The sequence below is a fragment of the Antechinus flavipes genome, chromosome 5 (genome assembly GCF_016432865.1).
Source record: "Antechinus flavipes isolate AdamAnt ecotype Samford, QLD, Australia chromosome 5, AdamAnt_v2, whole genome shotgun sequence".
In the NCBI taxonomy this organism is placed as follows: Eukaryota; Metazoa; Chordata; class Mammalia; order Dasyuromorphia; family Dasyuridae; genus Antechinus; species Antechinus flavipes.
The window spans coordinates 196,774,321-196,988,212 of NC_067402.1; the positions used below are offsets into that span (position 1 = coordinate 196,774,321).

General features: G+C 35.2%; 2 protein-coding genes across 12 annotated transcripts; one reads left to right on the plus strand and one right to left on the minus strand.

The window, feature by feature from the left end:
- The first annotated feature begins 395 nt into the window (after window positions 1-395).
- On the plus strand, window positions 396-136,271 carry WNK1 (WNK lysine deficient protein kinase 1). 11 transcript variants are annotated; one of them, XM_052001302.1, is made up of 30 exons: window positions 396-1,258; window positions 46,521-46,693; window positions 63,218-63,438; window positions 65,081-65,238; window positions 81,969-82,057; window positions 84,022-84,241; window positions 85,367-85,697; window positions 87,007-87,194; window positions 95,906-95,989; window positions 101,245-101,394; window positions 102,485-102,955; window positions 103,917-104,198; window positions 104,897-104,982; window positions 105,125-105,287; window positions 106,844-106,960; window positions 108,014-108,187; window positions 111,603-111,660; window positions 111,839-111,970; window positions 112,430-113,922; window positions 116,735-116,818; window positions 119,612-119,695; window positions 120,500-120,566; window positions 121,123-121,196; window positions 122,154-122,797; window positions 123,978-124,180; window positions 125,917-126,111; window positions 127,225-127,317; window positions 129,859-129,900; window positions 132,629-132,804; window positions 133,229-136,271. In XM_052001302.1, the coding sequence occupies exons 1-30, from the start codon at window positions 488-490 to the stop codon at window positions 133,544-133,546; spliced, it is 7,341 nt and encodes a 2,446-aa protein (XP_051857262.1). In that variant the 5' UTR covers window positions 396-487; the 3' UTR covers window positions 133,547-136,271. The 11 variants fall into 11 exon arrangements, with proteins under 11 accessions (XP_051857262.1, XP_051857264.1, XP_051857263.1 ...); XM_052001304.1 differs by having other exon boundaries at window positions 127,225-127,296; XM_052001303.1 differs by having other exon boundaries at window positions 121,126-121,196.
- On the minus strand, window positions 135,890-158,380 carry RAD52 (RAD52 homolog, DNA repair protein). The gene is made up of 12 exons (XM_052001314.1): window positions 158,197-158,380; window positions 153,688-153,792; window positions 151,820-151,921; window positions 149,211-149,304; window positions 149,014-149,081; window positions 148,477-148,595; window positions 148,087-148,162; window positions 144,781-144,974; window positions 144,388-144,620; window positions 140,277-140,357; window positions 138,604-138,780; window positions 135,890-138,050 (listed from the first exon to the last, which is right to left on the minus strand). The coding sequence occupies exons 2-12, from the start codon at window positions 153,772-153,774 to the stop codon at window positions 137,989-137,991; spliced, it is 1,293 nt and encodes a 430-aa protein (XP_051857274.1). The 5' UTR covers window positions 153,775-153,792; window positions 158,197-158,380; the 3' UTR covers window positions 135,890-137,988.
- Between the last annotated feature and the right edge of the window lie 55,512 nt (window positions 158,381-213,892).

A 213,892-nucleotide genomic window follows, 5' to 3' on the forward strand; every position in this document is an offset into this window, starting at 1 on the left:
CCCTGCCGGGGGGTGGGGGTGGGGGAAGAGCCGGGGCCGGCGTGTGGTGCTCGTAGCCGCCCGAGCCGCAGCCGCATCCGCTTCCCCTCGTCGCTGCCGTCCTGCCCTCTCCCATGACTGCGGTGCCCCAGCTCCTTGTTCCCGCCCGGCCGCCCCCAGCCGCAGGATGGATGCGGAGCGTGCGGCGCTAACTTCCCCGGACCTGCGCCTGAAGCCCCAGCCAACTAGCCCACCCCACCAGCAGCAGCAGCGGCGGCGGCGGCGGCAGCAGCGCCAACAGTCGGGCCCTCAGTGTGCTCTCGCCGCTCGGGAGACCGGTCGGTGCTGAGCGGGAGCAGCCGTTCGTAATCGAGACGAGAAGCCGCGCTCGCCGCCTCGTCCCCTTCGTCCGTCCGTCTCCCTCCTCCTCCCTCTGGGTTTGCTCCCCTGTCCCCGCCCCTTCCCATTCAATTCTCGGGCCTGCCTGTCTCTGGCCGACGGACTGACCATGTCTGGTGGCTCCGTCGAGAAGCAGAGCGGACCTGCGGGGCCCCGCTTCCTCTCGCCCCCGGCCGTGCCCCCGAAAAATAGCTCGAGCTCGGATACTTCAGTCGGGGAGAAGCTGGGGGCGGCTGGGGCTGAGCCCGGCGCCGGCAGGACCGAGGAGTACCGGCGGCGCCGCCACACCATGGACAAGGACAGCCGAGGGTCGGCCGCGACCACCACCACCACGGAGCACCGCTTCTTCCGGCGGAGCGTGATCTGCGACTCTAACGCCACGGCCTTGGAGCTGCCCGGCCTTCCCCTGCCCTTGCCCCAGCCCGGGCCCGTCGCAGCTGCCACCGCCGCCCCCCCGCCGACTCTCGCCCCAGAGCCCCACCGGGAGGAGCCCTTGACTGCCCCGGCCGTATCCCCGGCAGCCCCCCAGCCTCCAGCTCCCCCGGCTCCCGCGGACCATCCCAATGGCGGCCCTGCCTCCGCCGCCGGCCGCGACCCCGCCGTCAAGCACGCCCCGACCCCCGCCGCCTCCAACCATGTGGGTAGCAAAGAGGAGCCCGCGGCAGCGACAAGCGGCAGCGGCGGCGCCGGCGCCCGGGAACAGGAGGAGCGCAGCCAGCAGCAGGACGACAACGAGGAGCTGGAGACCAAGGCTGTGGGCATGTCCAACGACGGCCGCTTTCTCAAGTTCGACATCGAGATTGGCCGCGGCTCCTTCAAGACCGTCTACAAAGGCCTGGATACGGAAACCACCGTGGAAGTAGCGTGGTGCGAACTGCAGGTAAAGCCCCCCTCACTGGTCTGCTCTTTCTCTGGCGGATTGGGGGAGGAGGCGGGGAGCCTGGGGGGAGAGAGCGGGGCGCGGGGGTTGGGGGGGGAAGGAAGCGGTTTGAATCTAACATTTTAAAAACAGGCGTGCTGACTTGCGAAGAAATCGTATCCTTTTGGACACCACTCATCGGTTTTTCCCTTTCTCCTAGTAGAATTGAGATTGCTGTAGATGAGGACGGTGGGTTTGAAAGGTATGAATTAGGGCTAGTTGAAGGTGCTTCGAGAGAGTGAAGATATTGGTAACTGAAGGATTTGCAATGAGTGAGGGAGTGGCACATATGGCTTACAGAAAACGACTGGCACTGCTGCTGGTACTGGTATTAGTGTGGGGGACTTTTTTGTGAGTTAGTGAAGGGTCCCAAATTTTGAGTCACAAAAAATAGATGCCTCACTGGAAAGTACAGGATCTTCCTTCAAAACCTTTTTTCCCCTCATTCTACAATACCACCTCTTTACCAGTGACGAATTGCATTAGCTCAAATGTACCAGATTATTTTTCCCATCTCAAGAAGAGGTCTCAATTCCAAAGGCATAAGAGTTTGCTGGGTCTTTATATTTAGGTTTTTAGTCTATATCCTAAATGTGAGTACCATTTAATGGCTACATACTCCCTATCTTGTGTGCATTTAATGCAAAAGTAGTAATTAACTTTAAAAGTTTCCTTCACACTGTCATTCCCTTCTTGTAGTTAAGGGCGTCTGAACTAGCAGCATGTATAAGAATATACTTTTAACAATGTTTAAGTCACGTACTTGCTAGTGTTGCTCTGATACCGTCCCTTGAAGCTCCTATTAGTTTTCAGTTCATGTTCTGTGCCAGTTGTACAGATGCCTCAGGGGGAAAAGTGCTTTTAGAATTATGCAGTCTTCATTGTCTTACGTTTGTTAGAAAAATTCATTATGCCACAATACCTCTGAATCTAAAACATAATGCTTACATAAACCCTCGTCTGATATTGTCATCAAGGTTTTAGTGTTTAAGTTTCAGTGCTATTGTCTTAAATGGTCAACAGCTTAAACGACTAGTTCTGTCTTTACCCAAATGTTCGAATAATAGCATAAGTTAATAGAAGAAGCTTAAGCTTGAGGCTTTGTTGAATCGTAATGTCTAAACTACTTTTAAAAAATGTCTTGTTGGTCCTTCAGATCTTAACGAATTAATAAAATGTGTCAAATAACATTAGAAAATGAAAATATATAACTTGGCAGTTTGTGAATGAAGTTCTTTTATTCAAATGTTGAATTGGCAAATGCTAAAACACTTAAGCTACAAGATAGTTAATGAAAATTTGTCATATAGTAGATGGAAATGCTTAACTGCAGAGAGAAGTTCCTTAGAAACTAATATAATTCAGCAATGTAAACTCATTAAGACTTAAGTTGAATTTACTATAAATGATATTATGCTTAAATAATTATTGAATTTCTGCAGTTTGAACACTGGCTCCAATTTATAGTCTGAGACTGTTGCTTAAAACTCGAGAGATATCAAAACTTGTTCTTCACCACATTACCTATCAGAGTCAGAATTTCAACCACTCTCTTCCTGATGCTGGATCCAGTATTCTTTTATCCTGTACCTGAAAAACAATTCCTCTTTACACAGACAAATTGCTGTTTACTCTCTGCTTGAAGATCTAGTGAGAGGGATGCCCGGTAATTCCATTGGCATTTCATTCTGGCTTTTTGGACAGCTCTGTTTTTCTTTACTCTCAAAATACTCTTTTCCTTACATTAAGCCTGAATTTCTCTATAAGAAATTTCTATAAGAAATATAATCTCTCTTCTCCCTGAGAGCTCATTAAAGACCTGAGGACACTATCACAGTGTTTCATCCTCTTGCACTGCCCAGCATTCTGTTCTGACAGGCTGTTCTTTCAACTGATGTTCATATGTCATGTCCTTTACCAACTGTTTGCTATCCTTTGGATTCTCCAGATAAATGTCCTTTTTAAAATGTTGTGCCCAACAGTGAACATAGTTCTCCAGAGGTGATTTGACTATAGCAGAGCAAGACTATCAATCACTTCCTTAGCTCTGAATACTGTGCTTCTCTTAATGCAATTTTTAGTTTGCTTTTAAACTCTTTTTGGCAGCCATATAACACTTTTGACTTAACAAGTTGGTTTTTTTTTTTTTTCCTTTTCTACTGTTTAGCCATGTATCCTGGATGGTACAAATTTAGTTTGTGTTTTAAATACGAGTGAGAGCTTACATATACTTTGGATTTTCAATCTCATAGAAAAGGGTACTGCTTCCATAGCTTGAAAAGTTTTATCATACTTAACCCTGTTCAGTTTTATAATCTTAGTCTCTGAACAAAAGGTCTTTTAGATCCTTATGCTCTTTCACCCAATGTATTAATTATTCCTCTTGAATTTTGTATCACCTATAAATTTTGGTAAACATGCCACCTTTGTGTTTATCCAAGACATTACTAAGTATAAGGCCAAGCACAGATCAGTAGGGCTTACAACTAGAGACCTGATTTCAAGTTGACATCAGTAACATTTATCAAGAACTATATACAAGATATCTACTCATTACAGGAATTAAAGTTCAATTTATTGGACTATAATTTCGAGTCTCTAGTCTCCTGGGTTTTTTTTATACATAACAGTACAATATTGGTACTTTACTTTTCCAGTGACTCTTCAGTTATTTCTAATTCAAAAAATGGCCAGTTCTTGGAGTTCATTGGATGGCATTAATGTCCTGCTCTAAATATATATTATTGTATTACAGGTATTGTGCTAAAGATATAACAGTGAGATAGTTCCTACCTTCCAGGAACTTTTCTAGTAGGGAGCATCAATATTTTCATTAAAAAAGTAGATACAGTGATTAGATGGGAGGGGATTGTAACAACTGAGGGCCATCAGGAAAAGCCCCTTAAAAGAGATAAAACTTGAGTCACATCTTGAATGTGGGAATTTTGGGAATCCAAGAGGTCAAGGTGCTTTTGCAAAGGCTCAGAGATGGAATGTTGTAGGCAGGGATAGCGGGTAGGACAATGTTTAGAGTAAATGGTGATTAAGGGAGTGTGATGGATAATCAGCCTGCAGAGAGAGAGTTTAGAATTGGGTGATAAAATATTATAAATGCTAAACATAATTTCATTCTAGAGACAATGGAAAGTTACTAAAGCTTCTTGAGCAAAAGAGTAGCATTGTCAGACTTGTGCTTTAGGACTATCAATTTGGCAGCAATGTGTAAAGGATGAATTGTAGATAGAGACTGGGATCAGAGATGTCTGTACAGGCAAGAGATGATGTTAGGGCAGATGTGAATAGAAAGAAGGTGGTGCATAGAAGAGATGTTGAAGAGTTAAAATCCACAAGACTGATTGGACGGGAGGAAAAGTATGAGGGCTAGAGAGTATTAAAGAAACTGAAGAGTCAGGGATGATGCCTAGGTTTGCACATGAGTGAATGGAATTGGTAAATGAGGAGGGGTGGGTTTATGGGGAAGGATAATAATTTTATTTGGTTTTGAGATATATATGAAACATCCAGATGGAGATGTTCAGTGAGCAGTTGGAATTTTCAAACAGTATTAATGCTCATGTCTGTGAGTTTTTCATGATGCTTTCTTTTTTGATGTCTCCCTTTTTATTTAGGATTTCAACTGCCTGCTAGTCTTTTGTTTTATCCTTGCATTTAAAAAATTAAAGCTTACTGGCAGAAAAAAAAAAATTTAACTTCACTCTCCTGTATGTTACCGCTGTCTGTCCCACCATCCTTGCAGTGGAACTACATCTGTTAAGTTTCTTAAATTTTGTTTTTAGAATTTCATGTGAAGCTCATCTCATTCTGAGCTTTAGCATTGCTGGTGATCTTGAATGGTAATTCTGTGCTTTTGTATTTTTCCTCTACCTACCCTTGCTTTCATCTTTTGCTCATTTCTTACTAGTTTTAAGTTTGCGTATGGCCATATTAGTCTTTTTAGATAGAAGAATTCATTGGAATTCTTCAGAATTTCACTCTTGAATTTCCTAATCCTTCTCAGCTGACTTCCAATTTATAAGTTTTAGACATGGGATCTTACTTATTTCTCTGAACCCTTTGAAATCTATATGTTTCCACTGCAGTCATTTTCTAGTCAATTGCCAAATTGATCTTTCTACAGACGAATTTTAACCATGTTTTTCCTCTTCCCCTTCTTTCAGTTCCCTTCCCATTCTCCTTCTTTCCTATTGGTAGAGTTAGTTAACTGTAGTTGATATAAGTTCAAGTATCTTGATCCCAGTATAAAATCCTCTGTTGAGGAGCCCTTCATAATCTGCCTCACTCCACCCCTTTGTAGTTTTTTCTTACCCCGTAATAACCTCTTTCTGTGACCCATTGACATTGGCTTCCTCAGTCTTTTTTGAACAAGATAAATATCTCTTGACTGTTTTTTAAAACTAACTGGCTGTTCTGGATGTTTTTGTCCTCTCTTTCCCTTTCCTTGTCTCCCTAAAAGTGCCTGTCTAGTGCCTATCCTCAGATTGTCTCCCTTAATTCTAGTTACTACACTCACACTGTATATATGTGTGTGTATACATACCTGTTTGCATATTGTCTCTTCCATTAGACTGAGCTCTTTTGAGATCAGGATTTTTCTCCCCTTTCCCCCTACTAACTAGGGTTAGTATACCCCTAACTGCTTAGCATATATATATATATGCTTTATCACAAATTACAAGTTGGAATGGTCATTTTCACCCCAATCTACACCTATCACACAGGTTCCTATCATTTTCACTATAAGAACAAGTTTTTTCTTGTTTATGAGAATTTAGAATCTAATATAGCAGTACTCCCAGTGCTTCTTTCAGGTGTGAAGAATGATATTGATTTCTCTGCTTTTGACAGACAAATAACTGAAATCTCCCATCACTATTATTTCATGCTTTTGCACTAAACTGTGATCTGTTTCCCAAATTTTTCATCTACTTCCTGTTTCTGTTTAGGTGGTCGGTGGCATATATTCCTTTGATAGTCTTTATTTTATTTCTGCCTTATGTCTTAGAAGAAAAATCATCTTTTTTTTTTTTTTTAAATCACATTTGATAAGTACTGAAAGATTCTTATTCTGTGACAGTGGTTTTATATGGTCCCTTTAGCTGAGCATCATCAATCTTCACTGCATTTTTCGTCCTTCTCTTCTTGGGTGTTTTTTTTTTTTTTTTTTACTTGATGCCAACATTTTATTCCTTAGGGACAAATAGCAAACAGTCTCACTTATTACTTAGTTCCTAATTTTTAGTTGTCCTTTACACAGATGTTTCTCCTTTGTATTACATAAAAGGAGGATCAGTCAGCAATATTTTTTAGAATGTTCAATATATTCGAAGTAACTGTAGTGATTCTAGACTGTGTGTCCTTTGTAGCACTGTCTAGTGCTTTTAACAATACTGTTTATAGAAGTATAACTCGAAAGGACCTTAGAAGCCATTTAGTCCAACCTCCTCATCTTACAAATAAAGAAATTAGGGAGGTGATAATAAGAGATCAGGAAGAAGGACAAAGGAAGAGCTTTCAGTGGTCTCAGTTTTTGGGGGCATAGTTTGAGATGAGGAGGTTCTCAGCTGAGGGGGACCAAGTAGAAAAGGAACTCTTTTTTAGCTTGCAAGATGAGAAATAGCCTCTCTGGATTATGGAATAGCCGATCATTAGATAGGAATGGAATGTTAATAAGAAAACCCAGGTCTTTTCACACTATATCAGTGAATGAAATTACAAACTGTGTTTGAAAAGTTCAAATTTACATCAAAGAAATAATTCATTTAATTTATTTTTAATTTACAGAATGGTATAATGAGATCAGGTACCTACAAATCTAATTCCTAAGGAGCAGAGATTAGTTTTAGCTTTTTACCACTATACTTCCTTATACAGAAAGGTTTCTGTGTCGGACATTTTTTAATATATGTAGTCAAATGCAAAGATTCAGAAACCTACCTGAAAAAATGTTTAGTTGAGCTCTTCCATTAAAAGGCTATTTATTGGGGCAGCTAGGTGGTGCAGTGAGTAGATAGAGCACTAGCCCTGAAGTCAGGAGGACCTGAATTCAAATTTGACTTCAGACTTAACACTTCCTAGCTGTGTGACTCTGGGCAAGTCACTTACTTAACCCCAATTGCCTCAGCAAAAAAACAAACAAAAAAAAACTATTTATTGAAATAAATACATAAATCAAAGCTTTGAAGTTTCATCTCACATCCAGCAAACTGGCAAATATGAAAAAAGATAGGAATTATCAGTTTAGGGGGGATGAAGAAAAAGAGAGGCACACTGACCATTCAGCTAATCATTCTGGAAAGCATTTTGGAATTACTCTTTTTAAAAAATGACTAATGCATATTCCCTTTGACCATGTGATCTCACTGCTAAGCATGTAACACAGTCAAAAATAGAAATAATGTTGCATACGACTTAAGATAATAGCAACGTTTTTTCTGATATTATGAAAAAAAATCAATGTATATCAATTGGAGACTAGCCAGGGAAAGCGCATTAATATTTCAGTACAAGAAGTTATCAAAATAAAAAATTCAGAGAATTATTGGAAGACTTAAGTGAACTGATACAGAGCACAATCAAGAAAACATGCAAGGTGATGGCAACAATTAAATTTTAATATAAGTATTTTTTAACTGAAAACAAAGAAACAATGCTATGTAAATTATTATGACCATATTTGGTCCCAAAAAAAGAGTTGAGAAAATAGACTTCCCTTCTTCTTTGGGAATTACATGAGTTCAAAACTGTACATTGCTTATTTAAAAAAAAAAAAAAAAGCTAAAATGGCTTTTAGAGGTCAAGTTAAAACTAAAAAAATTACATTTTGAAAAAAGAACCAAACAAGAGCAAGAATAACAGGATCTAATACTTTCTGTTATATTCCCCTCCCCCCCCTTTTTTTTTTCTGTGAAGATTTATTGAAGACTCCTGGATATAACAGTCATATACTTTTTGTTCATCACTTGATAGCTTTTGACAGTATTTAATATACTCCTTGAACATTTCAATTCTTTGAAAAAAGCTGGGTAGTAGAAAAAACATCCCAGTTTCATTCATTTTAAGGATGAGTGCCAGAGCTTTAAATTTTGCTTACTATTAAATCTCTTCTCTTTCTAACCTGTACCATGATAGTGAGCAAATAGAATTTGGCATGACTGAATCTGGGAGATACTATTGGAGGTGTTACTGATATAAACTGCATAGATATATCTTAATTCTGTTCCCTATGTCAAATTAAATTTCTTTTTATGAACCAAAACATAAGGATAAAGTTAGGTGGAGAATAATAAGTAGAAACTAAAATGAGAAAAGACAAGATCACCCAAGTAAGCATGGCTGTTCTGGGTGTGTTCTGATTTGGTCCCCTAGTGAAAAATCTTTTTTTTTTTTTTCTTTTAAGTATGAAAGGAAGAAATAAGCAGAAATAGTTATAATTAGAATCATCTTTCTGGAGAACTGTTAGCCTGACAGTTATGTTACCTGGACATCTTAGAAGTTATTTTGTATAATTACACTGAAAAATTTCAAGTTTAAATGAATGTATACAATGGTGTTCCCTTTTACTCTACTGGCTTCTTTCCTGTTTTCTGCATATTCCTAACTTTCTTGTCCTTAGAAAACAGTCATTTAAATTGTCTGCTGACTTTCATCCTAAAATTCTCTTTTCTTTTGTGGCCAAACTCCTTGAGAAAGGATCCTATACAATTTGAGTTCTGACCTTATCTTTAACCCAAAACTGCCCTCTTCCAAAATTATCAAAGGCCTTTTCTCAACCCTGATCCTTCTTAACTTGGCAGTATTTGACAATAACTTCTTCCTGTATAAGTCACTCTCTTTTAAGTTTTTTGTGGCACTTCTCTCTCTGTTCTTTGGTCTGTTTTGACTGTTCCTTCTCAGAACAGTTCTTTGTTGGTTCTTCATCCTTGTTTCACCTACTAACTGTAGCTCCAAGACTCAGATGATTGCTATTAGATAGATCTCTGTATTCTGTCCTTGTCTCCTTTTTGAGCTCCAGCCTGACATCATCAACTTTGTCTTCTGGATATCTCAAACTGGATATCCCATTTCAAATATAGCATAGGCAAAATAGAGGTCATCTTTGACCTTCTGAATCTTCCCATGGCTATTAAGGGTTTCACCATCTTCCCTGACTCACAATCCTGGTGTTATATACGACTTCTCATTGTTATTTACCCAACGTATCTAATCCATTGCCAAATCTTATCTTTTCTACCTTCATAACATATCTAAGATGTGTCCTCTCCACTCACAAGAGAGGTATGTGATACATTGAATAGAGCTTTGGGCCTACTATGTGCCATGCTGTGCTAAGCACTTTTTACAGTTATTTCATTTGATATAACAACAATATGAGGTAGGTCTGGGTAAGAATCTTTATGGAGATAGAGCTTTAATAGAAGCACTTAAATCTTTGCCTTTTGGTAAAACCTTACCTTTCTATACATATATCTTCAGAGTCTGCCCCTTTTAAAATAAGCTTTTTGAGTGCAGAGTACTATGTACTATTGTATGTAGTACGTACTTGCACATAAGGAAGTCAGGCACAACAGCTAAAATATAATCTTGCTTTTAAAATTTCATGCAATTTTTATAATGAGCCTATGAAAAGCAAACTTTCCAAGAAAGTCCCATCCTATTTAACACATGTCCATATTTTCATAGGAATTATATCTAGTACATTTATCATTTAATCAGATATATGTGGCATTTAGGGAGATTGTTCTATTAACCCTAAATGCTGTAAAAAGAACTGGTATTGCAATAAGCTTGATTTCCTTTTAAATTTTAGTATACTTCTTTTTGTGGTTCCTTTAAAAATTTTTTTTTTATCAAAGCTTTTTATTTGTTAAAGCATGCATTGGGGCAGCTAAGTGGCGTAGTGGTTAGAGAACCAGCCCTAAAGTCAAGAGGACCTGAGTTCAAATCTGGCCTCAGACTCTTAATACTCTTAGCTGTGTGACCCTGGGCAAGTCACTTAACTCCAGTTGCCTCAGCAAAAAACAAACAAAAACCATATGCGTGGACAGTTCTTCAACATTAGCCTTGCAAAACCCTATGTTCCAGTTTTCCCTCCCTTCCCCCATGCTGTCCCCTAGATGACAAATAGTTCAGTAGATGTTAAACATTGTAGAAATATGTTAAATCCAATATATGTGTACATATTTATACAATGATCATGCCGCACAAGAAAAAAAGAGAAGCAAAATAAAATGAAAGTAAATAACAACATAGTGAAAATGCTGTGTTGTGAATCACACTCAATACCCACAGTCCTCTCTCTGGGTATAGATGGCTCTCTTAATCACTGATCATTTGGAACTGGTTTGAATCATCTCATTGTTGAAGAGAGCCACCAACAATGTATCAGTTTCCCACTTTTCCCACATCTCCCTCCAGCATTGGTCATTATTGTGTCCTGTCACTTTAGCCAATCTGAGAGGTGTCTCAGGGTTGTTTTAATTTGCATTTCTCTCATCAAGAGTGATTTAGAGCATATTTTCATATGATTAGAAATAGTTTCAATTTCTTCATCTGAAAATTGTTCATGTCCTTTGACCATATATCAGTTGGAGAATGGCTTGAATTCTTATAAATTTGAGTCTCTATTTTCTATTGTAGAAATGAGGCTTTTATCAGAATGTGGTTCCTTTTTTATAGCACCTTTCATCTATTCAATTCATATGCTAGTTCACCTCTAATCAACTGAGCCTTTGACTTTTGAAGCTTGAGTAATTGTCTTTTGTCCTTATAATTGGGAGCCATAATTTTTAAATTTTATGTGGTTTTTAATAAAAACTCTAGGGTAAGAATGCTTCAAAGTTTTTTTTAAGTACAACTACCTAAGCTATAGTACTACTACTAAGCATTTTAGAAGTTTATATCAAAGATAAAAAATATATCTTCAAATATGAATTGTTTATTTTAGATGAAATACTAATGTAAGTTAAGACTTTTAAAGATAATTTTTTCTTTAATTTAGCATATCTTATCTACTTGTAACTACCAAATTATTTCGTGACCATAGTTGTGAACTAATAATGATTATTGGGGAACAGAAAATGGATTCTTTTATTTTATGTGGTTATTATACAAAATGTTTTTTTTTTTTTTTTTTTGTTAAGTCAAAATCCCTGTTACTTTTACCTGCTACTAAAATAATTATTTTTATGATAATTGTAGCTGTTGTACAATATTTTAGTAAAGATTAAAAGAATACTGTTTGTTCTGAATATAGAAACAATTTTAAGATTATTATAATTTAGATAGGATACTAAGTTGATATTTCAACTCCATGTTCTAATTGTAATTAAATTCTTTTATTCTGTAAAAAAACACCTTTGACAGCAGAATTGCTTTTTAGCAGTGTGCTGCTTTAGTTCTGATGTTAGGGAGAGGAATATTATCTGAGTCATGAACATTATAGTCATGCACACCACTTCTATTTCTCTAGGTTCTCAAGCACTTCTTATTGTCCTTAGGCTGAGATTCCTGTAAATTAGGCATTCAAATTATACTTTTGATGCATCCAGTTCCTACATATTAAATGATAAAGAAGAAAACAACAAAAAAAGGTTTTATCCTATGTCCTTTCCAGATTTGTCTGAAGTTCTATTCTATCTTTGCTTTCTTTCTATACAATTGTAGTCAATATGTAAACTTGTGGTTTTTGCAATTTTTTTTCCTTCACTTTGCATAGGTCTTTGAGTGTTTTACTTTTTTCCTTTTTAAAGGAATCCTTAAACTTACATATGCCCCTTCTTTTTGAAGGCAATAAGTATTCTTACGGTTATCTAATATTAGTTCCTTTTCTTTCTCATAAATGTTAGGATTAGCAATTAGTCTGTATTTCTGCTGGACTCTGAAAACCTAAAAGATCCTCCCTCCTAAGAAGGTTGCAGAATAACTTTTGAGGTATGGTAGGAAAGCAAAAAAACAAACAAGCCCCACTTTGGATTATATCCTTTACCTCCAAATGTAGACCATCTAAGTCTATGTGTGTGTAAAAGCAGTGGACACTGTCATTAGCAGCATACAACATGTGTATGTATATATACATAGCTGTAAGAGTACTGGCTTTGGAGACAGACTTAGCTATTAAGTAATAAGTTGGGTTTTAGTGTTTCGAAATCATGAGGGTTTTTGTTTTTTTTTTAAATCTGTAAAATAGGAATCAATAAATATTAAGAGTTTATAGTATGCAAGGCATTGGGGATTCCAGGATAAAAATAAAAGTCTCTGCATTCAAGGATTTTACATTCTATAGGGGGAGACAACAGTGAAGATACATGCACTATGTTCCTCTTAAGATTGTTGTAAGCAAAATGCTAGCTATTATACATAATGTATGTTTATCCATTCAATAAATATTTAAGTATCTACTGACCTTAACTTTAAAGGGCCAGAGTCTCCCATTGCATCCAGGGCCATCTTCAGTCATCCTGGACCACTGGACCCAGATAGCCCTGAAGGGGAAAGTGAGGCAAGTGACTTTGCATAGCCCTCCCTTACTTAAAGCCAATTTACTTCATATCATGCTATCACCTCCCTGATGTAATGGTCCTCTTTGAAAATGAAAGACAAACAGCAACAATCACTGGAGACATTAAAAGAAATGGCTAGAGCCCTGCTTTTAGGAAGCATGCAATTTAATTCAGACAATAAAATGTTTACAAATATTAAACAAAGGAAAGTGAATTGTGCAAAAAATAGGCAAAATTTTACTTGTAAATGAATACTATGATGTATAAGTTGATAACATGTTACACAAAATTCTGCTTCAATTAGATGAACTAGTTTGTACTATTTTTGTATTCTCCATTACAGGTGCTGAATACATAAAAGGCACTCAATAAGAAGTTATTGATTGATAAATCTCAATGACAGTATGCTTGTGATTATCTCTTGAACTAACTTAGATTTAAGAAAGTGTTCAAATTCTTCTCTTCTCTTGTGGAAACCTATTGTTAAGAGCTTGGTAATGATGACCTAGAGCCAGGATAGGACTGGAATTTGTCAGGTTATAGGTCACACCTAGTCCAAAAAGCCCTAGAAGATTTCCATTAGCTTTGGAAATCCTATCTACTTTGTTTCTTTGATTGACCTTGGAAGAGCTGTTGTGTTGTAATTTTTTTTTTTTTTTTTAGTACAACATCACTGAATCAAAAGGCTTTACAAAAATAGTAAGCACATAATAATCACATAAGTGATCGAATAATCATTTAGTTGCTTTTTATCAATCATAGTGATAGCTTGGCATTTTTCCTCATCAAATTTATGGTCTTATGATAGAGAGATTAAAAAACGGTTCTGCTAGTAGCTATCCAGATGAAAGTGAAGAGGCATGGTGAGATGATCATGTTTATCCCAGAGAATAATTGGGTACTTGAAGGCTGGGGGAGGACCATAATTTGAAGCATTTATTAGGCTTATTCATTTTTTTTTTTTTTTAATTTTTTATTTAATAATTACATTATATTGACACTCATTTCTGTTCCGATTTTTTTCCCCTCCCTCCCTCCACCCCCTCCCCTAGATGGCAAGCAGTCCTTTATATGTTGGATATGTTGCAGTATATCCTAGATACAATATATGTTTGCAGAACCGAACAGTTCTCTTGTTGCGTAGGGAGAATTGGATTCAGAAGGTATAAATAATCCGGGAAGAAAAACAAAAATGCAGATAGTTCACATTCGTTTCCCAGTGTTCTTTCTTTGGGTGTAGCTGCTTTTGTCCGTCATTTATCAATTGAAACTCAGGTCTCTTTGTCAAAGAAATCCATTTCCATCAAAATATGTCCTCATACAATATCGTTGTCGAAGTGTATAATGATCTCCTGGTTCTGCTCATTTCACTTAGCATCAGTTCATGAAGGTCTCTCCAAGCCTCTCTGTATTCATCCTGCTGGTCATTTCTTACAGAACAATAATATTCCATAACATTCATATACCACAATTTACCCAGCCATTCTCCAATTGATGGGCATCCATTCATTTTCCAGTTTCTAGCCACTACAAACAGGGCTGCTACAAACATTTTGGCACATACAGGTCCCTTTCCCTTCTTTAGTATTTCTTTGGGATATATAGGCTTATTCATTTTAACCACAGAAGGCAATACTAAGAGCAACAGATAAAAATTACAGAAAAGGAGAGAGATATCTACTTGATATGAAAGGAGTGGAAGGAAACAACTTCTTAACAGTTAAGAACTCTTCTAAAGTAGAATGGGCTATCTTAGGAGATGGTAAGTACCTTCTCAGAGGAGGTTTGTTTTTTTTTTTTTGTTTTGTTTTGTTTTGTTTTTTTGAGGCAGTCAGACTTATCCAGGGTCATACAGCTAGCAAATCTGAGATCACATTTGAATTCCTGACACAAGAAATTGTCCTATTCCCTGTGCCACCTAGTTGCCCTACAAGAGGTTTTTTAAAGTGAAATGCTAGATGACCACTTATTGGTCACATAAAGAGGTAAATTAGACTAGATTGCCCCTAATGTGTACCTCAATTTCATGAATTTATTATTGTGTCACAATAGAATTCTTTTATTTGATCTTGAGTATAATTATGTCATAGTGGAAAGCCACACTGCTTTCTGCTTATGGCACATATTGAGTGATCTTAGGCAAATCATCTCACTTCTCTGGAATTGAGGCAACTCTTAAAATTTTCAGAAAAGGTGCCTATCTGCATATGTAGAAGGAGCTTAGACTGTAGCTAAGCTAGAGCTATTGAGGAGAGGAAGGATCTTTTTTTTCAAATACTTTTACTCATCCAAAGAAAATTTTAGGTTTTACGTAAATCTAGACTATATTGAAAACATGCTAAAATCACATTTAGAACAAAAGTATCCTAATTTGGAAAATTAATTTTATTGTTTTAAAAAAATTAGTCATTCTTGGGTATTGCATTAAATGTAAAATTTAACCTCCCAAATTTGGTGTAGTGCATTGGACAAGCATTTAGAAAAATGTGATATGATATAGCGGACTCAAGAATTGAAGGACATGATTTGCCAAAATAAAGAATTTAGATCATTTGTTAATATTCTTATTCTTTATTTTCCATGGTCATTTACTTTTTTAGCAGGTTCTTTTTACATCTTTTGACTTTGAGCAAACTGTTCAAAATACCTAATTTTAAGAATAAAGGTTGTTGGTTTTTTTTTTTAATTTTCCTAATTTTTAAATTATAGCTTTTTACTTCTAGTCTAATTTTTTTTGGTTTGTTTTTTGAGAGCTCCCTCAAAGCAAATAAGCAGTTATTCTGCAATTTAGTCTAGTTTCAGAGCAAGGATTCTTAACCTAGAGCCTATGAACTTAATTTTTTTTTAATATTTTAATAACTATTTCAAGAAAACTGGCTTCATTTGTAAACCTATTTTATTTTATGCATTTATCAATATTATTCTGAGTTCATCAACTTAATCAGATTATCAGAGGGGATCCTTGACACAAAAGTGGTTAAAATTTCCTGTCTTCTACTGAATCATTGGGATTCTGAGAGGTTAAATGACAGGTAGAATGTGTCAGAAGCTAGGCCATACTTTACCCCCGAGGTTTTCTGAGAGTGAGGCTCCATTCTGTCTACCATATGCCCAATGTTTTCCCTTATCCAAGCTGATGAGGCAAAAGCATTTATTAAATGTGATAGGTACTATTCTAAATATTACATAAAATGTTGATTAAAAAAAGTTAATTTTTTAACCAAGTCAAATAAGACCCCAGCATTGAAATGTAATAAAAATTTTGTAAGCTGCTTTCCCACTTGTTATTACATGTGGGAATATAAAAAGTTTTCTTTCTGAAAAATACTGTTTTCAAGGGACCAAAAGGCAGGAGAAAAATAGACAAGAAAACCTGACAGTGAAAAGGAGGGAAATCATTTAATTTCAGGTAGGTTATAGACTAGAATTTTATGCTAGCCTACTTGAAGTCAGGAAATTGAATTTATATACATATACATATATGTATATATGTATATATATATATATATATATATATATATATAACTGTTTGTTACGTTTTTAATTAGAATTATGAATAGTGTAATTTATTTATTATTGCAAAAAACCATTCATATAGCATTTGTGCTTTTCAAATATGGTTTTAAAATTATGACTTGGAGGAAAAAAATTCACTGTTAGATGCTTAATGTTATTTTGTCACATGAATCTGCTGAAATACTGCAATGTATGAGCTATACAACTGTCATAAAACACTGAAAAGAAAAACTGAAAGACTTACAGGTTGAAAAGTGTTCTCATTCTGTTATCTACTTTCCTTTTCTCTGCTTTCTCCTCCTCCTCCTGCCCCTCCCCCCCAAAAAAATGTTGCCTTCCAGAACCCATAAAAAGGTGCCAATGTGGAAAATTCATGGACAAATATAGATAAAATCCGTATAGAATAAGAATGGAGGGACAGGTGACAGTCTTATGTCCATGAAATGCTTGACCACATTGTTGAGATCAAAATACCAAAAGATGAGAACTGGCCAAAAAGAAAAAAAAAAAAATTTGCCATTCTATTAAAAATTGCTGTGTACATGGATGTTCAATAGACATTTGAGTGTAGTAAAAAAATATTCTGATTTACCATTTTAAAATAATAGGTGTGTTTAACCTGAATTCTTGTACAAAATTCCAGATTCAGTGTGCTATAGGCTCAGGGAATCTTAATTAGTGCATATGATGGTTTCCAACATTCATCAGTTGTATAGTCGCCTGCTTTTTTTTTTTTTTTTTTTTTAATTTTAATTTTGCAAAATTACACTGTTAACACAAACTCTGCATCTTGGGGTGGCATTTATTGTTTAACCATAACTGCTTTTCTGTGAACAACTGAAATATTACCAAACCTGTCATTGATCCTAGGGCTTCTTATTTTACTTATAGCAGAAACTTAAAGGAAACGGAAGCTATACTTCTTTTTCAATATCTCATCTAAGTTCAGCAGATGATTTCTGATTTTCCTGGTGTCTATCTCTTAAGGTTGTTTTGTATGTTATTTTGTTTTGATTTGCTTTTAGTCATTGGAGAAATATAGTTTGCTTTCTTTATGGAGTTGTCTATACAGAAATATTCATGGATCTGTGATTGCATCAGTTTGGGGATTCCTTCCGTCTTTTCAGATTGCAACCCATCCTCATCCTCTCATTGTTGTCAGTGTCCTTCCATAAAGTTGTCAAAAGAGTTTGCCTAATTTGCTGAAAGCTATACTCAATTACTTCTAAGATTTTGAGGGTACTAGTGGAAAATTCTATTTTTGACATCTCTCACTATGGACCTATCTTATTATTGTACATTTTTTTATTCCAGTTCATGTTTGGGAGTCTTTATTGTTGGAGACTTTTATTCTGTATATCACTTATGGAATGTTGATAATAAAAATAAGATGGACCTTTCTTCATGGGAAGCTTGGGATCATTAAAGCTTTGCAGTTTTTTGATGGAAATCTCAAGTTTCTTTATTTCCTCTTTTAGCTTTTAGTCTAGTTGCTCTTTTATTGTCTGTCCTAGAAATATATATATTTTTAAAAGCTTTTTTATTTTCAGAATATATGCAAATAGTTTTCAACATTTACTCTTGTAAAACCTTGTGTTCCAAATTTTTTCTCCCTCCCTTCTTTTCATCTCTCCCTTAGACAAGACAGAGACAGCAAGTAATCTAATATATGTTAAACATATTCTGATGGGCTAATAGATAAATTGTATAGGGTTCCATCAAGATTTATGGTGTAATCTGTGCAGTAGACTACATTAATTGGGTCCACTAAAAATTGGCGCTGTCTGCTGCATTTTTCATTTCCTGCCCCATCCTAATATCTTCCAAGCACCTATTTGATGAAATCTTAAGTTTTACTCTATTTTGGTAGGTTTTGTTACATCTTGCTTTACTGATAAGACTGAGGTCATGTGATACAAATTCTCATGCTCTTTGCCTCACAATTTCTCAGTTGTCATTCTTTTTTTTTCTATTGTAAATGAAATTGCACCCCTTTGTCCCCTACCCCCACAACAAAACTTGGTTAAGAAAGAGCAGTATTTTGAGTGAATGAACAACAATAAAAATTAAGCACTTTACCATGCTAAGCTTTGAAGGTAAAAGCAAACAAGGTATTCCCTGCCTTTCAGGTAGCTTATATTCTAACAGCTTAAGACAACAAATAAAAGAGATTGTAGTTGTAAAACAGGTGGAGGATGACATTGGTTTGGAAATGGCCTTGAAATATTCTTTGAAAAAAGCTGAGAGCTCACTTGTTAGACTTGCAGCACCAAGGGGCAGAGCCTGATGAGTAAAAAAAAGATTGGAGTATGGGCAGCTTTTGAAAAATGGTTAAGAAGAATTGTTATTTTGTATCCTGGCCTTTTGCCTTTTAAGAGTAACTTTAGGCTTTCTAATTATTTTCTCTATTTCCAGAAATCATTGATTTGTAGATCTTTGCTTTTTCTGTCATATGTCACTTTTTAAGTACTGTCATTGTAATAGAGCTAATCTGCTGCCTTGAGTTCTTAGACACAGCTAACTGGGTCACCAAGGATTGTCCTCTGGATAGAGATGAGCTTTGTGATGGATGTTTGCCAGTGGTCTTTTTAATCTCTTATTGCTCGGTGATGTACTAATGGTTAAAATTTAGTGAAAAACTATCGTCAGGTGGTAGCACATTTTGTGTGTCTAACACTGTTAAATGTTGGTAATTAACTTACATGAAAATAACATCAATGAATTCTCAAAGTTTGAGAATGGAATATGTGAACTAGAATTCTGGGTGATATGTAAATATATCTTTGTGGAAGATGAGACTTTTATACATGAAACAAATTAAGAGGACAAGATGGTCTAAAGTAGTACCTGAGAGACACTGAATATAATAGGAATTAAAGGGGAAGAGAAGGGTGGGAAAGGGAATTAAGTGCCTATTTTGTGCCAGGCACTATGCTAATAATATACTTTACAAATGTTTTATCTGATCTTGCCTTCTGAGGTAGATGAAAAAAAATACATTTAGGAATCATCAGAAATTTTCAAGCATAAGACTTTGAATTGTGCCTTGAAAGCTTGGATAGGTAGAGTATAAGGGTTGAGTTGCCTGCTTCCATCCTTATCAGTTGCTAGCAGATGTTGCTTTGCCCAGAGGATATCGTTTTCCTTGGGTAGGGAAACAAATTGTAGTTACCCAACTTTTTTTCCTATTGATGGTTATATCCATAGACTTAGAACTGAACTGTACATCTATTTCAACTCTTTTCTTTTATAGCCAAGGAAATTGAAACCCAAAGAAGCAAAATGATTTCTTGTAAGTAGCAGACCTAGGGTTAGGACCCAAGTACAGTACATCCAGACTGTCTTTTGATTATTGGGAACTGGATTTCCTTTGACACCTCAGATTCAATGTCTAAAACAAAATTCATTGCCTTTATCCCTTTTCTTCTTTTATTTTTTTCTTTTTTGGCTGAGGCAATTGGGGTTAAGTGACTTGCCCAGGGTCACACAGTTAAGAAATGTTAAGTATCTGAGACCAGATTTGAACTCAGGTCTTCCTGACTTCAGGGCTGGTGCGCTATCCACAGTGCCACCTAGTTGCTCCTTTACCTCTTCTTTTCAATTTCCTATTGAGTTTACTACCATCTTCCTACTCACCTAGGCTTCACAATCTATGTTATCCTTAACTCCACACTCTCACCCTACATATCCAATCCAATTGACAAATCCTTTCTGCCTTAACATTTCTTGTATAGATCTCCTCTCTACTCATGCAGCCAGCCACCATCCTAATTAGTACAGGTCTTCTTCACCTCTCACCTAGACTATTGATCACCTGCCTGAAATTCTTCACCATTCCAGTCCATGTTCTACTCATTGTCAAAGTGATTTTTGTTGTTGTTGTTATTGTTGCCAAAAAGTACTATCTTCCCACTCCCCTCCATGGTGGTTTATGATGAAGCTTACACTAGTATGGTTGCTGTTGGTCATTCACAACATTATTATCTACAGTGACTGTGTGTTTTTGCCCCAGAATCTTCCTATGCCCTTAGATTTTCTGACTTCCTTCAAGACTTAGCTCAAATCCTAGCTAAAGGAGTTTAAAGGATCTAAAGGCAAGAGGCCTTTCTTGGTCATCCATCCTCAGGTAGTAGTGTATTGCTGTCTAAGTTTATCTTCCATTTGCTCTGTATATCTTCCATATATACCTCCTTATTTACCTATTGTAGACATGGGCAGCAGCTAGGTGGCACAGTAGATAGACTTACAGACCTCAAGTCAGGAAAACATCATCCTCCTGAGTTCAGATCTGGCCTCAGACACTTTGTATCTGTGGGACCTTGGGCCAAGTCACTCAACAACCCCTGTAAAATGAGCTGGAGAAGAAAATGACAAAATGATCCAGTATATTGTAGGAGAATGGAGATTAAAGGCACTGACCTCTAAGAGAGTTGGGGAAGAAGAAAGATTGTATCTTCTATTCTGAAACTGCAGGCCAGAGTTGTCAAATGTAATGCCCTCAACTCTTGAATGTGACACAAACTAGATTAAACTGTTAATTGGGAAATATTTAACCTAATAAATAAAAAAACAGTATACCAGAAGATGTTAATATGTAGTTTTATAAGTCAATATGTGATCACCAGGAATTCTTACATATGGTTCAGTGCCCCGTTTCTCCTTGAGGTTGACAGCTCTGCTCTAGACCCTGTCTTATAATGGTACTAGGTTAAAAATAGAATTTGGGGCTAGAGTGTGGGGTCAAGGGTAAACTTCATTGAGTTGCAGTTGGAAGAGACTAGTTTACTTTGTTGGAGCATATTAGATACCTGGAAATTGGATAATTATAAAAGTCAGTCTGCTTGTAGTTGTGAATATTTTTTCCCCATAAATTCTCACTAGAATTCCTAGAAAGAAGAAAAACCAAATTCTTCTGGAAAGTGGGTAGAAATGTTATAGTTCATCTGCCTGTACCATCATATTTGTAAGCAAAAAAGAGCTGAGAGAAAATTTTCTTTATTTGTACAATCATGGAGGTTAATTTCCTCTCTGGCAGAGTCCTTGTTTTTTCATTTGGATTTTACTTACTAATTATTAATAATTGTATAATGTAGTAATTTGATAGTGTTATATTTATTTATATAAAATATTTAACAATTTTACAATATGATAATTTTATTAATTTTTATTTACTAATCTGAACTGAAGATCAGAAATGTTGAATACCTGTAATTTTATTTTTCTATATAAATGTTCTCCAAACATTTTGTTTCCAAATATTAACATCATTTTAATGTAAATAATCACCATGTTTTTTAGAACATGATTTGAAGAAAGTTAATAATTAAAATTTTAACAATTATATTAGAATAACTCCTAAAAATGATTAAATCAGGACTTTTTTTTTTTATATACAAGACACTTCATTTTAAGCCCTGAAAACATTCTCCTCAATTAATCTTGGTTTTTAGAATTCAAATATTTAAACTGTTTTTACAGGCCTAATAATCAGTTCCATTTTAAATGTCACAAGAGTGCTTACTATTAATCTTGTGACTTAAAACTAACTTTTTACTGTTAGAGTGCAAAATTTAGCAAATGAATGAAAAATTCATGAAAATAAACTAATTCTTTTAAAAAGTTAATAAGATGTTTAAATCTAGGCAAGTAATTATGAAAGTCGTAATCAGACTGTGGTCAGTACTGTGCATTCCCTAATGCAGTGTTGCATGCACTACTGAGCATAATGTGAGGGAAAAAATGCCATAAAAAGTTAAGTACCAAGTAACTAACTGGAAAAAGACCTTAATGGGAGAGCAGCCATGGTCATTAATCTGATAGAATAGTTCTTGTGGAGATGATTATGTGTGTTAAGCTGTACTAACCCTTTGGTAAGTGAAATAGAAAATTCAAAATTAAATAATTTGTTAGTGATAAAATGACAGATTCCTTAAAGTAGCTCTTACACTTTTAGTATTTCCCTTTTCATTCTTATTATTTCCTTCTGATAAGAATACTTGACATCACAAACCACTTGTTTCCTCATTATTATGATAGCTAATTAGCAGATTAGTTTTGTGATTTTATAAATATCTCATGAAATATTCCATATAAATGCAAATGTTTGCTAATACCACTAATCTCTTTTTTGTGCTTTATGTAAGTAGTAATTTGTATTTCCAGGTTTTTTTTGAAATCTACCTGTTAATAATTTCTTAGAAAACAATAGTATTCCATTACAGTCATATATCTAACAACTTATTCAACCAATCACTAGTTGATGGGCATCCCCTCAATTTCTAGTTCCTTGTCACACAAAAAGAGGTTTTTCATTTTCACACATGTGGGTCCTTTCCCCTTTTTTATGATTTGGGATATAGACCTATTGTGGTATTGATGGATCAAAAGAGATACAGAGTTTGATTTCCTAATTGCTTTTCAGAATATTTTGATGAGTTCATAAATCCACCAACAATGTAATATTTAGTTTTAATATCACAGATAATGTTAAAACCACTTGGGAAGATGTTGGAATAGCTGGCCTTTTATTTTTTAAAAACATTTTTTATATGTATATTTTATATGTATGTGTATTTATATGTATGTTTTTATATATATTTATATGTATATATTTAATATTTTTTTAATATGCATTTTTATTTGAACTGGTTTTAGGTCAGTGTATAGATGTTCCTTCTCTCTCCCAAGTACTGGGTACCCACCTCAAAACTCTCGGAAATCTTGTAAAATCTTCATTCACATTTATGTCGGGGACAGGGAGGGAATTTAGGAGGCCTTTCGATATGGCTCTGACAATTTTTAAAAAAGGGACAAGTACTAAGATGGAAAAAGTGTTTTTTTTTTTGTTTGTTTGTTTGTTTTTTTTTAAGGATTACATAATTTATATGTAAAGCAATACTTGTGCCTTTCTACTTCTTCATAGTTGATAGCATTTGATATTTTGCAGAATTCTTGGCATATATTATTTGAACCTCATAATAACACAGGTACTTGTAGGTATGCTTATCTCCATTTTACAGGTGAAGAAAGTAAAGCTTGGAAGCTTAGTTATTTGAACAAAGTCACAGAGCTAGTAATTATCAGGTGAGAGTCAGTTGAGAGGTTTTCCTAACTCAATGATTAAACATTGATTAAATACCTACTGTGTATCAGGCTCAGTATTAAACACTGAGTATCAAGGCTCCAAGTTGAGCATTCTGCTTTGCCATAGTGCTTTAGTCATCAATGGACTTTTAACTTAACTTAAATAAATCAGTACATTTTCTCTTTTGCAGTTTTTGTACAAATCTGTAGATTTGTAGTTTCTTTGTTACTCTATCAAAATTTATTGCCAAAATCATAATGAGTTTTTGGGAACTAGAAGGATTCTCTTAACATTATTTTGTGCCTGGAGTAGGTTGAGAAAGTGGTCCAGGGTTGCTTAAGAGAGAATATATAAGTTTCTAAAGTGTTATGTATATTTTTTTAACTGTTTTTAAAATAAAATACTTTTAATCTTGCTTTTTTTTTCCCCTTAGTCATATATTTCTATAATGATATTACTCCCTTGTGAACAACATGTTGGCATTTGATGGCTTGCTCAAACCTACCTTGTTAGCCTTCTGTGTTACTTTAATTTTTGGAGATTGTGGCTTTCCATAACTTGTAACCATATAGTATTATTAAAAGAATACTGATGTTTTAAAAAACAAAACACAGGGTTTATTTCTAGGTGAAATTTGTAACCAAGGATGATCAAACTATCAATGTAAGCCTTCATTTGAGTCCATGTCAAGAGAACTAGAATAAGTTCCCCTGTAGAAAAATCCATGAAAAGGTATTAGTATGATGAAAAAACATACATGAAGTTGTATTATTGCTGGAATGATTATGGATCCTTTAAAATACTACTACTCGGCTATACTGAGAACATACTGATAATCACCAGGTTATTACTATAATTATATAAAAATTCTGGAATATATAGGTCAGTGTTAAATTTTTAAAATTATTTTTCAACATTTTTGGGGCGTTCCAAATGTTCTCCCTCCCAGGACTCTTCCATCCATTGAGAAGGCAAGCAATATGATTAAAAATTTGTATATGTGAAGTCATACAAAATGTGTTCCATTACTACCAACACCACCATCCCTCCCCCAATCATTTCTTACAGTAAGATAGTATTCTATCACAACTATATACACAACTTCTTTAGCCATTCCTCAGTTAGTGGACATCACCTCAATTTCCATTTCTTTGCCACCACAAAAAAAGATCTGCTATAGATATTTTTGTATTTATAGGTCCTTTTTCCTTTTCTTTGATCTCTTTAGTATTGCAATCTCATTAGTGATATTGTTGGATCACAGACTATACGCAGATTTGTGAGCCTTGGGCATAGTTCCAAATTATTTTTTTGGAGTGATTGGACTAGTTTACAACTCCACCAACAATGCTTTAGTGTCTCTATTTTTCCACATTTCCTCCAGCATTTATCATTTTCCTTTTCTGTTGTGTTAGATACTTTGATAGGTATGAGGTGGTACTTCAGAATTGTTTTAATTTTCATTTTTCTAATCAACAGTAATTTAAAGCATTTTTATGCAACTATTGATAGCTTCAATTTCTTCTGAAAATTGCTTGTTCATATTCTTTGATTTTTTTTTTGTCAATTGAATTAATAACTCTTACTTTTATAAATTTAGCTCAGTTCCTATATATTTGAGAAATGCCCTAGCTGGCAGATAGTCCAATACATGTTAAATATATTGAAATACATGTTAGATCTAATGTATGTAGACATAGTCATACAGTTATCTTGTTGCATAAGAAAAATCAGATAAAAGAGGAAGAAAAAGAAAAACTGAGAAAGAAAACAAAATGCAAGCAAATAACAGAAAGAGCGAGAATGCTGTCGTGTTCCACACTCAGTCCCCACAGTCCTCTCTCTGGGTGTCAATGACTCTCTTCATCACTGAACAAGTGGCACTGGTTTGAATCATCTTATTGTTGAAGAGAGCCACATCCATCAGAATTGATCATCATATAGTCTTGTTGTTGCCATATATAATGATCTCCTGGTCCTGCTCATTTCACTCAGCATCAGTTCATATAAGTCTCTCCAGGCCTCTGAAATCATCCTGCTGGTCATTTCTTATAGAACAGTTGTATTCCATAGCATTCATATGCTATGATTTATTTTTAATTTATTTTATTTATTCAGCCATTCTCCAATTGATAAGCATCCACTAAGTTTCCAGTTTTTTGCCACTACAAAGAGCTGCTACAAACATTTTTGTACATGCGGGTCCCTTTCTCTCCTTTAAGATCTCTTTGGGATATAATCCCAGTAGAAACCGTATGCATAGTTTGATAACTTTTTGAGGATAATTCCAAATTGTTCTCCAGAATGACTGGATCTATCCACAATTCCACCAACAAATGTATCAGAGTCCCAGTTTTCCCACATCTCCCCCATTATCTTTTATCATTATCTTTTCCTGTCATCTTAGCCAATCTGACAGGTGTGTAATGGTATCTCAGAGTTGTCTTAATTTGCATTTCTCTGATTAATAATGATTTGGAACACCTTTTCATGTAGTTATAAATAATTTCAATTTCTTCATCTGAAAATTGTCTGTTCCTATCCTTTGACCATTTGTCAATTGGAGAATGATTTGAACTATTATAAATTTGACTCAGTTTTCTATATATTTTAGAAATGAGGCCTTTATCAGATCCTTTGGATGTAAAAATGTTTTCCCAGTTTATTGCTTCTCTTCTAATCTTGTCTGTAACTTAATATAATTTCCAAAATTATCTATTTTCTGATTAGTAATGAGCTCTACTTCTTTGGTCACAAGTTCCTTCCTCCTCCACAAATCTGAGAGGTAAACTATACTATGTTTTTCTAATTGTTTATAATATTCTTCTTATGTCTAGATTTTGAACCCATTTCAATCTTAATTTGGTATCCAGTGTTAGATGTGGGTCTAGGTCTACTTTCTGTCATACTGGTTTCCAATTTTCCCAGCAGTTTTTGTCAAATAGTGAATTCTTATCCCAAAAACTAGGTCCTTTGGATTTGTCAAATACTAGATTGTTATAGTCATTGGCCATTTTGTTCTGGGAACCTAACCTATTCCACTGATCAACTTCTCTATTTCTTAGTCAGTACCAAATGGTTTTGATGACCGCTGGTTTGTTAATACAGTTTTAGATCTGATACAGCTAGGCCACCTTCATTTGCTTTTCTCTTCATTAATTCCTTTGAAATTCTTGCCCTTTGTTCTTCCAGATGAATTTTGTTATTTTTTTTTTAGGTCAGTATATACTTTTTCTTGTTAAGGTACTGGGATTATATGGTAATATGCTTGTATTTTTCCATTCTTAATGTAATTAAATTTAATTCTAAATGACGACTTAATGTGTTAATGGTTCTTTCTTCTACATATAAAGGAACAATTTAAGGCACTGTGATCTTACATAGATTTCATTTTTTAAAAAAGGGATTGTCAGGGCAGCTAGGTGGTGCAGTGGATTGAGCACAAGCCCTGAAGTCAGAAGAACCGAGTTCACGTGTGGCTTCAGACATTTAACACTTAGCTTTGTGACCCTGGGCAAGTCACTTAACCCCAGTTGCCTCAGCAAAAAGAAAGAAATGTATTGACTAGTGAATAAAACATCGAGAGCAAGAGAGCAGTTTGCTCATCAACTTTGTTTATGTTTGAGTTAATCACTTAACCTCATTTTTTTTTTTTTTGTCTCAGCATTTCCTTTTATAAAATCATGTGGGTGCTCCATTATAATTCCTGGCTTTAACAAAAAGTCTTTCTTAACTCTCCTTACTTTTTAACTTTCCTTCTCAGCCTATCAATTTATCCTGTTTATCTTTTGCATGACTGTTATCTTGTCTGCTTCTTTAGACTCTGAATTTTTTGAAAGCAGAGATTAAGGGTTTTTTGTGCTTTAAAAAAAAATCCTCAACATTTAGCACTGTTCTTGAAGCTTAATAAATGCTACCTGAATGATAATCTAGCAGAAATATTAATAGGGACCCAAAAAAATGCATTGTGAGTAAATTTGGCATATAAATTCAAGATGGTAATGAAATCTAAGTGGTGCAATAGATAGACTTCCAGTCCTAGAATTAGGAAGATCCAAGTTCAGATGTAGCTTCAGATAGTTAACTGTGTGATCCTGGGCAAGTCACTTCACCTTTTTTACTTCAGTTCTTCATCTGTAAAAGAAGAGTAGAGAAGTAGAGAAGGAGATTAATAAGATACCCCGGCATTTATGTCAAGAAAATCCCAAATGGGGACATGAAGAATTGGACATGACTGAAGTGTCTCAACAATAACATCAAAATGAGATTACCAAATGAAAGAAGAAAGGAAGCTTCACTGAGAATTGAAAGGGAGTGGGGGGAGTCGCCTATAGTTAGTGCATGTGACTTGAAAACCCAGATTAAGACTTGAAAACCCAGATTAAGAAGCCTGAGATGCAAATGGCCTCTTTTTTCTCTGAAAAAACAGCTGTAAAGTTGGGGGGAAGAGGGAATAAGATGGGAAGTTTTTCCGTAGAAGAGAGAACATTTGGAAGATTTTGTGTGTTCAGTGGGATAAAAAATCTAGGAAGAAGGAGAGGAGGGCCCTTTGAATTAGTTAACATAAATTTGGTATGGACCTAGCAAGTGAGAAGGAAGTGAGCAGCTCGTGGATGATAGGAATAATTTAGGACTGGAGTGTGGCAAACCATGATGGGACATGATGGAGTAGAAAAATAGCATGGAGTTAAGCTAGTCAAGTACAGGATTGATAGTAGAAAAGGAAGGAAAGAGAAAACAAAAAAAAACCTTTGGCCTGGGTAAGTATGGAGGAACAAAAGTTGGTGAGAATGTGAAGAATAGATATAGGAAGAGATTATGTTATAAAGAGAGAGGCAGAATGACAGGAGTTAATTTATCAGCAGATAAAGGAATTTCAGGGTTTTTGGTCATAGAAATGATCACCCACTATTTGGGGGGGATGTTGAAAACAGCTACACCATCCCTTTCACTTTGTGTAATGGAGGAGTGGCAGGAAAAGAAGAGGAATGAGGTCCCAGAGATTGAGATCTTGAAGAATTGGGAGGTGAGGATGTTTAAGGAGACACACAAACTCTTTTTCTCTAAATATAAAGATGGTCTCATATAAAGCAAGAGTTAGGAGGTAAGAAAGACTATGATCTAAGTTACTTCACTCCTTGAGAAAAGGAGAATGACCTGACCAGGAGGCCCAGTATGTTAAATATATGAGGGAAGATCCAACCAGTCTTAAAAGTGAGGCCTAGGAATTTATTGTGGATATGTTTTTGTTTTTGTTTTGTTTTAGAAAGGAGCCTGGTCTCAAGGGCCCAAAGTTGATGAGCTTAAGAGAAGCAAAGTGGTTTAAAATAAAAGGAAGTAGTTATGGAGCAGGAATTCCAGAGGACAGAATAAGGCAAAACTGGAGTAACATTTATTGAGAGTACAATTGTGGTAGATGAGGATGACATGGTCAGACCTAAACTTTAGGAAGATTACTTTGGCAGCTGAGTCGATTAGAATATGGATTGGAGTAGGGAGAAACTTGGGGGTTGGCAGTAGTTGAGGTCTGGGTGATAAGGGCCTATAGCCAGAATGTTGTCTTTGTAATTGGAGAGAAGATTATTTATAAGAGGTGTTATGGAGGTTGAAATGAAAAAACTTTGAAAGAGATTGAAAATGGGACATAGGGAAGAGATGAATACAAGTATGGAGGCAGGGATGGATAAATGAAAAAAACATGCATTAAATACTTATTGCATATGCAAATAATTGTGCTGAGCGCTGGGGATACAAATTAAAAAGAAAGACACATTGTGATTGGGAAGACTGAAGGGATCCTGAGTAGTACCCCCAGTGGCAATGGAAAACTTGGGAAAAGAATCAAGTTTTGGGGAAAGCATGAGTTCTGTTAAGGACACAGTGAGTCTGAGATTTTTATGGCATTTTGTTAGATTACATTTTTATTTTATTTCTATTTTAATTTTTTCAATAGTATTTTATTTTTCCAAAGCATGCAAAGATAATTTTCAACTTTCACCTTTGCAAAACCTTGTATTCCAAGTTTTTTTCCCTCTCTCCTTCCCTCCCCTATCTTCAAGATAGTAAACAACTCAATATAGGTTAAATATGTGCAATTCTTCTAAATATATTTCCATACTTGTCAGATTGTAGAAAAAAAATCAGATCAAAAGGTGGGAAAATGAGGAAAAAGCAAATGACAATAACCCCCAAAAAGGGTGAAAATACTATATTTTGATACATAATCATTCTCCATTGTTCTCTCTTTGGATGCAGATGTTTCTCTCCATCACTAGTCTATTGGAATTGCCTTGAATCATCTCATGGATTGTTGAAAAGATCAAGTCCATCATAGCTGATTATCACGTAATCTTCTTATTCTTGTGTACCTAGTGATCTTTTGTTTCTGCTGACTTCACTTAGCATCAGTTCATGCAAATCTTTTGGCTTTTTTGAAATCATCCTGCTGATCATTTCTTATAGAACCAGTAATCTTAACTTATTCAGCCGTTCCTCAGTCCCTTGCCTATGTGTCTGTTTAAATTAAAGTCATTGGAGAGCTCACTGTGCAGCCACTTTGGTTTCTTTTAATACTATCCCCTTTGCAAATTATTCTTTATCATGTTATTCAAGATTTCATTGAGACTTCTAATCTTTCTGAGACAGTCTTCCTTATTAATAAAATCTATGAGGTCATATTTGTTATTGGAACTTTTTGAAATTTGTTTTTCTGACTTATACCTGATGATCTCTTTCTAGGCTAACAGAGACTCTGTTGACAATGATTACTTTTTCTCCAGTTGCCTTTGATTCGAAATTGAACAATTCCTCTTAGTAAAAGGCAATTGAAATAATTATCAGAAGACTCAGTCTTTCATAGACTTTGCATAGTAGGTTTCTCAAGAACTGAAGTTCTCTATTAATGATCTATGGCAAGAACATATGTGAGGGGCAGTATATAGAAAGTTGGCCTTAGAATTAGGAAGATCTCAATTCAAATTCAGGCTCTGATACATACAATGTGACCATAGGGAGTAAATCACTTAAACTCTTAATACTGTAGGCAGCTTGGTTTTTTTCCTTGACTTTTCTTCTCATTCTAGTCAGGAAAAGTTCAGCACAGAAAGAAATTAATTATACATAATGTTCAGGCTAGATAGACACCATGAGAATGGTCAGGAATAGTCTTAATTGTCTCATTCATGTCTCCTTTACAGTCTGTGTCTCTCCCAGTCTCCTCCTTCAGTCTGTGACAGTCTGCCAGTCTGACCCAATCTTGATCTTAGTGGAGGAATGCAGGAGGCCGGAGAGCCACCAGGAGGATGGTCAAGGATGGAATGTCTCATTTCCAGTCCTCTCAGCTCTTAAATACCCTATTACAATTATATCATTACACCATACAGATTATGTGTGAACTAGAGACCATTACATCACCATGCTAAGTACTAAGTATATGTATACTAGAGAACCATCATCTCATCAATTTCATTAAGTTAACACATTGTAAGTATCCTTGTTTCAAGTATACTTCTCCAAAGTTCTGGCCCTCTACAATTATATATTAAAATTTTGTGAAACTTTTGCGGCAAAGTTGTCCCAGGGTAAACTGAACAGCACTGCTATTTACTTAAAAAAAACAAAACAAAACAACAACTACCCCAAAAAACCAACCTAACAAAAATTATGGATTTATTGAAAATCTTTGTTGTTTTTGTTGAGTCATTTCAATCATTCCAGATCCTTTTGGGGTTTTCTTGGCTAATATATTGAAGTGGTTTATCATTTCTTCTCCATTTTATTTTACCAAAAAGAAACTGAAGCAAATAGGGTGAAGTGATTTGTGCAGCATCAAAGAAATAAGTGTCTGAGGTCAAATTTGAACTCATGAAGATGAGTCTTCTTAATGCCACTGTGTCACCTACTCCCAGTCCCCAAGTTTCTCCCTACTCCAATTCATACTCTACTCAGCTGCCAAAGTAATCTTCCTAATCCTCATCGTCATTTTGTCATCCTCATCCATCACATCTGTGCTCTCAGTAATGCCAATTGATGAGTCTAAGAAATTCATTAACTAGTTTGTGATTTGTCTCAAAGTTGTTTGGGTATTCTTGGAATTCCTTTAAGTTCTTAAGTACAATAGAGTTAAAATTTCACCTTGGCAAAACTTTGTGTTTCAAGTTTTTCTCCCTCTCTTTTCGATATTGGTTAAACGGACACTTCCATATTTGTCAGGCTGCACAAGAAAAATAATATCAAAAGGGAAAAAACCATGAGAGAAGAAAAGGGGAACAACAACAAAGGGTGAAAGTACTATGTTTTGATACACATTCATTCTTTAAATGAATATTTATTCTGTCCTACATATACTGCAACAGATACACATAAGAGGATATCAGATTAAGCATGACTTGAAAAAAGAAATAGGAGAAAACACTCCTACTAAAGTTGGGAGGTCCACCAGTGGTACATTACACATTTTTCAGGCTTTCCCTATGTATTAATCAGTTAATGCTGTTTTTTTCTTTTCCTTTTACTTTGGCCCCTCATAATCATTGGTTTTTCTTATGTCCTTTAAAATTTTCTGTAATTGATAGCATAATTTGTTGGGTTTACTATCACCATTATTTTTACCAAATTAATTTGGTGATTAAATAATCACCAGAGTATTAACACAATTTCTCCCATTATCCCTTTTCCCCTTCTCAGAGAGTTGTCCCATCAAACAGGTTTAAAGAAAGAACAAATTTTTAAGATTTAAAAAAAAAGTTTCCTGGGAAATGAGTGACTTGAACTAGATCTTTTAACAATTTCTCAGATTCATTCAGCATGCCTACTGTGTAATAGGAGCTTAATAAATGCTTTTTTGATTGATTTTAGAGCCAAATACAATACAAAGTGCCTGGAACATACTAAGTTGTAACTGATCTCATTAAGTGTTCAGGAGCTGTATATACTTCGGTACTTAGAATATTTCTAATTAATCTGTGATTCCGTAGAAAATTATGGCACCCCACTTAGTAAGGCACTAATAATAACAAAAAGTTTTTAATTGAGCCTACTTAGTTGTCTAAGCCATTTCTTTCAAAACTGGGCTGGTTTTAAAGTTTTAAATCCTGGCTGCCTATAGTCACATGGTTACAAGGCAACTAAATCTGGGTTGCACAAAAATATTTGAATTCAAATCCTACTTCTGACACATAACTAGCCATGTGATTTTTGAATAAGTCACTTAACCCCAGCCCAGCCTCAGTTTCCTCATCTGTAAAACAAAGGAATTAGACATAATGACCTTACAAATCCTTTCCAATCCTAAATCTGTAAAATAGTTTTTAAAAATCTACAATGATTTGTAACAAGGAAATAAATTTTAGTGATTCATTATGTGAATAGACATTTAATTTATAAGAGGAATTTTTCCATTGTTTTGCCTGGGTGGGTGTAGGGATAGAGTATAAATCTATGGAAGATGTATACATATATGTGTATTTAATAAAAACCAGAAGGAAATAGTTGAGCTCTTAAATGAAGCACAATAACGGTTAGTTTTTGAATGATGACTAACTTGAGCTTATAGGCAAATGGCTCAGCACAATCAGCTAAATTTTGATGGTTTTGAGAAAGAAGAATCACTACCTGGTCTAGTTATCCTTTTTAGAAATAATACTTAGTTATGCAGAATTTTACTCATGTTGGCATGATATGTAAAATTGGGCTTTAAATTTTAAATTTTGTTATTTTAGTGACTTGATTAAAATAATGCTTTTTAGAAAATTCATCTAGTGCTGATATGAATGAAGAGGTAGAAGAAAGCAGAGATAAAGGAAAAGATTTTATATACTAGCTACCTAAAATTGATAGAAATTTTGCTTAAAAGCAATTTCTCCAAACAATTCTTGAGGTTTTGTCTTACTTCACAAAGTGACAAAGATGATAAAAGACAGAAATGGTTAATACTGATGCAGTTGGCAATCATGGTATTTATGACAACTTTGTCTTGGTTCTTCTGTTCAATATTTATTTGATTTAAGGTGGGGATTGAGAGAGGTAAAAAGCCAAAATGATTCTTGCCCAAAAAAAGTTTACATTCTTTACTGACTGAATGTAACATATAAACAGGTAAATAAATTTTGGAAGAAAACTGAGCAGCATTGGATACCTGTTAAACTCAATGGATTCTTTGTTCACGTTCTTGCTAATCTAGTTTTCTGTGGCATATACCACATTTCCTTTCCTAGATTCTTACAAGATGAGAACACTATGACCCATAAAGATTGACTGCCATTGACAAACTCCCTTTGAATTTTTGAACTGTGCCTTGCTAGCCTCTCCCATAATGACCCCTCATTTACCCAGCTGGAAAACCTTGGAAAGCTTTTCTTTATTTACTACATATAAGCATACAGAAGCAATGCTTGTGTCTCTCAGTAGTATAAAATTTCCAACTTCAAATAACGGATGAAATCCCTTCCCTCCCTCCTCAGTTCCTACACCAGCCTTTTTGCCAGTTTTGGACTCCTTAATTTTTTACTTTCTTTTGTAAGCCCCAGTATAATTAGCTTCTATAATGGCCTTCTAACATATTTATCTTGGTTTAGATGAGTGTCCGCAACTAGGTGGCTTAAAAGTTATATAGTTTATTTAATTAGCAAAGGATATTAAAAAAAATAAACAACTTAGTATATTATTACCCCATTTAATTATGGTAATTCATTCCCCCCCTCTTTGTTTTAAAAACAAAAGTTTTCCAGGATTATTAATCCTCAGATTTCTAATTGAAAGCAATGATAATATAGGAATTTCTTAGTATTGTAAGAATCACCATTAAAGTTGAAATTCACTGGAACCTAGTTAAAGGAATAAATTTGAAAAAAAAAATCACTTCTAAATTTGAGGAAAGAGATGACTAAATGTGGAATTTAGGTTGACATCTAGCATAGTTAATAAGTTGTAGATTTCTTGATAACTAATAAATATGATATCTCGATTTTGTTGTTCATGGCTTTTATTCAGACGTATGATGATTCTTAAATCATCTCTCCTTGACATGTACTCCAAGTCAGTTCATTTTTCTATTAGATATTTCATATTTTGTTACACTTTTTTTTCCAGCCATTTGATTTTGTTTTTTACTATTTCCTTATCCCATGGAGTCATTAGTTTCTATTGGACAAATTATAATTTTTAAGGAATTATCTTCTGTAAATTTTTTTAATAAACTAATAAATTCTCTCTTCATAACTATTGCATATTCTCATTTCTTTTCTTATTTTTCCTTTACTATTTTTGTTTTAATTTTTTGCTTTTAAAATCTCTTCTAAGAATTGGGCTTTGCTTAGACACTTTCAAGTCATTTGGTTTTTTTCTTGTTTGTCTTGAGTTTTCTTATCACTATAGCTGATCTATAGTCAAGATCTTTTTTTTGTTTGCTCATTCTTCCTAGCCTGTTCTTTGTCCATAGACTCTATGTTAGGCTTAAATTTTTGCCTAAATTTCTGGGAAATTTCTGGCCTGAGCTTCTGTCTTCAGAACCTCCTGCTGTTTTCTGAGGTAGGGGAGTGCAGTATGGTGCTTTTAAGGTAGTCTGACATGGGGAAAGGTTTATTCGATCCCCACTTGGTATGAGCTGTGCAAGTTCTTGACCCAGGTTTGCATCTGCTGGATTGTATATATGCTTGCGTTTCATTAGGCTATTGCCAGACCTGTCAGTATCCCTCCAAGAGGTTCTGTAGGTTTAGAGTGATTAAACTTCTGGCTCTCCTTTGATCTTGGTCCCCTGACCTGGTTATTCCACTGCAGGCTCATGTGCAGAGCTGAAAATTAGACCTTAGTCCACTCTCTGCTTTTGCTTGGGCTCAAGGCCCAAGCTACTACTCAGTATTAGAACTCAACTAGTCTTGCTCACAACTGCAGCTGCTCCTTCCTGCCCTGGAATTGTGACTCAGAACTGGTAATGGGTGTCAGAACTGCCAAGCTGGCATCTATTTCTAATTCCAGTACTATTTCGAGGGTCCTTTGAACTCTTTTTGACCTGGTGCCTCCATCCCTGATGGTATTAGTCCCATTATATGGTTCTTGGGCTCTAGAATGCTCCCCACCCATGCTGTTCCTTCCTAGCAGCTGCTGCACTGTGCTTCTGACCAATCCTCACCCAAATGTCCACAGACTACTCTTATCTTTCTGAGCTTTCCTGGAATTTGGGAATTCTAGGTGTTTTGTTCAGAATTGGCTACAACTGTTTTCTAGGTTTTGGAAGAGGTATGTTGGGTGAGCTGCACAAAAATGCTGAACCTCACTCTACCATTTTGACTCTACTTCTGACTAGATTATTTTCACAGAGAATTGGAACATAAAAGAACTTTATGCAAGTTGGATAAGCTTAAGTTGGAAAGAGGTAAGATAGTGTGGATAGACAGTAATTAATTATCATGAAGTTCTATGATCTCTGCTTCCTTTTTTTTTTTTTTTTTAAATCATTGAAAATATTTCAGGGAACCTCTTATTAAGAGAAGTGATGTGATCCCTAACAGTATATTAGATGTTATGTAAATGCTGGAAGAATCTGACTATATAGCTTTCTGCACTTAAGACCTTTGTACCCTTTAAAGCTTTGTTAATTGTATTACAAATATAGGAACCTCTAGCTGAAGTTAGGTCTCCATTTGACTTTTCTATTTGAAGATCAGTTTATTTTAAGGTACATTTAAAATATTTTTCCCATGTGAACCAACATTTTTTCCTTCATTTTATTATAAGGAGTAATCATAGGATCACAGATTTGGAGCTAGAAGGATCCTTAGAAGCTAAAACTCCTCTCCTCCTTGTTGTAAATGAGAAAAAGCTGTTGCTTAAAGAGATTAAGTGACTTGCCTGCCATCATACAACTGATGGTTTTCTGGGGCAGGATTCAAGTCTAGGTCCTTTAGATTCCAAATCTAGGGCCCCGTCTACTGTCCTACTTGTGATTTTTTTTTTTTTTTCCTTGCTTTATATGAAGGGCTGTTTGGTAGAACCAGAGTTTTCATTTCCTGTAACAGATAAGTTTCCCCAAAATACAACACTGACTGACTTTGGAACTTTATTCTCTTTCTCCATTCCTCCTCCCCACCCCTCCTCTCCTCTCCTCTCTCTTCTCCTCTTTACCCCATCTCTCTCTCCTCTCTCCAACTCTCCCCTCCTCCCCCCATATAACTTTACTTCATTTTTTTTTAATTTAATTTTATTTAATAATAACTTTGTATTGACAGAATCCATGCCAGGATAATTTTTACACAGCATTATCCCTTGCAATCACTTATGTTTCGTTTTTTCCCCTCCCTCCCTCTTCCCCCCCCCCCCCCCAAGATGGCAAGCAGTCCTATATATGTGTAACTTTACTTCAAGTGCTTTGTTTCATCCTAACATCAAACCTTAACAGGATGTGAGTAGTAAGCCTGCTACTAACAGATGTCAAATACTCTTATGTTTATAAACATTTTTTAATTGTTCTTGAATCAACAAAACTGGGAATTGTAACAGTATAGATGCTTTGGTAGATGTAAATTATGCCAGTGAAAATCTGCTATGAATTCTTCTAGCAGTACAGATTGAAACTTTTCCATGACTTACCTTGTCCTTGTTCGTATCCTCCCATCTTTCAGAGATGAAGATAACATACAGAGTATTATAAAAAATGATAAAAGTGGAGATGTTTTCTTATTGACCCAAAATACTTGGAACCAAATTTCAGGCACCCCTTTCCCCCATATGCCTACATGTGAAAATACCATTTGAGGCTTTAGTTTTAGCAGCAGAATTTTACTATTGCCAAAAATATGAATAGCTTCACAAGCAAAACAGCTGACAGCACTTAAATTCTTTAAGTTGAAAGACTTGATGTGAGCACATGTCTACTTAAAGATTAGGGTTTCTTGAAACAAGATAAAGGAAGGAATGATGAAAAGAGATGGGATGATTTCTAGAACCATCAGTGGGGGTAGGGAATGGAGAAGAGTGTAATGGATCAATGTAAATAAACTTATGTTTATAAGAAAGGAAATAACACCATAAAGTTATGTTTCAAACCATAAGTATTCTTATTGCAACAATAAAAAAAATCACAGCAGGATAATAACTAAATTGTTTGGGTAATATCCAGGTGAACAATTGCTTCAGTTGTTTGTTTGCTACATCTAAAGGTAACTCTCAAATTAGGATGATACAAGCCCTTGGATTAGCCCTTGCTTCAAATGAATCTGATAGTCATTTTTATGGAATGGATACTAAATACATGGACTATCTAACAATTGTAAACTTGCTTTCTAAAGTGATTAACCTTGGTATTTCTTGCATGTTGGAATTTAATGTAATTTAAGAAGTTCTTTAAATTAATTAGTATTAGTCTTTTACCTTGGAAAAAGACCTAAAAATTATTCATGGAAGCAGATGTCAGAATGGTTGCAGCTGATAAATTATTGTGAAGTGGTACAGTTTTCTGTATTTTTTTCATTCCAAATTCTTCTCTTGGTTAATCTTACTTAGCAATCCACTTAAATTCTATCTATATTTAATGTAAACCTATTGTCCCTCAGAAACAAAATATTTATTCAAGAATTTATTAGTGTCCCATCATTATTGAAATGGTGGGCTTCTCTCAAATTAGATTGTTTGCTTGTATTGTATTATAACATGTATTATATATTTATAATGTTATCTTGAAACGGAGAAATCCAGGATAGCATGATATAGGAGTATGCATATAATTTTATAATCTTATAGGAAACAAATAACTGGAAACTGGAAATGGAGGAAGAATGCTAACTAAGCTGAATCAGAAGAGCTATGTTTCTGTTCCTTCTACTGTAGAGAGCTGGAACTACTTGAAACAAGATGTTAACTTAGTATGTTGATCTAATGGTTCTCTAAGTTCACACATAATCATATGCTATAATGATGTAATTACAATAAAGTATATAAGAGCTAAGAAGAACTTACGATAGCTATTTTATCTTTGTTCATCTTGGTGGCTTTCCTGCCTCCTTCACTAAGACCAAGGACTAGGGCTGGTCCCGAGATCCTCTAGAAAGCTAGCCCAAACATTACATTCTGCCCCTGACTACTCATAGAACCTTAGACCATATATTACACATCTTTGGATGCCTTTGATTTCATAATTTTGGGTGCCTTCAGCTTCCTCAGTTGTGAAATAAAGAAATCGAGGCAAGATTTCACATCATACTCAGTAAAATTGGCAATGATGACAAAAGATAGAACTTATGCTGGATAAATTGTGAAAAGACTGATAAATAACTTCTGGAGATATGAATTGGTTTGACATTCTTAAAAGTGAGAATTTTGCCAAAAAGGTAATTAAAGTGTCCATATCTCTTGACTCAGGAATCCCTCTGTTAAGAGATCAGAGATAAAAGAAAGGTTCCGTATACACCAAAATAATTATGTAGCAGCTCTTTTTGTAATAACAAAATAAAGTAGATGCATATCAATTAAGGAACAGCCAAAAATATTGTGATATATTGATGGAAAATTAATTACTGGGTCATAAGAAATATTTAACATGAAGGATACAGAGAAGCATTAAGACACATAAGAATTGTTGAAAATGAAGAAAAAGTAGTAGAACTATACACACACACACACACACACAATAAGTACAACAAAGTAAGTGGAAAGAACAACAAAAAAGAAACTATACACTAATAATAACTAAGCTTGACTTTAAGGAGGACATGTGACAAGAATATAATAGTCCTTAGCTTCTCTGGATTTGGCACCTCCTTCATCTTCAAATGGAAACTGATCATCATGGAAGGATATGGTGACCAGAAATATATTAACATTTCCTCCTTCACTTAGGAGTGTGGATGTGCAGAATTGCAGATGTTTTTAGACTGTTGATTTTGCTGAATTCCCTTTAAAAAAAAAAAACTTATAGTTAGATGGCGTTCTGTGTGGGAAAGGATTATATTTGGAAGTGAAGGTAACATAAAAACAAAAGATAAAAGTTATAAAACAAAGGTTATTTGAGAAACCCTACTGGTTTAAGAGTTTGTCATTACTAAAACTAAATGTAAAATCTCACATTTTACAAATTATCATTTGACTGTTGACAACTTTGGGTTTTAAGTCAACTTTATTTTATTTTCTAATATAGCCTATCTCCTTCCCCTTAGCTACTCTTTCTTCTATAGCAAAAAAAAAAAAAAAATTAAATTGAGGTGTTGGGGGGAGACCTCTAACAAAACAAATGACCAACTTCATTAAAAAAGACTTACATCTATAGTGTTCCATGCTCATTGCCTCTCACATCTGAAAAGAATATAGGAAAGTTCCTCTTCTCTGGGGATGACTTGAGTCATTATAATTTTACAGAATTTTAGTTTGAGTTGTTGTTTTGTCAGTTTACAATTAGTTCATTTTTAATATATGAAAAGGTACAGAGTTCAATTAATTATAAGAGTACTTATTAAGGCCTTTTGCTAGGGATTATAATGTGATTAAAAATACATGCAGAATAAATACAAGATAGAACCCAGGGTGACAGTGGAAGAATTCTGGAATTGCTTTTTCTAGAAGGTGGTACTCAAACTTTTATTTTGAAGAGAGGGAGTCAATGAAGCCAAGATAAGGAGAAAATGCATTCTGGGCAGGCTGCACAAAGGCATAGAAATGGACAATATGGTGTCTTGTGTGAGAAAGAGAAGATGGCCAATTTGGTTGAATTCTGGGGAGGCAGGTAATGTTCAATGAGGCTGGAAAGATACTTGGTGCCAGGTTGTAAAAGGCTTTTGAATTTAAAAGTTTATGTTTTGTTATGGAAGCAATAAAGAGTCACTATGAGAATTTGAGTGGGGGCGTAATGTGGTCAGCTCTTTGCTTAAGGTGACTGTGTAGCGGACAAATCAGTGTGCAAGACACTTAAGGCAAAGGGACCAGTTAGAAGACTTCCCTATCTTTCTTCAAATCCCAATAAAACCCATGTTCCACAGGTAGCGTTTCCCATACCTTTTAATTCTAATGCCTTCCCTCTTTAATTCCTGTCTATCATGTATATAATTTGTTTGCATTATCTTTTGCTTGTTTTTTATTTTGTTTATTGTCTCCCATGTTTTATTGTGAGCTCCACAAAGGCAGGAACTATTTTGCCTCATTATGTATTCCCAAGACTTAGCATGGTGTCTCGCATGTAACAGGCATAACATACATGCTTATTGACTTGTTTGATTGATAGGCTCTTAAGTAGCGAATCAAGTTGTGGGGTTCAAAATGGCAAGTTGTTTGGATATGTGGGATGAAGAAAAGTAGGAATAGAAGATACTGCAAAAATTATGCACTAAAACTAGGTAAATGGTGATCCTTGAACAGAAACAGGAAGGTTTGGAAGATGGGTTGTTGTCTTGAAGAAGACCAGCAACATTAGGTAGGTGACTTTCAAGTGAGATAAAGCTGTGGAAAATCACCAGCCTCAAATATGAAAAGGAAAAGGATTTCAGCTTCAGAGATGTTAATTTTGAGATCTCTGGAAAATGTCCAATAGGCAATTAATTAGTGATTAGAGTTTGATATATAGACGTTTGAATCACCTTTCTGTATAGAGGTGGTAATTAAACAAGTGAAAATGAAGTACCAATATAAAGTTAAGAGAGGAGAGAGTCTTAAGGGAACAGCCACAGTTGGAGATATTTGAATGATGAGCCTCAAAAGAAGACTAAGTAGTAGTCTTGACAGGTAGGAGAACCAGGAGAGAATGGTGTTTGGGAAAACCCAGGGAAGAGAAACTGCAGAAGAGGTTAACAGAAAGGTCAGGAAGAATTAGTAATAAGAAAAGATGATTGGATTTGGCAGTTTAAAAATCTTAGGTATCTTAAAGCTTAGATATCTTAAAACTTCTCTTAGGAGTGAAGCTGGAAGCTCTTTGGTTTCCAATTGCTACTTAGCAAAAGGTGGTTGAAAAGTGAGAGAAAGAAACAAAAGTAGAAAAAAGGACACTTTTTCTAGTTGTGGAAAGAAGGAGATATGTTAGAGAAGCTGGTAGAGTAAATGAAGTGGGTTTTGTTTTGTTTTTAAGAAAGTATTTAAATGAATGCCTTTTTAAAATTGAAATGAGTGTTTTATTTTCAAAAGAGAAAAAAAAGGAGTAAAATTGATTCCAAATCAAAAAAAGAAAAGAAATTATAGGATTGAGCTCTCAAGTCCATTATAAATTTGATATTCTCAGATTCTATTTGCAAATTAGAGTTAATGAAATGTTTTGTCTTGAGAATCATTTATTACTAGTTTATGTTTTCAGTGTTTTTCTGACATTATAAGGCATTTCCTTTAAAATAATCCTTTGAAATAGGTAATAATTACAGTGCACTTGTTATTTATATATTGTAACATGGCTAGTTAAGTGGCAGAGCTAGAATTTAAATCCAAGTGTACTCACTCACATCAGTAATCTTTGTTTTGCAACACAATAACTGCTTCTTGATTATTATTTTTCTTGTCTGCACACAGATGAGGCTACCCTAACTCATTTGCAATCTCCTTCTCTAATTAATACTAGAACTAAACCCAAGTGCCACAGGTTGTTTAAAACCTAAGAAAACAACTTTCAGCATAGAATTGTGTAGTGTTCTTGTTGGTTTTCTGGAGGTCTCTGGGCAGCCTTCTTTTCAGCCAAGAGAATAGCCAGGTGTTAAAATCCAAATCCTTTATTATCTCCTTCACAATCCAGTTTCCTTACCTGGGGCCTGGGCTAGCTTTCTTAAAGGCCTTCCAGAGTCTTGGTTTCAATGGAGAAGCTAAGTAGGATAGGCCTGCCACCATGGTGGTGTGAGATGGAGTGAATGAATCTGGCTCGGAATCTGAGGGCTTATGCTTTAGCCTCCAGCCACCACAAAAGTGGATGATGGAATAAATCTGTCTCTCCTTGGCTCCAAGAGCTTGAGCTCCCGCCTCCAGTCCGCTTGTCTTTTCTTGTTCTGTCTCCGAGCTTCTCGGTCCCCCAGGTGAGCCACTAAGAGCCTGACCAAAGATGGAATGAATGTGTCTCTGGGCCCTTTCTGAGTCTGTCTCTGGCTCTGACAAGCCTTGGTCTCAGTGAGGAAAGAAAGTGCAGGAGGCCAGGCCAGCCAAAGGTGCTATGAGAATGAAGTAAATGAATCTGGCTCTGAGAATCTGAGCTGAGTCCCAGCTTATATGCTCTATACTAACTACAAACCAATCATTATATCACTAGGAAACCATTATTTGTTGTAAGATTAAATCAATCACACTGAATTTAGAGAACTATTAAGCACCATGCTAAACTAGATGATCATTGTCTATCAATTCCACTGACTTACCTTATAAGTAAGAATCCTTGTTTCATAATTCTGGCCCATTAGATCACTAGTATTTTTTTTAAAAAATTATTTCTTTCATCTGGACTTGTGACAGTTTCCTTATTTCTGTTGATGTTATCATTATCCATTAATTGCCTTAGATTCATAACTTGTATATTATTCTCATATCCATTATGTTGTCTTGTCAATTTTATGGACATACACAACGCTTATCTTTCCCCTCTTCTTTACTCCTTCAAGAACCATCTTAGCTTGATGTCTTATAATTTACACAGAGGTTACTAGGATTAAGGGAGAGCTTGTAGAAGGTAGATTTTTAACTGATACTTAAAGGAAGTTAGGGGAGTTAGATGATGACAGTGAAGGAGAGCTTTCTGGGCATGAATAAAGGCAAATAAAAATGCCTAGAATTGGGAGATGGATAATCTAGTTAGAGGAACAGCAAGGAAGCCAGTATCATCATTGTATAGAATATATAGTGTGTGGAGTAAGATTGGAAAAATAGGGAGTGGCCAAGTTATAGAAGACTTCAAAAGCTTAATCAAGGTTTTTATATTTGATTCTGAAAGCAATAGGGAGTCACTGGAATTAATTGAATAGAGGAAGTAACATGGTCAGACTTGTGCTTTATTGAAAATCAGTTTGACAGTTGAGTGGAGAATGGATTTTAGTGAAGAGAAACTTTTCCAATTGGTATTCACGCTTGAGCTGAGGAAGGCCTACATTAAGATGGCAGCAAGTGTGTGCAAGAGATGTTACAAATATAAAATCACAGGCTTGGCATTAAATTGGGAATGAGGAGTCAAGGATGACAACCTGGGTTTGCAATTCTGGGAGACTTGAGAAAATGGTGGTAACCTTGTAAGTAATAGGAAAGTAAGGAGAGAAGAGAGGAGTTGGGAGGGTGACAAGATCAAATTTGCACTTTAGAAAATTATTTTGTTCACTGACTGAGAATGAATTGCAGTGGGAAGGAATTTATGACAAATTGACTCGCTAGCAGACTATTGAAAAAGATGATTAAGGCCTTTTGGTCACTATCAGAGTGACCAAAATCTAGCAGTACTAGAGAAATTGGGTGGGAAAGACATGTATTTAAGAGATGTTGCTAAAGTGAAATCAATAGACTTTGGCTTTTTCATTAGCTTGTGAGCTCCTGAAGAACAAAAACTTATCTTTTAACATTTTTTTGGTCTCCCTTGAATTTAATACAGTGTCTAGGACATAGTAGATGTTGACAAATTTATTGTCTGGAAGGCCTTTCCTTTCACCTATTTTCTAACTATAATTTCTCATGTGTTTAAACTTAAACCTTTTTGATAGCACATGCATGTGCACTCCTAAGCGTGTACGTGTGTGTACATATACAGATCCTGTTCATTCGTTATAAAATAAGGAACAGTCTAATGCAGGGGTCTCAAACTTTTTAAATACGGGGCCAGTTCACTGTCCCTCAGACTGTTGGAGGGCCGGACTATAGTAAAAACAAAAACTTTGTTTTGTGGGTCTTTAAATAAAGAAACTTTATAGCCCTGGGTGAGGGGGATAAACTTCCTCAGCTGCCGCATCTAGCCAGCGGGCGATAGTTTGAGGACTCCTGGATGGGATTATTTATAATCATATGTTTAAAAACAAAAACAAACACTTTAACCAACTTCTGTTAAAAGCCTTTTTCCCCATTTGATTTATTATAAGAATAATTCTTTCACAATGGAGAATTTTTTCTTTGTAATTCTCATATTTAACAATTTTGTGCTTTCTTGAGTTTTTTCGATAAATTTTTTTTTCTTAAAATACTCAGAATTTCTCCATGCTAGAGTCTCTAATCTCTTCCCACCTGAGAAATATTGACTCCTTTACACTATAGCATTTTCTCTTTACTATATGTCAAACATAATGTCTTGGGTTTTTTGTTTATTTTTATTCAGTGCCTTTCAATAACTGAAATGTCTATTTCTCACTGTATGTTTCAAATTGATTACTTTATCACTTCTGTTGTTCTTTTTATTTCAGTTATTATGCATTATTTTCCATTTTGGGTAGTTCTTCCACCACTTTTTTGAGTTTGTGTACTCAAGACGATCCTGCTTCTCTTTACTTTCTACATTGTTGGTGATCTTATCAGTTTTCATAGGTTTAATTTTCATTTTTATACAAATGACTGCTACATCTTTATATCTAACCCCAGTCATTCTCTTGAATTCTGATCATACATCATGCATTAGACATTTCAAAATGGACGTTGAAGAGCTATCTCAACCTCAAGTTGTCCAGATCAGACCTCATTAATTTTCCTCCTGAATTTTATTCTTTTGAATTTCCTTATTTCTCCCGTGGACATTACTGTTTTTCCTAGTTATCTAGATTTTTAACATCGATGTTGTTATATTCAACACCTTTAAATCTTACTCATTAATGTGTTCAGTCAACTGCCAAGTCTTAAGTGTTATTAATTCTGCCTCCACACAAGCTTTCATTTCTGTTTATTTTCTTCATTTATCCAGCCATTTCCATCCTTCATCCTTGTAACGTCTAACTTGGACTAATGTAGTAGCCTTGTAATTGCTCACTTTGCTTTTAGTCCTTTCTTTCTCTCATACATCATCTATACAAACCATTGAAATAACATTTCTAAAAGAACTTGTCTAACTCTAGCACTTAATTCCCTGCTCAGAAAGCTCCAGTGGCCTTATGTTGTTTCTAGGATCAAATCCATATTCCTCTATTGGGCATTTAAAACCCATCACAATATGACCTCAATCTATCTTTCCTGATTAAAATAAATTTTATTTGAATACACGTCATATACTTTACAGGCTAGTCAAACTGACTAGCCTACTTATTTTACTTTATACATGACATACTGCCTATTCCCATGCCTTTGTATAGGTTGTCTTTTACCTTACCTCACCATCAGTGAACCCTTAGAATCTTGAATTTTCTCCAGAAAACTCAAGTACGATTTTCTACATGGGACCTTTCCTGATTTCCTTTTTTGTGCTATCCTTAAAACTTCTAACTCTTGTTTGGTGCATGTATTTTCCCTAGTTGTGTGTAAATTCCTTTATCACAGGATTTTATTTTTTATTTTATTTTTTAATTTTTTTTGCTCTTTGTGTATTCTGCTTTTTAGTTAAGTGCCTGGCATATAATAGGTACTTAATAAATGCTTATTGATTGATTGACTGACTGTCAGTTTAGGAAATGCCTACTTGTATTAAATCATCTAGATATAGATCTTAAGAAAAATCTAAATTACCATTTAGCTGATTCTTCCTTTCTCTTTTATTTGAATAATAATTATTATTATTATGATACCTTAAATAGATTTTTATATTATATATATTTCACATAGCATTTGCATGCAAGCACAGGTCTACATGTTAGATCCTAAATAAATGTTTGAATTTGAAAAAATACAAAAGTAGTCTTGAGTTTATTTTACTTGGATGCTTTTGGCTTACAGAGAGAAAAAGAGTAAATTGATGAATTCTAGGCATTTTGAGTGCTTGAGGAAGGGTGGGGTACTGATCATAATCACTTAATTTGGAATGAAAGTAAACTATAAGATTTTGGTTTCATAAAAGAAAATAATAGGGTTGAGTTGAATTAATACTTAGTCTATTTACTGGCAAAATACCCCCAAATAGACATAGAGCCTTTCAATAAAAAGTTCTGAATGCATTACATTGTCCTTTTCTAGCTGAAATGGTTATTCATGACTAAGTGTCAACACTTCGGTTAACATCTTAGATATGAAATCATAATTCCTTTTAACCATGTTTTATTTATTTACTTTTCAGGATAGGAAGTTGACAAAGTCAGAACGGCAAAGATTTAAAGAAGAAGCTGAAATGTTGAAGGGCCTTCAACATCCAAATATTGTTCGTTTCTATGATTCTTGGGAGTCTACAGTAAAAGGAAAGAAATGTATTGTTCTGGTGACTGAACTTATGACATCTGGAACCCTTAAAACGTAAGTAAGAGTACATCATAAAAGACAATATTTTAATCATCAAAGTTCAAAAGTATTTGAATTTCATTGCCTATCTACATCCATTCTCATATGAAATCCACACCATAACATACTTGATACAAAATCAGTCACCCTCTGCTTGTAGGTCTGAGATGAGAGGCAGCCCACCAACAAGCATTCAACAAATAACCATAACATCACTTACTATGTGCCATAACTGTGGAAGATACAAAGACAAAAAAACAAAACAATCCCTGCTTTTTTAATAGGCTTATACTGAAGAGCCCGTACTCTCTGGATAGCTTCAGTGGTTAACTAGGTGGCTGGTCAGTAAGTAGATAGAGTACTAGGCCTGGGAGTCATTCATCTTCCAGAGTTAAAATCCATGTGACTGTGGGCAAGTCACTTAACTCTTGTTTGCCTCAGTTCCCTCATCTATAAAATGAATTGGAGAGGGAAAAAAGGACTCCCAACTTATTCTTAGACATTGTGCTTGTTGGAATGAAGTCAAGTTCATTTCAGTCGCTACTTCATAGTGAGTTTGTAACCCACTAAAATCCCCAGATCTCTTTTTGAGACAGTCAAACTATGGTTTTCTATCTTATACTTTATATTTATATCTGTTAAATTTGATTTTAGTAAGACTTAACTCAGTGCTTTAGCTTGTCTTGATTCTGATATTTATCATTGATTGTGTCAGTTATTCTTCCCAGCTTTGTATCATCTGCAGTTTTGATAAGTGTCGTCACTCTGCCTTTATCCAAATCATTGATAAAGATGTTAATGATAAAATGATAAAAATGTTAAACATCTTAAATTTCAACAGACATCTCTTTTTTTTTTTTAATAATAGTTTTTTTTTCTTTTTTTTTTTTTTAATTTAATTTTATTTAATAATAACTTTGTATTGACAGAATCCATGCCAGGATAATTTTTACACAACATTATCCCTTGCAATCACTTATGTTTCGTTTTTTCCCCTCCCTCCCTCCCCCCCCCCCCCCCCCAAGATGGCAAGCAGTCCTATATATGTTAAATATGTTGCATCAACAGACATCTCTGAAGAGAAATGTCTGCCAGTTTGATGTTTTGTCTTTAAATATCCAATCAATCTTGAATCCATCTAGTAGTAAGTCACATTTCTCTATTTTTTCTACTATAATTGGATTAGATGCTTTGCTAAAATTTGGATAAATTGTATATATAGCATTCTCCCAATCTGTTATTTTAATTTTCCTGTCAAGAAGTAAAATAATGCTACTCTGATGAGACTTACTCTTGATGAAATCATGCTGCCTCTTTGTAATCACTACTACTTCTGTTAGATGGTCATTAGGGATAAGGAGAAGGGACTAGGCCTGTGATTTCTTTGGAATAAGGAGCTTCTGGTGAAAGGAACACTTTATACCAACTCAAGTTAATACCTTTGCAACTTCCAGTCTAAATAAGCTTAGAGCTCTGAGAGATCCAGGATGCCATGTCTGGTTTGTGTTAGAAGTAGGGTTTGAACCTAAGCCTTCCTGGCTTCCAGGTCTGTTCCCAATTCACTATGCCACAATTCTAATTGAATGACTGAATGAATGTGGGGAAAATGCATTTAAGTACTTACTATATATAAAACACTTAAGAACTTCACCTTGTATTTTATTTTAAAAATTGAGGCCATTTGCATAGTGCCCTCTTCTCTCCTCTGTATCTTACATCACTAAAATGCTTTCCAATACTTTCTTCTTTTTTATTTCTATCTTACGTGAAGAAGTAGTTATCCTTTTTGCAAAGGCAAGCTTCTCTACCTGCATAAATGAATATTCCACCCTATTTTCTCCAGCAGATTGCTTCCTCTCTCACTTTACCTTCAGTTTCTCCATCTCTCTTTCTCTGCTGTCTACAAACATATCCATGTCTTTCTTAACCTCAAAAAAAACTTTGATTGATCTGCCCTTGCCTGCTAGCTATGATCCTATAATCTTTTCTCCCTTTTCTGGCTAAACTCCTTAAGTAGTCTTTCTAAAATAGGTGCCTACTATTCCTTTCCTTTCATTTCTCTTTTAACTTTCTGCTTCCAACTCCATTACTCAACAGAAACTGCTTCCTTCTTGTTCAGAGTTATTAATAATCTCAATCGCCAATTTTAATAGCCTTCTGGGATCCCTCCCTTTCTCCTCTCCTATCCCCCATCTTCATCCCTCTTGGCCTCTCTGCAGTTTGATACTGCTGATAGAATCTTGACATCGGTGATCTCTCTGATCTTCTTTCTCCAGCTCTTTCACTAAATCTTCATCCAGTTCATGCCCACTAGAACTCTGGTCTGGGCCATCTTTTCTTCTCTCTCTACTGTTTCATCACTTCTCATGATTTCTTTATGCAGATATTCTCAGATTTATTTGTCCCCTAACCTCTTCTGATCTTCCAGTCTTAGATCTCCAACTGCCCTTCAGATATCTCAAGTTGGATTTCCTATAGGTATCTTCAATTCACCACATCCTAAACTGAACTCATTATCTTTCTACCCTTCCCTTCCTCCCTCTCTACTTTTCCCTATGACTGTCAAGGGTACCACCGTTCTACTTCCAGATTCATAACCTAGGTGTCATCCCTGTCAGATGTTTCACATTTGTAACATCTCATATATATTCTCCTTTTCTCCTCTGACAGGTGTATGCCCTCATCTTAAGCCTTTATTATTATAGTAGCCTGGTAACTAGTCATCTTGCTTGCCTCAAGTTTCTCCCCAGTCCCCCAGTCCAATCTATCCTTCACTCAATTTTCAGAGTTCCTTCCTAAAGTTCAGGTCTATCCTTATACCCTGTTACTTAGTTAACTTCACTGGCCTCCCTATAATCTCTCAAATCAAATACAAAAATCTCTTTATTTGTTATTGAAAACATTTTAATAACCAAGTACTCCTTTCCATTCTTTTTTCACCTTATACTCCCACCTCTCATATCCTTCAATCTGGTGACATTGGCCTTTTTGTGTGCTCCATTTGCTAATCCATTATATTTTCAATGTATTTCCATGATTGAAATGTTCTCTCTCATCTTTGTCACCTGGTTTGCCTGGTTTCCTTTAAGTCCCAGCTTTCCTACTTTCTATAGAAAGCTTTTCCAATTTTTTAAATTATTATTATTTTTTTTATTTCAAATTTATCCTGGATATAGCTAATGTGTACATAGTCATTTACATTAGACTGGGAATTTCTTGCAACCAGGGACTATCTTATCTTTTTGTATCCCTAAGTCTTCACACAATACCTGGCATACAGGAGGAACTTAATATTTTTGACAAATTGATTTAATTTTGAATTTCAGTTTATTTGGAATTATCCAAGTAGTTTGTCAAGATCCTTTTCAGTTCTGACTGACATCCATTCTATTAGTAGTACTACATTAAGTAGTCTTCAGATATTCTCATTTTACCTTCACAATAATTCTGTTAAGTAGATACTGAAAATAGTACTCATTGTACTACCATTATATAGTTGAATAATCTGAGGCAGACCAACGATAAGTGATTTGCCTAGGCTCTCACATCTACCAAGTGTCTGAATCTTGATTTTTTTTTTAAACTCAATTCTTGACTCCTCATTCATTTTTACCATCTTGCTGTTTGTAGTAATCACATTTATATCGTATTTTAAAGTTTCCAGTGTTGGGAGGGAGGGGGGAAAGGAGGGGGGAAAGTGGAACAAAATATTTTGCAGTTGTCAATGCTGAAAAATTACTCATACATATATCTTGTAAATAAAAAGCTATAACCAAAAATAATAATAATAAATAAAACTGGTTTTGTTCAGTCAGAAAAAAAAGGGTTCAATGTTAATTTTAAAATATAAAAACTTATTTTGAGTTGCAGAATTGTTTGGCCTTAAGTTAATGATAATTTGTTGTAATAGTAAGAATAGAGAGTTGGTATAACAGTTACCTCAGCTGATTTGATTGTAAATTGACATTCCAAATTGTAATTAAAATTGTTTTTCTTTGGTAGAACTAAAGAAAGCATAAAGCAACTAAAGTGATATAGCAAGATAGCCCTCTAGTGGCTAGAATAAGTCCAAAGCATTTGGAACAATATTTACCTGGCTAAATCCTATTTTTGTGTTTTCTGGTTTTCTAATGCTTCCATTCATTCCGTAACTCCTCCGTCATTAAAAATTTTTTCGTTAGTTTTGAGGTTAGCTGTTATCCCATATCACTTCTTTCCTTCATGCTTAATTAACTTCCATGACTAAACCTTTCACATTCTGCCCATACCTATTTTCCCTTCATTCTTCTAAACCCTCTGCATTTGTAATTGAAATTGTTTTCCTTTGGTGGAACTAAAGAAAGTATAAAGCAACTAAAGTGATATAACAAGATAGCCCTCTTTTGACTTCTTTTTTGCATTTGATATTATTGATCACCATCTCCTGAATGATCTCTCCTTTCTGGGTCTTTGTGACGTTCTTTCCTGGTTCTCTTTATCTAGCTCTCTGAATACTTCAGTCTCCTTTGCTGAAGAGAATCTATGTCATACCCTCTAACCTAAGAGAGACCTGAATTCCCCTTTTTCTTTTCATTCTATTCTGTCTTTATTATTTGGTAATCTCATCAGTTATCTCCAGAAAAATGATTCCTTTATATAGCTAGTGCAAGTCTTTTTTTTCTTGAGTTCCAGTCTCACATCACCAACTATCTACTTGACATTTTGAACTGGGTACCTTAAAGATGACTCAAATTCAGCAAATTTAAAACAGAAGTCATTATCTTTCTTGCCAATCCTGCTTTTTTTTCCCAACCTTTCCAATCTTTTTGTCAGGTTCACACATCTTCATTTTTCCCTTTTCTCCTGTATGTCTTCTTTTCTCTGGTCAAGACCAGCCACAACCCTAATTCATTTTCTCATCAATTCTAGCCTATCTTCTTCGTTCTAATCCATTCTCAGCTCAGCTGCCAAGATGACTTTTCTGACTATTTCTGCTCAAAAAGGTATAGTGGTCCATAGGATCATATATAAAGTAATTTCTTTTGCATTTAAATCTCTGTTCCCTGGCTTTTAACTACTTTTTTCCAAAAAAAAAAAGTATATCCTTTGATTTACACTAGGATCTAGTTGTACTGTCATACTTTTAGACCTTTAACATTATTGACTGTTCCCCATGACTGGAATGTTCTGACTTCTAACTTCCACCTCTTAGTTTCCTTAGCTTTTTTCAAGATTGAAATTTGAAATACCACCTTTAGTAGAAGACCTTTCCTGGTATCCCTAAATGCTGATGTAAACCCCTCTCCCCTTTTAGAACACCTTCCATCTTTATATTTTATATGTACATAATTACTATATATAGAGAGAGAACACGGGCCATTTGTTGTCTGCTTTTGCAATTTCTAGTACTTTACACAGCATTTGGCACATAGTAAACATTTTCTGACTCACTTATTTGAGCAATTGCAAGGGACTAGTAATTGGTGACAAACTATTTCTAATAGAGAAAAAAACAGATCGTTTAAATATCACTGCCTTAAATAGAGTAAGGGCTTAGGGAAAGTTTTGTTCTATTTTATATGCTTTCAGAAAATTAAGAAAAGGAAGGAAGAAAGGATTATAGTAAGAAAGAAATGAGGAAGGAGAAGAAAAACTTAATATTTTGCATAATTGAAGCACATAAGAATATATATATATATAAAGGAATAGAATAGAGAGCTAGGATATCTCATGAATGTCTTCTTTTCTACGTGGCAAAGGTGGGTTGAATATAAAGAAATGATATAGAAATTAATTCATTGGGGAAATGAGAAGGAGGAGAGGTGGTATTTAAGACAAAGGGTAGGAATGGAATAATGACAGCCAAGACAAATTTTAACTTCAGTGGAGTGGACCATAAAGAGAAGATCAAAAGGAGAAAAAGAAGGTATTTCTAATGCTTCAGATGAATAAAAATAATTTTTTCTCATCTCCATGATCTTTCAAACCTCTTGAAGACCTCTTCATTACCAAAAATAAAAGAATCTTAAAGAAGGCTTAAAAAACAAAACAATGAACCTCTGTTTACAATGAACATTCAGAAACCCTTCCTTACCATTCACACACTCCAAATACATGTACTACTATGGTAGTTGTTTGAATCACCAGTGCTGGGCCAGAAAATAACAAAGGGAATAAGCCAGGGACTGTCTGGGGTAGGGATTTTGCTCTCTGCTAGGCTTGAGGGGAAGAGTACAGTATCTTGCTTGGAGCGGTTCTTTTCTTTCAGAAGTTACTAGGCAGAGACCTTGTTTGGTGAGCTGCAAATTGTTTAAGATGGGAAGGAAGCTAAGATTGAACAGTAGAGGAAAATGTATTGGTGGGGTGGGAATGGGGGTGGGGGAGGAAAACTTGAAATTACTAAAGATCTCAGGAAAGGAGAACTCAAGGATCTTAAAACATATACAAATAAGTAGGGAAAGCATTAACAGAAGAAAATACTGCCTCCAGATCTAGTAAATCAATTAAGCCATCTGTGAACAAATACTACAAAACAAAAGAAGACAAATCCAACATTTGATAAGACAGGATCCTCTGGAATTTGTGAAGAACATTAAAACCACAGCATATTCTTCTTGAGAGATTTAAAAGAGAAATGAAAATTGAAGAAGGAATTTATGGCCTATAGAGCAAACATAATAAGCACAGTTTAAAAAAAAACAAAACCTGAATCTGCAGTGGCAAGTCTCATCAAAAAAACAACAAAGTGCAGTAAATTAGGAATGCAAAAACACAGAAGTGAATCTAGAAGAAAAAAAAATATTTTTTTTGACTTTTTTTTGACTTTTTTTTTTTTTTTTTTTTTTTTGCTGAGGCAACTGGGGTTAAGTGACTTGCCCAGGGTCACACAGCTAGGAAGTGTGAAGTGTCTGAGGCCGGATTTGAACTCAGGTCCTCCTGACTTCAGGGCCGGTGCTCTATCCACTAAGCCATCCAGCTGCCCCTGAAAAAAAAATATTTTAAAATAAATTAAATAAAAAACTTTTTAAAGTAATATTTTTAAAAGATATGCTCAAAATCCATGCAAAATATAATTACCTTGAAGGCATATTCTTTAAACACAACCTAAAGATCATAGATTTCCTAGAGTACTACAAGATGACAAAAATAACTGAACACCATAATGCAAGAAATAACATGACAACTGTCTTAACTTTTAAACACAAAAAATGAAATACCAATTGAGAGAATTCATAGCTTGCCAGCTGGGAAGGAAAAGGGAGGGATCCAGAGAGGGACCCAAGACTACAACTCTTAAGAGTGATTAAATTTAACAGTTAAATTCAGAAACAAGTTTTACAAGCTATCAAGAGAAAGATCTTCAAATACAAAAGAAGTTCAAAATACATAAAACATGGGAAGGAAGAGAGTAATGTTTCTGAAGAGCATGGAGCTCAGGATATAACTTATAGTGAACCACCCCAGCAAAAGATGGATATTCAATAATTTAAAAAAAAAAAAAAAAAAGCATTTGAAACTTTCTTAGAAAAAAAACCAGAACTGAAGAGCTTCTTGCTAGTCAGTAGAAACATAGGAGGGATCAACAAATGCAGTAACCAAAAATAGCAAAAGCTACAAGTAAATTAATGTTTTGGTTTGGTTTGATTTTTGGTGGAACTGCATTACAGACTAGGAGAGTACATGAAAAGGAATGGAACAGGGAAATAGAAATAGGATGTGATGTGCCCAGATCAAATGAGGACTAGCAATGAGGGGAAGATGACCCCTGTTATTTTGGAAAGAAAAGATCCCACAACAGTGTGGGTAAGGAGGAAGAAAAAATTGTAAGGGTAAGGAATGTTGGAGTTTGAAATCTGTTGCTAAGACAATTGTAGGCAATGTTGAGCTGAAAGCATGATATAACAATCTCCCACTGCTTGAGTTCTGTAAGTTGATAATGTTGTATGGTCCATGAATGATGTTATGAAAATCCAAATGGCCCTTGATAGAGAAAAAAGGTTCCCCACCCCTGTGGTAAAAGAAGGAGAACTTGTTTGATGGTGAGAAGGGGTTCCATTGATGAATGCATTGTGGAAGCAATGAGGACCTTGTGTTGGATGTGGTCTGGGAGGATTTGATTGAAAAGAGCACTCACCTTGTGTTGGGAGTGAGCAAGGGATTAGTTAGAATTCCCATAGCAACTGGCATCTCCTGGGAATGGGAAAGGATAGATCCAGAGAGGAGATTTTGAAGCAAATGGAGATACCAGAGAGAGGATATCAATGGTGGGATGCATAATCTGGCATGTGAAGTCTATTGTGGAGCAGTCCCCACTTGTCACTTGAAGGAATTGGCATTAATATGGGACTGAAGCATGATGGAAAAAATCCGTGCAACAGATGCTGTAGGACAATGCCAAGAATGGATACCTTGGAAGTTTTGGTTCCATAAGGGTAGGGATTATGAATCCAAGAGTAGACCAAAAAAGGACAGATAATGAAGGGAATAAGAAAAACTTTCTCTAGAAAATAAAATAAATTTTTAAAATTAATGAACAGAATTAGTTGAAGGAAAAGGAGAGGAAAAAGGAATCAAATCTAACTAAGAAGAAGGGGGAGGTGGGCAGTTATTAAATAAACAAAAGCAGGAAAAAAAAAAAAAAAGAACCAATAAACAAAAGCCCAAAGAGAAAGGAGTAATAGGAAAGGGATTTGGGTAAATAGGCAAGAGAGCCAGTGGGAATAGGAGTACCCTAAAAAAGATTATAATAAAATAACTAAAGGGACATTGTCCTCCCTTTTCTGCTATAAACACAGTACTATTTTTACTTAGAAAAATGCAACATTAGAAACAAAAGGAAAATATTTTATTTCATTTAATATTTAATATCATTTTAAATGTGAAAAGATTTAAGTATTCCAAAAAAAATGAAAAGCCTATAGACTGAATAAGATATCAAATCCCATAATCTGGTGTTAACAAGAAATACAGTTTAAAAAGACATACACTGAAGATCTAGAAAAACATTTATGGTGCCTCAAATGAATTTTCAAAAAATAATGCTATCTGCTATCTGACAAGGCAAAAACATTCAAAAAATAATGAGGTATAAACAAGGAAACTACATATCAGTAATAAACGTTTATGCTTCTTAGCATCCAGATTTATAAAGAGAACATTGATTGAACTACAAAATATAGACAATAATATAATATGTTATATCATTTAAATATCTATCTATACACACACACATTAATTGAAATTGAATATGTATTAGAGCATAATGATATTGGAAAGAAATGTAAAAAGTCAGGAATAGTTAATATGTCCTTTACAGCATAATACAATAAAAATAGTTATTGGTTCAGGAAAGACAAACAAGACAGGCCCAGATGGGTACTTAACAGTGAAATTATATATAATGAATGAGTCAAAGAACAGATCACAGAAACAATTATGTGAAAGAAAATGATGAAATAACATGCCAAAATCTCTAGGTTGTAGATTGTGCATTACATGTTTGCCATTGTGCCACTATGATTCTGTTTTCCTCATAGAGCAAAGTACCTTCCTTGACGGGCACTGGACTGTCCAGCATGGAGTGCTCCCATGTCTCACAATCTGTACCAAAGTTTCTTGGAAAGACCTTGAGAGTATCCTTGTATTGTTACTTCTGACCTCCATTTGAGTGCTTGCCTTGTGTGAGGTCTCCATTAGAGGCTTTGATAAAAATCTGTATGTTTGGCATTTAGGCTGTGCCCAGCCCATCAAAGTTGTATTCTCAACAAATGAGAAATTTGGAATGCCATGGATAAGTTCATTTACTTTGGCAGTATACTTTCTAGGGATGTGAATATAAATGATGAGGTTGGTGCACATGTTGCCAGAGCTAGCTCAGTGTTTTGGTTGATCCAAAAGAAAATATATTGGAGAGAAGAGGTAAGCTGCCTCCCAAATTGGAGTTGTACAGAGCTGTTGTGCTTACATCATTGTTGTATTCATGTGAAAGCTATGCCAGAAATTCAAACCTTTTCCATTTGAATTGTCTTAGGAAGATAATGAAAATTACTTGGGCAAGATAAGTCCTGATTAAATAAAGAGCAATTTAAAAGTCTGGAAAATATTCAGTACTTATGACTAGGTCATGTCAATATTATTAAAATGATGATACTATCAAAATTTTTAATGTTACACCAAACAAATTTCCGGGTGGCAATTGATAGAATTTAGTGAAAATGATGACAGGATTCATTTGGAAAAACAGAAAATCTAGAATGTCAAGGGAAATGATTAAAAGAAGTAGGAACAAAAAGGGAATTACATTTCCATATCTCAAACTACAAAGCAGCAGTCATCAAAATCATCTGGTATTGGTTAAGAATGTAAATGGAGCAATGGAATGGACTATATGGGAGAATCAGAAACAAGGTAATTCAAATTAAGTGTTTAATGAAGTAGAAAACAAAAAATAAGGAAAGAAATCGTTTAATGGGAGAATATATTTGGATCCAGTTCTTCTGATAAGGATTTAGTATCCAAGACATAAACATTTATGAAAGAAAAAATATATATACACATAGACATATATACATACAAAACTTATAAGCATTCCTCAATAGATAAATGGTCAGCAGATATGAACAGACACTTAAAAAGAAGAGTTGTAAAATATTCATAGCCATGTGAAATCATTTGGTAGGGTGGGGTAGTTTCCCCAAGTCTGATAGATATTATTCCATCTGCTCATTTTCATTTAAAATGTTATGTAGTAAAATAATTTGCTTCTTAAAAATCAATTTAAAACATTTTTTACTACAAATTTAATTAATTCATATGCATACAATTATGAGAATATTCAAAGATGTTTTAGTTTATTTATACTTATTACCGATGTTGAATATTCTAGTAATTATTAATAATGTCTTTTGTGTCTAAAAAATTATTTGTATCTTTTGACCATTTATAATTGGCCTTTTCAAATTAAGTTCTATATAAAAGAAATTTCTTTTGTTGCTCATCTCCAATAATTCCTTTTCTTTTGTTTAATAGAAAAAATCATCTTTCCACAATTGTGGAGTATTTTTTTTTTTTTAATGTTTGTCTGTTGTCCAACTGGAATTCACTGAGTATATGTTGTGTGTGTTATGTAAAGCCATTTTCCAGTCAACTTGCTCATTGTAATAATATTGTAGCTTCTTAGATAATGTTTTTTTAAATTTTTTTATATCTTATGTTCTTGACTCTTATTTACATTCCAGAGTCACATATTTATCATAAAAGAATCTGATAGAATCTCTTCTTTTAACTGCTTTTTCAAATAGCTTATGTATAATATATCTAAAACCAAAAGTTACCATTATTCGTAGTGGATAAACTAGAATCCTTTCTCATAAAATTAAGGGTGAAAAGAGGAATGTCCATTGTCTCTACTAATATTTGACATTTACTAGAAATGTTGGCCTGCAGGAATAGAGAAATAATACCTTTATAATTACTATAGAATATATAAAATACTTGGAAGTCAACCCTGTAACATACACAAGAACTACATAAACATTACTATGAATTAATTGTTTTGTTTAGCTACCATTTATGTAGTTTCTACTATGTTCCAGGCAGCATGCTAAGTGTTTTGCAGATTTTTTTTTAAACTTTATTATTTTAAAATAATGTCATTGCATTTTATTTATAACACTTTATTTGCAGAAATAAAGGCAGAACAAAATCATTTAACAGAGAATATTCTTTGCTTATGGATAGGATGTCAGTATAATAAAAATGACAGTAGAAAGTTTAATGTTATACCAATAAAAGTACTAGATTAGAACTAGAAAAAAATAACGAAATTCATATGGAGACAGAATACAAAGGAAGTAATAAAAAGAAGTGGGAATGAAGGAGACCTAGCTAGATCTTGAACTTACAATGAGTTTGTTTAATAGTTAAAATACAGAGACCATTTAATGGAACATATTAGATACAGAATATGCAGAAGTTGTTTCAAGTACTCTAGTGTTTCACAAACATAAACCCTCCTCAACTACAATGATAAAGACTAGGAAAATTGGACAAGAGCAGTTAAGAAATTTAGAAGTTTAGCACACTTCACTCTGGAAAAGGCCTCATATCAAACAAATTAGAGAAATGTGAAAAAAATTACTCACTAGCTCTATTGATAGGAAAATGTTCATAATCAAATAAGAAATATTTGAAGAAAGAATCCTAGAAAGTAAAATAGATAATTGGTTTCTTTTGTTCTACTTCATTTTCCCTTGTGCTTATCAGTATCCTTAAAGTCATAACATCACATATATTTAAGGGCCTTTGGTGTGGAATAAATCTAAATCATACCCCTAAGGCCCCATCATAACATAGAGGTGGCCATTCAGCCTCTGCTTGAAGACCTACAATGAAGAGGGAATGTATTACCTTGCATGGTAGCTCAATTCAATTTTTGTGGAGCTATCAGTGTTAGAAAGTCTTTCCTTTCATTAGGCCTAAATTTTCCTTTCTGTTAGTAATACTCATCATTCCTATTGACTTATCAACACATTTCTCCCTCCCTCCCCCATCTCCCCTTTGCCCATAAAATATAACCCATCTTCCACGTGGTAGATTTTCATTCACTTAAAGGTAACTATAGTGTCATGACCAGCCTCAGTCTTTTTCCCTTTCCTTAGTTCTTCTAATCTTTATATAGCATTGAAGCAGGTTGTGATTGCTTTAAGAAACTATTTCTCCTATTGATCTGTGATTCCTTTCAGATTCCCAGCCCCTCCTGGCTGAGGCATATCCTCCCCAGAGAAGTTGTTTTTCCAAGTTGCCCGAGCCTTTGATTCAATTACAAATCGTGGTCAAAAAGCATCCCTTTGAATTCCAATAGGACATCTGGGCTTGGTCCAGCCCCCATTCCGACTTGCTTGGGCTGCCCAGCCCCCACTCATTCTGATCTGCTTGAGCTTCCCAACCCCCATCAAGATACCCAATATACCATCAATTAAAATCTTTGCAGATGGACCTCCTTAGCTTACTCAGCTGCCAGGATTTTCTGTCCACTGAGAACTGCATTCTCAATGCAAAACTCCATTTTCCTTAGATTTGCCCCTATGGAAGTCAGTCTCTTGTTAAACTGATTTCTATCTAACAATAAACTTTCATTTTGCAACTAATATTTGGGAATGAGTGAATTCTTTCACTCCTAAAACCTGCAGCCCATTTAATGGGGATTATTAATAATTCACTTATAGCCACTAACCTCTAGAACACCAGGACTCTAGGCCATTCTAAACCTCATCATATAATTGTATGACTAAATTTATAAAACTTTACATTTATTTGCATAAAATACCAATTTCCTCTTTTGAGCATATGCTTCCAATCAAAACTATGGAAAGTCTTAAAATATTTGTAAGAAATAAGGTAGAGGAAGCTAGAGGGCATATAGAAAGATAAAATTAATGAGTTCCGGTCATGAAAATTTGCAGTTTGCAGAAATTTGTAATTATAAATCTAATATCTCTTAATTGAATCCCTTTTAGATTAAAGCAACAAAGCACAAAAAAAAAATTCCTTCCATGTCAAGTCTAAAATAGAAAATTTTATGTCTGACATTCATTGTACCACATATTGTTATCTATCTGATCCTCCCTACAGTTGTATTGAGAGTAGGTAATAGAAATTTCATTTTACTTATAAGGAAACAATTTTAGAGGTTAAATGATTTTTCCCATGGTCAGATAGCTAATAAATGTGTGATACAAACCTATATCCCTCTTGACTCCATACATCAGGGGTCCTCAAACTATGGCCTGCGGGCCAGATGTGGCAGCTAAGGACGTTTATCCCCCTCATCCAGGGCTATGAAGTTTCTTTATTTAAAGGCCCACAAAACAAAAGTTTTTGTTTTTACTATAGTCCGGCCCTCCAACAGTCTGAGGGACAGTGAACTGGCCCCCTATTTAAAAAGTTTGAGGACCCCTGCCATACATGGTATTTTTTTCCAGTAACAACATAGCTTCTTACCATCGTAAGTTTGCCCAGTATAGTAGAGAAACCCAAGTGCTTTCTTTTACAGGAATAATTTTGACTGCTAAGTCCCAACTGCCTTTCATCATTAGTCTGTTGTCATATAATGAAGTAATCTTTTTTTCCCCTGAGTTTTGGGTTTATGGATACCACTTTTTTTTTAATCCAGTTAAATACCAAAACTCCAATAAGATCTTGTTGATGACTTTGATTTTTAATTTATATTATTTTCAATTTTGAGAATAAAAAGAGCCTTTCTATAATACAAGTACAATAAAAAAAAGGTTGATTGTACACGAAGTTGCATATCTCCCACAACTTATTTATTATACCAGAACTTATGAGCTATTCCCTCCTAATTGTCATTTTGTGTCTACTACTTCTCCCTTCCCCCCCAGAAAAGCTACCAAGGATGTGTGGAAAACTTTGTTTCTCATTTTATACATTTGATCAACTCAAATTTTAATTTATATTTAGATATATCCCTATGCCTAATTATCTATACTCATTTATCTAAAGATAATTACCACTTCACAAATATTAGAACTTCTCTATTAATGTCATTTTCATGTTCTCTTTGACTAAGATCTGCTTTAGAAATATGTTGAGGCTGATTTTTTTTTTCTTTTTAGAAAAAAGAAAATAACTCTTTGGACAGAAAGTTTATATTATAAGATATTTTCGGCCATGCTGTTTAGTGTATAGATTAGTGAATTTAGCCCGTTTTTCCCTCCTTATAGTGGAGGAGTGAACTTATCTGTTAACTTACAAATTATTAGAGCATTAGAATGAATGAATAATTTAAAGGGCATTTATTAATTACTTGTACAAACATTATGCTATGTTTTAGGAATACAAAGAGAAAACAAGACTGTGTCCCTTGTCTCAAATGAATTCACATTCTAAAAGTTAGAGGGAAAGGAAAACAGACAGCGATGCATCTTCTTTAACATCATTTCTATTAATAACATCATATTGGTTCCTAATGTTGAACCACTTGACAGTGCCAAGCAACTTTAGTGGGTGAGAACATTTTTTCCCAAACTGTTCTTAGCTACAGCTGCTAAGGAGGCAAAAACTGCAGCATTTGCTGAGGAATTTTTTCTCCACAAAGGTTGCTCTATATTTGTCATGTCCATTCTAGAAGCAAGGGGCTACTGTTCCTAGCAGAGCCTTTTTGGGGGGGTAATTTTTAAACTATTTATCCCTCTACCCCAAAAATCCTGTTAAGCATTTTTTTAATTTGAATTCCAAATTTTCTCTCCCTCCTTCCCTCTTCTCCCTTTACCTTTTCCCCCAAGATGTTAAGTTAAAGGTTATACAGCTCAATCATGTAAAACATTTTCACATTGTCATTTTGTGGAATAAAATTCAGACCAAATGAATAGACAAAAAAAGATAGAAAAAGTGAAAAGTAATGTTCTTCAATCTGTACTCAGAATCTGTCACTTCTTTCTCTGTAGAAGGATGGCATTTTTCAATCTTTGGGATTGTATTGGATCACTGGATTGCTGAGAAGAGCCAAATTATTTGTTTATTGTATAGTTTTTCTCCTGATGTGTATGCTGATCACTTCATTTTGCATTAAATGCAATTTATTAGTCTTTATTTTTGTAAATATATATTTTATAATCATAATAAAATGTTTTTATATTATTATTTAAATGCAATAATTAATCTTTCCAAGTGTCTTTGAAATCATCCTGCTTATTACTTCTTACAGCACAATAGTATTCCATCACAGTCTTATAACACAACTTGTTTAGCCATTCATTTGAGTGTTCTTTCAATTTCCGACTCTTGCCACTACAAAAAGGAGCCGCTAAAAATATTTTTGTGCATAGAGGTCCTTTTCCTTTTTCTTTATTCTCTTTGGGAAACAAGAGCTAGTAGTGGCACTGCTGGATCAAAGGGTACACATAGTTTGATAGCCGTTTGGGCATAACTCCAAATTGTTCTCCAGGTGATTGGATCAACTTACAACTCCACCAACAGTTTAGCTGTTAGTCTTGAATAGTGGTATTGTGATGGACCACTTTTCTGCAAGGCTTGCTATTGTCAGTGATATATCTGAGGGCCAAGCTAGGAGTGAGGCCAGTGGGCTGAGGGACACTGCTATTCTTGGGGCTATTAAACTCAGGGAACTGGGTTTTCTCCACTAGGGTCTAAGGTGCGCTTGTAGCCAAAGTGGATTAGCTGGCTTGGTACATTTTCTCTCTTTAGAACTCATTATATATGTGATTGCAGTTGGGAGTTGTTTTAGAACTATCATTAATTAACCATCCATCCCTTTCACTTGAAATATTTTGAAGCAAGAGTCTTTTAACAGCTTAGTAAGAGAAATGCAGGCAATCTCTACTTGTAATGAAATTAAATTTTTAACTGTCATTATCTTTAAGCTTTTCATTAAAGTCCCACTAACTTTTAAAGCCACTGTATCTTAAAAATATCATATTTAAAATACTATCTCTGTTATGTTAGAATTTAATGGAATACTTCAAAGCATTGAACTTTTATCATGGACAACTTCTTTGGTGTTTATTTTTTTCTTCCCAGGTACCTTAAAAGGTTTAAAGTGATGAAGATCAAAGTTTTAAGAAGCTGGTGCCGTCAGATTTTGAAAGGGCTTCAGTTTCTTCATACTCGAACACCACCTATTATTCATCGGGATCTTAAGTGTGACAATATCTTTATCACTGGCCCAACAGGATCAGTCAAGATTGGAGACCTGGGTCTGGCAACTCTGAAGCGGGCTTCTTTTGCCAAGAGTGTAATAGGTATGTTTCTAGTGTGCTTTGGAACTTAAATAGCCTTTCTGACTGTCTTTGATCTAGAGGCTTCTTGGCCTTCGTGGCAGATTTTTCATTAACTCAATCTTAAAGAAAAAATAATGATGAGTTTACAGTAATTTTTGTTTCTGAGGAATAGAACTCTTAGTAATTGTCCTATTAGAAACTTTTATGTAGTGATATATTGGATAATATATTTTATATAGTGATATATTGGATTATATTGATATTTCAGAAATTTCATTATCAAGTACATATTGAACTTTTTGTTTATCAGTTTACTTGGTATTTGAGCAATACTTCTATGTTGGGGAAGTACAAAGTGATAATTGAAGAAATGGAACTGAAATTGAATTCTGTTGCTTTCTATGTAATAGCCCATTTGATATGTTCACCAGCAGGTGACTGCAACCTGATTGAAAAACGTTAAAGTCGCTGACTCATAGTTTTGTCAACCAATTTTACTCCTGATCTCCAGAAGGAGTTAAGTCTGAAAAAAAACCCTAAACTACTTTATCTGCCTTTTGAAGCAGGAAATAGGAAGAAAAAGCACTCTTTTTGTCTATGATCATTCTCTCATAAAAGCATAGACTCAGAAGGTTTCCATAGATTTTGAAATGCCTTCACATTAGTTTTATAAAAACTATCAATTTCCCGTTTAGACCCGATTTTTAGATGTTTTTAGAAAAAGGACAAGTAGATAATGTGGATATTTTTTAGCTTTGCAGATATCACCATTGGAATATTAAATTGTCATGGTGCCACTTTTGTTTTATTGCTAATAATAGGAGAATTTTCCTAAAATTGGCCAGAAAAAATATTTATTTGACATCTTCAAATCTTTGACCAGTTTCATATAGTGCACAATTTCTCGTGGGAATGCACTATAAAGAGTCTAGGATTAACTTTCTTTAAACAAACTCTCTGCTTATAACTCAATCTCTCTGTATTTCTGAGTATTTTTTTGCCTGTAGGATGCCCTTCACTATATTGCCTGTATCTGCAGTAGGCTTATAATGTGTACTGCAGGTGTAATGGTAAGTATGTGAAGAAAGGGGCTCTGGTGAGTGGCCTTTGTGAATGATTATATTTTAATTTATTCCTTGCAAATATTTATTGAACACTGGGTTTTTCATTGTAAGGTCTTTATAAAGTGAACAGATGGAATATATAGAGAAGAGTAGCTGGGAATTTTAATCAGTACTACAGTTTGGCAGCAGAGGGCAGCAGGTATTTAGAAATTTTCAGTGTATCATCTTTCACTTCAGGTAGATTTTATGCTTCATTTGTAGCCTTGCTGGTTCCTTATTTTTTCCTCTCATTTGTCATCAATCTGAGTTTAATATATAGATAGCATTTTATTTTGATATGTTGATATGTTGTTCAGTAAACTCACTTATGAGGCAATAAATCAACAAATATTTTTTCCATTCTGTTCTTATTTCTCATAAAGGCCTTGCAGTGAAAGACACCTGTGAGTTACATTGATACAACAGAATTAAGTAGGGTTCCTCCCTCATTTTTTGCTTCTACTTTCTCTGTTCTCTCACAGGTGGCCCCCCTGCTTCTCCCTGCGGTGAGTAACGTCTGCTGCCTCTGAATTGAGACTGAATCGTTCTTTTAATTTAAGGTACCCCAGAGTTCATGGCCCCTGAGATGTACGAGGAAAAATATGATGAGTCCGTTGATGTGTATGCTTTTGGAATGTGCATGCTTGAGATGGCCACATCCGAATACCCTTATTCTGAGTGCCAAAATGCTGCGCAGATCTACCGTCGAGTGACCAGTGTAAGTTTTCCCCTATATTTTGACTGATTCTTGTGCTTTTTCATGTATAACCTAGAATCTAAGGGTGGATTCTTATGAAGACCAATCTAAAGTTTAGGGGAAAGATATTGAAGTTTCTGCTTCTAGAGTAGCATAAAAGTATGTGAACAAACAAACCAACCAACCAACCCTCTTCTATTGAATTCTTTGTCAGTTTAATGCCAGGCCCTTGTAGTGAGGTGTAAATCATGATAGAAAGTATAGTATCAGTTGGAAAACATAAAAATGTTACTGAAATATCATTACTTACAATAATATCATTATTGTTTAAATAGTATTCCTAATGCAAATATCTTTTATATTCCACCCCAGGAAATTCAGTTTGAGAGGGTTTTTTTTTTTTTTAAACTGTAAGAGCTTTTGAAAAATAGCAGATTTTGGGGGTTAAAATGTTTGGGTTGTACTCAACATATATTTGCCTGCCCATTTTGTCTTCAGTGATTTAGTTTAATTGACTCAACAAACATTTATTGAGTTATTTCTTAGTGATCATAAGTTAATAGCTGACTAGTGTTTAAATCATTCTTGACCACAGTGGTCTGCTGGCAGGGTTTTCCAGTGCTGTCCAGTTGGAACATTTAACAAAATGATTAGGTAAATAATTACAAAACAGGCAAGGTAATATTAAAAATGGTACTATGATAAATGAATGACAGAAAGCATCAAAATTAAACTAATTGATTCTGCTGAATTTTTAACATACTAAAACTGGTAATTATGTGGTAATGATCAACATTTTCTGGCTAGTGAGAGTAGTATTTTTGTATGTCTTTAATGAGAAAAAAAAAGCTTTCTTATATATTAACTTGATTTTTCAGGAAAGATTGGGAACAGGAAAATTTTAGACCATAGTTGCTAGTATGATTTATGATTTGCTGGAAAAGCTGTGCCCTGTGAATAGGTTTTTTTTTTTTTTTTCATGTTTCATATAACATTATTGCATACTAGCATCTAATATTCCACAATTCAAATTAAAACTGTGTTGAAGTATAATCTTGAATGTAGAAGATAAGAGAGGTCTATGCATTCACAGAATAGTAAGATAGGTTGACACTTCTTCCACCACCACCCTTTTACCACTTAAATATTTTTCAGTACATAATCATCATTCAGCATCAGTAAACATCTTACAAGTTTTTAATTAACATTTACATTAAAGAGAATTGAAGTATCACGTCTCATCGTATGAATTTACAATACAATTTTGATAGATTAATTCTTACCTAATGATTAACCACCAGGTTTAGTAGTAAAATTTCTCTGTTAAATGGCTTGGTAAGGATATCTCCTCATCTTGAATCATGGCTTCCAGATCTTTATTCCTAAGTGCCTTGATTTCTTATTTCTAGCTAAAATAAAGTATACCATTAGAAAAAGTTTCCCTTTCTCCGATCTTCACCTCCCCCTTTTTTTCAGTGACATCATTCTCTCAGACATATAGTTTGAAATCTAATATTCATCCTTCTTTCTTACACTTTTCTTTGTAATTTCTTTATTTGCTAATTCTGTTAAATCAGGTTGAATGATATTATATTAATGAGCAATGGGGCAGCTGGATGGCACAGGAAATAGAGGACTGGATCTGAAATCAGGAAGACCTGAATTCACATGGGGCCTCAGACATTTAATACTTCCATAAGAAAAATAAATAATAATATATATAATAAGTAATAATAAATGTCGCTATTTGTGATAATAAAACAATTTTTTTAGTCATGTTCCCATAACTGTTTTCAGAATCATAATGAAGACAATACATTTGAGATTAAATACACACACGCGTGCACACACACACACACACACAGAGCAACGTAACTATCACCAGAAACTTATTTAGCTACGTAAATTAAATGTTTTGCTATCACGTTGGCAATAATTTAGTCCCTAGATCTGTTTTTATGATAGTATTCATTCTATAAAGAACAAAAGGTTTCACTCTTTACATGTTTTTAAGAGCAGAATTAAAATATGATATATTTTTTCAGCATAGTCATCCATGTATGCAACTTCAACTGCACAGTATAACAAGTCCTATTGCACAAATTTCTGCTTAAAGAAGTTTGTGGCCCAGGTATTTCTATTTCTAACTATATCCTACTGGGTGTCCATATAGCAAACAAAGAGGGAAAATGGACTGTGCATATGGGAGCTATATACTGAGACATTGTGTGCTACTGCTTCTTTTGGCTACCAGCCATTTTTGATGTTGCAATATTCCTATTTTGAAACTGGTGTGGATTTCGTTATATATTGCAAACAATAGTGCTGCTGTTTTGCAGGCTGCTATTGGAGATTATTTAGCTAGGCTATCTCTTTTAGTTCTAAATGTTTCTAGTTAATCTTAAGGAATCCAATTCTTGACTATTTCTCTACATAAATAAGACCTGCCCCTAAATATCTCAAAGGAACATGCAGTTTGTTTGTTTTTATAGAAACATTAAAATTGTTCTGTGTAACTTTTGTTACTGTTAAATTATAGAAATATTTTAAAACTTTCTCTTTATAAATAAGATTTTTCTTGGCCAGGTAGGATACAGGATAGAACGCCTTTTATAATATTTATAAAAGAAAATAGTAATCCTTAGTTTATTGGATATAGCTTTGTTTTTATGCAAAATCATTAGCATTTTAACCTGCATGGTCTTTGATTTCCTCCTCTTTTAATTAAGAAGGAAGTATGCATTTGTTAGTTGTAGTACCTAGATCCATTTAACCATGAAAGCCATTTATGGTTTCAAAGAGGATAGCAAACCATAGGATTTCTAATTTTATAGGATGCATATTTCTGATAAATTGTATGTAAAAAATTATTTTTAATTGATTCATTTAGAGGACCTTTCCCTTTCTAAATTCTGTTGTTAATCCTTTCATAGAATAATCTTTGCTTTGATTGCTTTTGTGTGTAAATAGGACTTTTCATACTAAAATTGGCTTTTAAAGTAAGTTACTAATAAAAGTTCACTTTACATGTATTGTTTTGTGTAGTGTTTTTTCACTTGTAGTCCTGTGAAATGTAAACATGTTTATCCCTACTTTACAAATAAAGGATCACAAAGGTGACATGACTTGCCATTAGTTGCATGGCTATCAGGACATGACATCAAGTCCTAAGTCTCTTTCCATTCACTTTACAATGTTGTATTTTTAGTTACTTTGAAGTGCTTCTTCCCTTTTCTAAAACCACACATGTCTGTTAGCTGTGTCACTAGTAAGCCATTGCATAGGAATTGGAGTTTTTACTTTCTTTTTGATTGAGGTCAGTTGATACAAGATGACTGCTATCATTATTTGAACTGTACTTTCCTTATTTCTAGCCTTGTATAAACCTGAGTTATGTGGCTGATAATCTGGATTGCTCATACTTCAGCCCAAAAAATGTTTATTGAACACCTGTTTTGTACTAGCTCCAAGGGAAAATAACCAGAATAATTAGAGCATTTCTTCTTTCACAAGTTATAGTCCAGAAGAAGAGACTGACGGTTTCACAAGTAAATTCAATATAAAATCAAATGTGATATTCATTGTATTGTAAGGTAAAGTGATAGAACAGCCCTTAAATATAATCCCATTATTTTATAGTTAAAAAGGGGATTACATGACATGTCCCAGGTCCAGCCAATGTAGTAAATACAGAATTCAAATCCAGTCACTGATGCTTTGGTCTACTCTGCTTGTTTCATTCAAATGCAAACAGCAGGCTACAAAATCTCATAAATTGGTATCATTGCTATAATTATAAGATTTCTGACTTTAGTGTCAAAAGACTGAAGCTGAGTCCCCTACTCTTTAAGTATCATCTTTATACCTTAGAAAGTCATTTTTCTTCCTTGGGCCTTAATTTCTTGATCAATAAAAGGAAAAGGGTATTAAACTAGATGACTCTAGAAGTCTTTTGCCACACTATAGCTATGATTTTCTTACCTTTACAGTTTCATAAATGAGTAAACCAAACAAGATTTTAGAAAGAAATTAATTCCATCTCATTATTGAATACTAACACCTAATCCAAAGGACATAACATAAAATGACCTCTCTCAATAATGTACAACATATATGAAGAAGACATATAACTGAAAACTTCAAGGTTCAAAGAATAAAAACACAAGCTACCTATTCAGTGGAAATTATGATACCAACTGATTAATAGAAAGAATCCATTTCAATACATTTTATTTATTAAACATCTATGTGTGAGGCAAAATGCTAAGAATTGTTGATACAAATACAAAATAAAAAGTCTCTAACTCAAAGAACTTTTATTCTGGGAGATGGGGGTGTAAAGGGAGAGAACAATAGTATATGTAAATAGATACATGATTATTTAAGGGAAGGAGTACTAATGACCAGAAGGAATCATGGAGAGATTATTCTTGTTCTTTGTTCCAACTTTCCCTTCTTCCTTTAATTTTGATTGTTTTCATTTATCTAGCAGTTCAGATAAAAAAGAAGATAAAGAAGCTGGCATTCCCCCTGCTTATTTGCAATTCTAGAAAATTATTTTGTGGGTAAAGATGGTTCCTGCTTCTCATTTCTATTAATAAATATCAGTCATAGAGCTGAAAGAAACCTAGTAAGGACCACTCTTTCTCTTTGTGAAAGTAAAGCTCAATCTAATAATTTAAAGTAGATGTAGATGGCTAGCTGTTGATTTTTTTGTTGAATGAATTAAAGGATAAAGATGCCTGTTACCTTCTTCAAGAGGTATGCTGTATTTTATTAGTGACAGTAAAGTTAGTTATACACAGCAAAAATTGTCTTGCTTCAATTTTACTTCTTGTTTGATTTTAAATAACACCACTCGATAAAATTCTTTTTTTAAAAAATGGACAAAGTGAGTAGTTACTAACAATTGGCTTTGGTATACTATTTCAACATTAAATTTTCAATTAAATTGGAAAATGTGAAACAACTTCTGTTTCAGTCCTGAGTCTTTAGAGAAAAGCTAGAAATGATGTGTGTAAATGGTTTGACAAATATCACTACCACTTCACTTACATAGTGTTTTTTAAGATTTTAAAATCATTTTCCTGATAACCATCCTGAGATAATTATCCGTGTTTTACGAATGAAGAACATCTATCAGTCAGTGAGCATATTAAATACTTCACAATTGCCAGATATTACACTAAGCAGCATCAGCATTACCAAAGGCAGCTTGAGTGGCTTAGTGTGGATTGGACTTAGATTTGAGTTCAAATTCAATCTCAGACATTTTATCAGTAGTGTAAGTCTGCCTCAGTTTCTTGTAAAAAGAATCCTCTGCAATAAAGGAATAACCATCTATTCTTCCAGGATTGTAAGAATAAAATAATTTGTAAAGCACTTTGCAAATCTTAGTGTCTTATAAATTCTAGCTATTGTTATTACAAAGAAAAGCAAAAAAGTATGTTACTGTTTATCCACTTATATACACATGTATGAATTGACAAGTATGAGAATTCTGTTAGAAAGGAAAGAAGACCCTAACATCAGAAGCTTTATTTAGTTGCCAGTTCTCTAGTTTAGATCTATAGGTTCTCAAGAATCATCTTGAAACACAGGAAGTTTCAGTCACTTGGGGAACCACAAACACTGACATTTTTACCAGAATACTACTCTTTTCCTTATTTGAATGAAGCCTTGAGATTGCCTCAAAGCCAATAATCCTGACAGGCAAGCCCCCTTTATCTATGTTAGAGGCAGATCAACTTGGTGACCCTTCCTTTTATAAGAGGGTATTATAGAGAGAGGACAGAATCACTACAGAATGTGCTTTTTTTCTGACATAAGGCACTTTGTCCTACTTTGTTTTGTTCAGAATGTAAACTGTAATATTCAGCAACCTAGTTAGTAAACAGTCTTTGTGTATAAACATTAGTATTAAAGTCGGTTTCTAAAAGCAGTATTAAAATTAAAATTTAGAAAATCAAACATTTAAAATTTTGTTATTAATCTAATAGTAATAGGCCAAAACCAGAACTGGAGGGGTGGTAGACCAGGTTGGAGTGGTGGGGATGGATTACTTTTGCCTTTATTTCCGGATCTCAACCCATTTCTTGGAGTAATAAGACCAGGGCAACTGTCCTAAAGAGTTCAATTAGTGAGAGATTACTTTTTAGTCAGTAGCAGTGACTTAAACCAAGTGTAAGACAGCTTTGAATAAAGAAAAACTCAGATGTTAAATGTCTCCCCAGAGTCATAGGACTTGAATCTAGATTTCATAACTCTGTGCTTTATTTTTGGATCTTGAGCTGCCTCCCTCACCTGCATGCCATTGATTTCCAGAATGATTCAATGACAATGGAGAGCAATGTCTACACAATCCTGTATTGCTTCTAGAAGGATCCCTTAAATAAGTCACATTGTTTTTCTATATGAAGGACAGCACTTTTGAGGTTGCAGTAGTTTTCTTGTGTACAAAGAGTAATGAGCCTTGGTATGTTATGGGAATCATGAGACCAACTAATTTTCTATGAACAGTATTACTTAGCAAAGTTTGGTAGGGAGATTGGAAGAGGCTTGTTTTCCATCAGGATCATAGGGTCTGTTCAAATTCCTGTAAACTAATGGTTCATACCAGTAAGTATCTGGCTGAATCCAGCCCCTTAACAACCAAGCAAGAAATGTGGAGTACTTAATTACTTTGTTTGTGTAATTTGACTTTGTCACTAATTCCATTAGCCCCTAGATTTCAAGGTCTGAATGTTCTCTCTGAAGGGAAAAAAAAAGATTAAAGCAGTTAGGGTAAAATTCCTTTTAGTTTTTACATACCTAAGTATATAATTCACTCTGCTCTTTTACAGAAACATTGAAGCTGATCTCTGATTAGATAAGGGTTAAAGAGTTGGTGAAAACTTAGAGGATTTCTTTAGCTTTGAATTGTTTATACTGTCTCAGATCCATTGGAACAAACTGTAATTAATCGCTTAGTAAAGGAAAAGAATATATTTCCATCATGGATGATAAAAATTTAAATTATACTTATTCAGAAATAATAATTTCATCTTAATTTTTATATGCTGGAGGCAAAATCTTTTTTCATTTATCTTTGTAGAGGTAGAAAATGTGTAACATTATAATAATATAGAGTACCTATTTTTTTTTGAAGTTTTATGCTGATGGACTAGGGGGCCAGAGTTTCCCCTTGTCTGTATAATTTGCATTCAAGTTTTTCCAGTGGTGGTAATGAACTCTTTTGAGTCATAATAATACTTTTGCCTGTATCCCTATAATAGATAATTAGTTTAGACTTTGTAAGTAAAAGAAAACTTGTATGAGTAGCCTGGAACTTGTCTGAAAGATATTTTATTGTAGATGGCTTTTAAAGGTGTTTATTAGGGAATTTTGTTCTGTTAGTAAATAAAAGTTGCTTCATAAAACCCATATAGACTCTAAATTGTTCTGAGTAAGTCCAATCTTTAAGGTCAATTCTAAGAGTAATTTTCAGAGTAATTGCTAATCAGCATTGGTAGAAGAAATTATCTCACTAGGAGTGTTTTAGTGAAATCATTGGTTTGGTTAAAAACAATTTTTAAAAATCCTCGATTTTACTCTGGAATCTGATAAAACTTATATTCCATATTTCATCAAATGTTCAGATAGATTGGCTCTGTGGTTTAGGGAACTCTCAGGTAAAGAAAGCTCCCTTCCCTGTCTCAATACAGATTATCACTTGCTTTTTAACACAGTCTTTTAGAGTTAACTTAGAATACTCAGATGTTAAATGTCTTCCCCAGACTTGAATCTAGATTTTTTTTTTGGCTTCAAAGGCTTCAATGGTAAAGAGAAGGAAAAAAATAAGGAGCATGAAAAATGTACTTCTTTTGTCTGTTATAATTAGTTCTTTTAGTTTAATATTCACTAAGATAATATTTTCTACACTACCAGGTTTATTAATATTATAAATCTACGCCCACCCTTCAAATGAAGGAGTAGTAATCCTAGTGTTGTGCAATGGACATTGTCTATCCTGATCATCAAACATTTATTGAATACCTGTGGGAGTGTTCTATTAAGTGCTAGTGACACAGAGGAATACAACACACGGTCTCTACCTTCAAGTCATATTTGGGGAGTTGTATAATAGTACATTCTAAATGCCAAAATGAATTATATAGACAATAAATCAAACAGGAATTCAAAGGAGTAAGGCAGTCACTGAAACTTAGGGAAGTTGAGGAAGGTAAATGACTTGATTGACTCTTAAAGAAAACATAGAACTTTTTAGGGCAAAAAAGAGTGGAAACAGTCCTTATGGGGAAAACATCATAAACAATTTGTTTATCTGAAATATTTCTGTTTAAGAAAAATTATTATTCCTAGAGGTTAGAAGAATAAATAGGTATCAAATTGTAGAAGGTCTGAATTCTAGGCTAAGCAAATAAGATAAAGTGAGGTGGACCACTTCATGTCTCTGATAGTCGAGTGTTCCCCACGGTGCTGACTTGAATCTAATGATCCTGACTTCCTTGCTTTTCTCTTCATGCCTAGATTTCTTTCCCTCCTCATCTCTATCTCTTAAAATCTCACCTTCTTTGGGAAAACCTTTCCCGAGCCCCCTTAATACTAGTAACTTTACTCTCTTGAATATCTCCAGTTGATGTTGTATATATCTTATTTATACATAGGTGTTTGCATGTTTCTCACTGTTAGACTCTTAAGTTTCTTGAGAGCAAGGGGATTGATTGTTAAATTTCTTTGCATTGCTAGCACTTACTTTTTTTAAATACTTGCTTTTTAATAAACCAAATGTCTTCAAAGACTATCTTACTTTTTATAAGATTTGCAGTAGAAAGGACTAGTTGACTGTAGAAGTCCCTCCATTTGTCTTAGTATTTTCATCTGTAAAGTGGCTATAATAGCACCTAGCCTCCCAGGTTTGTTGTCCGTAATCAAATGAAATTATTTGTAAAGTGCCTGGCACTACTATATAAATATTAGCTATCATTTTTATTTCTACTACCTTATGCATCCTTTTTTACTGTTCAGTTCTGCGCTTTATATCTTTTCTGACTTAAGTATTTAGTTAAATGGATTTCTAGTTTTATGTACCTATTAGCCATTGAATAATTACTCTTAGGAAGAGGAGGTTGATCCCATGGGTTAGGGGGTGGAGCTTTTAACAAATAAATAATCTCGTTTTACCTGCCCTTGGGAACTTGTGCAGTTGGAGGAGGATCCATGAAGCAGAATAGTTTTTTGTTGTTTAGCATGTAATCCCGTTCTTGGGGCTGAAAGAGAACAACCAGATTCCAAAGCAGAGCAAACTGATGTCTCAGAGTTGGGGAAGTATGGCTAATGTTAAACTGGAAACTATGCTTCATTCCAATTTGGAAATCTGCCTTCCGTGTGCCGTGGGTTAATTTAGATTTTTACCATTCATTATCCACAAATCCCAGCCCTATAATCTTCTGTAATTATCCTTCTTATCTACCTTGTCTTTTCTGATGGATTTTACTAAGAGAGATTTTTGCTCGGTATTGGTCATCTTTAATTCCCATTGCTGCTGCTGCTCTCAAAAGGATTGTACAAATGAGGTGGGTAAAGGCTTCTTTGCAAACACTTGGAAATATGCATAAAGTACTGTTGAATTTATTGGGTTTTGCATATTTATAAAATAAATTAATACCATTTGGCTAACCTTTAGTTCAAGTGACTTGATTCCTCAGGATAACAGAGACAAAAACAACAAAGTTAAGCAAATATTTGAAGTAGTTGTAGTTTGTGCAGGGAGGGAGGCTTTCCTTTATTCTGAATGGTCAAGAAAAAGTGTGGGTTTTTTTTTTCCCCTATCAAGGTAAATTTAAAATTTAACAGATTTGAACCTGAGGCTTAAAGTAAATGAGGCTGAAAATTCTAGGAATTGGAAGATTGAGCCATTGGAGATTATCCTTTAGGAAGCGCTTTTGTTTTTCTGCTTGGTCAATTTTGCATCTGCATGGAATACTTTGCCCAAAGGGCCCAAGTACATGAGATGCAAAGCAAAGTGAGTCAATTTTTTATCCAAATAAAGCAATATCTGTAAATATATTTGTATTCATGTCAGCTCTTGATCTGTTTACCTGAAAACTCTTCAGCAGCTGAAATTGTTCAGATTAGTTTTGTGAAATGCTTAGGGTATGTGACCTATTCCTGAGAGAATCCAGAATGAGTATATTGATGAATCCCACATCTTGAAATGTGGAATTTACCTAAATATATAAAATGGTTTTCAATACATTACTCTGATTAGTTCAGAAAAACCTCAATTGCTACCTGAGTTTTTGTACAAAAAAATTAAGTAAAGCAATTGCTCAGGCAGATCCTAAAGTATTTTAGTGTTGGCAAAGATGTTTTTAGAGTGAGTATGCTAGAATGTTTAGCAAGCTAGGTAGCAGGACCTTTTACTTAGTTTTGCTTTTGTTATGTGAAAGGTACTCTTTTAATCAACTTGGATTCTATTTTCTTTTTTTCTGGTTTGCATTTCTTTAAGAACAGTTCTTCCTGATGCATGTACTTATCTCTGGATAGAATAAAATGAGAAGGTTGGGAGAGGGGGAACAATACCTTTCTAGTTATCTAGAAATGTTGCCTTAATTTTTCATTGAATTGATTAATTAAAAACTATTAGTCAAAGTCCTTTTCCTTTTAGAAGTCATTACTAATAGACTTACATAGATAATTTGCTCTTAAATTCAGCAAAACTTCATTGTTACGATTTTGGTACGATTGGTGCTTCTTTATTAACTAGATATTAGTTCTTACAGATTTGTGATTCTTCAGTAAAATCTATATCAAATCACTTCTAATTTTGACAGTTATACATAGGTGTCAGCTTTCCGATAGTTAACATCAAATTTGGTGGGTTCTTCATGTATTCTACTTTTTTTCTAGTATCATACTCTTCAATATATAGTCTGTATATTTCTACTCCTCGATAAATGTTTTAAACATAATAAGATCACTATACATTTAACATTTAAATGGATTGAACAGACTTTCTAATGTAGGCTTGCTAGTAAAGTTTCTTGTGTTACCATTTATTTCAGCTGTTAAATCCTTTCATTCATATTTAAGAATAATGTTATAAGCAGTTTTAATCTCTAGATTTGCATGCTTAACCATCTGAGCTATTTGGCTAATAAAATGTTTTAAAAGTTTATAGGCTTCTTTGCTCAGATATTCTTTAAAGAATATCTTTAAAACACTATTAATGCCTATGTGCACTATGAGACTGTATAAATGTATTTTCATTTTTAGAAACAGAGCAACACCATCTAATGGATTTGAACCTAAGTTGCGATTTCTGCAATGTGCAGAAAGGTCACATATGACCTTGAACATATTACACCATTTGCCCATTTTTAAAGATGAGGTGTTCTTAGCCTCATTTGAGGATAATAAGATTGAGAAAAGTGTATGTTTTTTCTATATTTAAATATATCAGTGGCACATGATTTTGCCAATATGGTTGCTTTTCTTCACCATTTAGAAATATATAAAATCATAGAGAGATTGTCAGTAGACAATTTTAATTTCTAGTGACTTTTCAACAGTAGCCTTTGTTTTCATATAATTGCTTTTGTGAACTCAAAGATGATTTGTTTTTATTTAGTCCTTTTAGTTGTGATTAATTCTTCCTGACTCCATTTGGGCAATGATAACTGTAAGGGTTTGTCATTTCCTTCCTTAGTTCATTTTATAGAGGAGGAAAGAGAGGAAAATAGGATTAAGTGACTTATTGAGGGTCACATAGCTAATAAATCTGGGACTGATTTGCACTTGGGTCCTCTTAAATCCAGGGCTGGCACTGCCATCTAGCTGTCCAAAAAATGGCTACCTACCCTGGTAATTACAACTGGGTGAAAGTAATTCCCTTTCTTATACAATCTGCACAGCTACATTATTGTGTTTTAATTTGGTTTTGGTTTTTGAGTTGTCAGTTATGCTATCTTAACATGTCGTTCAAGTTAATTTTTCTTTTTTGTATTGTGGTTTTTTTGTGTTGAACTATGTAATAGTTTAAAGTCCTTCAGGCACTAATTGGGAGCTATCATTCAAGAAACATAAAAAAAAATAGCTATTTTATATAGTACCCCAAAAATGTTAGCATGAATGTCTTTAGGACCAAAATGCAATTGTACATTAATTTTAATGTTTCTCAGAAGTTATTTTAACTTTTAATAGTTCATGTCTGCTGGTAGTGGTGTTTAACATGAATCTAATCCTATTCTTTTTGAGGGAAGGCTTGTTCATCATCTTTGAGTTCTTTTATATTTTTCAGATGTCAGGATTTTAAGTGGCCTTTTGGCTTAGACATGATTTTTATTCTAATCTCAATTGGAATTAAATTATTATGTGAAAATAAATTGAAAAAGATTTGACTTGTCTAGGAAAATAGAAATCCTATGATCAAGTTTAGTAAATCTTTAGTTGCTTAGATTTTGAGATTGGTTATGTTGCAAGACTTATTTTTGTAACAGTTTTTAACTTTAGTGAGATATAGTCACAGTCAGAAAATGTCAGATGTCAAAAAATGTGCAACTCTTTGTTGCTCAAAACAAATATGATGACTCATTCTAGATAATGCTTTCAGGGTTTGCAGCCCTATTCAGAAGCAAAATGTTCCCTCACTACAGTTTACAGATTAGGAAATTGAGGTTCTGAAAGATGAAATAGTTTCAAGTCATTGAACATTTATTAAGTACCCAATATATGTAAGGCAATATATGTAAGGATAAAAGTGATTTTCAGGAGTTATCATGGCACAGGGGGAAAGTTTTTAACTAGAAAGGAAATGGGTTTAAATTCAACATTTGATGTTTACAAAATGTGTAATCGTCTCTAGGCCTCATCTATAAAATGAAGGGTGTCTAGCACTAGTAATTAATAAGAGGTAATTAGTAAATGCTCATTTACTTGCCTGACAAGCACTTCTTAAGTATTAAGTGTTTAAGACACTGAGAATACAAGTAAAAAGATGTTACTTCTTAAAACCAGCAGTCTTGAATAGATTCCCTGAGCCCTGTTTTTGACCCAATAGGCTCTTGATTCCCAAATCCTTAGAGGTGAGGAGCTATTTTCCAAAAAGGAGACAGTGATATTGTCCTCTAGAAGAAGAAAATAAGTTACCCATCTTGGGAAAACCCTGGCTCAGGATCCATATTCTAGCATTATGTGAATGATTCTGACTTTTAGAAATAGATGAGCTAACCTAAGCTAATTGATGTTTTGGTTTTTTTTTTTTTTTTACTTTGATATCAATATTTTGAAATGCTTTTTCAGTTCTAGATACTCTTTATGTAAATAAGTATTAGTTGCTCAATTTTAAGCTTATTCTTATGCCAGAGTCGTCTAAATTGTTTTATTTTTATTTTTTTTAAATTTTTAAGCATGTTCTTGTTTCATATTCTTGTTACGTTACATTAAATAGCTAAGACATCATTTGGGCCACCATTCTACTTGAGTTATTAGGCAGTATCATTTTCTGCCTAGTCTAGTGATTAACCTTAGAATTAAGAACACCTAAATTCAAATCCTATCTCTGACTTATACTAACTGTATTACCATAGGCAGGTCACTTAACCTCTCAGGTGATTTAGGCTTCTCTAAGACTACAGGGAACATTTGTTGATTTATTTGGAGAAGAGATTAATTTACAGATTAAGGACAGTTCTGGGCCCCCAAAAATAATTTACAGATGGACAGCCAATAACAAATCACAGATCTGCCCCATCTCCCCCAAAAAAGATAACTTCAATAAGAGGAAGATGGCAAATAAAAATACTTTTCCCAGCCCCACCCCAGTCCCACTGGCCCTTCAGCAACATTGTATGAGTAGCCAAAGAAACAGTCACTAACCACATTAGGAAATGCATAATATCTAGAATTATCATCTCTCTTGTCCAGCAAGACTTTTACACCACAGTTGGATTATTGCATTCAGTTTTATCTTCAACTTTTTAAAACGGGATTAAAGAACATTTAGAAGAGTAAATTCAGAATGGTGAAAAACTCTTAAGGCATTTGAAAATCGGTTAAAGGAACTAGTATATTTAGCCTGGAAAAAGAAAATTGGGAGACATGAGTACACTGTGTTTAAATAGTTGAAGACTCTCATATAGAAGAGGGATTAGATTTGTTCTGCTTGGTTTCAGAGAGCAAGAAGAAATCAGATTAGAGAACCATAATGTGTAATAAACCTGAAAGATTCCAACTGCTTGAGTAAGGATTCATTATTCAACAAAAACTGCTAGCAAAACTTGGAAGAAGTATGGTAAAAGAAAAATAAATTCCAGTATATACTGCAATACCTTCAAATGATACAGACCCAAGATATAAAAGTTTGTATACTTGTATAAAAAGTAGATAAGGAAAGAGTTTCTTAATGTTGCGAAGTAAAAATGGAAAAATCTTGATTAAATAATACTGAAAACGTTTTGCCCAAACAGCATCAATAAAATTCATATTAAAAAGGAAAACAGTTTTAATTGGAATAAAATCTTTGTCATAAGTTTATCTACTGAAAGACCAATTTAAATATATAGAAACAAAAACTATTTCCCTATAAATGTTTAGTGAAAGAATTATGAAGACACAAGAAAAACAAAACTAAAATCATAAAAAAATTCTTCAAATAATTTATAGGAGAAATGTAAATTAAAAGAACTCTTAACATTCATTCTCATACACAGATTGGGAAAGATGAGGGAAAGAAAGGAAAATATTAGGAGATGGACAGTCATATCTAATAGATTGTTAATGAAGCTATGAATTTATCCAAAAGACAAGTAATTCCTTGGCATACACTCCCAAAATGCCTTTAAAAAAAAAAAAAAAAAAAGGAAAAGTACACATAAATGGGTAGCAAGGTGGTGCAGTATAGAGAGTGCCAGGCCTGTTGTCAGGAAGCTCACCTTTGTGAGTGCCCTCAAGACACTAGCTGTGTGACTCTGGGCAAGTCACTTCACCATATTTGCCTCAGTTTCTCTTCTGTAAAAATGAGCTGGAGAAGGAAATAGCAAATCACTCATCTCTATATAACCTCAGGTGTAATCAGGAAAAGTCAGACATGACTGAACAATAAAAAGTTATATGTACAAAAATATAACAACACCTTTTATTGAAGCAAGGAACTATCATCTGAGAAGGGAATGTGAACAAATAATGTTCTGGGAATGTAATCAATATCATTCTATCATAAGAAATGATGAGAGAGACATATTCAAAGAATATGTGAAGAGCTGCCTGAAATGAACAGGACCATATAACCTTGTAAAGAAAAACAACTAAATGATCATGATTCCAAAAGACCAGAAACAAAGGGAAAGAAATAATATTTTAAGATATTGGCAAGTGTATGGATTTATTTTGCTTGAGTATGCTTTCTTGTTACAAAGGAGGGCGGGGGATTTTTGAGGAGAGAGAAAAATGAGAAGAGAAAGGATGGGTAATTGGTTATGTCAAAAAGAAGGGAAAAAATCTTTTAATTAACAAAAAATGAAATTAAAAGTGGATACAAATAAGCAAGATAGTTTTATAAGAAATATATAGATTGTATATTTTAAAAATACAAGCTGTAAAAAATGGAGTAATCTTGTTCACATATGGGTTGGATCAAATATCCCTTCTTACTCTGAGTCTAAATTTTCCATTGTTGTTGTTTTAATCTTTTCAGTCTTGATTTTTCATTTGTTCATTCCTCATGAGCCCATTTAGGGTTTTCTTGGCAGAGAAGCCAGAGTGATTTGCTATTTCCTTCTCTAGCTCCCTTTATAGTTGGGGGAACTGAGGCCAACAGGATGAAGTGACTTGCTTAGGGTCATACTGCTATTAAGTGTCTGAGGCTATATTTGAACTGAGATCCTCCTGACCCCGGACCTGGTGCTTATCAACTGTGCCACATAATTGCCTTTACATTCATTACTGAAAGACTTTGTATGGAGATTGATCATTTCTACCACTGATTTGTGATGTCCTTAGATCACTATACTCAAAACAGCTTAATAGTTTTTCTCTTAAAACAGACTAAACAGTGTACCCCTTTTAGGTTTGTACTTCCTCATTTTGAACCTAAATCCTTTAGCCTGCCATGTGTTACTAAGTATTATAACACTATCCCCTTGCTGTGTGTGCAAAATTGAACATGTAACTTCATGCCTTCATATGGGTTAGCTATTCAAAATTAAGTTCTCTGGTGACTAATGTACTAGTAAACAAGGGTTGTACAAAAAATGTTCCAGCCAATGAAATCTTTGTGCTCTTCTCCCCAATCACTTCCTTTACTGAAAGCACAAAAGATATTGTTAATACATTGAGTCTTGAATTCTTCCAAGGTCACATAGAGAGAGGATAGTGCCTCATCATTCATGGCAAGAGCCACATGGCGGTAGGTGAACCTACAATCAAATTCTCCACAATTGTTTTTTAGGGAGGAGCTGGAGTTGCAGCTGCTCAGCTACCCAGCTCTGACCCTGCATGGCTTAACCCCTACAGGCATATCAGAAGAAAGCTAGGAAAGTACAATTTGTGTTTTCCCTTTCTAATAATATAATTTGCTCCTGAAGAAAGGCAAAGATAAAAAGAAGGCAAGATATATAGGATCTTAAGAGGAAACCAAAACTAGCTAAGTCTATTTGCATGGAAAAACAAACCAATAATATTTGAAAAGTTGTGTTTTGGTTCTTTAACATGTTATCTGAATTTGATTCTATTCATATTTATATATTTTTCAGGGAGTGAAGCCAGCCAGCTTTGACAAAGTAGCAATTCCTGAAGTAAAGGAAATTATTGAAGGATGCATACGCCAAAACAAAGATGAAAGGTAAGTTATTTTATTTGAGATTTAGGCATTTGTATTATATAAAGCACCCCAAAAAATAGTTTTGAGCAAAAGTATATTTCACATCATTCATCTTGGATTCATTAGTAAGTAACTTAATTATTGTTCTTAGCCATTGTTACACAAATCAATACAACAAAATTCTATTATACTCTGACATATATACCACAGGCTAAATTATACCACATGCCTACTTCCATTTCCTCTTTTTTCCCACCCTTTCATCCTCATCTCCAACCATGTATCTGAAGAGTAAGCAAAAGTGAATTTCATTTCCCTGTTGTGAAAATGCTTTTTCACTAAGTTCATTTTTTGTTGTCGTCGTTGTTCTTGTTAAATTCAGGACTGGATGTTTTATAGCATTTTAAAGTTTCACTCAGATACTAAATTTTGATGGGTAAAATAACATTTTGGGCTTTGTAAATTGAAATTTACATGTGTTGAATCATTATTGCCACTATGCCAGAGCAGAAAAGAACAAAACATCCAGTTTCCTTTCATTTAAAAGGGGGGAGGGGGAGGAGAGAAGATTCTGCCTAAGGCTTAGGAGGAGCCTAGCTTAGTCACTTGTACTAACCTAGGACTTTTCTCAGAGGAGTGGCAAATATATCTGCCATATGACTGACTCATCAACATTTGGGGTTTGGCTGAAATCCAGTGTCTTTTTTCGAGTGAGTTCATTTGTATATTAATCTTGATTAGCCCAAATCTGACAGCAGTCTAAACGTGACAAATTAAACTCAAATTTTTATCTTTTTAACAGATAGACATTTTTATCAATATGTGTTTCTATATCACTGAATTTTTCCTAGTATTCCATCACCCTCCTGGTGTCCATAAGCCCCCGCTATGTAGAAAATATTTTTTTAAAAAGAAAAAGAGGAATGAAGCTGATTCCCCAGCAAAACTGACCAATAAATAAAAAAAAAAGATGAATTCACATGCTGTATTCCACACTTAAATGTTTCCATGTCCTCCCTTTGCCCCCTAATCTCATAGTTCTTTTTTGGGACTGTACCTGTTCTTTTTATTTTTATATATTTATTATTTTTATTTATACTTATATATCTTATTTATACATATAAATAAATTTTTTTCATGAAGATTAAGAGGATTTGATAGGGTATAGAAGAATTAATCTCTTCACTTTCCCATTTTCATATTCTAAGAGATTCTAACATCAAGACCTTTCAAATTTCGATTTCAGTTGTATTCCCATTATCCCAATATATTGATTCCCATTTTTAAAAGAGCTTAACTGTAAGAAGAATGGATTCTTGATCTAATTTAAGGGCATTTTTATTCATTTCAAATTGAAATGTTGAGGTAGTTAATTTGTGATGTTGAAATATGGGGACAGTTGGTTTGAAAACAGAATTTATAGGTTATATTCAGCAGTGATATTTTGTGTGTTGTAACTGATAAGGTGATTTTGGATTAAACATATGTAAGTGGCTTAGATGGACAGAGTTCTGGACCTGGAGCCAGGAAAAACTTTTTAAGTTCAAATCCAGCCTTAGACACTTAATGACAGTATAGTTTTGGACAAATTGCTTGAGACCTCTGTCTGCCCTAGTTACCATTCTTTAAAGAATGGAAATAATAAAAGCATTACTTAAAATGCTAGATATAAATATAGATATGTGGTGATTCATTATAATTTCATATAGTTTGAGATTTAATTGCATTGTTAGGAGAAGCCTCATTAATAAATTGGTAAAATAATCAAGTCTTCTTTTGTTCTTATGTTTAAAAAAAATTTAAGGTAAGAAGCTGTGTTGGTAAAACATAAAATTCCTTGAGGACTAAGACTATCATTTTTAAAATATAGCGATTTTTATGTTTGAAAGTGACGAATTACTATGTTTAGTAGAAAGAATAAAGGATTCTGCCACATTGAAAGATTGTTTTACTTTTAATACTATTATTTTCTTCCTTCTTTCTAGATATGCTATCAAAGACCTTTTGAACCACGCCTTCTTCCAGGAGGAAACAGGAGTACGAGTAGAACTAGCTGAAGAAGATGATGGTGAAAAGATAGCCATTAAGCTATGGTTACGAATTGAAGATATTAAGAAATTGAAGGGGAAATACAAAGACAATGAAGCAATTGAATTTTCCTTTGATTTGGAGAGAGATGTCCCAGAAGATGTAGCTCAAGAAATGGTAAATGCATTTTCTCTTTCTGCAACCATTCCAAATGTCTATGTAAGATTGTGCAAGTGACACAAAACTGAGATTTACAGGGATAAATGTAAAGCTAACTACAAAGTCATAACTAAACAGTAGTTCATTTGAAAAAAATTTAGGCAGGTTTAGGCCTTGCAAGCTCAATATAAATCAGCAGTATGATATCATAGATAAGAAAATTAGTTGCATGGAAAAGCATAGTTTGTAGAATAAGGGAGGGTGCTGCGGGATGTAGGATGAGAGATGCCTATGTCTGGAGTATTGGGTTTAGTCTGAAGGATCATTAATAAGTTTTTTGTGTTTTCAAAGTAGAAGCACCAGAATGGTACAAGGTCTCCAAAACATGCTACGTTTATATTGGTTGAAGAAATTGGGGATGATTAGTAAGATTTGAGTGACCTGGGAGTTATCTTCAAGTATTTGAAGAGTTGTTATATGGAAAAGGTTTAGCCCCAGGGACTAGAACTAAGGTAGTTGATGGAATTTACAAAGATACATACAGTTATTATATTAATTATAGAGTCACAATATTTTTGAACTGAGAAAAGATTACCTAGTTAACCACTGAAATTTGAATAGTATTAAAAATTCATTTGTCCAAAAATATCTCTCTCAATCAACAACAAACCTTCCCACAATGCTTGAAATTGCCAATTTTGTATACATCAGCATACATATTTCTTATTTTCTCTCAAAAGCATGTAAGCATTTTTAAATCAAGAACTCTTTGTCTTTGTATTTCATGGTACCTGGCATTTAGTAAACACTTAATTAATGCTTGCTTGATAAATGTTTTTCAGAGACCATTTCCAATAGGATGAGATGAAGGATAAGCTATTTTTAATGAGGGAGGAGTACAAAAGAAAAGTCTTAAGGCAGTATGTTCCAGAAGGGCAAACCTAGTTTAGGTGTTGCAGTGCAGAGCACTTGCAAGTACTTAGTTTATGCTTGTAAGGGGATGGGGGAAGTTGAGAGGTACCTGAAGCAAGTTCTACTACATTTCCAATTTTCCCTCAGATTCCACTTCCTTCCCAGTCTACTCATTCTTTTCTCTCTATATATACTTCCTAATATACTCTGATGTACTCTGTTGTCCTTTAGGTAGAGTCAGGGTATGTTTGTGAAGGAGATCACAAGACCATGGCCAAAGCCATCAAAGACAGAGTATCCCTGATAAAGAGAAAACGAGAGCAGCGACAGTTGGTAAGGGAAGAACAGGAGAAAAGAAAGCAAGAAGAGATCAGTTTAAAGGAGCAAGTTGAACAGCCAACAACTGTTTCTCAGGCTGGGACCAAATTGATTCCTTCTACTCCTGGCACAGTTACTGTCTCTACCACATCAGCCTCAGTTTCCACCCAAGTGGAACCAGAAGAACCAGAGGCAGATCAACACCAACAACTTCAGTATCAACAACCTAGTCTCTCCGTGTTGTGTAAGTATTTCTATAACAAAGAGTTCTGCTTGTAATTCAGTGGAATTAAAAGATAGTAACTTCTAATTGTAAGTTAAAAGTGGGAATGAGTTGGAACTGGTTTCTCTTTCCTACATTTATGATCGCAGAATTGGAACACATTAATCTGCTAAATGCTCCATTTAACATGTCTAGACTCAATCTGATTCCTGGGTATAATTGGCTGTGAACTAGCATCAGCTTTCAGTTTTTTCAGTGTTTGTACTAATAAACAGTACATCCCCTATACAACATCAATTATTGGAAGACTTTGAAAATTATTTAACTTTGAACTAAAGTTAACTAGATAAAAGGGAAGCCTAGTGTAATAGATGGAAGAGCCAGCCCCAGACTCAAATTCAAATCTTGTCTTTGACCCATAGTAGTTTTGTGAAACTAGATAATTCATTTAACTTATCAATATCCCAGATAACTGCAAGATTTAGAAGTGGCAAAGAAGGTACAGAGGAAAATTCTTTGCCAGGAAATTCCCTACATTGATGAAATCATAGATTCAGACCAAATAAAATAAAGATAACCTAATTAATGCTGTTCTGTGACCCAATCCATACAGAGAGTAGTTGGAATTAAAGTTGTGCTTTGTCCTGATTAAAAGGAGAGTGAACTTAGTCGTTAGAAGACATTTTCCATTTTGACTTATTTTAAGTCATTGATATCAATTTTCTTCTCAACATTGTGAGAAGCCAGCCCTTTATACAAACTTGAACTCAGATTTCTATGGTGCTTTGTGGTTTACATCCTTGAAGAATGTACATATGAGGAAACTGAATTCTTACTTTGTCCAGATACTAATTGAGATTGCCCTCATGACTCCAGAGTGCTTTTTCACACTGCCTCTACTAATTGGTTTTATAGAACACTCTTATATAATAGAACACTCACATAATAAATTGGAGTCTATATCTTTCTAGCTGATCCTGCCTTTGACAACCTTTAACATCTGTATCTGTGATTTGTCATCATTGTTAACAACTTGATGAGTCAGGCTTAATAGCATTGTACCTCTATATTGTACCTATATTCTAGACCAAGAACCAGGAGGACACAGGGCTTAAGTGATTTGCTTAGGGCATAGTTCTTCTCCCTGGACCAGGATTCTAAAGTATGTTTTTTTGACTCCAAGTCAGTCCACTTCATCAAATTGCATCTTTTTTGTGATAGAAGCCAATTACTAACATTAAACAGGATAATATTAAAGTAGTTTTAGAAGTTTTCTGAACTTTTTAATCTATGTGATGTTATATCTTGTTGTCTTGTTTGTTCCCCTAAGCTGATGGAACAGTTGACAGTGGTCAGGGGTCTTCAGTCTTCACAGAATCTCGAGTGAGCAGCCAGCAGACTGTCTCATATGGGTCTCAACATGATCAGGCACTTTCAACAGGCACGATCCCAAGCTATACAGCTTCTGTTGTTCAAGCACAATCCCAGCCTCATGGTGTATATCCTTCCTCCACCGTGGTAAGTAAAAGTGTAAGAAACTACATAATTATATTTACAGCAGAAAAGCTCTTAGGATCAATCCATCACTACTGTCAAGGTACCAACATATATTAAAGAAGAAAAGTTTGCCATGGTGTGCAAGCTGTTACCCACCCTAAAGAAAAAAGCTTTTTGATGTAGATGATTAGGGTGATGAGTGAACACATTACTTAATCAACTTAAGGCCTTCAATTATAGTGATAATACCTGAGTAAATATATGACCAAGCTCTAGTCACAGTAATGTAGTGCTTTTACTAGTAAGGAACAGCCAAATCAAAATTGTTCTAAGAAACAGTAACTGTGAAAGCAGTTGGTTTTTAAAAAAAAAAAAATAGGAGTTTTTTTTCAGAAGTGTTATTTGTTGAGCATTTTTTTGTTAGATTTCTTATTGTGGAAGTCACAGGTAAGTGACTTATATAGAATGCTGCATGTGAGCACTCCAGAATGAACAAATCCTGTGTTTGCATTTCCATTTTATTTAGTGCTTGTGTTTAGTTTACCATAAGTTGCTGTGCATATATTCCTTCCTTGGAAAGTCTGTTGGGCACAAATTCCTTCCCTAGTGTATATTTGCCTTCCCTTGGCCCCGTTCTTTTTCTTCTTCTCCCTCCTTCTCCTCCCTTCCCTCCTCCCCCCAACCCTCGTTGTTAGTTTTTGACTACTTGTTCATTTTCAGTATTTATGGTGACTATTTCCTAAAATGTTATATGTGTATGCATACATATATATATATATATATATATCTATATCTTATAAACACAGTATTATCCCTGGGGTCACTATCTCTCTTTGCCCCTTTCTTCTAATGTGAAGCCCATTTTGAGATATATTTTAAGATAATTGCATATTTCATGAGTCTCTGGTCCTTAGATTTTTCTATGGATCTTAGTAGTTGTATGTTATATAAAACATTGACTATAATTGGTATTATTCTATCATTGCCTTAAAAGAGCCTTTGGTTAAAACACTTATTTCCATCTGTAGCCAAGTAGTCAGTCTGTTAATTTTTTCAAAAGGCTATTAATTTTCATGTTTGTGGTATTCTTGACCTTCTTTAAATGTGTTTTTCATTAAGTTGTAGAAAGTTCTTTACTATATAGCTTCCTATCCCAAAGTGTGTGGGGTGGGTAGGGGAATATGGCTTGTATCATAATCTTTTCTAACAATCTTGAATTTATTGACTTCCAAGTTTTATGGCCACAATAATTAAAAGGAAAATACTAATCTTCTGGTTTTGAAAAGTTCAATTTCAGATTGGAGGGAGGGAGAGAGGGAGGAAGGGAAAAGGGTAAAGTAAGGAGAAGAAATTAAAATTGGTTGGAAGAGCTCTAGAAAAGCTATTTAAAAATTGTCCTTATGCCCCTGAAGATATTTCTAGTTTCCACCGTGTGCATTCAACATTTTTTGTCTGAACTTTTTTTGGATGTTAAAATTTAATTTTAACATCTTGTAGAATGTAAGCTCCTTGAGGGCAGGAATTGTTTAATTTTTGTCTTTGTGTTCCAAGTACTTACCACAGTGCCTTGCACATTAAAGACATTTGATTATTTTATTGATTTGTTTTAATTTTCATTGAGAAATGTTAAAAGGAGAGTTCTTGGCTATAAGTCTGTAGTCTATTGAGAAAAATTTAATTTGAAAAAAATCATATGCCTGCTGTTCTCATGTTTTTAATTTTATTCTAATTCTTATTAACAATTAAATTTCTAATCAACTGGCTTCATTTGCCACATGGTTGTGAGACATTGGGAGTTGAGTTTAAAAAAAATAATTGTTGGGGATAGCTAGGTGACACAGTGGATAGAACACCAGTCCTGAGTTCAGATCTGACCTTAGACACTTAACACTTCCTAGCTATGTGACCCTGGGCAAGGTGCTTAATCCCAATTGCCTCAGCAAAAAATAAATTAAAAAAAAAAAAAAAAGAAAGGGAAAAAAAAAGAAATAATTGTGATTTTAATTTTTGATTCACAGACACATCTGGGTAATGATGACTATTAGGCAGAAATCCCTTTGCCTTCTAACACTTTATAGTAGTAATACAGTAAGATTTTGACATTTTTGAAGTGTTTAATTTTTTTAAAAAATTAATTTCATAGTATTTCACTTTTAATACTTTAGATTTGTATGGTACATTTTCTCCTAAGGAGCTCAAACCACTTAAATTATATTGATTCTTACAAATCAATTGATGAAGCATGAAGATGAAGAATTACCATTTTGTTTAACCAGTAAAAACATAATGTTATACTGTATTAAGTTATGTGTTTTTTAAAGCAAATTTTCCTTGAATAAGATAACTTTCTCTTCCAATATACATATGATAAAAATAATGTATTTGTAAATCTGAGTCTTCCTAATAAAGAAACATACATTTCTCTCAATGCATCCAGTATTACTATAGACTTGATCCCTATAAAATATGCAGTGTAGGTATTTTTTTCTTATATGTTCTTGAAACCCAGAGACCCTCAAATGCATACATACATTATGTTCCTGCCTTTAAATATATCCTTCTGTCAATTAAAAACATTCTTTTCCATTTAAACTAGGATAGTAGAGTCAGAATATCCTAGAGGGTATTTGCCTAGTAACATATGAGGCAACAGACTTTACGAACCTTTCTGGATGAAAAGGGAGCAGCAGTGAGTTGTCACCCCAGTGATTTATTGTCAAGTGAATTTACCTAGAGTGCTTCATGAGAAATCTTATTAGTATTGACTCGAATGGGGATTGTTATCTTGACATCCTATGTCCCATTTCTATTACACATGGTTGTTATTTTTTTCTCCAGAATACTGTATTTATCTTCATTTTTTGTTTTTTATTTAGCCTCATCGTGATGGTAGCATGTTGGTTTGTGTTCCCCATCTTTCTGCTGTTCCTTTTATGTCCTGCATCTCTCCCAGTGTTCCTTCTACCCCACCACCAATGCTGTCTGCTCCTCTTTCTCCTTCCTACCTTCGGACTGCTCCTGAAGAAACATTTGCTGAAAAACTTTCTAAGGCATTGGAGGATATCCTGCCCATGCACTCTGCCTCTCCACGCAAGCAAAGGCGCTCCAGCTTGCCCTCCCTCTTTGTCAGTCCTGAATGTTTATTATACTTCCTGGAAAAATGAAGATAAGTCACTATTAAATACATCCAGGCTTTTAGAATTTTAATAAAAATGGAGCAGACTAGAGTAGACAGAATTATAACATTGTATTTCTGGAGTGTGTCTCTTTTTTAGTAATCTTATTTCTGGGAGTCATAATGGAGTTGCAATGAAACTTTGAAGACTTAATAATGTGATTAATGGTGGAGATTATATGGAAAGCCTATTTATCTTCCATCCTAAGCTGAAAGGGAAGAACAAATCTAGTCAGTCTTAGATTTCAGATCTGCCAAAAAAGATTTATCCAAAACGAATTTAAGGTCTGCTGCAGAGACTTGAAATTACCACTACTGAATTCCCTTCTTTAGAGTAAGACCTTTATTAAAATTTTACCAAGAGGGATAACATAGACCTTCTCATAATATTTCCATATATTAGTTGATCAAGTCTTAACAGAAAATATAATATTCTCCCTAAGGAAATGGGAATCAAAACCAGTTCATTCTTATTGAGGGATGAAGTGGGAAGATTGGAAAGGAAAAATTAGACAATAGGGCCTTTTGTCCCCACAAACAACAGATATATTCCATCAGTTTTACAGAGTCAAGTTAGATGAATTAGCCATTCTATTAAAAACTGTCAGTTTAATTTGTTAAAATTTTAAAAATCCAGATTCATGTGTTTGGAACAAATCTCAGGTTATTTTGGTAATAGCCAAGCTTTACATTTTCTCCCTGCTTGATTCTAAAAGGGAAAACATCATTAAAAGCTGACTATAACCTGTTGAATTTTTATAGAAAATTTTGCCTGAATAGAATTGACTGAAATAGTAGAATTATTTGGATATTTCAGTAAAAGAGAAAGGCACATGCTCTTGTTTCCTTATAGAAATATTCCTCTTTGGCTGATTTATTTTGATTATACTTTTTTGAGTATAGGATCAGTGACTTTAGAATTAAAGATTATCTTAACAATATCTGACCTAATCCTCTCATTTTATAGAGTTAGGGGGCAACTGTTCTCAGGTCACATAGGAAGTAAGTCTCTTGCAGAGGAGAAAGTGGAACTGGCTCTCTGACTCCAAATTTAATACTCTTTCCTCTATAATTTGGTCAGATCACTAATTCTGCATTTTAAGAGCTGAAATTAAAGAATTTTTACTCCTTATTAGAAATGCTGTTCACCTCATGGGTTATTTTTTAAGCTAATATTGTATATGCCTTTGATGAGGTATCAAATACTATGGTCCCAAAGTTTATGGATAATTCTTGTCTGAAAGAAAAAGTTCTCCTTCTGTGAAGGACATAAAAAGTTTAAAAAGTTACTCTAATGTTTAGATATTAGTACTCTTTAGTGTTTAGACATTAGTACTCTTTGTTTTACAAGTCTGACTTCACCCTGTGCTAGGTTGGGCAGTGTAATTATCCAAATTAGTTTATTAATTTATTTAAGTATCCATAATTAGTTTTGCCCTTTCTAATAGATTAGAATGTGAGCTTCCTGAGATTGGAGACTATCTTTTCTATCTGTATCCCCAGCTCCTTACCATAGTACTTTGCAAATAGTTAACACTCAAAATGATGTTTATGCTCATTCATATATAATATAGACATAGAACATAGGATTTCACCTTACTTTCAGGAGAGAGAAGCATATCCTCATGTGTAGACTCCCTTCCCTGCAATTCAATTAGTGTACAGATTTGTAAGATAATCCTGAAGTCTGTAAGGTAGGGATAGGATTATAATTAAGAAATTTAGGATGTAGGAATGTAAGAATATTAAATACAAATTGAAACATACTTTCCATATGATTAAAAAATATTTTGAGCAAAGATAACCTAATTTCTTAATTTAATTAATTTTCTCTTCCATTGGTGGCATTGCTCCATTAATAATTAAAGCTTAGCAGAATGAACAAAATAATCATTTATAAACAGAACTCTAAAACTATGATCCTACAATCTATTGTTGAGTTGTTTGTTTTTCATTCATTATTGACAAGGAAAGAGAAGTTATTAATTGGAAAAGCAGTATCTAACCAAAGAAAAGATTCTCATTTGTCCATTTTGCCCTGGATGTATTTAATAGATATTTATGCCATTTCTATTACTTTCAAAAACACATAATATTTGTCTTGCTAATCTTAATTTGGAGCAGTGTTCTTAAAAATTTTGCAGAACTGCTCTTGAGCAAGCTATACATGTTTAATGTAATTTCATGTCTAAATATATGAATTACTTGTCTTGTTCATGTTGATACAGCCTCAGTCCATGGTGCATCCGTGTGGGGGGACCCCAACATTCTCAGAACCACAGATATTTTTCCCAACCATTCATGAGCGTCCCGTCTCTTTTTCACCTCCTCCTACCTGCCCACCAAAGGTGGCCGTTTCTCAGCGTCGCAAGAGCACCTCCTTCTTGGAATCCCAAACTCGCCACTGCCAGCCCCTGTTGAGGACTCTTGGCCAAAATCTTCATCCTACCAGTGGTAGCCCAACTAACTGGACCACAGAGGCAGTGGTCATGTTGGGTACTACAGCCACTAGGGTTACTGGAGAGCCACATGAAGTACAAGTTCATCCTGTGTTTGAACCAACTCAAATTTATAATGACTGTAGACCTGGACTAGCACCTCCAGAAGAAGCTCACTATTTGATGCCTCAGGAAACAGTATATCTAGCAGGAGTACATTACCAGCCCCAAGGAATAGAACATTGTGATGGCTTAACATACAATTCCCCAGTGCCATCAAATCCTACAAAGCTGACCCCTGAACAGAAGCTAATACAAAGTGTTCCCCCCTCAAGCTCTGTCTTTGAATTTCCAGCTGGTCAGGCTTTCTTGGTAGGACACCTTCAGAGCCTGAGGCTAGATTCTGGAATAGGTCCAGCTTCTCCCCTCTCAAGTATTTCTGCCCCTATTAGTGCAGATGCCACATGTTTGAAATTTCACCCAATTTTTGTTCCTCACTCTGCACCTGCTGTGTTAACTCATAGCAATGAGAGCAGAACTGGCTGTGTATTTGAATTTCATGTTCATACACCAAGCTCCTCTTCAGGAGAAGGAAGTGATGCCTTATCTCAGCGTATTTATCGGAGTCTTCAGGGGACTCTTGACTTGAATCAGGAAGGGCCATCTCCTCAACCAATTGGATTGCACAGTCGCCTACAGCCTGTGACTGAAGAACAATGTAATTATCAAGGGCCAGAATTGACTGTTCCCATTGTGGAGCCCAACAGACAGAATTGGCCAGTTGGAAGTCCAGAATACTCCAGTGACTCATCACAGTTGACATCTTCTGATACAGGAGATTTCCAGTCACCTCCCCCTACAGGGGGATTATCTGCACCTTTTGGCTCTGACTTTCCATTGCCATATATCCATCTGCCTCAGACAGTATTACAAGAGTCCCCACTTTTCTTCTGCTTTTCCCAGGGTACCACAGCTCAGCAAGCCTTATCAGCTTCATTCTCTTCAGGAGGATCTACACTCTACCCTCAGGTTATAGGACAAGCTGTTGCAGAAATTTTTCTTTAATAATGTTTTTAATTCTCCATTAAGTACAATAATCATTCTTAAAGTTTCTTTCATTCAGAGAATATTGAATCCTGGAGCTGAGAAATTTTTCAATAGTGGATTGGCATTTGTAAAATGAGTAGATTAGAAAGCCAACTCCTAACCCCAACTCCACCCCCACCCCTACCCCCATATAGGAATGAAGCATTAACAAGTTGCTAAATATACCCATAATACATAACAGATCTTTTGAAATGAAAAATAGCATAAGTACGTCTTGGAAAGATTGGTTAAGTGTACCATTACATATGTCTGATCATGAAATATTTGTTACAGTATTCATGTAATGTAGAATAATAGAGAATTTTGTATCACAGAAAAAAATAGTAATTATAACTTATTATTATAATTATTTTCCTGTACATGTACTTTAGAGGGATTTTTTTGTTTTGTTTTCAATGAGAGGGGTTAAGAGAATGAAAAACTTGGCATAAACTGAAAACTTTAATTAGATTAAAAGGGACTTATTCATGAAACCAATGTAGCATTTTTTAAATGTACAACATTAATAAATGAATGTTTTTTTAACCACCAACAAAACAAGTCAGTATAATACATACCAAGTAATACTTCATAAATAAAGGATTGTATGCCAATCCTTTTGAGTGCTAAGTTATAAAGAATTTGGGATCTACAAATAGTATTTGATTGTGCCCTGTTTGACTTTTAAAAAGACAAAAGTCACATTTTCATGAGTTTCAACAGAATTAAAGTATGATTATATATAATACTTTTCCATACAAGACTAAAATAATCCAAAATGGGGATCCGAGAACTGATTAGCATTGCATAGATTATAGATCTCTTGATAAAACGTATCCCATCTTAGGACATTCTAGAAATATATCTTTGGTTTTTTTTTAATTACTACTCTTTTAAAGAATCGTAAGTCATGATTTTTGTTCACTCAAATCTAGTGACATGGGGTAATTTAATTATGAGTTTCCAAGGAAACTTGCATAGCCATGTGACTTAGAACATTACTAAAAGGCAAAAAAAAAGGATAAGGAAATCTGAAAATCATAGAATATTAAAGCAGTTATTTTTTTACTTCTTTATTATATCTTGGAACATACATATATATAAAAAACATAGAAAGTCTTGACTTTTATGAAAGCTGTCTATATGCCAAATGATTAAGGAAATGATAAAACAAAAACCATTAGTTTTTACATTGTCTTTCAGTTTTAAAATAATCTTCAGAATTATAGTTTTGAAGTTAAAAGGTTAGTCAGGAGAATTGTGATATTTAATTCTTGTGTTGTAAAGAAATATCTCAAGTGCTCAAAAGAAGAACAAGAGAAGAAAATACAAATGGGATTGGCAAATGATGAATGCTATTATCTTTTCTTAACTTCTTTTGTAAAGTCATGCTTTCATCTCTTGCCTACTCATTCAAACTTCTCATCCTTACTTTAACTTGAGACTTTAAAGTCTGAGATAGTTCATATATCCAAAACAGCTAATTACATTGATAAACTAATGACATCTGTGACTTTAAGGCTTTGTACTTATAACCTAGCGATTCTTAAAAGAGCAAAAAGAACCAGTTTAGTGGCTTTACCTATTTTTTTTTCTTGAGCTGGCTTATTAAATATAAAAATAATTCATGGTATTAATCTAATCTTTCACTTTTTCTTGCTTTAAAAATAGCCAAAAGTTACTCTGCCCGACACTTTTTTCTATAGGAATTCTATTTAACATTTCTTTTACTGTTACTTGATAGCAGATTTATGACTCATAGAAAATACTGATAGGTTTCTTTTCGACCATATATTAATTATATAGTGTCAGAATAGTCTAGAAAATTATGAACCATCTGTATTTCCACATGTTCTTTACTCCCAAAAAATTATCTTGTATAACTTCTCCCAGAAGACTTGGTACAACTAAATAAGCAGTTGAAAATATTTTATTCTCCTCAGCTATCCATGCAAACTTAGATATTTTTTACAAGAACAAATTTTTCCTTAAGGTTTTTCTCATTTCAGTTTTTATCTCCTTCTTTCCTCCAGACACCGGCACAGAGCCAGAGTCATCTGGCTTCAAGTAACTTAACTGGGATTCCAACTTCCCAGACAGCACAGCATGCTCAGCAGGTATAAATGTCTTTTAATACATATGTTTCTTTCAGAATTATGAATAAGCAGCAAATAACATTTCAGTTCAATACTAATTCCAGAAAAACTAATGATTTGCATTCCTTTTTTCAATTAATAAACTTGAAGAGGAAAATAATAATGATAATATTATTTTATTATTATGTATTATTAAGTAATCACAAGCAACTTGGGGAATAATTTAAGATTAGTCTTAATATAGCTTAATATTGGGGCAGCTAGATGGCACAGTGGATAAAGTGCCAGTCCTGGAGTCAGGAAATCCTGGGTTGAAATCCAGCCTCAGACATTTAACATTTGCTAGCTGTGTGACCCTGGGCAAATTTATTTTAACCCTTTCCCAAATACAGGGATATATGATTGAGATATATAGAATATATCTCAATATTAGTCTTCATATATTATATTTATCATATGTTATCCCATATAAATGATTTTTCCAACTAGCCAGAGTTTAGTTCTCAAAGTACCAAAAAGGTTGCAATATCTGAGGCAGGGCATGTAGAAAGAAATGTCAGGATAAGCCATCGTCCATTTTTTTAAAGTACTGTATAATATCATTGCATAATATTTTCAAATTTTCATGTATCCTTTTCTGTCTGTTATATCTCTTTACCATCCCTACATGTGCTTCTTTTAACTTGTACCTCCTTACTTCCTTTTAATAAGGACAGCCAACTAAATAACAGAGGTCAATAACAACATGTTAAGAGTGAGCCCTTAGTGACTGTTAAATATCCTCTTTGTGACAGGCCTCACTCATTTTCAGGTTTAGGGTATTGTTCCAAAACTTGACTAAATGGGATGTTAATGTATTAAGTATAAATGTTAAAGATAAGTGGGGCAGCTAGATGGCTCAGTGGAAAGCAACCAGTCCTAGAATTGGGAGGACCCAACTTCACATCCAGCTTCAGTCACTTAATACTTCCTAGCTATGTGAGTCTAGGCAAGTCACTTAACTCCATTTGCCTTACCAGAAACAAACAAGAATAAAGTAAGTATCTGTGATTAACTATTATTTACAATAATGATAATTATAGTGATCTAGTCTGGCTCCAGTACAACTGAAACCTGTTTATATTTACATTTCAAAACACTTAATAATAGTCCACATGTAATATACAGAATTGGAGAGTTTGTGTGAGGTGTGCCATTTAATTGTTTGTTCTCTTTATTTTTTGACACGATCTCCCAGGGTGGAAGTACAACAGCTTCTCATAGAGGCCCAGTTACCCTGGTGGAAGTGAGATCTTAGATCTGTTCTGTTTCCAAGCTGGGTCCTTTCAGTTCTTTTTAGGCAGCCTGGTGGCTTCTTACTATTCTAGAACTCATTATATTGGTACTAGAATTAGTGTGGAGACTCATTAGTGTACTTAATCCACTGCAGTTCAGAATACCTGAGCACAGTTTCAGCCTCTCCAGAATTGGGGATTATACGCATATGCCACAATACCCCACTGAATTACATAATTTGAAAGGATCCCAGATGCTGGCTAATCCAATCTATATTTTACCCTCTTTACTACTGTCAAAAGTGAGCAATGCAGCTTCTAAATGAAAATCTTCAGGAAACAATAATCCAATTTTTGATTGTTTGGAAATCTCTCCTTAAATCAAGTCAAAAAAAGTTCTTTGCACCTTCCTATCCATTACTCATACTTCTGACCACTGTAAACAAAAACAAGTCTGAACCTTTAAAATAGTTAGAGGTAGCTATTATATTCCATGTCCTCCATCATATCTTCTCCAAGCTAAGCCACCAAATCCCTTTAACTAAATTTCTATTGCCACCTTCTTGCTCTTTGCTATCTGACTAATCTGAATAACTCTCCTGCTTCTCAGTGATCTTCTTGAACTATGATACCCAAAAGTAACCACAGTTCTCCCAGCAGTTCTATATATAGCCTAGAATAATATTTTTTTAACATCCTTTTACACTGTTGATACATATTGAATATGCAGTTAACTAAAATCCCCAGAACTGTTTTCATAAAAATTTATCTAGCCATAACTTCCTTATTCTGTACTTAAAATTAGATTTGTAACATTCATCCCTGTTAGATTTCATATAGATATTTTTGTATGTTTGGGTTTTTGTGATGCTTTTCTGGTTTCCTTTTATACATCCTGTCACTCCTTTTCACTCTCCTTTGTACAATCATTATTCCATGTCATTTTCTCTATGTTTGAGTGCATTCCAGGACACCATTTAGTGCCCTCTTAACTTCTCTCCTCACACATTCTCTTTTTTTTTTTTTAAATAATGCATTATTAATTTAATTAAGTTAAAATTATCCTAACAATGGTACAATATTGATTGCTGTAGTATATCATCTTTTTTATTTTATTTTATTTAATAATAACTTTATATTGACAGAATCCATGCCAGGGTAATTTTTTACAACATTATCCCTTGCACTCACTTCTGTTTCGATTTTTCCCCTCCCTCCCTCCACCACCCCCCCCCAAGATGGCAAGCAGTCCTATATATGTTAAATATGTTGCAGTATATCCTAGATATAATACATATTTGCAGAACCAAACAGTTCTCTTGTTGCACAGGGAGAATTGGATTCAGAAGGTAAAAATAATTCGGGAAGAAAATCAAAAATGCAAATAGTTCATATTCGTTTCCCAGTATTCCTTCTTTGGGTGTAGCTGTTTCTGTCCATCATTTATCCGTTGAAACTCAGTTAGGTCTCTTTGTCAAAGAAATCCACTTCCATCAGAATACATCCTCATACAATATCGTTGTCGAAGTGTATAATGATCTCCTGGTTCTGCTCATTTCACTCAGCATCAGTTCATGTAAGTCTCTCCATGCCTCTGTATTCATCCTGCTGGTCATTCCTTACAGAACAATGATATTCCATAACATTCATATACCACAATTTACCCAGCCATTCTCCAATTGATGGGCATCCATTCATTTTCCAGTTTCTAGCCACTACAAACAGGGCTGCCACAAACATTTTGGCACAGACAGGTCCCTTTCCCTTTTTTAGTATCTCTTTGGGGTATAAGCCCAATAGAAACACTGCTGGATCAAAGGGTATGCACATTTTGATAACTTTTTGGGCATAATTCCAGATTGCTCTCCAGAATGGTTGGGTTCGTTCACAACTCCACCAACAATGCATCAGTGTCCCAGTTTTCCCACATCCCCTCCAACATTCATCATTATTTTTTCCTGTCATCTTGTCACACATTCTCTTGATGATCTCATTTGTATATAGGCCCATTTATTTGTTTTTGTATTTTTTGTTTTTGTGCTGAAGACTAGCAAATCTACATCTCTCCCCAAGTGTCTCTCCCAAGTTTTAGTCTCATATTACCCTAAATTGCCTGCTGAATAATTATCTGGATATGCCATCTTTCCAAAAAAAAGAAACTCATAATCATTTCACTTATTTAACCTGTTCCTCTTCCAAATTTCCTTAAAGAAATCTTCCTAGAAGCATCCAAATGTTCTACTTCCTAGTGGGATAGACAGGTGTATGTGTGTATGTATACCATCTCTGTTCATTACATGCCTACTGGGTTTGAGAACTAAAATACAACTGAAATAGCTCCTTTCTAAAAGGAACTTCTATTTTAATAGGAGAAGCAACATACTCATATATAGGGATAAACAGAATATAAACACGTATTATGCAATGAAACCTGAAACTCTAGAACTTTGGAAACCTTGGGCTGGGGGTAAGGAAGGAGGGTATTTAGACATGGCTTAATTTAAAATGTTTCCGAAATAATCTGATTTTAAATTTCTACTAGGCAATTGGTGATTTGATACTAGAATTCGGAATAGAGAAAGCAGAGCCAAAAATACAGATATTAGTGTCTCTACATGGAAATGGTTGTGAAGCCTATGGGAACTAATTATTTTAGCACATGGGAGAGTATAATAAAAAAAGAGAAGAGCACTCGGGACAGGGCCTTGGACCTGATTTGGTTAATAATCTAGCACAGGAGCCTGAGAAGAAATGGTCAGACAGATATAGGGGGTTAAGGGGTGAGGAAGAGAATCAAATGTTACAAAAACCAAAGGAAGAAAGAATACCAAGGAAGAGATAGCACAGGAAGTAGGAGATTAAGTTTGAAAAAGATCTTAGATTAATTCAGTTAAAAGATTATGATTTAGAAGAAAAAAGTTTCAACTGATCAGTGAAGTTAGGGAAGCCACATTGCAGAGAAGAGAGGTGGAGGCAACAAATTGCTATAGGCAGCTTTTCAAGGAGTTTGGCTAAAAAGGAAACAATATGGAGAAGAGGAAGTAGATTTTTATTCACTGAAAAAAACTAACCCCCAAAAGGAAAGCAATGTAAAGGACAATAGCTTATAAAAGGATCATAGTTTCTTTTAAAGTGTTTTTGTTGTTTTTTTTGGGGGGGGGCAGCAAGATGACTTTGTAGGCATCAGAGAAGGAATCAGAAAATGGGGAGAGATTAAAGGTTAGAGAGGGCGGTGGAAATAGTAGTAGGGAGTCTTCTGGGGAGTACTGAAGGAGATGAGGCCCGAAGTTGTATTAAAAGATATTGCTCTTCACAAAGGGACACCTTGTCATTAGATGTTAAGAGTAAAAGAGATGTAAAATTAGAGGAAGTCAGGAGGTTCTGGGATGAGGGGAAAGGAAGAAAAGGGAGCCCATAAAGAATGCCTTTGTGTTTTCCTTAAAATATGAAGTGAGGTCCTGTTGTGGGAAAGTTTTGATTAGTTGCTGTGCTGAACAGAATAAAATGACCTAATAGGAAGAAATAATGAAAGAGTCTTACTAAGATTAGGTTAACATATTGTTGGGGACTGTTAGCCCAGTTGTGTGACTCCTTTCTAGCTCTTATTTAGCAATACGTGTGTAGGAACAAAAGAGGTAGATGGTGGAAATAATCCAGATAAAGGGTTTGGCAAGACATAAGCATTAGAATATAGGAGCAAGGGAATTGAGAATACAGAGTAGAACTGGTTAGGGTAAAAGGTATAAAGAAGAGGCGAATATTCTTGGAGCTATATTGATGCCTTGGAAAAATACAGAGGAACAGAAAGATTGATGGCAACACATCAGCATCTGTATTATTTTGAGCAGAAAATTGTTAGTCATATGTTGCTTCACTTGCTTTTTACAGAAAATTGAAATTATCTTTTTGCATAAAACTTATCTGAAGAACTTAAGAAGTATGTTGCATTGAAAATATGTAGACAGTGACCTGGTAATAAAAACTTTCCCTTTTCAACAATAGGGTGTACAACAAGCAGCCCCTCCTCAGCAGACAGGCCAGTATCTTCTTCCCCAGTCAGCAACATCTGGTGTGCCTACAACTGCACAGCCCGTGACGCAGCCCCAGCTTCCACAGGTTCTGCCAGTGCCTCAAGTATCAGTGGGGAAGCAGGTAACTCATTAAATTCTAATGAAACCAGCTATCTGCATGTAATGGAGTCTTTGAAAAGCTAAAGCAACTTTCCTCATGATGTAATGCCAGCTAAAGTGTTTTCATCCCAAAATTAAGTGGAATTTTGTGCATCATTCATATGGATCACAATATGCTGATAAACAAGAACAAAGGAGACTTAGAACTTTTGGAGCTGTCTGCCTAAAGCGAGTGGGGCAGCCTCTTGGTAAAGAAGGAAATAGGACAGTGGAATTTCTGTACGATTGTTTGACAGTATTTTTATTGATCTGACATAAAATTCATTTCTTGTCAAATATTACATTTATTCAGTTTATTGGTGGCTGAAATATCTGGTGTTTTAGATAAACTACTTGGAAATTTTTATATCTAGAAGTTAATCTACTTCCTTCCTGATATTTCATTTCTAGGACCATAGTCTGCATACATTGCATTTATCCTTGGCTTGTTTTTTTTTTTTTTTCTTTCCTAATTGCTTTCCTGCATGCCATCTTAAGGATCACACTGAAGAAGCTGAAATTACTTTTGTTGCATGTTTTTTGTTTTTTTATTATTAGTGTTTGCTGTACTTTATTGTATGTTGGCACAGTGGTTTGTTACCAATTTGTTGATTCAACAAATACTGGAAAAACAGCAAAAGGCACTCTTAGGGTTAGATCAAAGATCCTAAAAGTAATGTTAACAAAGTTAGTGGCTCCTCTCTAGAAATAAAGGAATACTTTGCTAAAAGAAGAATTTTGATTTAGAACATAAGTACAGTTTTTTTTAATTAGCAATCTGATTTTATTTACAAGTTAATGTCATTGAACCTATTTTTGAAGTAGTCCTAATTTTAGTGCCTAGCAAGAAAATATCTTTTTAAAAAATCCCTGAAAATATAACCATTTGGGATAATAGTCACTCTGCCATCTATTTTTTTTAACAGTAATCCCCATCCTGTTCTTTAGTGACATTAGTACAATGGTTTTTTTAAGTTACTTTCTTTTTTTGGCTAATAAGTAAATCTTGCTTTTGGCTACTTTGCTTCCTTTAAAAAAAAAAAAGTCTGTCTATTTTTTCTTTACTTTCTCAGCTTCCTGTTTCTCAGCCAGTATCGACCATCCAAGGCGAATCTCAGATACCAGTTGCAGCACCTTCCCTTCCACAGCCCTCAGTTACCCCATCTCTCTCGGGTGCTCACTTCCTTCCTGTGGGCCAGCCACTTCCACCATCCTTAATTCCTCAGTTCTCAGTCTCTCAGATTCCCATGTCAACTCCTCATGTCTCTGTGGCTCAGACAGGTTTCTCATCCCTGCCAAGTTCTATAGCATCTGGCATTAACCAGCCTCTGCTCACCTTGGCCTCATCTGCTGCAGCAGCTGCTATCCCTGTGGGATCAACTATGGTCCCTAGTCAGCTTCCCACCCTTCTGCAGCCTGTGACTCAGCTGCCAAGTCAGGCTCACCCACAACTCCTTCAGCCAGCAGTTCAGTCCATAGGAATACCAGCTAACCTTGGACAAGCTGCTGAGGCTTCACTTCCCACTGGAGATTCTCTATACCAGGTATTGTGCTAGAGTAAGCAAAAATCCTGGGTCAGCTCTTCGAGAGCCTAGGCCTCACCCTAGGATTATAGTTGTACATGGAAATTCACCTAGGGAAAAAAATGTTCACAAGTCCTTTAAAGAACTAAAAGCAGATGATAAAAGGGTTTAGTTGCAATAATCAAATGCCAGAAAAAAAATTTAATTGATTTCAATGTAAAAACAGAAGAGTTCAGCAGTACCAAACAATATAACCATTTTCTGAACCACGTTCTGGGAAAGAGAGAGGACAGTTTTTCTCGGTGTATCTTACTACAGCTATTTAAGAAACCAGGCAATAACTTCAGCATTCAACTTAAATTGTTCAGTTGTGAATAATGGATAAACTAGTATTTGGAATATGAGAATTCAATATCTTCTGGCTGTTTCAGAATCAGGTTTTATAACTAAAGGAAGTGGAACAGTCAACATGATAATAAGTTTCAGCATTTGATCCTATGTCTACTAGTCTATTAGCTAAAGCTGAGTTTGTTATTTTTTTCTTTGAAACAAAATATTGCCCGAGTAGATATAAGATTACTTAAATAGCATATAATAGCATAATTCTGCCTTCAAAACCCATTTCCAGAGTTGATGAGACATTTTGCAAGGATAGTAGAGAAGCAAATTATTTAACTTTTGAAAAGGCTAATCAAGTAACCATGACTATCTGGATGGTCTTTTCTTTGATATCATTAAAAAAAAGTGCAAGTATTGCTATTCTGCAGGGAATCTGAAGAGCAGGGAATCTCTTTCAAAAATCCAGGTTTTTGTCCAGTCACCTATCATTAGTCTCAAAAATGGTCTTTGGATGTGATGAAAATAGAGCAAAGGATTGTGCTTTATCTCTTCCCTGCTATATGTGATTGTTTTATATCTGTTGCTGGTTTGCTTATTTGATGACTCAGCCTGCACTAACTCAGCTCCCTCATTTCTGTCGCAGGGATTCCCACCTCGACTGCCACCTCAATACCCAGGAGACTCAAATATTATTCCCTCATCCACCGTGGCTTCTGTTTGCGTCCCTTCTACAGTTCTGTCCCCTCCCTTGCCCACAGAAGCATTGGCTCCACCAGGGTACCTTCCTACAGTTGTGCAGCCATATGTGGAGCCAAGTGTTTTAGTTCCTGTGGGTAGTCTAGGAGGACAGGTCCAAGTACCCCATTCAGCAGTCACCTTAGCACAGCAGGCCCCCTCTGCACCCTCCCAGCCAGCAGCTCTGGAGGTAAATGAAATCTCTGCATGTGTGTTTGGGAAGCATATAAATCTGAGGGGATTAAAAATTAAAGGCCAGTATAAATTTGGGTTCTCCTTTCTTGGAATTCATTTGGACACCATTACCAACTAACTCCTGAATGACTTTCTCTTACAGCAGAATGACATACCATTGTGGGGGCCTTGTTGCCACTGGCTGTTCTGTTGGGAAGTGAGTGTGCCTCCAAGAGGTTTAGCCCTGTTAGCACTTCACTTCTGGCTAGTTCTGTAGATCTTATTCTTGTCTTCTCACCAACTCTCTTGCCATTGGCAGTCCTGAGAGTATCTCATCCTGCTGTGCTCCCAGCAGCAGCCCCTTTGCCCTGCTGGGAGAGAGATCTGAATCATCTTTGCACTTTGCTCTGCCTGCCCTGTTGCACATTCTTCTGGTAAGATGCTGGCTGCATGGCAAGTTGTAGTGTCACACTGTCTAGTGGACATGATGGCTGATCTCACTGTGCAGTCTATGCCAGAGACTGGCCAATAGAATCTTCTTTTGGAGTTGTAAGACAACTATCTAATGCTGAATGTCAAAGACTTTCCTAATGAGGTATTGCTTGTAGGACTTAGGGGGGAGGAATAGAAGAATTCTTAAGGGTAGTTTTAATGGGTAATGATAGAAAATACAATTTTGACTTGTAGTGCTTTAAGGAGTCTTTCTTTTCACAGACACAAGCAGTTTCCCAGTCCAGTCCTCCAGAACCTGTGCCATCAGCACAGTCACAGACCACTACATTGGTCTCCTCTATAGATAGGTAAGTAAGTATACAACTAGAAATTCTCCTGTCTTGGAACTATGGCTGAGAAGGACTTAGTTTGTGAAGCCGGTTTTGATCTTAAAGTTGGTAAGAGCTAAACAAGCAAGCTAAGTTTTCATTCCTTTTTTTTTTTTTTAAGTGCACATTCAGATGTTGCTTCAGGTATGAGTGATGGGAATGAGAATGTTCCTTCATCCAGTGGGAGACATGAAGGGAGAACTACAAAACGCCATTACCGAAAGTCTGTACGGAGTCGTTCTCGTCATGAGAAGACTGCTCGCCCCAAATTGAGAATTCTTAATGTAAGTATGAGCCTACGAGACTTCATCCTATATGATAAGAATTTAGAGCTAGCAGGGACCTTATGGATTATCTAAACCAATTTCTTTATGTTATAATTGATGAAACTGAGGCCCAGAGTTATTAAATGTCTTTGTCCCAAAATCATACTATCTATTTAATAGCTGCCTCTTGAGTTTTATAGTGATAGTTTAACTATTTCCTCTCCTCTTTTTTAGTCTATAGGCTACCCTGAGGGACATTTCTGAGCAAGCTGAATAATCATACCACTGCAGAAGTTCTGTAGAATAAATTTATCCCTTTCATATAGCTATATTTTCATTATTATCAAAGTACAATTCCAGAGATAACCTTGGTTAGACTTTACTCTTTGGTTTCCCATCTTTTTAAAAAAATAGCATTTTTATTTACATTTGCTTATTTGCATATTTTTATTTTACAATCAACCAGTAAGATTATTTACATGAAAGACTGACATAAAAGTAAAAGTATTTATGAAAAGCTCATCATCAGGTTAGCTACAGGATGGATATGAAATGTTTTGGACATAGTGATTCTCAAAAAGCATTGGGCAGCAAGATGGCAGTAAGTTGAATGCTAGAAGATAAATTCACATTTATTTTTGTTAATTCAAATGAGGTCTTGGACACTTAACTAGCTGTGTGACTCTGAGCAAGGGACTTAACCTTGTTTTCCCTCATCTGTAACATGAACTAGGGAAGCAAATGACAAACCCCTCCAGTATCTTTGCCAAGAAAACCCTTAATGGAGAGTCATGACATGTTGAAAAATGACTAAACAAAAACTCTCAGAAACTACCTGCTTAAGACACAGACTCAGTCAGTCATCTCCATCAGTGGAAAAAAGAACCCACATTGGTGAAACTATTCCTTTGAAGTATCAGAGTAAGAAAAGTTTTAGAATCCTTTGTTTAGTCCTGATCATTTTTCCTTTGATCATCTTTCTAGAGAAAAGCACTTCTCTTTTTCATAACAATGTGTACTGAAAAAGAGTTTAAAAAAAAAAAAAACTAGTTGCCTTGTTATTCATTCCTTCTAAACCATTCAGTGGAAGACTAGTGAGTAGTTTGAAGACCAATATAATTACACCATGCTGGAGGGTCATACTGCTGTTCACTTCACAAACAAAAAAGGAACATAACACATGTCTGCTTTTGCTTTGATGAATAGTAACAGCACTATACTTCATCAGTGAAATCAAGTGGTAATCTACTGTTTTCCCTCATCTTGTACACTGTCAGAATAATGTTTTGGCTTTGATCACATGTTATTTTTGTTCAAAAACTGTCCATTTCTTCTAGGTTGGAAATACAAATTATTTGACCATTACTTTCTACTCTTTGTTCTCACCAAATTAATAGCTGTTCCCCTGAAAGCATCTCTCCTCTGCTAATTAATTAATAGCTGTGTTATTTTAGGCAAAAATGCTTTGATTTCTATAACCACAAAATATAGGAGTTGGAGTAGATTACTTTTAAGATGTCAAGTTCTGATAACGTACTATTTTGTTATCTTATAAGATGTTCTTGTTCTTTCAGGTGTCAAACAAAGGAGACAGAGTGGTGGAATGCCAGTTAGAGACTCACAACCGGAAAATGGTTACATTCAAATTTGACTTGGATGGTGACAATCCTGAGGAGATAGCATCAATTATGGTATGTTGACATTAGTTGATGTCTTTGTTAGATAAAACCTAACACAGATTCTCTTGAGAGAAAAACCAAGTACCAGTGATCTTCCTCAGATTTTTGTTTCTGTTTCAGAATTTTTATCATCGAAAAAAGGTCTTTTTCCATTTTCATTTTGTGTTTATTGTATTCTCCAAGACCTTTAATATTTTAACATTGTCTTAAGTAGGCTTATGTGTGGTTAATTTAGAAATATTTTACCAATAAAATGAATCAAGGATATTAAATTATTTGGAAGAGTGCAATTTTTTTTTTGCTTTGCTATAGAAAATTTCTTAGTTTTCTTTGTTGTAACCTTGCAAACTGTTCCAGTAACTCAATCTTGGTAGTTAGGATTCTCACTCTTCTACCTAACCTAATTTCCTACTTACCGTAAAGTTCTCTTCTTAGTGTAATTTGTACATTATTGGCTAAACTATCAGTTTTCTTAATCTATTATCTGCCATTATACTATATTTGGACACTATTGTGAAATTCCATGATACAATGAATTTGACTATATTAAAAAAAGAAATTTTAAAGGTAATAAATTACAAATCTAAAATCCTTGATTCTAGAATAACCTCAATCAAACTTTTAATTATTTATCTTGCCTTCTTAGTAAAAATGTGTTTTAGCAGTGCTAGAACTTGTAGAGAAGTCAAAAGTTTTTCTGCATGTAGCTATATAAATTTATTATCCCGAAGCACGTACAAGCTGCTCATACCTTGATTTACTTTCCATGAAGCTGAAAGTTTGATTTAAACAGTATATCATTTTTCTCCCTAAAGATTGGAATTGGAATTCATACCTCACTTAGAACTTAGTGGTGTTCCTCCTATCTTCTTAACCTCTTGATGAAGTCTTCCTCTTTTGCTTCTTCACGCTTGTCATGAGTTGAGGGTGATTATTTTCCAGAGGTGGACAGTTCTTAAATCCAAGAATTTTAAATGAATGTTTTTAAAGAGGTTTGTTTGGTTAGATACACAAGAATCATTTACCTCATTTACCGAAAACATTCAGAAATTGTTTCTTTTGTAGGTGAACAATGATTTTATTCTAGCAACAGAGAGAGACTCCTTTGTGGATCAGGTGCGAGAAATCATTGAAAAAGCTGATGAAATGCTCAGTGAGGATGTTAGTGTGGAACCAGAAGGTGATCAAGGATCAGAAAGCTTACAAACAAAGGATGATTATGGCTTTTCAGGATCCCAGGTACTGTCACTCTATGAGAGTTCTCAAAAGCCTAATTTTTTAGAATATTACAGATAAAGGTATTTGGTGCCTTTAAAAACTAATCTTGGGCAATCTGGAAACAGTCATATAAACCCAGGAATTAATCTTTTTGTTTCATACTTTCAGCGATTATTACTTAATGTATTCTTAACTGGACCCAGCAAAGCAGTCCTTCTATACCTTTCTTATTAACTCACTCTCCTCACCACAGCAACTTTTACAGATTCTTTTGTACCTTCTGAAACCTGGCATAGTTCTCTTGCTTTTCTAGCCCCCCCAGAACTCTTACTTGAGAGTATTTGCCTCATATTTCACTCAGAAAAATTGGGCCATTCACAAAGAACTTCCTCTTTTCCCCTTCTCTGTTAAGATGCCTTCTACTACTTTCTTTGATCCCTGTCTCACATGTGTCACATGAAGAGAAGGTTCCTGCCAAAGCAAAGTTCCTCTGCATGTACAGAATGGTCTCATTCTGTCCCATCTTTACCAATAGATTCTCATCCTTTTACCTTTAGTCTCTCCTTGTCTCCTGTCTGCTTCCCTACTACCTGCAAACATACCCATGTCTCTCCCATCCTCAAAAAATCCTCACGTGATCTAGCTATCCTTTCTAGCTATCTTGTATCTTTTCTTCTTTTTCTGGCTAAACTCCTTGAAAAGGCCATCTACAATTCGATGTCTCTACTTTCTTTTTGCTCACTCCCTTTTTAACAATACTTTCTGCTATTGATATCCTCCACTAAAATTGCGGTCACCAAAGTTACCAATGAACTCTAATTGCCCAATCTAATGGTCTTTTCTGGTGTCTCATTCCTTTTAACTTGTGCAGCTTTTGGCACTGTCCATCACCCTCTTCTATATATTCTCTCTTCTTTCTAGGTTTTCATGACACTGCTGTCTCCTGATTTTGCTGTTTAATTTGACTGTTCCTCAGTCTTTTCTAGATCTTGATGTAAATCATATCTCTATGGATATTCCTCAAGGCTCTATCCTGAATCTCTTCTGCATCAACTTTCATGAATATAATTATCATATCTAGTCAGATAATTTTCAGGTTTATTTGTCTAGCCCTAATCTCTAGTTTTCTGACCTCTAGAATCGTTTCTTCAGCTATCTGTTGAACATCTCAAACTGGATTTCTCATGGAGTTCATTATCTTTTGCCCTAAACATTCTTTTTTTTTTTAAAAAAAAATTTCCCTGTGGAAAGTAGCTATATCTTTCCTGTCATTCAGACTTATTGTCAAGGTATCATCCCTAGATTCCATTCTCTCTCACTTGCTATATCCAGTCAATTTGTTAAAAGATCTGTTGTTCTATCTTGGTAATAACATGATTAACATAAATTCTCTTCTCTTTAACACTGCTACCACCCTGGGGCACACTTAAACTTTTACAGTAGCCTTTTGGTAGGTCTGTCTGCCTCCAGTCTTTCCCTACTCAGTCTGTCTTCCTCAGCTGTGTAATTGGTGTTCTTTTTTTTTTTCTTTATTTGTTAGATATTTCATTGCTCTTTTATTATTATTATTGTTGTTGTTATAGCTTTTTATTGCCAAAACACATGCATGGGTAATTTTTCAACATTGACGCTTGCAAAAACTTTTGTTTTTAACACTTCCCTCTCTTTCCACCCCCTCCCCTAGTTGGCAGGCAGTCCTATACATGTTAAATGTATATGTTAAATACTATATAAATATGTATGTATATATATATATATATATATACATATTTATATAGTTATCTTGTTGCACAAGAAAAAAAATAACCTGGGAAGAAAAACAAAAATGCCAGCAAACAATAACAGAGTAGAAATGCTATGTTGTGGTCCACACTCATTTCCCAGTGTTCTTTCACTGGGTGTAGCTGATTCTGTTCATTACTGATCAATTGGAACTGATTTGGATCCTCTCGTTGTTGAAGAGAGCCACTTCCATCAGAATTGATCCTTATATAGTATTGTTGAAGTATATAATGATCTCCTGGTCTTGCTCATTTCACTCAGCATCAGTTGATGTAAGTCTCTCCAGGCCTCTCTGAAATCATCCTGCTGGTCATTTCTAAAAGAACAATAATATTCCATAATATTCATATACCACAATTTATTCAGCCATTCTCCAGTTGATGGGCATCCACTCAATTTCCAGTTTCTAGCCACTACGAAAAGGGCTGCCACAAACATTTTTGCACATGTGGGTCCCTTTCCCTTTTTAAAGATCTCTTTAGGATATAAGCCCAATAGTAACACTGCTGGATCAAAGGGGGTGCACAGTTTGATAGCCCTTTGGGCACAGTTCCAGTTTGCTTTCTAGAATGGTTGGATCAGTTCACAACTTCACCAACGATGCATCAGTGTCCCAGTTTCCCGCATCCCCTCCAACATTCATCATTATTTTTTCCTGTCAGCCAATCTGACAGGTGTGTAGTGGTATCTCAGAGTTATCTTAATTTGCATTTCTCCGATCAATATTGATTTGGAGCATCTTTTCATATGAGTAGAAATAGTTTTAGTTTCATCATCTGCAAATTGTTCATATCCTTTGACCATTTATCAATTGGAGAAGTAATTGTTGTTCTTAAAAAGCACAGATCTGAATGTGTTTTTCTTGTCTCTGTCTGTGACACACACACACACACACACACACACACACACACACACACACACACACACACACCCAGTCTTGGTATATATGTATACACAGAAAAAAAGGTAGTTGTGGGGGTGGGGGGTAAATTGAAAATAATCTTACACAGAAAGCACAGTAGCATTACAAGGGATCAGAAAAGGAGAAATGTGGTAGGATTTTGACTGATACTTTAAGGAAGGCAGAAAGGCCAGGAAGCAGATATGAGGAATGGAGAGAGAGAATCTCAGGCATAAAACACCCTTTCCTATCTTTCCAGTGTTCTTACCCCTCACATCCTACCTTCCCTTTCCTTATTAAGTGCTGCTCTCCAGTGCCACTGGTCTCCTGGATGTTCCTCATCTCTTAAGCTCTAGCCTCCCTGACTTCCTTGGGGATCAACTACAACTTAAGAAGCCTTTTTGGATCTCTGCTAGTGACTTTTGTTTATTATCTCCATTTTATTCTTGTTTGTATACAGTTGTTTTATGTGTTGGTAATTGATGTAATTTTTTCTGAGAGCAAGGACTATACTTTTTTTTTTTTAAGGACTATCCTTTTTATCTTTTTTTCTTATTCCCAGAATTTAGCACAGTGTTTGTCACATAATAGAGCCTTAATAATAGAGAGGCTAGTTGACTGACATTTACAGTTTTCTGAATCAAATGCCCAGAGATAGTCAACTAAAACCATTAACTGGGTTTAGTGAACACAGTCATTACGTTGTATTTGAGAACTATAGTGCATAAGTGACTGGAGTTTTGTTTATTGTAGAAATTGGAGGGAGAGTTCAAGCAACCAAATCCTGCATCTTCTATGCCTCAGAGGGCAGGTAAGCTTCCTTTCAACTTTCCACGTGGTCTTGTTTTAGCATTTGACTTTTCAGAAAACAAATAGCAGTCAGCTACCTAAATGCTCTCTCACTGCTTTAATAAAGCAACTTATGAGCTGCTTTTGTGTGAGGACTAAAGCCAGATGAAAACTAATGTATAATTTCTTTTCTTATTTAGGTGTTCCCTCCAGTTCATTAACTCAAGTTGTACATTCGGCTGGACGGAGGTTCATAGTGAGTCCTGTACCAGAGAGTCGGTTACGAGAGTCAGTATTTTTCACTGCTACATCCAGTGAAATATCAGATACAAGTGAGTTTTTCTTAAACAACTTTTTTCTTTTTGGAATTTGGCCCAAATTCATGGAAAGCTCAAAGTAAAAAACAGTGGATAAACATGAGGCAGAATTAAAATTAGGAGATTAATAAATATCCACTAAGTGTAGGAAGCTGCAACAGATAAAAAAAAAAGTAAGTTTGGTAATCAAAGTACATATAGTGAATTGTGAGTAAATATAGTTCTTCCAAATGGTTATATAATGGTTGTAATATGAATTCCTCCATCCTTATATAAGCTTTGGGTGTCCAGCCAAATGACTAGTGTATCCTTGCTAAATCTCTACTATTTTAAGATATGTTCCCTTAGTAGAATGTTAAACATTCATGTTGGCGAGCTTAATAAGAGTTTGGGGCCATGTTATATTCCTAACTTAAAAAAAAAAATAACTAACTTCACTTTTTTGTGTTTGTTTTGTTTTGTCTTTCTTTGCAGCTGCTGTTCCTCCATCCCATGGCCCTGTAATGAATCTGTCTCATTCTGCTTCATCCGTTAGTTTGCAACAGGCATTCTCTGAACTTAGACATGCTCAAATGTCAGAAGGACCCAGTACAGCTCCCCCAAACTTCAGCCATGCAGGACCAACCTTTCCAACTGTACCTGCCACCATGTCTAACATGGCTGTAGTCTTCCCTCCCACGGCAACAGCTGTGCCTTCAGTATCTGTCCCTGCTACAAGTAGCCCTTTTAATAGTGTTTCTGTACCAGTCATTCAATCTGTGGTCACTATGCCTACTGAAAAGGTAATTGCCGGAGTTGCCTCCAGTGCAGGTGTATTAACTTCAACTTCTTTTCCTGTACCACAGGTGTCTGGACCACCATTAATTACCAGTGTGGTTTCCAGCATTACTATTCCTGCAGCCGTGTCATTGTCTACTACAAGTGAATCAGTTCAGGCTCCACCAATTGGGGGAGTTATGTCTAGTGCTGGCGCTTTTCCTCCTGCAGTGGGATCAGTAGCTCCAGTTCCTGGAATAGGCAGTACTGTTCCCCCAGGTGCTATTACCCCAGCTATGACTTCTCAGCCCGCCCCAATTGCAACAAATATAGTTGGGGCAGCCACCCTGACTTCCACATCTGCCACCACTCCGTTCCCAAGCATGGCTTCACAGCCACCTCTTCAACTCAGTAGCAGCAGCTCTGCTCCCAGTGTAGCAGAAACAGTGGTAGTCAGTGCACTCCATCCCAAACATGATGGCACACATTTACCAGACAAGCCGCCCCTTAGCAGTGCAGTGGGGCTCTCCCTGCCCCTCTCGGTAGCTCCATCTTCCTCTGGAGCTGGGATCTCTGATTCAGCTAGCCAGCCCAGTGTGCTGCATCCTTTACAGGTCCCATCCGCTGTGGCTTCTCCTCCTGTACTTTCACAGGCAGCAGGGACCATCTCCACCCCGGTGTTACCTCAGGTACCTTTACCTGGTGTCCCACCCCTAGCACAGCCTGTTACCAATGTGCCTGCTGTACAGCAGACACTAATCCATAGTCAACCTCAACCAGCTTCACTTCCCAACCAGCCCCACACTCATTGCCCTGAAATAGATACTGATACACAACCCAAAGCCCCTGGCATTGATGATATAAAGACTCTAGAAGAAAAACTGCGGTCTCTCTTCAGTGAACACAGTTCTGTTGGAGCCCAGCATGCCCCTGTTTCCCTAGAGACATCTTTGGTAGTGGAGACCACAGTCATGCCAGGCGTCCCAACCACCGCTGTGGCACCAAGCAAGCTCATGACTTCCACAACGAGCACTTGCTTACCACCAAGCAGTTTGCCTCTAGGAACAACTACTGGTTTGTCGGCTGTTACACCAGTGGTCACACCCGGGCAGGCTGTCACACCAGTCAGCTATGTTCCAGCCCCGACCAGCGTGGCAGTAGGGGTGAAACCTGGAACCCCTCCCTCAAAGCCACCTATCGCCAGGGTACCGGTAAGGTTCTTAGGGATTCGTTTTACAGACTTTCTCCTTTTATTGCACTGAAATAGTATATTTTCTCTTAAGTGTAGAGTTAAACTTTTTACCCTAGACCCCAACAAAATAGAAATGTAGCTTTGAAAACAGATTCAGAGACTAATATAGAAGCTGACTCACTTTTTTTGTAATCACTTTATATATTTGGATTTCATTAAAGTGTGTGTCTATGTAGGTACATATATTTCATTAGTTTGTAGTTAATTAACTTCTAGGAATTGTGTTTTGTGAGTTATACCAATATTAATGGTAGATAACACACAAACAAACATTTGTCCCATTTGATTCAGATAAAAATAACATTTTAACTCTCAAAGAGAATTCTTCTCTTAGCTACAATTTCAAGAAAAGGCAAATCCCTAATCCATGAAGTTTGCTATTAAAGCAGCACTTTTTTTTCCCCAGTGCTACAAAAATCAAGATTTAAGATTTAGAGTTTTAACGTAATTGAGTGTAGGTGACCAAATTAACAAGAGTTAGTCTCTACTGAGTTATTGCTAGATTTCTTCTAACTAAATTGCATGTTTTTAGTCTTAATAATGCACAAAATTTTTGTAAAAATGACAAGGCAGGCAGAGACTTGACTCATACTGATAATATTTTGCTCCTGGTAGAAAAGCACTTAGCTTCTCATTGTCATATTAAGTCTTTCAGTAGTTTAAAACCAACTAGAGAGAGTTTACCTGTCTTAACAAAACTTGACAGTGTTAAACTTCAAGATAGATGGCCCAACATTGACCCACACTTAACACCGTACACCAAGATAAGGTCAAAATGGGTTCATGACCTAGGCATGAAGAATGAGATTATAAATAAATTGGAAGAGCGTAGGATAGTTTACCTCTCAGACCTGTGGAAGAGGGAGGAATTTATGACCAAAGAAGAACTAGAGATCACTATTGACCACAACATAGAAAATTTTGATTATATCAAATTGAAAAGTTTTTGTACAAACAAAATAAATGCAGACAAGATTAGAAGGGAAACAATAAACTGGGAAAACATTTTTACAATCAAAGGTTCTGATAAAGGCCTCATTTCCAAAATATATAGAGAATTGACTCTAATTTATAAGAAATCAAACCATTCTCCAATTGATAAATGGTCAAAGGGTATGAACAGACAATTCTCAGACGTAGAAATTGAAACTATTTATAGACATATGAAAATATGCTCCAAATCATTATTAATCAGAGAAATGCAAATTAAGACAACTCTGAGATACCACTACACACCTGTCAGATTGGCTAGAGTGACAGGGAAAGATAATGTGGAATGTTGGAGGGGATGTGGGAAAAGAGGGACACTGATACATTGTTGGTGGAATTGTGAACACATCCAGCCATTCTGGCGATCAATTTGGAACTATGCTCAAAAAGTTATCAAACTGTGCATACCCTTTGATCCAGCAGTGTTTCTACTGGGCTTATACCCCAAAGAGATACTAAAGAAGGGAAAGGGACCTGTATATGCCAAAATGTTTGTGGCAGCCCTGTTTGTAGTGGCTAGAAGCTGGAAAATGAATGGATGCCAATCAGTTGGAGAATGGTTGAGTAAATTGTGGTATATGAGCATTATGGAATATTATTGTTCTATAAGGAATGACCAGCAGGATGAATACAGAGAGGACTGGCGAGACTTATATGAACTGATGCTAAGTGAAATGAGCAGAACCAGGAGATCATTATATACCTCAATAATGATACTGTTGAGGATGTATTCTGATGGAAGTGGATCTCTTCGATAAAGAGAGCTAATTCAGTTTCAATTAATCAAAGATGGGCAGAAGCAGCTACACCCAAAGAAAGAACACTGGGAGATGAATATAAACTGCTTGCATTTTTGTTTTTCTTCCTGGATTATTTATACCTTCTGAATTCAATTCTCCCTGTGCAACAAGAAAACTGTTTGGTTCTGCACACGTATATTGTATCCAGAATATACTGTAACCTATTCAACATGTAAAGGATTGCTTGCCATCTGGGGGAGGGGATGGAGGGAGGGAGGGGAAAAATCGGAACAGAAGTGAGTGCAAGGGATAATGTAAAAAATTACCCTGGCATGAGTTCTATCAATAAAAAGTTATTAAAAAAAAAAAGAAAGAAAGAAAGATCATTTGGCTAAAGTATGATATATAGTAAAAATCAACCCACCTGTATCTTGAACTTATCCATTAATACATATATTTTGGAAAAGACTGTAAATGGATAGGAAATTGAATAGGAAGACAAATGGGCTAGATTGCCTTAGAGAAATCACACACTGATTCTAAAATTCATCTTGAAACAAAGGTACATATTTTTAAATATTAAAAATTCTTTAAAAAAAAAACAAAAAGATAGATGGCCCAAGATCAGCTCAGTAGAGCTGCCTCCTAATCTCAGTACTCCTGAATTAGATGCTGGTCATTTGTCCTCTTCCATAAGAGAAAACCTACTGTATGTATGTCCCTTTTTGGATTTTTCAGAACTGTCCTGCAAAGCTATCAAAAGCTCTGCCTGCCTTTATTCATAACTAGAGCTAATGCCATGAAGTATGTACCAGTTCTATAATAACTACATTATTCCCCAGTAAATCTTTACTCTGCTGAATAATTCACAGTAAATTTCAATTTCTGGCAAGTCTCAGGCTTTTTGTTTGTTAGTTGTTTTGTTTGTTTCTGTAACTTGTCAACTCATTTAAATTAGGTGTTATTCTTTAGTGTGCAATAATTTATTTTCCTCTGAGCCTTCATGTCTGATACATTAAAATTTCCATTCATTGTCTATAGGTGCTACCAGTAGGTACTGAACTTCAATCTGGTACCCCACCCAGTGAGCAGCTGCCACCTTTTCCAGGACCTTCTCTAACACAGGTACTCCATGACTTGGCAGAATTCTTTCTAGTGTTTTCTTGCTCTCTTTCAAAATGCATGGGGAAATTCTTTATTGCATGATATTAGCTTCTCTGTTTTTCTTTGTCTTGACTGAGTAGCCATCTCTACTACAGGGTTTTCGAATAGGACTTGAGTCTGGAAATCCAGATCCCAGATGTACAAATAAATCTTCTTTTTGGTATATTAGAGACCCTAATTAGGAAGATGACTCTGAGATATTTATTTCATTGAAGTTTTGAGTCTGTACTGAAAAAACTGTTTCTCAGAGGCCAAAATTTTATCAGCAAATTATTTCTCTCTAAAACTATAAAGTTAAGGATATTAATTCTTTGAGCACCTTTCTAAACTTTCAAAACCTAATTGTTTCTTAAAATTCTGTGGTGTTCATTCTCTAGAACAGGGGTCAGCAAACTTAAATGCCAAATTCTGTCCTCCTCCTGTTCTTATGTAGCCCAAAAGCTTTTTATATACAATAAACCTTTATTTTAAACTGTAAAAACCTTTCCTAGCTTCCAGATAGTAGTTTGCTGACGCCCTTTCTTCCCTCCCCCCCCCCCCCCCCCCCCACCCCCCAGAAAGAAATGTTGCAAAGTTTAGGGCTAGCATATTAGAAAGAACCTGAAACTATTTAATGATATTATTAAAAAGTAACTTAAATTCTAAAATATATTTGCAGTATATTTGGCCAAGGTAAGAAATCAGATGGCAACCACCATCTTCTGACAACATTAAGGTGGAGGAATTGCCATAGCCTTGGTGATGGATCAAATGCTCCAGAAGACTTCAAGGTCACAACCAGTGCACAGTCTTTGTACAATCTGCTCATGAGCCTTAGCCTTAGACAGTTTGAGGTGGAAAAAATAAATTGTTGCATATATCCAGTAGGTCATATAAAAACTTCCACTTTAATATTATCATACTATGGTACAAAGGAAGTAATTAAGCAAAATTATGTGTATTCTTCCAATTGAGTATGACTTTTTAAAAAAACACCCATTCATTTTTGGCACTATTTTTGAATAAGCAAGTTCATAAATATTTAAATCAAATTATATTAGTATTTTACCTCTGTGAGAATGACATGTTTTATTTGAAATATCAGTTATATGTCTTTGAAAATCTTTTGAATTTAATAATCATGTTGCTCTGATTATAATTTTATGATGAGTATACTTGAAAAATACTGAACTATAAAAGAAGAGCAAATATACAATTTCTTGCCATCAATAAATTTAATAAAAATGTGTTCCAAGTCTTGTAAAATGACTTTGGAACTCCAGCTATACTTGCTAAATGAAGATAAAGAAGGGATAATTAGAAATAAGAGCTGGGAATTTTTGGAGGGAGAAGAATAGAATAAGGCAGAAAGCTAAGGGTAGTTAAGAATAGGGTTATGGTAAGGGATAGGGTAGTTAAGGAACTTCGAAGGAATTTGGAAGTATAGAGCAGGAATGGGAGGATTTAGAGTGAGAAGAAAAAAGTGGTGAAAAAAGACAAGTATAAGAGATTTTTCCTTTATTCCTCCTTTTGATGATAAGGTTGGACAAGAATTGAGACTCTTACTATCAGTAAATGAAAGGTGCTAGACCTGAGCAACAAGATAAAAAAAAAAAAGAATAGTGAGAGTCCCAAGTAGGAGAGTTTCTGTCATCCAAGGGAAAGGGGAGGAAAATTCTCAAGGAGTTCTTTCAACTTACCCATTCATTCATAAGTTGGACGTTTATAATTTGGATCCTACCTGATCTATGATGCATTTCTGGTTTCAATTATACTGAATTCTTATATCTAAGACTTAGTATTTTGGAAACAAGTCCTCTGTGTTGATAGTGGTAATAATAGCTTATATAGGGTTTTTCCCTCACAAGATTGTTGTGAGTTAAATAGCATCTGTTATTTCACCTTAAATATAGGACAACAGTAGCTTAGATTTTGTGATGTAGCTCGTAAAAGTAAAGTTTTGAAGCCATGTTTCATATTTGCAAATATGTAGCTTTCCTATAAAAAGTGTCCTTCATTTTCTCACAGAAAAGGGAAATAATGAAATTGAAAGCCAACTTGGCAAATAAAGCTTCTCATTTGTGGGGAAGTAGTAGTTGTTTCCACCTTGAGTCCTTGCAAATGGCCTTCTAAATAATGTGCTATTAATAATATTCAACTTTAGGAAATTGGTAAGAAGTGGCCTGCATAGACATATATTCTCAGGCATGATAATTTGTTTTTTATGTTTTCTCTTAAATTGTATTTTTATTGTTGCAACCGAAGGGGAAGTGATACTGGCAAATGACAGTTTAGTACTAAAAAGTTATTTTTCAAAAATGATGTGTAACTGACAGTACATTCTCCCTGTAGTTAGTTTATAAACTGAAGAACAAAGTAAATGGAAATAAGAGGTGATAAAAATAAGTTTAACTACAGTTCTATGTACATTTCATAAAACTTCCTAGCCAGAGAGAGGAAGAATATGAACCTCATCTTCTGAGTGCAAAAGAAAGTAGATCAGAAAAGGCCATTCATATGATCTGATTTATTTTAGTCTTGAAAAGGTGATAGAAACTTTAATTTGGAAACAGCCTTACATTATGAAGATCAATTTTTTAAAATTTTCATTGCAATGAAAATTAATGTTGCACTTCCCTTCAAAAACCCGTTTTTAAAAATCTAGACTGTGAAGTCATTATGTTGGTTTTGCAAAGTAAATACACCCATATAAATTGGCTGTTGATTTTACTAATATGCCTAAGATATTCTTATTAGTGGGTATTTTTGCTTCAGTCTCAGCAACCTCTAGAAGATCTTGATGCTCAGTTAAGAAGAGCCCTTAGTCCAGAGACTGTCCCAGTCACATCTTCAGTTGCTGTAAGTTGAAAGAGCTCAAAAATAGTTTGTCCCCCTCCCTCCGGGGTACCATGTTCCCAGAAAGTATAATTCAAACAGGTAGACATGGTCTTTAAGAAGATTTTTGCAGAGTATAGCTACATGTGTGATGCATGGTCATGATATAGAGCATCTATGAAAATCTATGATGTTTACCATATTATACTATTTATTCAGCTAACTGTGTTTTCACTAGCTAGCTCCAAAAGAAAAGCACAGATTTCTTGCATCCATCTAATTTCTCATTACTTGAATGTCAGAAGTATCATGGTTTAATTTTAATTAAAAAGATAAAAAGTAAAAGTAAAAAGTAGTTTTTTACTAAAGTAAAAAGCTTACCTTTGAACTTCTGAAGTACTTTCTGCAATGAACTAAGCAAAAAGTATATCATAAAAAAGCTTTAAAAGCTTTATTACTTCTCCTAGAAGTTATATTTAGATAATTAAATAGGAAAGACATATTAGTCTTCTAGATTGATTTAATGACAAGATCAGGTTTTCTAGTACATTTGGATCCTCTATCATTCATAGATAGCATTTCTGCCTTCCTGCAAAAGCAAAGAAAGAAAATGTAGTTACTAAACTGACTCTACTAGATTAGAAGTTTTTGTTTAGAAAACATCTTATCATCTCTAATGACAAAACCTGGCTATTCCTCATGTTCCTAATATATCTTCTACATTGGGATAAAAGTTGGACTATATTTCAAAATATATATTGGCTTCAGCTGACTTGCAAAAAAAAAAAAATGAAGTTTTTCCTTTTTCCTTTAAATTTTGTCTTGCAGCCCACATCAGTTGTGACTCCAACATCAGTTGCTGGAGCAGTGCCAGTGGTAGTGCCAGCTCAGAAAGGTAGAGTATGATACTTTGGGCATCGCACAATTGTAAAGCAGGCTTCTATTTAGGTCTTTGAGCTTCCATTGGATCTGGGAGCAAATTAGTAATACATCCTAAAAGACTCGTGCAGTTGGAAATTGGAGTTAACAAAACAGTAATGTTAATAACTGTCTCCAACAAAATGATGATCACTGTGATTGGTCTCCAAAAAACCCCCAAATTCTGTGAATTCAACCAACAAGTCTGTTCTATATTTCAGATGTGTTGTTTACATAAATAGACCACCTTAGAAAGCCTTTTCCCAAAACTGGACTTTTATCTTCTCCAAGTGCAAAAAGACTTAAGCAGTTGAACTTAAAAATTAACCTAGTCCAGAAGAAAATTCTTGTTTCATGAATCTTGTATCTAACTACTTTTTGAGCACTTAACTTTAAAAATTCAGCAGTGCAAAAATAATAATAACAATATTAAAATAAAATTAGATGATTTAGAGTCATCCTCCTAGACATTATTAAGAAGAGAAAAAAGATTATTCAAACTACTTTGTCATCTTCATTTCTCTATACTTCAGCAGCTCCAAGCATAGAAGATAATACCATGATGACCAACTCAGAGGCCAGCGTTCTTAAAATGGGCCGGTTTCAGGTAAGACATTCACTTTTCAGAAACTTTAATCCTTTTTTCCCCCATATATTAATAATTTAATTGCTAGATATAAACTTTAATAAACTGATCTGAAAGCTTCCCGGGCATAATCTTTTAAGAACCCAGAATTAGTTCTGTGTCAATGATCAGGAATGGTCTTGAGGAACTGTCATTGGAATACAGTGGTTAACAGATATCCATTATATTTTAATTTCTAAAGAATTGCTTCTTTAATAAGATGCAGACTCAGGACTAGAAACCAATACAACTCCTCATCTTATATTTTACAGTCTGTCTCTAGAATACCTTTCTAAACTTTTTATATTCACCTCCTTTATACACCTAATACATTCTTTTCTAGCCAAGGTGGTCTTCTTTGCTGTGCCTCCGGGCTGGGATTCTCTCTCCTGCCTCTGGAGCTGGGCCCCTGCCTGGGGTGTGCTCCCTTTCCACCTTTGTCTCTAAAGGAGCCATCTTTGTCTTTTTTTCAAGACTTACCTCCCAGATGCTATTTCCTCTGGAAGCCTGCCCTCCTCCTTCCTGGTTGTGGTTCCTTTTATTCCAAATTATCTTGTACTTCTTCTCTGAGCTCATATATTTCTCCTGCTCATCACTTCCTTCACCCCATTGAGTAGGACTCCTCTATACTTAATAAGAATGATTATAAATAAGTAATGAATAGGTACTAATAATAAATAATGAATATAGTTTAATTCCTAAAAGATTCTGTCTTACGTTTTAGCTGAAAATTGCCCTGCTATTTGGGTTATTTATGAAATAAAACACTTCACTTCAGATAGTAAAGATTAGGTTGGAGGTATGAAAATGAAAAGCTTGGATACAGTTAATAGGGAAATGGAATGTCCTACCATGTAGGAGTTTGCAGCTTTGAGTGTTTTGGTTTTGGTTTTTTTAGTCTCTCCTGGTTGTTAGTTTTTTGTTGTTTTAAATCCCTAGGTATCAGTTGCAGTAGATGATTCCTTGAAGGAAAATAGAAGCAAGTCAGAAGAAGTCAAGTCTGTACACTTTGAGTCAAGTACTTCAGAGTCCTCAGTGTTGTCAAGTAGTAGCCCAGAGAATACTCTGGTGAAGCAGGAGCCTGGTGGAATCACCACAGCTCTATGTGGCCCCTCTTTGGATATGGTTGATGGTGTTCCTTCTCAAAAAACCTCTGCTACCCAGACAAAGCCTGAAGCTGAGCAGCCTGCCACAGTGGTTGGCCGATTCTCTGTGTCAAAAACTGAAGACAAGGTCACCCCTGTGGTGGAGGGAGAGCCACCTGTAGTACGCCCTTTATTGGATTCTGAACAGGCCGTTCCTTCTGCTGTAGCACCAAAGAAAGAAATGCCTGAATCGTCAGAGCCAAGCCATCTTAATGGGCCATCTTGTGACCTAGAAGCTGCCTTCCTCAGTAGGAATATGGATGATGGTTCAGGTAGCCCACATTCTACTCACCATTTGGGCTCAAAAGGCAGCCTTCCCATTCAGAGCCTTAGCCAGAGCCTTAGCAATTCATTCAACTCCTCTTACATGAGTAGTGACAATGAGTCAGACATTGAAGATGAGGACTTGAAGTCAGAACTACGTCGGCTACGAGAAAAGTAAGACCATTTTCTTCCCTTATGAGATATATAAAATTAAAGACTTAGAATTGGGAAGGACTTTAGACACAATCTAATCTCAGTTTAGAAACTCCAGAGGGGTTTGGTGGCTTGTCAGGGTCATGGAACTACAAGGTAACAGATAGAAATCCAAGATGGCAAATTTTCAAATCGAGATATCAAATCCATAGCTCTTTCTGCAAAGTGTAGTAGAGGCAATCTCTTCTCGATCAAAAGATTTATACATACAAGAGAGAAAACATTATAAAAAACATTAAATATTTAAAATACAGAAAATTGTCTGCAGGTATTTCATTAAATTCTACTTTATTCTATACCACTTCTGTTCACACATATGCTTTTTTGAGACTGAATATTGTTACTTTGAGCTTGTTTTAGCTACCACTAGCCTATCTTACATAAACTTATTTAAGCAGTTGTTGTGTAGGCGGGCACTGTGCTGAGTGTTTTACAAATATTTTCTTGCTTCATCCTCACAATCACCCTGGGACATATTTTACAATTGGGAGAAATGAGGTAGACAGGGTAAATGTTATGACTTACTCAGTGTCATAACATTGGTAAATATCTGAGGCCAGATTTGAATTTGGGTCTTTCTGACTCCATGCCTAGAATTTAAGATAGTAGAGTGCTTTAAACTATTTCATGTGATTTCCCCAACACCCCTGGAGATAGATGCTATTTGTTATTTTTCAGTTCAGGAAATTGAAGCAGGTAAAGGTCTGGGATCACATGAGGCAAGATTTGAATTCAGATCTTCCTGACTCCAACTCTGATGCTTTATTACACTAAAATTACCTTGTATTAGGTGAATGTCTATAGTGAGGGCTGTCTAGGTAGTAATTGGCCTTTGTTTGCCTTCTTTGGCCTTGGGAATCAGGAAAAACAGTATTTCCTTAGTCTTGCTGGAAACAAAAGAATTTCAAATTGGAATAAGAAGAGATGGGGAAGAAAAATTGGAATTTTTATCATAGTCGAAATGATTTGGTTTTAGGGAAAAGGTAAGTTTTGACAGCAGGTTAGAATTTGCAGTCAGGATAATATAAAGGCCTGTATTCACAAATATTAATGAAATTATCATTTATTGTCAAATTGAAGTTGTCGTGTTGTAGTAAATTTGGTGTTGAATATGTTCTTAAGTCTGGCTTTTTACTCTTAGGCACCTTAAAGAGATCCAGGACCTACAGAGTCGCCAGAAACATGAAATCGAGTCTTTATATACCAAATTGGGCAAAGTTCCTCCTGCAGTCATCATTCCCCCAGCTGCTCCACTCTCAGGGAGAAGAAGACGACCCACTAAAAGCAAAGGCAGCAAATCTAGCCGTAGTAGTTCTTTAGGAAATAAGAGCCCCCAACTTTCAGGTAAAAATGTTTCTTTTTCCTTTAGTTTCCTGTTAGTTTTTTCTTTTTTTCCCCATCAGTATAGAAGCTGTTGAGTTGTTGAAATGGATCTATCACTTCAATATTTTTCTTATTTTCGGAGGCTGATTTTCTAGAACTAACTTTTACATTTTATTCTCACCTCCCTCTTCCCTGCCTTCATTTTACCTTTGGACATGGTTTTAGTGACAGCCCTTTTAGCAAAATCCATACTGAAACTACTTTATAGTCTCCAATTTAAAGTCTACTTGAGAGCACTTCTCAGCTTTGCCACCAACTGAAGTGTTACTCCTGTTTACCCACTGGCGACTAAAAAAGAAAAGAGCTTTTCTTTTCATTGAATAAATGTTGAACAAAAACTCCCATATGATTACATGAACTAGAAATTTGATTAAAGAAGACTTGGGGTAGATATATAAGTTCTATAACTGTCTTATTTGGGATTTGATCTCATTTGAAATAATTTACTGATATTCAAAGGAAACAGTTAAAAGCATGTCTTGAGAATGGATTTATAATATAACGTATATTAAAATACCATATATAAATAATGAAAATACATATATCATAAAACAACGTCTACGAGTAGCCATTTGGTAGCATGACTGTTTTCTTGCTGCATACTTTTTGCTTTATATAGAGTATGATGATTGGTTTCTCTGGGAATGGCAATTGGTAAACAATGTTCATGATGATTCCTTGTAATGAAAGCTAATCTTAGTAAAATTCTCAAGAGGATTCTCTAGTTTTAAGAGGTAAAAAGTAAAAATACTTCTATTTCTTTTCTAATTTTCTTATAGACTTTCTCCCTTAGAGGTCTGCCCCTCAGGTCTGGTGTTTGTTGTAAGTGTTGAAAACTGTTAGGATTGTTTTAACACATTTCCTCAACATCAGAGGTTAGCTCACCGCACTACTGCTAGAAAAATGCCATCAGCTAACCTTACCTGCCCTCCAAGTGAAAAAAGTTCATACTTGATAAATTTGTTTAATAGGAGATCTGAGTATCCAGGGATGAGAAAAGGAGTTTACTTGCAGGATACTGGACCCAGCACTTAAGTAACATCTGCCAAGAAATTGGGTCCCTGCCAAGACATTGTCTGCATTCACACACACACACCTTTCCCCCCATTTTGCCCCACACAGTTTTATATCTGACTCAACATATGCCTGCCTTAGTAGGAAAACTATGCAGAATCTGTTTTGGAAAGTCTTTCAATATCTTAATAGGGAAAAGCAAAGTCTTCTTTCCAAAACCTTGTTCAGAGTCAGGATTATCTGTTAGAAAATTGCACATTTCCTTTGTCCTGCAACTGCCCTTTCTTACTTGACTTAAGACATGTGAGGTAATATGGGCAATCTGAAGGCAAAGCCTTCTTAGACACAGTTTTATAATGGAAACCTCCTGACTTAATGTCATTGTTGTAGGGAACACAGAGATTACTTCTTATTTCACTTCTGGCTTTTCTTCCGGGCAATAAAGCTTTTGTTCTTTCTTATTCTATAAGCATCTATCATCCCCATTTTCCCCTGATGCCCCATCTCCCAATCAAAACACCAGATTTCTTGTTTTTGTTTTCTGCCTCTCAGTTTAATATTTCATGCAGTCCATTCTCATTTGTTTTTTTGTAGCTTACCTACTCCATGTCTATGGAGTGCAGTGGGAAGACTGAACTATTAAGAAACTTCTTGTTTCCTGATGTGGCTCTGTCTTTTCACAGGCAACCTGTCTGCTCAGAGTGCAGCTTCAGTCTTGCACCCCCAGCAGACGCTCCACCCTCCTGGCAGCATCCCAGAGACTGGGCAGAATCAGCTGTTACAGCCCCTTAAACCATCTCCCTCCAGTGAGAACCTCTATTCAGCTTTTACCAGTGATGGTGCCATTTCAGTACCAAGCCTTTCTGCTCCAGGCCAAGGTAAGAAATCAGATGGCAACCACCATCTTTTGACAGCACTAAGGTGGAGGAATTGCCATAGCCTTGGTGATCAAATGTTCCAGAAGACTTCAGGGTCACAGCTTGGACTAAGGAACCTGAAAGGAAAAGAGCAGCTGACCAATAAACAGCCTTTGTACAACCTGCTCATGAGTCTTAGCTTTAGGACAATTTGAGGTGAAGAAAAGATGATGACGTAGATTTATTACAGAGAGATCAGACAACATGTATTAGGCTTGTTGCTACTATCTGGTCAAAGAGCCTCTTCAAGGAAGGCCATGTAGTGACCAACATGAAAATTCACATGTCTGAGACCTTTGTGAGGAGGTAATCACTTCAAGCAAGTGAGAGTTTGGGGGCCCAGAACTTTGAAGACATGTCAAAAAGAAGACTGGGAAAGTAATCATCCCCAAAATGCAATAGTCATTACTATGGAATAAAACAGTTTCCTGGAAGATGATGCATAGCCTTATCAGGGAAGCTTTCTCCCTCCTCCCCCCTGCTGGAGTAGGGGAAGCAGGTTGCAGGATCTGTTTGGTATTTTTGAACAGTCTGATAAATTCTGCTTTTTTGTCCATAGCCCAGTTTGCCACCGTGATTTTGATTTACTAGTCAAAACATTTCCATCAAAAGGGTCTACACTAATAATAGAAATAAGAGATATGGAACTAAGTTGTGAGATGTCTAAGGAGAAAGAAAGGGGAAAAAAGATAGATAACAGACTTGCTTCCAGAGAACTCAGAAGCAAGGATCACCATGCCCTTTCTTCTCTAAGAACATTTTCAGGAGAATTAAAAGAAACCTTTGAACTGAGTACCAAATTTTATCAAGGTAAATGTACTCTATTCTGAAGGAGCAAAATAAATTAGCTTTATTATAACCAGTGAAGTGAAGAGCTTTGGACTTTAACAGTTGAAGGGAATGGAATTCCTGATTCCTATTCTATCTAGGTGCCCTTCTCCTGAAGCTTGTTCTTCTTTGTGCCATCTTAGTACATTTCACCACTCCAACCTCAAGTTTCTAACATCTTGTAGTTGTGTTCTGTGTTTCTCTTCCTTTCTCTGTTCTTCCCTCTTTTCCCCCACCTTCTCACAGGCTGTGCGAAGTTTAACTGTGCATCTGAGCGGGTGACGTTCAAACCTGGTGGCAGGAGGACCCGATTTCTGAGTACGCCCTGCTTGGCTCTTTGTGTGTAACACCTTTACTCCTTCCTTGTTTTTGTTTTTCTGCTGCTTGGATTTGATATTTCATGCAGCCCATTCTCATTCGTCTCTTTGTGTCCCATGTACTCAGTGGCTTGGCTGAACTATTATTATTACACTCAGAAGTTTGGGTCCATTTGTTCTTATGAAATACAATTCTGTAGAAATAGATTACGTTCCTTTGAACTTGGAGATAAACTTAACTGGATGCTGAAGGATTTCTTCATATTAAATTTAGCTAATATATAGAAGGCTATTCCCACAGAATACATAGGCTGTCTTGAAGTAATGACTCTTAGACCAACTTCAGGTTCCTTAACCTTGGCATGAAAGCTGCCAGAAAGAAGAATTCTAGTAGTACATATGCACATAATTAAGTTAAAATCTGTCATAGGAGCATGATGTAGTTTTCCCTGTTTATTCTGTCTTCTCTTTCATAGCATATTGAAGTACTCACAATAAGCCTTAATTTCAGTTGAGATTAAATACCCTAGAGTACTGGATAGTATATAGAGAACTTCCCAAAAACATTAAAAAAACCTCCTTTGCATGGCTCCTGGATTCTGCTTAATTCTTCCATAGTCTTCCAGGTAATTGCATTACTTTTCACCCCAAATTCAATAATTCACAGATTTTCTAAATATAATTCGCCCTTTCCTAAGGGAAACCAATATATACATGTTTATTATAGCTCCTTTAGTAAAAGTGTTTGATTAGTTGGAGACTGACCTCCCCACAAAGAAAAAGGAGGACGTCTTCACTCATGATAGCACGTATAATACAATAATTGAGAATTGCTTTATAATATGCTTTTTGATCTTTTCTGGCTATTCCTGTAAACGTGAGATAAAGCTTAAAGAAAGGTCTTGTCTCTCAAGACCTCAAACTTCTGATGTGGTTGTTGAGGTATTTCTAGATGCATGTGCTAAGGCTGCCAACATAATGCTTCAGAGTGTGCTTCAACGGCTGATAGGCCCTCCTGGATGGAAATATTATTTGCCCCTCCGTTCTCTGTAATGACAGGGATGTAAGGGAAGTGCTTTGACTCACCTTCATGCAACCCATTTAACTTCATTACCCTGCATCTCCTAGCCTGTCTCTCCTACCCCCCTACCCTTCTTTTCCCTTTACTTAAGCAATAGAATGATAGCTATATTAGGGAATTCTCTGGACTCCTCCTACAACAGATGGTGAAGTCAAAATTATTTGACTAAAGGGATAGAATATTTTAACAGTACTTTGATAAAGTACTTTGATTTAAGGGCTCAGAGGAGTGATTTCACTGGATAAGTAATGTAGTGTTTTAAAGTTTACAAAGCACTTTTTATATGTTTAACTTGATCCTCACAAAAATCTGTGAAGATTAGGTCTGCAGGGATTATTTTTATTTTATTAGTAAGAGAAATTGAGAAGCCACCAAGGTTAAATGGTTTGCCCATGGATACATAGTATCCACTTGTAAGTATTTTGAACCCAGATTTTTCCTAGCTCCAGGTCACGCTCTTTTACATAACATTTCCTATCCAGCCAGACTAGGAGGCAGTCAGTACCCACATAATTTATGTTACTCTCCATAAATAGAGAAGCATAACATACCCATAACTAAAGTTGGGTTAGTTTGGAGAGAAATTTGGGGAAAATTCACATGTCCTAATGTGTCATAGAATTCCAGGGAGGGTCCATTTTTGTTTTAGGATCATTTAAATACATTCCATTCTTAGCACTTCCCTTGGAAGGTAAAGGAGTGGGCCTAAGACAATTAAAGATGCATTATTGTGCATGAGATGATTCCTCTTTAGCAGGTCCCATGAAGCAAGGAAGCTATGGTTACAGGAAAGGTGGGGATTAACTAGATATGCATGGGATCTTTGCATCTTTTTTATCCTGTAGGAATATGTAGTTTATTGAAAGCACGGCTTGGCTTGATACATATTTTGCTGGTTTCCCTAGAGTTCTCTAACCTTAATCTTAAGGATTGCAATAGTGAAGGGGGGAGGAAGCAAGTTAAAAGTGAATAATGAAACTGGGGTAGTAAGGCTGCTGTGAAAGGCTTTGCCAATTCCTGAATGCTAATACTTTTAATTGCCTTCATTTTAACTACTCAGCAGGAGAAACGGAGTGGGACTGGATCAGTGGGGAAAACTCTGCTTTGGGTATTTGAACCTTAAACAATGAGACTTTGATAGATTCCTCTCTCTCAGTAGTCCCCCAGTGGTGCATCTTCTCTTTAACCAAGAATCCCAAGTCTGTCAGACTTCACTTGAGAGAAGCCTTTCTGGGATGGGTAATTAAGAGATTAAATTGATTTGGAACAGTCAGCAATAGGTTGATTGCTTGATACTACAGTTTTGTAACCCTTTTTGCTAAGGGTTTGCTCTCTTACCCCTCTGGACATCAAAGATCAGTGGGTCCTACTGCCCCTTGTCTACTCCTGGTTTCTCTTGCTGGGCCTTGTAATGCTATTTGCAGATACTAAATATTTTGCACTGATGTTTCTTTAACACATTGCTCTTTCTTTGTGCTTCAGGGAAGATGGTGAAAAAAGTCTGTCCTTGCAACCAGCTCTGTAGTAATTATCTCTTTTCTGTTATTTTTGGCCTTTGATGTAATGCTAAATATTATCCATTAATTTTTCAAACCCTGGAAAGTTTTAACTCCCTGAATCTGACTTCAGTCTTGCATCTGTTTGTCTCTTTGTTTCTTATGCCTAAGTACTATCAGGTAATTTAATCATTGAAACTGAAAACGCACTTCAAGTCTAGACTGTCAAGACTTGCCAACCCCAAGGCAAATCATGGATTGGTAATAGCTTGAGAATTATGCAGAAAGATGAGATGTATCTGATTGATGTTTGGGAAACATAGCATGTAATTCATTCACCCTGTAAGGGTTTGACTTAAGTGAATAAGGTTATATGTGGATTTAGTTATTTATTCCACTGCTAGTTCTGCTTAGGTTTAATGATAAGGAATGATAGGTTAGGAGATTTTAATTAGAATCACAGAATAGATTATGGTTATTAGGATTTGGTAAGGGGGGGAAGTTTAATGAGATTAAGAACACTCTACTTCCCTTGTTCTCCCTCCTTCCCCCCTCCAGGATTAAACTGAGGCGCATAGAGGGAGGGAATACCATAAGTCTGAAAACTTACCTATCTCCAACAACAAATTGGCTGGAACTGAATTTCAGCAGGAGGCAGGGGAGAGATTTGGCCTAGAGTGAACCTTATTAGTCTCCAAGTAGTCAGATATATGACAACTGGTTTTTAGCAGCCAGATCAAAGGGAATTACTGTGTGCCTGTTACTTCTCCATGTCACAAGTCAGTATTCTAGATCCCAACATACAGAGTTTAAAAAAAAAAAAAGCTTTAACCAACTGTATAAGAAGATCATCTGTTTCCAAGGAATTGTAGCCACCAGAATTAAGAGGTATCACACCCTAGCATGTGTAAATAAGGAATTTCTTAAAGTGAATTAAGACTTCTTCTGTCTGTATTGAGCTTCCCTGTTAAAAGATTTTGGCTTTTCATAGTTCCCTTACCTCTAACTGAACTTTATTTTGTGTGTGCTTGCCTTATTTACTCACCAGGGCTTTTTCAAATATTTTCCCTTTAAATATGTCAACCCTCATGCATGTGACCTCTTGAAATTCCATATTACCATGTCCACTCATCTTCACTGCATGTGATTCCCACTCTAGCCCTATCTTACATTTGTCCTTCCAGAAAAAGTTCCCTGAAACCCTACTCTTTTCTGTTTAGGTTCTCTGCACTTCTAAGAAAATAGCACCCTTTCTTTCACATGATTCATGCAGTGGGTCACCTTAGGGCATATATTCTTCACTGTGATAAAGAGCCTTGTATTATGCTCCTTACATTGCCAGAGCATTAAGAAGCATGATGCCTTCCTCAGAAGCTTCACTGAAAGGTCAGCTCTGATCCTTTCTCCGAAATGCTTGTGGATCTTATTTTCTGCATCAGTCTTAGACTTGGTTCAAGGCCAGTCCCTGATTTCAAGGATAGCTCCAGATGGTGGCTTTTAGCATCTATTTTCATGTAGCAGAAAGGTCGCATGTACTTCTCAATGCCTATGACAAGGAAGCAAAGGGCAGAAGACTGATCTCTAACAGTTGGGTATCTTGACATCCTGGTGGCTCAGAATCACAGCCCTGTACTTTACATAGCTTTTATTTATCCTGCAGTTGCAAATGTGAGATCTGGTAAGAATGAATATGAGACAGTGACTCTTCTTTCCCTTTTCCCTAATACTTGCCTCTTCGAATAATCTTCAGTGTGCCCTCCAGCAGAGCCGAAATCAGGCAGGACACAGACTCCTTCTTTCTCATCAATCATACAAATAAAATTACCTTCTCCATAGCCTCAAAGCTTCCCCGCCCCGTGTGCACCTCTGCCCCAAGCTGAATGTTCCTGCTGCTTCTTTGTTGAAGTGCTTGCTGCTCTGGTTTGGGAAAGGAGTAGAAGGCCTTTGACAACCTCAGAATAGAGTTTCTTCATGAGCTAAAGGATCCAAGCCCACAATAGTTTCAAACCCTGACTTGGCTCACATCACACCAGTTGAGAGACAAATGAAAGTTCAGTCTCTCCCAACAGTGATGTCTTTATGCATCCATATTTATGGGCCCAGGTAAAAAGTTGTATTTCAAAAAACAAACTACTACTTACTTTATTAAATCTTAGTCCATCTCTGGGATGCTCCTATGAGGCTAACATGGAAGAATTGTGGCAGTATCTAAGTGGGATTGTAGATGCCCTGTCCTTTCCAAGACTAAGTCTTTCCCTCCTTCTTCCTCCTCCAACTTTGCCCTTGATGGGAATGCATTAAAGTCCTCTCCTGCTTTCCCCGTCTTCAAGGTGATTGGAAACCAGAGCAGCTGGCCCCACAGACAGCATCATTCCTCTCCCTCTTTCACAGCATGGGGGCTAGGAGCGGACTACCAGTAGTCAGTGGCCTTGATTACCCTGCGGTGATATGAAAAACAAACACCTGTTCTATTTGCCTGTTGTGCCCTCAATGCTTTGAGACCTGGCCTAGGCAAACTACTCATCCAGAATCACTCCAGGCACTTTGATAGCTCCTGAGGAAAATCCTTCCTCTTAATCCTGTTTAGCTAAGGCATATGGCTTAAATAAAACTCAGGAATCTTAATCACTTGCCTTTCTTTCTGCATGGCTTCCTAATTCATCCTTCCCCCATGCCCTCCATTTTCATCATTCTATGATCTTTGATGTCTCCTGAAATTGAAACCTATTTGTAAAACCTGTATTTTTTCCCTCTAGGGACCAGCAGTACGAATACAGTGGGAGGAGCAGTCAATAGCCAAGCCCCACAAGCCCAGCCGCCCAGCAGAAAGGGCACATTTACAGATGATCTACACAAGTTGGTAGACAATTGGGCCCGAGATGCCATGAATCTCTCAGGAAGGAGAGGAAGCAAGGGGCACATGAACTATGAGGTGAGACTTTCTCTTTTCCTTCTTAACACAATCTCAGACATTAAGAGAGACTACTTACTTACTAAATACCCAAATTGTTGCTGAATAGCAATGGTCCCCAAATGTTTTCTAACAGGGTTTTTGTTGGTAATCAGCTTAATCTCACCACTGTTGTTTTTGTTGTTAAGGATCCTCTCCCTACCCCCCCCCCCCAAAAAAAAAAAAAAAAAAAAACCAATTTCTTTTCCTTGAATATCAAAGTTTTCTTCATCTTTCATTAGACCAACCTAACTTTTCTACGAGTGGTTGATTTCAAACTTATTACTTCAGTGAGTGGTAAAGGAAAAATCTCTCATCATTGCCTTATAATAAAATAGTTCCTTCCAGTTGGAAAGAATTTGTTTTCTCAAAACTTTCTAAACTTAATTCTTGGATTTTATTTCAGGGTCCTGGAATGGCAAGGAAATTTTCAGCACCTGGACAGCTCTGCATCTCCATGACCTCTAATCTGGGTGGTTCTGCCCCCATTTCTGCAGCATCAGCTACCTCTTTAGGTCACTTCACCAAGGCTATGTGCCCCCCACAGCAGTACAGCTTTCCATCTGCCCCTTTCAGCACTCAGTGGAGTGGGACAAGTGGCCCAGCACCGCCACCCCTCAGCCAGTTCCAGCCTGTAGGGACTTCGTCCTTGCAGAGTTTCAACATCAGCAATTTGCAGAAATCCATCAGCAATCCTCCAGGTTCAAACCTGAGGACAACTTAGCCAGACCTGTAGATAGGACTGGGTAGACTGTGGGGGAGGGGAATAGCCTATATACTAACTACTATGCTGCATATAACTGGTTGTTTCTTGCCAGAAGAATGTTTCTAACCACCATACTTAACCCTCAGGATGGAGAATCTCCTTTCTTCCCCATTTCTTGGAGGGACAGGGAAAAAGCAAGTTTTCTTATGAAGGGTCAGCTGCTTAATAAGCTTCCCTGCTTCTCTGTATCCAACAGCCAAGGCAATGAAAAAGAAAAGTCCCCAGAACAGCTACGGGAGATCTCATTATCAAAGCAAGCCCACCTGTGCTCTGAGGGTCAAAGTCCTAGCATGAGGCTTAATAGCACACTCGATGCCCTACATCCCTGCCCTACAGTTTCCTGCCTTCCTCTCCCTCCACCCCAAGAGTCCAGACCACAGGATAAAAATTTGTTGGGATCTTTCTTTCCCACCTTGCCCTTTCAAACTCGCCTTCCTTGGAGCCCAGGCACTGGGGAGCTCAAGCAGAATGGAGTTGCAGCTCTTGCTTTAAAATAGGTCATACTGCTTTTAAGTAAACAATTATTAATAGCTTTGACTGCAGCATTAGCCATTAAAATTTTTTTTTTAAGTTCCCTGAGGACATGTAACTTTGCCATCAGTTTTGATGTGGAAACACTGTGATATATAAATGTTGTTGGACAACAGTAGTTGAGTGGAATATAGAGGGTTAAAAAAAAGTTCAAAAAAAGCTAGCTATATCCGTATACTTATTGGAGACACTTTAACTTTTTCCTTTGTATTTCCATTGTATTAGATAAATAAATGTGAATGTAAAATTGTAAAATTACTGTACTTGAATACTTGTCTGTTCTCCCAGTATTGCTTGCTGGACATTTTAGTGCCTTGGACTTCAATTGCTTCTGCAGTTAGCATCATCTTCCCAGCAGACCCCAGCTAAAGGACAGGTTGAAAGAACCCTTTAGGTCCATGTGACTCAGGATTCAGTATACAGGGCAAGCCAGTTCAAAGGATACTATTAAATTATCCAGGAAACTTTGCCCAAAGCAGGTCTTGAAAGAGGGTGGGAGGGGTTATGTTGAGAAAGTTGGTCGGAGGCAGGAGTTATGGGGGGAAAAGTGATTTTAACTATATTGAGCAGTTAGATTGAGGTCTTAGGGAGCGGTATGTATGAAGGAATAGAAAGAAAAAGATCGAAGAAGCAGCTTGTTTATAAGTAGCGACATCTGCTAGGCAAGCTCATTACCACCAAGAGCCTTACAGAGAAAGATTAGAGAAGGCATCAGGTGGAGAAAGTATTGTCTAGAAAAGGAACTTGAGGGTTGGCATGATTTTTAAGCTGAGTAGTCCTGAAGGGGCAGAGTAACATGAGGAAGGTTGCTAGAGAGATATCTGCTGGGATTTTCCTTTCCTGTGCATCAGGGGCCTCTCAACCTGGAACAATAACCATTGCTGCCATTGAAGGCCCTGAAACCACTGGTATCTAAGCCACTTCTACTTATGAAAAGTCAAGACTGATGATTTTCCCATTCCTTCTTTCTCTGAGATGCCCAAGTGCTATCAAAAACAACTTATTGTGCCACCTTTTATACATTTCTACATCTACTTGCAATTTCCTCTCATGTTTTCATTCAGAAATAAGAATTCTCTGAATAATACTGCAACCAACCAGTATTACTCAGTGCTGCATCTAGATATGCTGGGGTTGAGTCATATGTCCTAATCTTGGGCAACTCCAGAACATTCAAGGCTCCAAGCTAAAAAAACAAAAATAAAACAAAAGACTTGCCTAATTATTTGATATTTCTGCTGTATAAAGAAATATGGAAAGTATTTGGACTTCTATTTCTGTGGGTGCTTCTCTGTTCCCATAATAAAGGGGAAAGATTTTCCAACCCCTGATCACATTTTTACAGCAGAGTACACCTTGTAAAACAAAAAACTTGATCACATACATGGTGGCTAGGGTGGCTATCCTGCATGTTCTATGAATGGTCTATTTTCTGAGTTAAATAGTAGGCTATAAAGCTGCAAACAGCTGAGTGATTTAGGGAAATGGGGAGGGATGATGAACCTTGAGAATCATAAAAACATTTTGCTTTTTTTCAATTTTGAGAAAAAGGCCTTGCCTAAAATGGAGAGAATTGGTGGGGAGGTTGTAGAGTGAGGATGAAATAGATAAGATCCCAATAACTGAGAAATGAGCCATCTAATAGGACAGAAATAGGAGAGAGGTAACAACATTCTGCCAGAAGAACTGGGCAGCCAAATGCAGCACATAGTTAAATATTTTGGTTTAAAAGTTTGAGGGGCTTTTCACTTACAAAAAACATTTGCCAGGTTAAACATTTACCAAGAACTGGTTTTTATTTACTATTGATTTCCCACCTGTGGATGAAATAACTGAAACCTAGAGGAATAAACTAATGCTACTGAACTGTTTAAATTATTTTGTGTTAATAGTACACTTTGAGTATCTTTTTCCACATTTAAAAAAACTGTTTCTTAATTACAAATGTTTTCTTTACATTATTTAACAATGTACACTGTAAAAAAAATAAAATGAATTCAAACCTTGGGGGTTTCTGAGCAGCCGTTAATTGTACATTTTGCACTAACTGGCCGTCGCGCTTCTTGTAAGATTGCGCTTTGCGCTGCAGTTTGTTACCTTTGTAGACTTATTTAATGAAACCATTCAAATAAACCAAACTTGCTTTTGTTGAGCTGTGAGGTTCATTTGCAGCCTTTTTTCCAGTTTGCCAGAGTTCTGGTGGCCTGATTTCTAAGACCCCAGGCTAATATAAATTTCTCCATACAGCAAATCAAGCCCTTAGTTAAGACTACATTAGAGAGACAGGATTTCCTTTTTTTCCTTTCAGGCACAAGAGTGACAAAAGAAAGCTTATCCACGGAGAAGAACATCAAGAGTAACAGGACAGGTATTCCAAGATGCTTGATTGGGAGGATTACAGCCCAAACTGGATAGTTTCTTTCTCCAGGGTAATAGATCAAAGCAATGCCCTTATAAGTAGCTGTGTATAGAAAAAGTCTTGCTCTTATTAATTGCGCATAGCTACAATCAATATTGTAGAGGGATAAAAATATTAAAAGTTAGGTAGATGTAATATTGCATGATAAATGTTTTCCAAAGTTCTTGGAGGGTCAAGCTGTCTTCCCATAACGCAGATTATGTGCTAGGTAGGCACTGGGGATGTTAAAAGTCCTGAGAGCTGGGGACCAGGAGGGTAGGAAGGGAATGTAGGAAGAATGCAAAGTATACATGAAAGTTGATTTGTATAGGAAAAACCATAATCCTCATCAGCATTTACATAGCACATTGAGTTTTTCAAAAGCATATTGCCTGACTTGATCCTTAAAATGAACCTTTGAGGTAGGTGCTTATTTATAATGAGTGCCTCACAGACAGCAATCCCTTAATAAATGCTTTACGGTGGTTCTCATTTCAGATGTAATTGTTAAGAGTGATTTGAAGTGGAAGAGAGGGAGACAGAAGTCAAGAAGTAGGGATTCTTACTGAGTGTTGGGTTTTAAAAGTAGATTATTACAGTAACTCCAAAGATAGGTGGTTTTAGTAGTTGTTGCTGAACCACCCTGTGACATATCCCATGCTCTTTAGGAAGCAGCTGTGCTCACTTTGGGTCTCAACAAACCCAAAGATTTCTACTAGAGCCTTAGATACTGGAAAGTTGTCAGTCTAACAATCTCGTACTGATTTTGCTTCAAAGTGTTAAAAGGAAAATAAATGCAGGCTGTGGGTGCTATAAAAGGTGATTATCTCAAGTGAAGGAAAAAAAATGGCCCAAGGGGAGCAGAAATTTGCAGCAAAGCTCTTTGCTCTCAAGGTAAGTTTGTCAAACTGGCTTGGTTTCCCACTCTTAGCTGAGAAAATGTGCTTACTAATGGAAGCTGCCAACTAGCAATTCATTAAAAAAAATCTGTATTTTATTAACAGTGTTGTAGCTCTTAAGAAAGGCAAACTGCAAAAGGAGGGGTTCATACCTTCATACCTAAGGACCACTGTTAACCAAGCTGATTCCATTTACAAGATTTACAGGGTTCTGATTGAGTGGCACTCCTTCCACAGCAAATAGGTTCTAAAAATGTCGACTTCCTAAGTTTTGTCGGTAGTATAGTTAGTTAGAAGACAGGCACTGAAACCTGGTTGATTAAAAGGAAGTATCAAAACTCACAAGATGGTACCTCAAAACCACCATTTTCGGAAAATGCTTTGACTAAAGTCTGATTAAATCCAAGAGAGCAAGACTTGTGTCCCTGAAAGAAAATTGTAGGGAGTTGAACTGGTTCTAATTCCAGTCTCAGGACCATGAAGGAGGTTTAAAGTGCTTTTCTGCGTGGCCTCCTTTGGGTATTTTCCTAGTTTCTTAAATGGCCCAATGTTTTAAGGGTTCCAAGTCCCAATCAATGGGAATCCAATCTTCTTTTTTTCAGGCTCTGGCTTTTCCTATAAGGGCTACAATTTCCTGTGGAAAATTAAAAGAAATATCAAATGTTGTGGTCTGGAAAGATTTTAAATACAGATATAATCGTCTACTAGTTGACTCTCCCTCAGCACTATTCTTGGCTTTAAGAACACAATGATTAGAAATTAAATGAACAGATACATTAGCTTCCCAACTAACCACTAGAGTTTTATGAAATGATCACAGGATGAAAACTGACTATATGCACAATTCTTTTAGAGACACCCAAAGTTTAGATAAGAATTTCAGGGAATACAGTACATAGGGAAATAAGATACCAATCAATTAGGCAAAGGAAGTATCTATAAAGCACTTAATTATATAAGTGCTGGGCATACAAAGCCAAAAATTGTTTAATCTTGCTCTCAAGGAGCCAACATTCTACCAGAAGGAATCTATATGGCTATAAACATAGTATTAATTGGCAAGTACACATCAGAGGCACAAAGACAAAAGTCAAACACCCTCTGCCCCAGGAATGACCAAACTCTACCAAGAAAAAAAAAAACACAGAGATGTGTAAACAAAACCAGCAGAGCCAGCTCTTGGGTACCTGAGAAAGTGGGCCTCGGGTGGCGCGGCTCCGGAGGCTTCTTGCCCCAACCTGGCATGTGATTCTTTAAGTTGGGCATGGCAGGGGGATGTGGGGAACTGGGACCTGAGCCCTGCTCAGGTTTGACAGCATCGGTGTCTGCCGCTTCCAAGGGGAGATCCCACATCTCGGGGTCATCTAGAGACACACAAAGAAAAATCCGAACAAAATATTCCACTTAAAGGTAATGGGTTTCACAGACCCAGCACATAAAAGCTAAATTCTCAGCTGCTGGTTCTTTTGATGGGTTAATTTGCTACTCCCCGAAGAATTACTGCTCTTAAGCCAAGCTGACTGCCTGACAGACAATAGAGAAAGTATGTACTATAAATACGTACTGATCGTGCAGATGAAGTGTCTACTTTCCTTAGGATAAATGTCAGATGAGAGAAAGCAGTTTCGCTATCTGAGTGTTTCTAATAACTTTAGGAAGCAGTACAGTATGAATACTACTTCTCTTAATTTTTTTTTGAATTCCACTTTTCCTTCCCGCCTCAACCCCACCTACTGAATAGACATGTAATGATATCCATTAAATCATATAAAGTTTTGAAAATCTTGCCTCAAATTGCCCCCCCCCCCCAGAAAAAAAAAAGTGAAAAAAAATTTGCCTTCACTTCATTAGTTCTTTCTCTCAAGGTAAATAGCATTTTTTAAGGAGTCTTAAAATTTTTTAATTTGGCTCAGTTCCCTATTTGAGAAATGAGACCTTTATCAGAGAAACATGCTGTAAACTGCCCCCCCCCCCCGATTTCCTGCTTTCCTTCTAATTTTAATTATATTAGCTTTGTGCAAAACCTTTTAAAATTTTTCATTTTATGTAATCAAAATTATCCATTTTTACCTCCTGGGGTCTTATCTTTGTTTAATCATAAAATCTTCCTTTAGCCATAGATCTGGCAACTAATTTTTCCATGTTCCCTAATTTTCTTAATGTACCATTTGTTTAGCCCATTTTGACCTTATCTTGGTAGATGCTGTGAGATACTGATCTGTGCCTAGTTTCTGCCAAATTGCTTTTTTCCTCTTGTATCTAAAGCAATTTCTATTTTTATTTCTTTTCTTTCTTTAGTTTTGGCTACAGTTGTAATTTCACTGGTATAGAGAATTCTCCAGAAGGCAACAATGATCATGTTACATATATGGTCATGTCAAAGTCACAACTTGAATTCCAGTCTTCCAGATTATAACTAATCTCTCTCATTTCTATCAATATCTATATACCTCTCTGTATGCATATGTATCTATAGATATATATATATATATATATATATATATATATATCTATATATATATATATACGTACATGCACATACATATCAATTAATCCTTCCATTAAATGGTGAATATGTGAATTCCTGCTCTTGGAAATTGGGATTTCTATACATCCGTAATCTGGGACTTCCCCTTTTTCCCTCTTCCAAGATATTTCCCAAAATCACTAAAAACAAAAGGATTTTTGAAGTCTTACAGAAGAACAGTCCTTACCAAAAGTCCAAGTAAAATTATTTGGAAAATAAGTCCCTAATAAATATCTACTAAATACTTATTCATTCCTTAATTATTCCTTCATTCCACTTGCTGAATCCAGCCACATTCTGAATATTTCTTCACAACAAGATTTTGTTACTGACCTTCAAGGAATTCATCCTCAGTGAGTAGCCCTGGGATAGCAACCACAGGAGTACTGTGCTTCAAGGGAAGTATTCCAAGTCCTTTGGTTTGAATAAAAGAGAAAAGGCAAAGCACCAAGTCAGAACTGAAAAGAATCTCTGTGGTTTAATATCTTACCTTTTATCTAGTAACCTGACTTAAAAACAGGTTCACAAAAGGAAATTATCAATCGAGCTAATTTGTGATCATGCCAGGTCAGAAGCCCAATTCTTTTGACTGTCAATCCATTCTTTCTGCTCTAATCTCTTCAAGTCTATAATTCAGTCTTGTTTTTCCCCTCACAAAAAGGAAACAAGTTATTTCTTCCTTTACCAATAAAATGAGAAAGACAGAATTTCAGAGCAGAAAGAGACTTTGGAAGAAAAGTTTTTTCAACTTCCTAATGTCCCTGAAATAAAATTTAAGAAAAAGGAAAACCCAAATATGGAACTCTTCTATAAATCTTGAGTACAAAGAATTCATAAAAAAAAAAAACTGAGTTAAGTTTTTAATAAATATAATAATAATAATAAATATAAGTTTTATAAGTTAAATTCTTATAAATTCTACCTCCATATGGCTTTCACCTGTCTCCTTGTCTACATGAACACTGTCATCAATCAACTCTAGTACTTCAAATCTTCATCACTCCTCCATCTTCTCAGTTGGGCTAAATAGCTATATATATAAATTATTTATAATTAGTCTCCCTGCTTCCCAACTCTTCCTTCTCCAATTCATCTTCCATAGAGCTACTAAAGTATTTTTTGTAAAGCACAGGTCTATGTCACTCCTTCCTATGGTCTCAGCTTGCATTTAAAATCCTCCCTGACCTAGTTCCAAATGACTTTCCATTTTTTTTCCTATATTACTACTCCACTTCATACACTCTTCATTCCAACCAAAATGAACTACTAGTTATTCCACAAAGCCTTTGTTCCATCTTTCCCATCTATATTTGCTTATGCCATTCCCAGTGCAAGAATGTACAACTTCAGAAATTTACCCTTTCAGAATCTTTAGTTATCTTCAAGGCTTGGCTTAGCTATGATTTTTCACCCCAATCCTTCAACTGTTAACAGTGCCTTCTTCCTCTTCCTCCAATAACCATCACTTGCTAAATACACAGAATGAATGCATCTCATAAATATCAAATTGTATCCCCAAAACTGAGGGTTTTGAGTCTTAAATTCTTGACGCTGTTTAATGAATGTCTGTTGGAGAAAACTGAATTAATTGCATTATCAGATCTCATCTTGGAGTAACAATGTAATCTGCAGAAAGTCAATATTCCATTCCTCATATCCTGCATTGTTACTGTGAGATTCTTTTCATACTGAAAGACCATTTCAGTGAATAAAGGCGTCTCTAAATTCCAGAAAAAATTTGAGTAGTGTGTAAAAGAAAAAAAGTTTTGACTTTTGAAAAGAACAAAGGATTTCAATTTCTTCAGATGAAATTCTTTTCAAATACAGGTTGCATTAGTTTCTGAGATCTCTGGAAATTCTGTGCTTCCTTCCCAGAATCCTTTTCCCTATCTACATACTTTGTGATTTAATTAGGCCTAGTTTTAAGTTGCTCAATTACTGTAAGACATAATAATCAAAATATGATTTCATATGACAACATCTTCCTTTCCTGACATTCCCTTGTAGCTTCCTACTATTCCATCTGCCTTGATTCACCCTTATTCTTCACTCTCATTGTGACTTCTCACTCCCTTATACTTCATACTTTCTTAGACCATTACCTCTAATTTGACTTTACTTTTCTTCCTTCCCAATCTGAAATTTTAGAGTTAATCAAATCAACTTTATACTACCATCATTTCTCAAATCCTTCATCCTGCTTGTCCAATCAATGCTCATCCTTTGCCAAATCCTAACCTTGGGATTCCCACCATCTGTCTTCCCTGCACCAGCTCAACTACTGCTGAATGGATCTGAACTATGCTGATGAGGTACACCAAAAACACGTTACAGATTCAACTGTATTCTTCTATATAGAAAAACAATCCTTTTAATAATAATTAGAATAGCACTTTAAGATCTGCAAAGTGCTTTGCATTTGTTATCTTCTTTGGCCCTCACAACCACCCTTGATATTGGTACTATTACTAATCCCACTTTACAAATGATAAATAACCTCAGAGACATTAAGTAGCTTATATGTCATCTAATAACTAATAAATGTCTGAAGATTTGGATTCAGATCCTCTTGATTCATAAGTCCACAATCCAATACCTTGCACCAGCTAGACATCTTTTATTCCTCATTAATTCTCTAGCTCCCCTCCCTCAGAATTGACTTTTCTCAAGCCTCCCACAACTCTTTTTTCCCTATTTCAACTGAAGACCTTGCCTCTTATCTTATGTAAGCTATTCAACATCTGTCTTCTCTTCTTTTCTAGATATCATTCACAGCTCTGTTCTTATCCCCCAATTGCTAATGATAAAGCAGTCCTCCTTGCTAAAGCCAACACTGTTTTTTAATCTCTCTCTCTATTTCTGCAAATCATCATCAAATATTCCTCCTCTCTCATCTTCAACCTCTTTCTACTTAGTGGTTCCTTCTCTACTACCTTCAAATATGGCCACGCTTAAAAATTCTTTAAGAGACCCCATCAAGATATGTATACATATATTGTATTTAACATATTTAACATGTGTTGGACTACCTGCCATCTAGGGGAGAGGGTGGAGGAAAGGAGGGAAAAAGTTGGAACAGAAGGTTTTGCAAGGTCAATGCTGAGAAATTACCCATGCATATATCATGTAAATAAAAAGCTACAATACAAAAATAATAATAATAATAAAGGAGTTAAAAAAAAAAAAAAGAGAGACCCATCAAGTTATCAGTCAACAAAATGATTTTCCAAAGCACAACTGTGATAGTCAACTTCCCTGTCCTGCTTAAATTCCAGTGGCTCCTTATTGCCTCCAGGGTCAAATACAAAATTCTCTATCAATCAAACCCCGCCCAGTACCTTTCCAGTCTTCTTATACCTTAATCTCTGCCTTACTTCTTCAATCTAATGGTGCTGGCTTCCTGGCTGTCCTACCAACAAGACACTCCATTTCTCAACTCTGGCTGCCCTCCATGCTTTGGATGTTCTTTCCCTTCTATGCTCAAATTACTGTACTGACCTCCCTGGCTTCCTTTTAAGTTCTAATTAAAATCTCACCTTCTACAAGAAACCTTCCCCAACCCTAGGATTCCAATTTCTTCCCTCCAGTTAATTATTTCCTATTTATCCAATAGATAGCTTATTTGTTTATATTTATTTACATGCTGTGTTTCCTATTCAATTGCGAACCTCTTGAGGGAAGGGATTATCTTTTTACCTTTTTTTGTAACCCTAGCACTTAGCACAATTCCTTACACAAAGGAGACACTAAATGTTCATTGACTGATTCTCTATCTCCCTTTCCCTTTCTCAGCCAACTACCAGAAGAAGCTACCTACATTCCTTGCTTCTCTTCTTCCTTCTTAACTCTTTGCAAACTAGCTTCCAACCTCATTACTGAAAGAAAATTATACTTCCAGGATTACCAATAATTTCTTAATTGCCAAATCTGATATTTTCTCAGTCTCCAATTTGGCCTCAGCTGCACCCTCCTAGATGCCATTCCTCTCTGGACTTGCTCCTGAAGCTCCTCATCTTTAGATGTTTCCCAAGGCTCTGTTCTTCACACACAAGGTTTGTTCATGGCTTTGCAGAACCTCTTCCCCATGTCTGGAATATACCCTGTCTTTTCACATCTCCCTCTTAGTATCTTTCCCTTCCTTCAAGACACAGCTCAAGTACAACTTCAACATGAAATCTTTCCCTCTGTTAGTGTTTACTTCTACTATCTTGTTTTTGTGTTTATTCTTTACAGTTAACCTGCATATATATATACATATACATATACATATACACACACACACATATATATATATTTATATATGTGCCTTTTGTTTCCTCACAAAAAAGCATAAATACTCCTTTTGAGAGGTGTTTGCCTCTTAGTCTTTGGACCCTCTAGTATGGGGCCTGGAACACAGCAGGCACTTCAGAAATGGTCCCTGGAAGAGACCTGGCCTCCCAACCTCCTTGTGCTCCTCCACTCTTTGTCCTCTGGGGCTCCGCTGCTGGCTTTTCTGATCTACTATGACTCTGAAATGACCCTGAAGGAAGAGCTGTTGTTTGCTGCTGCTGCTGCTGCTGCTGTTGCTGTTGCTGTTGTTGCTTCTCCATCTGCTCCCGGAACTCCTGCTGCAACTGCTTTTGCCGAAGCTTCCGCTGGTATGTGGCATCCCCCTCCAAGGACAAGATGGTTCTGCTTTAGAAAGAGGAAGAGACAGAAAAGAAGATACAAGTCAGTCTCTCTATTACATACAAGTTAAAAAGTTCTGGTGATAGGAGCTGGAAGCTCCCAAATATGAGTAACAGGAAGTGAAAGAGACAGAAAAAGAAAGATGAGGCCATGGAGGGTCCCCTACCATGAGCCATTCCCTGGCTCGCCCTCTGTCACGATGACAGGAGCCTCTGAGCCACCTGGACCACAAGGGGACATCACCTCCTTCGCCTGGGGGGGTGCAGGAACCATGGTCTTTAGGCAGCTATATCTTGTCTGCTCCACAGAGGGTTCAAAGTCCTGTCTTTTGATATTTGCTAAGTCCAGTTCAGATGAGAGCTATTGAAAAAAGCAAAAACAGGATAATTTAAATTTTATTATCCTCTGCACTATAGTCCCTCTAGTTCCTGAGAAAGTTAAAACAACTTAAAGAGTTTCATCATATGTTTTGTTAAGGTCCCAACATGTTTTCTTTTAAGATATGGGATCCCTTTTCCCTCCTATTGCCAACAATCAACAAAGTATGTACTAACAAAACACGTTGCCTGAACTCCCTATCACCCTACTCACTACCTTCTCTGCTCCTCCTCACATACATTCCATCACAACTGGGCCATCACCAGCGAATAGCAATCCATTTATTTTTCCCCAATGGCTCTAAGGCTGCAGATGCTCTCTTCTGATCAAGCCCCATGCCATGCTCACTCCCTTGCCTCTCAAAAGATGATTTTGCCTCTACACAAGAGCTCTCTCATCTTCCTGACTCTATATCCTATAAACCTTTTTCATCTTCACCCATCCTCATCTCCTTTTCTCAAGTCTCTCAAGAAAAGGAAGTCTTTTTCCTTGCCAAAGATAATCTGTTTTTTTGTGCATTTGGTCCCAAATGCTCCCATGTCTTCTGACAACTTGTTCCAATAATCATCCACTTTCCCTCTTTCTTACTTTCAATCACTCACTACCTATTGACTTATCTATCTTATCTATCCTTTAAAAAAAAAAAAACTTTCACTTGACTATCATCTTCTCAAGTTAAACCCTTTTACTGCCAAATTCCTATTAGAAATAATAGTCTATTCTCTTCCTTTATTTCTTTACTACTCAATCAATTCTTCAGCCCTTGCATCTGTTGATGCCCCACTAAGCTAAAGCTGTTTCCTAAAAGATGGCCAATAATCAGTCTCTCTCTCTCTCAACTACTTTCTCGATCCTCATGCTCCCTGCCTTTCTGTAGCTCTGGACAGGGACAAGACCCTCTTCCTCCTGATGTCGTCTCCTCTCTTTGCTTACTCAATATCACTCTCTCTAAAATCTTCCTGTCTGACCACTTTTTCAGTCTCCCTTGTTAGATAACTATTTATCATCTGATCATTAAGCATGGCTGACATCAGGTATTCCTCTTTTATCCCACTATGCTCTCTCACTACATATACTCATTTGTTCTCATAGGTTCAATTATCATTTCAATCTAAATCTATGTATTCAAACTTAATCTTTCTCCTGATTCCAATCCAATATCACCAATAACCAAATAGATTTTTGCATGGTCTCTCAATATGTGCCAAACTCATTATCTTTCCTCCTAAAATGACACAGACACCTCTGAATTTCCCTATCTTTGTCAAGATTCAAGGTGACAGTTACAGCTGCAAGTTATCCAAGTTTACAATCTGAGCCATTCTTGACTCCTCCTTCTCTCTTACCCCCATCATAGACAATCTTTTGCCAGTTTTTGTCAATTCAATCTACACAACATTTCTCCAGTCTCTCCTCTTCTTATTACTTAGTTATCATACTAATTCTGATCTCATCACATCTCTCTTTCACCTTTCTAATTCATCCTCCATAGAACTTCTAAGATAATCTTAAGGTTTAGGTTTCATCATTTCACACCCTTGATCAAAAAGTATTAGTGGGTTTTCTATTGTTGCTTGGATAAAAATACAAATCCTAAACCTGGCACTTACAGGCCCTCTACAGTTTGGCTCCAGCTTATCTTTCCAGCCTTTATTTCACAACTTTCCTTTTCCCTGATGTTAAATTCTAGCCAAACTGTAATCTTCTAGAGATTCCTAGAGGTATTCCTCTAATTTAATATTTTACTTCAAGTATAGGTTGGAGAAATAGCTGCTAAAGTCTTTCCCAGATTATGTGACTTCTATATGTATTCATATTCTTACTTACTTCAAATGTATTTGCTCCTCATATCTACTTTTCATAGTCTTCCCTCAACAGTCAACTCAGGTGCCACCTCCTCAAACTACCCTTGCACTTACTTGAATACACTTAAAGGCAAAGACTACCTCACTTTTAGCCTTTTTTTTCAACAGCACCTAGCATAACAAATGCTTAATAAACAGTTGTTAAATGTTAAATAAACAGTTGATAAAAAATTAACAGGATAAATATGGGTCAAATAATTACACATCTTTACCATTATGGCTAATTCAAAGCAATCAACAGGCAGTTTTTCTTCAATTTTGTACTGTAATCTGAAGAATATACATTCTGCAATGGAGTGTAATTCATTTCCTAGTGCTATCCCTGTTCAGCTCACTCTTGGATATAAAACATCCTGTAAAAGAATTATTACATGACGGAAAAACCATCTTCTCTTCTCCACTGCAGCAGTGTTTCTAGTTAGTATGCCATAAAATCCAACCTGGTCATCTCAAAAATGAATCTTCTCTGGTTCAAGTTATAACCAGGGGTACTGATACCCATGGATCCTGCCCTCTGTGCTCTTCTTTCTTCCCGCTAGTCAATATCTGTCCCTTTATATATCATTCAAAAAGGAAAAGGAGCTTGTCTAAGGTTAAAAATAATTTTTTATTATTAAAAATCATATTTGGGACTGCTGAAGCATTCCTTTTAGTTTTTTTATTCCAACGTGACCATGATTAAGAATGTTCTTTGTGAGACTTAACTGAGTTTCAATGGATAAATGATGGACAGAAACAGCTACACCCAAAGAAGGAATACTGGGAAATGAATGTGAACTAATTGCATTTTTGATTTTCTTCCCGAGTTATTTTTACCTTCTGAATCCAATTCTCCCTGTGCAGCGGGAGAACTGTTCGGTTCTGCAAATATGTATTGTATCTAGGATATACTGCAACATATTTAACATATATAGGACTGCTTGCCATCTTGGGGGGGGGGGGGTGGAGGGAGGGAGGGGAAAAAACGAAACATAAGCGATTGCAAGGGATAATGTTGTATAAAAATTATCCTGGCATGGATTCTGTCAATACAAAGTTATTATTAAATAAAATAAAATAAAATAAAAAAAAGAATGTTGTTTGTAAAGAACTGTCTTCTTAGTTTTCTCAACAATTGACTTTGGAACCTTCTCAACAATATAAAGACTGGTTTGGATTTGAATTTGCCACAATAGGCCCAATTATATCCATTTTCCCTTTTCCCATTCACAGTGTAATTTCTCACATACCTGTCGTGGAAGCTTATTTAAAGATTTCAAATAATCCTTATCCAAGATACAATTCCCTAGAGCATTCCCAAAGCATCTGGAAATAAAGAAAAAAAGCATGTGAACCTTTGGAATAGAAATACTACTTCTGAATAGTAATAAAAATAGTGTTTGTCTCACAATCACTCTAATGAGAAGGTAATACAAATATTCATAACTCCATTTAGAGAAATTATCCTGAATTGCAGCAGATCTAACCTAGACCCCAGGAAGTCTATTGTCAGGGACCCATTATATAGTTTATAACATGGGACCAAGGACCCAAAGAAACTCTCTCATTTCATTATAGGTCAACCTTTGAAGGCAGGTTTTAAAACTAAGCAATCTTTAACCCAAGCCCAACTAGCTTACCTGAGTGCTCGCTTCAGGCCATCTGTCACTGCCTCCTTTCTTGCCTTCTCCAAAGACAAAGCCTTTGACTTTAGGCCTTCACTAACACCATACCCCACATCTTCATGATATGAACCATCCTGGGTTAAAGGAATCAAAAGATAAGAGACTGCATCCTACTCTCTGGATTACAAAGCTGTCACAAACACTGGCCTGGACACAAACCCAAAATTTCACGACTAGCCTGTTGTCATGCAATCAGGTCAAGTCTGGAGACTCTGGAAAATGTTGATTTTTTTCTTTTTAATCATGTGCACTAATCCAGAGATCTTTCCACTGATTCCAATCCTACCCACAAAAATCATGCAGATGGCACTTCCTTTATTTTTCTTTTTAAATGGATAATATTTTAAGGTTTATAAAACACTTTATTTATTTCATTTGATCTTTTTTAACAATCTTGTGAAGTGAATAGTTTTTATAATCACCATTTTATGAAAGAAGTTATCTGAGACAGTGAGGTTATTTAATTCATCCTGGTGACAAAACTCCCCTCACCTTTAGCTGGACCCTCACAAATGCACAGACCCCCACGTAGAATTTGCCATTATTGAGGTCAACAAAATCTGAGAATAAAAAGTAGACAGAGTTACATTGAATACCAGACTCTAGGTCCTACTTTGCATCCACACTCAGCCCCTCTTCCAGAACAGGAAAAAGCATGAACTGGAGACCATTCCCAAAAGCATACTCACCCACATTTTGCTGTGTGATAGAATGAGCCCAGCCATTGTAGCCAAACATTTCATTGGCCAGACTGATGACCCTATGACCTTCGATGTAACACACCTGAGGGCAGAAAAAATGCTTCAAAGTTGCTGTAGTCAGGGAAAATCATCCCCTGGTATACAACCTTCTTAGACTAAATCTCCAAAGCCTTTCTAGCTTGGTAGCCTTCAAGAACAATAACAAGGATACTCCCCCTGTATACCTGTGTAATCTATTGAGATATCTAAACCATATGTGATTCTACTGATCTGGCTGTTCTCTCCCAAACAGATGGAAATCCTTCTATTACTTAGTAGACAATCATCAGAAGGTTCAACAGCTTCTTTCCATTTTAGTTAGGATGGCTTCTGATGACAAGCAAATGCAATTGTCAGGCTCATACTGAAAATTTTTCCCAAGTGACAAAATATATCACTGTTCATTCTGCTTTAAGAACAAGGGTTACATCCTAGCTGTAATAAGGCAGTAGGCTAGGACTTTCATGTAAGACAATAATATAGGATATGTATGTGTATGTGTGAATGTGAGTGTGTGTGTTTTAAATTTTAAAAGTACAATAAATAGAAGTCTCAACTGATCTTCACAATAACTTTGCTGGGGGGGGGGGGGGAGGGAAGGGTGACAGAAGTAAGAAACTAAAAGGTCACATATCCTTCAACTGCTACTAAGGCATATTTTCCAAAAGAAGAATTAACCCAGCTAGAATAGATTAAATATCAGAAGTTAGGTATTGGCTTAGAAATAGATTAGTTGATCAGTGGAAAAGGTTAGGTTCACAAGACAGAATAGTCAACTATAGCAATCTAGTGTTTGACAAACCCAAAGATTCTAAATTTTGGGATAAGATTTCATTATTTGATAAAAACTGCTGGGATAACTGGAAATTAGTATGGCAGAAATTAGGCAAGGACCCACACTTAACACCACATACCAAGATAAGATCAAAATGGGTCCATGACCTAGGCATAAAGAACGAGATTATAAATAAATTAGAGGAACATAGGATAGTTTATCTCTCAGACTTGTGGAGGAGAAAGAAATTTGTGACCAAAGATGAACTAGAGACCATTACCAATCACAAAATAGAAAATTTTGATTATATCAAATTAAAAAGCCTTTGTACAAACAGAACGAATGCAAACAAGATTAGTAGGGAAGTAACTAACTGGGAAAACATCTTTACAATTAAAGGTTCTGATAAAGGCCTCATTTCCAAAATATATAGAGAACTGACTCAAATTTATAAAAAATCAAGCCATTCTCCAATTGATAAATGGTCAAAGGATATGAACAGACAATTTTCAGATGAAGAAATTGAAACTATTACCACTCACATGAAAGAGTGTTCCAAATCACTATTGATCAGAGAAATGCAAATTAAGACAACTCTGAGATATCACTACACTCCTGTCAGATTGGCTAAGATGACAGGAAAAAACAATGATGAATGTTGGAGGGGATGCGGGAAAACGGGGACATTGATGCATTGTTGGTGGAGTTGTGAACGAATCCAGCCATTCTGGAGAGCGATCTGGAATTATGCCCAAAAAGTTATCAAACTGTGCATACCCTTTGATCCAACAGTGTTTCTATTGGGCTTATACCCCAAAGAGATACTAAAAAAGGGAAGGGGACCTGTATGTGCCAAAATGTTTGTAGCAGCCCTGTTTGTAGTGGCTAGAAACTGGAAAATGAATGGATGCCCATCAATTGGAGAATGGCTGGGTAAATTGTGGTATATGAATGTTATGGAATATTATTGCTCTGTAAGGAATGACCAGCAGGATGAATACAGAGAGGCTTGGAGAGACCTACAAGGACTGATGCTAAGTGAGATGAGCAGAACCAGGAGATCATTATACACTTCAACAACGATATTGTATGAGGATGTATTCTGATGGAAGTGGATTTCTCTGACAAAAAGACTTAACTGAGTTTCATTGGAGAAATGATGGACAGAAACAGCTACACCCAAAGAAGGAATACTGGGAAATGAATGTGAACTATTTGCATTTTTGATTTTCTTCCCGAGTTATTTTTACCTTCTGAATCCAATTCTCCCTGTGCAACAAGAGAACTGTTTGGTTCTGCAAATATGTATTGTATCTAGGATATACTGCAACATGTTTAGCATATGTAGGACTGCTTGCCATCCTGGGCGGGGGGGGGGGGGGGGGGGGGGGGGGAAAGAGGGAGGGAGGGGAAAAAACGAAACATAAGTGATTGCAAGGGATAATGTCGTGTAGAAATTATCCTGGCATGGATTCTGTCAATGCGAAGTTATTATTAAATAAAATAAAATTTATTATAAAAAAAAAAAATATCAGAAGTTAAAGCAGGCAATACTGGTAAGGGAAGATGAAACAGGAAGAAATTAAGATATGTCCAGTCAAGCCTCAGGAGTCACAAGTCCCTTTCTCTGAGAGACTAGAAAATATGGTCATAAAAGAAGGGGTCATGTGGGTCTGTCTTGACACAGAAGACACTAGAAAAGCAAGGAGACCTTCTGAAAGCCCCATGTTCTTGCCACAGAGGCCAAAGAGATGATAGCTTTTAAGAAATGATTTTCTTTTACCTTCTGGCCACCCCCAGCTTGTCGGCTACTGATGTATTCAGGGCCCAGTCTTTGTCTTAGAGCATTCTGGATGGCCTGGTATTCATCTGCTGTGTACTGGTACTAAAAATGTAAAGCACATAGATTAAATGAACTTTTTAAAAGTATTCTCATCATCACTGATTATATCCCGTATGTTACTTTTAAGCAAAAAAGAAAAGAACTAAAATCTCAAACTTCAGAGATGAAAAAACACACTGAGAAAGAAAGGAGAGAAATCTAGAGTTCTTCTTCCATGCAATTTTTTCTTCTTTCTCTAATCATACCTCCCACCCAGAAATCTCATTCAAAATATTCATTTATCCTAAATTCCTTGAACACTATATAAAAGCCCCTGTTAGGCAGTGTGAAAGAAATAAAATTAAATGAGGCTTCTAAAAATCTAATGGGTATTATTACAACCACCACTACTAGCAGTGCCAGTAGCAGTTAACATTTATATAACACTTACTACATACCAGGCACTTTGCTAAAAGCTTTTTATAAATATCATCTCATTTGAAACACACTACAATCCTGGGAGGTAGGCGCGATTATCATCAGCCCCATTTTACAGAAAAGGAAACTGAGGCAAACAGACTAAGGAACTTGCAGGGGTCAAACAGCTAGTAAACATCTCAGGCTGGATTTGAACACAAGTCGTCTTTATTACCTACCTCATTACCTACTATTTCATAAATTATGTAAATACCATGAGGGAGATACCAAAAAACAAACAAACAAAAAGCATTAAGGGAATTCAGAGAAAGAAGAGATGAATTCAGAGAAAGAAGAGACTGGGGAAGGCTTAATAAAGGCAGTGCTAATATTTGACCTCAGCATTGGAAGACGAAAAGAACCTGGAAAGGTGAGTATAAGGGATGACATGAACAGTGACAGATATAGAGAAAAGATGGGCAAGTTTGAAGAACAAAATAATCCAGCATGGCTAGAAATACTAAAAAGAGTACTTGATGTGAGTCAGATCATTAACATATATACAGTATAGATTTCATTCTACACACAGAAGTCACTGAAGGTGCTGAAGCAAAGAAGTAAATGAATCAAAAGTATAGTTAAAAAGAGAGAGAGTGTTGAAAAGCTTCTTTTTCTTTTCTTATATCTCTTTCCTGTGATTTTCAATCCATGCTATTCAAACAGAGTAATTGTCCTATTTTATTTAGCCATTCTAATTCTATTCTATTTAGCTATTCTAATAGCCATAACTATGGCAAAGGGAAAAATAGAAAATAAAGGCAAAGAGAAAATGACCTTGTAGCTTCCCTTTCTATGATTCTATCTTTAAATTAAGTTCATCTTCTACATAAATTAAGCAGGTACATCCTGCTTTTTTAACTCTTTATCATCAAAGCCTTGCGTAGACTATCATAATGCATTCTAATTACTAGCCTCCTCTTCTCACAGTCACAAAATTGTAAGATGATGCAAACTCATACCTAAAAATTATATATTCTTTTCTTCTCTTTCCTTGTATAGATTATTATTGCATTGTACTTAGTAAGTGTGAGGTGAAGTATAACTGCATTTACTTTTTATAGACAAATCTTCAGAAACAAAAATGGATATAAACACATACAGAGACATTTATACTGGCTTACTTAACTGACAGCTGAGTTCTTCTGCCTTCAGCTGTAACAACAGTAAAATTTTACTGAATTACTAAAGTTTTGACAAATTTTTATTATAAAATGTGGGATTCTTCCCCAACATGAGTGAAGACAATTATATACCCAAGTAACAACTAGTCTTGGTCACTCTAAAAGTTCTATTCCCAACCAGCTTCAAAGATCTCAGAGAGATCCCCACGTAGAAGAAACTTGAACACTTACCTGCCCAAAACATAACACGGAATTTCCATTAGGGGTGCCAGGAAGGCTCTCATGGCTTTTAAGGCTTGCTCCTTGATTCTCAGGCATCCTGATTCTGGTTTCTCACTGGGAAGCAATGATAATAGAAAGATCTCAACAAAAACTAAAGAAATGGAAATAAAAAATTATAAAATTAAGCAAAATAACTTCCTGTCCTATAGTTCAATTCTTTTGCATCATCTATCCATTTGTCTATCAGTTCTCTACCAAACCACAGTTTATAACTACCTCTAAAAATATTTCAGAAATCAGACTCTGCCAATCAAAGAGTCAAGAGTATTCTGTATTTTGCTTCTACCTTTCACTTTAAAAATTAAATAGCTAAAGGAAAGAAGAGGTCAATGTAGAAGAGCTGCATCAGACTCAGATATAATGAGCACATTTTAAGTGTTCTTATATCCTCCAAATCATAAACTAGCTCTTTAAATAAGGTTGTTACTGAACTGCCCAAATAACATATTTCTTACCACAATGCTTCAGGCCACATACAACTGTAGCCCACTTTCCTTTTCTTGACTTAAAATTATGATCACCTTTCTTGGTAGAGAGGACTATTGACTGCTGGCACGTGATCCTGAATATAGTGTAAAGTATCACTGCTCTATCCACTGGCTTTATTTAACTTTTTTATCTTAGTTCAAGTAGGAGTCCAGCTGAATAGAGTATTATTAAGAATCAGTCAATTAGACCTTGAATCAAGATTGCATGAATAGAAAAGAACCCAATTCACACATACACATACACCTACACATTCTCTCTCCCCTTCTCCCTCTCTCCTCCTCCCTCCCCCTCTCATAAGCAAGATTTGTAATGATTAAGAAATAAAGAGAGAAACTACAAGTCTAGGTGGCCAAAGGATGATACCCAGCAGCTTGCAGGGACTACAGGAACTCAAAGTAGCCAAGAGGAAATCTGGCATTTCAAGTAAATTGCCTGAGTATTGAAACCAAGAGGACAGAGGGCAGTCAAGAACTTGACAGAACACAGAGGAGAAACACAGTTATCCATTAAAAAAGCTGTAAGGAGATCAGGCACCCTCTGGCTCTGGGCTCCATGTTTGGGACTTGAAGGCTAGAACCTGAAAAGTAACAAAGTTTTTACCTAGAGATCAGTAATAAGTTTATATTCTCTACAAGTCGATTTGAATTCTACCTAGTGTCTTGAAGAATTAAGTCCTCAATAAAGATCTAAAAATCAGAGAAGAGTTTAAGAAAGAGCAGTATGCATCTTCTCAACTATAATCCAGCCTGGGACCCTCTTGTTCAAGTCTGGACCCAATTTCGTTGTCCACCTGCAATACCTATCCAAGATTAGTTCTAATGGACTAATTGACTGTACTGCCATCCAACTGCATGAGATAATCTGAGGAGCATATGGCTCTTAATTACTTAGTTTTTCCTATACAGATTATGAGGAAAATCTCATTGTTGTGGCTGTGGATCTCAATGAAGGAGACTCCATGGCTCCAAGGAATAGCATTATATTATTCAAAAACAAAAATCCCAGGAGAACCTACTATTTTAAAAATCTCATTTCATTCCCACTCTGTATAGGGCATTTTTCAAAGTCAATACTTTCAGCAAACATATTTCCCTATTGCCTCAAATAACATTGGTAATCAGTGGTTCATTAAATAACTGTTTGCAAGTACTAAGAAATTTTGAATGGTCTTAATATATGAAGGGAAGACAACTTGTTATATGGTGTTTTGGGTTTTTTTTTTTTTTTTTTACTATCAAGTCAAATACTTCTTTTGTAATCAAATATTCAGCCAAATATATTGCTAAGAAGATGTGATTTGATATAGAAAGTCATTTGTGAGAGTAAGCCTTCTCATATTTTCAAGGATGATAATCATGATACATATGCAAACAATTCGTACTAAGGATTTTATAGAACTCAGAAATTAGGCATTTGAATAGGAAGTTACTGATGTCACTTCAATTACCTTTTTTGGTAATAATATATTCTTTGGCAATCTTCACCTCCTTTGAGATTAAGAGTTACAACTGTTCCATTCTTTCTATTTTATCTATTATAGTCCGTTGGATATAATAAGAGGTTTAAAATGCTTTTTGGTTAATTAATAGATATCATGAAAATAAAACACTGAATTCAAATTGAGAAATACTTTTTGGACAGTCAATAGAGGAACTTGTTTTGTTCAGCAGTTCATATTTACTACAAAGGTCCTTCCTCCCTCCCTCCCTATGTAAATTGACCTCCAGATCAGTTCCAATCTTACCCCAGCTTCAAAACCACATTATTAACTGCCTATTGAACATGGAACTAAATGTCCCAGAGATATCTCAAATTGAATTAAACACTGCCCTTCTCTCCCTGATAACCTACCTTTCTTCCAAACTTCCTTATTTCTGTTAAAAGTACCACCATTCTTCTAATCTACCAATTCCCGAATCTCTTTCATCCCACATACAAATTGTCAACTCTTGTTATTTTTGCCTCAACAACATTCCTTTTATTTCCTTCTCTCTATTCAAACAGTCACTACTTTATTTAAAGTTCTCAACACCTTTTGCCTAGAGTATTGAAACAACTTTCTAAGTGGTCTTTCTGACATCTCTCTAAATAAACAAATAACAAAAACTAAAATCAAAGTGTGTACCAATTAAGAAAATGACAGAACAATGGTTTAAAAAATATAATAAATAGTATCGTACAATAAAAAATGATGAATCTGAAATATGTGAGAAAACAGATGAACCCTTGCAAAGTGAAATAAGCAGAACCAAAACAATATGTACAATTAGTACCATAATATAGACAAAAAGAACATTAAAGAGAAGACAAACTCAAAGTAACTGTAATAATAATATTGATTCCAGAGACCAGACCATGAAAAATACCTTCCTACTCCTGAGACAGAGGTGGAAGACTTACAGGGACAGTGACATACTATTATAGTCACCTTATTATGTTGTTTTAACTTGACTATTTTCCTTTATTGCAAAAGAGAGTTCAGTTCTGGGGGGTAGTAGATATATATCCAGGAATAACATAAAAACAAAAGCCATAAATATTATTAACTTTTTAAAAGTTAATATGCTTTTTTAAAAAATCTGTAAACGTCAGAGTCATGTAGTATAACTTTTTGTGATTGAATATTGATGATTATTAAATTAATGAATTGGGTTTCTACGAAATAAAAAAAAAAAACTAACTTTAAAAAGAAGCCTACGCAATTGGAATTCAGACCTTGTAATAATCAGCTATCTTTTACTTAAACGTTAAATTTAAAATAACTGTCATGTCTCTCCTAAAAGGTGCTATCAAATGAAAATTTCACTCTTCTTCACAACTTCACCCACAAAATCAATGACCAAGTCCGACCTCCTTGTTAGCGAGAAGGAAAATGCGGTTCTAAATGGAAAAGTGATTAGTGGTTACACACGGCTATTTAGTTACAAAACCAATCATAGCAAGCATTTACACAGTCCTTTAGGGTCTGGAAAAGCCTCTTACTTATATTTAGTTTGTTGGATCCTCACAATGACTCTACCAGGTAAGTGGTGTCACTATTTCAATTTTACAGAGAAAGAAACCGAAGCAAGTGACTTGCCTGGCCCCAACGCAGCTAGTGTCTGAGGCAGTTTTCAGACTCTCAGGTCTTGCTCTAGAAACCCTCAGGTCTCTAGTCTTTAAATCCAAGGGTACTGAAACTGCACCGATGATCAAATTCGTTCCGAAACTGCCTCCATTGCTATTCTCTAATATCGTCCTATAAAATGCTAACACGATTATAACAGCATTAATATTAAGTTAATGACAGCAATATTATGCCTAATGTGCATAGGGAAAAGGGCCTAAACGCCAAACCAAACGCTTCCTTACAGACTTTTGAAAACTAAATTCACATTTGGCAAGTCTACCCCACAAACATCTTTTATGATATCCTGTGTTCCGGATCGAATTCCTGCTGTTGCTTCTTCTTTTGTTTAAATCAAAGGAGCTTCTAATTTTAATTGTACCTTAAAGATCATGGCTTTAAGACCTGGAAGGGGCCTCGGAGGTCATTTTACAAATGAACAAACTGAGGAGCAGAGAAGTGCCGCGCCTCGCCCAGGACGCCACCTCTTACTTATATTTACAGGCGGGATACTGCCTGCGGAGTCGGGGGCTTCCCCCGGGCACAGCCAACGGGGAAGAGCCGGCATGCGCCAGCAGCAGCAGACCCTCCGGGGGTCTGAGCCTTTGCCCCGACGCGCGGCAATTGCGATAGTTAAATGCCGCTCTCGGAGCTCGCCTGGGACCGAGCTGCTCTGAATTCGTGGTCTGGGCTTTGGAGGCAGGTGAGACTAGACCGTGGCGCGCCCATCGGGGAATAAGGGCAGCCAGGGGACGCACTCCCAACCCCCCGCCAAGACAAGCACACCACTAGGCTCGACTGAGCTCTACTGCCTTCCGTTCCGATTCGAACTCAGCACCGTACACTTTACCTGACTCACTTACCCGCCTCCAAGAAAAGCCGAGCCCCACAACCAATAGTAACCTCTCAGGAGCCCAGTGCATGTAGGGAGAATAGTTTCAGGCTAATCGGAAGCAAGGAAGTAAGACAGAGAGGGGCTAGCGGGCGGAAACTGCAATGCAAGCTGGGAGGAGAGGCTGGCGCCAGGTCGTGTCCGGAAGTAGGTCCGAATTGAGGGGAAGGAAGGGAAAAAGCAGCGAGTGGCCCAGGGAAGCCGCAAAGAGCAGTGGGAGGAGCCACTGGCGGAGAGTGGGGAGCGGGAAAGGGAGAAGAAGGAAGAGAACCTTTCAGTATCGTGGTGTATCTCTGTTTTCTAGGTTGTGCCTTCTGCTGCCCCCTGCAGGATTGGGCGGACTAGGTGCCCACGGAAACCAGCTTTCCCGGCCTCTTAGCGTTCCGCGTTTAGGTTCCGTCTAGGTTCGGTCCGGATACTCCCACCTAGCACATTTCCAGCGCTTTGAAAGCGCTTTACTTCTGTTGCTCTCTTTCGAGCCTCCTAAAATTTCTGGGAAGGGAGGAGCTGTTATTCTCCCTATTTACGGTTGGACAAACTGAGGCATGCAGAGGTGAAGTGACCATCCTTGCTTAGGATCACACTGATGTTAAGTGACTAGATCAGAATTTGAACTCAGGCCTTCTTGACCAGCTCTTCTCCCCATTGAACCATTTATGATCGTTTTGAGGATAAAAAAAAAAAAAAAAAAACCAAGTACTATAAAGTACTTGGTCATGGAAGAATGTTTATTATCAGTAATTATTTATTTACATTTTCACTTGATCTCTTATCTTTGGAAGACTTTATGATTCTACTTGCGGTCAGATAAGGGAGAATTAGGAGGCGGGTCTTAGAGCGTAACGTCATGGGGCAGGTGGCCTCGGCCCAGCCTCGGAACCTCCCTTGAAAGAGGTCTGGCTTCCTGTCATGACTTGACCCGGGCATCATTTAATTTCGCTGAATCTTTCCCAGCGGTAAGGCCAGGAGTCCGAAAACCCCCTGGATTTAAGTGTCCCCACAACGTCCGCCCTCCAACTCTGCTGCAAACCCCCAGGTTCCAGTTCTCTCTTCGCTGTCTCGCACACCCGACACCCCCACTTCCTCCTCCATAGGCTCTTGCCAACGCTTTCTGAGTGTTATCACTCCTGATTCTCTAATCCGATAAAGCCTATCCAGGGCGGAGTAGTAGCTCTTAAATTGTTAGAAAGTTTTTCCTTCCTAGATGTAAAGTAGGAATCTACCTTCTTTCTGTCTTCCATCCCATCAACTCCGCGCGTCTTTTTCCTCTGAGCCACAATCCCATGCTTTTGCACCTTTCCCCATCTTCTTCAGTTCTGTCTTCTGAACAAGGCTTTATCCTTGTGACAATCCCTCAGATCCTTGAAGACTATAACTTTATCCCAAAGAACTCTCCTCTCTTACTATTCATTAATAATCCCTTTAAATAGTGTGTTCTAGAAGTTTTCTAATAGTCAAAGTAAAGCTCAATGGCCTGTAGTTTGTAGATTACCTTTTAGAAGATTGGTACGATTGTATTATCCAGTCCTGTGTCACTTTTTGTTAGTGATCTTCCAAAGATCAATGAAAATGTAGTTTAGCAATTGGTTGTGCCAATTATTGAAGTGCCCTGAAATATGTTGATCTGTGTCTGATAACTTGAACTCATCAAGACAACTAAATGTCCACTAGTGGTCTCCAAGCTTACCTTTCATTTCTTCTCCCTTTTATCCATTTTTTCCTCTTATCCTTTCCAGTTCAAAGGTGATACTTTTTTGTCAGAGAAAATAGATGTAAGAATATAGTCATTCTACCTTTTCTCCATCTTCTATGGTTATCATCCCATCAATCCCAAGCATCTGGCCTGTTTTTCCCTCAATAGAACTTATGACAAATCCTTATTGTTATCTTTGGCAGTACTTCCTAGCCTCCATTTTTTTCTGAGTTTTTTAGTGTTTCTTACACTATTTTAAAAAATATTGATGTGTTTTGACATGTCCCAATAAACACTTAAATTCCCTACCAAGTATTATATACAAAAAGAGTTAACCAAAACTGTAATGATGTGATTGGTGCTCACAAGACTTGTACTGACACTTGAATTTTTACCTCATATCCATTAGCAATAAATAAATAATGTATTGGGAAGTCAGGTTCACTAATACACATTCTTCCATAATTCCAAAATTGTTTATGTAATTTCACCCAGAAATCCTACTACTGAACATGTACTCCAAGAGACAGAGAAAACTACTATGCATGCCTCTTCAACACACCTTTTTGGGGGCCATCACCAGTTGTCTGAACCTATGTCTTGCAGCTGGACTCTGGTGACTCTGAAGAAGTGAGTGAAGTTAATAATTTTGCATAGCTTTGCCTCATTTAAATCAGAATCACTCGCAAGTCAAAACATCACTCTCCTGATGTTATTGGGCCAATAGAAATGGCAAATAACTATAGCATCTCTGTCAAGAAAATTCCAAATGGGGTCACAAAGATTAGACACAATTGAAAAATGACTGACAAACATCTTATGTTCTCCGTATTTTAATCTCTTCTATGATATTTGGGATTTAGAAACCATTCTCCAATTGATAAATGGTCAAAGGATATGAACAGACAATTCTCAGATGAAGAAATTGAAACTATTTATAGACATATGAAAATATGCTCCAAATCATTATTAATTAGAGAAATGCAAATTAAGACAACTCTGAGATACCACTACACACCTGTCAGATTGGCTAGAGTGACAGGGAAAGATAATGTGGAATGCTGGAGGGGATGTGGGAAAACAGGGACACTGATACATTGTTGGTGGAGTTGTGAACACATCCAGCCATTCTGGAGAGCAATTTGGAACTATGCTCAAAAAGTTATCAAACTGTGCATACCCTTTAATCCAGCAGTGCTTCTACCGGGCTTATATCCCAAAGAGATACTAAAGAAGGGAAAGACCTGTATTTGCCAAAATGTTTGTGGCAGCCCTGTTTGTAGTGGCCAGAAGCTGGAAAATGAATGGATGCCCATCAACTGGAGAATGGCTGGGTAAATTGTGGTATATGAATGTTATGGAATATTATTGTTCTGTAAGAAATGACCAGCAGGATGAATACAGAGAGGACTGGTGAGACTTACATGAACTGATGCTAAGTGAAATGAGCAGAACCAGGAGATCATTATATACCTCAACAACAATACTATATGAGGATATATTCTGATGGAAGTGGATCTCTTCAATACTAATTCAGTTTCAATTGATCAAAGATGGACAGAAACAGCTATACCCAAAGAAAGAACACTGGGAAATGAATATAAACTGCTTGCATTTTTGTTTTTCTTCCCGGATTATTTATACCTTCTGAATCCAATTCTCCCTGTGCAACGAGAGAACTGTTCGGTTCTGCACACATATATTGTATCTAGGATATACTGTAACCTATTTAACATGTATAGGACTGCTTGCCATCCAGGGGAGGGGATGGAGGAAGAGAGGGGAAAAATCGGAACAGAAGTGAGTGCAAGGGATAATGTTGTAAAAAATTTCCCTGGCATGGGTTCTGTCAATAAAAGTTATTAAAAAAAAAAAAGAGAGAGAAGAGCCAAGTCCATCCCAGTTGATCATCACATTAAAAAAAACAAAACAGAAATGAAGTTCACTTTATGAATTCTTATGCCATCAAAACAACAAGATTTTCATTAAAGTAAGCCAAATTATTATTCTTATTTGGAACATCTCCCATAATTATCTAGAGAATCAGTCTCCTATTACCATACTGTCATGCAAGGTTTCTGATCTACTTCCAAAATTCTTCATCTACTTGCTCTGCCTATCCAGGTGATCTGTAGTAATGTTAGTATTATTAATTACTAAATTTCAATGTAATAATCTGTGGCAATATTAGTTCTTTTTATGTATCTCTTCATCTTCACACCAAATGCTCTCTACTTTCTCCCCTCTCACGTGAATATATATGAATATAAATATATATATATATACATATCTATACATAGTTATATATACTAAATATTCAATGCTGTTCTACTTCATTCACACACCCCCACTTAATTATCTTGTCTCTTTTAAATAAAATATTCCCAAGTCATATTCTAGTCATGGATTCTATCGCAAATCTCAGTGATGTGTATAAGGTCAAATTTTTCTCCTTATTACACATTTGTGTAGATTCAACTTAGACCTCAAAGCTATCTGTAGTCATATAAAAACATCTAAATCACTATTGATTAGAGAAATGGAAATTAAAACAACTCTGAGATGCCAACATATACCTATTAGATTGGCTACTATGACAGAAACAGAAAATGACAAATGTTGAGGGGATGTGGGAAAAAATGGGATATTAATGCACTTTTGCTGGAGTTGTGAACTACTCCAACTATTCTGGAGAGCAATTTAGAAATATGTGTAAATATGTGCATAGTCTTGGACCTAGCAATACCATTACTAAGTCTGTACTCCTAAGATCTAAAAAGAAATAGGGAAAGGAGCTATTCATACAAAAAATTTTAGAGTAACTTTTTGTGGTGGCAAAGAGTCAGAAATTGAGAGCATGCCCATTAATGAGGGCTGACCAAGTTGTGGCATATGTTTGTGGTTGTGTATTTTTTTTAAGGTGACATTAACATTTTTATTAATATCTTCTGATTATATATATATATATATATATATATATATATATATATATATATATATATTTGGTGGGAGTAATATTCTAACCTTCTTCCCCCTTGCAAGTTAGGCTAATTTTCCCTTAAAAGAATTGAGATTATTTTTGAGATTTTATTGGCTTAGGAGACAAAATCTTCAGGGCACCACTTTCTGAGTTGGCATACGATTGTGATGGAATACTACTGTGCTATAAGAAATGATAAGCAGGAGGCAGTTAAATGGCATAGTGGATAGAACACCAGCCCTGAAGTCAGGGAGACCTGAATTCAAATCCAGTTTCAGACACTTAACACTAGCTGTGTGACCCCAGGCAAGTCACTTAACTCAATTGGCCTCACCAAAAAGAAAGAAAAGAAAAAGAAAAAAAGAAATGACAAGCAAAATTGTTTCAGAAAACTCCTAAAAGACTTATATGAACGTTATGATGCAAAGTGCAATGAGCAGAACCAGGAGAATATTATATATAGTAACAGCAAAATTGTATAATGAACAATTGTCAATGACTTAGTTATTCTGATCAATACTGATCCTAGACAATTCTGAAAGATTTATGATGAACAATGCTATCCATCTCCAGAGATAAAGCTGATGGAATCTGAATGCAGACTGAAGCAAACTTTTTTTTAAATTTCCTTGTTTGTTTGGTTTTTGGGGGGAATGGTGGTGGTGTCTGTGTTTTTATTTTGAAAAATGACATTTTGTATGACTTCAAGTAATCCATACCAAGAGAAAGAGTAGCGGGAGGGAGAGAATTTAGAACTTAAAATTCTTTTTAAAAAGGTTTTAAAATTTACATGCAATGGAGAAAATTTTAACAAAATAAAGATATTTGGGGAAAATGTAAAAAAAAAAGAAAGTTAAGGCAACATGTTTTTTAAAAAATATTTTTTAAACTGTACTTTAAGCACCAAATAAAATGAAGATTTTCATATAAATAGGAAAAAAACATGGAATTGGAAATTGTGGAAATCTTGTGTTTTTCTTAATCTTACTTTTTTTGTATTTTTACTTAATTTTTTTTACTTAATCTTAGTTTTGATGGATGAAAATACTATATCAAAGTTGTACTATTTGTTATTTCTTCTGGCCTTCCTCTGTAAGTGCTCAGATGACCCTCTTTCCTTTTTCTTTATTTTATGACAACTGTATCCTTAACCTTTTTCTCCCACTCAACTTCTCCCTCCCTTGAAAAAAAAAAGAAAAAAGAAAATAAAAACCTTTGTTACAAATACATGTGGTAAATCAAAATAGACTTCTACATTGGCCAAATCCAAAAGTGTATCTTATTCTTTAGTATGAGTCCATTTGCCTCCCTTTCTAGCAATAAGTAGCATGCTTCATCAAGAGTCCTCTGGAATCATGGTTAGTCATTGCATTTTTCAGAATTCTTAAGTCTTTCAAAATTGTTTGTTTTTATAGTATTGTTGTTAGGCCATCTATTTTATGGGGAACTTCTCTCTTGGATAATCTCCATCCTCTGTGTGTGTGTGTGTGTGTGTGTGTTTTTCTCTCCTCTCTGGGTGCCTTTGTTCATGATATCTACCATATATAACTAAATTTTTTTACATTTATTTTTTTCTGGATTTAAATACTAAATGAAATTACATTTTCCACATACACAGTAGAATAGGAAAAGGATTGTAAATGAAAGTATTACATACAACTTGACTTTCCTTTTAAGGAAAGTATAGAATAGATTTTAAACTCTTTTTTAAATAGCTTTATATTTACAAGATATATGCATGGGTAATTTTTCAGCATTGACAGTTGCAAAACCTTTTGTTCTAATTTTTCCCTTCCTTCCCCCCATTCTCTCCCCGAGATGGCAGGTAGACCAATACATGTTAAATATGTTAAAGTATATGTTAAATACAATATATGCATACATGTCCATACAGTTATTTTGCTGCACAAGAAGAATCGGACTTGGAAATAGCATACCATTAACCTGTGAAGGAAATAAAAAATGCAAGTGGACAAAAATAGAGAAATTGGGAATTAATTCTTTGTAGTGGTTCACACTCATTTCCCTGAGTTCTTTCGCTAGGTGTAGCTGGTTCAATTTATTACTGTTCTTTGGAACTGATTTGTTTCATCTCATTGTTGAAGAGGGCCACATCCATCATAATTGATCGTCATATAGTGTTGAAGTATATAATGATCTCCTGGTCCTCCTCATTTCACTCAACATCAGTTGAAGTCTCTCCAGGCCTTTCTGAAATGATCCCACTGGTCATTTCTTACAGAACAATAATATTCCATAATATTCATATACCACAATTTTCCCAACCATTCTCCAGTTGATGGGCATCCGCTCAATTTCCAGTTTCTGGCCACTACAAAGAGGGCTGCCACAAACATTCTTACACATACAGGTCCCTTTCCCTTCTTTAAAATCTCTTTGGGATATAAGCCCAGTAGTAACACTGCTGGATCAAAGGGTATGCACAGTTTGATAACTTTTTGAATATAGTTCCAAATCACTTTCCAGAATGGCTGGATGTATTCACAATTCCACCAACAATGTATCAGTGTCCCTGTTTTCCCACAACCCCTCCAATTTTCCGCATTATCTTTCCCTGTCATTCTAGCCAATCTGACAGGTGTGTAGTGGTATCTCAGAGTTGTCTTAATTTGCATTTCTCTGATTAATAATGACTTGGAGCATTTTTTTCATATGGCTAGAAATAGTTTCAATTTCTTCGTCTGAGAATTGTCTGTTCATATCCTTTGACCATTTATCAATTGGAGAATAAATAGATTTTTTATAAATTAGGGTCAATTCTCTATATATTTTGAAAATAAGGCTTTTATCAGAACCTTTGACTGTAAAAATGTTTTCCCAATTTATTGCTTCCCTTCTAATTTTGTCTGCATTAGTTTTGTTTGTACAAAAACTTTTCAATTTGATATAATCATAATTTTCTATTTTGTAATCAATAATGATCTCTAGTTCTTCTTTGGTCATAAATTCCTTCCTCCTCCACAGGTCTGAGAGGTAAACTATCCTATCTCCTTCTAATTTATTTATATAGATTTTAAACTTTTAAGGCTCTTCTATCTATGTTTTTCTCAGGCTTTCCTACTGCTTTCCTCTGTGCGTTTTTTAAGAGTTGTTCTTATCATGCCACTTTAGTATATACCCCATTTGAAAAGCTAATTAAATCTAGCTAATTGTTTTCAACTAATGAGGGAGGAAGTACCCTCATGATTTGTGAGCTGTAACACTAGAAAAGCTGCATCCTAATTTCTTAGGGCTACTCCTAGACTACTAGTAGAAAGGGAGAGTAAATTCAAAGCCTATATATGCTACAATTGTATTTCTTTTGTATATAGTTTGTGTATATTTATATATGGACATGTTGTTTCACAGCATAAAATATAAGTTTCTTGAGGGAAGAAACAATTACATTTTTTCTGTTTATATCCCTTGTATCTCACATAGTTCCTGGCACATAATAGAGATTTAAAGATGTTTATTGATTTCTTAGAAAAGAAAACAAAATAGCAGGAGACCAGTAACTGAAGTTCAGTAATCTCAGCCCCATTTGGGCCAGCACATCTTGCCATGTGCTTCTCTGAAATCATGATTTTTCTGCTCCTAAAGGATATGGAGAAATCCCTTTCCTAACTTCCCCTGTACTACAGTTTGAAAATTCAAGGATAAGAAGGCGCATGAAGGGAAGGTTGACTTATAGCTCATTTTTCTAGTCCCAGAAAGGGTTCCAAACAAAGAGTCTTATCACCCACTCCCACACCCAGAGATCATATTTCATGACACTCAGTTGACAAATACTTTAGAAGTAAATCTAGTCACTGGTAAACAAGGAACTTTCCATGCCCTTTCAACAAAGTATTAGGGATATAGATGGTAATATTATCTTCAAGTGCTTGTCAGATTGATTAAGATCATTCCTAATAATCTCTCTTAAATGATTATCATATACTGCTTACAATTCCAACAATCAATTTTCCTTACCTAGATATAATAATTATTTGTTGTAGTGACCTTATCCTAAATTACCACAATAATCACTTTAATCTCAGAAAACCATATGTATGTTTACAATATATCTTGGGTGATCAGAACCTCTTTTCTCTCCTAATGAAGCATGTGGGTTAAGATTAGTCCCTTTCTGGCAACAGTGACAAAAGTTGTTTTTTTTCAAAGGGTAACTTTGAGATATGCCAATATTTATGTTAAAGTTTGTACTGAAAAGAAAAGTATACAAAGTGATGTTTATTTGCAGAGTGTGCCATGCCAAGAGTAATGACCCTGGAAGGTAAGATAGGGCCATAGATGCTAATTGGCAATAAGAAACATGGGAGTCGGTACCTTTTTTTTTTTTTTTAATGGAATCAGAAAGTATAAGGAACCCAGAAACAACCTACATGTTCACCAATTGGAGAATGACTGAATAATGGTATAACTATATAATAGAACATGATTTTGTCCTATAAGTGAAAAATATGAAAAATACCCCAAATCCTTATATAAGAATGGATCCCAGCATTGCCTTGACGCTATTACAAAAGATCTTACAGTCCATGGATGAAGACTTTGTTGTGGTAATGAGATGTCTCTTTAATAAGATGTGAAATTCCTATGACTATAATCCTATCAATAGTTTTAGTCATTACTGCTTTCTTATGCAATTGTAGTGTGATAATTTTTTCATTTTTTTGAAGTGTGGACCTTCTGTTTCTCTAGTTCTATAAAACTGAGTAATTTGGTTGTTATTATGCCAAATATGTAGATCAATTTAGGTAGTACTATCATTTTCATTGGTTCAGTACAGTACAAACATTGAGTAGCTCTACAATTATTTTGTTTGTTGCCTGTGCCAGTGAGAATGAACTATGGACTGGAGAGGACAGAACAAGATTGGCTAATGGGAAACTGATCCTCAAATAAATGTGAGAATAGTAAGAAAGTATCTGGCTATCCTTGATGAATTCAAGCTACATGAACAAGATGTATTATATATCATTGAGTAGAAGAACTAGAAAATGTGACTACTGAGCTACTCAAAGTGAGACCCGAAAATTCATTGAGAACAAGAGAGATATTGCAGGGAGACATTGCCTTTTTTCAGAAGAGTAAATATGTCTTGATTTTTTAATTTTAAAATAGAAGAACAAACAAAATAGAAAAAGAAAAAATATTTCCATGTGCCCAGTAGAACATAAGCGAGGATTCAAAATATGAGACAATAAATTTCCATTTCAAGAAAGTCTATATTATAAATCCTACACATTGTGTTCAGAGCTGTCCATCTTTGCTTCCTTGTAGATTTTCTTTTGTTCTCTGCTGTGCACTTTTTATTTTATTCCTTTTCCTCCCTTTCCTCCCCATCCTTGTACCTCTCCAAGAAGCTACAATTAAGCAGAAATATATTTATATATATACACATACATACTTATATAGATTTATACTCACACACATATATACATATACATTCATATACGTTTTTATAGGCAAGGCTGTATTATGCTTATTTTTCCTCTGTTTGTTTGAATGTGAATATCATCCCTCATAAGTCTAAAGCTTTCCAGTTTTTCTAAATCCACCAACTCATTTCCTGCACCACAGCAATATTCTAACCTTTTGCCATTTATTTTAAATAATCTAAAACAATATTGATTAATATGGCTAGTATATAGTGTAGTTTCCTTATTTTTCTTTTTTGATTAAACCTATTTTAGTTTTAACTTTGTCTGAAATCAATGACTATTACCCCTATTTTCTCTAGTAAATTCTACTCCTGATCATTGTTATTATGTCTCTTTGTATCTACTTCTTAACCTTACTGACTCCTCTGGTTTACTTATACCCAAAGTAGAATTATTACTTAATCTAGCTCCCCTCAAAAATTCCTTCCTTATCCTCTATCTTGACCTTTACCCTCCCTCTTTATATCATTCCTGTTAAACTATGCACTTTATTACATTTCCATTAATCTACACACCTTTCTATACTCTTTACCATCCTATTCCCTCCCTCTTATTTCTTTACAAATTTAGAAGACTTTTATACATACATGTATGTATGTATGTATGTATATATAATATACACATGTGACTTGGATTCTAGAACTATCTGACTTCTAATTCCTAAATCCAATTTTAATGACACTTCTTGTTCTCACACCTTATTCATATAACATACTCTTTTTAAAAAAAACATACTCATAAAAATAATTTAAAATAAAACATAATCACCTTTTTTTTTGCCCTTTCCTGCAAGTTTTGCTTTTTAGAATCACATAACACTCAGCTCTACCCCAGTCTTTCTTTCAAACTACCCAATTACTGATGACAATTTTATATCTAAATATGTGGTTTTACACTTCCAGATATAAAACAGTTTGTCTTTAATGAGTCCCTTGAAATTAGTCTTTAATCTTTATCTTATATTTCTCTTGGACCTTAAATGTTAAATGTTCTAGTAAGTTAAAAAATGATAAAATCTGAGAATTCATTGAATATCCATTTTTTTCATTCAAGATTAAGAATAATTTAGCTATACATTATATTTTTGGTCACTTTCCCAAATCTACTAAGTGACCTGGTATATTTGCACCAGATATATTTTCAGTCTTGTCTATCTTTGTGCATTTAGGGTGGGTTTGGTTTTTTCTTCTTCCAATGAAACAGCAAGTCTGATAGTTTTTATGCCCTAGCAAAGATTACAAGGTGAGAATGGATTCCATAAAGCAATTAGATTAAGAACAAAATTAAGTCCTTAAATTTTTTCAGTGTAACCCAAAGAATTGTTCATTATTTAGGTTAAGTGGAATGTACAATTAGTAGTAATTACTATAATAAATCTAATGAAATGAAAAATAAATAGAAAGTTAAATATAATAACATCAAAATCTAGAGTGATTTGAGTGGGCATGTGGTTTTAGAGAAAATGTGAATTTACAATTTTCCACATTCTTCTTCATATTTTACCCCTTCCTCTCAACATGGGGATAAACACTGTTCTGGGTCTTTTTGTAAATGAGTGCTAGTAAGCATTAGTCTTAGAGAAGGAGAGAAGAGCCAAGGGGTCCACCCCATCTCCTTAGTTTTCTGGTGGTGATTATGAATGAATATCTCTTAGATTGTAGCTTCTAAAAAGGCTTTATTCAGTTCAACTCCAACCATTTTGTTTGATAGTCTGATTCTAATTATCTGATACTTCATCAGGCTAACTTGGAGGGGGAAACCCAAGGAAACCCTGCACCCTCCAGGCACAATTTCACCTGTCCCTTTTCCCTGTGTGAGGCAGATGTACAGTGTAAGTTAGAGAGCATCAGCCCCAAAGTCCTTTGAAATCTGGTTCCATTCTTTCTTTCCAGAGTTATTTCACATTACTATCTCTAATATACATAAATTTCAGTCAGATCAGTCCACATCCGGTTCTCTGTATACACCAGTCCATCTCCTCCCTCAGCAGATCATGAGACCTTTCTCCATTTACTTCTACCTTTTGGAGTTTTCATCTCAGGTTGAAGAAATGTATATTTTTAAAAAATGACTCAAGTTTCTTTGATAAAAGCCTCTTTTCTCATTCAATATTGTAGATAATTTTGCTAGATATAATATTTTTGGCCACAGGCCTAATTCTTTTGATTGTTGGTAGATATGATTGATATGGTCTTTTATTGTGGCTACTAATAAGTCCTGTATACTTCTAATTGAATATTTGAATTGTTTTTTTCTTGTTTCTTGTATAATTTTCTCTTTGATCAGGAGGTTTGGAAATTTGGCAGTAACATTTCTATATGTTTTTTACAAAGGATCTTATTGAGGTAGTGATTGGTGGATTTTTCCTATTTCTATTTTCCCTTCATGTTCTTTCACTGCAGGACAATTTTCTTGGGTTATTTTTTACATTATTACATCAAGGTTCTTTTTTGGGGGTCAAAACTTTCAGGTCCAATTATCTTTATATTTTTTCTTTTTGATCTGTCCTTCAGATCTATCCTTTTTCTTATATTTCACATTCTGTTCTATTTTCTCATTCTTTATAATCTGTTTTGTTATTTCTTGGTCTCTCATAGCTTCACTGGCTTCTCCTTGCCCAATTCTAATTTTCAAAAAATTAATTTCATCTTTGAGACTCTGTATCTCCAGTTCCAATTGGTAGACTTTTTTAAAAATAATGTTCTTGTTTGTCTTTGTTGATTTTTATTTATTTAGTTAGTTTTTCTTCAAGTTACTCTTTGAGGTAGAAGTTTGTTTTTTTTTTTTTTTCAGTGTCTTCCTCTGAAGATGAACCCTGATCTTCCCTGTTTCCATAGTAAGTTTCTATAGTAGAGGTTCTTTTTTCTTTGTCAATTCATTTTTTAAAAATAAAAGGTATTGGAGCAACTAGGTGGCGCAGTGGATAGAGCACCAGCCCTGAAGTCAGGAGGACCTGAGTTCAAATATGACCTCATACACTTAACACTTCTTAGTTGTGTGACCCTGGAGAAGTCACTTAACCCCAATTGCCTCAGCAAAAAAAACCCAAAAAACAAACAACAACAACAACAACAACAACAACAACAACAAAAAACTTAAATAAAATAAGAGATATCAGCATAAGCACCTTTAATTAGGGGATGGTGCTCAAGCTTTCCTTCTGACCAGGAACCCCAAACTAAGAACTCTACTCTCCAGTAAGTACCTGAAGCCAACAGTATCCCTGCCCCATAACCTGTGCATTCAGTGGATGGTCTAATTTCTTTTAGTTTAGGTTGTGTCTCTGCAGTACAGCTGGGTCTGGCATTACCAATCAGCCAAGATTCAGTCAGGCACTCAGAGCTCCACTCCACAAATGGTCCTGGAGGTGAAAGTTTCTAGCTAATTCCTAGATTCCAGCTAAACCTAGCTAGCTTCAGGGGTCCCCACTTGATGTTTTTGAAGAGCTTATCTGGAGGTATTTGTACTTCACATTTGTTAATCCCAGGCCTGGGGTCTTTCTTCACATTTTCTCAGGTTGTGTCTGGAGAACCCCTGTTCTGCCCCAAATCTTCTTGATTTTTCACCGTCTTTATTCATCCTGAAGTGCAAACTTGTTCTATTTGGGAGGGAAATCTGGAGAGCTTGAAATTTACCAACCTATTTCTCCATCTTCCCAGAATCCTCCCAAAGCCTCCTTTCTCAAATAGTTGCTGAGTCAAATTTATTTATTTTTTTTAAAAAAGCCATTATTCAATTGATAAATTGTCAAGGGATATGAACAGGCAATTTTTAGAAGAAATCAAAGCTGTTCTATATACAAAAATGTTCTAAATCACTATTGTTTGGAGAAATGAAAATTAAAATAACTCTAAGGTATCACTTCACACCTATCAGAAATGACAAATGCTCGAAGAGATGAGGGAAAATAACAGGTAATCTAATGAAAAATTGATGGAACTGTGAGCTGGTCCAATCAATCTAGAGAATAATTTGGAACTATGCCTACTTTTTGACCCAACAGTACCATACTTATTTTGGCTACATTGGTTTGAATCAGGCAAAAGAGACCAAATGAAAAGGAAAAGGACAAAAATATTCATAGCAGCTCTTTTTGTGGTGGTAAAGAATTGAAAATTGAGAGGATGCCCATCAATCATGCAGCTAGGTGGCGCAGTGGATAAAGCACCAGGCCTGAAGTAAGGAAGACTCATCTTGAGTTCAAATTTGACATGACACTTAATAGCTGTGTAACTGTGGCCAAGTCACTTAATCCTGTTTGCCTCAATTTCCTCATCTGTAAAATGATCTAGAGAAGCAAATGGCAAACCACTCAAATATCTTTTGCTAAAAAAAAAAAACACCTCAAATAGAGTCAAAAAGAGACAGATGACTGAAATGACTGAACTACAACAATTATCAATTGGGAATGGTTGAATATGTTGTGGCATATGATTGTGAAGAAGTACTATCATACTATAAGAAGTGACAAGGGAGATGGTTTCAGAAAAAGTGTGCTAAGATTAATGTGAATTGAGCAAAACCAAATCATTGTACACAGTAACAGCAATATTGTAATGATGATCAAATGTGAAGGCTTAGCCACTCTAATCAGTATAATGATGGGGGAAAATTCAAAAGACTCACGATGAAAAAAGGTTAACAATCTCCAAAGAGAGAGAACTGATGAATTCTGGGTGGAAATTGTAGTTTTGTCACTTTATTTTACTTGCTTTTTTTTTTTTTTGTGCAATATGGCTAAAATGGAAATAAGTTTTCCATGATTTCACTTGTATAATTATACATAATTTATAATTGATATCATATTGCTTGCCTTTTTAGTGGGTTATAGAGGAGTAGGATGGAGGAAGAAGATTTGGAACTTAAAATTTTTTAAATGCAAGAATTAAAAACAAATAAAAAAATTTTTTTAAAGAAATAATTAAAAGGATAGGTTCAGAGAAACTTTGAAAGACTTGTGTAAATTAATACAAAGTGAAGTGAGCAAAACCAGGATAAAAACTTATACTATGACAACATAATAAATATAAACAATCTTGAAAAACTTAAGAATTCTTAAAATCATTGTAATAACCAACATTTCAGAAAAGTGACAATGAAGTATACTATACACCACCTGAGAGGGGTGATGAACTCAAGATGCAGTATGACACATATTATACACTTTTTTTTGGCTGAGGAAATTGGGGTTAAGTGACTTGCCAGGGTCACACAGCGAGGAAGTAAGTCTGAGGTCAGGTCCCCAGGTTCTCCTGATTTCAGGGCTGATGCTCTATCCACTGTGTTACCTACCTGCCCCTACCATACACTTTTATATATGACAAAATCTGTTTTGCTTGAAAATGCATATTTGTTAAGAAAAGAATTTTTTTTGTTTTTTTCTTTTTTTCCAATTGAGAGTAGGTGGGAGAGAGAAATAAATGCAAGAGTATTCTGGAATCAACTTATCTGGGTTCCTGGGTTTATCGGAACCAATTGTTAAATTTTTAGTCTGTACATTTACCCTCTGAAAATTGGGAAATTCTAAAAATCAAGGCTTGATTTACCATTTTGTTGTTTATTTAGACTTAAGAATGTGATAGAGAAAATGTTAATAATGCATATTAAACTTAAAAGTGTGTATACATATATTTATTTTCAGAGAACCAGGTATTAAATATTTACCAGCATACCTCTGGAAAAATGTTTGTTAGTTTAAAAAATTAACTTAAAACAAAGTAAATATACCACTTTGTACACAGGTTTAAAAACTTTTTTTTCATCTCAGTTTACTTTCTGATCCCTCTCCATCCCAGATGTTAGTTCTTCCTCCTCTCAAATATTTTGCAAAGTGTAGATTCTGTATTTATTTAATTATATATTGATTTGAATCCCTTTAACTCAGTTCCTACCAGCACAGATTGTCACAAATTTTCACAGATTTTTATATTTGTTTCTTATATGTTTAATAAATGTTTATTGAATCGAATTATGTTAATAATGAATATCCTTGTATATTCCTGGATTCCTGGATTTATTGTATAAACTTCTACTATTTCTCCATTATAGATATGGCTAACTATTTTTAGATAACTGCTTCTGATTATATTTAAGTATGATCATTCTATAACTAAGATTTTTAGCATTTTGACATAAACAAGTACTGTTTTTTATGGAAAACTTTTTCTGCATTTAATAATATGATCTCATATCTTTTAGTTATTTGTAAGATTAATTAAACTATTTCCCTCCCTAATGTTTGAACCATTCTCACATCCTTACACAGCTATGTAGCACAGTGGATAAAGCACTGGATCTGGAATTAGGAAGACCAAATTCAGTTTCAAAAACTTACTAGTTGTGTGACCCTAAGGAAGTCATTTAACCTCTGTTTGCCTCAGTTTTCTTATCTCTAAAATGAGGGTGATAACAGAACTCAACTCCCAGGGTTATAGAAGAAGAAGAAATTAAAGTACCGTATATACACGAGTATAAGCCGACCCGAATATAAGCCGAGGCCCCTAATTTTAACCCAAAAATCTGGGAAAACTTATTATATCAGTAGGTTTAGGTAGCGCACCGGTGCCGCAGAGGAGGAGAGCGGGTGCCAGCATTAGTATACAGTTCGGTTACCGACTGTGATACTACAGGAACAGCCGCATCACCGTAGCAACGGCCGGCCCTGTAGTATCACAGTCGGCACTCGCGCTGTATACTACACAGCAGGGGGGCATTCAAAGGGATATTTACACATGTTTTATCTAGTGACTAGAGTATAAGCCTAGCAGGGGATTTTCTGCCCAAAAATTGGGCAGAAAAACTCGGCTTATACTCGAGTATATATGGTACTTTGCAAATCTTAAAGTTCTATTTAAATGTTAGTTATTTTTATTTTATTATTATCTCTGTGTAATTTGCCTTTGCCCATGCTCAGAGGGAACAGAAATTTCAGGAATGGAAATAATCTCCTGGATAGGTGATTTTTTCCAGATTTCCATTTGCCATGATTTTGGATCTTTGAAGGGACTTGTAATTTGAAAAAGAAGATGGAAACCAGAGTTGGAAAAAAGACAACATAAGAAAAGATCTTACTGAATCATGTGGAAGCCTGGGGCCAGGTCCAGCTTTTAGAGAGAGATATCCTGGCAGTGTCCCCCACTCTCATACTGTTCTAATACACCAAGACTCTATGAGGTTTCATTTGCAGGCAGCAGCCATCAGAACCAAAGGACCAAGCCAAACAGACTTCTGAGAACTGAAGGAGTAGTGAGACACATAACCAAACCACTTTCTTTAACTACATCTTAGGAGAAAACTGAGCAGATCATCCACTTTCTATCTTCTATCTTCTGTTTCCTTAAAAGCTGCAACTTATTGTATTTTTTGATACTTATCAATTTAGCCCCTTCAATATAATAGCTGCCAATGCTGACTAGTATGGTTAATACAATATGATGAAAGTTGAGAAGATGTAGTTTCTTTTGTTCTTGAAGACAGACATTTACAAAGAGAGAGCTGATCTGGGAGAGAAGTAGAGGTTTGCTTTTCTTTTTAGAGTAGTAGTTTTCAAAGTGTGCTCCTTTGAGACCTTTCAGGGATACCTTAGGGTAAAAATTACTTCTATAATATTTTTATAGTATTTAGATATAATATATTAATATTATTATACATATGCTACATATTTATTTATATATTTATTATTTGTATATTATATTTACAATTAATTATTATAATATAAGATTATATGTTGATATATTGATTATAATATATTTTATGATATTAATTCCTAATATGATAAACATTGATAGATATGACCCATGAAAGCTCTTTGGATAGTCCCTTATAATTTTTAATAAAGTAAAAGGATCCTGAGATCAAAAAGTTTGAAAATTTTTTTTTTGAGATATTATAGACTATTCTTTTATCAAAACAAATGAAGATGGGATGAAGGAAGCCACCTGGTTCCTCATGGGAAAGAGAAAGAGTTTATCATAATCATCTCTTAGTCTACTTAGAAAGGCAGCCATGGAAACTGAAGGTCTAAATAAGGTGAGGTCTGGGAAACTTGGTGTTTGAAAGTGCTATGGGCTTTGTGTGATTGAGTTGTTGGGGGATTTATAGTTTCTGTCTGAGTAATTTGGGTACTGAATATTGCCACAGATATTTATCCATTTTCTTTATATTTTCAGTTTTTATGGCATTTAATTGGATATAATAGTATGAAAGTAAACTGATTAAAAATCTTTGAGATGAATATCACAAAAGAATATTAGGACAATATTGTTATCTAAAGCCCTTGGTCTCACCCACATGAGAAGTCCCTTATTGGCCTTTCTTTAGCTTCCAATTCTGAAGCAACTACTCTTTACTAATTCCCCTTTCTCCTTACCAATGACATAGTCACTTTCTGAGTAGAAACTGGCTAAATGTTTAAGAAAGAAAGGTGGATCACTCTTTGCAGATGATATGATGGTATACCTAGAGAACCCCAGAGATTCTACTAAAAAGCTATTAGAAATAATTCATAATTTTAGCAAAGTAGCTGGCTACAAAATAAATCCCCATAAATCCTCAGCATTTTTATACATCACCAACAAAACCCAACAGCAAGAGATACAAAGAGAAATTCCATTCAGAATAACTGTTGATACCATAAAATATTTGGGAATCTATCTACCAAAGGAAAGTCAGGAATTGTATGAGCAAAATTATAAAAAAGTCTCCACACAAATAAAGTCAGACTTAAATAATTGGAAAAATATTAAGTGCTCTTGGATCGGCCGAGCGAACATAATAAAGATGACAATACTCCCTAAACTAATCTATTTATTTAGTGCTATACCAATCAGACTTCCAAGAAAATACTTTAATGATCTAGAAAAAATAACAACAAAATTCATATGGAACAATAAAAAGTCGAGAATCTCAAGGGAATTAATGAAAAAAAAATCAAATGAAGGTGGCCTAGCTGTACCTGATCTAAAATTATATTATAAAGCAGCAGTCACCAAAACCATTTGGTATTGGCTAAGAAATAGATTAGTGGATCAGTGGAAAAGGTTAGGTTCACAAGACAGAATAGTCAACTATAGCAATCTAGTGTTTGACAAACCCAAAGACCCTAACTTCTGGGATAAGAATTCATTATTTGATAAAAACTGCTGGGATAATTGGAAATTAGTATGGCAGAAATTAGGCATGGACCCACACTTAACACCATATACCAAGATAAGATCAAAATGGGTCCATGACCTAGGCATAAAGAACGAGATTATAAATAAATTAGAGGAACATAGGATAGTTTATCTCTCAGACTTGTGGAGGAGAAAGAAATTTGTGACCAAAGATGAACTAGAGACCATTACTGATCACAAAACAGAAAATTTTGATTACATCAAATTAAAAAGCCTTTGTACAAATAAAACTAATGCAAACAAGATTAGAAGGGAAGCAACAAACTGGGAAAACATCTTCACAGTTAAAGGTTCTGATAAAGGCCTCATTTCCAAAATATATAGAGAACTGACTCAAATTTATAAGAAATCAAGCCATTCTCCAATTGATGAATGGTCAAAGGATATGAACAGACAATTTTCAGAGGATGAAATTGAAACTATTACCACTCATATGAAAGAGTGTTCCAAATCATTATTGATCAGAGAAATGCAAATTAAGACAACTCTGAGATACCACTACACACCTGTCAGATTGGCTAAGATGACAGGAAAAAATAATGATGAATGTTGGAGGGGATGCGGGAAAACTGGGACACTAAAGCATTGTTGGTCTAGTTGTGAACGAATCCAACCATTCTGGAGAGCAATCTGGAATTATGCCCAAAAAGTTATCAAATTGTGCATACCCTTTGATCCAGCAGTGTTTCTATTGGGCTTATATCCCAAAGAAATACTAAAGAAGGGAAAGGGACCTGTATGTGCCAAAATGTTTGTAGCAGCCCTATTTGTAGTGGCTAGAAACTGGAAAATGAATGGATGCCCATCAATTGGAGAATCGCTGGGTAAATTGTAGTATATGAATGTTATAGAATATTATTGTTCTGTAAGAAATGACCAGCAGGATAAATACAGAGAGGACTGGAGAGACTTACATGAACTGATGCTAAGTGAAATGAGCAGAACCAGGAGATCATTATACACTTCGACAACGATATTGTATGAGGACATATTTTGATGGAAGTGGATTTCTTTGACAAAGAGACCTAACTGAGTTTCAATTGATAAATGACGGATAGAAGCAGCTACACCCAAAGAAAGAACACTGGGAAACGAATGTGAATTATCTGCATTTTTGTTTTTCTTCCCAGGTTATTTATACCTTCTGAATCCAATTCTCCCTGTGCAACAAGAGAACTGTTCGGTTCTGCAAACATATATTGTATCTAGGATATACTGCAACATATCTAACATATATAGGACTGCTTGCCATCTAGGGGAGGGGGTGGAGGGAGGGAGGGGAAAAATCGGAACAGAAACGAGTGCAAGGGATAATGTTGTAAAAAAATTACCCTGGCATGGATTCTGTCAATATAAAGTAATTATTAAATAAAAATTAAAAAAAAAAAGAAGAAAAAAAAAAAAAGAAGGAAAGGTGGGAAGTCCATTAGTGTAGACCATTGTACATATTTTCAGATTTTGGCTATGTATTGATCAGTTTTGCCAATTTCCTTTTCTTTACAAAAATATTTAGTTTTAGGGGCAGCTATATGATGCAGTGGATAGAGCACCAGCCCTGAAGTCAGAAGGACCTGAGTTCAAATTTTGCCCCAGACACTTAACACTTCCTGGCTGTGTGACCCTGGGCAAGTCATATAACACCAATTGCCTCAACAAAAACAAAACAAAACAAAATTTAGTTTTGGGGTGGCTCTCTTGGTAAGGAAAGAAAGAGAGTGGGGGAAATTTTGGTGATGTTTAAAACATGTTATCAATAATTTTTCTTTAAGTTTAAGAAGGAACTCTAAATGGATTAATATGGCAACCAGATTTAGAGAAGGATCATTTTTGTCTAATTAAGAGGTGGGTAGGTGGCACAGTGAATTAAAGCATCTCTCTGGAATCAGGAAAAGCTGACTTCAAACCTGGACTCATACACGAGTTACATGATCCTGGACAAATCATTTAAAATCTTCTTGCCTTCAGTTTCCTCATCTATATAATGAGGATAATAGCATTATTATCCTTCTAGAGTTGTTATAAGGATCAAATGAGATAATAATTGTAAAATACTTAGCACAGTGCCCTATGATTTCATTGTAAAGGGAAATGGGACATTCTCCATCTTCTAGTGCTAGTCCCTATCTTCTCTACAATTTATAGTTTTAGAAGATTGTTTGGGACACTGTAGTGTTCTAGTTAGTTTTCTGGAGGTCTCTGGACCAGCCTTTGTTTCAGCAAAGTAATCACCACGAGAATAGCCAGATGTTAAAGTCCAAATTCTTTGTTATCTCCTTCAAAGTCTGGTCTCCTTGTCTGGGGCTTTGGCTAGCTTTCTTGGAGGCCTTCTGGAGTCTTGGTTTCAGTGGAGAAGCCAACGAGAAGAGCCTGACACCACGGTGGGGTGAGATGGAATGAATCTGTCTGGCTGAGTCTGTACCAGCTTATATGCTCTATTCTAATTACATTATCATAGGACTGAATCTTGTAGAATATGTGTCAATATTGTGGAACTATATTAAGTACTAAGTACATGTACTGAACTAGAGAACCACCATACTAAACTAGATAACCATTGTATTATCAATTCCACTGACTTAACACCTTTTAAGAATCCTTGTTTCAAGTACAGAGTTCTGGCCCATAACAGGACACTGAAGAGTTAAGTGACATCCCCTATCCCAACATCTTCTCTCCCCTCACCCCAGCACTTGAACTAGCTTGTATTGATTTTTCAGATTCATAGAATGGAAGAATTTGAGGACTGGAAGAGCCCTTAGAGGCCATCATTCCCCAAAAGGAATCCTGACTTATAACACACTTGATAAGGGGTCATCCACTTTCTACTTGAAGACCTCCAGAAAGGTATAAAGCATGACCTCTGAAGGCAGCTCATTCCACTTAAGGATAGTTATAATTGTGAGGAAGATTTTTCTGACATCAAGCTTACATTTGCAAACTCTTTGCAACATCTACACATTGCTCCTGGTTCTGTCCTTTGGAACTAAACAGAACACATCTAATCCCTCCTCCATATGACAGTTATCCAAATACTTGAAGTTAGTTATCTTACCCCATCTTTGGCTCATATACCTTTTTTTCTTCTCTAACCTAAAAATCCTCAGATATCTAGCCACTATACTGTAATGCCTTTGATCTGATCATAGGATATAAGATTTGTCTGGTTGTTATGTTGTTTCAGTTATGTCCAACAGTTCATGCCCCTATTTGGGGTTTTCTTGGGAAAAATACTAGAGTGCTTTGCCATTTGTTTCTCCAGTTAATTTTACAGATGAAGAAACTGAGGCAAATGGGGATAAATGACTTGCCCAAGGTCACACAGCTAGTAAGCATCTAAGCCTAGATTTAAACTCAAGAAAATGAGTCTTTATGACTTCATGCCCAGTACTTTATCTACTATATCACTTTGCTGCCAGATTTATCTTAAAGTAACCATAAAATCCATCTATTCCAACCCTCTTATCTTATACCTAAAGAAATTAAAACCCAGGGAAATTAAGTAATTAGCAGAAAGTTATTTAAGTAGTAATTGGCAAAGTCTGAATCCAAATCTCAGTTATATGACTCTAAATCCATTTCTTTTATAGAAATTAGAGCTGGAAGGCTCCTTTAGAGTTCATTGTGAGATTTTATACCAGTCCTTTTGAATCCTCATAGAGGACCATTTCCAGTCCCTGGATCTGATATGATAGACTTTTATAATCAGTGGATTCATTACATCTTGCTGATGAAAGCCCATCCTTCACAAGCATGGATCATAATCTCTTTGCTTTTTTTATTTTGTACAATGCTTTTCCAAATCCTGTGTTTTGGTTTACTTGGTAAAGATACTCAAGATCATCAAATCAAGTTATCTCTGCAATTGTTTTTATTAACTAATTTTGTAACATAATTTTGAGAGCTACTTTTCTGGATGAGAAATGCTAAGCTGTGCTCTTTTTTGCTTGCCAAATGTCTTTTGTAATATAATAATGAAACACAGGTCAATTACATGATGCAATGACTAGAGCACAAGTTTTGAATTAGGAAGGCTTGTGTTCAAATCTGGCCTTAGACCCGCTTGTCTTAGTTTTCTCATCTGTAAAATGAGCTGAAGAAGGAAATGGCAAACCACTCCAGTATCTCTGTCAGTGAAACCCCAAATGGGACCACAAAGAGTTCAGCACAACTGAAATGACAGAACAACAATAAACACAATGTTTTCTCACATATTCCATAATATGGTAACCAGGAGATCATGAGTAAAAGCCTGCCTGTCTATTTACTTCTCATGTTTTTAATCAAAGATACTCTTATAAGACCATTCTCAAAAAGATGTTGTAGAGATAAAAAAAATAATTTTTACCAAGCAATAAATTTTGATTTTTTACATTTCCCTTTTCTTGGACCATGTCATCTGCAATGATTTCAATTCTTTTTTCTTATTTCTTAGCAATATCATTAGAAAGCAATCTTTGAGTGCCTTTATAATTGTATTACTTCCCAGCACAGATTTTTTTTGTTTGTTTTTGCTGAAGACCAACCTTCCCTAGCACTTCTTCTTACATGTCACTGTTAACTTCCTCATTACTGTTACTTTCTTAAACTTTCTCATATAGAATTTTGGGTACTGAGGTGTTAAAGTCCAAATGAATGATTCTACTACTAATAGTGATGAGAATATATTGTTATATTTTTAAAATTGTCAAATCTATTGCATTTTTCACATTTTTATTATCTTTTCAGTTTTCTCTCTCTATTTTGGCCAACATTTTGTCAGGTTTCTTTTCCCCTTTACTGCTTTTCATGATTTTTGAGGTGAATGTTGCTTATAATTTCTTATATGTTTTATACATGAATTTATAATCTAAGCAAAAGTAATTCTTAGCTGCCACTTAATTTGAAAAGGAGACAAGTATTCACTGAATGAGACAGTTTCAGCTTCCTTTTGATCATTGTCACTACCATGGCTGTTTATGGCTAATCTCACTAAGAAATGGTCATCCATTAGAGTTAGTCTTTTAACCATTTTCCATTTTTCAAAATTAACATTTATTTCAATAAATCAAGCCAATTCTGTTGTGACTGAACGCAATGGCTTCTCATTTATATTTTCATCTGGAGAGTTGATAATTGATAAATATAGCTGATTCAAGGAGGAGGGGGCAAATCCCACAATGATAGCCAATTATTTCCCGTGCTGAATAGTATACATACATACATATATATATATGTATATATATATATGTATATATATATATTTATGTTGTTTGATGGTACTCAAGTCTAGTGTCTTTAAATTCTCTTTTTTATGGCATATAGGCTTATAAATAATCCAAAATTTATAAACCTTTGGTTTCTTTCATTTCTTAACTCTCAACCATATTTTCATTGTATTTTTCACCAATCTTCCTTGTGAAATTTATCAACTATTAAAATAAATATTGAGTTGGGATCATGAGATCATAAATTTAGAGTTGGAAATTGCTTTATAGATTATCTCCTCTAACTCCATCATTTTGCAACTGAGAAAACTGGAATTCAGAAAAATTAAGTAATTTGCCCAAGGCTTATTGGCAAGCAGCAGAAGCAGCTTGTAAAGCCAGGTGCTCTAATTCTGCTACCAGTATTCCGTGTCCCTTGGAGGATCTTATCGTATTCTCTGTAGAATTTCTCTTCTCTTCTTCATTCTTTACTAATTTAGCTCATAGTTTAGCTCATAGGCTACAGGAGCCTTCAAAATCATCTATTTGCTTTTGAAAGAATAAATAAAATGACCAATGCCCCCATGAAATCATGTTTCTTATGATTTGAGATAAAGAATGAAAACGAATTCACTTACTCCTTTTTTCACTTTCCTGAGAACTTGTTAGAGATCTTTACATTTAATTTTACATTACATTTAATTTTAAATCACATCTAATTTTACATTAAATTAAATTAATTATGGTTTATTGTATCATATATGGGTAATAAGTATGTATACAACTCAGTCCATTAATTTGTTTATTAAACATGGATTTCATTTTTAGGGCATTATCACAATTAATTTTCAGGCTAGGTAAAAAAATGATTCTTCTGTCCTTTCTGAGCTTCTATTATTCCATTTTCTACTTTTCTTTATTTTGCAGGTCACTACAACCAAAGAATTCAAAATCTATTTAGTGGCCAACATAATGGTGATGAGCATCTTTGTACTTGTACTTCTTGCATTCAGACAGTGGCTGTTGTCTGCTATCAAGGCTTTTAAGACCTTCCAGACCTGGGGTCGTCTTCAGGTAATAATGAGACATCAGATCACATTTTGTGGAGATCCTATTCTCTACACTACCTAGTTTCCTTTAATACTTGAATGTTCAGAAACAACCAAGAGGAATTGTACAAAATGACATTTTTGCCTGTGTACTTCATACTACTAGTTCTACTTATTATTCTGATCATTTGGAATAACAGGAACTGTTTAAAGTTTCTCAAGGACATTTTTCGTGTTAACTTTTCAATTTTTTTCAAATTTCCACCATTGCCAATTTATTCTCAATCACCTGTTTTCAAAAGTGATATTCCTTTTTGCTTCTTGACTATTATCCTAGTTTGCTAATTAAAAAAAAAGTTAAACAGATTCTTTTTTCCATAAACTTATTTCTTGCCCCATAAACTGTTAACCAATAGTTAACAATATTTATGACTAAAACCAGCTCTAACATATGTAAACAATGTTGTTAGTTGCTTTTTTTTAAAGGTTTTTCACAGCTTTTGGAATTACAGAATGATAGTTGGAAACAATGATGGGTAGTTATGAGAAGTTTGAATTGATGGCTTTGGAAAAATAGCAAGGAATGAGGTGCTAATTTAGAATAATAGGAAGAGCATTAACTTTGAATTCAAAAGGCTTGTGGTATCTTGGTCACTTCATCTTTATGGCCCTTAGTTCCTCATTTATAAAAGGATAAAGGTATACTAGATAATTGCCAAGATCCTTTCTAGAGCTCAATTCAATTAGCTTATTTCTCAGCTTTCCCCTTCACATACTCTATATTGTAGAAGAAACTACTATCCCCAATTACCCTATCCTTCACCCTTTTCTATATTTTTGGTGTACATCCTTTTTACATGGAATGCATTTGGCCCTTATCTCTTCCTCTGTCTATCCCTATCTCTGTTTTTTGAAATCCTTTTCATATTTCAAGGCTCATCTCCATGAAACCTTTCCTCATTTTGGATCCAGCTCTAAATTGTGTGATCCTAAGGAATGTAACATGAAGCTTTAGAATGGCAGTTGGAAGTAGGAAGTTGGGAGGGGGTGGATAGAAATGATAGTTTAGAATAACAGTTGGGAGTAGGTGGTTAGAAATGCAAGTGGATATCTGAAGAAAGGGAACTGCCAATTGAGTTATATTGAGCAGGACTTTGCAAGCTTTTAGTTCTAATATTTCCTCCACTTGTCACTGTGTGGAGGAGGTTCTGATGCTTTTCTTTTTTCCCTCTTAATTAAAACAACACTTCACCCCTTGAAATAACTCAGATATTTATGAATGTATTTAATAACTTTTCAAAAAGGATAATTATAGATAGTGTGTATGAGATACAAGGATACAAGTTCAATATATGGGCATTAAGTAATCAAATAGAAATCAATTAATGCCATTAGTTGGTTTTGTGCAAGTATACTATTAAACCAAATGATTTTATAACAGCAATTAGGTATTGATGAATTGTAGATTTTAGAGCTGGAAGAGGCTTTTGTGATCCAATTTAACACTCTTGTTTTGTAACCTGAAACCTAGAGAAGGGACTTATTAAAGGTCACATGGTAAATAGCCGAGCTGTGAATGGAGTACTAAGACAAGAGCTTCAAATCTGGAGTTTTTTCTGTTAGACTACCCTTTTCCCATTGAAATAACCTTATAAATGACTAATTACCATTACAGAGGATTGATCATTGACAACAGCAAAATTGTGTTGATCAGGTCATTGCAATATGAAGTATGTCACAAGTATTTTTCTCTAAGTATCAGGATGCATATGGGGGTGGTGGAAACATATGTATTTTTTATTTGATATATGTTGTAATATATTTTGAACTAAAATGACAATGAGACTGGGTAATAAAAATAATATAATAGCTTAAGGTTATTATTCAAATTATTTTCCATTTATTACAAGATTTAATCCTCACAATAACTTTGTAAAGAAATTTGTGGGTATTATTCCTATTTTATACTGAAAAAATGGCCCCAGGAAGTAAATTGACATATCCATGGTCATCACCTGGTAAGTTGCAGAGAGTTAGGATTTGGTCTTAGGCATTTTTTTTTTTTATGTTGAAATACATGTTAGCTCCAATATGTGTATACATATTTTATACAGTTAATTTTGTTGCACAAGAAAAATCAGTTCAAGAAGGAAGAAAAAGAAAAACAGAAAAAAATGCAAGGAAATAACAACAGAGGGAGTGAGAATGCTATGTTGTGTTCCACACTCTGTTCCCATGGTTCTCTCTCTGGGTGTAGATGATTCTCTTCATCACTGCACAGGTGGAACTGGTTTGAATCATCTCAATGTTGAAGAGAGCCATGTCTGTCAGAATTGATCGTCATATTGTCTTTTTGTTGCCATGTATAATGATCTCCTGGTTCTGCTCATTTCAATTTGCATCAGTTCATGTAGATCTCTGCAAACCTCTCTGAAATCATTCTGCTGGTCGTTTCTTACAGAACAATAGTATTCCCTAGCATTCATATACCATAATTTATTCAGCCATTCTCCAATTGATGGGCATCCACTCAGTTTCCAGTTTCTTGCCACTACAAAGAGGACTGCCACAAATATTTTTGCACATGTGGGTCCCTTTCCCTCCTTTAAGATTTCTTTGGGATATAAGCCCAGTCTTATATCTGCTGGGTCAAAGGGTATGCACAGTTTAATAAATTTTTGAGCATAGTTAGTTCCAATTCCTCTCCAGAATGGTTGAATATGTTCACAGTTCCACCAACAATGTATCAGTGCCCAATTTCTTATATTCCCTCCAACATTAGTCTTTATCTTTTCCTGTCATCTTAGCCAATCTCAGAGGTGTGTAGTGGTTATCTCAGAGTTGTCTTAATTTGCATTTCTCTGATCAATATTGATTTGGAGCACCTTTTCATATAACTAGAAATAGTTTCAATTTCGTCATCTGAAAATTGTCTATTCATATCCTTTGATCATTTATCAATTGGAGAATGGCTTGATTTCTTATAAATTTGAGTAAATTCTCCATATATTTTGGAAATGAGGCCTTTATCAGATCCTTTGGATGTAAAAATGTTTTCCCAGTTTATTGCTTTCCTTCTAATCTTGTCTGCATCAGTTTTGTTTGTACAAAAACTTTTAAACTTAATATAATTACAATTATCCCTATTGTGATCAATAATGATCTCTAATTCTTTTTTGGTCACAAATTCCTTCCTTCTCCTCAAATCTGAGAGGTAAACTATCTTATGTTCTTATAATTTGTTTATAGTATCATTCTTTATGTCTAGAGCATGAACCCATCTCAACCTTATCTTGGTATACAGTGTTAAGTGTGGGTTCATGTATAGTTCCTGCCCTACTAGTTTCCAATTTTCCCAACAGTTTTTGTCAAATGCTAAATTCTTATCCCAAAAGGTGAGGCTTTTCAGTTTGTCAAATACTAGGTTGTCATAGTCATTGGCTATTTTGTTCTGTGAATCTAACCTATTCCAATGATGCAACTGATGACCCCTGCTTTATAACATAGTTTTAGATCTAGTACAGCCAGGCCACCTTCATTTGCTTTTCTCTTCATTAATTCCTTTGAAATTCTTGACCTTTTGTTCTTCCAGATGAATTTTGTTATTTTTTTCTAGTTCAGTAAAATAGTTTCTTGGGAGTTTGAGTAGTATAGCACTAAATAAATAGATTAGTTTAGAGAGTATTGTCATCTTTATTGTATTTGCTCAACCTATCCATGAGCATTTAATATTTTTCCAAGTGCTTAGATCTGACTTTATTTGTGTGGAAAGTGTTTTGTAGTTTTGCTTATATAGTTCCTAACTCTCCCTTGGCAGATAAATTCCCAAATATTTCATATTATCAATAGTTATTTTAAATGGAATTTCTTTTTGTATCTCTTGCTGTTGGATTTTGTTAGTGATGTATAAGAATGCTAATGATTTATGTGGATTTATTTTGTATCCTGCAACTCTGCTAAAGTAATAGATTATTTCTCATAGCTTTTTAGTTGATTCTCTGGGGTTGTCTAAGTATACCATCATATCATCTGCAAAAAGTGATAATTTGGTTCCCTCATTACCTACTCTAATTCCTTTAATCTCTTTTTTCCCTCTTATTGTCAAGGCTAGCATTTCTAATATAATATTGAATAGTAATGATGAGAGTGGGCAACCTTGTTTCACTCCTGTTCTTAGTGGGAACGGTTCCAGTTTATCCCCATTGCATATGACGCTTGCTAATGGTTTTAAATAAATGCTTCTGACTATTTTAAGGAAAAGTCCATTTATTCCTATACTCTTTAGTGTTTTTTAATAGGAATGGATGTTGGATTTTATCAAATGCTTTTTCTGCATCTATTGAGATACTCATATGATTTTTGTTTATTAGGTTATTGACGTAGTAAATTATGCTAATAGTTTTCCTAATATTGAACCAGCCCTGCATTCCTGGCATAAACTTGTTTGTGGTCTATTATCCTGGGGATGATTATCTGTAATCTCTTTTCTAATATTTTGTTTAAGATTTTTGCATCAATATTCATTAGGAAGATTGGTCTATAATTTTCTTTCTCTGTTTTCATCCTACCTGGTTTAAGTATCAGTACCATGTCTGTGTCATAAAAGGAATTTGGTAGGAGTACTTCATTCCCTCTTCTTTCAAATAGTTTATATAGTATTGGAGTTAATTGTTCTTTAAATGTTTGGTAGAATTCACATGTAAATCCATCTGGTCCTGGGGATTTTTTCTTAGGGAGAGCTTATTCTATTTTTTGTTCTAAAATGGGACTATTTAAGTATTTATTCCCTCTTCTATTAATCTGGGCAATCTATATTTTTGTAAGTACTCCTCAATTTCACTTAGATCATCAAATTTATTGGCATAATGTTGGGCAAAGTAACTCCTGATAATTGCTCTAGTTTCCTCTTCATTGGTGGATACTTCTCTCTTTTCATTTTTGAGACTAACAATTTGGTTTTCCTCTTTCCCAATCTCAGGTATTTTGACTACTAATTTAGCAGCATTTCATGGCTATCTTAGGTGTGAATATGTTGGAAATTGCCTCTAATCCATAATCAACTCTTTTTGTTAATCAAAAACACACCTTTATTTTAAAAGATACCTTTATTGATAAAGTACTAATTTCTATTTAAAAATAAAGTAAGACATGAATTGCAGCAAAGGTGTTGTATTCACACACTTAGGTATGATTGAAGAATCCTTGCTAAAGTAACTATTATTAAGATTTCATATAAATCATTTTGTGTGTAAGCATTTGGATTTAGTTAATTTGTTAAATACAATCATCTCTGGATGATGTCAAGGCTTATTCACATCTTTGGCCCATCTTATTGTCTGATCCAGCCAATTTACAACTACTTATCAATGAAGTTTATCAAAGCTGATAGGACTCAATAGCATCGCTCTTTGTTATTACCATTGTGTGAAAATATTAACTCTTATACAAAAGGCAGCCCTGTTTGTAGTGGCTAGAAACTGGAAATTGAATGGATGCCCATCAACTGGAGAATGGCTGGGTAAATTGTGGTATATGAATGTTATGGAATATTATTGTTCTGTAAGAAATGACCAGCAGGATGAATACAGAGAGGCTTGGAGAGACTTAAATGAACTGATGCTAAGTGAAATGAGCAGAACCAGGAGATCATTATATACTTCGACAACGATATTGTATGAGGATGTATTCTGATGGAAGTGGATTTCTTTGACAAAGACTCAGTTTCAATTGATAAATGATGGACAGAAGCAGCTGCACCCAAAGAAAGAACACTGGGAAACGAATGTGAACTATTTGCATTTTTGTTTTTCTTTCTGAGTTTTTTTACCTTCTGAATGCAATTCTCCCTGTGCAACAAGAGAACTGTTCAGTTCTGCAAACATATATTGTATCTAGGATATACTGCAACATATCTACCATATATAGGACTGCTTGCCATCTAGGGGAGGGGGTGGAGGGAAGGAGGGGAAAAAACGGAACAGAAACGAGTGCAAGGGATAATGTTGTAAAAAAAATTACCCTGGCATGGATTCTGTCAATATAAAATTATTATAAAATAAAATAAAATATTTTTTAAAAATAATAAAAAAACAGATGAGGAAAAGAAAAAAAAATTTCTTATACAAAGGTCCCTCTGACCTATATCAATATCAAAATTCTAAGATACTGTTTGTTAATTACCAACTCACTGACAGAATCTCTAAATGAAATAAATCCTTTTCTCTAACATTACCCCATCCCTGTACTAATATCTACTGTCCCAATTTTTCTTAACCATATAAATCAATTAAAATAGAATATTATTTAAACTATCTTCTTAAGGGAAACACATGTTGGACTCTTTAGATGAATATAAAAAAAAAAAGAAGGGGAAGGGAACAAGCATCTATTAAGTGCATATTATGTGCCAGGCAGTGTGCTAAGCACTTTATAAATATTATCTGACTTGATTTTGGACTGATTAGAGGAAAACCACTTGAAACTTTCAATAAGTGCTAGTTTTTCAGAATAAGTGCCTCTCTCTGGGATATAGATCACATATCTCAAAAAGATTTTGAACACTAACTCAGAAAAGACAAAAGTCCTCTGACTTGATCACATCCATAGAGAACCTTTGAGATCTAAGAGCTTTCCCAGAATTTGACAGTTTGTTATCACAACTTTGTTAAGAATTCTGCAAATATTGTTAAACCATTGCATGATCTTACAAGTATACACGATTGAAGCAATCCAGAAAGAAGCATGATAGCAAAAAATGTGATCTTGTTATAAAACCCACAACAGCCTCTAGAAACTGATGGATTCTAAGTGGAAATAAGTGTTCAAAGACATGGTCAAGTTTCCTCACATATTCCCTAGTATTGATTTATGCTGATTCACAGAAGCCTTTTTTTCTCCTGCTTTGTAGGTACCACTCTAGAAGGCATAAAAGTCTTCCTGTCACCAATAGGGTGCTAGTCACCAGAAAGTAGCAGAAGACTAATGAATGTCTTGTTTGTCCATATACATGATGAAGTGCTTCACTTTAAAGTAGGATGTCACTGAAAAGTTCAAACAATATGTATGAAGTGGTTTGGTAGTAGATTCAAGTATGGACTAACAACAATTCACTGACATATTCTGACTGATGCCAAGTTAGATATTGCTTGCCAGATATGAATAGTGGTACTAGGCACTTCAACTTTAGCCTCTGCTTCTGGCTAGGGAAGATTAATACATATGCAGATGCCTTGTTCTTTCTTTTTCTTTCTTTGCTGAGGCAATTGGGGATAAGTGACTTGCTCAAGGTCACACCACTAGGAAGTGTTAAGTTTCTGAGGCCGGATTTGTACTCAGGTCCTCCTGACTTCAGGTCTGGTGCTCTATCCACTTTGCCACCTAGTTGCCCCCAGATGCCTTGTTCTTAAAGCTTTGAGATAGTAACTGGACTTCCAAGACCTAAGATAGTAGAGCTTTGTGGTAGAGTAAATTGCTTTAAAGGAATAATTTTCCCAACTTCACCTTCAAACAACCATAAAATAGTACCCCAAAACAAATCCTGGAACAGCAGGACCAGTAAAAAGAGAGAGTGAATTAATCTATAGATTCAGAACAGACAATGTCAGAATCATTGGATTATCTGAAAACCATAATCAAAAAGAGGACTGGGATAGCATCTTTGAAGAAATAATCAAGGAAATCTACCCTGCTTTCCTAGAACCAAAGGGCAAAATATACAATGAAAGAATTCACTGATCAACACAGGAAAGATATAGCAAAGTAAAAACTTCAAGAAACATTATATCCAAATTACAAAATTATAAGATCAAGGGAAAAATATTCCAAGTGGCCAGAAAGAAACAACTCAAATATTGGGAAGCCACAATCAGGATTATGCAGGACTTAACAACTAACATTAAAGGATCAGAGGTCATAGAAATGATTCTAGAAAGCAAAGAAGCTAGGACTACAATCAAGAATCACTTACCAAGTGAAATTAAGTATAATATTGCAAGGGGAAAAGAAGGATCATTTAATGAAATAGAAGGATTTCAAGTTTCATAAGGAGACTACCTGAATTGAACAAAAATTTGATCTGCAATATCAAGACCCCAACAAGCATAAACAGTTAAAAAGGGAAAGAAAACATAAGAGATTTAATAGAACTGAACTGTTTACATCTCTACATGAGAAGATGATACTTGTAATTTTAAAAATTGTGCCATTAATAGAACAGCTAGAAGGAATATATATTTAAAAAATAAGGAATGAGAAAAAGGAATATACTGGTGCAAAAGAAAGGGAGAGGTAGTAGGGTGCATTATTTCACTTAAAAAGGTGCAAAAGAGGTGCATATTACAGTAGGGGAAGATGGGAGGGTGGGTAAAAGGGAATAATATATATAATCAGTTGAATATAGAAATCTATCTTAAGAGACAAGAAAATAGGAAGGGAAGAGATTAAGTAAAGGTGTTGGGAAGAACTGACAGAAGTATGGGCAGACCAGGGAAGGTGGTAAACAGAAGCAAAACATTATTGAAGAGGAAAAGGTAAAAGGAAAGAGAGGACAAACAGGAGGAAAAATAGAACGGAAGGAAATATACAGTAATTATAACTGATAATATAAATGGGATGAAATCTTCCATTTAAAAAAAATGGATAGCAAAGTGGATCAAAAACCAGAATCCTATAATTTATAAGAAACCCACATGAAACAAGACACCCAAACACAGAATAAAGGTAAGGGGTTGGAGCAGAATCTATTATGGTTTAGCTGAAGTTTAAAAAAGCAGGATAGCAATCTTGATCTCAGACAAACCAAAAGCAAAAATGGACCTAATTAAAAGAGATATGGAAGGAAGCTACATCTTGCTTAAAGGTACCACTGACAATAAAATAATATTAATACTAAAAATATATGCACCAAGTGGTATAGCATCCAAATTCCCCCACTTCAGGCAATTAAGTGACTTGCCCAAGGTCATACAGCTTAGGGAGTGTTAAGTGTCTGAGGCTAGATTTGAATTCAGATCCTCCTGACTTCAGGGCTGGTGTTCTATCCCCTGCAGTTGCCCCAGCATTCAAATTCTTAAAAGAGAAGTTAAGGGAATTACAGAGTCATGACCAAACAAGTGATAGGATTATAAAATGGAAAATATATGTTTTTATTATATTAAAAATTTTTGCATAAAATCAAAATTAGAAGAAAAAAGCAAAAAGCTGGGCAACAATCTTTCTAGCAAGTATCTCTGATAAAGATCTCATTTCTCAAATATGTAGCGGAGTCAAAGGATATGAACAAGCAGTTCTCAGATAAAGAAACTTATCTGTAGGCATAGGAAGGAGTTCTCCAATCCCCTTTTGATTAGAGAAATGCAAATAAAAAACATTTTAAGTGCACACCTCACACAATATTAGTCAGACTGGCTAATATGACAAAAATAAAAAAGGTAAAATGATAAATGTTGGAGAAGATATGGGAAAACTGAGACACTAATGGACCATTGATGGAACTGGGAATTAAACCCAACCATTCTGGAAAGTCATTTGGAACTATGTCCAAAGAGCAATCAAACTGTGCATACCCTTTGATCCAGCAGTAATATCACCACTGTATCCCAAAGAAATTATAAAAAGGGGAAAGTATCTAAATGTGCAAAAATATTAATAGCAATTCTTTATGTGGTGGCCAAATTTTGAAAGTTCCATCAATTGGGAAATGGATGAACAAGTTGTGGTTTATGAATGCAATGGAATAATATTGTGCAATATGAAATGATGAACAGACAGATTTCAAAAAAAATTGGAATTGTATGAACTGATAAAGTAAAATGAGCAGAAACAAGAAAACATTGTATTCAATATCTGCAATGTCATATGACTATTAACTATGAATGACTCAGGTCTTGTCAGTAATACAATGATCTAAGACAAGTATAAAGTATTCATGAAGGAAAATGCTATCCACATCCAGATAAACAACTGATGGGCTCTGAATGCAGATTTTATTTTTTTCACTTAATACTTTTTCGTGTTTTTTTTTTTTTTGATCTGTTTTTTCTTTCACAACTGTGATAAATATGGAAACAGATATAGACTCTGTCAAATTGTTAACCATCTTAGAAAGAAGGAGAGGAGGAGGGGAAGGAGAAAAATTTGGAACTCAAAATCTTGTACAATTTAATGTCAAAAGTTGTCTTGACATACAATTAGAGGGAAAATACTATCAAAGTTAAAGCTTTGAGGTACCAAAGCAATGGTGATAACTAAACAACAACAATAAACTGAATTATGTTTAATGCCCAGAGAGTTGGTCTAAAAGCAAATGACAGAAATGTGAAAATTTAAGGATTCTACCAGCCAGTCTGCCAGGAGTATATACAGATCATTCTTCATTGAACCAAAATTTTTGTGTCTGTTGTCTGTGGATAAGTGCTAACAAGAGCAGATAGCTGATGAGAAGCTGCAAGAAGTAATATAAAATACAAAGTAAACTCTGATATACCATCTCACACCTATCAGACTGGCTAACATAAAAGAAAAGGAAAGTAAATACTGGAGAAGATGTAGGAAAATTGGGACATCAATGAACTGTTGGTGGAGTTGTGAATTGATCGCTAAAAAGGCAATCAAAATGTGAATATCCTTTGATCCAGCAATACTACTAATAGATCTGTATCCTAAAGAGAACATAAATAAGGACAAAAGATGTACATAATCAAAAAATATGGGAGCTATTATTGTCATGGTAAAGAATTGGAATTTTAAGGGAATGCTCATTAATTGGAGAATGGCTTAAACAAGTTATAGTATATGATTATAATAGAATACTATTGTTCTATAAGAAATAATGAACAAGTTGATTTCAGAAAAGCCTGCATAGACTTATGTGAGCTAATGCTGAGGGAAGTGAGCAGAACCAGGAGAACATAGTACACAACAACAACAAGATTGTGTGATGATCAACTATGATAGATTTAGCTCTTCTTATTAATTCAGTGATCCAAGGCAATTACAATAAACTTACAATGGAAAAATGCTATGTGCAGCCAAAGAGATAATTAGAGACTGAATGTGCATTGAAGCATATATAGTTTTCACCATTTTCCCCTTCTGTTTTTTTTTCTTTCTCATGGTTTTTACCTTTTGTTTTGATTTTTCTCTTCCAACATGACTCATAAGGAAATATGTTAAAAATGCATGCACATTTATAACCTAAAAATAAATAAATAATAATTAAAGAGAAAGGCAGAGAGAGATAAAGATGGGGGGGAAAGAGAGAGACAAAAAGGGGGAGGGAAAGATAGAGAGGGAGAGGGAAGAGGGGAGGAGAGAGAGAAGAAGAAGAAGAAAAAGAAGAAGAAGAAGAGAAGAAGAAGAAGAGAAGAAGAAGAAGAAGAAGAAGAAGAAGAAGAAGAAGAAGAAGAAGAAGAAGAAGAAGAAGAAGAAGAAGAAGAAGAAAAGGTCTTTAAAAAGAGGCAGAGATAGAGAGCACAGAGAGGGAAGAGGAGGGTGGTCAGAGAAAAGGAAGAAGTAAAAAGAAATCTAAGATGGAGGGGAGCTAAGAAAACCATCATAAGCAAAACAAATATGAATGTTGGAGGGAGAAATCTGAAGATATTATAATGAAAGGAAGAAAGAGTGAAAACCTGGAATCAGGGGCAGAATAACTACATGAGAAGAGTTGCAGCAGAAAGGAAACAGGTTGTTTCATTAAGCAGATCACAAATATTTGGCAAACTTCCTCTCCTCTACCACCTTCTTATTTATATAGAGGGAGGGGGGAACCAAGAGAAGAGTACAAGAAGATAGGAGGGAGAGAAATATGTAATTAATAATCATAATCACAAATGTGAATGGGATGAATCCAGCCATAAATGGAAGAGAACAGCAATGTGGAATAAAAAATAGGATTAAAAATAAAATCTTATTTATGAGAAACATACTTGAAACATTCATTGAGTTAAAAATGAGAAGCTAGAGAAAAATTTAGTATTGCTTCAACTGAATTAACAAAATCAGAAGTAGCAATCCTGATTATAGATAACTCCATGATAAATATAGATATGAAAAGGGCAAGAAAGTTATATTATGCTTAAATCAACGATATATATAAGTACCTCTAGCTTTGCTCTATAGTCAATCTTTAGGTAAAACTTCAGAAAGTGTTTTATATATACAATGACTAAAGCAATCTAATTTTTAAAATACTGAAATGATGGTGAACTCTGATTAATTGTAATAACTAATTCTGGTATTGAAAACAAATAAATACTTGGCTCCTTTTGGCAGAAAGTTGGAGGAAAATGGATATATTACTCATGTGCAATCCAAAGTGGTCAATGTGTCTATTGGTCTTAAATGACTTTCACTTTGTATAAAGAGAGGATTCAGTATAGGGAGGGGGTAGCTCAGGAAATGACAATGATTGTAAAAACAAAAGAAAAAATTGTTTTAAAGATATAGTTTAAAAACAACAACTCCCATGCTAAGGTATTGTTGCTAATCATGTTGCCAATGAAACTCCAGCTTTGGCCTAAAAAATAAATGTTGAATTAAATCCCAAATATCTTTTTTTTTTTAATAACTTTTTATTGATAGAACTCATGCCAGGGTAATTTTTTACAACATTATCGCTTGCATTCACTTCTGTTCCGATTTTTTCCCTCCCTCCCTCCACCCCCTCCCCCAGATGGCAAGCAATCCTTTACATGTTGAATAGGTTACAGTATATCCTGGATACGATATACGTGTGCAGAACCGAACAGTTTTCTTGTTGCACAGGGAGATTTGAATTCAGAAGGTATAAATAATCCGGGAAGAAAAACAAAAATGCAAGCAGTTTATATTCATCTCCCAGTGTTCTTTCTTTGGGTGTAGCTGCTTCTGCCCATCTTTGATCAATTGAAACAGAATTAGCTCTCTTTATTGAAGAGATCACTTCCATCAGAATACATCCTCAAACAGTATCATTGTTGAGGTATATAATGATCTCCTGGTTCTGTTCATTTCACTTAGCATCAGTTCATGTAAGTCTCGCCAGTCCTCCCTGTATTCATCCTGCTGGTCATTCCTTACAGAACAATAATATTCCATAACGTTCATATACCACAATTTACTCAACCATTCTCCAATTGATGGGCATCCATTCATTTTCCAGTTTCTAGCCACTACAAACAGGGCTGCTACAAACATTTTGGCACATACAGGTCCCTTTCCCTTCTTTAGTATCTCTTTGGGGTATAAGCCCAGTAGAAACACTGCTGGATCAAATGACAATGCAAACTGTATGCACAGTTTGATAACTTTTTGAGCATAGTTCCAAATTGCTCTCCAGAATGGCTGGATGTGTTCACAATTCCACCAACAATGTATCAGTGTCCCTGTTTTCCCACATCCCCTCTAACATTCCACATTATCTTTCCCTGTCACTCTAGCCAATCTGACAGGTGTGTAGTGGTATCTCAGAGTTGTCTTAATTTGTATTTCTCTAATTAATAATGATTTGGAGCATATTTTCATATGTCTATAAATAGTTTCAATTTCTTCATCTGAGAATTGTCTGTTCATTCCTTTGACCATTTATCAATTGGAGAATGGTTTGTAAATCCCAAATATCATAGAAGAGATTAAAATATGGAGAACATAAGATGTTTGTTAGTAATTTTTCAATTGTGTCTAATCTTTGTGACCCCATTTGGAATTTTCTTGACAGAGATGCTATAGTTATTTGCCATTTCTTTCTCCAGCTCATTTTATAGATGAGGAAACTGAGTTAGAGTTAAATGATTTGTCTGGGCTTACATAATTAGTAAATATCTGAGATCAGATTCTTTTATTCGGTAATTTAGGACTTCTTGCCTTTAATTTTGCTAATATCTCTTTTGATTTTCAGAATTTCTATGTTGGTGTTTAATTGGGGTTTTTAATTTGTTGGTTTTAGTATTTGTTTCCATGTATTATCTTTAATAAAATTATTATTTCTATGATTTCCTCTTTGACCCACCCATTTTTAGAATTAATTTTGTTTCCAATTAATTTTTAATCTTTGTTTAAAATATTGTTTATTGAATATCGTTTTATTGCATTATGACTGCTGAAAGATGCCCTTAATATTTCTGTGCTTATGAGATTTTTATGTTTTAATAATGGTCAAATTTTGTGAAGAAACAGGTATACTCTTTTTATTCCTTTTAATATTCTACAGAGATCTGTAATTTCTAACTTTTCTAAAATTCTACTTAAGTCCTTGATTTTTTTTTTAGATTTATTTAGGTCTGAGAGGGGTAAATTGATATCCCTCACTCTTACTTTTACTTTCTATTTCTCCCTTTAACTCATTTAACTTTAACTTTCAAGAATTCAGAAGCTTTGCCATTTGGTACATATATGTTTAACATTGATATTGTTGTCTACAGTAAATTTAATAAAATGAAATTTTTCTATTTATCTCTTTTCCCCAAACAATATCAATTTTTGCTATTGCTGTGACTGAGATCATGTTTGCTACCCATTTTTTTACTTTAATTGAAACATGATGGAATCTGTTCCAGTTTATTTTAATTTAACATGTATCTTTCTGTTTCAAATATGTTTCTTTTGAACAATATATTGTTGGATTTTCATTTCTAACTTATTCCTTTTCTATTTTATGGGTGAGTTCATTCCATTCATAGCTATGATTGCTATATACATAACATTTCAGCATTATTTACATAAACTGTTTTACTGATCATCTTCTTGTTGTCTGACTCTTTGTGATCCCATATGGATTTTCTTGGCAAAAGGAATATACTGGATTTGCTATTTTGTTGTCCAAATCATTTTATAGATGAGGAAAAATAAGTAAATAGGGTTAAGTGAATTGATCAAGGTCACATAGCTAGTCAGTGTCTAGGGTCAAATTTGAACTTAGGAAGATTAGTCTTCCTGATTCTAAGCCCAGTACTCTATCTACTTACTGTACTACCTTATTGCCCTTGACCATTCTCTTATCCAGTACAAACTTGTTTTCATGATGGTGGTTTTTGTCTTAGACTTTTCCTTTCTCATCTTTAAGAAATTCTTTTGCTTTTAACTATTCTTCCCTTAACTTTATGTCTCCTACTTTTCCTTTAACACCTTTCCCTACTGTTTCCTTGTTTAGTAAAAAATAATTTTGTCTCCATTTGTGTGTATATGTATAGTCTTCCCTTTGACTAGTTCAGATGAAAGTAGAATTAAGTGTCACTAATTCTGTGCCACCTCCCTAACTCCCTTCTCTTTGTTGTGTAGACTTCTATTTGTACATACCATTCAAATAGAATCCCACCCCCCATTTTTCCTCTTCCTTATCCCCTCTTATAAGTTATTCTTTTTTTCTACTCTCTCTGTTCGTTTAAAAAAGTTATCAAAAGATAAGGGAAGCATTCTGAGCTCCTCTTTTTAATATAAGAATTTCTCAATGATCCTTGATATGATAAAGTTCTGAGGATACACACACACATATACATATACATATATATTTGTGTGTATATAGATGTATATATATATACACACATACATATATATATGTATATATATATGTATGTTTCTCTGTTTGAGAATATAAATAGTTTATCATTCTTTAGTCTTTCATGACTGTGCACTCATTTACTTTTTTATGTTTGTTTTGACCCTATATTTATATGTCAGATTTTCCACTCAGGTATTATTTTTTCATCAAGAATGTAGGAAGTCATCTATTTCATTAAAGGCCTCTTTTCCCCTAGTAGAGCTGTACTCAATTTTGCATGCCAAATTATTCTAGATTCTAAATCTATGTAATTTGCCTTCAGGAACATCTTATTCCAACTGTCCGCTACTCATAGTGGTAATTTCTAAATCTGGTATTACCCTGACTGTGGCACTTTGGTACTTGAATTCTTTCTTTTTTGGTTGCTTGCAGTATTTTTTCTTTCACCTAGAAACTCTGAGTTTTGATTATAATGTTTCTGGGAATTTTCATTTTGCTTTTTTCTTTTAGCAAATGATGGATTGTATTCTTTTTTATTTCCACTTTGTCCTCTAGTCCTAAGAAATCTGGACAATTTCTTTTAAGATTTCTTGAAATATCAAGTCTAGGTTCTTTTTGAGGAGTGGGGTGCAGTGGTGGTCATGACTTTCTGGTAGTCCAATGTTTCTTAAATTATCTTTCTTTAATCTGTCTTTCAGGTCACTTGTTTTTGCTGTTACTTTACAATTGTTAATTTGCCTAGTTTTTGACATTGCTTTTAATATTTTCTTGATGTCTCATGGAATCATTTATTGTTTTTTTAGTCATTTCAAATTTAGTCATTCAAGATGTTTTCTTGCCAAAGTTTTTGTAGCTCTTATTTTAAGGTGTCAATTCCATTTTAATATCCTTCCTTTGTAGTTCTCATCTCTCCATTTCTCTGACTACTACTTTTGTAGTAGTTGATTTAAAAAAAATTTTTTAGCTCTTTCTTTAACTCTTCCAGGTAATTGAACTCGTATAAATTTATTGTTGAGGCTTTGCTTGTAGATATTTTTGAGTCATTCTCTTGAACTCTCATTAACATACTATTTCTTTTTGACAAGATTCTTATTTATTTTGCTCATTCTTCCATCCTACATCTTGACTTTGGGTTTTATGTTTATGTTGAGTTCTACATGACCTCACTTTCTCTTTTTTGTGATAACTTTTTATTTTTATAAATATATGCAAAGATAGTTTTCAACATTCACCTTGGTGAAACCTTGTGTTCCAAATTTTTCTCCCTCTCTCATCACCCCTCTCCCCTAATTAGCAAGTAATCCAATATAGATTAAACATGCACAATTCTTCTAAACATATTTCAATGGTCATCATGCTGCACAAGAAAAATCAGATCAAAAGTTAAAAAAAAAACTTAAGAGGAAAAAAACCAAAGCAAACAAACAACAAGGCTTTTTTGAAATAATTTCTCATATTTGTATATTTATAATATAACACATACATATAATATATGATGCATGCAAAGATAGTTTTCACCATTCATCTTTGTAAAACCTTGTGTCCCTAATTTTCCTCTCTCCCTAGACAGCAAATTATCCAATATAGGTTAAACATATGTAATTCTACTAAATATATTTCCACATTTATCATGCACAAAGAAAATGAGATCAAAAGGGGAGGAAATGAGAAAGAAAATACAAGTAAGCAAACAACAACAACAACAAAGGTGAAAATACAATTTACATTCATCCTCCATAGTTCTCTCTCTGGATGTGAATGGCTCTTTCTATTGGAATTGCCTTGAATCACCTCTTTCTTGAAAAGAGCCACATCCATCATAGTTGATCACATAATATTGTGTTGCTGTGTTCTCTTGGTTCTATTCACTTAGCATCAGTTCATTGTCTCTCCAGGCTGTTCTGAAATCAGTCAGTAGTACCTCAGAGTTGCCTTAATTTAATAAATCTTAATAAATAAATAATAAATAAGATCTTAATAAATCAAGAGTGATTTAGCTGCTCATCCTTTCTTATATAACAAGAATATTCCAAAACATTCATATACCATAACTTATTTATTCAGCCATTTTCCAACTGATGGGCATCTACTCAATTTCCATTTCCTTGCTATGACAATGTTTGCTTTTTTCTTTCTTTCTTATGTTTTCCCCTTTTTATCTGATTTTTCTTGTTTAACATGACAAATATGGAAATATGTTTAGAAAAATTTCACATGTTTAACTTATATAGGATTGCTTGCTATCTTGTGGAAGGTGGGGAAAAAGGAGAAAAATTTGGAATACAGTGTTTTGCAAAGATAAATGTTGAAACCATCTTTGCATGAATTTGGAAAACAAATTGCTATTTAAAAAACACATTTGTTGATGTAAAATGAAGTAAACCGAATCAGAGTTCTGAACACAGTAACAATAATATTCTATGATGATCAACTCTGAATGACTAGCTATTCTCAGCAATACTATGATCTAAGGCAATTCTAAAGGACTTATTATTTTTAAAAATGCTATCCATCTCTAGAGAAAGAACTGATTGAGTCTTAATGCAAATTAAAGCATACTTTAAATTTTTTTCTTGTTTATTTTTGTTTGTGTTTTTATCGCAACATGATTAATATGAAGTTGTTTTACATAACTGCACATGAATAATCAAATCAATTATATCAAATTGCTTGCCTTCTCAATGGGGGAAGGAGAGAGTAGGAGGGAAAGAACATGGAATTCAAATTTTTAAAAAAATGAATGCTAAAAATTTTACATATATTTGTAAAAAAAATAAAACAGTAATTAAAAATGTTGAAAGTTGAAGAGGATGAGAATGAAGGATCAGATGATGGATTTTGGAAGACGATATACAGGGCAGAATCATTCGAATGTAAAGAGTATCACCAGATGTGAGAATGTTCATTAATGAATGGAGGATACCACTCTTCCCAATAGATGTTAGAGATAAGGTTAGAGGCAAGAATAGGAGGAAGCAAGAAGCTCTACTTATTTATTCCTCTTCCAACAAAAGGGAGTAGGTAGGAAAAAGGTATAACAGAAGACTGAGGCTAACCTTGTTGAGTAGGAGAATGAAGTTTTATTTCCTACCAACTATCTTCTCTCTTCCCTCAAAGGAAAGGTCCAGCGAGAGTCAGAATGCCTAATGTTTTCTTTTTTTTTATATTATATTTTATTTTATAATAACTTTGTATTGACAGAATCCATGCCAGGGTAATTTTTTTTACAACATTATCCTTTGCACTCATTTCTGTTCCATTTTTTCCCCTCCCTCCTCCACCCCCTCCCCTAGATGGCAAGCAGTCCTATGTATGTTAGATATGTTACAGTATATCCTAGATACAATATCTATCCTAGATACAATATATGTTTGCAGAACCGAGCAGTTCTCTTGTTGCACAGGGAGAATTGCATTCAGAAGGTAAAAACAACTCGGAAAGAAAAACGAAAATGCAAATAGTTCACATTCGTTTCCCAGTGTTCTTTCTTTGGGTGTAGCTGCTTCTGTACATCATTTATCCACTGAAACTCAGTTAGGTCTCTTTGTCAAAGAAATCCACTTCCATCAGAATACATCCTCATACAATATCGTTGTCGAAGTATATAATGATCTCCTGGTTCTGCTCATTTCACTTAGCATCAGTTCATTTAAGTCTCTCCAAGCCTCTCTGTATTCATCCTGCTGGTCATTTCTTACAGAACAATAATATTCCATAACATTCACATACCACAATTTAACCAGCCATTCTCCAATTGATGGGCATCCATTCAATTTCCAGTTTCTAACCACTACAAACAGGGCTGCCACAAACATTTTACGCCTAATGTTTTCAAAGGATAAGTTGCTCCTCTTTGGATCAGAGGTTCTCCACATTCCATTTGGGAGACTGGGCTGGCATTAGGAAGAAGTCAGTGCTTTTGGGCAATAACTGAAAATATCTGGCTAATTGTCATCTTTCTTCAGGGGACAAACTATATCTAGGAGATTGAAGATATACGGTTCATGATCACAGCATCTCTTATTCCCTCTTCTCACTTAAGACTAGTCAGAAGGCTTTTAGCAGGAAGTGGCAGACTCCTTGCACAGGGGCAAGTCCTTTGGAACCGATGGAAGATACCTATTGTGTTCTTTAATTATCTTCCCTCAGAGGACATGCTATATCCAACAGAAGATATAAAGTGTTTAGTGTATAACTAATGTATGTTTGTTCACTAGGTCCCTTTCTTTTAACATGAGAGCATCAATGTATGCAACTGATAAAAACCTTACATAAGCTTCGGTCCACATATAATTATGACTTTTTCTGGTCTACTAACCAGAGTAAAGAAAAAGATTTTCTGATTGGTTTCTAAGCCAGAATACAGACTCAGATAAAGGTTTATCACATGGGTAACATGGTCTCTCCTTCCTTTTCATTTTTTTTCCTCAATAGGATTTTATTTTTCCAATTACATGTGAAGATAGTTTTAAAAATTCATGTTTGTAAGATTCTGAGTTCCAAATTTTTTCTTCCTTATCTCTCTCCTCCCCAAAGATAATTGTGGCTGATATTGGGTTGCATATATATAATCATTTAAAATATATTTCCATATTAGTCATGTTGTAAAAGAAAAATCAGAACAAAAGGGGAAAAACACAAAAGCAAACAATAACAAAAAAGGTGAAAACCTTTCTGCATTCAGTCTCCATTGGTCTCTCTCTGAATGTGGATGGCTTTTTCCATCCCAAGTCTATTGGAATTGTCTTGGATTCCTTTGCATTTTTTCCTCATTAATTTCCTTGCTATTCCAACCTTTTATTCTTCCAGATGAATTTTTCATCATTTTTTTCTATTTCAATAAATTGTTTTGCTGAGAAGAGCTAAGTCTATCATAATTAATTATCACATAATCTTGTTGTTACTGTGTGCAGTGCCCTCCTGGTTTTTCTCACTTTACTCAGCATTTAAGTCTTCCCAGGTTTTTCTGAAATCAGCCTGCTCAACATTTCTTATAGAACAATAATATTCTATTACATTCACATACCACTACTTACTTATTCAGATCTTCCCCAGGTGATGAGTATCCACTCAATTTCCTTGCCCCCACAAAAAGATCTGTGACAAACATTTTTGCACATGTGAGTCCTTTTCTCTTTTTTATGATCCCTTTAGAGACCCAGTAGAGACATTGCTGGATCAAAGGGTGTGTGCTATCATTGATAGATCTTTGGGCATAGTTCTAAATTGCTCTCCAAAATGGCTGGATCAGTTCACAATTCCACGACAGAGCATTAGTGTCCCAATTTTTACACATCCCCTACAACAGTTGTCATTTTCTTTTCCTGTCATTTTAGCCAATCTTATAGATATGAGGTGATACCTTAGAGTTGTTTTAATTTGCATTTCTTTAATCAATAGTGATTTGGAGCATTTTTTCATATGATTGTAGTTAGCTTTAATTTTTTCATTTGAAAAATTCCTGTTGATATCTTTTGACCATTTATCAATTGGGGAATGACTTTTATTCTTATAAATTTCTCTAGATATTTTACAAATGAGGCCTTTATCAGAAACATTGGATGTAAAAATTGTTTCCCAGCTTTCTACTTATCTTTTTAAAAAGTCTTGACTGCATTGGTTTTGTTTGTGAAAAAACTTCTTAATTTAATGTAATCAAAAATACCCATTTTTCATTTCATAATGTTCTCCTAATTCTTCATTGGATATCAATTCCTCCCTTCTTCAAAGATCTGATAGGTGAATTCTGTCTTGCTCTCCTAAATTGTTTATCATATCACTCTTTATGTCTAAATCATGAATCTATTTTAACTTTATCTTGGTATAGGATGTGAGATGTTGATCAATGCCTACTGTCTACAGAACTGTTTTTCCAGTTTTCCTGACAATTTTTGTGAAATAGTGAGTTCTTATCCCAGAAGTTGGAATCTTTGGGTTTATTAACAGCAGATCACCATACTTATTGATTATAAGTCAACAGATATTTTAAATGGGATTTAAGTTTCTATCTCTTACTGCTTACATCTTTGTTGGTTATATATAGAAATTTCAATGATTATGTGGGCTAATTTTATATCCTGCAACTTTGCTAAAGTTGTTAATTTTTTTAGCTGATTCTCTAGGATTTTCTAAATACACTATCATATCACCTGCAAAGAGTGATAATTTTGTTTCCTCACTGACTAAATCCTTTAATTTTTTTCTTCTCTTATTGTTAAAGCTAACATTTCTAGAATGCTTATTGAATAATAGTGTTGAAAATGGGCATCTTTATTTTATCTTAGGTCTTACTGGGAATGTCTCTAATATCTCCATTACATACAGTGCTTGCTGATGATTTTAGATAGATAGTACTTATTATTTTAAGGAAAACTCTATTTTTATGCTCTCTAGTATTTTTATTAGGGATGAGTGTTGCATATTGTCAAATGCGTTTTCTTTTTTTAATCTTTTTTTTTTTAGGTTATACATATGCCATTGATTTTTTACATATTTTGATTAAGTCATATTGGGAGAGAAAACTCAAAATAAAAGGGAAAAATGAGAAAAAAAGCAGAAGAAGAATGTGTTGATCCACATTCAGTTTTCATAGTTCTCTCTTTGGACATGGATGGCACTGTTCTTTCCAAGTTTATTGAAATTGTCTTGGATCACTGAATTGCTGAGAAGAGTTAATTTAAGTCTATTATAGTTGATCATTACATAATCTTGTTGCTGTGCTGCAATCTCTTTGCTAATATTTTATTTAAGATGTTTATATCATTGTTCCCAATTGATGGATCTCCACTCAATTTCTAATTCCTTGCTACCACAAAAAGAGCTGCTGCAAACATTTCTGTATGTAGGTCCTTTTCCCTCTTTTATGATTTCTTTGAGATAGAGCCCCATGGTTGTATTGCTGCATCAAAATGTATGCATAATTTGATAACCCTTTGGGCATAGTTCCAAATTGCTCTCCAGAATGGTTGGATCAGTTTACAACTCCACCAACAATGCTTTAGCGTCCCAGCTGTCAAGTGCTTTTTTTTTTCTGCAGCTATTGAAATAATCATAGGATTTCTGTTAGTTTTATTATTGACATGGTCAGTTATGATATGATAGTTTCCTGATATTGAACCAGCCCTTCATTCCTACCAAAACTCTTTTATGCCACAGATATGGTGCTGCTACTTAAACCAGGAAGAGCCAAAACAAAAAAAGAAAATTATAGACCATTTTTCCTAATGAACAATGTAAACATCTTAAATAAAATATTAGCAAAGCGATTGCAGCACTTGTCACCAAGAAAATAAATACACTATGATCATTATATGAGTATTCCTTTTCTTTAAACCTATTTTTCCTAAGAATTTATATGATATTGGAATTAATTTAAATGTTTCATAGAATTCACTTGTAAATCCATTTGGCATATGTTGGAACATGGAAGATATGTTGTAAATCTCTGGGTAGGGCCTTATACCTGGGCCAACTTGTAGCCCATGAATACTGGCCTTTGTTCTTTGCATTGGTTCTTTTGTGTTCTTAGGTGGAGTATTAGGAGTATTAAACTCTAATTTGTGAGTTTCAAAACATCAATGGGAGGGAGTTGCCAGAAGTCCAGCAGCCAGATTTTGCCAACAGATGAGCCCTATGAGGAGCAAAATCCTAAGTAAATTGCCTGACCCAGCATAGAAATTAACAAAAGACAATTAAAAGGGAATGCCAGCCGATCATCTTTGTGGGGTGAATGTTTTTGTGGCAACTACTTTTAAGTTGAGCTCAGTTTTCCTAGGAACTAAAGTAGTTTAAGAAAGATTATATCACCAGGTAGTATGAGGAAATACTTAGTAATATCTAATCTTGCTATATTTTCCTCAGCATATATCCTTTTGTAAAAGCTAATTGATGTTATATGGTGAAATGATAGTGGGGTACTAATTACTAGAGGTATTCATTGGTATAAGGATGATATTAATTATAATTGGCCATTCATACTAAGGAGAGTACACTAAAATAGTGACTTCAGTCAATAGCATAATAGAGACATCCCAACCCCTACTGTATATTTCTAAACCCTGGGAGGAAATGTAATATTGTTCATACAGATTAGAATTTGGATAAGGACTCCCAGTTATCTAGAAAGCCTATACTTCACTCCTTGAGAGTAACTTTCTGTTGTATAGGCAGAGGTATGTTCCTGAGGAATCCTAGGTGAAAGGGGAGGTAGAATAAATCAATGGTGACATTAATTCCTTCTCTGAGAAGACAGGCAATGTCAGAAGAATGAACCCAGATAAGTTGTTTTTTTTTTTTTTTAATATAGCTTTTTATTTACAAAACCTATGCATGGATAATTTTTTTTCAGCATTGACAGTTGCAAAACCTTTTGTTCCAATTTTTCCCCTTCTTCCCTCCAGATGGCAGGAAGACCAATAGATATTAAATATGTTAAAGTATATGTTAAATACAATATATGTATACATGTCCATAGTTATTTTGCTACACAAAAAGAATCAGACTTTGAAATAGTGTACAATTAACCTGTGAAGGAAATCAAAAACCAGGTAGAGAAAAATAGAGGGATTGGGAATTCTATGTAGTGGTTCACACTCATTTCCTTGAGTTCTTTCGCTGGGTGTAGCTGGTTCAATTCATTACTGTTCTATTGGAGCTCTGAATCAATTAATTGTTGAAGAGAGCCAAGACTATCAGAATTGATCATCCTATAGTCTTGTTGTTGCCATGTACAATGATATCCTGGTTCTGCTCATTTCACTTAGATCAGTTCATGTAAGACTCTTCAGATCTCTGAAATCATCCTGTTGGTCATTTCTTACAGAATAATAATATTCCATAACATTCATATACCATAATTTATTTATCCATTTTTCAATTGATGGGCATACACTCAGTTTCCAGTTTCTAACCACTACGAAAATGGCTGCCACAAACATTTTTGCACATGTGGGTCCCTTTCCCTCCTTTAAGATCTCTTTGGGATATAAGCCCAGTCTTATATCTGCTGAGTCAAAGGGTATGTACAATTTGATAACTTTTTGAGCATAGTTCCAAATTACTCTCCAGAATGGTTGGATTCATTCACAATTCTACCAACAATATATCAGTGTCCCAATTTTCCCACATCCCATCTCCAACATTAGTCATTATCTTTTCCTGTCATCTTAGCCAATCTCAGAGGTGTGTAGTGGTTTCTCAGAGTAGTCTTAATTTACATTTCTCTGATTAACAGTGATTTGGAGCACCTTTTCATATAACTAGAAATAGTTTCAATTTCTTCATCTGAAAATTGTTCATATCTTTTGACCATTTATCAATTGAAGAATGGTTTGATTTCTTATAAATTTGAGTCAATTCTCTATATATTTTTGAAATGAGGCCTTTATCAGAATCTTTGAATGTAAAAATATTTTCCAAGTTTATTGCTTTCCTTCTAATCTTGTCTGCATTAGTTTTGTTTGTACAAAACCTTTTTAATTTAACTTAATATAAACAAAATTATTTATTTTGTGATCAATAATGATCTCTAGTTCTTCTTTGGTCACAAATTCCTTCCTCCTCCATAGGTCTGAGAGGTAAACTAGCCTATGTTCTTCTAATTTATTTATAATATTATTCTTTATGCCTAGATCATGAACCTATTTTGACCTTATTTTTGTATACAGTGTTAAGTGTGGGTCAATGCCTAGTTTCTGCCATACTAGTTAGCAATTTTCCCAGAAGTTTTTGTCAAATAGTGAATTTTTATCCCAAAAGCTAGGGTCTTTGGAACCAAGGTAAATCGTAAGGGCAGGACTAAGGTTAGAGCAGGTTACCAGCCTTTGTAGTCTCAGTCAAGTGGTGTGCTTCTCATTTTCACTTTATAGAATTTCTCTCTTCCTTCAAGACACAACTCAAGTCCCACTCTCTAAATGAAGTCTTTCCTGATCCCTTCAACTACTACTGCTCCATCAAATAACCTTGTATTTAATAACTTTTAATAAATTAATTATTTATAGTTATATGTATATTTGTTCCCCCCCCCCAGAAGTTCTTTATATCAAGGATTGTATCAATTATTGTATTTTTAACCCTATCATCTAACACAGTGCTTAGAACCAAATAATAATTTAATAAATATTTATTGTCTATGTCCCCTTAATTTAATAAATATTTATTGTCTATGTTCCCTTTTTTCCCACTTTCACAGCCATCACATCTCCTCTCACTCAGCATACTGAAATAGCTTTTCTCCATGTAGACAATAAACAATAAGAATGTTACAACACTATCACCACCAAAAAACTTCCTAAAACACAAGTCTGACCATATAGCTTTTCTTCTTAAGAATTAGTTAAAAAAATAAATGAAAAATAAAATTTAAAAAAGGAAGCTAAATGGTACAGTGGAGAGAACTTTGACCCTGGAGTCAGGAGGACCTGAGTTCAAATCTGACTTCAGATACAATACTTCCTAGCTGAATGACCCTGGGCAAGTTACTTAACTTTGCCAAAAAAATTGCCTTACCAAAAAAAAAAAAAAATTGTTATTCTCTACTGTTTCTTGCATTTAAAAAATGATAAAGCTTTGTATTTACAGCCCTCTATATTTGATTTTTATCTTTCCCAACTTATTTTACATTACTCCCTTTCATGCTTTTCATTGACAATGGTTTACTAATTATTCTCCCATCTTGACATTTTCTCTTTCATCTTCCACTTCTGGGCCTTTTACAAGACATATGCTGTCTTGTATACATGGAGTAAGTACTGTCTGACTTTACCTCCCCCTCTTAGAGTCTCTTGCTTTCTTCAGGGTTCATTTTAAGGACCATAGGAAGCCTTTTCTCCTTCCTTTAGTGGTTAGTGCTTTCCAAATCATCTTGTAGTTACTAATTTGCTTGTTTGTATATCCCACTAAAACATAAGCTTTTTGAAAGCAAAGGCTATTTTGTCTAAATCCCAGAATTTATGTTGAACATACTAAGCACGCAAGTAAAACTTGCTGAATTATATTTAAATAAGGAAGATTCTTGCAAATATAACAGGGGCTAGAACTCTCTCCCTGATGTAGTTTCCCTCATTAGGAGCAACCAACTTTTTTTTTCTTCTCACCCTTTCAGTGATCTTTCAAGAAATGGCTTTAGGTTAATTTCAATAATCTAGCCCAGAAATTTGATGGCAGATAGGGAATTGAGGAATAATTAGGAAATGCTAGTGGGAATAGAATATATAGTATTTTGGGAACTGGAAAAATAAAGAGGCTGAGTGGCAGCCATTATTCATAAGTCTATAAAAAAGGTTAAAAGTAGAAAAAAAGGACATACAAGAAACCTACTCTATGAGACTTTGGACAATAGGGACCGCATACTCAAGAGGACTTAACTGTAATAGATGTGGGGCTTTTTAGCAATAAAACAAAAACAAACAAATCCTAATATCATCATCTCATATAGGTTAAGTAAGTTAGTAAGCAAAGCTTCTGGGAAAGGGGATAGCCATGTTCATTAGAAAATAGTTGAGTTCTAGAGGACAAAAAGCAGAGCTGAATAGCATAAAGCAGATAGAGAATGTCTTCATCTGCAGGAAGAGAGAGATGAGCAGAGTAGCAGAAAGTAAAAGACTTCTAATAGTTGTTTTTATTAGAAGGGAATGGAAAAAAGGCCACTTGGAACAATGGAAACAGCATTGGCTTTGGAATCGAAGACATAGTTCAAATCTTGCTTCTTCACTACCTGTGTGCCCTTTGGCAAGTCACAACTTTTGAGTTTGTTTCCACATGTGAAAATGATGAGGTCGGCTCCAAGGTTCCTTCAACTTCTAAATCTATGATGCTATGGCCTATGGAAAGCATCAAAGTTAAGTTGCAAGATGTGTAGCTGCTTCTAAAGAATTAGCAGCTTGACAGCAGACAGGAGAATGGCAAAAGAACAGCAGGTGGGATTGCTTATTGGAGCAGGGAGAAGTGATAAGCAGAGTAGTCCTGAAAGAGGAAAGCACAGAAAAATTATGGAGTAAAATACTGATTCAGGGAACAAATCCTAATGGAAGCCCTATTGATAGTTGCAATTAGGGGAGAGCTGATTACTGGGCAGTGTTTCTTCTTTTTTTATTATAAAAGTTATTCTAACTGGAAACTGAATGGATGCCCATCAATTGGAGAATGGCTGAATAAATTTTGGTATATGAATGTTATAGAATATTATTGTTCTGCAAGAAACGACCAGCAGGATGATTTTAGAGAGGCCTGGAGAGATTTATATGAACTGATGCTGAGTGAAATGAGCAGGACCAGGACATCATTATACGTGGCAACAACAAGACTATATAATAAAAACAAGATCAAATCTGATGGACATGGCTCTCTTCAATAATGAGATGATTCAAACCAATTCCAATTGTTCAATGAAGAGAGCCATCTACACCCTAAGAGAGGACCGTGGGAGCTGACTGGAACACAATATAGCATTCTCACTCTTTCTGTTGTTGTTTGCTTGCATTTTGTTTTCTTTCCCAGTTTCTTTTTCTTTCTTGATCTGATTTTTCTTGTGCAGCAAGATAACTGTAAAAATCAATGTTGAAAAATTACCCTTGCATATGTTTTGTAAATAAAAAGCTTTAATAGAAAAAAAATTATTCTAAAGTTAAACCCCATAAAATCTCCAGTATTCTGTACACTCAGCAGATGGTTCTGGCATCATTATTGGAATCTCTTTTCCCCCTCATCTCTTAGATTAACATTACTTTTGTGACTGCTTTAAAATATATTTTGCTTTTTGGATATTGAAAGAATAAGAAAATGACTCAGATCAAAAACTAAGAAAAAGCAACAACCATCATGTAATATAAAAACAGACAAGCAAAATAACCATAGTGGCCATGTCCAAAAATGTGTGTCTGTTGATGAAATTTGTGTTTATCATCTCTGTCAGAAAGAGATGCTTCATAATTAGTCCTTTAGAAGCATGGTTAAGTTTTGAACTGAATAGTATTCCTTAGTTTTATAAAGTTTTTCTTAACAATATTGCTTTCTTTATACAAATCATTGTCCTGGTTTTCTTCCAATTCACTCTACCTCATTCTGGGTTTTATGAAATCATCTGTCATTTTTTTACATAGCAATAACATTCTATTATATCCACATACCACAATTTATTTAGTCATTCTCCAATTAAGAGGAACTCGAAGGCATCTCCTTAGATTCTGGTTCTTCCTCCTTAAGATCAAGAAGTTTACTTTGTAGTTATTCTGTCCCTGGTATTATCTTCCCTCTTATTCCTTCCTCTCTCTCTGATTTTGTCTGCTTCCTTGTTGAGACTAATATATTTCTACAAAAAAATTGTCTCTATGTTTTCAATTTTCCTTTCAGATATTAGTGAAGTTTATCTGATATACATTCTACCTGCCCATTCTTCCATGTATATATACTGTTATTACCCTAGTTATAATAGCAACTCTTATCCTTTTCTTTCTTTCTATGTGAGTATATTTCTTTTACATTTCCTTTTCTTTCTTCCTCCTTTTCAAAACAGAACCATTTCAACCCCTAAGATTTTTATTTAGGTCCAGAGCACAGAATCTTCAGGGTTTGTTCTGGTATTTCAGGAAAAGTTGTTAGGGGCAAGGGAGTGTTGGTAATTGTTTAAGAACCAGCTCTCTTAGAATAAAAGGACATAGGACATACTTCTAAATTAATCTGAATTATTAACATTTTCCTTCTTGAGGTCAAAACTATTTACAATATGAATCTTAAATAAACTGATTTCTGAGATGAAAATACTCACACTGAAAATTTAATAATCAACTCTTGAAGGTAGATTCCATTTGGCTTCAGCAAATCCCTGCTTAAGGCCCAGAACCATTGGGCCTGGACTGTTTTGATCCACATGCCAGCTATGGTCAGGAGCCCCTGTACTTTCATGATCCCCACCCTGGGACTTTTTCAGGTGCTCTTGTTGCTCCAAGACAGTTATTTAAGCTTATGCATGTAAGCTGACTGTACCTGGTTGTCTCTTGTCATCCTGGGAAGTTATGCTGGGATGATGTTAGCTTTACGGAATATCCCTATTCCTATGGCTCTTGGGCTTCTGGCTTATTTCTTGTGTAGTTCTGAGGTAGAAGAAGTCACTCTAGTTTCTTATTGGATCATCGTAATTTAATGCAAATTCAAGAGTTTTGCTGTAATGGAATATGGGAGCTGCCTGGTCTGTCTTTGTAATCCTGGCAGGAAGACGGTAGTGTTAATTTCTATTGGCTCAGGTTTGAGTCCTATCTATTTCTATTAACTTGCAAATAAAGCTGCTCATGTTTTGAGTTTTGTGACTCTATATAATTGTAAAGGAAACAGAGACTGCCTTTGAGGAATCCTAGATACTAATACTTCCAGATCATTTGGATAGGAGCCACACATTAGAGAAATAAGGGATCCCTTAAGTGTCAAGAGGGAACTGGTACTAAAAGTTTTACATACACACCCTTTCATTTTATATATACATTTTACATTACACCTTTGTTCCTTTGCTTCAGATACTATCACAAACTTCTAAAATTAACAAATATTGTTGTTCAGTCATGTCTGACCCTTTGGGACCTTATTTGGCGTTTTCTTAACAAAGATATTGGAGTGATTTGCCATTTCCTTCTAGAGTGGATCCATTCTGTTAGAGATTAGGTGACTTGTCCAGGATCA

What these genes read in the sequence shown, in the direction of transcription:
- WNK1 (XM_052001302.1), top strand. Translation starts at nt 488, where the DNA reads ATGTCTGGTGGCTCCGTCGAGAAGCAGAGCGGACCTGCGGGGCCCCGC. An exon ending in TTGGTCTCCTCTATAGATAG is followed by an intron (nt 104,983 to 105,124) that starts GTAAGTAAGTAT and finishes TTTTTTTTTAAG; the next exon opens with TGCACATTCAGATGTTGCTT. An exon ending in CACCTATCGCCAGGGTACCG is followed by an intron (nt 113,923 to 116,734) that starts GTAAGGTTCTTA and finishes CATTGTCTATAG; the next exon opens with GTGCTACCAGTAGGTACTGA.
- RAD52 (XM_052001314.1), bottom strand. Translation starts at nt 153,774, where the DNA reads ATGCCTGAGAATCAAGGAGCAAGCCTTAAAAGCCATGAGAGCCTTCCT. An exon ending in CCGTGTTATGTTTTGGGCAG is followed by an intron (nt 151,922 to 153,687) that starts GTAAGTGTTCAA and finishes TTACATTTTTAG; the next exon opens with TACCAGTACACAGCAGATGA. An exon ending in TGAGGATGAATTCCTTGAAG is followed by an intron (nt 138,781 to 140,276) that starts GTCAGTAACAAA and finishes GTGTGTCTCTAG; the next exon opens with ATGACCCCGAGATGTGGGAT.